The sequence below is a fragment of the Lissotriton vulgaris genome, chromosome 11, assembly GCF_964263255.1.
Source record: "Lissotriton vulgaris chromosome 11, aLisVul1.2, whole genome shotgun sequence".
NCBI lineage: Eukaryota > Metazoa > Chordata > Amphibia > Caudata > Salamandridae > Lissotriton > Lissotriton vulgaris.
This window is the reverse complement of record NC_141699.1, coordinates 464,288,335-464,576,692: the sequence shown is the minus strand read 5'-3', so window position 1 is coordinate 464,576,692 and position 288,358 is coordinate 464,288,335. Positions and strand designations below refer to the sequence as shown.

At 44.6% G+C, this 288,358-nt stretch overlaps 1 protein-coding gene across 3 annotated transcripts; it reads right to left on the bottom strand.

The window, feature by feature from the left end:
* Positions 1-54,145: 54,145 nt before the first annotated feature.
* On the bottom strand, positions 54,146-257,044 carry EBF2 (EBF transcription factor 2). Of its 3 annotated transcripts, XM_086943527.1 has the most exons (17): positions 256,776-257,044; positions 242,270-242,426; positions 240,023-240,086; positions 239,504-239,559; positions 238,081-238,154; positions 221,653-221,721; positions 92,554-92,635; positions 80,943-81,084; positions 76,011-76,141; positions 73,490-73,616; positions 70,843-70,931; positions 67,533-67,598; positions 66,174-66,345; positions 65,183-65,368; positions 63,402-63,569; positions 58,777-58,848; positions 54,146-54,677 (listed from the first exon to the last, which is right to left on the bottom strand). In XM_086943527.1, exons 1-16 carry the CDS (start codon positions 256,904-256,906, stop codon positions 58,820-58,822), a joined length of 1,743 nt encoding a protein of 580 aa, XP_086799653.1. In that variant the 5' UTR covers positions 256,907-257,044; the 3' UTR covers positions 54,146-54,677; positions 58,777-58,819. The 3 variants fall into 3 exon arrangements, with proteins under 3 accessions (XP_086799653.1, XP_086799652.1, XP_086799654.1); XM_086943526.1 differs by lacking the exon at positions 58,777-58,848 and having other exon boundaries at positions 54,511-54,677; XM_086943528.1 differs by lacking the exon at positions 58,777-58,848 and having other exon boundaries at positions 54,511-54,677; positions 80,967-81,084.
* Between the last annotated feature and the right edge of the window lie 31,314 nt (positions 257,045-288,358).

Below are 288,358 nucleotides of genomic sequence, written 5' to 3'. Positions count from 1 at the left end.
ATTAAAACCAGAGCTCAGTGTCTTCCAGAGGGAGAATCCGAGAATGTAAACGCGATCCCCTGAGCGAAACAGCATTGTGTGTGTTGTGCCCTAAATAAAACCAAGAAAGTGTTGTTATCAAGTTTAGGGTCTATCCATGCCCTTTCCCTGTTTTGTGTCTTCAGATTAGGGGGCTGATATAGAATTGGGCAGGTGGGTTACTATGTGTTGGAACCGGCCTCGTGGCGTGGTCCGCCCCATCCCGCATGGCGGTTCCCGGACTACCGCTACCTCTGTTCCCCGAACGAGAGCCGCACCTTCCGCCCCTCCGGGCCGCCCACGGCTCTTCCCCGACAGAACTCAACCTCAGAGCCACCACCTTCTCGGCAGACCCGGGGCCTTTCCCGAACCCCCGTCTCCGGGCCAGCCGCCATCTTGGACACTCCACAAACAGGCCTCGTGGCCTCGGGTCGACCTCAGCCTCGGACCAACCAAGCCCCGACATCGAGACACCACCATCCACCCAGGGGGTAAGGAGACCACTTGGCAAGTCAATGCGAGAAGGAGTTTCGATGGCCCCCATCCGCCTGGTTTCGATCGCCCCCGGCCTCCCTGGGCGCTGGCTCCACCCCCCTGCTGGGTGTCTGGACTCACTCATCCCGGACCCCCCGACCTCCAAGTGCGAGGGTCCGGACATCAAAGGGCACCAGACCTATAACTGGGGCTGCTCCAGAGCAGGAAGGCAGTTGTATCCTGGAGTCGAGAGACACCGAGACAAACTCATCTTCTTGAACCCTCTTCGAAGGCCTGCTGGCGCTGCCGCGGCCCATCCTCGTGAATCATCTTAGAAGGCCTGCTGGCGCTGCCGCGGCTCATCGTCGTGAACCATCTTCGGAGTCCTGCTGGCGCTGCCGCGGCTCATCTTCGTGAACCATCTTCGAAGGCCTGCTGGCGCTGCCGCGGCCCCTGCCAGAGAAACCACCAGCTCGAGGATTGAGAGTCGTGCGTCAGATATCCTTGTACCCAACTGGTACTGAGACTGTCCCGCTCCCCCCTTCCCCCAGAGACTAGAATTGAAGGGATCCCGGTATCCTGTTCCTTCTGTAGTGTGAAGATAACCTGCTTACGAATACCGATAAAAGTGTTACGAACCTAACTTGGTGTGGTGTCCATCTGTGGTGGGGGTGTCACTCGTCTGTACGATCTGAGGAGAGGACCCTCGTCAGGAGGTCTCTCCCCCTTGCTCGGCCGACCTTCAGGGGTCCCGTCTAACATTATGCCATTAGGAATTCAATCTTCCCCCATACCATAAATGATGTGCAACCCAGAATCGGGTGGATTAGATATCGCCTTTTTGTCAAATGTCCCCTTAGCACATTCTTCTAAATGAGTCCTATAGATGAAAGATAAAAAGGACTGTGTGACAAGAAAAAAAGTGGGAACAAGAATGCTAAGCATTCAATGAAGAGAAGAAGTGTCATCATTGATGAATACTGCAAATTAGCCATCTCCGTACACTCCAAAATCCCAAAGAGAATGTTCCTAGTCTTATATCCTTTTGCTACAAAGACTTCAATGGTTCAGTGCACAACAGAATCAAGTGTAACTTTAAAGTCTCTGCACATGGTAATCATGCCTTCATAAGTAGCAAGTTTGAATGCTATTTCCAACAACATTGCTGATCATCAACATACATATAAATGAACATAGAACATACAGTGATCATTATCTGATTAGTGAAAACCAGGGCAATCTCACCTTCCCTTTTTATATGAAAAGTATCTAATTGTCTGTGAAATATGATTAGAAATGAGTCTACAAACATCTTGAATACTATCAGTTTGAAAGGTCACCTTGCATCGTAATGCAACAAATTTCCTAAAAACGCTTCATTCATTATAGGTAAGATGCACTTCTTGGATGCATAAATTAACTACAGCAAGATGACATATATAATTAATAACCATATCTTGCTTTGAGCAGTTATTAAGCCCATTAACTTTTCATTGCATTTTTACAAATTCTAGCCACTACATCGCCTTTGCAGACCTGATGATATAAAACAGAAAAAGCAAATTGAGACCGTTGCACAAGTTATTTTTACTGTAAACGTAGATAGATTTAGGGCTAAGAAGTGGAGAAGTGTGGCTCACTGGTTAGAGGCGGCAGACCTGGAAGCAGAGGTCAGCCTGGGACCAGGGTTCAATTCCTGGCTCGGTGGGGTCTTGAGTCCTAAAATGTCCATGGACTCGACAATTCTCGCTCCGGTGCCTACTCGATTCACGGGTTCACACTCTGCGACACTGGGCAATAGCTTGCTTAATCTCCACAATGGCCCCTCGTGGCGGGATGCCTGGCTTTCACCTTGCGGATACCCTGCCGGGGTTATCTCACAGGGGAATACCTGTACATTCCTGTACCTGCTTAAGAAAGATGCCATTTGCACCTACCAGGTACCCACAAAAGTATACCTAGCAGGAGAAAAAGGGTTTACGGATATGTGATTGTACATCACGATTGTGTTTATTACACAGTAGTAACCTTTACTCAAGGGGAGGGAATTGGCACATTAATGTGTGCTTTGTCATCAGGGCTTGTGAATGCTCACAAACTGCTCACTGACATTTTTTCACACTGGAAATTCTCGGAGGTGGGCTCCAACAAAGGGATGGATCAAATCAACTTTATAGTGAAAAGGGGAGCAGGGTTTATCCAAGTGAAAAATGTTTTCCCTATGAAGAAAAAAAACGAAATAAGAAAACAACTGCATTAGTGCAGGTGATCACTTTTTCCATTGAATAATTGCATCATAGGCCCCATGCCATATGGGGAAATAAAAAATGTTTTAAAAAAAATATTGACAAAGCCAATAAATCTCATGTTTTAGCTTTGTCAATGCTGTATACTGATGTTTTTTTTACCAAGGCAACAAGACAAACAAGCATTGGAAATGCAATAAGTCTCGCCTTTTATTGAGTTAAAGCCATTTGCTTTTCTATACAATACCATTAGCAAAGCAAATGGCTTTAACTTAATCAAAGGCAAGACCTATTGCATTTTTAATGCTTGTTTTTTATTGATCTTAGCTCTTATTTACCTCGATACTGAATGTAAAAAGTCTACCCTCTTGTGTGTGAGTGTAAGGATTATCCTTGCGTCTCCATTGTTCTCAATGAAGGATTAAGGCTCTTCTCTGTCCTCGTTGAGGGTTAAGCTGTGTGGGTGTTCTCGATAAGAGGTTCAGCAGCCTTTATGTCCTTGGTAATGGGGTATAATGTTCCTTTCTTTAGTACAGGGATTTGTGATTATCTGTCCCTTGAGGTCAGTTTCCTCCCGCCCCCTCCTTGCATCATTAGCTTAGCTGTCTTCTCCTGTGCCACCTTACCTGTAGTGTGGTGGAGTTAGGGTTGTCATATTTGCAAGCGGATGGTGTTTGGGGGAAAACCTTTGATGCGGGAGCTTGTGGTGGGAAGCTTAGTTTTTATAAGGGTTGTGTGTGGAGGTGCCTTGTTGCATGTGTGGGCTTGTGGGTGGGAGTCCATGGGGCTACTAGGGGTTGTCTTGTTTGAATGTGGGAGCAGATTGGGGAAAGCTTGTTCCGTTGTGGAAATGGTTGGTGGAGAACCTTCTTGTATGCTGTGACTTGTTGAAAGTGCTTGACTAGACGTGTGTGTGTGTATGAAGGGAGGGGTCCTTGCTTGGAAGTTGTGACTCGATAGAGTATTGCTTGGACACAAACGTATTGGGTGTCTTCATCCATTGCTGTTGAGGGTTGTTATTTTCATTGTGTGTGTGTGGGGGGGGCTGGTTGAGAAATAGTTTGCTTGGAAGCGGAGACTGGTTGGGAAGAGCTTGATGGGTGGTTGGGGCTAGCTTTCTTTGGGCGTGTGGCTCTCTGGGGTATTGTCCAGGTATGTGGGTTGTTGGGGGCAGTCTCCAATGGATGTGGATCCTGGCAGGTGGCATTATGTTTGGATATGGGGAATGGATGGTGTGTTCTCCTTTAGATGTGGGTGTTCTAAGGGCTAATTTTGCTTGGCTTTTTGGACTGGTTGGAAAAGTCTTTATTGGTAAAGGTGTGGATCAGTGCTTTTTATTGGATGTGAGAAAGAGTTGAGAGGAGCGTGTTTGCGCTTGGGGCTGCTTAGGCGTGGCCATACACCTGTGTGCGAGGTTTTGCCCAGATATGGGGGTGGCCACCTTTGGCAGTGAGTGTTGGTGTGTGCCATTGGTGTTTGTGGGAAATTGTTGGCGGAGAGCTTGCTTGGTCATGGGGGCATCCTGGGTTTGACCTTGCACAGATGTAGGTGCTTGTTAGGGTGATGCTCAGACATAGGGTGGTCTTCATTAGCTGTGAGCGATAATGGGTGGTATTTTAGTTTTATGCAATAAATAGATTGGGAAGAGCTTGCCTAGATGTCCGTCCGTTTGGTGGTTTGCGAGTAGATATGGGGGTTGGACTTACTCAGACACAGGGGATGTTGCAAAGTAGGTGTTAATGGGTCTTATTTTGGTTGGGTGTGGGTCCTGCTTATATCAGCTTTGACTGGAGAGTGGGGCTGGTTCTTCGAGAGAGCATGCATGGGTGCGGGGCTGGCTGGGAGATGACCTTACTGGCAACTCCATCGTCCTTCATCTGATGGTGATGTTGATGGCTCTAACTTTGTTTAGCTGCCAGCACTTGTTGGTGGTCATGCCGATGGAGGGGTGTACACTGTGTATTGAAGTGGTTTTGGTCATATTTGGGAAATTACCAGGGGGTGCGTTTTGCTCACATGTGGATGATAGTTTGGGTGTTTTAGCTTTTGGTGAGATTTCGGGGCTGGTTTGATGTCGTGCCCTGGGGTTTATTGTTAGGGAGTCTTGCGAGAGTTTTTTCAGAGAGGCTAGAGCAGTTTTATTAAGAGGTCGGAGTGCTGAAATCCTGAAACTACACCCTAGAATGAACTACTCCACTCGGTATCATCTGTGTAGGTGGAGGGGGCACTGGGAGGTGTGGGTTGAGGCGGCGCTGGTCTGACCCCCCATGCACTGGTTCTGGGGAGGAGGGGCTGCGCTCTGTGCGCTCTCACCCGTCCTACCCCAGCTGTGCCAGGGCTCCCCTGGTTCTCAGCTTAATTCCCAGCAGCTCTGGGCAGGGGCGGGATGTGTCCTCTGGTGCTCTTGGCAGACACTGCCAGTGAGTAATGAGCAGATGAGAGGGGGGCAGGGACTAGAGCAACGGGTGGGGGTAGGGACAGAGAGCAGAGAGGAGACTGGGGTGCACTGGGAGGGGCAGAGACCGGAGCCATGCTCGGTGTGGGGGCCGAGGGGGCTCCTTTCCCAGTCCCCGCACACCCTCGTCCCTTCGCCACCGCGTCGCTTCGCAGGTAAGGGCTTGCCGAACATTCATTCCCTTTGAAATGTTTGTCAAGGATATTTTACCCCCTCGCAGATTTTTTGATAGTTTAGGGATGCGACAGAAGAAAGAGAAAGAGCGAGGGGTCATCTGAGGTAGAAAGGAGGGCGGCGGGAAGAAGGGAATAGGGCTCAAGTGTATTATGGGGTTAGAAAAGAAGGAAGGGGTAAAGAGGGAGCAGAGGGGAGATATAAAAGAAGGAGAAAAGGAGACGGAAAGGGCGATATGGGAGGAATGAAGGAAGGGGTCTGAGAGAATGAACGGGAAAGGAAGGCGCGGGACAGATGAAAAAAAGCAGAGACAGGGAGAGGAAGACAAGATGCGGGGACATAAGGGTTTATCGTGCCGAGAAAGGAGTTTGGAGAAGATGAAAGAAGAAGAGGAAAGAATCAGAGGAAAAAGGCAGAAGGTATGAAAAGAGCAAAAGAAGGGAATAGAGGCAAGAGAGAAAAAGCATGGTGAACTAAAGATATAGGACACTGGATGGGAGAGGAACGAAGGCAGGCGATTGCTAAACAGAGGCAAAGTGGGACGGGAAAAGAAGAGAGAACGTGAGAACTAGAAGCAAAGAGGGGGATGAGGTGTGAAAAGAGACGGAATAAAGTATAGGAAGGCAACCAAAAGAGAGAAGAAGAGAAAACACAGTAAGGGTGAGTCCGGTGAAAACACACAAGAAGGAGTGAGAAAATGAGTAGGTTAATAAGAGGAAAAACAAGATTTTTGAATAGAGGGAAAACAAGCGTTCGCCAGGCAGCCGCTGTTTCTTTTTGCATCACGCTTTCACTTTAAAGTGAAAGCGAGATGCAAAAATAAACACGCAGCGCCATGTCTACTTTTTTGTCCGGCCCATCTGGACTGGATCGCATGGCTTGTTTACATAACACGCCTCCTTCCGATAAGAAACTGCTTCACGACAGCCGTGAAGCAGGCGATCCAGTCCGGATGGGCCGGACAAAAAAGCAAAAAGGAGGCACCCCAGAAAGCTTATTTCCAATGGCAGGCCACCGTTTAGCATAAACGGTGACCCCAGTCAATGGAAATAAGGGGCAGGGCTTCAAGCCCTTTTCTAAAACTCCTCATTAGCAATAAAACTCGCCAAGCGAGCTGCACACGTGAGCAGCAACGCTAGGCGAGACCTAAAAATGGTTACTGGTAATGCTGTACAGCATTAGAAAATGAAAGCCCCTGTGGTGGCCAGATTCTAGTTATAATTTAATGGTCCAAGATCATCTTGGAGTGGTAAAAGTAAAATAAAAGTGGCCAAAGGAACACTATATAAACAAGCATTGGCATAACCAATAGATCTTGCCTTTGGGGCCTCATTACTATTTAGTTATGCAGCACAATATCCTTGGTGCAACAACATCAACTGTTGCATGGCTAAACACTTATAAGGTCCCAGAGGCGAGACCTATTGGCTATGCCAATGCTTGTTTTGTAGGCAGTGGGAGATTAAGTGATTTGCCCAGAATCACAGGATGCTGCGCCGACGCCGAGACTCCAACCCAGTTCCCCACAGCCAAAGTAGGCAGCTCTGGCTGTACCGCCACATCTTTCTTTATAGTGGAGGTCATCGGGGTGAAACTAGATTTCAACAATCATCTCTGGCAGAAGAGACCCACATAGAAACCCGAAAAGTATTGCCAACTTCGGTTCCCAGATATTCACTCCCAGTAGTAATGCCAATAGTAGAATTCAGCAGTGGAGGTACGAATTATGAGGCATCACGTGCCAAATCTGCTGTGTTAATATTTCAACATTTCCAAACAATGTTTTATACTTTTCAGCCTAATGGTCACCTTTTTAAATGCCCGATCACAGTAATAAATCACTTTAAAATGACAGGTTAGTGTTTGCGAAGTGCTTGGTGCTGCCCCCCATGTGCAGAAATGTGAACAACTTTGGATCAACTTGACCGTGAAACTTTTTTTTGTTAAAGTGTGTAGGTCACAAAGCAGAGATTCATATGTATGTGGAAAGCGCCACCATCTTAGTTCCTCCCGGAGGCTATCTATAGCATTAGTCAACACCAGAAACCTTGGTCATGCGGTGAATGTGGTGTTAAAGACAAGCATCCGCGGAGAGTGAAAGTTGCTTCAGTAACTGAAATGAGCGGGCCCTTCAAGGGCAATGTCATGCAAACTTTGTTTGTGCTGTGCTTGTTTAAAATCAGACTCGTGGACTACAGACTACCCCTCTACCCCCACTACAGAGCACGTGAGAGCTATATTCAGTGTTTCAATAACGAAGACAATCAGAAGCATCAGAACCATGGACATCATTCAGGACTGGCAGCGGCGATTTAGTGCCAAGAACTGGCACTAGGGCTCCGCCCTACTTATATTCTACCTATGTTTATTATACTAATAGGTAATAGCTCAATAAAACTGGAACATCAGAAGCTGGGACTGGACATTGGCTGGAAGCGGAGAGAAGTAAAATACAGTGAATATTGTGTTCAAACTGGCGGGTGGGAGAGCCCGTGAACGCGTGAACAGGACTTTATGTGTGAGCATTTGTGTATGAGAGAATGAACAAGCAGTAAGTGAAAATGAGGGAGACTGAGTGTTAGCGAGTTAGAGTGAATGAAATAGTGGCTGCACGTGTGAGAAGGCGTTAGAATGAATGAGAGGCAGTGTTGCACAGTGCAAGGTGGTGTGGCTGAGATGGAGTGCGTGATAGTTAATGGAATAGAGTGAGAATGAGGGCATCAGTGAGTAAGAATAAATGAGAACGAGTGAGTTTAACAGCCAATGCAAGTCACCATGTGAGAAAGTATAGGGGAGCAAGACTAGGTAAATGTAAGTGAGTGCGAATAAATGAGTGAGTTAGAGTGAATCAAATTGAGACAGTGAGCATGAGAGGGAGTGGAAGCGAGTGAAAGCGAGTGAGAAGGTATGACTGAGTCAGAGTGTCAATAAGTGAGTGCACAAAAAAGTGAAAGTGAATCCCAATGAATACAGGAGTTCTAGTTAATGTGAATGAGTGAGTTCACATAAGGGAGCGAGAAAGTCATAATCCTTGCAGGTCGGTCACTGGACCCTGAACACACTGGCACACTAGAGGTATTAGGTACTTGGCAACAGGCGTCTGTGGAAAATGCTCATGTTGACATACTGGGGCAAGTTCTTTGTATGGGGTACCCATGGCATAACGCTGGTATACTGGATGTAAGTCGTGGCATAAGGGAAGACAACCATGAGTAACTGGAGGCCCTTCAAGACTAGGGATAATTTATAACATAAGGGTCACCTATGGTGTTGATAAGATGCCGGGGGAGTCTGGAGGCACCCTGGGGCAGAGCCACGGTCACTGGGAGCACCAGGGAGGGAACACAGACCCTGAACAAAGTGCCCCGGGTGAACAGGACAGAGGGAGGGAGGGGTAATACAGGGCAGAGGAGTGATGGGGAGCCACATGAAAGGGAATTGGAGGTTAGATGACGGAGCCGACCAGCCATACCCTATACCGTACAAGCGCACAACTGGGATGATATGGCACACACGGATCTAAAAAAGGCTGTAATAGGTGCCACAACTGCACAAAATGTATTATCGACAGCCAGACACACACCCTGTAAACACATCCTACTACAAGCAACCCAACCCCCACCCCAAGAGCCACACTTGTGGTTTTCAGTTTTCTTTTCTTTTTACACCTCTCTGTCTTTTATTTACTCGATTTTTCCCTGTTCCCTTGGCACTGACTCGGAGTCCCCTGATGCTTGTGATACGAGACAAGTTCAGAGACAGCCTAGAGGCCAGGTTCAGACTGTCCCAGTCCGAATGAAGTTGGAAATCTTTGATAGGCATGGCAGAGACACCAAACAGAAAATCATCATGGGAAGCACTGTGATTGGATAATGTATATTACACGAATGCACGATATGTACTCGACACTGATGTCAAATGTTTGCATGACAGCCTTACACCCACTGCAACTTTTTAAGATGGGGCAGACAAACTGGTCTGAGTTGGAACCCATTTGAATGAATGAATGCCAATAAAATATATTCAAAAAAAGACATAGTCTTAGGTCTAAGGGGCACGTGTGACAAAATATGACCCAGGCACAATGAAGGAAGTTTAAAAAAAAACAAAAATGCATAAAAAAACACCAAAGGTCAGGCACCCACTGCACTTATTAACAAAAATTGAGTGAACTTCACACAGTCTTGGCAGAAAAGATTTTTATGGTGTGTGCCCTTTCGCAGCTTACACGGTTTGGTAAATGTATGTGAAAACAGTTTTAAGTTGCCCTATGCAACCCCACATTTAAATAAGCGTGCGCGACCCGCGCTAAAAGTTTTAAAAAAAAGTTTGACGAGGAGAGGAGGAGGCAGCAGGGGAGGGGAGAGAGGAGGGGGCCTGGACACTTTTCCCTTGCAGGAGCGAGCAGGAACCATCTGTTAATTACGAACAGATGGTTTCAAAGCTCATTCCCCCAAGGGAATCGCCAAACGTGCACGCGTTGCCATTGAAAGCAATGCAACATGTGCACGTTTTTGGGGAAAAAAGCAGATCGATTCCAAGAGGTCCCCACTATGCAGCGCATGCACGCTGCGTAGGCGAGACCTAAAAAGGAGATGCCAGGCAGCAAATTGCAACAGCGGATCATGCTAAAATGAAAGACAAAAAAATGGAAAAAATGAATATGCTGACAGTGTAGCAAAATGGAGTGCACAGTGGATGGTAGAGAGGAAGCAGACATGCAGTGGGAAGACCAGTGAGAAATGGAGAAGATTTTTTTTTTAAAGGATCACAAAAGGTGAATAGGACATGGAGGGACAGGCAGAGCAATGGATGAGTTTGTAGGGGGATTAAGTGAGAGACACGAGGTAGAAAGAAAGGATACAATGTGATCAATGAAAAGAATGATAAAGATGCTATGCTCCAGGAAATGGACAAACACAAGAAGATGAAGAAAAGCCATTAAATAAGAAGCAAGCAAATAAGATTGAAAGCCAATGGTAACTCATAGATCTGCATCCATGCACAGGAGTACCTTTACAAGGGCAGATTCACCATGCCCTTTGTGACTCGGACCCCCACACTTCTTATGTTGGCCTTAATGCTCAATGTATACGTATTTTTCCCCTTTGTTTTGCCCAATGATCCTAGCACTTTGAACCATACGCCACACCAACCCATGATTATCCTAGATTCATTGGTGTGGATTGTTTTCTGCAGCATTGTTTAGGCTCCTCCTCCTTCCCTACTCAAGCCTTGCCTGCACACTAACCTAACAGAGTGAAAAAGTATGGGAATGTTCTTTTAGAACAACAGATGAAAGAAAAGGGTATAGATAAAATTGGATCGTGGAGGTATGTAAACGTGTGGGTCAGGGATTGGTGTCACTACAACGCATGCTTTTACATCGCATGCCTTTACAACTCGGTTTTTACCACGCAGTCCATTACAACGCATAATGCTTTTAGGCGCTGGATAGTGAATTATTTAATTTACTATTCTAACTCCAGTCCCCGTGGATAGCAGGGAAGGTGTTGGATAGTAAATTAAATTTATTCCCTATCCTAGAGCGCCCCCCAGCGCAATGCGTTGTAATGGTATGCGTTGTAATGGTTGCGATGTAATGGTAGTGCGTTGTAAAAAATGCGTTGTAAGTGATGTTCCCCGTGGGTCAGAGAATTGGTAAGTCGGTTCACAAACTCTGTGATTGTTTCAAATATTAGACGCTTGAGTTGCCTGTTTGTTTTAATTAGCCACTCCAGATGAAGAAGGTCTGCAAATACCTCTCCCGGCCATTGACATTTACATGTGTTCAGCATTGACTACAGGACAATGGGTCTTTCTATGATGTGCAACCTTTAGCTTTGTCTGGCTCTGCAGGTCTTTAAATAAAACAAAACATTATTTAAACGTGCCAATATATTTATAGTCCAAAGGGTAATACAGACCCAGGAAAGGAAGCTTAACCTATCATATAGTTGAGTTTGCTCAAATAGAACACAAATGTCAAGTCATTTTTTAAACAATAAGTTGCTAAGGTTTGTTCTGATGAGTTTCGAGATCTTTTCGTAAGAACAGTGAGGCAGCTGGTGAGCCCAAAGTATTTGCTGGGCAAAACCCACAGCCTTTGATTTGGTAATCGCATTTTCAATTAATTTTAAAATAAACATGCTGCAAACATAATTTTTCTCTAATCCTTGAGAGTTCTAAAATCAATTCACATAATGCACATTGAGGCACAGATTGAAGCTTGAAGATCCCGGGTTTTGTACTTCTGAAAATCTAACTTATGTGTTCTTGATTTCTTAACATTTAGGCTTCAAGTATACGCAATCTATATCTGGAATATTTTGTCGTTTGGAGACCCTTTTCTCCGTTTCTCTCATTGGCTGGCCAATGGCAGCAGGCTTGGACTTAAGTTTTGAAAAAATGTGTGTAGCTCACATGTTTTTTAAAGGTTAATTCTTCAAGTAAATCCTATGAATTGAAGATTTACTTTTCAGATTTATTTTGATATGGAAGAAGATGTGCAGGAGATGTCACAGGAACAAAGAGAGGAGAAATTCTGGAAGGACATGAAGCATATGAGTGGTGCAAACATCCACCATTGTCCAAATAGAGACTATTCTCCACACTAAAACTGAGGTTCAGAAGGCTATTTCCACCCTGCATCAATTATGTTTCTCTCTTCTCGCACTGCGTTCCCTGTTTAGTGAAACTGCTTTGAGAAAGAGGCGCCCTCTCGTCACTGTCATCAGGAAATTAAGAAAGGAATGAAGGGTGTAAAGAACACAAAGTCCTTTCTCTCTGGGAGATGCAATAAAATTTTGAAAATGTAGTTCCAAAGAACACTTAACCAAATATTTTGCTGAAGGATTAAATATCTGTATCTACCCCACACGGTAGTTTATTAACATACTTCCCACCTAACACCAGAACAGTGCTAAATATGTGCTGTGAGGGGTAGGAACATTGTGGCAGACTACTGTTTCCATATGTGAGTTTTCTCATCCCAACACAATTATCCAGTGGTTTATGAAATACAGGGTTGGCTTTACTGAAAAACTCTTATTATTCCCGAGGTTCCTTTCTTTCATAGAATGATGGACCCATTTCCACTTCAGCACAGCATAACCATTGGAGACAGTGGCCTGGTTTGGATGTCTGTTGTAATTGCCTCCGACCGACATCCTGCAGATGTGGAACCAACCGAACTCAGGTCGGCGGGTCTGACACCGCAATCTGGAACTTCCATTTCTCAACGGGAGCTTGTGTGGCAGGCCAAACCGCCTGCAGCACAAGCTCCCATTGAAAAATTTAAGTTTTTGCACATCCCAGCACCTTGTGACCGGTACCGGATGGGGACATCATAGGTGCCCCCCAGGAACACAACCGGAGCGCTAGGGGGGAAGGGGCACTGCTAGGGGCCCCAAAAGACACTTTCCACAGCAGCTCCATGTCAGAAAGGCTGACATGGAACTGCTGTTGGAAAGTGCCATCATAATCGTGGCGGCGGAAAAGGTGTCCTTTAGGGATTAGGAGGCCCTTCAGACTGGCCGACGGGTTCCTTGAGCTTCACTGTGCCACTGGATTCAAGCTAGCTTGGCTGATGAGGAGTGACTTACCCCAAAACCGGTCCCAGGATGCTTGTTTCTGGTTCAGGGAACACCTGGCTTGGCATGCTTGTTTCCGGTTCGGGAAGACCTGGCTTGGCAGTTCCTAGCTGGACTGTTCCCATGAGTCACAGAGTCAATACTGGTTTGCATATAGCTGGGGCTGAACTGAGGTGGCGAAGTGAGCTAAAGAATGATGATGGGTTCAACCCAGATCTGTGACTGGTCCCAGGATGCTTGTTTCCGGTCCAAGGAGGACCTGGCTTTGCAGTTTGGGCTGGACTGCTCCCATGAGGAATAGGGTCAAGACTGATTTGCATATGGCTGGGTCCAAACTGGGGTGGCATGGTGGGTAAAAGAACAATAGATTTAACCCAGATCTCTTGACTGGGGAGTATGTCTGAATCATTCAGCATTCCGCCCATAATTTGTTCCAGCTACACTTTTCCCCCTACATGGGACAGGTATGCCCAGAAGCGTGTTCCTTGCTCACTGTGCCACTGGATTCAAGCTAGTCTGGCTGCTTAGGGTTGACATACCCCAAAACCGGTCCCAGGAGGCTTGTTTATGGTCCAGGAAGGACCTGGCTTGGCAGTTCAGGCTGGACTATTCCCATGAGGAATAGGGTCAAGACTGATTTGCATATGGCTGGGTCCACACTGGGGTGGTGTAGTGGGCAAAAGAACAATAGATTTAACCCAGATCTCTTGACTGAGGGAGACTGTTTGAATCATTTAGCATTCCTTCTATCATTTGGTGCAGTTTCATCTTTAGGTACGGCAGCTGTACCTTTCTTTTATTCTGCACAGTGCAGCTCGCCGACCTCTATTTTTAATTTTGATGAGGCTATATGTTTTATTTTCTTGACTAGCCTTGTGCACCACGAATTCTTAAAGCCAGAGAAAAGGTGTGTCTCATTTAGTAAATGGTTTTCTACAAGAAGTATTGATTGGGTGTGTGGGGTGCACTACATATGTATTTTCTAATTAGCACTGTTTGTCTTTAAGTGTTACTCAATGATGTGTGAGGTGTCTTTTTTTATTTATGGTATGTTTTGTTGGAGTAACTTCTGTAGTGTTTGTTTATGGTAAAAGACTGGATTGGGTCAGACCTCAGTCGACTGACAAATACAGGTAGTAGAATAGGGACTTTATGGAATCTATAGTCCTGATGAAGGCCGATTGACCCAGATAATGGCTGAAACATGTTGACAACTTTGCAGATAGGAGGGGTATAGGGACAATAGTGTTCCCTATAATCACTGTCCTGTACTGTAATTTTAATCCTGACTGGCAAAGTATATTCCTGAGCCAGTTTTAAGCACATTTAATGTAGTTTCTGTACCTTAAGATTTCTCAAACATTTATGTTTGTATTATCTTCCCCTCCCTTATGCTCTATCCCAGGTGTTCGAATGCATAGGATGTTTTTAGCAAGCCCAGCGATGAAGCATGCCACTACAAATATTGCAGTATTGTTTGTGCCGCATTCATTCATAGAGAATTTTCTTTCATCCTATTCCTTTTTATGTGTGTAGGATTATACGGTAAGAAGGATAGTTTAGGAGAGGTACCTCTTTCCCCTTTATTTTGTTTGTTATAGTGCTAGTATTGCTGCTGAGCTGAAAGAGTAGCTAAGTTAAATAAGGTTGAAAATTCATCAAATGTGCATAGGGCAGTGCAGGATCACTCAAACGCCCTGTAAACAAACATGACTGGAGAGCATGGTTTGTCATATGGGGATGATGCAGCAGCATTGATTCTATCTGGTCCTTCTTTGTTAGGGGAAATCATTTTCACTCAGGCCTTCATCCAGGTAGAATAATGGGACACACTAACTGAATTAAAGCGCACCCATATGAAGACCACCTTGCATGGGGTTATACATACAGAGTGTTTGAGAGCAAATGCAGTCCCTAGCAGACTGTGGTTTAACAACAAACCTCTGATTTGCCTTGAAGCTATTTCATTTGGAAGGGACTAGGCATTGATCACCTGGAAATGCACGACAGACTGGCTCATTTTAACTATCAACACTGCCCAATAAAAATAGCGGATACATTATTAATTAAAATTCAGGCAAATGAACAAGTTCTATAATGTACTAATTGCAATGTATAAAAAGAGATTGGAGGAAACAAATAGCAGGGCCATTACAAATAGTTTCCCCTTGGAGGGTTATTAATCCTTTTTTGTTCCAGCTACTCCCTTGAGTTCAGGAAGTTCTAAGGGTGGTCTTGCGATCTATGTTTCCATAGCAATAGAGTGTAAAGTATCAGTGCTGTCCACGAACAACCTCTGTTTACAAGCATTGCTGTTGTGCAAGGGGTCCTGTAAATTGGGGATTTCAAATTTTTATAATGCAACCTTTTGTTCCCAGGGTGTCTTTAACATATCTATGTTATGCTCCTTCTTAAGGAAACAGCTCAATGCAGATTTCAACAATGTTATGATTCCAGGGAATTTTGACATCCACCTATGTGGGGACCAAAGGATAACTAGCCCCATCGATCTAGTCTGCCCACTTGTGAAGGGAATTCACTTTGAGCACACTGCACAAGTTTACTCCCTGAACGATATATTACACAAATTTGATTAATCCTCGGCCATGTGCAATAGAACCCTGCAGCAAGGGTCTTAATCCGTCCTTTGTTTGGTGGGAAAGTGGCACATTTCTTGATTTTATCCTCATATCAATGCCGCTACTTGAATTGATCTTGGGTTTTAACATCGAGGCCAGTATATACAGCGACCATAATCCTTTATGTGTTCAAATTAGTTGGCCTCTACTACCACCGAGCTGGGGGTAAGGAAAAGTGGGGTACTGAAAACAATGGATGGTGGAAGAAGGTTACATTGGGCACAGATAACTCCTCAGTCATTTTATTAAATTTAAACTGCCATGCGTGATAATGAGTTAGTATTGTGTACAGCCCCGTCAATGGGCCCGGGTGATGTTATAGAAACCTTTAGGAGGTCAACAAGAAAAACTAGCCACTATAACAATGTACATGTTGTGTCTGCAGAGGAAAAAACAGTTGGTTTTTTATGAAGGCCCTCACCCACCAACCGTGTTGGTGGAATGCTTCATCAGTGGGCCCCACCCGAGGTACCGAGTGTGCCTCAGGTGTGCTACGACGCCTGACTACAGAGGAGCAGGTTTTATTATGTGAGTGTGGGTGTTGGTGCATTGTGTGAGGTATTAAAATTCTGTCCGAAGGGTCCCAAACATATACTTTATTGGTGGGCCCTTGGCAGGGTTAAAAACAAAGGCTTTACGACGTATAGGAGTAGACTTATGGTCTCTCATGTCCAGTGTGGTCTACTAGTCACAGCCAGGCCTTTTTTCTAACCTGGCTTTCTTCAGGACCGTTTTATGTGTGGGGGTGGTACAGGGGTCTATTGTGTTGTCAGTGTCCTGTATGTGTAGCACACACTAAGGTGCTATAATTGTGAGAGGTGGTTCCTCTCCTGTTTGTATTCCTAGCTACGGGGGGACAAAATTCCAGGGGTCTCTGCCGGTGTGTCCGAGACCTGTGCGCATTGGCAATGTCTTCGGTACTGCATCAAACCTATGGTCCGGTCAGGAGCTGACCGGACCATAGGTTTGCTGCTGCTGTAACTGATATTTCTTCTTTGGAGGCCTCTAGCGTTTATATATCTATTATTTCTTGCTGCGACATATGAATGACCTGTATCGGATATGACGCAAACTATGACTTGAATGAAGTCGATGATGAATATGGCAGAATTGGAGAACCATATGTGGTCCAAGTAGGTGATAGCGTATTTTGATCGGAGACCCAAATAACCGTATAGTTGCACCGGTGGAGCTTTATGATATGTCGGTCCGAAGAATATATAAATGTATCGAGATCAAGGAAGGCAAGCGTCAAATTGCTTTTTTGATTCTACATGTTCATTTTTTCATTATCCATCATCGACTTCATTCAAGTCATAGTTTGCGTCATATCCGATACAGGTCATTCATATGTCGCAGCAAGAAATAATAGATATATAAACGCTAGAGGCCGCCAAAGAAGAAATATCAGTTACTTCGTTATTCATCTAAACACCCGATTTATTTTTTGTCCTGTCCAATGTATGTGCCAATGACGGTCACCTGATGAAGGCAGATTGCCGAAACGCCCGTAGTAAAATCCAACCGCTTTGCCTACAACATTACAATATAGACCGGTCCAGTGTGACATTTTTGTAATTTTTGTGTGTTTTTTCAGTCCCCCGTTATGTAATGTGTTAATTTTTTATTATGCTTACTGATTTCACAATTTAATGAACTATAAAATGAAAAAATATTTGAGAATTAATTATGTCTGACTTAAAATTATGAAATAAAATGTTTACATCAAAGCAATTTGTGTTGCAATAATTATATAAATAACAGCCAGGTTGCTTTTCTTCTTTTTTATACAGTATAAATGTTTGTTGGTTTGAGAGATATGGCACTTATTAATTGAATGTTTGCTATAATTGTACTTTTCCTACATAGCACTGTTTTTTATGTCCTTAATTTTTTTAAATCAGCAGTGTATCTAAGAGCGTGCTGTGATTAGTTAATAGTGGCTCATAAGTGATTGCATTGTGTCCCAGTATGTATGTTGGGGCAAATCCATTTCAGGTAGCGGTCCTGAACTCATTCCCCTCCTTCTTAAAGATCTATCACAAACTCATTTTTAATACATTTTTTTTTAGGGATTGTATATGAGATTTTTAAGTACGATTTGCTAATCATGTCACTTTTTTGTATAAATGTACTGTTTTAAGCCACTCTTTGTATAATGAACTGTCTTAGATTACTTTAATGGTTTTATGCAAAAACTGAATAAAAAGAAATTGATTGATTGAAAAAGTGAAGTGGCTGAATATACGGAGTATCCGATGCAGTCCAAGACCAATAAACTCCAGAAAGATCTCAAATGTTTTCTCGAAAGAGAAGGTACAACAGAAAAATATGTTCAACAGAAGCAGCTTGAGATGAAGAAGGGTACCCAAAGGGGTAGGAAAGAAGAGGATACCTCCAGTTCTGCTAGTGATAGCAGTGATCATGAGTATACGCCCAGGAGAAGGGGGTAAGAGGTTTCTATGAGGGACAATGCCCAATCTTTAACCCGACTTTTCCAGGGTATTCAGGTCAATGATATAGGTGTCTCCCGATGTTCCAACCAATGCAACCAATACAATCCATGAAACCTCCCCAGTACCAATCGGTCCTTCCCTCCTTTTTTAGGGAGAGGCAGAGGAAGAGGGAGAGGAAAGCAAACAGGAGCACTACGAGCCCAGCCGGAAGACCTGAACCAATGGTTGACTCGAGCATGTCACAGGACTTTCTCCCAGGGACAAGCAAAGAGTAACCTTGGTAATGAACTTTACAGATTACAATTTTACCGAACAGCAAGAGAGGGTCCTCAATAAGGGCTTAGGCTTCGTCCCAAGTAATCTGATGAATAGCTTCCAGTTGAGACAGGAACTGGCAGAATTCTTCAGGAAAATACAGTTAAGATTATTCTTTAATGGGGAGGACCTGACACAGAAGGGAGACATGGCTTTACGACCTAAATCCAACTTTGTTTCATAACTATCTCTATTTCCACCAAAGATGGCGGCATTTGAGAAGGCAGTGGTGTATGAAATAGAGGAGATGAGCAAGACCGAGGATTAACCCTTTAAAAACCTCTGGAGATTAGAGAGGGAGGCAGTGGATGAACTCAGGCAGATTACCAATCTGATCATCAAACCGACCGATAAGGGAGTTGTATTATTTTCAAAACTAGAGAGGCCTATGAGACTGAAGGGCATATTTACAGCACAATGGAGAAGCATGACATTAAGCAAACATTGCTAACACCATGCATCTCCATTCTGAAAATTGTGGGATGTGCCATATTCACAAGAATGTGGCGCACCCCTGCGTTTCCCCTAGCACTGGCGCTGAGTTCAGCTGCCTAGCGCCAACACAGGCACCCTTGTACAAGGATGTCTGCGTTGGGGGACGATTGTTTATGTGCAGGAAGGTCCCCCTTATTGCACACACACACGTTTTAAATGCAGTTTTGTAACTTCTATGTGTGCTGATTAATGCAGCACACATAGAAGTTGCAAAAAGGCATTTTTTAAAAATGATTGTTTATGTGCTGGAAGTGGGATCTTCCTTCACATAAACAATCATAGGCAATTTGCTGTTTCTATGTGTGCTGCACAAGGCAGCACACATGGAAACAGCAAAAACGAGGAGAAATACTGCATTTTTCCACATTTCACTTGTTTAAGACCAGTTTTCCAGGTGCGCTGCCTCCTATTTAGGCTGCCTTGTAAATAGTAAATTGGGGGCAGCGTCAAAATCAATGGGTGTTGTGGTGCAATACTCACCACAACACCCATTGCCCTCCCCTTTCATGCTAAATACAGCATGAAAGGGTGCCTTATTAACAAGGCAGCCTTAAGCCACATTAAGTGGCTTAACACTGTCTTGTAAATGAGGCAAGGCCCGTATCACCGTCACAACGTTACTGAAGTGATGTTGTGGTGGCGATAGGGGCTTGTAAATATGCCCCGAGTGCCTACGCCTTTGGTCAGACAGGTGAAATTATACAATTCTCCCCCGGGATAACACCCCAGAACTGCAAACAAAGATAGCCACCATGGTTAACAAAGCAGTGAATAATGGATGGTTTCCCAGCATGAGGGAAGCTTCCTATGTAGAGCGAAAAAAGCAACTCCATATTTGCATACACTGCCTAATGTGCATAAACCCACCAGACCGCCTACGCGACAGCCTATAATCAACAGTATCACCTCTACATTAAAACCGCTATAACAGTTTTAGGATTTTTTTTCAAACCTATGGTGCAGAAAATAGAGGCATATCTCAAAGACACGAGGGATGTCCTCAATTTAGTCAAAGAGATGGAATTTGATCCAAAAAGGGAACTTCTAGTGGGTCTAAACATTGAGTCCCTTTACACAAACATACCACAGAGAAAGACTCTTAGTAGCGGATGATATACTGTATGAGTAAGAGTGGATTTATGATACCCCTCTGACTTTTCTTCTAAATCTGGCAGAAGTAGCATTGACAAAAAACTTCTTCAAATTTAGCGACACAATCTACCTCCAAACCGATGGGGCATCAATGGGGAGCACCTTTGCTCCGAGCTTGATTGGATGGCATGTGGCATCCTTTGAAGAGAAGCACATTTTCGTCCGGTTGGCCGTATTAAAATAAGGTGTAGATTCATTGATGACGTCATTTTGATTTGGAGAGGCAATGAAACATCAACCTAGGAATTTTTGGAATGGGTAAACAATCTAAACCCCTGTCACACAAACCTTTCTACCATTCTTGAATTTAAAGATTGTGGAGAGGGAAGGGAGATTAATGACACAGGTGTACCACAAGATACAACATTCAGAAATGGTTTGTAGTTATTTAAAAGCTTTCATCCCAGATTACTTCGAGTAAACCTGCCTGTGGGACAGTTCCTTCAACTTAGAAGGAACTGCTCAGGGCTGCGGGACTACAAGAAAGAATCTACCAGGACAGAGTGATAAACAGGGCACAGAAGAGAGCATTACACTTCAATGGGAACGCCGTTTTAGAAACAAAGGAGAAGCTGGAGGCAAACAGTGTTATCTGTGTCACTACCTTTAACATGGCATCAAACTGGGTGAAACAAATCATCGCCAACAAATGGTGTATTTTGAATTCCAGCATACACCCTTGTTTTCTTTTAAGAAAAGTGCCAGCATTAGGGATTTACTGGTGCACAAGAAACCACCACATCAGGGTCCAGAGCAGCAAAAGAGATTATGGGATATCCTGTCCGTACCTGATCACACTAGCTGTGGCTCCTGTGGTGTGTGTTGCTTGACTAGCAGCACAAAATCCATTGATGTGGGTCTCAAATACCAGAGAATCCATATGAAACACACTAATTGTAACTTGGAGAATGTTATCTACTTGATCTGATGCCCGTGTAATTGTTTTTACAAAGGGATGATGACCCGAAAGATAAAGGTCAGAATTATGGAACACAGGAGTAATATAAGGTGCCAAAGAACTATGACAAAATTCACAACATACTTTGTGGAGAAGAAATATACAGTAGATGGCATCTATTGGACAGTTTTGGACAAGCCCAACATCCCAAATACAGTAAGGGATATTAAAAAAATTCTACTTCTAAGGGAGCAATAGTTGATCTATCGGGTTCGCAGTCATGAGAGGAGCCTGAATGATGATATACCATGACACCTACAGAGTAGACTTTAAGCATTACATACTTAGTATTAGGGGCTTATTTACCTCAGGGAGCAACCTAATGTTGCACCATTGAAGTATATACTAATTGCCAGTCGTATTTGGAGTTTCTCTGAATTAAAATAAGTGATTTGTAAGAAAAACCCTTTTTTGATACCAAGATGGGATCTCCACAATGAGGGTCGTATATGAGTTATAGACATCTTTGATGTATACACCCTAGTGTGCAATATATATGTAGCTCGTAGCAGAAACATGTATAAACAACACATGGATGGGGACTTAGCATTATATCCATCCTGGGGAACCAAATTAAGTACATTATGTAGGCTTACTAATGACATCAGACGCTCATATATTGCAAGTCTCTGGATAGACCCGACACCTAAGCGGTGTATCGAGCTGACATAGGATAAGTAAACACTTCGAGGGAGAGAGGGCTGCGGGCTGATATTGGCAGGCACATCAAACCCCGGGTTGGGGGCCAATACCGGATGCAGCACTTGATAGTTCCCGATGTCAGGTGACAGTACTAATCATTATTAGCAGCTTCGACTTTTGGAACTGCGTCTAACGGATACTTTACCTTTCGGTACCGGGGTGTGTGAACATAGGGAGACGCTACAACTCACACACCAATTCTAGAGGATCATTAGATGACACTCAGTAAGCATTGTAAAATTATTCTTTTTTGGAAATGTCCTGTTCCATTTGATTGTCACATAGCCACTCGTGGGTGAGGTTTGTATAGATTGAAGGCATAAATACATTAATATAGGCCTGGGCATTGTAAGAGATGGAATGTCTTGCTTCCTATACCATTTAGAGAGGGGTGATTGCAGAAATAAAAAACACTGTATGGTTTTCTACAAGAAGTATCGAGTGGATGTGTGGGCCGCACTATATATGTATTTGTGATTAGCACTGTGTGTCTTTAAGTGTTACTCATTGATCTGAGAGGTGTCTGTGTTTATTTATGGTATGTTTCATTGCAGGACCTTCTGCAGTGTGTGTTTATGGTAACAGACCAGATTGGGTCAGACCTCAATCTCCCACCAAATACTGGTAGGAGAATAGGGGCTTTAGGGATCTATAGTAATGATGAAGGCCGAATGTCTCTTATGTCCAAGATATAACGGCTGAAACATGTTGACAACTTTGCAGATAGGAAGGATGCAGGGATAATATTGTTCCCTATCATCACCGTCCTGTACAACATTTTTAATCCTGACCAGGAAATCCATGAATTAAAATTGTTGGGAATATTCCTTAGTCATTTCATTTAGTTTCTGCACATTAAGATCCCTCAGACTTTTATGTTTGTATCGTCTTCCCCTCCATTATGCACCTTCCCATGCATTTGTCTGCACAGAGATGTTGTTAGCAAGTCCAATAATGAAGCATGCCACTGACAGTGGTTGAGGGCACTTTTAAATTCTTTGCTCACTTTTCTGGTCGTCATGCCTACCTAACATAGGTCGCAAGGGCTTGTGATTAGTTAAACCACGTTGTTCGAATTACAGTTTGTGTGTGCTTTTTGTATCCAGGTCCTATTTGGCTCTCCCTTTTGTCATAGTTATGGGTGAACCGTACGTTGGTGTCACAGGTGTTGACCCATGTGAAGAAAACAAAACAGGTGATGGACAGAATGTGGATCAATGTCACACATTCACCCCGTCCAAAGATCTGGGCCCAAATCCATCGTTTTTTTGCACTCCACACCACCCTGGGTTAGACAATGGCGATATGCAAATCAGCTCTGACCCTGTGCCCCATGGGAACAGTCCAGTCCGAACTACAAAAGCCATGTCCTACCCAGAACGGAATCAAGCATCCGAGGACCGGACCGGTTTCGAGGTAACACCTCTCATCAGCCCGGCTAGCTTGACTCCAAGTGGTGTGGAGTGTCTGGGACCCACGTCTGGGCATCCCCAGCGCACTTAGGGCGGCAATTGCAAACAAAACAGGTGATGGACAGAATGTGGATCAATGTCACACATTCACCCCAGTCCAAAGATCTGGGCCCAAATCCATCGTTTTTTTGCACTCCACACCACCCTGGGTTAGACAATGGAGATATGCAAATCAGCTCTGACCCTGTGCCCCATGGGAACAGTCCAGTCCGAACTACAAAAGCCATGTCCTTCCCAGAACGGAATCAAGCATCCGAGAACCGGACCGGTTTCGAGGTAACACCTCTCATCAGCCCGGCTAGCTTGACTCCAGTGGTGTGGAGTGCCTGGGACCCACGTCTGAGCATCCCCAGCGCACTTATGGCGGCAATTGCAGATGCCCAGACGTGGGTCCCAGGCACTCCACACCACTTGGAGTCAAGCTAGCCGGGCTGATGAGAGGTGTTACCTCGAAACCGGTCCGGTCCTCGGATGCTTGATTCCGTTCTGGGAAGGACATGGCTTTTGTAGTTCGGACTGGACTGTTCCCATGGGGCAACAGGGTCAGAGCTGATTTGCATATCGCCATTGTCTAACCCAGGGTGGTGTGGAGTGCAAAAAACGATGGATTTGGGCCCAGATCTTTTGACTGGGGGAGTGTGTGACATTGATCCACATTCAGTCCATCACTTGTTGTTTTTGCAATTGCCGCCCTAAGTGCGCTGGGGATGCCCAGACGTGGGTCCCAGACACTCCACACCACTTGGAGTCAAGCTAGCCGGGCTGATGAGAGGTGTTACCTCGAAACCGGTCCGGTCCTTGGATGCTTGATTCCGTTCTGGGTAGGACATGGCTTTTGTAGTTCGGACTGGACTGTTCCCATGGGGCAACAGGGTCAGAGCTGATTTGCATATCGCCATTGTCTAACCCAGGGTGGTGTGGAGTGCAAAAAAACGATGGATTTGGGCCCAGATCTTTTGACTGGGGGAGTGTGTGACATTGATCCACATTCAGTCCATCACTTGTTGTTTTTGCAAGACCCATGTGAAGAAGGCCAACTGGGTATCCTCTGGTCCTTGCCAGATGATAAAGACATTGTCTATATATCTTTTCCAGCAAGATATATAGGTGCTGTATTAGAAATAGTTGAGCAAGCAGGGGAAACCCAATATACCCTTGTAGGCTTGGGCAATTAGTATTTGAGGTCAAGGAATGCTACAAGGGACTTGATTCTTGGAGAATAAAGTACACTCAGTTAGGAGTCGTATGGGAATTATCACACTCCTGAGTATCTACACGATATCTCATAAAGGAAGTATTCTAAACAAGTGAAATGAATCTTTGGAAGGAAGAGAGTCAAAAATACACGGAAAGAGTAAACCTGTATTTAAATGAAATTTTTATAGGTTTAAGCAAAGTAAATCATACAAAAATGACTGGGGAGATAAGTAAAAATCAATTTGAGCAAAGAAGTTGTGAACAGAGGTAAAAGCAACTCAAACACATCAGTTCAGAACTTAACATCAACTCCAAACAATTATAACAAACAACCAAGATAATTTATGAACAGTGGTTGTAGGTGTGTTCCAAAGAAACAAAAGTGGAGATGATGAGGTTGTCGACGTTTCGGTCTATATTGCTGTCGTCGAGAAGACCATCATCAGGACCATACAAATCATTGCTGGTAAAAAGACCCCCTAGATAAAACAGTAAAACATATATTACTAAAAAGGAATTCTTCCGTGTATCGCTAAAATAGTGGAACCAAACATAGCATATAAAGTACCCCTTCCTGGTACTTCTTATTACACAAAGAACATATCAATCATAACTCATATAAAATCATCAGTGTGAAATTAAACCGTGCTGGTCAGTAACTTAAGAAACATATCCAAAACGGACCAGGTTTGAACGGTTCATGTTGATCATATAACCGGCATAGTCAGCAACATATTCTCCAAGAATCAAGTCCCTTGTAGCATTCCTTGACCTCAAGTATTAGAAATAGAAGATGGGAGCACACTGCTAGCCTCGCCGCCGTATCGCCCCTCTGCATTATGGTCAATGCAGTGCAAGTTTCTCAAAAAACAATTCCAAAGTGCAAAAGTGTTTCACCACAATCGGTGCAAGTAAGTACTTGAAGTGTAGTTATCTCTAGATACTAGACATGGCTCGTGTTTCTGGATTGTTTCCCTCATCAGTAGAGACAGTACTGGGGTAGCAGAGCAGGCCGCCAAACATCCGTCAAAGGCCTCGTTGCCCCTCCGGCGCGTCTCCAAAAGCTCGTCAGCTTGAATGGCTCACGGGAGCCACTGTACTAGAAATAGAAGATGGGAGCACACTGCTAGCCTCTCCGCCGTATCGCCCCTCTGCATTATGGTCAATGCAGTGCAAGTGTTTCAAAAAACGAGTCTAAAGTTCAAAAGTGTTTCACCACAATCAGTGCAAGTAAGTACTTGAAGTATAGTTATCTCTAGACACGTGACATGGCTCGTGTTTCGGGATTGTTTCCATCATCAGTAGAGACAGTTCTGGGGTAGCAGAGCAGGCCGCCAAACATCCGTCAAAGGCCTCAATGCCCCTCCGGCGCGCAGGTGCATCTCCAAAAGCTCGTCAGCTTGGATGGCTCACGGGAGCCACTAGTAGAAATAGAAGATGGGAGCACACTGCTATCCTCTCCGCCATATTGCCCCTCTGCATTATGGTCAATGCAGTGCAAGTGTTTCAAAAAACGAGTCCAAAGTTCAAAAGTGTTTTACCACAATCGGTGCAAGTAAGTACTTGAAGTGTAGTTATCTCTAGACACGAGACATGGCTCGTGTTTCGGGATTGTTTCCCTCATCAGTAGAGCCAGTTCTGGGGTAGCAGAGCAGGCCGCCAAACATCCGTCAAAGGCCACGTTGCCCCTCCGGCGCGCAGGTGCGTCTCCAAAAGCTGGTCAGCTTGGATGGCTCACGGGAGCCACTGTAGTAGAAATAGAAGATGGGAGCACACTGCTAGCCTCTCCGCCGTTTCGCCCCTCTGCATTATGGTCAATGCAGTGCAAGTGTTTCAAAAAACGAGTCCAAAGTTCAAAAGTGTTTTACCACCTTCGGTGCAAGTAAGTACTTGAAGTGTAGTTATCTCTAGACACGAGACATGGCTCGTGTTTCGGGATTTTTCCCTCATCAGTAGAGACAGTTCTGGGGTAGCAGAGCAGGCCCCAAACATCCGTCAAAGGCCACGTTGCTCCTCCGGCGCGCAAGTGCATCTCCAAAAGCTCGTCAGCTTGGATGGCTCACGGGAGCCACTGTAGTAGAAATAGAAGATGGGAGCACACTGCTAGCCTCTCCGCCGCAACATTTTCCTAGAAGCGTACACGCTGGAACAAACTGCATTAACCATAATGCTCAGGGGTAAACCCGCTGGTAGGAGGAGCAGTGTGCGACCATATGGATTTCTGTTTATTAAGGCTCCCTTGAGCCGGTCGAGCTGACAAACTCATGGTTACGCACCTGCACGCCGCGAGAGGTATCAAGACCTGAGAACATTTTTGGCAGCCTACCCAGCAGCCCCATACATACGCCTATTCCCTGCTGATGAAAGTTAACGACCTAGAAAAACGTGTCCAGGGATGGCCAGCACAACGGTGGATATACTCAACATTTTCCTAGAAGCGCACACGCTGGAACAAACTGCATTAACCATAATGCTCAGGGGTAAACCCTCTGGTAGGAGGAGCAGTGTGCGACCATAAGGATTTCTGTTTATTAAGGCTCCCTTGAGCGGGTCGAGCTGACGAGCTCATGGTTGCGCACCTGCGTGCCGCGAGAGGTATCAAGACCTGAGAACATTTTTGGCAGCCTACGCAGCAGCCCCATACATACGCCTATTCCCTGCAGATGAAAGGTAACAACCTAGAAACATGTGTCCAGGGATGGCCAGCACAACGGTGGATATACTCAACATTTTCCTAGAAGCGCACACGCTGGAACAAACTGCATTAACCATAATGCTCAGGGGTAAACCCGCTGGTAGGAGGAGCAGTGTGCGACCATATGGATTTCTATAGGTGCTGTATGGACTAGTTGTCAGCAAGATGAATTTGTGCTCAAAGTCATAAACGTACAGCCCTGCAACACTTGGGGCAAACGTGCTGACCATCGGAGTGCTCATGGTTTGTAGAAACTGGGAATGAATGATAATATCCCATGGGGGACAGTACTGAAGAACTAACTAACTGATCTGTTTTAGTCCTGAGTTATACGTCTTCCTATGAATAAGCCCCCTCTGCTGCTTACCTACGCTGCGGCATAAAGTAAATCACCAATGAGTACCCCTCTAGTGCCTACCTACAGTGTAGCACAAGGTAAACCACCAATAATGTCCTTCCATATTTGCAAGTAAGATCTTATATGCAATCATCTATTTGGTCTATGAGGACTCCACAGCAATCCTTAGTAACCTCGCACACATGTAAAACATCAAGATCCATTGATCCCTTTTCCGTCTGTGTCTATTTAACTTTAGGGGCTTTAATATCACCTGCAAATAACCTTTCATACCTTGTTGGGCCCCTTAATTCCGTTTAAACCCCATGCATGTGCTAGGATATGTTACGTGTGGAAAGTGGGTCCTTCTCAGGCTTAAATCTAACACACACACCTTTTTGAGTGTGTGCATGCGCTTATGGGCCGCGGTTTTGTTTTTCATCCTTTACTCTGCCACTGGTTTAGCGATAAACTCGTCCGACGTGGGTGATGCCCGCACAAGCACATTGACATCATCGAGTTGGCCTGTGCCGCGCACCTGTGACAGAGTCGGCACTCCGGTATTTGAGTCCGATCCGAGAGCACGTCTCTGAGTTACGGGTTCTGTAGACGAGCAGTACATAGGCAAAGCGGACAGCTGACTTTAAAACAGTAAGTAATGCAGGTCGCTTTGATCATAACAAGAAATATGTCTCTCTGAGGGACAAAGGCGCATTGACCCTTGTTTTTTCTCTCCCACTCTCCAGCTTGTGTTGTGTAATCAACGTCCCCCGCCAGGACCCATGTAGTAATTCCACCTCTCCTTACATGTAAGAACCTTTATAATTCTTCTTCCCAGTCAGTTCCACCAGTCCCACTTGGGCGATTTTTCCAAGGAGTTTGTAATAGAGACTAATGTGTCACGCTGGTTACCGGTCATTAGAAAATGTACTCAGTAGTCAGTATCGATATACAGGCTTTACGCATAATTATCTGATATAAAGACATCGACATTGTATTATTATGAGTACGTGATAATGCCTGGAAACCCACACTGGGGGCAATTCTAGGCTGCTTAGCTCACTTATTTCTCTATGTAAGATAGGTAATGGTGGTTACATTGATTGTCACAAACCTACGGGCACATTGAATCACTATCTTTCAAGCATGCATCAAATATTGTTGGCGTATGTGTTATGTCGTATGTTGATGTTTTGTCACTGTCATCTTTACTTTACAGATTGGCCGCGCATTCAGAAGCACTGAAGGTGTGTTTTTTTGGGAACCGTGAGAAATCCGGTTCTTATTTAGACCATAGGTCAGGATGCGCCTTAGCGTGCACATACCGCCATGGTCCACGGTCCTGAGGAAAGACTCGCAACTGGCATACAGAGGCTGAAACATATCGACCTAATGTTCTAAGAACACTGATGTAACTGATCAATTTAATCAGTCAAAACGTGCACCATGCACCATTTTTTATTCTAGTCATGCTATCCTATCATTAAAAAATGTTTAAGGATTTGGGTGGGGGGGCGGGGGTTGTACCATCTTTTTTACTGTTTCCTTCACTTGTTTGTTCACTTACAACAGTACTTGCATGTGATTTGCAATTGATAACTTGCTTCTGGTGATTGTCTCTGGTTGTCAGAGCGTTACTTGATATGTGTTCACCATGCAATCAATAAAATCTGTTTAAAAAAAAATTATGTTTTAGGAGTAGCATAGGCTATTTTAACAACACTCACTGCACCAGCACTTGCAGTCAACACTCACAAAATCCTGCTCCGCTGTAATAAGGCGTCAAAGCACACCGGGGAGGCCGAGTGCCTCTCTGGTGGGGGTCCTATGATGAAGCATGTCACCAACCAGGTTGGTGAGTGAGGACCCTTCTAAAATCATGAGTGATTCCGCTTTCTAGCCTTTGTCAACTCGGCTTCACTCTTTTGTTGTTTATTTGATTACCCCTGGGGAATAAGAGTGGAGTAAAAATTCCCTCTCTCTCTCATTGTTTGGATATATTGTTCAGCATGTGCAATAATGGCAGACTGTATAGTCCTTTAGAGCCGCCAGTGCCATGAAATACAGATAGTAGGCCTTTTGCGAAGGTAAGGAAGTGCTGGATGCACCCATTTTGCCTATTCGAAGAACCACTTGTGTGTGGTCTCTCCCTGTGGTGGTGTCTGCTCTTCACATATATTGTGTACCTAGGCGCTTCTAGATGGCCCAGGCGATGTTGGTTCTGCTTTGTGATCCAGACCAGTCTCTAGAGATGGTTTCTTGCTGTACTTTCTTTGCATTATAAAAAATAATGTTCCCCCATCCATATTAAGACTATTGTAATATGGAATATTGTTCAAACCAGTTCAATGAAGTTGACGTACAACTACATTTCCCATTATGCATTTGGTTGCAAGGATTGGTGCACAGTGTCCCTGATAAAACTCGAGTTACATGGTACATTAATTTGAGCATGTCACTAGTTAGGTCGAGCCTAGCGCAGCGCGCATGTGCTGCCCTATGTGAGGCTTCTTGTGAGCACTCCAAACTTCCCAGAGACTTTTCTGGGTAGGTCTGGCAACTCCCACACATTCCATTGGCCTTTGTGTGTGGCTTTCAATAATGAAAGCACGCAAATGGCCAAAGATGGGTGCATGTCCTGCCTTGTCTCTAAATGTTCCCTCCCATGGCATTTGGGTCTCGGGAGTGAGCAGCGGCGTGCAGCTGCATTCCTCCCTTGTTGTTTTGGATCATGTTACTAATAAAACACATCGTGGTCACATTCATTTTCGCAGCCGAGTTTTTTTTTTTGTCTTTTTCATCCAAGGTTTGTTTTGTCAGTTTCTTCCTCCTTCTTTCAGATTTTCTACTCTTTCTGGCTTAATACTATTCTTCCTCTCGGCACAGTCATTTTTTCCACTGTACTGGTTTTACTCTGCGCCGCTCACCCACCTCTATTTATTTACTGTAACAACATTCTGGGGAGTTTTGGGCTGTGTATTCTTAACATGGCGGCCATGCCTTGCACGCACTCGCCCACCTCGATTTAATTTAGTAACATTTATGCAGCTGTCGGTTGTAGACGCTGTTCAATAGCTGTAGCGTTTTTGGCGGTGATGCAGCACAAGCATTAACAAAGCAGGCAGTCACAGGAAATGAGTTTGCATCCTAGACTCGTTTCACACAGGAGTGCCAGGAGCAGAGAGGCTGCATTGTTTATTATGCTGACGGGCTGGACTTCTCCCGGTGGCTGCCCCGCCCTGGAGCTCTCTCTCCACCCGATACTGGATGATTCGTGACCGCACATCGGGGAGAGCTGCGCTCACCATGGCGATCCACAGTGAGTGCCTTGGGCAGGGAGGCTGCATAGTTTATGCTGACATGAGCAAGACTTTACCTGGTGGCAGCCGTGCCATGGAGCTCTCTCTACACCTGATACCGGGTGATACGCGGCAGGGGAGAAGGGAGGGTTGAGCTCGCCATGGAGCTCAGCGGGTTCCTGCAGCTGGGTCATGGTGGCTGCTGCCCTAGGTAAAAACATCTAGGCCCTTGCTATCCTCTAACATCTGATCAGGTCGACAAAATCCCTATATTCATTTTTTTATCCATGGGATAATGTACATTATTCGTTCCCGTTCTACAGCAAAACCCCTGTGCCCCTTTCTTCCAAATCAGTATCTCCACCCTTTCGCTTTTATATCTCCTCCTGCCCAAAGACCCTTACCCCTCAAATATGTTTTTTCTTTGCTATAGTCCTCTCTACCCTTGCTTGTACCTCAGACCCGCTCTCCCAGTTTATACTCTAGTATGTCTACCCCTACGTCTTCCCTAGTACAACCATTGCACCTATTACCTTACTACCTCTCCTGCTGCTTAAACCCACCACCTTGAGACCTACTGTATCACTACTGTTAGAACCGGGACCCTGGCCGGCCAAGACTCGCGTCGAGGTCAGTCAGGGATCGCCAGTTCTAGGTGTCAGGGCAAGGGAGTTACACGCCAAGATAACCCCTCACTCGCCCTCTAGGTAACGTGGCGCGAGCAGTCAAGGCTAAACTTGGAGGCGATGTAAGTTAAGTATTTGCGCACACACCCCAGCAACAACACCCAAGGCCCACCACAAAGAAACACTCCACACAAGGTTATGTAAAAATAGCCTTTGTATTATAATAAATATACATCAGATAAAACACACATCTTGTTACACTGTGCCAACAGGCACGGGCGGAATTTACAAGGGATATTTGTACAGGACAGGGCCACTTGGACCACTGTCAAGGGTATCAGCACTTTTAGAAATAATTACTGTAGCACAAAAATATAACAGTAGAGCATACAACCAGTAATCACTGGTAACAGGACCTCTCTAGCACCACCTGTACTAGGGAGAAAACAACCACCTACACGTCACACTACCTGTAGGGGTGTAACAGCAACACACATGATGTCGTAACATTCAGAGGTGTAAAGGCACATGACGCATAAACAATACATTCAGAGGTGCAGAATCAATAACCATTTCCCCAAACTCACCAGTCACCACCTGTGACTGTCCCGGTGTCCCAATGTCAGGGCCTAAACGTGGCAGTTGCCCACAAAGTGCTGGGCAACTGGAGCAGGGAAAGTTAGCACAAAGTTGGAGCCTCTCTGGGCTCAAAGAACCACCACTGTGGCACTGGTGAGCCTCTCTTAGGCTCTCTCACCAGCAAGGGGGGCTGCTGAGCCTCTCAGGGCTCCAGCAACAGAAAGGTACAGCCTCGCTGGGCTGGGGGGTCCCTCGCTCTGGGGGCCCAAAGCAATAATGCTGGCCAAGAGCCTCGCTGGGCTCTAACGCTACTGGTGCCCCCGGGGCACCTCGTGGCTCCACAAACGCGGAGGTGCTCTCTCTTTCGGTGGAGCCTCTCTGGCTCGGGTTGGAGTCCCCCTCTTGGGGACTCGGCTTGCTTACAAATGCCCCCTGAGCCCTCAGGCTCAAAACACCAAGGCGCGAGGTCGCGCTACAGAGAGGGGGCGGGGCGGACACCGGCAATGTGTCCCGACGCTCCCCCCCCCTCCTCTGCAGGCACCGGCACTCACCGGTCTAGCGCTGGGCTCTCCAGCGGCGGCGGGTCTCTCCCGCTGGTCCCGGGGCTCTCCTTTCCTCTCGGGGAGCCTCGGCAGGCTCTCTCGCGGCTCGGCGAGGGAGGCGGGACTTCCGGTCGGCCTTTCCTGGGCCGCGCTGTGATTGGCCGGCAATCCCTTCACTTCCGGGTCGCCGCGGGCAGCGCGGCGGCTCGCTTTAGGCAGGCAGGCGGGCTCCCAGATGATCTGAGGAGTGGGCTCCCTCGTAGATCAATCAAAACCGGGCAAAACAATACGGCAATGAGCGGGGTGGCACCCGCGCCGTCAAACCACCACACAGGGCGGGCAAAATGTAGCGCTCACAGCGCTCGGGCACAATCCAGCGCTCTCCAAGCGCTAGGCAGGCGATCTCAGCGCTCCCAGCGCTGAAGGGCAGAGAGCAGCGCTCTCAGGCTGTAGACAACGGAGTCCTCAGTGCTCCCCAGCACTGGAGGACAGGACAGGGCTCCAGCAGGGCTGGAGGCAGGCAGGGGGGGCAAGGCTGGGCCAGAGCCAGCACACTGGGTCTCCAGGCAGGGAGACTCCCCAAGTGGCGGTCCTTCTGGCCCCAGCAGCGGCACAAGCCCCCTCTGGCAGGATTCCAAAGTAGAACATTTTCCAAGGGGACACAGCCCCTTTTTATACAGTAAATCCTTTGTTACAATGTGCAGGGTGGGGGGAGAACCAGTCGCAGCTGGTTCTGGAGCACTCTTGATGGCCCAACCACCCATTCCTTTCACTGGGGAGGCTAGGGTCATTAGACACACCACAGGGGGGCGGAGCCAGCATTGTGTGCGGAGAACCCAGCCCATCCAGGACCCAGGTACACTCCTCCCACACATCACTCATGCTAATCTCCCACTCACCACCGGGCAGACCCATCCAGACTTCCTGGAGCCTGGCATGCCAGCCAGCTCCAGCCAATCACGCTCCAGCACCCTCACTGTACACATATCTCAATGTCCAGAAGTAGCACTTCCCAACTAGACACATACATGCCGCAGACACCATCTTGCAGCATTCGCTCTCACGAGTTCAGGCATACCAAACTCGAGCCTGCACTCCCCACGCATCAGGAACTACCAGGGATACACACATTCCCCATGCATTCCTATGGGAGGGCAGGCCAGCCATACTACACGCACGCACTTTCACTCTGGGACTCAGGGGAAAGTGCGCAGAGACCCTAAAATCACTAACACAGGGTCACAAATAAGGCAAAAAGTCTAGGGGTGAACCTGCCCTGCGGGCCAAGTCCAACAACTACTATTCCTGCTGTACCCTAAAACCTTTACCCATGCCTGTGCTACACCTTATGACCTACTGCCTCTACTCCTGCCTATATCCTTTTACCTCTGGTGCTGCCTTATACTGTAGTACCTCTATCGCTCCTCTACTACCACTACCACTCTCAATACACTACCGCCTACCCCACTACTTATTTCCTAGTACCTGTGCCCCTGTCTATCCACTAGTGCATTTCCCCTGCTTCTTCGCTTCTACCTCTCTGTGCATTTGCCCCAGCGCTTCTGTCTCTATATTTAACCCTAGAACCTCTACTTGTACCCTCATACTTCTACTGTCTTTTACACCACCTATACCTATACCTCACCTTTACCTAAGTACATCTACCCACTCATATATCATGGTACCCCTCCCCCAGTGTCCATCTCTAGTCTCAAATTCCTCTACAGATGCTTGTAGCCTGGTACCTCTACTGCCACATAAACCCGGCATCTCTAGCACTGCCTATTTTCTATTATCTCCCCCACCCCTTAGTCATCACCATTCTTCTCCTTACCGCTTTTCTTCTAGTTCCTTGTTCACTGTCCACTTTTTCTGGAAATTGACTCTTACAAACTCTGATTTTCAAGGACAACGTTTTCCTCATTTTGCCAATAGCACTGGCTAAACACTTATGAGTGCAAAAAGAACAATTGATGGACAGAATGCAAAACAATGCCATATATTCACCCCAGTACAAAGATCTGGGCCTAAATCCATCATTTTTTTGCTCTCCATGCCATTTCAGTTTGGACCCTGCCATATGCAAATCAGTCTTGACCCTGCGCTCATTGGGAACAGTCCAGCCAGAACTGCCAGGCCAGGTCCTCCCTGGACTGGAAACAAGCAACCTAGGACCAGTTTTGGGCGTTCAGCCCTCATCAGCCAGGATAGCTGGGCTCCAGTGACATGGAGAGCACGGGACCCACGTCTGGGCATACCCGTCTCACTCTGGGTGACAAATGCAAAAAGAACATTTGATAGACAGAATGCAGAACAATGCCATACATTCATCCCAGTACAAAGATCTGGGCCTATATCCATCGTTTTTTTGCTCACCATGCCATTCCAGTTTGGACCCTGCCATATGCAAATCAATCTTGACCATGCGCCCATGGGGACAGTCCAGCCCAAACTGCCAGGCCAGGTCCTCCCTGGAGTGGAAACAAGCATCATAGGACCAGTTTCGGGCTTTCAGGATGCTTGTTTCCCGGCAAGGGAGGACCTTGTTTGGCAGTTTGGTCTGGACTGTTCCCATGAGGCACAGGGTCAAGACAGATTTGCATATGGCTGGGTCCAAAATGGGGTGGCGTAGTGGGCAAAAAACAATGGATTTAACCCAGATTTCTTGACTGGGGAGAATGTTTGAAACATTCAGCATTCCGTCCATCATTTATTGCAGTTACACTAAACACTTATAAGGTCCCACAGGCGAGACCTATTGGCTATGCCAATGCTTGTTTTTAATAGTCACCGCTTTGTGTCCATGCTCTGTTTGCTGTTTGTGGAGTCAGTCTCATGTTTATTAATGCAATGACTATACCTTAAGGGCGGCTTTCCATGCAGCTGTCCATGCCGTAGATGTGTTTTATAGAAGCATGCACTGTGCTGTATTAATTGCGTACAGGGGAAATTATCATTCTCCTGAATGAATTATCAAAAATTAAATAGTTTAAGTAATTGCCATGTTGGGCTGGTCTGTTTTCAATAGCTTATTAGTTATTTATTTTAAATACAACCAGCGTATGTTCACTGTGCAAGTATGTGTTTGTGATAGCTGTCTTTTTTGAGCTATATAAATATTGTTTTTGTTTTATAAACGCTGGCTATCAAAATAACTTAATTTTAACTTAATTTAAAAAATATATATCACTAGGATAGTATATTGTTTTACTGTCAGAAATCTCGATTCGATAAATATCATGGGGAAACAGTTTTGTTGTACTGAGAGGATATTTATGGAGCATTTGTAAAAACATATACGTGTTAGGATCTGTGTGTGCGTGAGAGAAAGCCTGGTCATGATTTAAACATAAACAACCTCCATGTTGTGCCATTACAGATGCTCGTGCTGCCAAATTAAGAAAAGAAGAGCAGAATGTACCAGCAGAGGTGATGGGTAAAGCTTATGGGATAGTGTCAAGGAAGTTTTGTCGAGAGGCGAGATAGCCCGTGATGAACACAGTTACACAATACGAACTCCAAACACATGGGAGCACTGCTAACCACAGGGGTTCAGCAGATCAAAGCATACTTCTTATTCTTAACCCCTTCGAAGCTAATGACGAGCTGGGCTCGTCATGGCGCTTACCTGCCGTGCGCGGATGACAAGGCCAGCTCGTCATGAATAATGGTCATTTTGGTTCTTCAGCGCAGGACGGGAAAACGCCTAGCAGCCATGTGGTTAAAGGAGATAACAAATGACAACATACGCATTTTGATTGCATCACGCAGTTGATATCAGCATAAGAAAGGAAAGCAGACCCCCGTGACACGCACTACCAGTTCCCACCGGGTGATGCCTGCCGGGGCACCGCCTTACAGCGCTGCACCCCCTACGCTCGCCACTATCCCTCCTTAACGCTACCTTCCTCCCCCTCCTTCCCTTACACCCCTTCGGGGGGTACCACCCCCCCTGCGGATCCCAGTTTAGTCGGCAAGTTCAAGTCCGACAAGTTCACACATAACATTACTGTTGGCATACGTTGAATAGGGTGGAACACTGACAGAGGGTAACAGCCCCTCACGACCTCATAATCATACCGACCACGGGATCAGGTACACTAAGACATGGCATTCTACAACACGATAGCCTACTGACGACCTCAGGGACTCCATACATAACTGTCACACCCAGGAGACAAAAGCCAACCTGTCGTCCTCGTACCACAATTGTACTTGTCATGTAATGATTGCACCTATGTTGATTGTTCTGCCACCTATCCTGGAAATGTAGAAAACCCTAATAATAAAAGGTGAACAAAAAAAAAGAGAGGAAAGCAGATTAGAACTACTCTGACAGCCTCTGTCCACACTGCTGTGGAACATGTTAAAGCAAACAAGAATGGGCTATGGAGGAACCAGCAGTCAAGGCTTTTCCAACAACCTAATGCGTTCTGGGAGTTGTGGTCTTGGTTTTGATAGCCAATAGGAGAGGCCAGTATTGGAACAAGGTGCCACTGTCCCTCAATCCCAAGCTCTCCTCTTCTTCTTGGGGTGTCTTCTGTGTACACAGGGGCTCCCTCTTTATGCATCTGTCATCTGCTCTCCCCTTCTTTTTCTCTCTCTCACACACTCTTTCTGCTCCTCTGACTGGAGTTCATTCACCACTTTGTGCTCAAATTACCTATCTCTCTCTGTCTTCCTGTCCATCTTTACTATGTAGCTCTCACCCCTATCTATCCGCTATGCCACATTTCACTACACCAATCCATTCCACACCACACGATTCCACGGCACACAATTTCACAATTAACTATTCCAATCCAACCCACATAATTCCACTCCACACTGTATACATCCACTCCACTCCCAACCAAAACACATGGGTAAAAGACGTCATTTAAGAAGCCAATAGCTCTAACTCTCACAAACGCGAGAGGGACTGGCATTGCCAGTGCTTGTTACTTTTTTATACACAGTCACCTCATTCCTTTTTTTTGCGACTGCAAGAATTTTGGGAGTGAACAACCATGGAGAAGGAAGCCTTAGGCCCTGGGTTTATGAGATGCAATTAGAAGAGATAGTAATAAGCTGGCTAATTGGTTCAGTAGGTACTTTCCTAAATCATTATTGCAGGGTGTACTATAACTTTGCAAGTATCAGTGTTCAAACTTGCACTTGCTTAACGGAAGCCTCCAAGCCATAACGTAAGATGCTTATTTTCCCATGTAAAGGGAAGAAAAATAGGACCTTATTGAGAAACTAGTATTACACAACCCTGCCTGAGTGCCCACTCAAGGTTTCCTGTTTTATCTGTTTACAGTTTAACAACTTTTTTGTGGGTGTTGGAGGATGCACTTTTGTTCACTAGCATTAATGCTGATTGTATTGGGTGCAACAGGGCAAATAATGACCTTGGAACGAGCATAGGTAGCCATACTGTGTAATGGTAACTCAACCACAATGTCTAAAAAGAGAAATTTTTTGAAACAGTGACGTTGGCTTGACTGAATAGCAGCCACGGCCATTGCAGGTAAGAGCAGTGGGGTGGTGAGGGCGGTTGAGGGGGGATTTTATTGGATGATGAGGGGAAATTAAATAAATAATTAATGTTCCCTCCCCGCCCCACCGCTCTTACCTGACGGGCTGCGGCTGCTGAATAGTAATTCAGAATTCCATCTTAACACACAATGCCTCAAGAATTAGGTTTAGTTATACACCAGTGACATATGCGCAAAATGTTAGCCAAGTAGAAGATAACCCCCACAAGTCGCAAAAACAAATATTACAAAAATAAATAGATCACACTTTTAGCGTTAATGATTTTAATTTGGTGATCTGGTAGTTTTAATTGGGTGTTCGCTTGCTTTTTTATTTTGAGTTTAACCATGGGTAATTTTCTACGTCTGCACAATGTTTTATTTTGGAAATATCCTATTGTGGGCACTAGATACCATACCACAGCAACTAAACTAATGCATTCTAAAAAACATACTGACGATGCAGAATGCACTAATTTCAAGACTATTCAAAAAACATACCTTAAACTTGCTAAAGCTAACATCCGGGCAATAGTGCCAGTAATACAATGAATTAAATCACTGCAAGAGTTCGATTTTTTGCATTTTGTCATATTTAGGTCAGAGCAAGAAGTCATTGCTAAACTGGATGTCTAGAGAGAATGGGGACCATCTTTCTCTAACATGCACATGAAGCAAACAAAAAAATAAAAAATATTTAGAAAGACGCTTCCAAGAATCGTAGTTGGACCTATTATGCTTTTTCTCACCTCTCCAATGCCTGCTACTGCTACCCCCTAGTATCCAACTTCCGGTATCAGCCTCGGGAGACTAAAATAAACTGCAATATTTGTATTTCAATCTGTAAACATGAAAAAATACCTTTACACTCAGTTATAGCTCACGAACAAGATGACAGGCGTCTGAGGAACTATTCTATGTGAAATTGGTACAGCTTGAAACTCTGCAAAGAACTACCCCAAAATGTCAGAACTTGAGTAAACTCAAGGTGCATATTTTTTTCCAGCAACTTCTTACATCTCATCCAACTTTACAAAACTCCTTCCCCTATTGTTCAATGTTATTGAAGCCTGGAATTTAAAACATGCTAAAAACATACCACAACACCGCCATATTTATTATGTAAGAGCTTCCTGCTATTAGGCAGGTGATCCCGTCCCAACCTAGGCAATTGACTGTTGCTGAGTGTTAACAGCCTCTGTGACCTAAAGCTTGCCGACAGTACCTTACATATATATACTCACGCTGTGATCTTCTCAGCCATAAAAAAGGTGATAGAAGTCTGAGGAGGAAAAGGAACATCCAGTTCCATCTTTCTTCTAATTTTCTATATGTTACCATAGGTGTGCATGCTTGATGATTCGAGTCGTATACATGATGTACAGTCCCACAATATCCCAGGACGTGCAGCTGTGGAAAATAAATACAAACTTGGTGAACATTATCGGCGCCATCTTGCCCCTTTCCAAGCCCATTCGTGCGCGTAAGCGGCAGCCATTTTGAGCACCATGGCCTCCCTGCCCCTCGCTGATAGCCAGCGCGTCTCTCTCTCTCTTAACCTCGCAAGCATTCCCCCGCACGCTGACAACCCCCGCTCTCTCATGCCTTGGGTCATAAACCCCTCTTCAGTACAGCTTCACCACGGAATCCCATCCTGTTCCCAGCGCGACACCTCCCCTCATTCCTTTCCTGGCCTCAAACCCTTCTGATGCAAACCCCCTTTTCCTGTGTCCCCGTTTGTCTTCCCTGTTCCCAGGCCGCCACCTGGCTCTGCGGATACTGTTTATTACCCCGTACAGTAGGAAGTTTCCCCTCCCCATCAAAAGACCCCCGAACCGATCAAAGCCCCCACCCCATGAGATCCGATCAACCCCATGCATTCCGTGAATCGGCGGAATGCCCTGCTGTGCGACAACCATCACCTGTTGTGACCGGGGTGGGGAATCCAACTGTAAATGTATGTGGGAACGGGTCTGAAGGGGAGATTCCGAGGATGTTCTTTCAAGTACTAAAGTATTGCGAGAATGTGTTATGTGCAATAAAGGTCATAAACCCTAGTATAAGAGGCCAGGCCTCAGAGACGTGGTTAGAGCACCTCGTGACGATACTTGCTGTCTGAATTGATGTGTTCTCCTCCGGAGAGAATAAAATCCTCGTTTCCTGCCTTCCAGTCTCCAGCGCCTGCTTCTTCATTGATTAATATTGGTGGGTCATAGAGGCGATACCGCCGGGCAACATAAAAGGGTCTTTGGTTACCGGTTGTCTTTGGAACCCTTTTTAACAATTGGCGCCCAACGTGGGGGAGCATCAGCGACTCGTGGATCCAGTGGGAGAGGTCCCGACGACAGAGTGAACGACTGCAACGATCGGAAGGTACCCTGTCCGATAGACCCTCGTCTGACAGCCGATCATCCGAACTTCACTGGTTCCGAACAGACCTCTCTCGAGTGATCTGCGGTCCTGACTGGGAACCATTAGGAGTGCCACGAGAAGTACGAAGAGAAGAGGACGATCGGGCGCTGGATTCGGAAGACGAGAAACTGTCCATGCGGTCCGGGTAAGGTCGTGTAAACACGACGAATTGCGAAAGTGATAGATGATTGAAAGTGATTGATAATTGTTGAGAAAATACTAGTATTACTTTTTGTTAATTTATTGGAGATTCACTGTCTACAAACGGAGAAACAACAGGCTCTCCCTTTATAAACAGCGAAGGATAGGTACGCACCCGTCGGACCTATCTTTCTCCCCCACTGAACAATTGCCCCTTCCCCCCATTGATTAACTGTTATAGATTGTTTTCTGGAGATTCTCTGTCTGCAAACAGGGAAAAATAGGTCCCCTCTTTACAGATAGTGAAAGGGTAGGTGACGCGAACCTTTGCGAGCCTACTTATTCTCCCCATTGACCATATTGATTTTTTATTTTTGACCTAACGTTGATTGCTCAGAATTGGTTCATGAGGTATTCACTACGTGCAAACAACGTAGAATAGAAATATTCTGTCTAGTCTTTGCGCGCAGTGATAAGATAGGTAGTGCTGACTATTATCCCATTGTGATCCGTCATGCCTGTCTTCTCCCCACTGGTTAGTAGCCTGTTTAGCCCGGACCGCTTATTAGAGATGAACCATCCGGCTCCGCTGGAAGGCACCCCTAATAAGGACATGTTCATGAAGCATGGATTAATCGCTATAGCCTACAGTGAGCTATGGCATAAATATACGAAAAAGGATCGAGAAAGTCAGTGGCCACTGAGAGGATCCTTTGATCTTGACAAAATAGAAACGGTAGAAATAGCCCTTCGTAGGAATGAAACAACACCTATTATGCTCGATAGTCTCGGTATGTGGCGCAAAGAAGCCACGCGACGAAGGGAAGGCGACGAATTCAGAAAAGGTGAGGGGACACGACGGATAACCCTCCAAACGTCTAGTAGGCAAAGGGAAGGGCCAGCGATGGCACAGTCCCAAGGAGTAGACATGAAAAGCGAACGGTGTAAAGGGATGTGCCGACAAGCCAACCCCGGAACACAACGACCCGAAGGTAATCCCCCGACATTACGCACAGGACGGACAGATTTAAAACAAAACCAATGTGCTTTCTGTAAATGTCTTGGACACTGGAAAGCCCAATGCCCGACTCTGCAAAGCATAGGTAAGAATGGAGGGTTGACAGAAAGGACGGACCGACAGAAAGGAAAAAGGCGTGAGATAAAAACCAATCAGACTAGTGCAGACAGGACCACCCCGTTTGATTATGCTCGGTGGCACAGATTTCGTCAGACCAATTTTAACGACATGTTAGAGTTCTGGGACTGATTGCTCTCTGTTGCTCCCCCACTCTGAAAAACAAACACAACTGCAGGTCAGTGTAAACAACCCCCCGTTAGAGAAAAGACTCAAGAAAGCCAAGCGTCTATTTTATAACTTAGGATTTAATTACGGTAAAACACACAACCAACAGTAAATAGAATAACTAGTAGAACTCTCTAAAAAACAAACTTTACTAATAGGAAAAATACAAAACATATTATGCTCACTCCGGAAGTCTTCCAATGTAACAGTTCGATGGTCCCGCCCATCCGAAACACATAGCACGTGTGGGGCGGGGCCTGCCAGCAACCATGGGCCAAAAAGAGACCGCTGGCGAGAAGGTACTGGAGACTCCACACAGCAGGCAATGAAATGGTCTTCCCATACTGCCCTTCCAGGGATGGCGTCCCCCGGACCGCGAGTAGGGAGGGGGCGGATGAAAATGACCCCCTCCCCTGTATCTCCTGGTCCGGCCATCACGAATTTCTCCATCGAACGGATGCAGGGTGGGCAGGGAGGAAGAGGCGACGCGGACGAGCCTCTTCCACCTCCACAGGTAGGAGGCTTCCCTGCCCTGGCCCGACGCCGATGTCCTCCAGCCGGGCGACGGCCATATACCTACGCTGCACAGGAAATATAATGCCCGACTGGTATATTTCCGCAACACAGGACATACAAGACCCGGCTGGTATACTTGCGTAGTACAGGACATACAATGTCCGACGGGCAAATTTACGGAGCACCGGATGTACAGTGGTCCCCCAAGAGTCGGAATCAGGGGTGTAGGGTGGTCATCATGTGCACCCCTGATTCAAAGGGACGGCATAGGATGCGCCGGGAGAGGAAGGCGGCACGGACGAGCCTCCCTCACCTCCCCAGATGAAGGCTCCACTGCTGCACCCTGGCGCCCCGAACCAAAATGTCCTGCTCCAGCAACATGATGCTCAGTCTTTCGCCATCACAAGGAGTTTCTTCCTCTCCTGATAGATACAACGAAGGGCGGTTGCTGCAGGGTCTCAAAATGGCGTCTGGGCCCTCGAAAGGCGGGTCTAGGCCGCTGGAGTAACTTTGTCCGAAATTGCAACTCGGGCACTTGCCCACCTGGGCGCAAGCCCCCACCATCGACAAACATCCCCTCGACTTTGAAGATTCTATCAAAGTCCCAAGAGCCCTCGGCCCCTTCAGGCTTCCGGTGAGGAACAGTTGCATTGATCTCAAATGAAATAACCACGGCACAGCAACAAGATGGCGGTGCTCTCGTGTCTGCATCAGCTTCCGTCTGAACCACCCAGGAACATTATGGGCTAACGAACTCGAGCAAGTTCCGGCTGAACATCAACATGGCCCGGTAAGAGAGACTCTACCCCCTCCCTCTCTTGATTGACGGTCCACACCACCAGCCCCTCTGTTAGCACAGTTTTCTTTTGAACTGCCGAAAGGGACTCTGGTCCAACCGCCAATTGTCGGGGATATTTTGCCCCTGATGCTGCTTCCGGACTAAACCGGCCTCGCCCAAAATGGCGCTGGTATCAATGGAAACTAACGGATGCCTCGTGGTGTTCCTTAGCTAATGAAACTTGATGTACTAAGATATATATATATATATACGAACCATTGCGCACTCGATGTTAAAGGGAGGAGGGTTCACTTGGCGAACATTTAAGAAGGGTTCCGTAAAATGTTGATTTCAATGAACAATTTATTTTTGATATTTGTTGTAACTGATACATAACGTCGCTCATGATGCACACCCGCGGTTTACATCTAGGAAATGTGATTACGATGAGCTTGACTGTGTTTCCATTTATGAACTGAAATGCCCCTGATTCCTTCGTCACGCAATGAAATGTTTTTGGTTACTTGCAAATAATTAATTAGACCTTTTTACATGTTCTTGTGCTACAAAATAACCCCCTACTGTATGTGCTTCCATCGACGACATGTCAGACCAAAATATGAATTGCGCTCTCACATTTTACGCACTGAATAATTCTACAAATAAAGGTCTTAAAAAGCTATGGATAGGCATTGCATACTTTTGTAAATGCGGGTATCGGTGGGAGGATTTTTCTGTGCGCAACTGCTCTGCTCTTTTTTAAGGTTATCCGAGAAATGGTTGTTCGGCCCTGGGTTGATGGTCGAATCGAAGGTATGATACGCTGCCTCCAAGATATGCGACTAAGCTCAGGAACTGACGTATGAAGAAGGACCTCGACTTCTGAGAATGGGTAAAGTAAAGAGGGGCGATTGATAAAATGTTATTAAGATATGGTGGTCGAAGGTACTAAGGTACAGGGTTGAACGAAGAACTGATATGCCTTAGAACATCACAGCTTTGGGAATGATTTAGGGATCCCGATGGCCGGATACATCTACAAAACCGGGTACCTCACGCTAGGCACCTCTGATTCCTCTTTTTAGCGTTTTCACTACACACGATCCTTAATGCCATCCTCGAACCTCCCCATGAACCACCTATCACATTGCCTGCCCCCATGACTTTAGAAAACCAAAACCCTAAGGGATTATATCCCGAAGAGATAAGTACGAGTATGTGGTAAGTAAAGGACTTTCGTGCCCATACATTTGATGTGTTCGAATGTTGTCCCCCTACCTCCCCTTTTTCCCCCTTTTTCCCTCTGCAGGTTACATTAGAATCCCGATTAGAGTATCATAAGGGATCTGGAACCACGTCACGCCCGATGCATGAAGACGGACTAGCGCTGCAAAACGGCACAACAAGGACGCTCTACCCAATGCACGACCTTTTTACCTGATCTAATGCTCTTCTGTCCCAAAACTGCATGCTTTCTACATCCTAACACAGACCCGAAACGTCTAAACGTTAGGTAACGCACTGAATAGCCCAAACAATACACGGTCATTCCCCACGTCACACGTGTACTGTTTGGCCTATTGTCTGTCTCTCTCTCTCTCTCTCTCTCTCTCTCTTACTCTCTCTCTCTCTCTCTCTCTCTCTCACTCACTCTTCCACCCCTCCACACTTTCCCTCTTCCTAGCAACTGGCACCTAATTGGCGAACCTGGTGCACCTCCTGATTGGCCCCAAATACCACAAGTATTTGCACAAATTTGTCCTAAATAAAATTGTATCGGTACCACGTTACTACCTCTCCTTTTCTACTAAAATATGGATGAAATTTAAATTGGCCGATAGGAAAGGGACAGGTAAGACGACTAAGGTTCCCTAAATTTGACCCACTCTCAGGGAACTATTTGTCAGTGGCTTCTATGATAAAATGTGTCTGTGGTAATGCGACCATCCCCATTGAAAATTGTCTCCGTACCCCAAGCTGTAAGAAATGATCAAGACACCCCCATCTACCCAAAATGCCCCCAGTTTGGTATCAGCTGCCCTGAACGAGAACTTGAAAAACGCCCCTTGCTCCGATTCGCTGTGTTCCTAATCGTTTTTCATAAGATCCCACCTTCCCCGAGGATAAGTTTAATAATTATCGCAAACCACCCCCCCGAGTTTTTGTAGTAACCAGGTTGCGAGGATTTATATAGAAAGTTAGAAAGATGTATGCAAAGTTAAAAATTAGATCGAAAATCGAAAGACCTTGTTGCTGTAAGCCTTGCTGAAAATAAGATGTTTTGATGTAATGAAGACTTGTTTAGCCTATGTTCATCCCTCAGAAGGATGCCTATCAGACTATGGTGAATAGCACGTTGCACTTTTTGTAAAATACAAGGCCCTGAAGACCAGCCTAGCCTTGCAAGACTCGTACTAGGGAAATGGGTCTCTGCCAGAAGAACTGACATCTACTATAATAGACATATGACAAATGAACGTAATAATCATCAAAGCGTCAAAGAATTAGCCAGCAAAAGGAAGTTGTAAGGAATCCAGCAAATCCATCATCAATTGTTTATACGTTAGCCGCAAAAATCTCAAATGTAGCGAGTGCTTACCCCAGTTGCTTGGTGTTGGGAGAGAAAATAGATTTATGTAATTACCTTTTTCTGCAAAATCTCTAAAGACTGTCTTTTCAACACTCATTTAAGGGTATCACTGTCGGAGGGGAAAAAGACCGGATGTGGGAGCACGCGGCCTGACTGCGGATTGTGGAACGTCAGCGACGGAGGCCGAGGCGAGACCACAGCAGTAAGGAGTCGCAGGACGGGGCACTGTTTCAAACAAAGCTAAGGAAAAGGGCTGACCTGAAGCCCCTGCTCTATGATCAACGTGTGCCAAAAAGTCCCCGCTCTCTGAACATGGTTACGGACCCGCCTGTCGCAAACCCTCCGTCCCCCTGATCTGTTCCCGACTTGGCCTTGCTCCATCCCCTCCTCCTCCGACCTACCATAAGGACTGTTCACACCCGCACCTTTCCACCCGAACTCCCAAGTTCCTTCAAATCCTACTGAGCTACCCAGAGAAGAGTACTCCCTGCGTCAGAAGGGAGGGAGCTCCGACTAAGTAGACCACGAACTATGTTAAATCCCAGAACGGTGACCTAGAACTCCACCAAGGGTCGCCTCCGAAGAAAAGATAAACAAAGTCTGTGGTTCTGCCCGCTACCAAGCACCCTGAAGATGGTGGAAGCAACAGGAAATGCCCACCACAGAGACTCAAGAAACGAACAGACCTCACAATTCTGGAACAATTGCACTTTCCATTGCAAAATCTATGCTCTGCATTGCGGAAGAAGATGCACCTGCTCCAAAACCGTAACGCATTCCTCCTACGAGGTCTGACGAAAACCAAACAGAATGCACCCCTACCCGCAGACCCCCAGCGACTCAATCCACATGAACATTTCTGTTGATAGGTAATCCAGGTGCTCAACAGTGCCGACAGAAGACGACAAAGGACAACGAGAACTCTGATATATATATATTTTTTACTGTATCTCATTTCTCTCCCAACCACCATTGGACTGACTATGCACCTGCCGTATACAAAAAAAGGACTTACTTATATGATAACTTACCAGTTCTTATTCTATGATCTGTACCCAACGCCCTCGCTACATAATTATAGTCTGATATTGCATTACGATGACTTTTTCTGCAACCAACTTAACGATGAACCCGCCTACTAAATGATGAGATTTTTCAATATGATGTTTATAATGTGATGTTTATGTACAGTCCTTTCGCCTAAGTCCCCTCTCCCTTACTTATGATCGCTGCATATAGGTGTAGATAGGAAATAGGCCAGCAAGATGTCTTGGAAATGTTAAAGGGAGGACTGTGGAAAATAAATACAAACTTGGTGAACATTATCGGCGCCATCTTGCCCCTTTCCAAGCCCATTCGTGCGCGTAAGCGGCAGCCATTTTGAGCACCATGGCCTCCCTGCCCCTCGCTGATAGCCAGCGCGTCTCTCTCTCTCTTAACCTCGCAAGCATTCCCCCGCACGCTGACAACCCCCGCTCTCTCATGCCTTGGGTCATAAACCCCTCTTCAGTACAGCTTCACCACGGAATCCCATCCTGTTCCCAGCGCGACACCTCCCCTCATTCCTTTCCTGGCCTCAAACCCTTCTGATGCAAACCCCCTTTTCCTGTGTCCCCGTTTGTCTTCCCTGTTCCCAGGCCGCCACCTGGCTCTGCGGATACTGTTTATTACCCCGTACAGTAGGAAGTTTCCCCTCCCCATCAAAAGACCCCCGAACCGATCAAAGCCCCCACCCCATGAGATCCGATCAACCCCATGCATTCCGTGAATCGGCGGAATGCCCTGCTGTGCGACAACCATCACCTGTTGTGACCGGGGTGGGGAATCCAACTGTAAATGTATGTGGGAACGGGTCTGAAGGGGAGATTCCGAGGATGTTCTTTCAAGTACTAAAGTATTGCGAGAATGTGTTATGTGCAATAAAGGTCATAAACCCTAGTATAAGAGGCCAGGCCTCAGAGACGTGGTTAGAGCACCTCGTGACGATACTTGCTGTCTGAATTGATGTGTTCTCCTCCGGAGAGAATAAAATCCTCGTTTCCTGCCTTCCAGTCTCCAGCGCCTGCTTCTTCATTGATTAATATTGGTGGGTCATAGAGGCGATACCGCCGGGCAACATAAAAGGGTCTTTGGTTACCGGTTGTCTTTGGAACCCTTTTTAACACAGCCATTTCTTGATTTAAGTAAAGTTTGCCGATGAATCTTGGCTGTTAGGATGAATGGTTGTTATTACTTCTTTTTTCTATTTGGTGCATGGCCCTGGACCGATTTCTTCCCAACTGTGCAGTTCTACATTTCTTTCATAAATGTATGCCTCATATCCTGGAATGAGAGGGGACTTCAATTGATATCTCTCCTACAGTACTACTGACAAAAATCATATTTTATGGAGGTGCCTCTTTACTCTAAGAACCGTTCTCAGATGCTGCGTTCACTATGTCAAGGTTTCTCTATCTCCAAAAGTCCAGTGTGACCTAAGAAATAGTGGCTGATTAAAAAATGGGATGGAATACACTTGGAAACGACTGAATATGCATGAGTATGGTCCTACTTTACAAGTGTTTGCAAAATGTGCCTAGTGTCCCGTTGTACACGTGTAATTTATGCATGTTGTGATGTATGTGCGGATATGTACATTTACCAAATATGCCTCATTTCATAGCCCCAAGTGTGCATAATCTATACATAACACACAGTAAACATGCTTAGGCACATTAGTATTTATAGTGTATTTGTATTTCACTTTAGGTGTACAAATTAAACTCTGGTAAACTTTCCAGCACCTTTTGCAAAACCACTCCTCCTACAATTTGAGTATCAGTTATACATGCATGCACGTGTGAAAAATGCATTGCAAAATATTTGTCAGCATGTACAAAACTAGGTCTGAGCAAGTGTTTATCTTATTTTCCGTCACCACTGCTGTGAAAACACCCTAGAAACACACACTAGTCTACTGTAATTAAAGAAGATTGTTTAGTACATAAATGTGTTATTGAGTAGTGTACAACACTCAAATCTGAATACAGTTTAAAAATATTCATTTCATGTTTTTCACGCTTTGCTTATCTCATATATGCACACATGCATACATTATGACTTTTTTAATTTTTAATTTACACTCTTGGATAATCAGCCCCGTATTTTTGTACACCTTACAATACGAAAAACAATATTGAAAATATTACACTCATCAATGCCAAAATATCATGTTAAGCAATCCACAACTATCTTAAGTGTTTTTGACTCTACCCCAGCCCTCTCTGCCTATGAAAGTCACAAGCCTACCTTGGAAATTCCCTGATTTCTAGACAGGCGAGCACTCCTGCATTTTCAAGTGCCCCTTGAATTCCTATAAATAGAGTATGGAATGCAGTCGACCAGAGCTCTGTCACCAAAGCATTCCTTGTTTGTAAGTATTGCATGTCTCTGGGTGTGTCTGGAAGTTTCCAGCAATCTCTAGAAGATTCTATTGTGCATTTAATATTTATATTTTAGGCCTCCCGCTACGGTTCGCCAAGTTTTCACTTTCTATTCTTCAGCAACGACACAATGATAAATGACAACGTCTACCGTACAAAAGTTTTATTCGTTTTTTTCGTTATGATAATTTAAAGTTTTTAAACTGAAGTAGACATTTTAATTTTACAAACATGATATTTTTCCCTAGGTATGACCATTAAAAACAGTAAACAAAAAAGCTATCTTTACAAAAATGCTCTGTGCATCGCGACTTTATACCGTATATAACTGACAAAGCAAAACAATTCAAATGAACTTTACAGTTTTGAGGAATGAAAATTCTAATTTACAAAAGAGGAAAGGGTCGGTAGGGGTTCTTAGACCATGCAGATTGCAATGTGCAAAGGGGGTGGAAGGATTAAAACATAAATAACAAATCCTTTTGTAAGAAAGAAAAACTGAAACATGTTTCTCTTGCAGCTGGGAAGTGGAAACTGGGTGGGAAAGGTTGGCATTTCCCCTACTATTGCCTTGAAAAAGTTGAAGTGCTTTTTTTATAACAATGTCAAAGTCCTTTCACAGCTTGTGTACTTGTCTGTTGGAGCTTGGTTTCAGGGTTTCACAATTGTGTAGTTGTACCATTTGGATCACGTCTGATAGGACAGACTGCGAGGTATGAAGCAGCGACTTGTGGTTAGAGGGCGAAGGGAGAATGTTGGCTGTCGAGGAACACACACAGAATCTGTCTAGTGCCAGGAATCGCCAGGCTGCATATTCAGGGCCTCAAATCTCATGTGTGATTTCTAGATTGCATCAAAGTACTTTTGGGAGACTTTGCTTCTCAGCTGCCCAAACTGTTCACAAACATTGGAGGTTAAGCCATTTGCAAAAAAACACACAGTGTCATAAGGCTGAGCCAAGACTTGAAATTGCGCTTCCAAGTTCGATGCACAGCCTTGTACCCTCAACATCTTGCTCTCTGCCACTCTGCCACTCTGCAATAGGGGACGTCAGAACATAAAGGGCCTATGGATGGAGTAAAGTTTTCTGCCATGATTATTATCGCTGTAAGCGCTTCAATGCCTTGTCAGGGGTAATAAGCGCAATGTAAATACAATTACAACTATTTCAGCCTCCTCCAGCCTATCACCCAAAAATTAGGATCACGAAAATGGAATGAGGTGCCCTGTCAGTGAGGAACACGATATGGTTTACAGAAATGATGTGTTTGTGTTGTGTTTTTCCTCTCTCTTTCTGCACTCAATTTAGTTTCTATAAATCATGAGGGTGTGTTTTTAATATGTAAACAAACATCGATGTTACTGTGTGCTCCTCTGTGCAAGCCTCGTGAGAGCACACCACGTGTTATTATTAAAAGCAAACCTCAGTGTTTTACGGAAACTGAAAAAAAGTTTTGGTGGAAGATACCATTAGAATGCAATTCCAAAGATGAAAGAAAAAGTGTTGGACAGTCAAAATCTACACTTAATAGCATCTAGATTTCACCTTTGCACATCCAAACCAAACAAGACAATGATGTCATCGCCATGTGATTTCTGATTCGAAGAAAGGAAGGGCATCACACACAGAGGAATGTTTTAAAGCAACTCGATCAAGTCCCTTTGAGCCTTCAAACGGAAAGCAACAGAATTTGGGGTGTAAGTCAAAGACATCCCCTCCGTTAGGATTTAACACATGTAGTGATGTTTTTGAATACAGTAAGCCAATGTAATGAATGGGGAAAAGTGAGATAACCCAGCAGGAAATAGTTTGAGAGAAAGGGGCAGAGGGCCATTTTTAGTAATCACACACTGGTGAATCGTATTCTTATGAGCAAAAATAATCGTGCATTTCAAGATGTGTGTTGTGGCCTGGAATGGACTATTGCTCACTTTCTGACAGATTGCAAGACATTCCAACACATCAGGCTCTGGCTTGATATGTAATGACTCTGCAACTACCTTTCAGAAACTTCAGCTTTCTACGAATTCTCCTAGTTTCTGTAAGGCTCAGTCTGACTGCTGGTGCTGAGTTGGCCCATGCCTCACCAGGTCTCCTTTTATTTTAAAACGCTATGCTGTTCCATTTTTTAGTCCTAATTCGTTTACAAATACACATTTGTGTGGTCTTTTAATTCTTGTCCCATATGCAAAAACCTCTACGTTTGAGCCTTAATGTTTTCTCCTTTTTTCATGCACAGACTGGACATTTGCAGACCCTAACACAGTGGCTCAAGAATGTGACAGGGTCAGTCAAGTGGTGTCTAGATATGGTTTTGATCAGCATTCTGAATGGTATGATTTAGTACAAACTGCAGTGGGGGTGGGGAGAGCTAAGTTAAACTGTTTATGCATTTGGTCCAAAAGATTGCTCAGCAACCATCAAATCAACGCCCTGCACCTTGTCGGGTTGGCCGTCCACGACAGACCCCGTAGAGTGCCAGACCTTTGAGGGTGCCCAGAGTGGACCCAGCTGAAGTTGATGGACGGCCACTGCTGGCTCCCGTGACAGGGCCTGGCCTTAGATTTGAGGAATGGCCGCATTATCTGGCCCTGGCTGATAACCATCAACTCCCGGCAGGCCTGGGGCCTAGTAGCAGAGGCCTGCTCGTGTTACAGCGGCCCAGGCACCCGCTTTCCGAAAGGGGGGCCTGCTAAACGCCAGGGTGACAGCGACTAATACCAGCCCCCTTCCCTATCACTTAAGAATTTTAATAGACGTAGTGAGAGAGAACACTTTAGCCATTTCCACCCTGCGAGACTTTGAAGGCCTGGCCTTGCTAATGAGCAGTGGCTTTGCAGTCAAGATGGCTGCGCGAGGACACATCCATTCCGGGGTGCAGGGGCAGCAGGTTTTGCTCTTCCGGTTCGTTCAACATCAGATTCCTGCCCAGGTTTTGGTAGAATGTATGGGTGAAGAAAACGTCTAAACGCCTTCGAAATGGGTAAAGCTGCGCCTAGGTTGGAATGTTATGCAACCAGAATGTGCTGCAGTCACCCCCCATGTATTTGGCACAACAAGTATTATTTGCAAAGTAGATAAAGTCTTTCACCTAAATTGTTGGCTCTGAAATAAGGAGACCAGAGGACTAGTTCCACCTTCCTCCCTTGACCAACATGATAGGTCCAGGCCAATGCATTTACCTCCATGGATCTTTTTATATATTCGCAACAACTTGGCGCAATGAGAATAGGGCTGATATCAGAATAATGTGATAGATACATTGAGCAAAACTGAACAAAGATGCTACTCTGCCTCAGTAAGGGATTTTAATGCAGCCAAATCAAAAGTGCAGCAAAAAAAGATGGTCCTGTCAGACTCCTCTGGGAATTGTTGCACAGTCAAAGCCATGGGTAGAACACACCCAACAGTGAAATATGGGCACAGGTACTGAGAGGCAGAGTGACGACCCTCAATCTCCCAATGCACAGCTTGACTCTTAGTCGGACTACTCATTTGCCATTGCTGGGAATGGTGTCTGTTTGCTCTGCGACCTTTGAAAATGTTTTGGGGTATATAGAAGAGCTTTACTGTTCTATACACTCTAAGTATTTCTGACAGCACAAAGCCCCACCTTGACAAATATATGTTTCCCTGGTGCAAATTTGCACTCCCTATATATATTCTGATGCCTTGGGTAAGTGCATGACCATTTTTATGTATAATCCTGTGGATAGCTGTGAATGTGACAAGCACTAGTGCCTTCTAGGTTGCACAGCCCATTTCCCCACATTATCATCCCGCAATATGTGGAACTATGGGTTATGGGCTCTATAAAACTGTTCAGTATGTCTGCCTGCTATTCACATCTGGCGAGGAAATCTAACGCCAAACTCCTGGCTAGTCTAGGAATGTGGTGCTCTCGACGTGTGACATGTTTGCAAGATTCCTGAGAATGCAAGCACCCACAGAATAGCACCATGTGTCTTTCCTCACTTCCTATCCTTGAGAAGATACTTGGTTCAAAAAGTGACAGCAACACTATTCAGAATAAATCTCTCTGCGTCAATCTGTAAAGATGCTAGCACCTAACTGTCCAATCAGCTCCACTCTCTAAGATGGGTATGAGGAACAAGAAAAAGTGGTATAAAGCGCTGGAGGACAGGCACTTACATCTTTTTGAAATCACGGAGGGAAAAAAGAACCACAGGAACTTTCAGACAAAAGCCCTCACTTGCTGGTAACAAGTGCTAGTGCTAGCTAAGTGAAAGAGAAACAAGCTTGCGAAGCAGCACCAGTATCCGTCAAGACATTACAGTCACACAGAACTTGACAGTATCTGACCCCATAAACCACTGTCAACTCTCACCTATCTAAGAGGTACCTTTCAGTGGATGTGCTCCTAAACCGGCTCCCTCATCTCTCGGGCCACCCCAAACCCTACCCCCTTTTTGGACCAACTTCAAGAAGCAGAAACAGAACTAAATGTGGAAATGTACAAGACATTGTAATTATACTCGACCACTGGAGGAGGCTGGTTTTTAGACTATTGAGCAGGAAATGGGGGCTGTTGTGCATTCATAACATGCCCAGGAGGCTGTAATATCCCCATGGCCTGTTCTCCCCATTCTAGGAGTGATTGTGGTATATCACCCCCTTTGAGTGTGATAGTCCCATGCGTTGTCACCCACCAGGTCTTGGCTTGGTGAAGAAGAGTCTCACAAAAGGAGTTTGTGAGAGAGAAGGGCGGGAAGTACCTCACCAATAGCCCCACCACAAGTCTGCATTGTTTTCATTGTACAATTTGAGGAAAATGTCCCCACTGTTTTTTTTTTACTTTTTAATTAATAATATAATTCTTATGACTACCTCTAAATACAATAACTTACAAGTTTATTCATTTAAATAATGTAAAACATTTTGAAAACGGTCAGGAGAGGTTAAACTATAAGTACACACATACACGGAATGAGGCTTTTCCACTCATCTGCGTTTATATTCGAAAGTCTTCCATGCTGGTACCCTGTTATTTTATTATTATTGTTCATTTTTTCCTTCATTGTCTTGATAAACGAAATCCGTATCCGAAAGGCTTAGTAGAAAATAGAAAGTTCTCCTTGCTCTTGAGTCCAACAAACAAATCGTATCGAAAATATCGAGCAGGATGTTTCTGCCAAATTTTTGTTTTGTATTTTTACAAACATAGGAAGTTTTTTTTTCAGCTGTCCACAGCTAGAGAACGGTTTTCGTTACTGGTACCAGCAATTGTCCAGGCTCGCATGGATGCATTTGTTCCTTTGCTGGTGCGTGTCCATAGCATGCACTACCAGAACGCAGCCGAGACCCTAGCCTTCGGTGAAAAACCGCAAAATGGAGAGCAAGTAAGATGCAATTTCCACCTGAGTCCACAGAAATTGTTTTTTTTATATAAACAAAACAAAATGACGGTGTTTCCTTGTTTGGCCCATGGTTCCAAAGGAGCTGTAGAGTTTTTTTTTTTTTGAGCGGTCTTTCCAAAGAAGCAGTTCTGTCTTGTACGAAAAAGAGACCTCGTGTTTTTCTTACATGGGGGGCACTACCAGACCGGTCATAGCTGGAACAAAAAGAAAAGTGGATATGTTCAGTATTATTAAAACATCAAAATACTTTTACTATTCTAACATACAAAACATGGGAAAACTCATGCACGGAAGGTCCCCTCTTAGACAATATGTACCAAGAGTGCTTCAAATGGTCTAGTACTGCTGAGGTCTGAGTGCCTGCAAGTATTCATGTATCATGAGACAGTGCCATTAGATGCAAGTATTCATTTATCAAGGGGCAGTGCCATTTGATCTCAGTTGCTAAGCATATTTTGCTTGATGATGGCTTGTCGTGAGGGGTGTGACTACTCCATGATCCACCACAAAAAAGCATTGACACCTTCCTTCAGCATACACACACAATTGATACCCATCATTCGCATTGTATGGTTACTTAGAGCCCTGCACCTAAGCTGAATTTCTAGCTCAGCACACATATTCTAACCCCCTTCAACATCAACGTAGAAGCAACGTTCAGACATTTTGTAACTTACATACATCGTGTTACTAACACAGCACCTGCCCTACGCTTGATCTCCTGTGATGTACATTTATTGAGGCTTAGCCTGTGATCAATATAGAACCGACCCACAGCTACCACTTCCTGCAAATGATATAAATGATGCTTTTCACATAAACAGAAAAATAAAGTGCCCTTCTTCTTCAATTAGCACAAATAATGGTTCCCCAAATGACCCAAAAAGCTCCTCTTCGTGCAGCATATGCAAATCGTGAATGTCACCCACTGTAATCAAATCATGACTTCAGTCACCAACACAGTAATGTCCCCGAGTTTACAACTTCTGTATATTTCACAGAAGACAGTCCCCACCATCACAACACCTGCTCAGGGTTCACGTTCTGCAATGTACTCTAACCATTGGATCTAAAAGACCAATGAAGCACCACCAAGAGGATCTACCAATATTATGTACAAACCATGAACTACTGTGTCACCAACTACCAAGCCCCACCTCCAGCACCAAACATAGATCTTGGATTCCTTCAACCCCTGCACAAAATTAACCATCAAGCTCCATCTCATGCACCGTATATAAATGTGGTCTCCCCATCATCCACTATTAACACAATGCCATTTCTCTGTACTCTACCTCCTGCAGCAACACAGCACCAACCCCAATCACTCACCAAATGCTGACTGCAGACCCCATCTCATACAATCTACAGAGTAGGGCTTCCATTGTCACTAAGACAGAAATTCAGCGCTTCACTGGCATAGCACCACCAACTCGTGGGTCTTCCCTGCACTGCAAACAAATCATGACTCGCTTTGTTGTAAAACTGCACTATCTTGGGGTGGGTGAAATATACATTTTGCCTGTGAAAATTTGCAAAGTAACCAATGTTTGCATTAAAATTTGAAATGTCGTGCCAACTTTGGAAAACCTTCATCAGCATGTAGATTTTCTGCAAAAAAACTTTATTGTAATAGACATCTCCAACAAAACTTAAAATGAGAGTTTTTGCTGAATTATTCTACACCAAATATAATGTTCTATGATTATTTTCCAGCCATTGAAACTTTTCAACTTTCTCAAACTTACCAAAACTTGCAGTTTTGGAAAAAAAGCACAACATTTGAGGAGGAACATTTTGAAGCTGTGCACTTCCTTCCATTCCATAAACTATGCACACATTATTTCCCCCTATTCGGAAACAGAGCAATGAATTCCAGGCTCTGACACCCACACACAAAAGTTGGATTCCATCGTGACTACCACGACACAAACCTATATCAATAACACACACCACTAACCCGGAGCACACACCTATGGCAAGATATGCACTTTATGGTTTTACCTTTTATTAAGGCTTCCCTCTAGTCCAATCCTAAGGTAGTACAACCAATCACTACGGTTGCTTCACGACGGCTTACACTGTCGCAAAGATAAAACCAAACTCTAAATCCACTTTACACCAAGCACAAATCATGGCCTCCTTCAAACGCAGCAGAGCATATCCCCTATCACTAACTCAGCACTGCCCCATACCGATTCCTGCAACATACACAAATTATGACTACTAACACAATACATGGGATTATTACAAACATAAAGTGACCAAAACCTACTATCACTTATTAATTAGACATGTATCATGGCTAGCGGCCTGATGAAGTGAGGCCCTGTCCATAGGCACAAACGTTGTTACTGCTTAGAAATCATGGCTTCTTCCATCATCAACTCAGCACCAATCACAACACTCCATCTCATTTACATTACACAAATCACAGCCTCTTATCGTTCATGAATGATGTAGCATAACACCTGCCTCCACTCATTCTATGTTCCTATTTCACGGCTTACCTACCACCCATCACCAGCACAGCTCCAACCTCTAGGATCCATCTCTTTTACAGTTCACGGTAATACAGCACCAACCATCAAACTCCACCTTTTGCATTAAACATAAATCATAGCTTCCCTCAACCTCAAAACAGCACTGCCCCTCAGGGCTCCAGCTCAGAATTTGCCCCATTGGCACTCATCACTAATGCATCATTGACTCAATCTCTTCCACCAAACACAAATCATTGCTTCCTTCGACCCCAACAAGCACCACTCAAAGGCCGCAAATGATGGGTTGTCCACAGAACACAGCTTAGCATACCACATATAACTTACACATGGCGTGTCCTCCTGCCCTGTATAAAAGTTTAGTTGGCATGGCACGAATAAGACAATGTCACAAGGCTTAACATGCTGCACAATATAGATACCAAGGCGTTACCTGTCACCATCACAACACCAAGCCCCTCCACCCTGGGCCCACCTCCAGCACAAAACAAACATCAAGGTTTCCCACCACCAATCACCAACACAACACCTAGATCATGCATCTGTCTCAAAGCATATGTCCATATTCTTGGATCCAGAGGGTTGTAGAATAGCATTGGAATAAGCAGGGGAATTCCCATTGTCTGAATCTACAAATAAGCAGGACAGCTTTAATCCTGCCCATTTTCATGAAAAGTAATAGAGAAACTCTTGGCAGTGTCCTTGCCATTAGGGTGGTTGACGGAAGTGCACACCATCAACCACTGGACTGCATTACTACTTTCTTATAGATCTCATGATCGTGAGGGTAGGTATGTTTCTAAGTGCTCCATTGTGTGATCGCACAGCAATGAGCTATCTTGTTTGAGCTGAGACATGAAATGTCACGGGCGGATGTAATATGCATTATTTCCCAATGGACAAAAACTAATTTACAGTTCTGTAACTTTGACCTTTCCTTGCAAATAATTTTAAATAATAAGCAAACGGGTAGTGGGGCCCTTTCTACAACATAGCTTGTTTTGACCTAGTACCCAACATCAGACTAGGATGTTGACTAGACTCCATCTAGAGTGCATCTAGAGTGCAAGCTTATTCTTGCACGTGCTGGGCTCTGGACTACGAGCTATCTTTTAGACTCCTCTCACCTCAGCATCAGACACAGGAATACTTCAGCAAAACACTGCTCTCAAATGATATGTGTTCATCTTTTTACACTGTTTTGATGCAATTTTTGGTATGATCAGTATCTAAAAAGAAGGCCCTTGCACGCCTCAACTCCACTGGTGTCCACTAGTTTTCGGCTGCTTAGCTCACCAAGTCTCTCCTCTAGGGTCTGAAGTTCAAACTTCGAGCTGCCATGGTACACTTGCTCAGCTCTCTACCGCTCTAGCTGTCCTGGAAGAGGAGACTAGTCTACATGGAAATTGATTGATTGATTGATTGGAAATTGAAAGAGTAGTTTCTCTTGCAGGGTTTGGCTTTGAAAGGCTGTGCGTGAGCGTGACATGTTACTGGCTCTGCCCCAGCCTTTCAGAGGGAACTGGTCTGACAAGAAAACTCATGATGACGCCATTGGCCAGCCCCCCTCTGTGCCCTAGGTGACTTTAAGAATTAAATTTCTAATATTTGCTTAGTATTTCCATTGTGATTTGGGTTCTGCAATGTAATTCCAATGATTTTACAACCTCACTTGGCAGCTCGCGGAATTTGTCAACAGATATGCTTTGCTCAGAGAAAGTACACGTACATGTGATGCGCTATAATCATGCAGTGAAGTAATGCCACTGGATCTGTGACATCATATACATGCCTATGGCTATAGGTTGTGATGTCATCAATACAGGAATATGACTTCACTGCAGGATCAAGCAGAAGGAGTTATCTGAAAGAGAGAGGAACAGATTAGTATACAATCTGCGCTCAATAAAAAACATTTGACTCATGGAAAATGCACTGTAAAATATTAAGCGTACATGTGTGTAATACAGGAGAACAAATGAGTGCTGATGAACCATGCTGTTGCAATGCGGTAGTGTCCCGAATATCCCTCTCACAATGGGGTTTAATCTTTAATACACTGTGCACAAGCCCAACTCTCGCTCCAGTGAATAGGAGTAGCACTGGAGATCTGAGGTGGCTCACTGAAGCAAGGGATCTTACAAGCACCACCAGCGGCATGTGACTCACACAGGGATAGTAATGTTCACTGAAAGGCATGACGTGGGTTTACAAGGCACCATGTCTTCAAGAAATAGATTTTAAAGACAACAGAAAAAGAACTCTTTAACATGATACAATGACAAGGGTGATGGGTGACTCCGCTTCGCAAAGTGCAGAGGGCCCGAATGGAGGAGTCAGATGGCCAATGGTTTTAAATGTGTATCTACAACACTCACTCAGATGATTGGGTGGCCATACAAATCAACAAGCAAATATAAAAACGAGAAAAAAAACAGAATCCAACACAGAGAAAACGGGAGCAGGGAGATGAAGAATGTTGGAAATGATAGGGCTGAACTAAAAGGTTGTGTGAAGGCTGCAACTAAAGCAGCGACCTAGCAGCGCTGAGAGACAATATCAAGAGGTAAAGAGGCATTCAAGAACAACAGGCAATCACCCGACAGTGCAGGAAACCCAAGGGGCACTTTGGGCTGGGAGACAGCCAGACACACGGAGGGCACGAGGTGTCACATTTTTAGATTCTGTAAGATGATCTCCCTAATTAAACAACACAGCACCACTTGAGAGTAGGTTAAACAAGCACTGGCAAATTCAAAAGGTCTGCCCTTGACAAGCTGTCGCAATGGGTAATTTTTATCTGTAATTGCAAGCATGTTCCAATAAAATAAAAACAAAACAAACAAAAAAAATAAGATGTAGCCTAAGAGTAGCTGTCATATGCTTTGCAAAAGAAATGTAAATTAAAAAGTCACAGATGTGTTTTTTTTTTTACTAGTGGTGACTTTTAAATAGCAAATGTTTTAAGCACACAGTGCATTTTATTATTATTATTATTACTATAATAATGATTATTATTATTATTATTATTATTATTATTATTATTATTTGTGAGGCAAACCAGCATACATTTCCACCTAACCAGGAATTGAAATCTGAGGCAGCTAAAATGGTACAATGTATCTTAAAGAATGTATAATATCAACTTTAAAAATAAGACCAAAAATAAATCACCATCTAATTAGGCACCCAAACTGCAGGCAAAATAAATAACTGATATTTAAAGTTAAGATAACAATAAAACAAAAAAAAACACACACACACATTAGAATTACTTTGTCACCCAACAAACTATTTTAGGAAGATGGGAGCAATGTGCGCAGGCGTTGTGCCATCACTCAAAGTGAAGGGAGCCAACGAGAAAAGTGGGCTGACCCATTACCCCATCCTGCAAACTGTTTGGGTAAAGCAAAACAGTTTAACAGACCCATGGATGAAGCCCGCTGACCTCACACCTCTCTATATATGTATATCATGTATATATTTATATAAACATTGAAAGGCAACCATGCAAGCTTGCTTGCATTTGTGGATGACATTACCAAGCAGTTGGCTTCCAATGTGTGATGACATCACGAGCAGTGGCCTCGACAGCTAGGTCTTGATAGGTTGTGTCTATTCGATCAGGCGCCTTCTATCAAGTCCTAGCTGTTGTGGCCACTACTCATGATGTCATCACACATTGGTAGGCAACTGCTTGGTAATGTCACCCACAGATGCAAGCAAGCTTGATGGTTTCCTTTCGATAGTGTATGAGCTTAGAGAACAGGTCTTTCTTCGGACACAGTACCAGCAAGGGAACGGAGGCCGCCAGGAGACAGGCTGGAGCGCGAGGCTAGCTCAGTGGCGAACTGAGCGCATCCCGGGCTCCCGCCTCCAGGAGGCACGCGTCTCGGGCAACTTTTCAGCACAGCTCATTTTGTTTTGAATGCTTTCTGATGAGTTCAGGGAATACAGAAAACTCAGTAATTATCGCAGAGATGCTGCATCTGTGAGGAGCCGGGCCGACATATTACAGAACGCACTCTGCATTTCATTGGAAACGAGCAAAATGAGTTCTCAGCCCAAGTGGCTACAGTGGCATGTTTGTCCCAGATATCAGGAAAGAGTTATTTTTTTACGCTGCTTCTGTGCAAGCAGCACCTTCTCGCCCTCATCCCCTTGAGGGAGGATTGTGAAGGACATGTTGAACGGCGGGATGATGTAACAGGATGCACCTCTACTGCAGGGCATCCCGGGACCCCGGGACCCCGGGGATCCTGTCTTTCGTCCCATTCCTAATGCATGGTTACTTAACCCCCATTGAGATATCCGCCCGGACCCGGAGGCAGCCCTGTCCACGGGCTTCCTTTCAGTGCTTCATTTGAGCCAGGGGATCACCACTCATTTTTGGGGACTGCCACTTATTTTTCCTCTTCAGAAATTTACCGAGAGCGAGATAGCGAGAATTACACAAGGGGGAAGAAGGAGGATGACGGAAAATCCGTCACAAAGGACAAAGCGGGGTCCTGCAGGAGTGACATAAAGAGGCAGGGGGTGTCTGATGGTGGTGGACTGAAGAGGCCTGGGGTGGATTCGAAACTTGGGGGCGGATTCCGCCCGCCACCCCAGTGGTGCTGGGACCGGCCGCCAGTGGTGCGGCGGTCCGGCACCTGTAATTAGGACGCCACCGCCACTGTGGCAGTGGCATCCTCCATTTCCTGCATTGCCGTGAGCACTGCCCGCCACAATGCTGGGAATGCACTGTGTGCATTGTCATGCACAAGGTGACAGGCACTGAGCAGTGCCTGCAACTTGTCCATGACAATGCCATGTGCCCCCCCCCCCAATACCCTAGGGGCCCGGAATGGGCCCCCGTAAGCACAATCTGCATGCCTTCCTAATAAGGATGGCGGTGTCTATCAAACACTGCCACCATATCAGGCCCCTTTTCTGCCCGATCAACTGTGTGACCGTCAGAATACCGGCGAATGTTCTTTCCCTCCGCCCGGGGTCTCCCCCACCATACTAATATGGCAGGGGGAAATGGGTGGCGGGCGATGTAGGACGGATCATCACCGCCATGCGGGCGGTGGCGATCCACCCAACATCCTAATCAACCCCTTGGTGTTAGGCGCACTGACATTTAATGGCATCGGCCGCGGGCCTCTGGGCGCCAGCACTCAGACGTTCACAAGTGAAGCACTGGGAGGAGCCCAAAGTCAACACAACTGTATGACCGTATTGGATCTTTTCTCTGTGTCATTGCATGATGGGGAGGAGTAGGCGGTGCTTTACGGAGGTATTTGCCATCCACCATGCAGCCCGGTCCCAGGCTTCCCACACAGTGGCAGAGACCTGACTACAAGATTTACTCTTATCAAACCCAACTGTACAGATTTTATTAACCTCTCCTGGGTGAACGAAAGAACGGACCTACTGGAGTTTTACTCTGTGCCCATGAGTAATACACAAATGCCTGTGGCTGGTGCATCTGTCCACTGAGCTAACAGATCCACCTCAAGCCAGGATCAATTGCCACGTTTCTTGATACTTGCTGCTGGCAGAAAGGGAAGCCGACTAAACAAGACCCTGATACTAATGGGTTTCAGTGTAAAAATGCAGGAACTTGCCAGGTATCCCTGTCGAGGGTGATGAATGGGTAACCTAACGCTGGCTCCCCAAAGCGCTGGGCGATAGACCAATTGTCAAACAAAATATTCTCCATTTCTGCACAACAACTGGGACATTTCACTCAGGCCTCCCTTAACGAGAGTCATTACTCTTAGCCACTTAGTGCAAAACAACTTACGAGACACTGACAGCCAATGGAGAACCTGTTGGGTATTTTTCAAGGGAGGGTGGTACTGAGGAGCGGGGCACTGTTGAACATTTCCAGAGTGGGCCTGAAAGATCCCGCTTGCTATAGATATGCTTTTTATGCAGAACTGGCATGCCATATAGGAGGGGCGGGCACCAGAAATTAGGGCAACACAGCTTATCAACAAAATAGATACCCAGAATTTGATAGGCCCGTCAATGATATCCATTTCCTACCGATTCTGTAAAAACAGCAGGTATTTGGTCTCCGTTTGTACCTCTCCTTACTCAGCACTATTTCTCTCCTGTATCCCATTTTAAAAGCATTTACCGCCCCTGCCTCCTTCTGCCACTAAATATTTTCTAGCTGTGCCCCATAGTACCTACTCTTAATATCCATGGTCAGCAGCGACAAAACAATTTTTGCTGTATGTGGAATATGTGGGACCACTTATGTTTCCACACTCACCCTACTGTACCAGGTTGTTGTGTAAGGTCTTCGAGCAGACCGCATGGGGCCTGAACCCCAGAGTAGGCCTAAAATTGACGTTTAATGACAGGAGTGAGACAGGAGGAAGTGATATTGACCTTGGCTGGAGGGCAGCCGCCTTCTCTTACCTCTGAAGCCATTGCCATTGCCACTAGAGCAAGCCGGAGAAGGGGAGCCCTGAGGCCGGATGACTGGAGCGAAGGCACTCTTCTGTTTGACGGATGGGAAGACGGAGGAAGAGAAGGGTAGGATGGAGCCGCCACTGGAGGAGCCGATCGTTGGGCTGGAAGGCATGACTGTAAAGAAGGCATTCATCAGCATCGTACAAGGTGCATGCAATACAGAAAAATACACAAATTGTCTGACCCAAAGCCACAGAACAGGGCAATCTCAAGGAAATCCTTCCTGAGGACCATCATAACCTTCGTGCAGGTGCTCACACTGGAGACAGCAGAGTGGAGGAGAGTCACTTTCTCAATTGCTACACATGGTGTATTCATCCAAAAGGAATCAGGGAAAGACGAGGATATTTCTCATTGTCCGAATGCCAGGGGCTAATGGTGAGGGCACGCTTAATTCTATTGGAAACTTTGATAAACTGGGAGAATAACATGTTTTTGTTCACTATGCGCCTGTGTTGCTTCATAAAATTGTAACAGTGAGTTGATATATGTACAAAAACCTTTATTCAACACAGACTATTGAGATCTGGAAAATATTTCTCAGTCCTTTATCAAATATGGAATATGTTTAAATGGATCCCGTGAAACATGGGTTTCATCTTCAAAAAACAGTCCAATGTCACACAGGTTTACCTTAGTTCATTGCTGTCACCATTGTATTCATGAAAATATAAACACTTTTTAACATTTTATTTTAAAGCAGAGCGCACAGTTAGCTGCACTATGAAAAGAACAGCATCAACAGTCTCCCTCTTCTACGGGCAGAATCTGTTCTAAGCAAAGGTTTTTTCCCTAAAATTCTACATTTTTAAGAACATAGTTACATGTTTCCTCATATATTTTCGTCAGAGAACCAAACATTCTAGTCCAGTACTTTTCTTACTACATTTACCCAGTTGAAGAAAACTCAATTTTAAGCTAACTAGCCCTAGGCCTCATGGTTTCTCATGGCACCACAACCCCTTGATGAAACAATATAAGACCATATTACATGTTTTCCCGTTATGTATTCTCTCGATAGATAGCTAGGCAAACAGACAGACTGACAGATAGATATATCATTCTTCATTCAATAATATTATTTATCCCAGTAGCTTAATACCAGCCTGAAGAAGCATCTATAGTTGTTTTTAGTAACATTTGTATGCCCATTAGATTCTGAGCCAATCTTATTCATTGTCTGCCTTCTCATCATCCAGGGAAATGACATTTAACATTATTATTATTTAAGTTTACTGCACCTGACTGGTGTAGTTGGATGAAAAGAATTGTATTCTACTGACAGAAGTGCAACAGTGTAAATGAAACCTAGGTTATTGTTTATGCAACTAAAAAATATGTAATGCTTGTGAAGGGTATCGTACCATTAAGTTTATGATCCGGAAATCTGATATGTATATACCATGTTTGCCAATAGCTCAGTGGAATCCTCCCAAAGCACTTTAAAACAGAGATCATCAGCATTCAAGAAATAAGCTAATGACTTCAATACCAAGTGGCATCATCCCTTTCCCTGAAGGTTGTAGTCCAGCAATATTAGGCATATCTTCTTTAGCATGCATCAAGAGAACACATGGGCCTTGTAGCAGAAAAGAATGATGGCCTGATTCTATTCCTGCAGAAGTGCTGAAAGAAGAGGGGAGTGTCTGCTATCTCCCCCAGCATCCTAAGCCTATACCACAGAAAATGACAATTCAAAGCTGATGAGAATTGACCAAGATACTTACTTCCGTAAGGGGAGCCTGTGGGTGAACCGTTGATGAATCCCGGGGAGCCAGGGACGCCCAAGTTGGACATGGGTACATTGCTGTAACCGTTCATGCTGTTGCTGGGAGTGCTGTAGTTTGACTGTTGAGGTGTTGAGCTGGTAGAGTAACCACGCGGGGATATGCTGCTCGTGTTACGAATGTAACCTAGAAATGTATGAGTGAAAAATGTACCTGTGCATTAGACATGTGGGCATATACACAGTTTATTTGTTCTTGTGGTGTTAAAAGTAGCAGGTGCCTCAAAGCCATTAAACTGGCTGTGTATCAGTGTTACTATGCAATCCTACCACTCCAGTAAAAAATTGAAAATTCTAGCTCGCCATCAGGTCAACAAAAATAGGCAAATAAAGAATTCATAAAAGGGAAGTCAATCAAAATAATATAATTATGTTTTCACTAAAAGAAGAGAAACAGTTGTATCTCTCTAAAAGTAATCAATCTCCAATAGAACAGAGACAACTCTAGTTCTACATCAGGATAGAGAAAACCCTAAATCTGCAGCAAAAGGTGATAATCAAGAGCCTAGAGGTGCTTCGTCTGCAACAGATGACAGGTAATGGGCAATCTCTAATATAGGAAGAGCCGTTAACACTCCAAACATTCGATGAAAGACAATCTAGCAGTATCACCACACAAGAAACGTGGCATCTCTAGCTCTCAAGATTAAGTGTGCCCATTATAGTAGTTTAACTGAAACATCTCAATCATAGCACTCCTGCAGAACAGCCATCCAACTGGTCCTGTAGAACTTTGGCTATTTCGCTCTTCAGATGGTCAGTGACAGTCCGAGCTGTCTAGTAGAAACATAACTATTTTGCTTCAGATACCAACTCAAAAGTGACCTTATAGCCCCAGCATAAGACTGGCAGTCCTAGCTAGAAGGGGTCAAACATATCAGCCAGACTTGCCGACATTCGAGGTAATAAAAAGTACTGGGCCTGTTCCTTACCTTGGTTGTTGCCCTGTGCTGACTCTGAGATGCTGACCCCTAACTGGCTGCTGTACGAGTTGATTCCCATCATGCCGTGGGCCGGTGAGCTGGACAGAGGAATCTGGCCCGGGTTTCTGGGCACACTGTAGAGGGCTTCTGCAATGTCAGCTGCTCGCTTCAGGATAATATCCTGCAATAACAAAACAATAATTTGTGGCACACTGTAGAAATGGCTACTGATGATAAGTATTTTTCAGATAACGCAGGATGAAATGCATGTGTGAACCGTACACAATTTAGTTTTCAGAATTATTTTTTTTACTTGGTATTCGTGTAGTTAATGTGGGTAGCTTAAATCAGGCAAGAGCCACAATAAGGAATTATGTATTATTAGTTGATCATGGGTACTGTGCCAAGAAACAAGGAGATGACAACAGCATGAAATAGGATTATTCTTGTAGCCACTGTTAAAAAGCATATTGATCTAAAAGGAAATAAGGGCATGGAAACACTACGACAGTGACTGATTAATTTATTGGGTTATTGATAGAATGGGTGATTCACTAATTACTTTGTCTGTTCATTGAACACCATACATGCATGTAGAACGTTTTGTGTTGTTTATAGAGAGATTGGCAGTTAAGATGTATGGTGTGACAAAGCCAATAGGGTTGGAACAGGGTCGCTAGAAAGACCCTGCTGCAGTTCTGACCTTTCAGTTGAAGTAGTGTATCAGAAAAGCTTCTGATTTCTTTATAAGCCACTCCGCCACACACAGTGGCTGGATGTTTATTAATAAATTAGTGCCCTAAGGCCTTTTGAAAACACTAAGTGGTTGGTCTGCTCCCGTAGTGGGACAAGGTGTACGAGGCCTGAGGCCTTTCTATTAAGTAAGTTATATCACATCAAATAGCTATACTAGCTTTTAGGGACTCCTAGCAGCAGTTTTTAGGTAACCTTTTTAAGCAACATGTTGGGTGCTGTAGAATAGTTCTGTTTAATGCTAATGCTATATCTGGCTGCTTAGTGGCCACATCCATCTGCCTGCAATATCCATGTGCATCTAGGTCACTGACCCCTCACATGAAGAGTGTGGAAGTCCCAAAGATCTTCTCATGAATCCTCTCAATCAAAGGTATCCACCCATAAGCACTACTGTGCCCTCTTTTGGACAACCACATAGTGCAGGACCTCTGGTAAACTCAATTATTGTCAATCCCCCACTGGCCACTGGGTGCCAGTGCCCAACCAGTTTAGCCCTACAGACAGCAAAGAATGCCACAAGCGTTCCTCACATGGCAAATTACAGCACTTGTTGGCAACTCTTTGTACAGGTTCTGAGGACCAGAGACAATACTTAAGTGGTGGACCTCTTACCTGGTTATTGTGCGGTGTGCCATAAAGTGCTTCTACTAAGTCTGCTGCTCTCTTCAGTAACATTTCCTGAGAAAAAAAAAAAAAAGATAGTTGTGAAGTGAAAATCTTCTGTGCACTTTAGGCAGCAGAGAACGAAGAAGCTTTAGCACAGATAAAGCCTCTACAAAGGGAAAATGGAATTTGGTGGTGGTAGCTTTTGCTCTAGGGCCCTGATTACAAGTTGGCCAGTACTGGGGGAATGGTAAATTTACATGTGATAGTACCAATACCCTGCAGTAACTCGACCCCAGTAACATCCAATTAAAAAATAAATCTTATGGAATGAGGAATTACCATGAGCAACTGATTTTTCCAGTGGTAAAACCACAAATAATCCCAATTTCCATGTTTAACACATACACTTACCACCTGCTCCAAGCAGATGGTAAACGTATGCTGAACCCTTTGAGTGTGGGGGGGGGGGGCATGTGAGTGTAGGAGAGGAGCAGGGAAGGTATTTTCCGGTAATTTCTGGCAGAAAAACCAGGGAGTGAGGTTTGGGTAAAGATGTTTTTAATTCCACTTGGAATTTTTCGGGACAGAGTTTCTGGCTAGAAAAAGCAGGTCTGGTATTCCCATGCATGCAAAAACTGGGGGGCCTAATTATGAACTATTTTGTGTGGCTCTTGCACCACGAAACATGGCGCAAGAGGGACGCAAACCTTACATGTGATTTATGAAGCCATGCTAGCTGACTTTGCATGGCCCTGAGTGGCTCCTTAAATCTGGAGTAAGGCAAGGGAACTCAATTTGCTGCGTTGCCTTACCCTGCCCTGGTAAGGGGTTCCACTGGCTTTGAGTGGGTGTTCCTACACAACTTCCATGATTTTGAATGGACTCCCAGATTTACCAGAACTAGTAGACCTGGGAATGTACCAAAAAGATATGCCTTCTCAGGTGAGGCGTAACGAGGAGAAATATTTTTATTTCTCGTTGTTACTTACTCTATGTGTGCTGCATTTTGCAGAACACATAGAAAGAGGAATATGCTACGTAGGATTGTTTTTGTGCAGGAAGATTTCTCTTCCTGCACAAAGACTATCTTGCCTACAACACAGGCACCCCATAGTGCAAGGGTGCCTGTATTGGCACTAGGCAGCCAAAAGGGTGCCAGTGCAGGGGGAAAGGCACTAATGGGCCATATTGCCTTAAATACGGCACATTCCTGCCCTTTCCATCATGCAGTGCAGTACAGCAAGGTGAATGCACTGTGTGACATTCTCGTAAATAGACCCCTAGGTGTCGAAAAACCTGACAACTCAGAATCAGGTGTAGCGAATTTCCATGCAATAATGTTGCTGTGGCTGACTAGTAAACAGGGTCTAAGAATATTTTGAAGCACCAGCTTCTCATAAAATCTCACCAATCTCTGTCAGCCTTTCAAGCAGTGAGCACGTGACTGACTGCCACGGCTATTTCAGTGGCCAAGGCCTGCTAGGCAGACCTCCCCTTACGCTAGAGGCCAGTCTGACTGCGCCTCCTGTGGTGACCTCTGTCCAAGCTTGTGGAAGGGCTGGGCTCTTTCATCTTGCCGCCTGGGAGCTGTCCTCGGTGCTGAAACGAACCAGCCCTGTCTATCCTGGAACGAGGATGTGTGGAATGGATTCTGACACAGACATACAGGAAGTGACAGTGCAGAAAACTACCAGCGAGCCCCTCATAGCCAATACCCCTCACCCGTTCGCGTCTAACAAAGCAGCTACAGACCCAAGGCCCTTTGAGGTCTGTTCTACGCAGGAGTCGTCTTCTGGCGTAAGCACGTCTTTGAAAAGAGCTGAACCATTTTACATGGCCCCCCACCACTGCGTTCAATGAAAACCATAAGCCCACGTGACATGACCTCGTTACCCCTTCACTCACACCTTGCAAACTCTAGACAATCATTGTCAGAGAATAACTAATTTACTTCGGGAAAAGTACAATATTTTAAAATAATGATAAATGGACCACACCGTAAATGATTACATGTTGGTTACAGCGCTCCAACTTAATCACTCGAAAAAGAACACAATCGATATAAGTCTCTTTTGTCTTTATGGTACTACTCAGGTAGTGCTTTGGAGTTTTGGGAAGATGACAGTATGTCCTCTACGCAGTTGACAAATAAGATTTTATAATTCTTACCAGGGAGAAAAGTGAAAAGATCCTTAAAAGAATCTGTTACTTTTGTATGTTCAAAAAATTTCAAATAAAATTACGGAACCATTTTTAAGAATGCAGCCCTGTGCTTTAATTAAGGTAGGAGCTTAGGGTCCTTCTATTAATTGGTTATAGGACCACCCTCTATTAAGGCCATTTAACCTGTTCATTCCTAGTTGTATGCAGGCAGGGAGGGACTTTACCGAGGGCAACAGAAAGAGGCAGCTGGCAAGGGATGGGCCAACAAAACATGCAACATGTTCACATATCACACCTTTGAATCCAAGAAAGCAGAACCATGTCACTTACAGTTTCTCTTTAGGAATAAATCTATTTTAATATTATTTCGAGGAGTGAAGTGGCCTAATAGGGGAAAATGACAGGGGGTGCTCCTCCGTAATGGCAGAGGAGCGTTGCCCCACTGGTTAGAGTCCGTCACAGAAAAATAAAATGATATTAAAACAATACAATAATATCATTTTATTTTTCTGTGAGGTGCTCTGGCTGACAGTGAATGCGTGCGGGTCCGGGCCATGACAGGCGGGAGTGGTGGGCACTTAAAAGTACGCATATAAGTTTGGGCAGCCATCTTAGGCCGGCCAAACGGACATGTGCACTTCTTTTTCTCCAAACCAGCTGTGTTCACAGCTGGGTTGCAGAAAAGCAGCAAGCTCTGAGGCACTGTCTAAGCGGCAGACCAAGCCACTCAGACCAATCCTGGTCGTGCTCTCATAGCATGAGAACATCATCTGGAGTGTCTGGGCAGCCTGTGTCTTCCCAGAGACTGCCAGGAGTGAAGCACCGAGGCGGCCGTCAGTAGGAGGGCAGCGAGGGCTACATTTTTGTTTATATTTTATGTTTACCCTCAATTTCCCTGGCGGCCGCCACTGGAAAACGAGATATCCCCAAGGCTAGTGTCTCTGGTCAGCAGTGTCGGAGCGGAGTCAGTCATGTGCCATGGGGAACTTGACATTTATCTAACCCTTTCTCAGCCGTTTCTGTCTTTCAGAGGCCCTTGTGCGCCTTCTTCTCTGAAAATCTATTGGTGTCAACACAATCTCTTGATTCAACAAGTCTACAAGAAGACTAACTGTTAAGGTCACAGTGGGGTGACTGGGCAGCTGGCACTCACCTTGGCTAACCTCTCTGGGTCGCCTGGATGCCTGGGGATGACCTTCTGCAGTCTCTGGAAACCATAGTCTATGGTGGGCTCATTGAGGGCTGAAAGAGAAGAAGACCTCTGATTAGAAATGACTGGAAGGAGCAAAACCACTGAAAAAACTGGTACTTAATACAGGAAAAGCAGTAGGACACAACACTTCAAATAAGGGTGGTAAGGTCTAATGAGGTGAATACAAGCCAATCTTGGACACAGACAGATTAGAGAATATACATGTCTCTATCTTCAAGACAATAACACCCTTTTATTATCACATTTTATTTATAGGATTTTTCCTAAAATGCTTACATTCCTTCCAAAACACAGAAAAAAATAAATGTATTTGAAAATAACTATAGTCAATTTAAATAGTTAAAAAATAATAAATCTTTTTATAAAACAACACAGATTCGGGGTCTATCTACATTTGCATATAAAGGCAGAGATCCCAACCCTCTCAAATTAGATAATGACAGGGTACATGAGTAAGTTTGCGCATGTAATAATTCCAATCAAACACATAGCATATGAGCAGTTTCATGGCACAAAATTTGAAAAATAAATTTTTCATGGCAAGGCCCCAGAAGGCCTTAAAACAGCAGGTACCAGGATCTGATTCAAGTGCAGAATCATGCGTATGTGCCTTGCTTCAAACATGAAGGCTCTGTTAGACATTTAGGCAAGAGTCCAAAGCTCGAACAGTTAACCCGAGATACCACCGATAGTTTCAGAAGTCTTCGGGTAGGAATCACATCCAGTCTTTTTTTTCAATAACGGTTTCAAAGTAATCCTCATAATACCTAAATGAATTAATGTGTCCAACATGTTTCAGGTATTTGAACCTATACACAGAAAAAACTCAAAATCAGAGATCCCTTCCCATCCTAGGATATTTGTCTCATTTGCAAATGAGCACAAATATACATTCCTGAGCACACAAAACATCCTTCTACCAATCTTTCGGGGTATAGATAAGTCCTTATTAATTTGACTGGGCTAGCAGACCTAAGTTTCGAAGCATTTTTTAGAAGCGGTTCTTCAATTTCATCTAATTTGACTTGCTCTTTAGCCATCCTCATGAGAGCATGTTAAGTCATCGCTGGAAAGATTTTAACCTTATATGCCTTGATTATTTAATTAATGTAGCTATTCTAAGACCTTCCAGACCATATCCTACCCCACCTATCCAATATTAAAGTTTAAGTTTCATTTCTCAAAAGTGATGTCCCACAACATGATTGTGATCGATATACACAAGTGCTCATGGTCACACTCTAACCTAGTAACCCCAAAAAATAATTTACAAAGACAAAATGCTTTCGCTTTGCATATGTGTAGTGTATTTCAGACGATTTCCAGCTAACATCCTGGCAAGGCCGGCATGGAGTGTCCTATTATTTTTCCATTTAGACACTTCACATATTTATATCCATAAACAGCACTTTTTTATTTAAGCCCACGCCAATAGATAATAAAACAGGGACATCTTACATCTCAGTACAGACCATCAAAAGAGAATCATTTTGTTTAAACCTACTTATTTACGTAAATTTACAAATAAATCTCATTTGGCGATAATTGCAAGCTATAATTCCTCCTTGTTACATGCTAACATTCTATAAAGTTTAACAGAGAATGAATGGCTAACTAACTTATAAATCAATTGCTTCTATCCTAATGTCCCCAAGCAGTCACGCCCCGTCCTTGCCTCAATGAACACTTGCGTCCCCCATATTGCGACATCCGCTATTACCACTCTTTACAAAGACTTCATTTCTACTAAAACATATTCCTACTTTATAGTTCCCAGAACAAACTATTGCAACACCTTACTCTTCAAAGCTCCCAAACTCCATTTGGCACCTTTGAAATCTCCAAAAACCAGGAAGGAAAGAAACATTAGGTCAGGATACTAAAACTTCCAATATCGCACTGCTGCGACCAAATTTGTGCACTGAAGCTGCTTTTTATGTCTGAAACTCTCTCCGACGTTGCCAAGAAAACCTCACATAATTTGATTAAAAACGTGAAAGGTTCCTTTTCAGCTATTCACCTACGTTCGTGTTTTCCCTTACCCGCTCCATCTTTGCCATGTGTCACGCTTATTTTTTCCGCCTATCATGCTACCTTTATCCGTTATGTGCTCCTGAATCGTGGGCTAGCACTTCTTTGTATTTCAAAATCCTGAATTCATGTTTGCTATATCCAAAGTCCTCTGGCACACTTCAGGTAGTGATGCAATATATAAAACTAATAAATAAACAAATATATTTAAATCACCACTAAGAATAATGCAGTCATCCAGAAAAGAGACCTTCAGTTCAGTTGACCATATCCACCCCCCGATTAATCTGCTCTAAATCCAAACTGTAACCAGGTGTAGTAACACCACTCTCATCAGGCCCGCAAAGGACTGAAGCTGCAGAGCATGTCCGGTGTGTAACTGACTAATTTACAGGACAAAGATGTGGCACACAATCTAGCTGGTGAGTTATTGACTTCCTCGATGAGAATTCAGAACTCTTACCCGCAACTTGACCCATTATTACGCTGCTACCTGATCTGGTGTCATCCTCTACCCCATGAGCTCAAACATTGCAGGATGGCAGTGCCCACCTACCTGTGTAGATGAATCTCCCAGGCGCTCCTTTGCAGAACTGCTTGGATTTGTACGACAGTGTGACTTCCACCACGCCTGGAATGTGTCGAGGAGGAGTCTGGACCCGGATTGCATGAGGCGTTATAAGCTGGGAAGCGCAGGAAAGAGAAACTATGTCATGATTTCTTCCTTTCTTTATAAATTCTGGATATTGCTAATTCACCCACATTCAACAAGACTTAAGGCAGTACCTAAGCAGGTTCCCCAACAAATGCTATGGCTGGTGATGGATAACATTTAATCACCACAACTGTTAAGCATGCACTAGATTTGCATTGGCGGCGGTTGGGTAACCTGGATCAAAGAGGCTCACAGCAGACGTGCCTTAACAGCAATCTAGAGATTCCTCACCGCCCCAAACCCAACCTGGCTTTCAGATTCACTAAATCTCTGGGTTTAGCACTAGGCCTGTCCTCCTTTGACACCATTGTAGCAAAGCACTCTAAATTTTTCTCTCAAGATTCGTTTTTTTTTACAATAATTAGTAGCACTGTGCATAACAGATTTGCTTTTGAGTCACGTTTCTCTCTGGAGAAAAGCGGATGTACGTTGTTACGACGCGTGATATTACCACGCACACCGTTACAACGCGTATTTTACAACGCAAGTCGTTACCACGACTTGCGCTGTAGGGGTGCAGACTTAGGAATAGTTTAATTTACTATTCCAACACCAGCCTACGTACAGTAGGGAAGGTGTTGGAATAGTAAATCTACTATTCCTTGTCCTTTAGCGCCCTCCAGCGCAAGTCGTGGTTACGACTTGCGTTCTAAAATACACGTTGTAACGGTACTGCGGGGTAACATCCCCGTCGTAAAGGATGTTCACCGAGAAAAGATGCCAAAGTAAGTGCTGTACAGTTGGGAAGACGTGGTACCAAGTCACTTCACCATTCTATTGACAACAGACAAACTAGTGTTTAACATTCATTTTGAGCATCTCTTACAGCTAGAGGTTTAAATAGTTGAGCAGTGCTAGGGTGGCACTGGTCAACTGTGCGCTCGCAGCAAGGCAGAAATTGAATGAGCTACCTTAACAGGGCATAAACCTACTGAGAAATTAATAATGGGGAATTAGCGGAGTTATTGCAATGGGGAATTAGTTAACTGAGCCTTGTCAGTGTGTATATAGCCCAACTGAGCTATTTTGCAAAACAAATTAAAGTGCAGATTCAGTCAACTGAGAGCTACCTCAATGGTGCATTGGTTGGTATTCAGACTCTGCTATGATACAAGTCAGCTACGCAATCTCAATAGGGGCACTGGTCAGCTTCGTAGGATATCATGCAATGAAGTAATCTCAAAGGGTCATTAGTCAATGAACCAATGTTAATAGGAGTGGGTTGACTGAGCGCCTAAGCTGAGTTGTTTTAATGTGGCTATAGCCATTATTGTAAGATAGGCATTAGTCACCTGAACCATTCCAATGAGGGAACTAGTCAATTAAATACTAAACTAGGAACCTGAACAGTCTTAAAGGGGATTAGCTGGTAATTTAAAAGAGGCATTACTCAAGTGAGCTCTCATAAATGTGTGTTAGTCAGCTAAGCTATCTCAATGTGGCATTAGTCAACTTGGCCCAATGGGACCTCGGATACCTTAGTTTTCTCTGTAGGATCTTAGTAGATCTATGACAATCATCAGCTAAACCATTTCGATGGACATTAATCAACTTAACCTTCTGAAAAAATTATTAGACACCATAGCTGACTTCATGAGGCATTATTAAACTTATACAGCTCAATAGATTACTGCTTAACAGTGCTAAGGAAACTGAACATCATCAGTAGGGTATTAGCCACCTTACCCATCTGAATGAAGGCAGCGGTCAACTTGATTATCAGAATAGTGTACTCAATTGACCTATCTGAAAGGATATTAATCTAGTGAACAGCTCCCAAATAGAATAATATGTCTCAATGGTAAAGTTTCACTACTATTCGGTTAGAAGAGTTGCATTCTACTAAATTGCACACAAAAAAATAACTACTTAAATAAACTCTCAGTGCTCTATTAACCTCCTGAGCTACTCTGAATAAGGTGTTTGCCATCTGATCATTATCAACGGGGCAATATCCAACTGAGGTTTCTCAGTGTTGCATTAGATTTAGTATTTTTTCCATGAGTCAAACAATCACTTAACCATTAGCATAGAAATGTACACTTTGAATCAAGAAAGAATTAACACAATAAAAAAAATGACGGTTCTATAATATTGGATCTTGGGTTTCTTAGAAAGCTCTGTGAGTAACAGCAATAACGTGCTAGCCAACTCACCTAGTAAAGAAATGCATCAGGCCAATTGTCTTGCTTAACAAGATATCTAAAATAAAACTGTGCTACATCAAATATTCTTTAAATGGACAACTCGGCTTTTTTAGGGCAGTACATTGCGTTCAGGTTGAATAGCACAGCTTGTGTTCATTCACCTTCACAACAGCAGCATGCAGAGAGCAGCAGAATAAAACAAGCAGGGAGCCTACCTCGCTCCACACCAGCATGGTCCCAAACACAACCTGCAGGCCATCGAAGAAGTTGTCCCCGATTATGATGACCATGGCTCCGCCCGTTGTCCAGCCCTCGCTGGGGCTGATGGCTTTGATGCAGGGGGTGGCTGCAGAAAGAAGGGAAAGAATCAGGAATTAAATGCAATATAGCTCTAGGGGATTCTTTTTCAACATTTTGACCCTCCAACTCGTCCGACCTTGAAAAGTGCTCCAGAAAACAAGAATTAACTTTTGAATCCAAGTTCTCTTAATTGCTTGCTTCCCTTCCCTGGCACCCAGCACCATTCAGGCCGCCAGAGACCCACAACGGTGCAAGGTAGTGTGGGAGCCTAATGGAGCCTGCAGAAAGTGTTTTGAAAACTTTGTCATTAAGGTATTTCGGTTAGTCAATCTCTCAGCAAGGTACAGGAAACAAGCTGCTCTGGCAGGGGCTTCCTCGGCGACCTCATTATTAAATAGATACTAATGGATTTGCTTTTATTTAACGCTTCCCCCCAAAAGTGTTTAGGATTTTTTTTCTTTTTTCTGATGGATTTGGTTAACCGTGCGACAAGTCTTTTCTTCCATATGTGCAGGGCTCTGGACTTCACATCACACCAGGAACCCAATGTGGTTTTGCAGGCCTCTCCAAAGCCAATCCATCAAGCAGCGCAGGATGCTGACAGGGTCAGAGTTGGAGGAGAACTTTGGCGGGGCTCCAAAAACATGCGCCTACTTTGAGCAGCCAGTCAATCACATCCAATCAGTCCAGGGAAAAGGGGAAGGAAGAAAAGCTGGACCGCCTCGCAGGAGCGCAGAATCTTGGGATTTTCTTCCCTTCGCTTTTTCGCTGCCCGCTGGGGGAAATTAACACGGCTGCAAATTCTTTACAGATTCAATCATTTTATTCCAGTTCATTAATTCTTCTTTGGGTTGATGCAGGCCAAGCAAAGGAAAAGGAAAAAAATTAGAGGGCAGGGTAACAAGATCTCGTAATGTAATAAAAGCCTGGCCTATGTGTATCAGCGTTAAGAGGTCTTTGGCGTACATTTCTTTGGGAGGCGCGGTGGGTGGAGGGCTGCTGCAAGGTTCGCTGCTGTCTTAGCTTATTCACAAAATAGGAAGAGTACGTAATGATTCATGGCTGAGGGTGCTTGCCCATCATGCTTTGAGAGCAACTAATATTGGCCTTGCATGTGACCTTCACAGCAAGAGACCCATTTCGAAGTGCCTGTTGTGTTATCACTTCATTCATTACTGTACATTAGGGAATGTCCAAGATCACACAGTGTATCACCAGGATGAGCTGGCTGTATCACCATACTTCTGAAATTAAAGATGGTAAATTAATTTCTAAACCAACTGACCTCACAGTGAGGAATACCCACGCCTAGATCCTGCCTGTAACCTAAATTCAAAGCAGGGGGCTCGTCTTAAGACATGTTACATGGGCTCAAACCTTGCATATGTTGCTCAAAACAGGTAATCTGTGCTCCGGCTAGGATTTCCAGGGCCATGTATGTAACCAGGGCACAAGTCAGGCACCGGGCAAAAGTGAGATAGCATAGGATAATGTCTCAAGTAATGTAAATAAGGACAAAGTAATGTTAAGCCTGCCAACACAGACTCTAGATAAATGAGCCTAAATCCACATAATTCATACTCAAGATATGTTACCTGGGCCCACACCATATGAACCAGACTGGGGCTAGGTAGTGCAGGTTCAAACAGTGAATTCCTGGCTCAAATAGTGAAACCAAGGCTGAAGTCATAATTTGAGTCAAGTTATAAAACCTGAGTTAATTAATACAACCCGGGTCAAGTCATAGAACCTAGGTTCTAGGGATGCGACCTCGGCTGATGTCATACACCATGGTCTCAAGTCTTGAAACATGGGCTCAAGTCACAGTTCTTGTCATACTAAGCTTAAGTTACAGAGCCACGGATTAAACTGTGCAACACACACCGATGCTGCTCAGCCATGCCTCATGCTGTACACGAACTTGGACTCAAACCCATAACCTGGACAAAAGCCATATATGCTCCACCCATATCATGTATCCTTAGCTGATGTTGTGCAACCGCAGCTCAAGCATTGAGACTATGGTCACATTATGCAACCCATGTCCACGGCATGCAACCTCTGCCTCAGCACACATCTGAACCAGGTATAACACTTATAAACATGTTTAAGACCTACCGACGTAAGTGGAGAAACCAGTATGCTGAATTGATTACTGAAATTGTTGCATTATGCATCAGAATGTGGCTGCTCAGGTAGCTCTGGAAGAGATCACCCAATCCTCCTTGATAGAGCCCTGCAGGTGACTGCCATATAAACGCAAAACCTTAGAGTCATATATTATTTAGCCCCCGGCATCTCCATAGAGTCAGAACCAGTCGCTAGATTGCAAGATGTTTTGGGAGAGATTACTCAAAGATATCCGCAGAGCAACTTTAGAGACATCCAATGAAGGCAATGGAGTAGGGCGCCCTTTGTGTACATATTGCAAGATTTTCCCTGGTGTATTTTGTGCGAATGACTTTTCAGAAGCATGGCTTGTAGGGGGAATTGCATACTTCACTGCAGTGGAAAACCTTACAAAAAAACATACTTCTATCACTTGTATTTTCAAATCCAAAATCCATAGGATTTGAGGAAGAAATAATTTTCCTGATTAGGTGCTACATCCAACTACTTTTATTACAGATTCAGTCACCTAAAAGCTGGGTGCAGTAAATAGTCACTTTGAGAGAAATACATGTGCTTATTTTAAAGAGCACTGGTGCATGAGTATACTTTGAGAAATACTGAATGCTTATTTTAAAGTCCCTTGGTGAACGCCTTCCATTCAAGTCGTACTGAATGCATACACTCATTTTAAGATGCATTGGATGTGTATATTTATTTTAAAATGCATTGGATATGGTTGAATGCATGTATGTAATGATACACATGTGCTTGCGTTTACCATAAAAGCAATGAGTTCTTATTTTAAGATGATTCACATACACACATTTCTTTTTGTACGCACGTAAAATTAATTGAAGATATGAATTTATTTTAGGATGTACTGAATGTGTGTTTCTTTTATCATGCAGTGGTACATGAATTTATTATAAGTTGCATTGCATACCGGTATACATTTTAATATACATTAAATGCATTGCTTATTCTCATATATATTTATTTTAGGATATATCTTAAGGGTATGTGGGATTTGAGATAGATTATATGTTGGTATTTATTTTACGATGCTTTGGGTAAATCCACTTACTTTAAGATGCGTTTCCTTTAATATGTATCCAATCTATGTCTTTATTTTAAGATACGTTACATTTATGATACATTGTCTGCATGTATTCATTAAGATGTAATAGAAATATGTGTTCATTTTAAGATGCAATGTTTGCATTTGTGCATATTAATATGTATTCATTTTAAAAAGGGATGGAAAAATAATATGTTACGGCGTCTCACGTTAGTGTTTATTAGAAAGACGCATTGAACAGATATATTTTATTTAAATGGATTTAGGTATGCACGTACTTCTCTGTCTTTGTTGATTGATTTTTATTATAAAATACATTTAATGTATTTATTTAAGATCAGTTTTTACAAGCACTCAATTTAAAAGTGTTGAACGTGTAAAATTGTGTATATATATTTTTAATTTGCTTTCGATGTATGGACTTATTTTAAGGTTGGAAGAGCTCACTGCAGGCGACTGAATGGGTGGAGGCTCAAGGCCAACATTAAGAAATATATTTGCACAGAAAATTGTAGTAAATGTGGAGAACAATCTACCGGCAGAAACAATGGAGACATAGCATGCTTATTAATTCAGAAAGGTTTGGGATAGCTGTAGGTGATGAATACACTAAGTGGGGTGATTACGATGCCAGACGGACCCGAGTGTGTCCGGCATCGTTCTGCAATAAGCAGGGGTGCAGATCATCCCTGCACCCCGTGACGGGCACCTCAAGGTACCTGCCACCGGGTGCTGGGATCAACGGGATCAACCCTAGGCCGCATTTGGCGTCTTTGCACCCATGGAGGCCCTGCTGGGGGCCCCCAAAGCTGTCTCCCAATGCATTTTGTGCCAGAAAGGCCGGCACAAAAAGGCAGTGGGAAACCATTGTAATTCCTCACCCAGAAAGAGCCGGCTGGGGGATTACTGCGGGCTTTCCTAATGATGGGAGGACTCTCCAAGCCCGTCGTAAGCCATTCAGAAGACAGATTCGGATTCCCTTCCAACCAAGCCCATAGAAATGACTTGATCGGAAGGGACTCTGAACCTGTGATTACGATGCGGGCAGGGGGGCTCCAACCGACGGTCAGAGTCCTTCCTGCCTGTATCGTAAAAGGGCCCTAAGAATGCAAGGGTAAAGCTGGAGACCTCTTCAAATCTGTTTTAAGAGTACACAGATGTGTAAGTAGGCTTAGCGTTCCTCAAAAGCCTCCTCTTCTGGCACAGACTGTATTCTTAAAACAAAATAGCAAATTGATCCCTTGAGATCTGGGGCTAATACACAGGATGCCACTAAAAAATGTTCCAGTATTATCTCACTGCACCTGCTCTAGCTGTAATATTCACTCGTACCTTACATAAAGGTTGGCATTGTAACTCACATGGTATTTCAAAATATTTGCTGCAGTAAACTCTTATTATAAGTGACCCAAGATTGAAGCCGCTAAACTAAATCAAACTTAAAGCAAGCAAGAGTACATGTTAACATAAGTTAATGGAGTAAAGAATTGTGCATAATATAGATAGATCCCAGAATACTTTATAGAATGAAAAATGTCAATCTCCTCAACTTGCATCCATAGCCTCCAAAAGAAAAACATTCTCCACCCACTAGCCTCTAAAATAAACCCCAAAAAGCAGCAAGAAAAGAAAAGAAAAGAAATGTGTAGGTGCGTACCATACTCCAGACAAGGGTCCGTACCTTCAGACGGATCAAGTCGTCTCGCCCTCCGACCATGCTTGGAGTTGTTGTGGACGAACATGTTGTCGGACACGGCCAACACGTGGCCATCAACACTGACAGTTGTTGACAGTACCACCTGGAATAAGAAAGGCTTGCATTAGAGACATCCTTCAAATGCCCAACCAGTCACCTTGCCTATTCATTCGTGTTCTTTATCGCCTACTAATGTGTGTATGGAATGGCCCATTGAATTTGGGTAACATCGATCAGGAAAAGCCTCTTTTCAAATGGCTAACACAGTAAAGGTCATGATTCATCAAAGATTTGGGAGAATCTTCACATTGTCAATGGAACTATTTCCAGTCTGTCAATGTTACTGGAGAAATAGCACAAAGCATCTTCATCTCTTATGTACAAACCAACAAGGGCGGACCATGGTTTGTCTATCTTATTTGCTTGCAATTATGGTACTAGCATGAGTATGGGTTTCTGAGGAGCTTATAAACGCATGCTCTGCAAGAGCTCAACAGACTGTCAATCTTAATCTTTGAAAATTCAGTCATTATTGTACATATGATTGCAGGAAGTGTCGTACATATTTCAAAACTTTGCAGGCCAATAAAAACAAATTACATTTGCAGTGCAATGCTTAATGCATGTCAATACAAGACAGTAATTGCAACAATATAGTTACACCATCAATTCCTAGACAAGAAGGTATGACATTCCCTGCTGGTCAGGAAACAATATGAGAGTGCAATAACGTAAGTGTAGGCTCACTGGATGTTGAACGTCAGCAGGTGCCTGTGTGACTGACAGGCTGAGGGAAGTGGCTTAACAGGAACCTCTAGGAAATGTTGATGTCTATTGTGTCCTTGTCTACTAACTGCATCTTCCTTGGGCGTGTGAATATTTTTGGCAACAGATATGATAATAGCTTAAAGACACTCTGGTCGAAAAATTCCTCATCACCACTGATCATATGTCGCGAAGACAGAGCTTCCTGTATAGGAAGGTGAACGTAAAGACAACTTTGACAAAAAGGGGCTTTGCAGGAAGAAGCCATATAAGCCTGTCAACAAAATGCCAAACTCTGCAAAGATACACCTCTTCATAAAACATACTGGAGATGACAGGGAAGCTCAGAGAAAATAACTTTTCATATTTATAAAGATCTGGGGTGTTGGATAATCATCATTCCAAAGTAACAGGATTGCCTGTGATCTAAAGATGGTATGCTTCATGGCACGAAGGGCGGCTCAAAGGTGGGAAGCAAGCTTTTAAAACCTCTACATTACATACTGGGTGGCACTTTCAGTGTGAAGGGTCATTCTTATCCCACTTTCTGCTGTCTGTGTGCTTGGCCAAAAGAGAAAGGCCAACAGTGTTAACAAAGGCATAAGAAATGGTTGAGATGTAAGCTGTTTTCAGCTAATCAGTGAATATTGCATCGTCATTGCAGTCTCGATGCTTCCTTCTTCATTGGCTGGATTCTTATGATGCAATAAATGCGCCTTCGGTGAACTCGGCCTAGAATCAGTTTACTCCACCTGATGAATCACACCTTTATACTTAGGCACATGATTGTCTTAAATAAAACACTGAATACATGTGTGTCTCTTGCAACAACTTGCAATGTGCACGAAAATGAAAAAGCAGCATGGATCTGCAGTCTTCTTCAGCCGACACTACACAAACCGCTTTGTTTCTCTTCGTCAATGGCCAACTGTAGTAACTTCGATTTGGCAACAGACCCAGTAAGTCATTCATTTGCAGCTCATCATTTTATTACTTCTCATTGGTGTGGATACATTTCCAGTCGAAACCTTTTTTTCTTGCAATCTGTACTCTCAGATTTTGCGTCCGTGTAACTTTTCAGGAGCCTTTTTTGAGAGAATATCTCAGTTTATGAAGACGGCTTGGAGGATAAGTTGAGTTCCCTCCCAAGATTTGCGCCTCAGAGTAAAAGGTTATTGCGTGTCTCGCATTCCTGTGATCATTAAGTGCTCACTGCAGGTTGGGCGTATGTCGTCATTGCGTGCTTGGGTGTAGGTCTAAAGAAAACGATTCCAGCATGACCTAGTCCTCTGATTCACATGGACTTCATTAGTTTCCATGAAACAATGAAAACACATGCTGTGCTGGCCCATGCAGCCCCTTCCAAGCAAGCTAGAAATGCACCTGAGTTCTTCCAGCATCCGGAAGATTTATGACAAGATGTCACAGGAAATCCAAAGTGGAAATCTCAGCACATATTTCAAGGAGGCGCGGTACTGTGGTTGGATCAGGCAGCTGAAAATAAGGACCCTTGTGTTTTCAAGATGGTGCTTCTGCACACGGCACGGATTTCCCACCCGGAGCTTGGCCACAAGCAAGTCTTCTTCTAAGCCTTCTGAGACACAAGCACTCTCCAGACTAAGTGCTCAGAAACAGAATACAGCCTCTGCACCTTGCATCCTGACCAGGTAAGGGTGAAGAGTGAGGAGGGATTTCATTGTCGTGAGGACAGATCATGTGTAAACTGCACCAGGGCAGAGCACATTTGAAATGGTTCTAGGCATCGACTTCAATTCACCAAAATGCCAGCGGTAGCAGAAGTTACATCATGTGTCATTTTACCACAGTGAGATCACAGGAAGTGATGCCAAATCACCTTTGACATAGACGTCTCTTTCTCATATGTTGGCATTTATTTTGTCTCTCCTGCTGTTACTTTCTCTCTCTTCCTGCTCCTCCTTTATCTCAACTTTTTTCTCCTTGCTCTCATTATATCTCAGGGCTTCCCTCTCTCACCTTACCTTCTCGCATGCTTTGTCTATTTTTTCAGCTCGCTCTTTTGACTGTCTCCCACTCCTCTTACTCCCTTGTCTATCTCTTTCTCACCGTCTGTCTCAATATCATCTCCATTTCTCCTCGCATCTCTCAGTTTCTTTTCTAACCTCTCTGTCTTATCACCACTTTCTCTCTCTCTCTGCTTCCCTTTGATGCTCAGTTGTCTATCACCGCCAGGATCGCCCTCGCTCTCAGTCTTTGCAATCTTTATCTCATTGCTCTCATACATTCATCCCCTCTCACTGGCCCTCTCCTTTCTCTGCCTCTTGGCTGTCTCTTTGCCACCTTTTAATGTGCCTATCGCCTATATCTCTCACTTATCTCACTCTCTTTAATGCCTGTGTATATCTCCATTGCCTGTCACCTCTCTCTGATGTCTCTTTAATCCCTCTCCCTCTCTTTCACTCACTCACACACACACCTTGGTCTTCCTGCTTCTCCTTTCATTATTTTCCCTATCTAGTATTCCCCCTCTCCGCTCTCTCATTATCTTGTATTTAGCCCTCACATGTTCAAGGTGTGCAGGAGACACTGAGATGCACAATGTAGCTGAGGGACACAAAAAGACTGACACTGCCCTTATCATCTCAGAGGCCAGGGGTTACAAGGACAGTGCCGAAGGCAAGCCAGGGGTCGCAGCTGTGACTCCTGATGACCCCTACCATGGTTCTAGGTAGTTTTGCACTGGTGTCGCCAGATTAGCAATGACAGTTACACCGAAGACTAAAGGAAAACAATGACATTTGCCCTACCTGACCAGTCAAAAATTATACGTTTTTCCAGTTGGCCAGCACAAACATAATTTCAAATCTTGTGTAAAATTCTCCGGCGCCAGTACAAAACTGTCTGTCACTAGTGCAATTTATGTCACCTGACCTGTGAAGAGGGCTCATGAGAAACCAAGGTTAATGCTAAAATCTATGCTTTGCCTTATGTGATGTGGGAGGCATGGTTCAAGGAATTCACACGGCTCATGCAAAATTATATTGTGTCTATATTTCCATTTCCTTTCACATAGTAACAAGGCATTTTTGTAATCTATTTATTGTAATCTGGTGCCCGTTTATAGCCATTTGAGGTTTGCATATCAGGGCAGTTTCCTGCAATGGTCTCAATGTAGAACCAACTCTCTGGAGAATGACAGACTAACTAATCTGGCATCAGTTTCTGTGTATCTGGGCAATGTCACCAAGACTGAATCACATAAGTAAAGAAGCCTGCTCCAGACGTGTTCAGTATAAAAACCTCAGAAGCAACAGCTCTGTGGGTATTAACTATACTCCACACTCTAGTAAGTGACCACATTTATTCTTTCTATAGCAGAATTTGGTTGGATGTGAGAAGTTCTAACAATTTGGTCGGTCAATAGGTCATAAGTGGAATGGCCTGTGGTTCTGACTCCCTGGGACTTTCCCTTATATTGGCCATCTGACCGGTTTCATAAAATGCCTTCTGTTATCTGGAGCCATAAGATGATGTTACCCAGCAACGGTGCCTGTGGCAATAACATAATGCTGCTTCCCCAGTATCCAACTTCGGCTGCACCAAACAACTGTCTGATAAACATGGTTGATGGTGGCTGGTATCTGCTTGGGATCTTTTTATCATCTTTAACACCCTTGCTACTTGGTCCATTCTATGGTTCACAGTCCTATCAACACATGATCACACCACAGACATAAGTGGTACTTCTCTATTTGAGATGCAAACGTTAAGAACCCTTCATTTGCAGCACAGCCTGACAAATCCCATATGCTGGAAGAATAGAAGAGTGCTTTGTTCCTATAGAATGACACTTTAACCTATCTTGTTAGCACCATTCCTTGACAAGTATCCACGACATTCTACTTTCATACTGTGTCATGCACAAGTAATGTAAGAGAAGAGCACAGAAACAGCGTTTACATCGACATGGTGTGATTCCTTTACTGTAACGCCCAGTACCTGCAAGAGAACATAACCACTGACTGATGCATCCCTGAGTGGTTTTTCTATGTCTTACTGAATGTCTGAGGTATTTGTGGCTCTGCAAGTGACGAAGATAGGCTGGAATCGGTGCGTCTTTACATATAGCAATATTTTTCAGGCACATTCTCTTTTGAAGGTTTGTCAATTTCAGTTCAAATTCCAGATTGATAGATCTACTTGGTTTGACCAATGGTAGCCTTTTGGGCCCAAGTGTTTATTGACTTCTTTCTTCAAAGACAGCATATTTGGATTATACAAGGGTCAATGATAATCAAGGAAAACGAAGTCAGGTTACCCCGGATATATGTACACCGCACACCACAAGGAAGTCTCAGTTTACAGTGATCCAGGAAAAACCATGAATTTGCTACCCTAAGCCAAGGAAGGTTGAAAAACCACACAGACGACCCAGTACTTCAAAAAGTAAATTGAGCAAAAGGGTCAGAAAACATCAAAAATGGATTCATGCCAAAAGAAGATCCCTAATAGACGATTATACCTGACCAATCAGGACTTCAGTGGGGCCTACGGTCACATTAGATCATGGTGTGACTCACCACTGACATATATGGGAACAAATTAGAGTTAGAATCCGACTCAACAGTGAAATGTTTTTAAACTTGCCCCAACACTCTGTTGAATGTACATAACGTGGCTATTAACTTCTCATGATATGTAAACATCAACCCTGGTGGTAACATGCTTCTGTCTTTATTGTAAAGGGCATGCATACCCTTGGGTGAAGTGTGCTCTATAGAAAACTCTCGAAATAAATAAACACTTTATTGAAATTAATTTGAGGCACCAATCGACCTGCTCTGAGTCCCATTGATGCAAAGTGAAAACCATTAAGTCGTGCTCCAACATCTCCTTGTGATACATTCGCAATAATGTGGCGCAAGCTCGAACTCGTAGTTTAAATATGGGAAGGCAATGTGGCAGAGCAGAGGACGGCCCGGGACCAGGGTTCGATTCCCGGCGCGGCAGGTTTCTGGACCAGGGTCAGCGGACTCGATAATTCTCTCGCCTCGGTGCCCACTCTGATCAGCGATCACACTCGGCAACTCTGGGCATTAGCTTGCCTCATCTTCACTAACGGCCCCACCAGACCGCCGGGGATGCCTGGTCTCACCCTGGAGATACCCATTAAGGGACCATCTCTCAGGGAAGCCAGGAAGGGTTTCGCAGCGGTCGAAGCGCCTTGGGACCCTCCGGGTAAGTAGTGCGCTATATAAATGCCTATACATACATACATACATACATACATACTCGAGCATGACATTGACATGTTAGGGAGGATCTTATTCAATACCTCACTGGAGAGTTTTATGGGCAATGAGTGTTATTTCTAATTCATACTTAAGTACGATGGGTCCAATTAAGGATGTGAACAAATTCTCTAGCCACGATCAAAGTGCTGCTATCCTTGTTTAGCAGAACAGGCGCAAGAAGGGCTCTGCTCCTCATTTCAGAGAGCTGGTAAGAGTGGCGAGTCTGTCCCACTGAAGAATATTTATTGAGCACAAGACCTCCGCCCCTAGTTTACATGCATAGGCCTTAACAAGAGTTCTGATCCCTATTAAACACCGGGGGTGCAGGGAAGGCCACACTGCGCAATGAAATGGCTTTGGCACAATTATTTTTTAAAGAGGGAAAGAACTGAAATTGGACATTTTCATTTCCAAAATGAGGCTCAATCTCGTTTAAGAGGGAAAGTTGGCCTGCACAATACTGGCTTTTATTTCCACACGTTATGCTATTTCTCGGGGAGGGGGAGAAGGGATTGTGTTTTATTGCTGCAAGAGTTTATGTTGTGTAGGTAGAGAGCGCACTTTCTCTCGAAAAACTGTGCCAGCTATAAAAATAGTCCAGTAAGTAAGAGTTAAACAAATGTGTATTACAAGGGCAGGGGAAGTGGAATGCACATTCCTCCATGGTCTCCGGCTCCCAGGCCCTCCCCTTGGCACAAGCCAACTCCTTTCCCCAGTGAGCATTTCCTGGGTCAGGGAGGCTGACCCTCCTGCATCTGGAACCAATCCGTCAACTCCTGACAACTTCCTGAAACACCTCACTCCATTTCCTGCCCCTCGCTCCCTCTCTCTCGCTCTGCCCCCCTGGTTTGCTTCACTGTTCCAAGACTGCAGGCCCCAGCCCAAGAGTTAGGGGGTCAGACACAGTTAGGCTCCAAGAAACACTACACAGGTCGACCTCTGACATTCGAAAATCTTTACATCTTAGCTAAACAAATCAAGGTCAACATTTCTCACCATTATCTTGTTAACTGTTTACATGCATTTGGCCAGCGTTCACATCAACACATCAATCAAAGCCCAACATGCCTTCTCAAGACTTAAAAATTGAGTTTTTCAGAAAAATGCAAGCTCACTGAGGGAGTATTTAGGCAGTTTGATGTGGGCTTGGGAGTGTGTTTGTGTGTATGTTTGCGTGTGTGTTTGTGAGTTGTATGGTATGTCAGGGTATGACGTGGTTTGGTATGTTACCTTACTTTATGTCAGTAGCTTGCAAAACGCGCCATGCGTCCTTGACCTTGGCGGCCTCAAAGGGACACAGCAAGGGTTTGGGGGATCTATTTAGTGGCAATTAAGGAGGGGACTTGTGGATTGAATGAGCATCCCCAAAAATGCTCTTACCTCACTGACTGAAGATGCGGTAATGTATGACAGGTTGGCAACTTTAGGTGTGTGGGTTGCTGTACAGTAAGGTGAGAGCAAAAGAGCAAGATGGCGGAAAGTGCAGTGAAGGAGACCGCGAGATATGAAGATGGGAGACTGTAGCAGATAGTAATGAAAGTGTCACTTCGAGTAAAAAGTTGAGGTACCCCTAAGGTAAGAGAGTGAGACAAAGAAAGAAAGGGAGATAGAAACAAGGGAGAGTGAACGAGAGGGAGAGAACGTGTGTTTGTGTGTGCATGTGTGCATGTGCGTGTGTCTGTTTGTCTGCTTGCTACAGATTCAGAGCATGTTATGGAGATTCAAAATCAAAGTGTGGGGGGGGTGGAAGGATGCCAGCTCCTTAGGAATTTCAGAGGAGCCTGAGGCTTACACCTTCTTCTCCTCTGGGAGCTTCTGCATTCAGACCTCACTGATGTAATCTTGTAATTTTGTGGAACCTCATGTAAAGCGCTCTAAAACCTCCGGGTCTAGCCAGCGCTATATAAAACTCTTAAAATAAAAATAAAATGACAGAGGCATTAACCTGTTGGGCTCACATGCTGAAGAGGAGAAAGGCAGGATGTTTCCCTAGGTTCTCTAACTTTTTGGAGGGCAAAAGTTTAATGCTTCCAGGACAGGAGCTCTTGTTGTGCTGGAGACCATGCACTGGCACTCGTATTGCCTACGGAGACATGAACTAGGCTTCCAGGGTGTATTATCTCAACATATGTTGCCTGATCTTACTCAACGGTTGCTCTAGACTCTTGGCTCAACATAGATACATCCATGGCACAGACCTGTAACCATCTCACTCCAAGATTCCAACAGATTCTGCTAGGGAAATCTGTTGGATTCTTATGTGGATGAATGTACGTGTGTGGTGGACTGTATGTGGGTTTTGTGGGTATTTGCACCTGTACAAGCCCATGGAAGGTTTGGCCTCCCTGGTTGGAGCTTAGGTTCCAAACACCACCGGTCTCTTTCGACAGCCATGAGTTCATCACTTCTGAAAGAGACTCACTCTTGCCCCCCCACATCCTATGACTTTGAATGAAACTTTTTTTTATCACAGACTCTTCAATTCTCCCAGGGGGGGCTCTAAAGAGGGTCAGCAAGCAAAACACTAGAGCAGCGTGGCACAAGCACCTCTGATGTTAACTCCCTATATCTGCCTAGGATGTTGTACGACTATGAAGCGTACAATATTAGGGCAGATAGACAAACTGACAGACAGATGACTAGGGACAGCAAGGGAGATAGCGAGAGAGAATTTGTCATAGGAACAGTCATGCTAATAGGAGAACATACACATAGAACATATATTTAATATAGCTGTAGCTTTATATTGCACCCACAATGCTTTGCAGCCACTTGAGAGTGCTCTCTGTAGAGTAGAAACATGTTACATACATATGGCTGCTGGAGGAATGTAAAGCAGGCAGGACATGCACGTCGTTGCTAAGCAAGAGGAACAGATAAATAACAGCTCCAAGGGTCACATCACTCAGTATGTATTTACATGAACCCTGAAATTCCGAGCCCTACCTCCTCCCAGAGTGGGAGAGTTCCCTGTGTCCCCACACATCTGTGAAGCTCATTACATTCTTGATGTCTTTACAGCCGTGAGATGGCTCCTTGTGTCAACGCTCACAGTGCAGACTGGTATGTGGGAGCCTTTTACTGCTCTCCATGATGCACAATCCGAAAGAACTTTGTTTACACACTCACTTCTGGTCCTACATTGAGACTTTGGGTCCCCCTCGCAGCCCACCTTGTGTGCAGTTTGGGTCAGACTGCAGTACTCCCACTGCACTAGATTCGAAGAATGGCTGTATTTGCTGCAGAGCTTGCTCATGGTTCACATGAAAGATACCAGTGTTGTAGTAAAATTGTGGAGTTGATGGAGTCCACCACAGTGTTGTGTTATTTTGTAAAGGTTGTGAAGGTGGTAATTTGCTATCTTTCTTAATATTTTGAAGAAAAAGTAGATTAAGTATTAGGAGACAGCTTTCTTGTGATTTATTTTGTGTCTGCGTTGGCTATTTTCCAGAGCTGGTTCCTGCGAAAGGGGTAGAGTTTCAGCTGCAGCTCTTATGTAAATCGACTCAAAGTTATTCACCCAATCACAGCCCTGGATCATTAACCAAAGAGCATTACTTGACAACAGTCAACCCCAGATTGGATGGTGCATTAACCTGCTGTATTCCTACCTTCCCAGACATTTTGATCCAACAAACCAATGGTCTTACTAACCATTTGGCAAGCAGAAGAGAAGGGGCGGGATCAGAACGCCAAAAGCAGCAAAGCCAGCCACACATTAGCTAAATAGCATCCATCTTGGTAGATTGGCAGTCATTCCGAGCCTTTCATAGTAGCCAGTAGTTGAAGCTAAGTCTTCTGAATTGGACATGGATCTATTAATCTACTGAACAGTAGTGGAATGTCCTCAGTGAAATAGTCTAATTACTCCTATGCTGATGAACTTGTTGTTTGCAGTGTGTGAACAAATATTTTGATGTCATCAGGCTCTGACAACAGATTTGTCCATCTAAGATGCCAATTAGAAAGTGACCATGGGAGTACCATCTTCACCAGACACTTCTCTATTCCTCAGCTTGCTGTCCAGAACCTATGGTGATCTGGTGCTTTAGTCAGTCCTTTACGCACTGCAATTTCCAAAGTGCATAGGCTTGCAAGAGTAAAGGCAAGGGCTGTAGAATTGGTGTACCAGTGACACAGATTCTTACCTGAGGCTACCAGCTGGCTCCATCTTACAGTACACATTTTTCCAGAACGGGTGTTCCCATTCACAAATCACTGTTCCATTTGTGTTTTATCAACTGATTCCACTGAACTAAAACAATACTAGAACTCCCAGAATGCATTGATGTATTCGATTAAAAATCGGGACAGGGCACCCAGCAGGCAACCCTAGTCATACGAGCAGCCATCATTCGCCAGATGCCCTTTCTTATTGTTCCCTTATTGTAGACAGTAGGCGCAAAATGTAGCACCACAAACATAAACCTGGTAATTCTCCTGTTCCCCTAAGCACACAATGAAAGCGAGATAGTGGCAGGCCTTCCTTACAGGAGAGACTTCCAAATGCACACCTCACACTTTGGCATGTGATGTTTTTTTTCTTTTTATTTATGGCCCCGGTATTGGCCATACATCAGCGCGTTGAAACCAGAGGCCGCTTTAACTGCCAAGCAGCTGGGCCACCGTCCCAGGAGCCTGGCTGCAGTGCAGGGAGCGCCGCGCGCCTGCGTTATTTATTTCATTTTATTTAAAGGGTCCCTGAGCACTTTCGAATGAGGTTTTCATTTGCTTTTTATTCCTTTGGCTAACAGAGCACGGAAGCAGGGTTAAGGGTGTCAGCGCAGACACCTGCTGCCTCCAGAGGCAGGCGCACTCGTAGGAAAGCAGAGAAATGGCAGGTGTCTGGTGCATCTAGGAAGAGCAGCGGGCTGGGGTAGAGTCAGCCACATTTCAACCTTTGTCCCTCCCACACTGCTTTCCGTACAACGCACTGGAATGAAAGGTTTAGACAGGGATTAGGGGTTATCTTGTCCTGCCTGCTCCTAGCACCTCGAGGCACCATAGGGATTATTTGAACACTGAGCCTCAACCTGAGAAAGTTGTAACGCATAACTTACAATTGAAATCCTAAGAGTTTTACTAATCTTAATAAGCAGAAATAGGCAAAGAGTTTTCCATTTAATTTTTGGTCACATAGAATCCCATTTGTCACAGATATACAATGATGAATAAAAAGGTGAGCAAATGATTGCATGAGTCTATCATCCCCACTCTGTGATCTCAAGCAAGGCAATTACTCTTCTGCAATGCTGCCCCTTTCTACAGTCGACCGACGGTGCTTCAAGCACCCTTTTCTGGCAAAACACAGCACAGCAGTCCCACCCAACTGCTTGAAGGTGCAGTCCAACTTCGGAAGTGCAATAGAACCCTAAATATCATGTCTTTTGATATGTTGGCTCAATCTGGGATTGGGCCGGGTCTTAGAAATTATATTTTCTAAGGTAGTATGCTTTACAAAATGATCTGATGATGAACAGAACTGCAACGACATACAAACATGTAGAAGGGAAAATAACAGTTATATTTCTTACCTGGAAACGCCGCATATCTCTGGGATTCCCAGCTGTTTTCAAACAATTTTGATTGCACTTGAGAAAAAACTTTAAAAAGAATCTGCGAAAAGACCAAGACAAAATTTGTACCATTGTTACTCTTTCCTTCTCTTCACAAAGTTGTATTTGTCACAAAGCACATGACGTAAATTCCAAGAGCTTCATGGGGAAGCTACAGCAAGAACATGACAATTTCTGTAGCTGCTCCAGAAATTATCTAGCAACTCTAGTATCATCAGAAATATACGTCAGGAAATACTGTGCCCATCCCAAAATGCTCCTAGAATAATGGGGCATTCTGTGATTACTAGGGTGGTCCCTAAAATATTCCAGAATGAGCTATCTCTCACACACGCACATGAACACAATAGGGTCATCTCAAAGATATGTGAGAACAAAGGGTCTTTCAAAAAACTGGAATCTTCATACATAATCTAGGAATGCTGGGGCCAGCACAAAAAAGCATCTTCTGCATATTATGGCCAACTTCAATACTGAGGTCATTGCAAAAGAATGCTAGGTATGCTGGGGCTATCCCAATTACATTTCAGGAATATAACCACCCCAAAAAATATTCATAGAATTTAGGTGCATCTAAAACGCACACCCCAGGAGTTCCATGGCAATCCCAAAAATATGTTGGGAATAATGTAACCTCCTAAAAATAGTTCAATCTTTGCAAATCTACTTCAGAAATAATAGAATTAACTTCAAATAATTCTAAAAGAATGGACTTTTAAAAATCCACTTTTGAAATACTAGGACCATCCCCACAATTATTCAAAGAAACCAGGAATTCCCCAGCCTCTACAAACACAGTCCGAGTGAGCCAAGAGCCTCACAAAAAGAATCTTGGAATACTGAAGACATTTCAAGCACAATGTGGGACTACTAGTGATTCCACAAGAATATGCTGGAAATAAAGACACATTACAAAAAATGATTCAGAGATCTGTGGGGTGGAGGGTCATCAAAACAATGTATCAAAAATCACTTTAAAAAGCTTCAGAATGTCTTAAAATGCATACAATTCTGAGATTAACGTTAACCTTTTCTCCACACACACCCTCACAGCCAGCCACAACCATGGTACATGATGTTGCATTTGTAGACAAGGCCTCTTCACGCCCTTCCAGTGCAATGCTTTGCAACAACACAACTGTATGATAACATGATTTACAAGAAGATTCTCCAATGCTAAGTGAATCACTGAAACTGTGCTGGTGGTCACATCAATCTATAACAAAGCCAGAAGACACCACAACTGCACTGTAACATAATTTGTGCTTTAATCATTACCCGCTTTGACAATATTGTATGATATCATTTGTGCCGTAACATCACCATCATACCAAGGCATAATGCAGAAAGATGACATAACTACATTTAGGCTTCACCTGTGACCTCATCATAACCAGCTGTAACAAAAACAAGTGACCCCACAATTTCACCAGAGTTTAGCAGGTGACCTCACCACATGCAACCAATGCATCTCCAGCTGTGATCCAATCATAGCCAGGATTTACAGTGAATGTTGACATCACTCTTAAAAAGTAACTTCCAATGGGACTTAATTATAACCACGATTAATAAAGCTAGAAGAAACCTAAGCTACACTCTAACTTCGCCTTTGACATATCTAGTGCAAGATGGCCTCACAACTGAACTGTAACATCAGCTGTGACCTCCTAACAGTTGTCAAGTGATGTCACATCGGTCTTGGGTTACAAACGTGGAAATACTGCTTCCGATACAATTCCCCATATTGTAACTCTCTGTCAACACAGATACAAAATGTCTCAAAGTAGTATCTGCCAGTGGAGTTTATATGAGTACAGTTTATTGCCACAAGCACCGTACACGAAAAATACCCATTGTTGGTATAATGGGGCAGTGGGTTACGATAGGTTGCACGTTTGAATATTACCACTGCAGCTGATGCTTTTCTTTCTCCTGCAGGCAGTGAAATGGGTACCTTTGAGCTGGATTAATTTGGGGATAATACACCTCTTAATTAGTGGCAAGAGAAGATTGAGTTTGTACACCTTTGCTGTATTTATGATTATTATTATTCAACATTGGTGCTAAATCTGCAAAAATCCAGAAATCTCCCTCCATGCATCCCCAAATATTAGAAAGTCTTAGACTGGAGCCCACTCACTGACTGCTGTGACTCTTTTGATAGCCAAGCTTGTAAACATTAAGAAGCTTGTCGGGGAATATTCCCATCATCTTGGTGGCCAGTCGAGGGAAGGGAGTTAGGTAAATCCCTGTCTATCAAAAAGGATATATTCACCAGTGCCACGATGACGAGAGAGCTCTTATTTAACAGAAAGAATATACATTTCTCTGGGAATCACGTTTCCTTAGGACAAAAGGGATAGAATCCCTAAAAACCGCGAGATCGGCACAGGCCAGGCGTAGTTATTTATTTATTTGCGTCGCTCGTTGGTTTTCTCAATAAAAAAAATTGCTTTTGCAGTAAGTTTAAGTCCCAGGTGAGCTAGGCCTAGTTCCGTTCTGTTCCTATGACAACGAAATTTTTACCGCAGTCCCAAAGTCCCAGCAGAACTCGCACATTCATGCCTTGAATTAGAACTTTAAAGGAAAAGCTCGTTCAACGTCGAGCGAGGGAAAATAAAATACGCACCTCCTTTTAAACCATGAGCCCTGTTCGTTTCTTTTTCAACTGAGATTAAAAAAGGAATATACAGAATTTGAGGGAAGGATTTTGTGTTTTATTAATATTTTTTTCTGTTTGAAAATGGTGGATGAGAGGAAGGAAATTTGATCGCAGGGCCGCGGGACATTAAGAATGTTTCCTCCTCTACTGATTCAGAAACTAACGCTTCACAGCATGGAATGCCTAAAATATTCAGAAAGACAAACAGAATTATTATATTTTTTATGTTTACATCTTTTGCACACTTATGCGTTTTAATTGTGGAACCTGCAAATCTCTAGGCGCTACGCTAACGGAAAGCGCGGCGCGTCATGGTTGCTACTTAGGTTTGCCCCATGGGCCAATACTTTGATTATGAGCGTTTAAAAAGTCTTCACGACTATCACCAAGCAAAACAATAGGAAAAATCTGTTTATTCAGAAGTGTTCCACTCTGGTAGTAGATATTCTAAAAAGCATTCTAGAACATCACTGTGCAAAAGCAGTGAACAAGCGCCTTGAAAGGCCGAGTAAAGTAAATTGCTCTTCTCTAGCTATGAAGGATCCATTTACTATTCACTACATCTCTTCGCAAAAGCAGAGAAAACATGTGGCGTACGAGAACCCATACAATGACGATTTCTTCTTTGTCAATGTAGTATTGGAAGCCACGGAAAAAATTGTGGTCCGAAAGCTGTGAAAAGCAGTGTCCTGCAAGGGCCTCTAAAGACTGGTGCTCTGCTGAATCTAGAGAGTGTGTACAAGCTGCATGCAAGTCAGTGTTCTGTTGCAATGTACAAGTATGGCGGTTAGACCCACAAGGTGAAGAGTTTTTTCTCTTGCAGGTGAACATTTTAAGATCAGGATTGAGAATGCAGTATAAAAACCTGAGTAGACATATCAAGTCATTCTGGTTCAATAACCACGCTTGATTGGTATCTGTCAATTTTCTGTGCTGCACTATGCTATTGTACAAGTTTGGTCGTACATATATCAGTTGCTTTTCCCAGTGGTTGCACTCGGATTGCGCATATATCAACATATTCGCACTTCCATTCTCTCAGCCCAGAAAATTCAGTGGTTTGTCACACGCCAATGACATCACAGTTTTCTTTTTGACACAATTTAGGGAAACATATCAACAGCAGTAAGGTAGAGCAAGGCTTGTAAACTGAACTTCAACATTTATTACTACCCTCGAGAAAGAGTGAGAATAACTCTTCTGCCCTAGAAACATTAAAGAACCATTGTTGCCCACAAGGACGTTACCTAATGTCTCTATATGGTCTTCTGCCTCTGTAGGCTCTTCAACAATATCATGCCCTACCTTTCCAGTTCTACACTAGGTCTCAGAAAGCACGGCCACTGCATTGCATCATGACTACAAAATGAATAAAATGGCACAGAAAAAATCAATACACTCCCAGGCTATAGCTAATAAAGGTTACAAAGGGAGATAAATGTTTACACCGAAAACATCAGATAAATGCGAGGCAATGGTGAATGCAAATAATGAGCAGGTAAAAAAAACGTGATTGTGTTGGTGAAAACCACAAGACCTTCTGTACACACCTAAAACAAATTGTGGTCGTACACTGACCAAGATCTGAAGATTATTGTAACCTTATCCTCCTGTATTCATGTGATACCACATAATCAACCTTTATATATCACATTGCAAAAATATCACCTGAATGATTCCATCAAGGTAAGTAGGTGTGCACTTTGAACATCAAATCTGCACTTCCCTGTGTGTGCTCGCCTTGACAATATTGCGTAAGACAATATCTTGCAATGTAAGTTGTCGCTAATCGATATTTTTATATTCAATATTTTGACATTAATCCCCCTGTATCGATCCCAGCTGAACGTATGATAATTCCATGTAGTCCAGGACAAGAAAGCCTGGAGTCCGTCATTGGCTTCATAACCAAGGTCTGAGTTTGTCCAGTGATGTCATCCCTTAACCAGGAAGTCAGGCATATGGATAACACAACACTCCAGAAGTGATAGACAGTGAGAAGAAGTGCACCTGAATTCAAAATGTTGCACTTTAGGCAAGAATCACATGAAAAAAGTGGGAGCCTGTAATGCTTACAATCTGGCCCCCTTAATGGCGTCTGACAGTGGATGTTATGAGGACGAGTTACGTTTGACCTGTCTAGAAGGAGTAGGGTTCTAGCCATGTCACACATGATGTTATAATAATGCAGACCACACATGTTTGAATTATATCACTTGCTAGTCCATATATTGTTTCGATCCTTATGCATTTGTAGATTTTCTATAAGACACCATTGTTAACTTGCGGCGTCATCAGTGTGCTCTACTGTCCTTTTACAAACCAGGGCCCATAGTTATGCTTTTGCCCATCCTGCGAGCAGGTGAAGTTACGTTGGTTTTATTACAACTGTGTAATGTCACGAGGTTGCTTCACGCTTTTTTGCTACCATGTTGCAGTGCTATGCCATGAAGCTGCACCTTTGCGAAAGCAGTCCTCTATTTGACCTTCGTCACACAGCATGACGTGCCACTCCCCTTAGGGTTGTGATGCTGCTCATTCTGAGGCCAATGCTTACTCCTGGATGCACAGAGTCAACACACCTGAATAAACTATCAAATCTGAAGAGTTTAGCTTGGTATATTTTATGTATAGTTTTTGTAATGCGCTGAAATGACCAATGGGCTCTGCAGAGCACCAGATAGACAAGGAAAAGGAGGGGAGGGACTAGGAACCAGTCTTTGATAGCTAAAGTTTGCAGAAGAAGTGGGTCATCAGTTGTTTTCAGATCATCTGCTATTGGCTCGTGGCCAAGATGCAATGGAAGACAGATCCAAAGGGGGACTTCGAAGGTGCAGAGATCTGCAATGATCCCATTTCTCTGTCATCGGGATCAGTATGGCGTGGTTTTGGAGGCCGACCATAGTCCTCTGGTCTCAATGAAATCATGTAGTTTCTTTTGCTTGCACAAAGGTGGCACTGGTCACTTCTGGACACTTTAGTTGAGCTTAAACCAGGGGAGGCCCAGAAGACATTTCTTAAGTTGTAGCCCTTATTGCTCCAGGAGGACAGAAAAGATTTGTTGTGAGCTCCATTCCTATTGAGACGATGTAGCACAAATCACTTTTGCTGAGCTGCAGTTGCCGTCATGCAGGGGTGGCAAAGAGCCATTTTGTTAATCCTTGCTTCCCACTGTGCAAGGGTGATTCTAAACACATTTTATGAGCTGCAAGTCCAATGGTGCACGGGTGAGGAGGGCCAATGTTTTAAGCTTTGCGTCACATGTGGGGACATTGGGCAAGACACGTTGTATACGTTATTTTTTCCCTATTGCGCAAGTCTACTACCACTTTCGTGGAGATAGTGGTTCCACTGCCCAGGAGTGGCGGGAACACATCCTAGCTATCTGTTCTAACAGCACATCGCTGGCTCAAGACTCTTCTTGCACTAGGTTGCCCACTGCAAAGAAGGGCCAATGTTAGACCAAGATGCTGGTCTTATCCTGTCTGTGTGGGTGGTAGAAATACCTATTATGGTCCTTGATCGCCACTGTGCACGGGTGGTACAACCGTCTTGAGGTGGACTGCAGTTTCCAACAGTCAGGGGTGTCTGAAGACACGTTTGATAGACTTATGTTGAGTTGACCTTCTCAAGGCCTAGGCCTTTTTTTTTATAATGCGGGGATCGTACACAAATATTTTGTAGAACTGTGGCTTCATCTACCAAGCGGAGAAAAGGGGCATTTGCCAAAACGCTGTTCTCACACTGCAAGGGTGCCATACAAATGTTTTGCTGAGCAGCAGCTCCAATTGCACACACATTTTTCAATAGGCGGAAAAGCATATGGCCCAGAGGAATAGCAGCTCAATACAACCTCAAATATAAGGCATGAGATAATGGCAGTCAAGAGTGAAGGCCCAGGAGTGGCTGTCAAAGACTCGGTTTTAATGTGCAAAGATCATATTAATGTTTATTGTTATTGGCACCAGTTTGCTCCTCAGCAGGAGAGAACATGGGAAGTCGCTCTTGGAGGGTCCAAGCTCGAACAGTGCACAGGCGGGTGTATATCATGTGCACTGCAACTCTGCAGACTCAGACAAGCTGTTTGGCAGGAGACGGTGGCCCCTGGCCGACAGTACAATTTTATCTAGGACACGGAAATCCCACAAAGGATGGGAGCAGGCTAGATTTTCAGAATATCCACAGAAAGTACACTTACATACAATTAATCTAAATGGAATGTACTTACAAAGTCATTGGTTATCCTGAAAGAGTACAATTTATTCAGCCCTCCTGCACCTGTGGTGGGTATCCCTCATTTGCATAGTCAGTCGCTATCTTGAGAGCTTGACATGGCTTTTGGCCATTGTGGACTGCGAATGGACACCACTGATCCAAGGACATTCAGATGACAAAAGGGTAGGCACTTCTGTGCTTTCAAATGCACATCACCCCACAGGACAAAAGTCTAGCCCACAAATTCTATCTTTATGCTCCACGCATCTTAGGCGTGCTTTACCCAGTCCTGACCACTTTACATTCCATTGCCAAGTTAAAAAGTACTGTCTCACAACATGTGAATGAACTACTGAGGTGGCTCAACACACATTAGCCATGTTATGACCCTTTCACTTTTTGTTGCCCAGATATGAATCCCAACCACAGCTATTTAAAATAGTAATAGTAAGTTTGGCGGTCTCGGCCTAGATTCTAATGAATTCACAATGACTAACTAGCCTTTTTTGAGACAGCCACCCAAAAGCTCGAGAGCTTTAATATAGCACATCAGGAGAATTAGTTTGCAACTCTTCAAGGGTGTGGGTAAGGGGCATTTTAGTTCTGCAGTCATTTGAAGAACAACATTTTTGCTGTAAAAATTACGACTGTTAAAGTGCAGGTGGTACTGTAGGACAAAAAGTGCAAGGACGCTAACAAGCGAAAATATGTGTAGCACGATGGTTCCTAGTCCTCAAAGTTCATCCTCTCTTGTGCAAACAAAACACAAACACACGCTTTGACAAAGCCAATAAGTGAGTACTGCAATTTGAGTCTTGGCAAAAACCTTTTAAAAAAACACTACTGCAGTGGACAAAAAAGGTTTCTGTATTCAATGCATCAATGAGATACAGACTGATACAGAGTACTTTTATATTGATCAAATAGTCCCTCTTTCATTTTAGTTGCACTCCATTGGAGGCAGTATGCGAAACAGCCAATAGTATGACATGAGAGAAAAACCCCTTTGGATTGAGCCAAAGCCCACTGTATATCTACTTTAAGGCTTCGTAACAAGATACCTTCTAGACAGCTGTGATGTCAAGACAGATCACATAAGCCCCAAAATTCAAGAGACAACAAAAAACATGCCATATATTCTCATCCTGATCACCTGTCACCACTAGTCTACTCTCTTCATTTTCCCCTATCCTCTCTCTCAGTCTCAACTTCAATAATGCGACATATTGCCCCCTGGTGATGCATCTCGCCATTTGCTATTCTTCGGAAGAGCACGTGTCAGTGTGCACTGTTTCACAATTCCACTCACCACGATGATGCCTCCCACAGAAAACCAGTGGCTTCCACCGTGCAGCCGTGCCTCGGCCAACAGCTCACGAACACAAATGAGGACTACAGTTCCCATCATTCCTTGCAGCGAGGCACCGGCATGAGTGACACATCCGTGGAGTGCTGCAAGAGCTCCTGAGAGACATTGTTCCGTTTGTTTACGGACTGAGACGTGTACAAAGCGCTGTGTGCCGCCCTCGGCCTCTACACAGCAGTAAGTCCAATGCGTGGCATGACCAAGTCACTGACCGTTTAAATAAGGCACACGTGTGCCAAAAGTTCTGAATTTAGGGTCCCAAGTGTAAGAATATCACTGGAATTGAGTGACACTTGGCAGCCAGCAAGACTAAATCATTAGTACCTCTTAGCCAATGAACGGAGAAGGGGTGAGGAACGCGGGCAGGCGGATATTTGTCTGTCAACAGTTGTTCTGTCCATCTTTTTTACGTTGAACGCTCGAGCACAATGCACGTAAGCAACGCGGGCATGTTAATGCAAATGGACGTGTGGTGTCAAGGGACTCTTAAATCTACAGTGTTAAAAAAATAAAATCTAAGTCTGGCCGGGTGGGAGTTGAGGCGCCACGTGCACACCGCTGGAGAGGGAAACCGGGACATTTTCAGAAAATTCTGAGGCTCCGAGAACTCTGAAGAGCTAAGGCCTAGTGAGTCACACTTTGAAGTCCCACTTTGTGGCACTCAGAGCAGTGCTGTGCAGTGCCCTTTGCAGGAACTGTCGACAACTTGTTGGGCACAGAGTCGCACCCTGGTGTGGCCGACTCAAACTGTCTCCTCCGAGGTCAATAAAATGAGTACTATCGCAGGTAATAACGTATGTTATTGACGCCCCCTGGCTTCGCGGAGTTATTGCTACTTAAAGTATCAAACATTATGTTCGGATTAGTAAGGAGTTTCATTTTAGGGCCTGTAGCGTCCAGCTACCAATAACCACAGACACCTTGGTTTAGCTTCAGGAGCTTTATTTAGTACATCCAGCTTACTCAGTGTCCCTACTCTAACTGCCCGGTTCCTGTCCCCTGGCTCCTCCCGTTCCTGCTCCTCCCTCTTAGCTCCACCCCAACCACTAGACTACCACATGCAATACTACATCTCCCCCCTTCTTAACAAAATGAACTTAGTTTCCACAGTGTTTGCAATTCTTCAATCCACCATACGGGTGGACGGACAGCTTGTTCTTCAAGCATCAGTAATGTCGAATCCTTGGTGATCCTGACTTTGATCAATCTTTCCGGTGTCTTAGCCAAGACGTCCTTAACTGCGGGAATGCATTTTTGAGACTGCAACCCATTACATGCGGGCTGCTTATTATTCGGTTTCGCAGTTATCGTGGCTCTTTCTTGTTGGGTGACTGCTACGGGCTCAGCTCGGCGGTGGCAGTCTGCCTTCCTTGGTGACTCTTGGTCTATTGCCGATTCATCTCCTTCGGGAGCGGACGGTGTGCTGGTCTTCTTCTGAGCTCCCACCAGTAAGGTTGTTTCTCTTTGTCTCGTCCGGTTGGGGACCGCACTGTTCTTCTGTTCACCATCGGTCAGGTTGGGAACAGCACTGTTCGTCTGTTCACCGTCAGGCATGCCAGACACAAGGGTATTATCTGACATGAGTGTCCTGTCTTGATTCTTGGACTCGTTTGCTGCCTCTGTTTGTTTCTTCCCTTCCCACTCGTGTCTGAGACTGGCGAAACCCTTGACCACCCGGTCAGGTGCCTGTTTGTCTCTCATTCGGTGACTGTTCATCTCTGTCACCACGTTCGATCCTCCCCACGGGGTGACGGGATGATCCTTTACCACTTGGTAGATACTGTCCCAGTCCTTTGCTCTCCTTCCGTCAGTTCTTTGAGTCAGCCTCTCTGACCCCTTCAGGGGTGACGGTATATTATTTATGTCTCGATGTGGCGATGACTGATGTGACTTGTTGTCCTTTGGTTCTGTTGTGCGTTCTGGTGATTGATGCCATGGCCGTGGTCGGGGCCATGATTTTGTTGACCCGAATGATCGGACAGACATGTTTTCCGACTCGGAGGAGTCGGTTGCCGATTCCCTTTGAGAACGTTCTTTTGAGGACGTCGTGACTGATAAGTTTATTGAGTTGGTAGTCTGGGATGACGTGCTCCTGGAGTCGGAGCTATCTATGGAGTATTTCCTTGGGTATGTCTCTTTATGTGTCTTCTGTGTTGTTGCGGTGGAGGGGTCGTTTACTTCTTTAGTTTGGTCTCGGAGCATTTGGTCTTTACCCTTTTCACGGGACATCAATTGTCCCTTCTCCGTTTTCTCGTTGACACAACTGTCTGAAGTGCCCATGCCCCTCCCTTTTCGGTGTCTGAGTGGCTTGCCACTCCTCGTGTGGTTGGTTTCGTCTTCTCGCTTGTTGTTTGTGTTAACGTCCGTGCTATTGAGGTGATGTGTCTCACCGCTTGATGCTTCCTCAGACTCATCTATAGACTTTGGTGCATAGCGGGAGGATGCCCGAGGTTGTTTGTGTGCTGATTTCCGGCGTTGACGGGATAGGTCCCGTCTTCCGTAGTTCGTCTTTCTTGCCTTCTTGTTGAGTAATCTGCCATCTGGTCCATGGGTGTAATCTGTCCCACTTGACACTTCATCTGCTTCATAATCATTTTCCTCATCGGTTGACTGACTCCTTGAGGTTGAGTAACTCCGTGAGGATGTATCAGTATCATCATCTGTTGACTGACTCCTTGAGGTTGAATAACTCCATGAGGTTGCATCAGTATCATCATCATCTGTTGACTGACTCCTTGAGGTTGAATAACTCCATGAGGTTGTATCAGTGCCGCTTTCGCAATCCTGATTCATCCAGGTCTTTTGTGATGGTGACTTGGAGTGTTCCATGACGCTCTGGTTTCGTCTTGGCTCTGATTCACCCTCCCTCTTTTCAGCTTTGTTTGTTTCCTGGGCCATGCCCCTAGACATAAGGGGTGCCTCTTTCCAGACATCCATGTGTCTTGCATTCGAGTGCACGTCTTTCGATAAGTCTTTTGCTTTTACCCGCACTCCAGCCTCGGCCCCTCTGATGATTCTCTTTAGCGACCACTGCTCCTGAAGAATCTTGCGCTTCGTGTCTGCGCTTGAACAGCCCTCGATTATTTGGAGCCGAACTGCTTCTTCATTCGTAAATGTATTGAAGTAGCAGCAGGGTACCAGTCCTTGTAATCGGGCAATGAATTTTGGCAGTGGTTCTCCTGGTTCCTGCCGTGCGGTGGTGAAGGCGATGCGAGCATGGTCCACGTCTACCGGTGTATGGAAATGGGTACGTAGTTTCTTTTGGAGTCTCTCATAGGTCTCGGTATCCTTTTCAGGGAATGTTCTGACTAACCGTCGGCCCTCATGACCTATCAGCTGGAGAAGTAGTGTCAGACATTTTCTATCTCTTCGTTCACCAATTGCGTCGAGGAAATCGTCCAATGATTCCAGCCACTGGTTCCATTTGGGGCCCAAGCTCTGACTGTCAGTCTGGGTCACTGGGGGCGGTACTTCAATGCAGGGATTGGACTGATGGGTTGCTGTAACCACCGCCATGAGGTGGGGAAAGTTTCCGTCTGCTGCCGTCGCAGGATTGTTCACTTTGCCTCCCGTCTTAGTTGCTGACCTTCTTCTGCCGAGGTCCTGTGTTTGGTCGCTTACGTTGATTCTGGGAAGGTTCGCTACTCAGCTACACCATGCGTGACTCAGCGAATCCCCACTTTCTTTTGAGTTGCCTGCTACCTGCAGGTGATTTGGGGCGCTTCTTACTATTGACCATTTATCTTCGCGTGGTGCTGAGAGTTTACGTTGGTACTGGCCTTTAGTTCGTGTTTGTTACGTTCGGGACCTGCATTTGCTTGGTGTATTCAGGATTTGCACTAGCTCTCTCGTCGACTTCAGAACTTGCATCCGTCCGTGCTTGGTGTGCTCGGGTTTGTCTTGGTTCGTGCTTATGGTGTTTGGATTTGCATTTGCTTATGCTTAGTTCACTCCTCTGCTTGCATTGGCTTATGCTTAGTTCGCTCCTCTGCTTGCATTAGCTTATGCTTTTGCCAATGCTTGATTTATTATTTCTCTCCTTGTCTTTGTCAATGCTTGTCTTCTTAGACTGCTTCTTGCATTTGCATGTGTTCATTTGTCGTCTTTTCAGCGCTTTATTGTCCTTCACTTGCATTCGCCAATGCTTGTTTGCATGTGTCAATGCTTGTTTTGTCAGTCGCCAATGCTTATTTCATTTACAGTTGCCAATGTTTACTTCATCACTTTTGCCAATGATTGTTTTTCACAGTCGCCAATGCTTGTTTTGATCCAATCTGCCAATGCTTGTTTATCTTCAATGCCTGACCCCAAAATGGCCGCCTATAGATCACACAGGGTACGTCCCAGAAATCCGCCTGACTCAAAGATGGCCGCCGCTATGGGAATCTCGTTTCCCACGAGATCTCAGTCAAGCCTCCAGACACACGTCTCTTCACTCGGCACTCACCGGCAGCCGATTTCCACACGTCTCTTCACTCGGCACTCACCGGCAGCCGATTTCCAGGCGGAGAGCACTTCCAGACGCGCATCTGGGCATCCACGTGGCAGGTAGGATCGGGGTGAGCTCCCGACCTCCGTTTCTTAAGCTGCCTCGCCCCTCTTCACGCATCGGGGGTGAGACCCGATGCCGGCCGACTCGGCACTTGTCCTCCGGTGCCTCCGCAGGGGTCACTTGGCTTCTGGGACCCCTTCCACTTTACGGGTCACTTCACGAGGGCTGGGGTGGGCTCCCAGTACCTTCTTTGTTGTCGGCGTCACTGGGGCAAGTCCGACGCTTTCCTTTGGCGCGAAAGCGTCTTTCAAACGCCGGCCATACAGGGCTTGTTACCGGGCTCTCGGGGCAGCGTCCTCGACGTCCGGGGACTCCGGTCTCGATCTGGGGTGCTGGACAGGGTCGGAGTGGGCTCCCGACTCCTGTTTACCTAGGATGCCAAGTTGCACGCATCCAGAGTGACTCGCGCTTTCGGCGCGAAATGTCTTCACATATCGAGCATTGCAGCGCTCGCTGTCAGGACTCTCTTGGGGCTCCTCAGCGTCTCTGGGGCCGAGGTCACTTACTGCAGACTTCCTCTTTTCGGCGTCCACTTGATTCAGCAGCGGAGCTCGCTCCTCGACGCTGCGGGGACAGGGTGGCTTTACGAGGTGCTGTGGCTTGTGGGGTTTTGCTCATCCCACCCTCGTCGCCAGCTGTAGCGTCCAGCTACCAATAACCACAGACACCTTGGTTTAGCTTCAGGAGCTTTATTTAGTACATCCAGCTTACTCAGTGTCCCTACTCTAACTGCCCGGTTCCTGTCCCCTGGCTCCTCCCGTTCCTGCTCCTCCCTCTTAGCTCCACCCCAACCACTAGACTACCACATGCAATACTACAGGGCCGTGCATAGAAGTGCCCATTTATCTAGACTAGACGGTGGCGCCCCTTATCCAACGGAACACAGGCCCTCAGCACGCCTCCCGCAAACCCCCCAGAACACCCGCCCTCTTTGTTTCACCGTCAGATGAAATTCTGACACCAACGGTGCGACTAATAACTGAAGTCCGTGGGCCTGATTTGACATGAAGCACGACACAGACGCTGCGCCGATAATTACAATCATCAAAAAAGCACAACAGAAAGAAAAAAAAAGAGACCGCTAAATTCTCATAAATTCTCAGCGAGACCTTGCGCCCCTCCCCCCAAGCGCCTTTAAATGATTCTTTATTCAATTGCACTTTTTCTGAGTAATTTAAGAGGGATCTTTTATATAGGCGAGGACCCTCTAAATCCGTCTCTTTCCCGCTTAGATTATACATGACAGCGCCACATTTGAGCGCATAGGCAGTCGCCAGCTAGGGCAAAATTCAAGCTAACAGCGCCATTTTGCATAAACATTTCGGTCTTGTTACATATTAATTGATGTTGTATATATTCTGTCTTGTAGTTGTATTCTGCCCTGTATGTTTCACTGTGTGTTAAAGTGTGCAATGACAACATGTACAGTGTTATATGTTTTGAGGAACTGTGTAATGTGCACATATTTGTAATGAAAATGTATATATAGATTTTTGCTAAAAGATCAACCGAAAAGGAAAGTAATAATGGTGTGAAATTTTAAAGCAATATAAAGAATCATTGAGAAATTTCTTGTGTACTTTGCCTATTGTTTATATTTGTATGCGGCGTCTGACACAAGAAGAACACAAGAACTAATCTGAGTTCCACATATGTGAGCACAGGCATTAATGGTCGGATCCCTGCTTCTCCAATATTTACATTTTGCGTTTTATCCTCTCAAAGTTCCAACAAAGTTGAAGAAAATGAAATGATGCATTGTATTTTCTCAGAGCTGGTTAATAGTTAATAGATAAGTGAATTAATGATGGTGTTACCCGGGTTTTAATGTCGGTTTCTGCATTTGACCAGCATTTGTGAACTTGGCAAAATCACTTTAACTCTTTCAGTTTCGGTTACTTTGGGTGAAAAACTAGGGAGCACTTAAAACAAGGCAAACCCCACTCTGAAACAATAATTCAACTTGGAATCTACTTTCAGACAAGCAACCTATCGAATGTGTGCATTGGTCAAACCCTATTAGCTATTTATTTATGTCCCGTTTTTACTACTTCTTTGCTCGCTTTTCTGTAAGAGAGAAAATAGCCTCCAAGAAGTATTCCTGCATGAACCTTTATTCTTGACCGCAGGTTTTTTCAGTAAATTGATCCTCGCTAGAGTGAGCACCAATCACTGCAGCAACCCTGCTTCCACGACTGGTCCACTGGCTTTTTACTGTTTTGCCAGATGGCAAAGGCCTTGTAAAACTCTCGGCCCTCGCATTAATTCAGAACCTGGGGTAATAACTTCCCCCCTCACTCCGGGAAATGGAAATGAAGTGCAAATGTGAAGATTTGAAAACCTAAAATGAGTTTGGACATCTACTCTACACCTGCCAGGGCTGATATTGCTTAGGCGAGGCCTAGCTTACCACGCTGGGGGCAGCACTATGCCTGGACTGTTGGAATAAGAATTATTGTGTGTCACCTCAAGGCTAAGGCTCTCGGAGGCCCATTAGCCCTCGGCGTTTACACTCTTCCCCTCAACTGCACATGTGGGTGCAGCCTATGGCGCTAACGACCTTGGGCCGGCTTGCTGAAATAATGTTATATTCCAAAAGCCGCGTCTACCATATATTGGCAGCTACGGGTATGCTCATTCCTGCCACAGGACACCATCCAATGTTTGTTAGGCATCATTAAACTAAAACTGACTTTTCACCTGCTCCCATACCATATGCAGCTGCAAATTTTGAAATTAATCTATGAAGCCATGCATAAATTTACATACATTACAGACTACCCTCTCCATTTAACATGCAAATGTACTCCAATGTTTCAGAGCACCTTCTGTCGCTAATTAATTTGCTGAATTATAATTAGACTAATCCTGCATAATTAATAAGCACAGACTTTTTTTAATTTGTACGCAGGCTGATGAGATCACTCACTTCCTTCTATAAACTGCTAACTAAGTGCTAGAAAAAAAACCTGGAAGGAACATATGTGGCAAAGTATGTTTGATGTTGCAGAAAAGAAAGTCAGGTTGGCGTGGAAAATACACAAGGAATGACAGGGCTGAGCGAGGTGTGTCTGCTCAAAGACAGATATCCTACAAATTGACTACTCGGAGAAGAAATGACACTGAGTGCTTGGAGTGGTGGGCCTGCCTTTGTACCGGTGCGGAGCCGGGTGCTTGCCTGTTCTTTCTGCGCCCCCACCTTCTTGGATCCTGGGAGATCATAGGCAGCGACAGACAGGGATTAAGGGACCGTCTGTTGTATTAGGAGATATGATGATGTTAAAGCCTGTCGGTGTATGTCAAAAACCTTCTCTCCCTGCCGCCTGCTTAGCCCAGGCATTGGTGCTCTTTGGATTTTGCTCTCGCGCTGTTTGCCAAAAACAAGTGAGAGCATCCACTGTGGCAATTAGGTCTGATTAGCACTGTATCCGTGTGGTAATTATTACAATCAGAGACACCCTTTCATGCACAAGGACTTAAGTCTCAAACAAGCTCTTGCCAGTGTTGTCAAAGTCAGGCCTAGCTCCCCCTGGATGATTCCTAAAGCAGGCCTTTTGAGTGTAAATATCAGCGCAGGGGGAGGGGGGGGGGGGGGGACTTTAAGTCCCGCTGGAAATCCTTCAAATCTCAGGCAGGAATCCCTGCAGGGCTGACTCCGCTTTTCATCCTTCAAGCGAGGCTTACATTACACACAGCACTGAGAGGCCATTCATTAGTTGGCGCGCGCTGCCTAACTGGTATAATCAATGATCACCAGGGAGAAGCAGATAGGGTACCTAAGGAAGTGTTCACACAGTCTGTTTGCAGGGAAGGAAGTCGAGGTGCTGCAGCGACATGTTCAAGATCACACCGTGTGACTCTCTGATAGCAGCCAAAGCGCTTCCAAAACTGTTTTATGGTTAAAAAAAATCATAATGGGCGTACGAGAAAGGGTGATAACATATTCAGAGGCGGGTGCTTAAAAAATAATATCAAACTTTTAGCCCTGAAAACATCTAGGTGTGTTTTAGGCGCTTTACATAAAGTGTCTTAGTCGAGGAAAGAATGGAACGTCACAGGCACGTCGACTACAAGAGAAACATACACACTCAAATAAATAATAAAAATGGCATACAAACACGCAATTGCACAAACATGTATGCACAAATAGGGCTCATTAGTACACTCCAGCAAGACACCTAGTCAAGTGCATACTCGCGCACTCTTGGCAAGGGGCAAAGACAAGGAACTCAAGTTGCATATTTAGTCCATGGTAAACAAACACAACTCTATTTTGCTCCGTGTAAAGCTTCACATAAACAGCGCATATGTTTCCGTATGCTACCCTGCACAACCACATATAACACAAATGTAATTGACAGGAGCTGCGGAAGTGTGCAGTTATAGTAACACTGAACTCCACGGTTACTCTGCTTCTAGGCGTCATGCGTACTATGAAATTATACCTATATATGTACCTAGACAGCCGCCGTACTCTTTTCGGGAGAGATTAGAGAAGAACGTTTTTTAAAAAATCGTTTTCCTATTTTCTCTGCAAATAGAGGGACACTTGAACGTGTTGTTTACCTGGTACTGTTTGCACCTCTATTTGTTTTTACCGCGGCGCGAGAATGGAGTGCGGAGTGTTAGGAACGCGGGTGCTTGCCAGGTGTGAGGTGGTGTTTTCATAGTGTCTGCCATGATGCGGGGATTCGGTTACAGCGCTAAGTGGCTCAAGGCAGAAATATGGCTTCATTAAGGCAGGGACCGCAGATCTATGTGAAGCGATGTGCGCTCATCAAGACGTGCAAACTCGGCGCTGCGGGGAGGCGCAACAAGCAATCTTCACTTCGCGTCGACGTGGGAATTCCGAGGCCTGGATACGATCCCTGCTCATTTCTTCAGTTTGGCAGCCGCGGGAAACTGATCTCTCCGAGGCCTCCGCGGCTTCCCTGTAATGAGTTCCAGCTAGCGTGCGTCCTCGTGCAAGTATACGCTTAAATGCAACTCTCAAAAACGTAATATAAGCCCACCCTCCGTGGCAAGCGGTGTGTGGTGGAATAGTGCCCCTGCCATGATTCAGTGGTCACCCCGGCTGCAGGAGAAATGGGCGCAGGAGGAGTGCTGGCCTGCAATGTAGTTGGGGGTTCTCCAACAGGCTGCCATCCCTCAAGGCTGGCAGGTCTGAGATGGAGTCAGTTGTGTGCCAAGGTGTCCTTTGTCAAGCGACTGACTCTACGCCTGTCTTTCAGACGCATTGGCCTGGTGGGGCATCCCCCGGTATTGGAGTCCCTAACACATGCATGACTGTGACCCAGCCCTGCTGGCCTTTCAGAAGAACGGGCTTGGCTTGGGGTGACCTTGCGTCTAGGCCCTGTTCCCCTCCCACCTCTAGGCACACAGGGTTTTGAATTGTGCAGGGAAAGTCTCTAAGTGTTGAACCCTTCAACCAGAGCAATTCGATGGATTCTACTAAATCTACATGTTGAAGACCATAATTATGTGTGCATTTAGGAAAGTCATGCGTGCAGGAAAAGCTCCCCTCCCATGAAGGCACCCCAAAGGCGTGACTGCCCTAGTTAAACTGACTGAAAGTTCTTTGCAAGCCCTGCCTTCTCTGACATGGGGCCCTCGACTGCTGCTGACCTCAGGCTGAAACCTGTCAATCCTCAGAAGCTTTTTCACAAGCTGCTTGTGCCTTGGAGACCATTGCGGGGCTCTACATTTTTGACCATGTACATCTCACTTTTCCTAAAATCTAAGGACTAGAGTACATAAATTGCACTGGTGGCACAACTGTTTAGTGGTAAATGAGGTAGGGGTGCTGTTTTGTCCCCAATTTGTGCTACATCATGCATGTCACAGAATTATTAATTACATTTTGCATATCAAGTCTTTTATAAAGTTAATGCTCTTGACAAAGCATGACTCCGTAAAACATGGTACTTGGGTATACATTTTGTGACTTTTGTGCCGACCTCCAGGTCTTTTAACAAATTAAACACAAACACGGCTGTAGTGTTGGGTTTTGTTGCAGAGTCAATTTCCCGGAGATGTGACAAGTGACTTGACTTGACAAGTCGCATTCAGGAGTTATACTGCTGAGCTGTGTTTCTGAGTGGTGCTGTTGAGTCGGGTTGCAGAGTTTGGCCCCTGAGTCGAGTTGCTGAATTTTGCCCAAGTCGGGTTGCTGAGTTGTGTCAGGTTCATTAGAAGTTTCCCTGGGTTGTGTTGAAGGGCTGTGGTGCCAAGTAACTACTCTTAGGTGTGTTGTTGAAACGTTTTTTCAAATGATGTTTCTAAGTTGTGTTGTTGAGTTATGATGCTGTGCCGTTGAGATGATCCTTGTAACCAGAGCTATGTTACTTATTAGTTTGGCGGGTTGGTTTCTGAGTAATATTACTAAATTACCTTCCTGAGTCGAGGCCCTTAGAAATGTTGCTGGGTTATGCTGTGGCAGGATGTGGGAAGAGTTTGGTCTACTAGCCAGACAAACCACAGGGGGGATTATGGCTTTAAGTCCTCACTGAAAAGCATATTATTTGAAGCAAATGACTTTATTTCTCTACGATTACAAATATAAATACATCAAATGCAACTGAAATAAGCGCCATGAAATTGTTTAATCAAACACGTGAGTCCCCAGTTGCTATGCACAGCTGGGTTCATGATGGATAAATACAAATGGATCATACTGAAGAGTTGAGTCTGAACACCTTGGCAAGTGTTGTAGCAAAGATGAGCCCTCTGAACCTATTTTGGTCTAACATTTGCCAAGGCTTTTATATATATATATATAACGCTCCGATTCCTCTTCGTATCCAAAAGAAGACAACAGCACTCGAGGGGTACTTTCTATCGTGCAGGTTTATTTTTCACAGGCACTCTCCACAGACGCGTTTCGGCGTGTTGCCTTCGTCAGTGTGGTAACAGTGATTTACATTTTTAGGCGGATTAAATACGACATTTTCGATTTCTTACTCTATACATTGAGATAGACAGAGGACAACCCCTATATATATATATATATATATATATATATGTATATATATATATATATATATATATATACACACGCACACACACACACACACACACACACATACACACACATATATATGGAATTTCAACCCGCTCTTTATCCATTGGTCTACCAGTGCCATTTACAAACAATGATAAAGCAAAACATCTGTAGCCAATGCCACACTTATTGGCTTTGCCAATGCTTGTTTTTAGGTGAGTTATAAAGCTCTTGCACCCCAGTCACGGTGTTTCACTGTGCTGCCTAGAGCATTAGTGGTGAATCTGCTGAACCATGCTGTAAAGTCACTGTGCTGTCCCATGCTGCTGAGATGTGGTGAGAAGTCATGCTCCTGTTTGATCTCTCTTGTTTGTGAGCCCAGGTAGTGAGTCAGACTGTGGGATACCTGACACATTTTGCTAAGTCCTGTTGCGAAGTAATAATTATGCTTAGTTCTTTAGGGGAGCAGCAGGGTTCGGTTGTTTAATTCAGCAATGTTACAGACCTGGGATTATACATCATACTGCAGATTTGTAGTGCTGAGCGGTGGTGCTAAATTGTGATGTTGAGTTATGTCTCAAAGTTGCAGTGTGGAATCCTGCTGCTGAGATGGGGTTTTGAGTCAAGTTGCTCAGTTACAGTGTTGATTCATATCACTAAGGGCCCAATTACAAGTCTGGCGATCCATGGACCGCCAGACCCATGGAGGTGCTGTGGTGGCGGTCTCCCAACCACCCTATTACAATTTGGGTGGTCGGACCGCCACAGCCCTGCCACAGCCACATGAGAACCGCCATTTCCTGTTGGTGTTTCGGCGGCCAGGAGGCTGCAATATGCTTGACAGAACCACAGTGGTCCTGTAAAGTATATTACATTTTTCCTCTCCGCCGGCTGTGTCATGGAGGTTCCTCCTCCATGAACACTGTGGCGGAGAGGAAGAAAAGGGTCCCTGCAGGGCCCCTGTGCCTCCTCAGCATGGGGATGCATGTAGGGGAGCACAACATGTCCCCCCTGTGTGCATGTGCCCCAGTTACTGCAACACATGGTTTTTCAGTCCATGCCGTGCAGGAACTGTTTTTGGCATTCCCATTGCAGTGCCCATTTTCTGAGGCACCGCTGTGGGAATAATCAGCCCGCCAGACAGGAGGAAACTCCTAATCTGGCAGGCGGTCTGACCACGGCACGGTGGTGCAGTGGCAGGGCGGACCTGACGCAGCAAAAGTCATAATCGGACCCTAATTTGTAGTGTTGAGTCCAACTGCAGGGTTGTCGTACTGAGGCATGTTTCTGAGATGTTGTGCTGAACAAAGTTGTTGAAGTTCTATGTTCAGCCCTATTGTTGCATCTTATTTCTCTGCCAGTATACTGAGTTAAGAAACTGAGTCATGCGGTTAAGTTGTGCTTCTGATCGTGTTACGTGGACATTCAATAAGTAGTTGTGCGAAACTTACAGAGAGGGATTTTTACCAGTTGTATTTAGCCAATAATGTCTTACATTCTCAGTAGTTTTGTACCTGACTGTGCATTTATTTTAGCTATATCTGTGAGATGTGGACTAACGCGATTTATTTGTTAGGCAGGCTTCATGAAATTGTGTAGGTTTTGTTTAATTTTTGTGTTTTATACGTACCAATGAATACATGTAGGCAACATGATATTGTTTGGTGTCTGTTGTAATAGATTTACTTTTGTTGGTGGCGCACCTATAACAGATATTAAGCAACAAAGAAAGTGTTACAGATAGGCAAATTCTTATTTCTTGTCTATAGGGAGCTTTATTTCTTTATCTGCTCTTGTTTTAATAGGGTACGTGCACATGGAATTTGTCATATTTAGGTCACCTCGGGCTGAGAGTTAGCCTGCAGGCCTGCTTTGTGTGCAAAATGCCAGTTTTCTTTTACATGATGCTCCTAAAACTAGATAGGATGCCATATATCCTGGCCTGACAGGTAAGTCTTGAGGGGAAACACATGTACCTTCAGATGGTAGAGCCATTAGAGACAACCAAAATTTGATGCGGCTTGCTCAAGTCAACAAAGAGAGCAAAAAAGGTTTAGTGGCTGCAGTTTTCCTCTTGACAAATGTCCTGGCTTAGAGCAAGGATTCTACAGAGACTTGTAACCCAATCAATATGGCAAGCATGCTATTTTGGCATGGTTTTTCCTTTCCGGCTACAAACAACTGGTCTATGACAAATCTAACAGTTATCAACAAATATTCTCCCACTTAATATTACTTAACCACATCCCACAAATAGATTTTCATCTGTTATGGAGTCTTGAAAAACTTGGCAACAAGGTACTTAACCGAATTGCTCTGCAAGGCCATACCATGAGCAGAATGTGTGCCATACAAATACATAGATCATAAAATCTGTTGCGCACAAGATATGTATTCCAACTGTCTGATGTTATTTAACTAATACATATTTGAAAACTGGGAGCAGACATATTGTTCCTGTACCCTTTTGTAGCTATTCCATATTCCATGATTTGAATGACACAGGATTCTTGTGATTGACTTTTGTCGTCAACTTTATTCCTGTAAATATCTGCCACCAGTGATAGCATTGAAGGCACCCCTTGAATCGGTGGCAAGGAATATCACTTCGGTTCATAGGAACAAGATAACAACTCTGGCAATCATGAGGTTAGATGAATAGAATCAGTATGGGAAATAGTAAGCTTGCTGTCAACAAAGTAATTTCAAATATCCTCCTTATATTGCAATCTAGCCTGCTTATATAATTTTGGCAGAAATAGGTTCACTTTCCTGGTACCTCCACCAACTCTGACCCCTGAACAAAACCTCTCACTCCTACTTTCAACTCCTCTGACTCTACTTCCTCCCGAACAGGCAGGCAGGGCTGTTCCTATAAATAGGCCACACAAGAGATCCTTATGTCACCAATTGGTCGGGGAAATACTCATGAACCTACTGAATAGGAGTTTAGCTACATGGTCTCCAAAAAAGGGGAGAAGAGGATAAACAAATGTCCCATGAGAAGGGAGGCAAAATAACACGAGAAACCTTGCTTTCAAGATTTTCCTGGTGAATAATAATAATAACAACATTAATAATAATAATATTAATGATAATGCTTTGCATGCCAGAGGCAAAATTCTTCCTTAATGTCTTGTCCTTCTTGCAAGGAAGAAATTCTGAGCAATGAAATGTATTTAGGATGTGCTAAATCTTAAGAGCAATATTACAGCTCATCCTTTTCCTATTATCTCTTCTGCCAAAAATATATATATTTGAAGACTCTTCCTTCCTCAGATCACATTAATCAGATTAGTTGCTCACCCTCTGACCTTTCCCATTGTCTTCATCTTTCAAACTATGAAGAATGAATATATTCTCTTGGGTTCTCTTAGCTGTATCTTGAAGCTCTACCTCTTCAGAATAAAGTAAAGCATCTGAAAATTCTGCGCTGAGGAGGTGGGGCAATCCAAATAGCCAGGGTAAACCATGGAAAATTACCTTCAAGTTTTTACAGTGGTTGTCAAAGTGCAGTGTCATCAAACCTGTGAAAAAACAGCCATCCTACTGAAAGACACACGTTCCTACATCTTCATCTCAACAAACAATACAACATACAACTTAGGGGCATATTAACAAGGAACAGGGAAAATTAACGCTAAGGGCGCTTAGCGTTAATATCTTTAACGCCCGCTATCGCTGGATAATATCGCCTGGTTATCACGTTATTAACAACGCTAACAGCCTAGGCAATAAAAATCCAGCGATAGTGGCACTTTAGGAGGTTATCGCTGGTAATGCAGCAATCAGACTACAAGGATAGGTATATCCTTGTTGATAGCCCATGGTGGATTTAGCCATGTAATCCACCTCCCATTGGATTATATGTCTAAGTCTGAAAATTAGCAGACGTAAAAAAGCAGCGTTAACCGTGGTTAGCGCTGCTTTTTTTTGTCTCTAACAGGGTTAGCGTGAAGCTTGATAATAGGAGAAATGTCGCTCCATAAAAAATGTTGTAATTACTAAACCCAATTGAAGGGTTTGAAAAAGGTTTTCTGGATCGTTAAATGGGTTAAGTAAACATTAAATAATCACTATCTGGAAGAGGTGTTTTAAGGGTGTATCATCCAAATACCAATTTCTTAAGAGATGTAATAATGTTTATAACTAAAATTCAGTCTCAAAACATTCATATTTTATCACCATTTCAAAATTGAAGGAAAGCCATTTGCAAACTGGAAGAGGTCCGCCTCTGAGAATATTGACAAAAACGTTTTTTAGGAGTAGGTGGTGGTCCATGGGACCCCTGCCTACTCCTAAGAAAGGATTGTGTTATTTTTTTTACTTTTCTTTAAAAATGCATCTTGTTTTTCTTTTATGAAAAATGGCTGAAGTTAAAAAACAAAAAGACTGTTTTATTTAAAAGCAATCACAGACATGGCAAGGTCTGCTTACCCCAGCAGGCCACCATTCCTATGACTCTAGCCAATCATAGTGGGTCGCAATTTCCTGCCTGCCTCATGCATATTAATGATGTATGGAGAATTACGACCCACTAACATTTGGAATTTTGTGAACCTACCTATTAGTACATAGGTCGGATCGCAAAAAGGCCACTTTTTCCGAATGGAAAAGTCATACATCAGGCCCACTGACACTTGGACACCAGAAGGCATTTCAGTGCATGGAAATCAGGAAAGGGTTAGGACTAGTGTTATGATAAGTATAAGGATTACATTCACTATTAGAATTACACTTTAGTTTGACGTAAGGTTACGGTTAAGGTTTGGTTCAGAGCCGGTGTTATAATTAGCTCAGGTTGATGCTAGAGTTCACATTCAAATTAGGTAGAGCAGTAATGTTAAGGGTTAGACTTTGCTTATGATTAGGTCAAGGTAGGAGGTGTTGAACATTTTTACCACTTTGTCATTCATTGCAACTATTTCTTTATTGTTGGCACAGTGTTCCTCTAATTGTTCACAGTAAACTTTTAGGTTACTTCCTTCAGTATTTAAATTGTCTTAGTGTTTATACAACAATACGAATACATAGGCACACAAAGACTGGTTTATTTTTCTTATAACATTAACAAGGAAACATGCCTATAGTTATTTCGACTAACTGCGTAATGTTATCAGGATTTTGCAAGATATAATAGCTTCTCCTTTGCTGTGTATATTTCAAAATGATGTACATGTTCCAGTCGATATAACCCATAGTTATGTGAGCTTCATAAAAAAAAAAAAAAATCTTTAATTTACTGACTTATTCTAGATGGTAGCCTGCTTGGGATTTTTTTATTTTTATTTAAATTACACTTTACGATTAAGGAACTTGATGATGAGAGTTATTTGGTTTTAGAACCCCTGCTGCCATGTTCAACACAGCACGATTTAGCAGCTCACCTACCACACCTCCATAATGGTTTCAACGTCTCATCTTAAAGACAGATGCCCCCCACTCTTCACCGTCCACGTCATTCCCACACCAGCATTAGAGAGCCTAGACCTGCGCAGTTCAAATCTCGCTTCACAAATGGACCTTAATAAACACGTGTTTAAAAAGAAATGAAATATTGGTTTATTAGGCACAAGCCATTAATCATCCCAAACCGCTACTTTGATAAATGTGGACAAAGAAATCAAATTTGTCACTCGCTTAATATTACCATCACCGGTGTGTCCGGCTCTATTCCTCCCAATTTAAAAAGAGTTCAATAGCTCTTTTACCTTCAAGTAGCAGCACTTAATAAACAGTGATAGATGGCCTTTATTTTTGTGTTCGCGCAGCAAGTTCTTCGCAGGGCCTGCTGCAAGGGGGATGATTTAGCTGGGGGGAACGGCAGCCCCTCCATCTTTCTTCCCCTGACATGTATCCCTCAAGGAGTGCCCGCCATATTTAATTCATAACGCCCATCGGCAACACAAACATACAACTTCCCATCAATTAGGCAACATGGAGCCGCTGTTAAAAATCAATGAGCTGATTATTAAATATATATATCTTTTTTTCTTACTGTGTAGCAATTAGGCAGCGGCACCACTGAGACCTGGATGTGTTGGGATGGGCGGCCTGTCTCAGTTATGTTACCATCCATTATTGTCACTCTGTGGCTTCCCATCTATAGACTCAGCTCAATGTAAGGTTACTTATAGGATATTGGAACATTTATAGTGACTTGTCACAATAGGTCAGGATATTATCAAAAGGTATCAAGAAGAGAATTGATGGATTGTCTATCATAAAACCCTGTTTGAAGGCACTGCAGCCTTATGTAGGTTCAGCACCTGTTTGCTGGTACCAGCCTAAGCCCGTAGTCAATCCACAGCAGTTAGCATAGGCATTGTCAAGGTTTTCATGGTTCAGACCTACTGGCAGAGATGTTCCTTCTGGTCTATCAAGCTTCAGAATAAGATAGGGATAAATGAAAGACTCATGCATTTTCACAAAAGATTACTATTTAGGAACCCCTCTTTGTTCCCTCAAATATTACTGGATACTGTACCAATAAACTAATCTGAGAACAAGACCGCATTCAGACAAACCCCCCCGCTAAATTTGCAAATTTACCAAGCATTGTAATTTTATGTTAAGTAAAATATGGGATAAACATCCAATGCATTATGTGGTGGCGGGGGGCTTTTCTAGTGACAATTTTTTTTTTTAAACATTTTATTGAGGCTGTCGAGGCAATCCACTTTAGTACAAAACAAATATACACCATGTACATAGGGATAGCAGGTAACACAATCAACATAATAATTTTCTAGTGACTATTTACCTCCGAATCTCACTATATCAGGTGCTTTTGACACACTGCTGGGGAGAAGAAACAACTCTGGGGAAGTTCTATTTTAGGGACTGAGTTTAGTGTATATGTTCCTTTATGTCTCATATTTAGTCCAAATCCTATTTTTTATTCAGAAAGTATTGGACAAGACACACAATCTTCTATTGCAGGGATACGGGAGTCCAAATTTAATGTTTTTGTCATAGTGCTGCGGACCCCTTGAGCATTAATGCCAGGATACAGGTGAAAAACTGGACATTCTCTATAGAAAATGGCAGTAGAGGTGTGGTTTTTAGGTCTGGCTTGACAGCACCAGTGTTCACGGGATCTACAATTATAAATGATTTAAAATATATATGGAGTGGACTTTGGCTCAGTCCAGAAAGGTATTTCTTCCTCACCTCAGGCTACTGACTGTTTTATGAATCACACAGCCCCCTAGCATGCATGAGGGAATATTTTACATCTTAAAAGTACTCTGTATCATCACTTCTCAAATTGTTTAAATCGTAGATGATATGACTCATCATATCCCAAACAATTTCTCAAGGATGCACTGTTTTCAGAAAGCAATAGCTTTTGTTTTTTCACAGTAACAGGTTTGTTTTAATGTTTCAGTCAGCTTCAACATGCAAGACAGACCTCCTGGTTTTGTAAATGCTTATTGTTGCATTTGTTTCTTGGAACTAGGGGTTTGGGCATTTTACAGCCTTCCACTTTGGGTTGCCACCTGGCCAGTTTTTACTTGCATTAACAGTATGTTTATGCTCCAGCAGTATAAAAGTTTGGAAGCTTGCCTAAAGCCGGTATTGTCTACCCGTATCAGTACATACTTTAAACAGTAAACATAAGAAATCAGTTTCAAATGTGTTTTACAACTGCCTTAAACATCAAGGGGCAGATTTATGATGACCTTGCGCCGCAATTGCGTCACTTTATTTGACGCAACTGCGGCGCAAACAATGCGCCCTATTTACAACGTGACGCATCTAGGAGATGTGTCACGTTGTAAAGCCCTGCGCCATAAGGAGGCGTTCCTGCGCAGGAACGCCTCCTGAAAGTGGCTAAGAGAAATCTATGAGATTTCACTCAGTCACTTTCAAGTCAATGCTGTGTCAAAACCCTGCGCCTGCTTGAAGCAGGCGTAGGTCTTGATGCAGCATTGTGTAGATGGGGCACCCCTGAGCCTTGCTGGAGCTGCGTCGCGCTTGCGACGTAACTCCAGCAATGCGCCACAGTTCCGGCACAGATGCGTCATGCATCTGTGCCGTTTTTGCACCATGGTGCGCCGCAATATAAATGCGGCGCACCATGGGTGGCGGTGCTGTGGCGCACTGTGGCGCACGTTAACTGGCGCATCCCTGGGGATGCGCCAGTTAACATAAATCTGCCCCTAAGGATTGATAATTTGCCTACAATCCAGACAATACAGACAAGTGGGGGACACACGATTATAACCAAGGTCGTTTAGTTCCAAACCAAAGTCACCAGCACACCCACTATGTCCTTCTCCTTAATTGTATGCATTTACACCAATATACGTTCTAATTACATGTAACAGAGGTTAACTCCAAATATTTACCAATTATCTTTTTTGCACAAATTGGGACAATGCGTCGGAGCAAATTATAAGCGGCCCGCCTTCACAGTTGCGCTTTTCACGCGACGCATACTGCTAAAAGCATCGCTGCCAGCTTGACACGTTGCCCGCGTGGGATTCCGCCGCCTGCAAACAGAGACGTAGCGTGCCAGCGCGCGCAAAGGTTAGAAAGGGACGTGAAATAAACGGAACAAAAAAAGGAGGCCGAGCGGGATTTTTGGCACGAGCGCCGGGCCAGCAGCAGCTGATGTGATGCGCGCGCGCCGTAATTACCGGGGAAGGTGGAACAGGTTGGCTGCTAATTGGAAAATTCTGCAAATGGCAGCACTGGCGCGGATTGACAGTCGTTAGAATATTAACGGAACGAGAGCGCTGATTAGGGGGGAAAAAGTCCAACTGGACGTCTTTGCTTTTACGACCTCTTTCCAATGGAAGATTTGGTAATAAAAGGCAAATGGAGCCGCACCAGCTGTCATTTCACCTGAATTTTACATTTTGTCACGGCGATCCGTCTAGGCCTCTTTCTTCTCTCAAGCTGTCTTTCTATAGCCAGTGAGATAGCTCAATGAGTCTATGCATTTGCTGCTGAGATATGTATGCAAGTAACGGCCCGGGCCATATGCTAGGGACCTTAAATGTTGATTATATGAGCTCTAGTGAGGTGGCTAACAGACACCTGACCGGTGCATTGCTAAACAGATGCAAATATTGCAGCACTAAGCTCTACGTAAATTATACCCCTTATAGGTAATAGTTCATAATCCAAATGTGCCTCTTTCTCTTTCGAGCTCCATTTACTCTACCCTCAACTCTTTTTACTTCCCCCAATCAAGGGCTTTAAATGGGCCGGATTCCTTCGCATCTCAGACCTGGTTGTCATTAAAAAAAACTGATTTTGAAGTGGGTTATTTGAGGCCCTCTATTCATGTGCATATTTTACAGGCAAATACACTGATCGATTTCTAAAACTAGTGTAACCTATATTGTTTCTATATTTATTTCACATGCTAATCTTAATCTTGCATTCCCTAAAAGTGTTTGTTATTTACAGGATGTTGTGTTATGGTATTTTTTTGCAGGCAGAATATTACATTTGGGTAATGCATACTTTGAACTGAGTAACCTCTAGGTGTTTTGAACAGGCCACGACTGTGTGATGACTGAAAGCAGTGCAAGTTTCTCTCCGTTCCTGTCAGTGAATCAAAAATAAGCCTGGGCAGTGAACTCCACTCCACTCGCAGAGTTTGCAGAGTTTTCTGCATTTCGCGATATGCGGAGCTCGCGGAGTTCCAAAAAAGTCGCGGAGTGGACTTTTATTTCCTCGTTCGTGTTCGTCAACGTCCCGTTGGCAAACACAAGCGTGGAAAATAAACCTCCTGATGAGATTTCTCAATGCAAGGTGGTCAGGATTCTCACTGCGAGTGGTCGCGTATGCTCGCGACCGCTTGCATTGAGAAACTGCCCGTTTGCGTTGAGAAAGCTGTTGCTCGAGTAAAAATCTACTCACGAGGCAGAAAGGAAAGCAGCACCCGCTTGCGCTGTGCATGATGCCATTCGCAATGATTGCACAGTGCGGACAGGCATCCGGCACTGAAAATCACTGCAAACTGCATTTTTCTAGGAGCTCCACAAGCGGCGGATTTTTTTCCACTTTGCGGAGTTTCACGTAGCGCAACTCCGTGACCTCCGCTCAGGGTTATCAAAAACGTGATCAGAATACATGCTCATCCAATCCTTGGCTTCTCTACAGAGCACACAGAGTAATGGTCATGTATGCCAATTGCAACACAGAGTAATGGTCATGTATGCTAATTGCAGTTCTGTGGGTAGGGTGGCACGCTATTTTAATTTTAGTTTACATGTTTAAGCCACACCCTTAATTATATAGATGGTCCTTTAAAGTGCCCTCCACTTTTTTCATCCCACTAAAAGCCTTGTGTCAATCTTTCTCTCATTCCATCTGTTTCCTTTTCGTCAACACCCTAAAGGTTAGCATTACCTAGCCATGATCAGGGCATAGCCAACACTATACAAGACAATTTACTGATTGCAAGTCGTGTACCTTTAGCTACCTTTTTGTCTTCTGCCTGTTTCAGTATCAATGACAACCAAGGCTATATACATATATGTTGGCCTGCCTCTATATACCAAGTATGCCAGGTAGTCAAAAAGCTCAGTGGGTTAATGTGCCTGCTGCAGAAACAGAAATCGGTATGTTTGGGCATCATTTACCTTTTCATCTTTCCAATCCAGAACAAATGAAAACTGCTGAACAAAAGTTATACCATTACAAAGTGAATGTGGCAATGAACATACTAGTTATAACATAGTGATATAATCATGATATTGCTTGGTTCATGAAGGATACTCTCTAAGAAAATATTTTATTATTATTGTTACAGCTATCATTAATATTATTATTTTCCTGTCAGTCAGTCTTTGTAAGAGTGTAACAGGTGCTAGCATAACCCAAAGATTGTGTTGTCAATAGACGTGCTAAAGCACCACTGAATAACTTGATTGTAAATACAAACTACTTTTCCTCAGTTAACACATGTTGGTGTTCTATGCCTTGTATACCTGCAAAGGAGCTTTGAAGTACTAGCAATAGGTTTGGAGTGATAAGTAGTAGCATAGGGTGCACAAACAATTGTGAAAGTTATGAAGTCTGATCATAACTATGGACAAAAGTTATATTATGTTTATTATTACATGTGAAAGCCATGCAATGTGAGTTGTTTCATGAATGCAATGGTCTTGCATTTTTGGAGAAGGAAATTTTAGTTTTTAGGGGCTTTGGTGTTGATAAAGACTGATTACTGAAGTGCATCTCAACAGAAAGCTAAAAAGCCAACTAGTTTGCTGTAGATAATAGGAGAAGCCATTTGGTAGACCTTGCCCACATTTTCTGCATTTCAGGAGAGCATTCAAACATCTCAATACATCTGCGGCTAACAATAAGACAAAAGTAAGTGGGTAGACCGTGGCCAACATTTCTGTATTTGAATAGCGCATTCAAAAATCCAAACATGTTTACATCAAGCAGTAAAACTAGGGTGGTTGGGTAGGCATAGGCCAACAGTTTGGCATGCAATAATACTCCACATGACTTCAGTTAACAATGTACTATGAGGCCTATTAGGATGCGTCCGTCCGCCACCCCAAGGCGGAGGGACCGTCCGCAGGGGCAGCAGCAGTCCCTCCGGTTGAATTAGGATGTGACCGCCACCCTGGCGGTCACATCCTGTATATTTAACATTGCAGCGGGTGTTGCTTTGAGCAGCACCCGCCGCAAAGTTAAATATGCATGCTGTGCGTTTGCATGCACAAAGCGGCAGGCACTGCGCGGTGCCTGCCGCATTGTGCATGCAAATGCAGGGGGTTACTATAGGTACCCCGCATGTGCACCCACCACCCCCCCTTCACCCTGGGGGCCCTCAACGGGTCCCCAAAGCAAAGACTGTATGCCTTTCCGTGGCGGCATTGCTGCCATGGAAAGGCATGTCCCAAAGCACATCCTAATATGGCTGGCGGTGTCTGATAGACACCGCCACCATATTAGAGCTTTTCCGCCACGGTCGGAAGGCGACCGCAGCGGAAAAGCGGCGGACGGTCTTCCCGTCTGCCGCTGACCCCTTAGCCATCCTAATGTGGTGGGGGGTCTTTTCAGGTAAATGGCGGACGGATTGCCTCCGCTGGGCCGGCGGTGGCTACTGCCAGCCCGGCGAAGGCAATCCGTTCGCAATCATAATCGACCCCTAAGTTAGGGAGCACACAAGTAATGCCAATTAGTTCTGCACACACTGAAAAATGCATCTCCCTTTAATACTAAGTACCGCTCACTAGCAGGTGTTTTCAAAATCTGCAAGGAGGGAGGCCTTTTTCAGCTGACCTGAAATTAATCTGTATTTTCTAAAAGGAATCCAAGCACATGATGGTGTTTTCAGCAAACACAGAGAGCTTGGGATGAAAAACACAAAGTGCAGGAACTCCCCTATATAAAGAGTGGTGTCTGCTATCCTGAGGTCCATAGCATGGGTGCCTCATTAAAAGCAGGAGGGGATTCTGAAAAGTAAGGGTACAGAGAGTTCTATTGAAGGTACCGTATGCCTGCTTAGAAGTGACAATACTGACTCATTAAACAGTTAGCAGATATGATGATGAGTACCAATACTGTGCTAACACCAGTATATCAAGTTTGATAATATAAAAGGCCTCTGGTGTACCAATAAAACACAAAGGCCTGCTCTGAAGTGATGAATGTTGTCTATTTAAAGTGTGGCTGTGATGCTGAGAAGTGTTTTCCTAGTAAAAATAAAGCAGTGCTACTACGAATGACCTTCATTGACCATTTTAAAGTAAGGCAATGGTTTTGAGAAGTGCTGATACTAGCCTATGAAGGTATGGCGGTGCTGCTGAGAAGAAGAGGTATTTCACGTCTACAGAAAAGTGCTTTTACCAAGAGGCAATAGTACAGTCATATTACATATATGGCAGGGCTTCTGTGAAGTGCCAGTAGTGCATAATAAAAAGTGAGTGATGCTCAGAAGTGCTGATACTATCTTACTTGATAGTGTTGAAGGGCTGCTCTGAAGTGCCAGGGCTGTCTCACGGTGCATGCTAGCAATGTTTGGAAATCCTTGATAGGTGGGGAGTATAGCAATGCTTTGGAGGTGTGGAGTGTCCCTTTCCTTAGAAAAATATAGTAAATAACTTTAGAATGGCCAATTAGAAGCTTTATCACAGAAAAGAATGTACTACGAAAACTTATATATATATATATATAAAAAAGATGGATATAGCCATAAAAGTTGGGCTTTTTGATCCTCTCATATGGGGTGGTTCTATTGCCGAGCAACAGTTTAGTTTTAGAGCGGGCTCAGAAGTGAACTGGACTATATAGAAATATAATAGTACTTGGCTGTTACTATTCTCCCCCAAACAAACTATAAGCAGGGCCACTAGAATTATGCGATTTTAAGGCTGCTGCTTTTTCCGTAGAGTTATTGATTTGCCAAATTCACCATATACTCCATCATCGGCTGCATATTTGGAAGATTTAAGAAAACTTGTTTATTGCTATCTCAAATGGATCAAAAGCTACTAAAACTCAGCTGCGCATGTTGATGCAAATTTGAAGACCATTTGCAAAGGTTCACTAGTCCCTTTCTATTGCGTATTGCTGTATTTGGGTGTAAAACCGGAACATAGAGAGGTAAAACGTGTGCTTAAACAGTGTTAGCATATGTAAAAATGATGACGTTATTCTAACTCAAAATGTGCAGCATTATTCTGCATAATTTGCCTTTTCTTGCCACGTAATTTAGCTATCCCTGCCGCATATTTCTAGTGGACCTGGTCATAAGCCCCCAAGATAGTTGAGTGTGCTAAGAAACTGCAGCAGGGATTTTTGTATATCCTGAAAACCACAGGCTGGAATTCCAACAGCTCCGACTCCACCTTTTCCCTTTCAAGACCCACAAAAATGAGAACCACTGAGGTTGGTGGCTTTGGAATTTCATCATCAAGCCACCAAGTAGCAGTTCAGTTTGTGGCCAACTTTACATGATGGTCAATGTTGTACTGTATAATTGTGCAGCATTAGAAACCAAAAAGGAAACGCAGAGCTAGCTTCATGCAGGTCTTTCTGAGACGGAGGGAATAGGGAGGACAACAAAAATGAGCCTCCACACTTAGCTTCAAATGTCGCACTTTTAAAGAGTAGTCAAATCTATGTATAATTCCTCTTTCCTTTTAAAACAGGAGCCGTCCCTTGCGGAATGCATGGCGTACCCCCACAGTATCTCCGAGTCCTGTCAAACGGAGGGAACAGATGTCAGGGTGGAGGCCCAGTGGCTGTTGTGCGGTGGGGGTTTATTGAAAGAGTAAGGCGCAGTACAATAAGAGGCGGCATCTGCCACACAAAGGCCTTGCGCGTGGGTCTGGTGCTGGGTGCCCGCCCCTTTCTTTGTGACGGGCGCGCTGGATGCCCGCCCAATCCTTTACGGCGGGCACCCCTTCCCCGCTGGTCCCCCCATGACAGGACTTGACACCTCTGAAGCCTTTATGTGCTTGTCAATTGTCGAACGACCGGCGTCTTTTCCTGACCTTTGGAGATGACGTCTACAACAACAAGGGATGTCGATGTTCCCTATTGGTGCATATCGAACTACCATGGAAGCAGAAGGGCCGAACTGCTGAGCCAGTTGGGGGTGTGTTGTGTGACACAGACGTCCCACTTTTTAATTAAAAACTTGATTGATGCTAGGCTCCGGGCAGACATCGCCCGCAAGGTGGATATTAAATTCCATACAAAGGCATATCTTGCATTAAGAGGGACAGCTGTCACAGGGAACTGTTGGGCAGGGGCGACCCCTAATCGAATGGTTTAGTCAAAAAAGAGGGTTTCCAAAAGGAACAACTGAAAAGCTATTAGTGCCAGAGAGAAGGCTGCCACCTAAAAAGGGGAGTAAGGCAGAGTGGGTCCTTTCGAACAGAATTCCCTTCCCTCTGAGAAGTGGCCGTACTGTCCGAATATACCAGCAAGGAAAGGATGTGGCTATCCTAATTTAAGTACAAAAGGCCTTCTCAGAAGCACTCATCATGTCCCACGGCCAAAACAAGGAGCACTGGTAGTATCCCGTTAATAGTGGTGTAGATGTCTAAGAAATGCTGGTACTGTCTTATTGAAAGTAAAACAGGCCTACCTAGAAATGATAGTACTGTCCCATCAAATTACACCTGAGCTGTTGAGAGCTGGTACTGTCCCTTTCACTGCACGGTAACCCATCAGTAGATTGCTGCTGTATGTCATCAACATGACAGTTGAGATTCTGAGGAATACTTGTACTGTCCTAAAAGAAGCGCAGTGTACCTACTGAGAGGCACAGTTACTGCCCATTACTCATACAATGAGCTGACATTGCTTCATTCATTACACTACAATCCCCAGGAAAAGTGCTACCACAATGAGATTACTATTTCAGCAGGGCTGCTGAGAAGTGCTGATACTGACCCATTAAAGGTACAAATCGCCTGCTGAGAAGTGCTTGTACTATACAATGGTCTGCGCCGCTTTGTTTGGCATTGCCCATTTGCCAATATGGCATCTGTTCCGAGTCCTCCTTCATCGACTGTGGCACATCACGCATTTTATGCACTTTCAGAGCAGCACAGCATTGAACTGACAACATGTCCTGTTATCAACTGACTGTCCTTCATATGTGACCAAGGAATCTAGATGATCACTAGGACATGTTTTTCTTAACATTGCCAATTTGTCGTGACTGGTTACAGCTCTTAGACTTCCTCTGTTCATGAGTCTCTACAGCTTCAATGCAGTACTTGATCATCATCTAATGATTGCACGCCTTGATGATTTTCTCAGTCTTTTTTTCACATTTACATTTCTAGTTTGCCATTCCCCACCACACCAGTCCACATCCTAAGTTAGACACTCACTGCTCACAGACCCACCATATGAACCTTGTCTACTGCACACGTGTTGCTCACCCCCCCATTACGATGACCTTTTCTATTGAACACCTGTTGCACTATGTGCAATGATGCACACCTCCTTAGTAGACTACTGGTTATTGTCGCTCTCAATTCATGAGCTTCCATTGTCAAAATCTTACTTCTCCAAATTCACCATGCGGGTGTCTTCTGCCGCGCACTCACTTTTGCGAGTGTCACCATGGGCCCCCTAAAGTTGATTCCTTATTTCCCTCAATCTTGCAATGCAGAGGTCCTTGCTTGGTCACTCACTAATCCAGATTTTGCTACTTGAACTTCAGTGGGCACAAGCTCCATCACCTTTGTACGTATATATAATGTGTGATGCCCTCACAAATTTAACATACTTTTCAGTGACACTGGCTTGCACAGATGGAGCATCGTGTTTGCCGTAACACATTAGAAGTACACTTCTAGGCTTTATGCATATCCCAATCCAACGTCATCACATATAGGACATACAACATTACATGTAATTTAAGACAATATATCATAGTTCTGGCCTGCATTTCTTAGAACAATACAATGTATTAAAATAAAGTGGGCACATTGATCCAGTGTCATGTTCATAGTGACAGGATTGCAGGCAGGTACATTGCACTCATACAACTTGCATTTATGCTCGCAAGCTTCAACCTTCGAGTTTTCAAACAAAGCAGCAGCACTTTGAGGCGGATGTACGACGTTACAACGCGTACTTTTACAACGTGTGCCGTTACTACGCAACTTTTACAATGCAAGTCGTTACAACGACTTGCGTTGGGGGGTGCTGGATAGTAAATATTTTAATTTACTATTCCAACTCCAGTCCCGGTGGATAGTAGGGAAGGAGTTGGATAGTAAATTAAACTATTTACTATCCTGGAGCGCCCTCCAGCGAAAGTCGTTGTAACGACTTGCGTTGTAAAAATTGCGTGGTAACAGTACCGCGTTGTCAAACCTTCGTTGTAAAGGTTATATCCCCTTTGAGGCCCCACCAGTACCAGCGATGTTCTGTAGAAAGATAACATGTCTTCCTTTGTGGCTTAATGTGTACTACATACTAGACCTGCATGGGTCTTCTCATTCTGGACTTACTGCTTCCAAGCCCATCGTATAGACCATATCCTTGTGTGTACCAAATGCGGCTAGTCCCACCGTGTACAAGTCCGCTGTTGGGCACTTGCTAATCCTGAACCCACCACATTAATCTTGAATGCTGATGATTTGTTTCACCCTGTCCCAACCAGACCTCCCCCTCAGGCAATAGTTACTACCAACTAACTGAACTTTCTCTCTCATGCATGTTACCCCTGATCGCAAAATGTAACCACCCTTCCCCCTTAACACTAGTTGTTACTGTTTTAACTATTCAAAGTCCTCTACTGAGCACATGTTGCTTCTCGTGCCATGTCACGGACCTCTTCTGTTGGGGATCTGTCTGCATAAAACTCATTCACTTTGTCTAGAATAAATTACATGCCTTTGTGCCCACAAGTGTGACTTGCGTCTACCCTCTTAAACCTTTCTGACTGGCTCTGAGCTGTTTGATCTGCCTCCGTTACAAGAACATTACTTGCTTATTCATGATTCATCTGTGTCTACACTGTATAAATTGCTCCTGAAAGCCCTGGATCCATTTCCTTAGCTTGGCTTGTACAGTGATAATTGCATTTGTGGAAACTGTAAATTGAAACTCGCATTAATGGGATGTTCGTTGTCCTTATTATCAGGTGGGAATCAGGGCAGACTTGACAGGAACAGCGATCATGTCCTTAATAAAGACGTGCCTTGATAAGAAGGCTTGGGGTTCTGCGACATTAAATAATGTACTTAGTGCGGAGACGTGCTGCGGTTACATCTCTAGCATTCAGCTTCTGGCACCACATGCACAGTAACCAGCACAATCCAATAGGAATTGTGACCCAGGTCCTGTCTATCTGTGCAAAAGGCTAAGCTTGCTTTCTCATGTGTGTCCCAAAATTCTGGGAATCGTCAAAAGTGGCTACATCACGTTTGATAAACCCAAATTTTTAATATGCAATCAAATCTGATGATTTGTTCAGAACGTTTCAAACAATGATACATATTTTTTTGTCATGTGAGTGCAACAGAGGTGATCCTACTAAGTCGCATGAATGCCAAACCATAGATTTACTCAACTGGTGTGCCACAAGATCACGGTTGTCATCGACTTTACTAACCAAATGTTTCGTGTTGACTCACCTTTAACAGCAAAAGTCAATCGAGCAAGAGAGACTTATTAGTTCATTCCACAGTTTTACCTCCAACACTTGAATCCTCACCACTTCCATCGTCACATGACCCTAACTACAGTACAACCAAGTAAATGACGTTTCAAAGTGTTCTGTTGGACAGTTAGGCGAGCATCATATTTTCTGTTCAAATCTACATATGGGCTTCTATTTATGAAAGGACACTCAATCCCTTTGAATGCCCAAAATGTCTGCATTGTCGCTTTGTGTGCCCAAGGACTTGTTAGCTATCATTATGTGAGAAGGAGTGTTAGCACTGAGCAGAGATCCAACTGCAGGAACTTCTCTCCACAGTAAAAATCTGCGCCACAGCCAAAAGACCATGAAAACAATTGACTCATGTGAAGCAAATGTAGTCAATGGGACACCACACTCTTCCACATTGATCTTTCACAGGCATCACCCTCATTTCTCATTGGGCCCATATGCCTTTGAAGAAAAATCACTGCACACAGTCATGGATGAATACTAACAGAAAACCTCTGTTCTTGCCTGTCCATGCCTGACCTTAACATGGCAACACATAGTTCAAGTACGTTAATACATCCTTTACCTTTTGAATTGTGGCTCTGGTAAACAAACTTAAAACTGCCTTGTAGTTATAAAGTTGCTAGAGAGAAATCATTCCATTGCACTAATGAACAGCCAAAGTGTGCCTCAAAATGCCTACAAGATCAATGAGCAAGACCGTAAACATGGTGCAGCGTTGCAGCCTTCACACAGCATTTTTATGTCCTTAGCACTTTGGCCAAGCATATGTCCAGAGCCAGAAATTTCATCAATCATTTCCGAAAATGTGCCAGTGAGGGTTGACCTCCACTTTGTATGTAGAATAATAATATTATCTACAATATGTGTATCACACACAACAAAGAGAATGGCCACTTTCCCATTAAACAATAGATATTATTGACAAGGTCTTCTTTAGCATGTGACCTGGAGGTTTCAACATCATTCTTTGCAATGGGAATCCAACATGATGACCTTCTTTCCTGTATAAATCACTCAGTCACTCATTCACTCACTTGGGAGCTGGTTGCACGGAGAGAGTTTGCAACCCTCCACTGCACAGGAATTGCATTCCCTTCCGGCATCTGCTAGTGGCGCACCGCATCTTCATACCAAGAATACAATTGCTGCACAGACTCTTTAGATATGTCCTCCAGGCCTGTCACAAAAGGTTGGCATCACTGGCCTATCTGTCTGCATGTACATTAAGTAGTCATGTACTTACATTAAAGAGGGGGACTTGGTGCCGCGCGGCCACTCGTGGCTGTGACAAGCAGGTGTCAGTTGTCTATTACCAGGGAGAGGGACTGGGCCACCAAAGATGATGTGTGGGTGGACCTGAAGAACTAAGGGCTTCAGCCTACACCCTTCAAATCTCGTACAAGCAGCGTTTTCAGTGCCCCTACCCTTACTTTTTTCTTTCATAGAGCTGAGACTTGAAATAATAATCAAGATGCCGCCTGGAATGGTTGCAGGCGGGGTGAGTTGTGTAGGGGGGTACCCTGGGATTTCGTGACATGAGATTCTCTGACAGTTGACAGACAGATGAATTCCGTCACGGAAGTCTTCGTCAAAAGCGCCGAGGCCAGATGGAAACTCACAGCTTGTCTTTAATATTAATTTTCCTTCGCACTCTTTCTCGCCTATTTTTTTTCAGTTCACGTTCCTATCTGTTTTTTTTTTCTTCCGCAAGAAGATCAGAATTCCCCAATTCCCCAAAATGTTTCGGTTGCGTCTCAGGGTAGTTATTTTCTACAATCGCTGCGATTCTCCGCCTTCTCTCGTTTAAAGTAATTCCTCAGTGGCTGTTGGATTTTTTCCCTTCATTATTATGATCTGTCGTTGCTTTAGAAATGAATAAAATGAGAAGGAACAGCAGAACAAAAGAAAAAGCACTCCATTGGTAGCTACAAGTGATATATTTTTCGGGGCCAGGGCAAAATGACAGCAACCTGTTTTTCTTGCGAGTTTTGAATTGGATTTTAGACTGTGATGTGGAGGCACAGTTGTCCCCCTTTGCACTTTAACAGCTTAAAAAAGGGGACAGTAGGGTTGGGGTTTATTTTCGTGGTGGCTCTAGCAATGCGACAAGGCACCACAAACATGTGCTTCATCAGTGTCTAGTACCAACTCTAGAGGGATGCACATGAAAGTAGAACGGATAGGAGCAGATATTGTATAAAAAAGAAGGTGATAGCGTGCACTGAGAAGGTCCTGAGTAAGGAAAAGGCTCAGAGGGACCCTAAAACCCACCTTTATTCAGACATAATAGAACACATACTTCGCAGGTGAGACATAAGTAACAACACTACTCTGCGTGTGTGCATCTATGTTGCGCATGTGTGTGTGTTGGTTTGTGTAATCAGCTTTAGGAGCAAGGTGTGCACCAAGCAGGATTTACCTGATGCATATAATCCATTTGTGAAATAATATATTTGCAATCCAAGGAGGGCAAAATGGATCAAAAACAAGCAGAACTGCTCTTTTAATGAAATGGACCAAGTCACTAAATTTTGGCAGTGGGGTTTGAAGCAGAATACAGAATTGCAACAGAATGACCAAGTCAAAAATTACATTTTGTGTCAGTTGGTTGATGTAAAATCGAATCGAGACTGGGGCAAGATTGTGTAACCCATGACTGAACTTGTGCACCTATTACTCGGTGCTTATCCCAGGTCCCCTAAAAAGAGTCATGGCACTTGGAAATTGGCTTTTTTTAAACATGCATAATAGCAATGTGTGCCGAATGTATTCTTTCTGAGAATAAATACGTTTAACATTACTATCAGATCCACCTATTAATTAGCAAAATGTTTTGAAGAAATTGTTAGCATGGGTTTTTTCAGCTTCGAAGAAGGCCAAGAAGATTGATCATCTAAACCTATGTATAGAAGCAAATTGCTTAGCTATCTATTTGTATGTCTATCTATCTACGTTGTGTATAATGTATATCTATCTATTCTATAGGTCGTATGTGTTACCACAATGCTGGTGTTTCTTAGCACGGTTACCACTAACCTGTTTAACTCTATTACATAATGTAGAACTGTAGTAAATTAGATACTTCATATAGACAGCTTCTCTGAACACTGATGTGGTGGGGCACACTCCATCGGGTTCCTTAAAGTGCCTGTGATAAATACTATCCTGACTGATATTTCCCCATGCGGCCTATGTGGTGATACATTTGATTAAATAAAACAAACAAAAAACCTTTAGTAACAACTACACATTAGATACATACTGTAGACAATGTAAGAGCATGCCTTTTAAAGTGTTACTGAAGAGCCCAAATGAATGTAGTTGTTTCCTTCACACAAAAGGAATTCACTGTTAATAAAAAAAAAAAAAAAGAGTAAATATCCTTTTTATATACAAAATGTAATAATTGCGGTGTGGGCGGTGTCAATGTCCTGCTTTAGTGATCCAAAATGTGCAGCTTTGGCAAAAAAAAAAAAAAAATGAATTGCGGTGACTAGTACATGTCTCATGATGCCTGAGACGGTATGCAACATGATGCTGCAGTGGTCCAAACGTTATAACATGTTTACGCACATGGATCACCATGCATGCACAAGCATACGTTATGAAACACAGCTTCCTTTTTGTTTTTTATTTACTGTTCCAAGATGGTGGACGCCAATCTTGGAGCAGTGAATAAAAAGATTCATTTAATATTGCACAAAAGCACTTCTAAAAAAAAAAGGAGCCCAGCAGCAAATGGTAGCTGGCGGCCCTTGAAAAAATTTAAAAATAAATTTAAAAAACAATAAAAAAAATTATAGAACATGAGAATGAGACAAAAGGGGCAGAGCAGAGTAGCTATGCAAAAGCACTTTTAAGAGACGTATTTGCAGAGGAAGCAACACAGAGTATTGAGAGGAACAATGAAGGCGCTTGAGTCAGGAGGAGAAGAAGTAAAAACAAAAATAAGTAAAATAAGGCAGGATAGGGAGCCAATTGACAAGCCGGAGGAGAGGAGGAAGCAACACACAACATGTGGGGAGTGGGGATGTTAGGGATTTCAAGAGGCAAGCAACACACATGGGAGAGAGCAAGAAAACATATGCACTCATGCAGTGCTTAAAGAAAATGAAATAAGTAGTTCCCTAAATGTGAGCATTGGAAGGGAGCATATCATTCAATCATAAGGATGGTAACAAGCTAGGCTCTATTGGAGGGACAAACACAAGCAGAGGAGGGAAAGGCATCAAATATAAAGCAAGCAAAGGAGTAAGACAAGAAACGCAACCAGTGGTAAGCAATGAATTGACTGTAAGTCAACTGTGAGCTTTAGGTATGCCCATAAGAGGTCTATCAGCAACAGGCAACTATAATCTGTCTGTCTAGGCGAGACTAGAAACTGTGAGCCAGCTCAGAGAGGGATGCAGATGAACATTTTCTCAACCATCCTGTGATCCTAGGAAAGAATGTTTGGAAAGTCTTCATCTGGCAACCATATTTTGAAAGAAGTATCTGACATTGAAAGAAGCAGTAATGAGTGCTTAACAACCCGTGGGAAATCTGAAATTGTTTCCATGGTATACAGGACAATGCTTGTTGACCCACAAATAATAAAACACTCAGCGCTCATACTTGGAGGTGATCCACGCAGTGTGATGGTTGTGAAACAGGAGCCTAGAGTAGCAAGGGGTACTTCCCCACTTGTGTGATCCCTTTATCTACTGGTGTATGAGGTCCTCCTTCTACCAATGTAGGTAGTGGTTAGAAAAGTTCTAGAAATGCAGCTTCTGTTTTGAACACTGTATAAACAAGCATTGGCAAAGTCAATAGATATATCCTTGGATAGCCTACAACGTTTTTTATTGTGTTTATTTCAAACATATTCAATGGACATTACCAGTTGAAAATTAATAATACAAGAAAAATCTAACCCTCTGACGGGTGGCCTTGATTGCATTTTAAAAAAGGAAAAAAGTTAAAAGTGACCTAATGCAAACATAAATTAACAAACCATGAAAGTAGATATTGACCAAACAACCCTGGCACTCACGCGGACTACTTTTTAGGCTGTTACAAACAAGTGCACAAGCAAAATATTATAACTCACACAGCCAGTGTTTAAAACATTCTGGCAAAAGACAAAAGTACAAACAGTGAAGGCAGGAGAATGCAAGAATCTCTTCTATTTCAGACAGCAGACATAGAAAAGGGTTTCTACATGGGCAGGAAGGCAAATTAAATCACAAATAATGCAGAGGGGCCGGGTGAAAGAAGCAAACCAGCAGCGGTGCAGCAAGGTTAAAAGCGGTGAATATATGCCTAAAAGTGTCAGAAAGTGGCAAAGGCAAAAAGAAAAGTAAAAGCTGAAGAACGTTTTCCTCATGACTGCATGTTCGTCCCAAACTAGATTATGTCAAACCATTTGTCCAAATATTCTTCATAACGGCATTGTCCATATAAGACACCTGACCCGCGCTTACTTTGTGCTGGTGCTTTCTGGTGCTAGACACCAGCAAAATTTGTAAACAAAGTCACATCCTATTGAGAATCCACCACATGATGGCGCTGTATGTATATATTTAAGCAAAGTTCATTTGTGGAGTATTTCAATGTTTAATACGTTTAAAAAGAATGCTAAAACTAGGACTTGAACCTTAAGCTTAAAGTGACATGTGGGTTGTGCCTGCTGCAGTGCCCCCTTGTGAAATACCCTGAACTCTAGCCCTTAATTTGTTTTACAAATTAAGCACTCCACTTGACAAAATAAATGCAAGCATAGCCTCTGTTGGACTTGCTTGGGATTGTTTCAGACCTACTGGCTTTTCCGAAGCCCCGGCCTGTTGTGTTCAGTGAAGCACAGTAATGTATGTATTACGTTCTAGAAAATGAGGTGGGAGAGTTGGCTGGGGAAGGGATTGTAAGATGCCCCCCGCTCTGGTAAGCTCAACCCACTTGCGCTCAAGCAAGCGGCCGCCAGCCCAAATCAGCAGAGACTCATTTGATCGTTCTCCACCAGCTCTGGCAAGAAGCGTTTTATAAATCAGCAGTGCTCCTGGGACGCCCCTAAATAATGAATCGGAGCTGAAATCATTAATACATGCATACATATTTTGAAATCTGTTCATTATTTTGGATGCTAAGGGGGGCGATGGGGGGAGAGGCTTGGTGGAGGAGGACGGGATATGGCAGGGGACTGGTTCTATATTTTTCCTGCTTGACATTCGCAATCTGTATCTATTGCTTGTAAGATAGCCCAGAAGGCTACCGTGCCTGCTGTGGATGTGTGAAACATGAAGACAGAGATTGATCCAATGAGAGGCATGACAAGCCAGATAGGCATCCGCATAAAAATGTATTATTTTGCAGCTGTGGATATACTAATGGGAAACTGGCAAGTGCTGAATTTGCACTTTTTCTGTGTCTATTCTTAATTTGCCAGAGCCTGGTCATCAGAAAACAAGCACCCTGGTCGGTAGACTCATGAAATGAGTCCCACATTAGAATTAGGTATTGTACCTCCAGCCACACCTGACATTATAGCCAAAAGCGCTTTACGTGCTCGGGCTTGGATGCCCTGTACTTATAATGGAAAAGCAAAACTACTATCACCAAGGTGCAAATTTTAAAGTCACAGTTTTCAACACCGCCTCCATGGCTTCCCCACAAAACATAAGACACAACTGTTGGAATTGTAGGATCACACATTGGCGGCATTCTAGCGACAAACCACAAAGTTATTGTAGCGATTGGAAATAAAAAAATTATCAATGATCACTTATTACAATGAGTTTGATTATCTTCTCATTGGGAATTTTGTACCACTGAGTGAATCACATTTGTTTGGGAGTGCTCCACCCGTTGACTGCCCTCTATCTTCACACTGGAGATCCCTGAGAACAACTGTCAAACTCACCCAGCCTCAACCACCAGACGTGCAGGTTAAAGAAGGGATGGCCCTGCTGATAGCCACACACGCCACCCTCATCCACCCATGCCCCATTAACTTGTGAATAAAAAGGTAGGCAGCAAATAATTGGCCCATGGTAAATGCTAGAATGAGAACACACAAAGAAAAAAAACAACTGCACAAAAAGGGAATACACCTCTGATGAAGAAAAACATGTTATTTGACTTTACACACTGTTGCTTCTGCACCCACCACCTCCCTCGTCATCTGCACACTAAGCACACCACCATTTCAACAAGCACTGAGAGGATGGGTGGGTAGGAAAGGACACTCCTGATCTTTTTTTAAGCCCGCTGTTACCAACACGCCCCCAAGTGTGCAAGTGAGAAAAGTATGAAATGTGTCACTTCCAGCTCCATGCATGTCAAAGCATGTCCACGCATGTCCTAGATCCCAATGCTCTTCGCACTGGAAGTGAGCCACTCTCATAATAAGGCATTGCAGCGAGGCCTGTCCTATGGGTGATTAAAAGTGAATTGTTTCCCCTTAAAGCACCAAAGTTAACAGAATGGTTTCTACAATGCATTACCCACAACCTGTGACACTCCAGTATTAAATCGGGAGCCCTTTGATACAGTCATATTCTAAAGTGAAACACTTCTTCAGCCATTAAAATGAAAATGCCTTTTAGTCCATTCCTGTTTTTCACTGGATGTGTTTGATTTTTTTGGAATAGCCTTACACCAAATATAAACACTGTTTTCTCCTAACGTATGGCTATTTGACTGAATTATGTATACCTATTGATGTCAAGTTGTTAAGTACAAAGAGAGAAAAAGTGCTGGTTCCAACATGGATGCCTTTAATGAAAAAATGTAAGTTCCAACATTGCTGCCTTTTGGAACTTGCAAAAACGAGTCTAAAATCACAAGATTTCCAGATGCCTGGAAACACATTGAAGTCATCCCACTACTCAAAAAATCTTCTGCCGACCCCAGTGAACTCAAAAAATACTAGCCGATCTCCCTGCTCCCAATCCCAGCAAAGGTACTGGAAAAGATCATCAACAAGCAACTTGTGGCACACCTGTAGCAGAACCAGCTACTAGAAACAAGCCAATCCAGCTTCTGCAGTAATCACAGCATCAAGACCACCCTGATGCAGCCACTGATGACATCCAACTCCTCCTCGACCTAGGAGAAACAGCTGATATCATCCACCTCAACCTTTCAGGAGCAGTCGACATCTTATCCCTCCAACCGCTGATCAAACAACTCCACCCCATTTGCATCCAAGGGGACCCGCTTAGATTGATCACATCTTTCCTCACCAAAAGAACCCAGAGGGTCCACCTCCCACCATTCTCCTCTAAACCCAAGGCTTATCCCTCAGCTCCACGCTCATCAAAGCACGTATAACCCCTCTGGCCAACATCGTCCGATCCCACAGGCTCAACATAATTTCCTATGTAGAAGACACCCAACTCATTCTCTCACTCAATGACAACCCCACCACCACAAGAACCATCGTCCATAGATGCATGACAAGCGTCACAGACTGGATGAAGAACAACTGCCTGCATCTAAATGCAGACACGATGGACGTACTGATCTTCAGCAACAACTGCAACACATGGAAGGACTCCTGGTGGCCATCAGACCTAAGATCCGCATCCAGTCCCCAAGATCATGCAAAAGGCCTAGGAATCATCATTGACAACACACACACAATGAAATCACTGATCAATGCTATCTTATCCACCTGCGTCCTCCCTCTGTGCATGCTATGTAAGATCTTCAGGTGGCTACCCCTGCACACGAGATGCATCGTGACACAGGCCCTCATCACCGGCTGACTGGACTATAGCAATGCCCCCTACATAGGACTCGCTACAAACCTCCTACAGAGACTTCAGATCATACAGAATGCTGCAGCCAGACTACTCCCCGACCTTCCCAAATGTACCCACATCACACCCCACCTCTGGCAACTCCACTGGCTCCCCGTACAAATGAGGAGCCAATTCAAGCTACTGACCCATGCACACAAGGCTCTACCCAACCAACGACCCTCCTACATTAACCAACGCCTCCGCCTCAACTTCCACCAGCCGCCAAGAAGACTACACTCCACCTCCCTTTCACTTGCCCACATCTACTGAAGACCTGGAACAGCCTCCCCATGCATCACTTCTCTTCTGGAATTCAGGAAGGCCCTCGAAACCTGTCTGTGCAATTCACCCTCCGGGACCTGCTAGTGCCTGGATACCCTTTCGGGTGATTAGCCGAGCTTTATAAATCGTGACTGATTGAATGAAACCCTGGAAACACTCAAACACGGAGACTGAAATCATTCTCTTATAGGTACAGAAAATATACATGTTGACTGACTGGTAACCAAATATTATGACAGAAAATAGCCAAACATGGTGATAGAAACACTCAAATGGAAAACAACTAAACATTGGAGCAAAAACACCGAAATACAAGTCTGGGAAAAAGCAAAACACAAAGATTAAAAACTACTAGAGAAAATACTAAAATATGGGACTGCTCCAACCTTTCTGCACACTGTGGGATGTAACATTCATTCTCACCAATCCAGAAACTATAATGTTAACCAGATGCAGGGTGAGCGGAAAATCATTTCATATGTTTAACATAAATTCACATCCATCCTTATTAAGTCCGTGGTTTTTACTTTTTCCAGCTGCACTTTATTGGATGACCACATCAGCATTCCGTCTCTCTCTCTCTCTCTCTCTCTCTCTCTCACTTTGAATATCCATTTTATTCCCCTTGAATTTCATAGTCCTTTTCACTCTATCATATTTTTAACCTTCCTTTTCCATATCTCCTGTATCTTTTCCGTATTCGTATCTGTTTTCTCTTTCAATCTCCTTTTTTCCGTCCCTCCCTTCCTCTTGTTCACCGCCTCTCCCTTGCTTGCGTTCTTGCTACCCGTGTCCAGAAACTCTATCCAGCCTTATCACTGACACCTCTCCTCGGCTTCAGATCCCTTCATGTGCCAATATCCCCTTCCTGCTGGATAAGATTCATACATTTGCTCTCATGTTTCCTCCCTCTCTGGGCCCAGTATGGCTCGGATCCAGCACAGCCTTCATTCTCAGCTCCTGCCCTGCACCGCCCATCCAATCCTCCATTTCCAGTGTGACCTGGCTTATGTTTTGTTCCCAGAATGCCGCAGTTTCAGCCGATCCTTTAATACCACGAAAGTCCATCTGCTATCCATACTATACTCTTACCGTAGCTCAAATTCAGTCCATCTCCAACAGATGTTCGAGCCAATCTTTCTATGCACTTCATCCCATCCAGCACTTAATATATTGCCTCGATTTAGCCATTTTTTATGCGCCACAGTATGGCCCACATCCAGTCCACCCTCCCTTCACAGTAAGGCGAAAATCCATGTCCGCCTCAATTTTCAGCATCACGCCAAACTGGAATTGATCATGCTCCAGCAACTTTTCCCAGAATCGCACAATCCCCATTCAGCGCATCATCAGTACTTAAAATAGAAATACTGAAGTATGGCTTATCACTGTTGCCATTGACTTGCTTCTAATGACTGAAACGTGTCAGTACTGTCCAAGAGAGATCATTGTCCCAGTGCTGAGAAGGGCTGTTGCATTGACTTTCAAATGAATTCATTCAGGTACTCAAGAGACCAATGGTACCTCCACAGCTAAAGACATGAGCATTACCCAACAAAAACTGATCCTATAGGCCCAACTTGATCCATTCCCATTTCACCTTCCCATCATGATGCTTTTTCTGCCAGTCCATGCCTCAGTTCCAATCTATGCTTCTTTCTAGAATGGCCCAGTTCCAACCCACTTCCGTACCCAGCACTTCAAGCCCATATTCTCTCCTGATGAATGTACATTCAACCTATTCAACTTTCCCTGCATGGCTCAGCTCCCGCTCCTAGGATGGCCTATTTCTAGCAGAACTTTTATTCCTAGATCAACTTAACTCCAGACCCTCGCCTGCTTCAATTCTCAGTGTGACTCAGGTTCCACCAGGCTTTCTTTCCCACTGTAGATAAGCTCCAGTGTAGATGTTATTACCAGCATGGTCCAGCTCCAGAATTGCCTTTTTTGTCAACATGATCCACCTCCAGCACTTCTTTCATTCCTATCATAGCCTAGCTCAAACAAAACCTTTACTACCAGCAAGACTGAGCTCCAAACCAGTTTCAAATACTAGCACAGCTCAGCACACCCTTCGTTCACAGCATGGCCCAGTTTCAGGCAAGCATCTTACCTGTTGTGCAGACCAATTTCATTCTAACCCCTATTACTAGCATAATGCCGCTCCTGTCCATTCTCAAAATGGCCTTTTTCTGGCCCAGAATAGCTCAGTTCCTAGCAAGCTTCTTGTATATATCTAGGAACCCTCCCTAGTGACCGGCACTGGAACCCAGTCCTGAGGTCTACACCGGTGGATGTGATTATTTATTGAGCCTCACAGCAGTTGCCTGTGTTATCCTATTGCCCCGTTTGTGGGTTTTTCTCCTGAAGAATGTGCACTTGGGCTTAGGGGGTCTTTTCCTCCACAAAGCATGACTTGGCAGGGCTACTAGTATTATAATTCTTGCAGAATCTGAAGGAGCAGGGTTTGAAGAAGGCGTGGTGAGCCTTGCTGATTTAGGATTAGATGGTTTTAGTTTTCTTCCCAGCCTAGACTCAGTGTTTCCCTGCCCCATCCAGGGGGGTAAAGAGACCTAGTGAATCAGAGGGAGCAGCTATGAATGGATGTTCAATGGCAAAATATCCCTTTGTATAGAGGTATCCATTATAGAGAGTGAAACACCACTATCCTCCCACTGGGAAACGTTGACCCCCCACCTCCATCACCATCCTCATAACCTCCATAATAGTCCAACCTGTCTGCTTCCTCACAGGGATGTGGCTAAAATTACTTGTAATGCTACACTGGCATGAATACGAGCCGTTCACAACAGAAGGCTACCAATCAAGACGCAACTTGTGATATGACTGAATGAGACCTCTGCAAATTAGCAAATGGATTAGGATGGGACAGTGTTTATAGCTTCTTTCTGATTAGATGGTTGCAGACATTAGCTTAGAATTAAAAATCATCTGGTAGATTTTACATTCAACAGAAACAGTGTTTAAGAGACAGAAGGGTCCCTGGAAGGAGCCAATAAAGTGAGGTGACTTCAGGATATGAACTGGTGAGCAAACACAATGTAAATAAACAAATGTATGAACCAATTACGTGGATATACTCAAGTTTAAAATATAAAATCAAACAGCCAAGCATATTCAAAATGTACAAAATGCAGCAGGTAGTGAATAAAATAGGAAGACCTAGAGTTTCAAATCTGAGGTTAATAAAATGGGTTTCTTGAAAAATGTGTTCTGAGTCATACTGAAACGGGAAACGGCTACAAATAAAATTTATATCACTCTATCAAATTGATTGTCTCAAAACTCAAAACCAGAAAAAGGTCTAGCAAATGGAATGAGACGACCTTTAGACAAGAACCGGCCAATAAAAGGAGTTGGATACAACATTGAGCTTGCATTAACTAATCAGAATGGCTGATCTGACAATGATCCAAGTGCAGGTGCCTTTTTTGGATTAAGAGTGATCACGTACAAAATAATTTAAATGATCCTATCTGTCAGGATTTGCCATGTAACCAATTAAATTACTAAAACAGAGATTAGGATGGTGTGTACTAAAATAATTCTGAAAATTATGCTGTTCAGCTCCAACTTAGACAAGGACAGTAAGCCAACAACTCAAAAGGTTTTTAGTGTGAGTCCATAGGCGGAATTCTCTCGATGGGTCAAGCTCCAATTTACACCTTGCAGATTGATGTATTAAGCTCAGGCTGCACATTGACATAGGGATGCATAGACTCCTGGTTAAAGGAGGTGATACAGATCCCTGGAAAGGGATTTTGCAGCCAACCATCAATTTGGTGGAAAAGGTTCTTTTTCTTCTGACTTAAAGGCAGTGGGCCGTATTTATATCTTGACGGAGAGGGAACTCTGTTGTCCTGGAAACAGAGTTCCCTCCCCACTAACATAGTGGAAAGCCCGCCCAATTTAGATTTGGATGGACCTTAAGTTTGGCTATGGCAGTGACCACTCTGTCACTGCTGCAGCCAAACGTCTCTGACAACCCGATGGAGTAAGGGCCATCAGAGAATTGGCTATAAGTCAATTCCCCTCAACTAGGATAGGGGGATATATTGCTGTTTTTTTATTGTCTGTCATCGCCAGATGACTACCATGGTGAAGAGGGCATTATCTTTTATATTTTCATTAAGAAAATCCCCAATCAGGATCTTTTTGAAAATATAAAATAAAACTGTTTGGTGTAAGGCTCCGTCATATTGATGGGGCCCTGTACCAAACAGTGAAATGCATTAACAGGAACCGCTGTGATGTTAGTTTCTACCCATGCTTTATAAATGACCACCAGCTGGGCGGTCATTTAGAAATCTGTCAGTTGGGGCCTCCGCCAGGGCAAATGAGTAAGTTACTCCATCACCCTGGCAGAACAACTGCCCAACCACCAACAACCAAATGGGACTAGAGTTGGATTTGTTTAATTGACATCTGTTTACCAAAAGACACAGTGTCAGGTACGTTATGAAGGCAACATCTTGGCTGAAAGAGACTGCTGGATTTGTTTAATTGATGGCATCTGCTTGTCAAAAGCAGTAAAATTACATCTGTCAATCAGCAACTTCTTTTTGTTGAAAGAGACACTGCAAGATTTACTTCATGGACACTGTCTTCTGAGAGGCAGAATCAAATTTGCTTTATAGAGGACACTTATTTTTTAGAAGGTGCAATGTTGTAACAATTTGTAGACAGCACAGAAATACGTGTTTATCAGACGAAACGATGTCAAAGTGGTTTCATGTATGATTCTTGTTCTGCTGGAAGATGAACTGTTGGATCAATTACTTTATTTCACAGACGACATCTGAATGGTTGCTTTTTGTACGAGGGTAGGTAGCTCTCTGCCACCACACCTCTGTGTTTCGAGCCCTTTTCGTTGACTGGTCCATCACCAAGGGCATGAGCTCTATTCTGGGAATGCTTATGTCTTCAAAAATAGTGTTTTCAGCTAAACGTGGTACAAAGATGCTCAGCGATGGCAGCTTGTTTACCATCGTTCAGGTTTAGAGTGATTTAAGCCGAGTTTTCTTTCTTGTTCACATTTCTAGTGGTTTTGCTCTTTCTCTGTCTTTCTATATGTGGTCCTTTGTCTCCTCCTCGTTTCTCACAGTTTTCTGCATTTCTCTCTTCACGTCTTCACTTCCCTCCCATTCTCTCTCCCCTTCCTTCAATATTATCAGTCTCTCTTCCACTCAAGCCTCATTCTCTTCCGAGTACACTCCACAACCCTCACCCCAGGTTCTCAAACTCCCTCTTTTCACATTCTCTCGAACACATTTTTCACTCTCCCTTTCTAGTCTCCTTTCCTACTCCACTCTGACCTCCTTCCTTTGGTACTGTTTGACATATTTCTTCTCTCACCCAACTCTTCTTCGGGCTCCCCTCCTTCCCACTGTAGTTTGCAACAAATCCATCCTCCTTAAACCGTGTAGACCATTTGCTTTTCACCCCTCCATTCCCTCTCCAGCCACTCCCTTTAAACCCCCCCCCCTTCCATTCACCTCCACTTTCCCTCTATGTCACAAAAAACATTTTATTCACTCGCTTTTCGTCTCTTTCTCCCCTCCTCTCCTGCCTTCCCTGTCTTGTCTCCCCCTTTTGTCTTTCGAATCCCACACTCTCTCCCTCCCCTCACCCCCTCTCATTCCCCAACCCATTTCAGAGCTCAGTTCCGGAAGTGCCTCTTGGCAGCCGTGAGCTGCTGGGTAATTGCGCGTTTTGTAGCATTCCCAAAATGCATCTTTGACAGCTTGTCCAATGCTTCAATCTCTACCCCAAACCTAGTGGGGCAAGTGCTTCGCTGCGCGCCGCAGCGGCGCTCCAGCGCGCCGGTAATGTTTCCAACCCACTGATATATCATAAGCGCCATGTGCTGTTTTGTGGCTGATTTTTTTTTAAAAAAGGGGAGCGGATATTAAACATCATACGGTATGTTAATGTCAAGTACGCCTGGATAAACATTGAAGACTTTGCTCTGACTCCAGCGTGTGGGCTACGAGCTAATTAAGGGAGAAGCAGGTGTGGGAAAAAACTAATTTAGGCAATTGTTTGTAATTAATAATGTTTACTTGTAGTGCCCTTATTATAGGGCCTAGCAGGGCCCCTTGTGGCTTGGCGAGGCGTTTACTTCAGCGTTTTAAAATATTAATTGGTGGAAGGGGCATTTTGGGAAGATATCAGTTTCCATAGCGAGTGAAATTTGTGCAACCTCAGTAGAAATGCGGAGTCCTTAGGGCGAGGGAGATGCCCATTGGCTCACTTACCCACTAACTTTGACATATAAAACCTTCCTGTCAGTCCAAAGATGAATGGAACTCCAGTAGGACGCTGTCACAAGAGCATGCGTAATGTGTAAATGCTAGGCCACTCAAGAGATGGGCATGCAATACCGGGAAAGGTGTGTTCCTAGGCCGCTCAAGAGAAGAGCACACAATACCAGGAAAGGCGTGTTTACAAAAGGTGTTAGTTCAATGTATTTTTCAGTCATAGGTTCTTAACCAAGTTGTACCTTTTCCAACCATCCCTGTCTTTTTTCTGGATGTCCACTTCTAGAATGTTAACAGCGGTGCACTGTTCCGTTTGTTGATTGGACTCTGCTGAGATAACACAGCTAATGTTACTAGATGGTTCCATGCTATCAGGGACATCCTGTTCTAGTTCTGGGATTTCATTTTAGAAACCCTTGTTTTCAGCTCTGTTAATCCAATTGGTTCAGTCAAAATAAACCAACAGGTTGCTACTCAGAAATTTGGAAATGCAAAATGGTGTCCCTGGTGCCACGGGGTCATCTGGTCATCTTTATCATAGCACAGCGAGTTATTGTCCCTTTTGCAATGGGATTGTGTTAGCAGAAGGTCAAAGTGTGGAATCCCTGTGGGTAGATTCAGGTTTTCATCCTCTAAAGGTTGTCGTTTGCAAAGAATAGTACCTGTTATTTTATGAATGTGACAACGTTTGCGATCAGTGACCATTTCAGGTTCAGGATAAGACATTGTCTGCAATGTAAGATGTTCATCATGGACCTTGGGATGTGGGCTTTCGCCTCTAGAGTAAATGGCAGAGTTGTATGTACATTACGAAGATCCCCTTTTAACATGCTTTTTCCCAGGGTGCCATCTCTTACTGCGCCACAGAAAAGAAGGCAGTCAGTCAATAAATGTTCAGTCTATCACAGACATGCTATATTATGTTATGTCAAGCCATGTTTTTTTGTGTATTCAGCATGAGAATGTCTCTAGCCTTGTATCCTTAGGGCTCGTAACCATACAGATGGCATTTTGGGAATTTTAACCCAGTTTGCAGCCTTTTAGATTTCTCAAGGAGTTTGCAGATTTGCACATCCAGGAGTGAGCAAACAGTGAGGCTGATATAGCCTATTTCAGTGCTTGATGAGGTTCACTGTGCAGTTTGGCCGGTAGCTAGCCTGGGGAGCACTATGCAGGCTATTTAAGCACATCACCCACTAGGCTGGACTGTGCTCCTGATTCGGTTCATTCTTCAGCATCTCATTCAGCCTGACATCAACCACTAGGCCGGATCACAAGCACTGTGGTTTATTTTACAGCACCTCTCTAACACAGCCTCCTGTGCTGCACTGGACTATGCCATGGGTCATTCAGCAACATCCACTTCAACATGAATTATGCTCCTGTTATACTTTATTCTGTACTGCATGTGTAAACCCAGCCTAAACATCTAGGGTGGGTTCTGAGCACACTGTGTTGTAATCTGCCACAACTCTAAATCAAAGTCCTGCCGGCTAGGTTGACCTATGCTTCGGCTTTAGTGCATTTTGTCTCATCTCTTTAAAATCCGCCTAAACCACTAGGCCGGACTCCGCTTCCAGCCAGCCTAAACTACCAGGCCTGACCTAAAATGCACTGATGTTTAATCTGCCCAGTCTTGAAAAAGCAGCCCGCCTTCTTGGGCTAAACCGTGAGCCTGCTCTTGTATATTTTACCTCACCTCTGAACAGAGTCTAAACTGCTTGGCTGGACACCGAGCTCACTGAGGTTTGGTGGTTTCCGTTGCCTCTCCTCTTTATATAGAAATTAAATCACTAGCCCGGACACTGGGATCAGTGTGGTTTAAAGGTTTCCTCTGCTCCTCCTCTTTAAACACAACCTAAAGTGCTGGGCAGGACAGTGAATGCACTGCGGCAGGTTCTACGTCACCTCTTTAAACACAGTATGAATTGCTAGGCCTAGACCTAACTACACTGTGGTTGTTTGTGCTCAACTTCTTTAAACACACCTTAAATTGCTAGGCTGGACCCGGAGCTCACCGTGCATTACAAGTTTATTCTGCCTCTCCTCTTTAAACACAGCCTAAATCCCTAAACTTAACTGAGAGCTCACTATGCTTTCAAGCTTTATTCTGCTTCTCCTCTTTAAGCACAGCCTGAACTGCTAGGCTGGACCCAGAAATCACTGTGCACTACAAGTTTATTCTGCCTCTCCTCTTCAAACACAGGCTAAACTGCTCGGTCGGGGACTGCATGTGCTGCTTTTTTCCTGCCTCTCTTTAAACACAGCCTAAATCCCTAGACTACAGAGAGAGCTCACCATGCTTTAAAACTTTATTCTTTCTCTTATGTTTAAACACAGCCTAAATCCCTAGACTACAGAGAGAGCTCACCATGCTTTAAAACTTTATTCTTTCTCTTATGTTTAAACACAGCCTAAACCGCTGGGCTGGACACTGTATAATCTTTATTTTTATTACGCCTCAGCCTCACTACTTTAAACACAGCCTACATCACTAGACTGGACATTTTGCTCACCTTAAAAGATGTATTCTACCTCACCTCTTTAAACAAAGCCTGACCTGCTAGGTGGCTCTGTGTGCCTGCTTAACTTGATTCTGCAGAGTATATTTAAAGACAACCTGAAATGCTAGGCAATATCACCCACCTGGAGGTGTTTATTGTGAACCAGGCAATAGAGAAAAGGGGCGCGCTTGAGGATGTTATCCACGGTCAAACAAGAAAACATTAACTTTTCATGAGAACCTTTTATGGCAGCCTGCAAGCATTCTCTCAACTAATCCAAGACTCGAGTTTAACATTGATTCTCTTTCCAAGAGTGAAAAAGGAAGAGAAAGCTGGAGGTCGGGTGGAGTGATATTTTCGGGGGAATTGGATGGCCACAGATGCAAAAACAGAACTGGGATATTTCACTGACATGACAGATCCACTGCATTTAATTAAAAGAAGAATGTATGGGAACAATGTGCGCCAGTCAATCCCGGCCCGGCCAACAGAATAGGGCGGGATTAGAGAGGACAGTCGTATCCCCACAGAGATTAAGCGTGGATAATGGGAGAGCCACATGTTTGATAGGGAGGGAAGTAAGTGGGTGTCCTGGACACGATCCACGATTCATCATCAGCATGCAGTCTTGCGGGCTCACAGCGAGGAGGGATGCAGGCGCGGGAACCATATGTGGAATATTAAAAAACAGTTAAAGTCAGGAGGCACGTTAGGCAGCCGCGCACTGGACGGCCTGTCCGCCAGCACCCTTCAGCGTGGGTTCGCAAGGTGCAGGTGATATGGATTAAGAGCTGGGTGTGAATTGAGCATACATCAGTAGGCTCCTGCTCAAGAAACATGCGTGACTAAAGAGTGGGCCACAAAGCAGGCCAACCCTTGATTGATCACACTCACAGGGTTCATCCATTGACAGCGGTCTAATAAATCGCAAAGCCTAAGCGAAGATTAACACATACACAGTTTTAAAAAAACACAGCACATACACAGGCCTAAATAGGCCTACCGCTTACTAAGTCTTGAATAATGCATAGCACACAACCAGGGCTAAACATAGCCTAGAATATAGACAATACCATCTCAAGCCTCGGCATTGACTAAAACAGAGGCTTAAACATAGCCTAGCACATAGGCGCAGACGTAAGCAAAGCTAAACAAATACACAGGCATAAACACAGCTGAGCAAAAATGTATCATAAATAATGTAGACCACATAAAATAGGAACCTACAAAGGTCTAAATAGCAGTTTAACAATGTAGGCCAAAAATGTTGTCTAACGCAAACACAAGTCTAAATACCAGCTTAACGTAAATGCACACCTAAGCTGTGGTCTAAAGCATACTGGACGCATCCTACACATGCAAAAGCAACATCTTAACAGATACGCAAGCCTAACCAACAGACAATTCCACATCCAGGCTTATACAGTGCATTGACCATTAGCAGGCATGAAGAGCAACCTAAGACATTGTCAAACTTAAACTTTTTCTAAAGCTAGGCCTATACAGGTCTAAATAGCAGCCTAAAACATATGCGAGCCACCACAGCAGTCAGACACCTGTGCCCAAACAGTTTCTTGACACATATGCAGGTCTTAAAAATATTTTAACACATATTCTAGTATAATCAGCCAGAAATGAGGCTTACTAGTTGTACAGTCACATCCTTTTTTGTCCTCGCAAGCCTTCAAAAATAGAGATGCCCTTGGCGACAACAATAAACTGGACTTTCTTTGCAGTTAGAGCGTCAGTGCATCAATTCAGAATTAAAGATGAGGCATACATCCAGGGTTAATCGTGGTGCGCCCCTGCCTCTGAGATTACAGCGCCATTTGACTTCAGAGTCGCAGTCAATAACTTGACTTTCTCTTCACAGGCTTTTCATTTCTGGTGAATTAATCACAGTACTGCTCTAACCACATGGAATTTTATTTCCCGCAGGAGAAATGTTTACTTTGGTTTACTTTGCCGGAGCAGCGGCTTACTCTAGCAGACCAGAAAGATTTAGTGCAACATATTTTGCTAAGCAACACTAAGACGTTTGCTGACAGATTTTGGTTCTTGGGCAAGTTTCCTGAAAGGCATTTGCTTGGTATTTTTGATGCAGGTTGAAAGGATGTCAAAAAGGCCAGTAGCAGGTTGGGTGGAGACATTTGCTTGGTATGCACCAGCCATTTAGGGACTCTCCCCATATCTTAGAGCTGTACACGTGATTGACTACCCCAAGCACTCAACACCCCACTCGCCGTTGTTAAGGGGGGTCAGGCGTCTGTAACGCAGCTCTGCTATGATCAACCTCATGTAATTACTAAGCCAGACCAAATATAAACCAAAATACACAAAATGTTGCCAAATAAAGCAAATAAAGCAGATATCAGGAGCAAATTGGTGAGGCAGTACGTTCTGAGGCAACCACATGTAAATAAATGCAGAGGATCAATTTGTTCGAGTGGAACAAAATACAGGCATTCTCATTAGGGGGGAGAAATGAAGGGGAATGTTATAGATTTCCGTAATTCCAAAGAAAATGCTGGATGACCTGAAAAAAATTAACATGAATTCCAGTCAGTGGAAATTGTCGGCTTGTAACTGACTATTACGAACTCTCTACATGGAGAGAAAAATCTGCATGGCCTGCAAAGAATGCCATTCATTATTGTGGTTGGAAAGGAGAAATTTGTGCGACTGAGAAAGAATATCAAGTGTGCTCTTGAGTGGCGAGAAAGGATTGGCTGGTCTAAAACATATTACCATGAAGCTCTGAGCCAAATGAAATGATTGGTAGGTCTGGTATGAATTCAAGGATGCACTTTAGAAATGATTGGTTGTCCTAAAAGAGAATGTCATGAATGCCATACATAGAGTGAAACACCTAGTTGATAGCAATAGACCACATTGGGTGGACTTAAATAGTGATGAATCACCCATTGGTCTGGATTATAATGTTATGGATGTTGAAGTTGAAAGATTTGATGCGATGGCCAGGAAAAGATTGTGATAGATGCTCCTGAGTGGAACAACGTGATTGGTCAGCCAGGAAGACAATATCATGGTCTCTGCATTTTGAACAGGACTGCCTCCTCCCTCCACTCAAAGGTGAATGAAGCGCAACTGAAGAGTCATACAGGGCCAGGCCCATGAGCTTACAACACAATGCATTCTGGCTCATCAAACCTACAATGTGGGAAGGTACTGTTTTATGCAACACTGCCCAGATAAACCTGAATCTTTAGTACAGATTTTCTGTCATTGGATTTTACTGCATAGCAAAAAAAACGAAAAAAAAACACTTGATCCTTGACCTCCAAGGAAATCCTCCAGCCCAGCGGAAGAGCCGGTACTGGTTGATTTATGAGCAGCGAGTTTTCCGGTACTGTAGGGAAGCCAGGCAGAAGCAGCTTACAGCAGCCCTGATTAGAGGCACATGTCCTTAAATCATTCCCTTATATTTATTGGTTGCTGGACAATATGTTACATGTGCTTCTCATGAGCAGGCAGGGTCTCAAGCTTCATCACTTGTCCTTCTCATGCGCATATTAAAGCAAATGTTCTTGCGAGGAACGTTATTTACCATGAGCCTAGTGATTGACATCACCGCGCTCTACGTCTGCTCATTGCCTTCTGCAGCCTTGCACTTGAGGGGGCATTCATGCAAAGGATTCTTGGAAATATCAGCCAGTGGGGGTGGGTGACAATGCGTTTTCCCTGCTCCACACCACACCACCTACCCCCTGCACCCCAGCCCAAGATACAAGAATTACTATTGAACAAGATCAGCTTTCTTCAAAAACATTCATGTTTCCAATTCACTTTATTGCCCCCTTGTGGAAATGTGAAGATTGCACGTTCATTGTTATTAAGTCTGAGGCAGCTGGGTGGGAAGACATTGGTAGGAATGCCCCCTCCCAAAAAAGGGTGGTCACAAGAGCCCCAAAGGTCAGTAAATATCAGTGATACTAGAAGGAGGGAAATCTGGCAACAGCCTCCAAGTGGAGGCACATGAGGCAAACAGTAAATCGATTGTAAAGCGCCCAGGTCAGGAGAAACACAGAAGAAGCAAAATAACTGAATTAGCTAAAGCGAAGTCAAAACCAGTGTTTGCACAGTGTATTGAGAATATACAGGGAATGAATACAGAGTGGATCATATGTTTCTCCTAAAAAAAAATCCTCAAACATCGCTGGCCAAGATCTTAGAAAGCTGATTTTTTTGTCATATCCCCCACACATTGTTATAATTTCCAAACACTTAAACTCAAAAAAAGGGCTGAGAATTTAATAGCAGCAGCTTACCTACCGCTAACAATAAACAACAGAAACGAAGATATTCCATGTTTAAAGATATACCATTCAGACAGGCAGCAAGGAACCAGTGTACAACATGCTGTGCATACTGAGGTCCACCGGGACTTTCTATTTTCCACACTCAGCACTTTCAGGGGTCGCGGGGTCAAGGTACCAGTATTCCCAGTGGATCTCCCTAGTACTTCATCCAGAACAATCGGCTCCCGGCATGCCCCTCCCTGCTTGTTACTGGGACTGACAGGAGCCCCGGGTCTGGACAGCATGGCTGCGGTTCACCCAGAGCCTTGTTAGGGACCTGCATCTAATTCCAGGGCCTCTCTTAACAGCAGCAGAGAGGTCACTGGGACTATACGATAGGCATGAATATTGCGACCTAAATTTCAACCATGTAAATATTGTGAATGTAAGTGCATGCAGATAAATATAGAGTTGCTATTTTTAATTCCATATCTATGTAATATATGTATATGTGTGTATATATATATATATATGTATGTGTGTATATATATGTATATGTATATATATATATATATATATATGTATGTGTATATATATATATGTATGTGTATATATATATATATATATATGTATATGTATATATATGTATGTGTATATATATATATATATATATATATATATATATATATATATACATATATATTCAAACCTTCAGGAAACACATATATATTTATAGAGACAGAGAGGGGGAGAGGGAGAGGGAGATAGAGAGAAAGAGAGAGAGAGGCAACGCCCATAGGTAAGGAGTCATGAATATTAAAACTTAACTTATTGCTAGAACTTACTTTCACGATATTTTGGAATTTGGAAGTCGATAATTAGGTCATGACATTTTTGCACATCGATAATTTTATTGTCAATATTCTGACATAAAATCTATGGAGAGTAGCCTTCGCTCTTTTTTTCTGGATGTTATCATTTCCATACAAAGGGTGCTATCAACTATTTAATTCACATTTGTCTTTTACTCTCGTTGGCAACATGCAATATGAAATGCAGATGCAGCGCATTAAGGGTACTGACCAACAGATCTGTGACGTCACTCTGCTTGCTGTCACTATTGAGCAGAATTGTTTCACAAATGAAGATGTGCAAGTAGGACTTGTCGACTCCTAAATATACCCAAAGCGATTAGCAGGATTTTCTTGACTTTTCAAAGCAGATTTCCGCAGCCAAGGGAATGCGTGTTATTTCTGTGGGCACTCGGGAGCAAATCAATGTACTGGCACAAATTGCACGGGATGTGAGGAAAGAGAAAGTTTTAAGGTACTATTGCTCTACTGGACATGAATTACTCAAGTGATGAAGGTCAGTAACTCATTTCCAGGTCTGCATGGACTTTGTAGATATTCATAGCCTTGAGGCATCAACACACAGGGGTGACTGGAACATGCTGCTTGACAACTCTGTAAGGTGTGCTCATGTTAACCAAGAAGGCAGCCAGTCAAAATATATTTGACAGCACCTTCACAAATGTGCACAAATACATTTCCTTGGCATTGCTGAAATCTGTGGCAAGCCTGTCCCATGGAATTTGGGGTTAGGAAAGGATTGTGCCAAACCCCGCTTATACCTTAAGTAAACTAATACTACCACTCATACCTTAGACAAAAATGCCATCTCTTCATACTTTAGACAACCATTGCCACCGCCCATACCTGAGAAAGCCAGTACCAAGGTGCTAACCTTAAGATATCCAATGTCACCATTCACTCCTAATGAAAACTTATGGCTCTGCTTGTAGCTTAAGATAAGCAATGCCAACCCTCATATCTTAGACAACCAAAGACACCATTCATTCATTAGACATCCGATTCTACTGCCTATACCTTCGACAACCAATGTCATTACTTGTACCTTCGGCAACGAATATCACCACTCATACCCTAAACAATTTACGCCACCTCCCTTACCTGAGAAAACAAGTTTCATGCAAGTAGTAACAATTTCTCTATATTTACCTTGACTAACAAACCAATTTTTTCCCGTCAGAAGGCGGGAATGAGCACCCACACACACCCTGAATTGAACCTTTGAAAATTCTCCTACAGGATATGCATTGGTCTCTCTAGCAGGTAGTTGTGACAACCGGCTTTTCTACTTGGAAATCTGAGGTTGCCTGGACGAACTCTTGTCACCCCAACACCTTTTACTTCCCACTGTTGGTTGCTCCGCATCCAAATTGTATTATAAGGTTGCTCCAAATTTAGATATGAGAGGTCTTCTGGACTTCTACTAGCCATAAGCAGAACACAAAAAATTCCTTTAAAAGGGCTAGGGCGGAACTGGAGGAATCCATTTAAGTTGGGAGCAGGAGCTATGGGCGGTTGTGATTTCTGAACATTGTAGTGCTGAGGAAGACACTTGACAGGGAATGCAGCACGCATTCTAAGTCATGGGTGATATCACAACTTTTAACCAAAAGAGGACAAAGTTCCTGTGCCAGGGTGCAAAAAGTCACCCATGCATCGTGGTGCAAAAAGTCACCCATACTTAAAAATTGGAAGAAAAAGAAAGGAAAAAGAGAAAAGGAGATTCCTAGGTATAAAGGACCCAAAATTATAAAGGGGAAAGACATTGTGTTTCCTCTGTTGCCCTCACACACCCCGAAGAGTGTCATGCTTCATCATCGGGTGTTTGCTCCTCGTAGGGCCGGCGCTGCAATTCCCTACGGGTCCCAAGAAGGGTCACTTTATCGGAGATCTTTTGGAGGAATGCCGGATGATGCATGCGGGTGTGCGGGTTATGAGTCAAGAGGAGGGTAAAGGGAAATCGTGCCAGTGTGATGTATTAAAATAGAAACAAGGGTACACATGCAGCGATATGTTGAAAAATATACCCTTGGCAGTCAATACTGCTAAAAATTATTGACCCAAGAGGCCTATTATGCCTAGGTGTCAATTGTCAAGGTCAACATGTTTCGCGCTTCCGTTGCCAAGAGGTCGTTAGCGCTTCGTCAGGACCATCAAGTAAAGAATATGTAAAGTGCACGTGATTAAGTGAGTTTAAAATTACCCTCATATCTCAATCAGGGTGGAGTAGAACCTGTGAACCCTTATCATGGTCACGGCTAATAGGTGGAGACCACTCCTGAATGAAGCCTGCGGCACAATTGCCCTTGCGTTCTTCGCGTTCGAAACCCGGAAGTGAATCACTTCCGGGTTTCGAACGCGAAGAACGCAAGGGCAATTGTGCCGCAGGCTTCATTCAGGAGTGGTCTCCACCTATGTTGACCTTGACAATTGACACCTAGGCATAATAGGCCTCTTGGGTCAATAATTTTTAGCAGTATTGACTGCCAAGGGTATATTTTTCAACATATCGCTGCATGTGTACCCTTGTTTCTATTTTAATACATCACACTGGCACGATTTCCCTTTACCCTCCTCTTGACTCATAACCCGCACACCCGCATGCATCATCCGGAATTCCTCCAAAAGATCTCCGATAAAGTGACCCTTCTTGGGACCCGTAGGGAATTGCAGCGCCGGCCCTACGAGGAGCAAACGCCCGATGATGAAGCATGACACTCTTCGGGGTGTGTGAGGGCAACAGAGGAAACACAATGTCTTTCCCCTTTATAATTTTGGGTCCTTTATACCTAGGAATCTCCTTTTCTCTTTTTCCTTTCTTTTTCTTCCAATTTTTAAGTATGGGTGACTTTTTGCACCACGATGCATGGGTGACTTTTTGCACCCTGGCACAGGAACTTTGTCCTCTTTTGGTTAAATATTGACATTCGGAGCACGGACACTGGACCTTTATAAGCTCCTTGGGTCCCCCCCCTCTCTTTTTGATAAATGATATCACAACTTGTCAAAAGACTAAAGGACAAAACGGAAGGATGTTTAAGAAAAGAGGGTGGTGCCCATTCCATGCCCGGATGGTGGGGCACAAATGATCACAGGAGGAGCCGGACCAGCGAGTGAATAGGTAACTAGTGGCCAGAGCAGAGGGTCCCTAGAGGTGCAGTCCCAGGAACAATCAATGATCCGCTCAGAGGAGGGAAAATCAGAAAAAAATAACAAGCTGAGCACCGGGGTTTAGAATTAAACTAAAGGATTAACCATAAACAATAGGAGCTAGAGACAGGATTGGCCGGGCATTGCCGGTAGCCTGCGGCACTCTCAGCTCGTCCCCTCGCTAGACTACCGAACAAGCTGCGACCATCAGCTATCACCTCCAGTCTCTTGTTGCCCTCCATGGAGACTTATTTTTGTTTTAAACTGGTCTGTGTGGCAGATTTTAATTTGTTGGACAATGTTAGCTTTTGTTGGGTGTAGCTGAAGTTGTTATGATCGCTGTATCTGGTTGTGGCATGTTGAATTGTCTTTGACTGACTATTGCTAAACAGACGCATGATCCCGCACACACTGCAGGGAGGGTGTTATACTGCTTTCTTATATAGGATGGTTGCTTCTCATTTTCTTCTCCCCATGTTACTAAGACTGCTCAATACATCTCGCTGATACAGCTCCTGCTTCAATGTGCCTTTCTTTGTAACATTCTTCTGGTCTGTGGTTTGTACCACCAAAGTGGGTGTTCAGAACCGGAACTTGGCACGCTTTCACTTTGGGTGTTTGCCCTGGTCAGGGCTGTAAACACCAAAAAAAGGATGGGGGGTGGGTGCGTTGGGGGGATTGGCACTGGCTTAGACAGGCCTATGGTGATTAGCTCTGCGTATTAACTGTATTCTACAGCGAGTGTATTATTTTGTACTAGCCACAACAGTCAAGGAGCTTGATATAATGATAAGAGATTGTTTGAGATCAGTAACTCTCGCGCCATGTGAAGTCTATCACGCCTATTACCCCCAGCACGGTAGGGGTCTGTGATTCTTTATGTTCTCTGAGACTTGTCATTCAGCGATTTTGCTTGGAGTTATGGAAATGTGGTCTCTCTCTCTGTCTCACACACACAAACACACACACACTCACATTATTGCAGCTCAAACAGCTTCACACAGCCCTGATATAAAGAATGTGCCCGGGTCTGCCATTTGACGCCAATTAACCCATTTATCAGGCTCTCCTGTCCAGCACGCAGCCTGCCCTCCAGAGATCAATGGGGTGTACCATTTGGGAGCGCTGAGACTTGTACCACATTACCCGTGTCAATCAAGGGAAGGTATCACGGGTTTTATAGTTTATTGTGAGCAATTACCCCAAGCTGCCGCCATAATAGACTCCACAGCAGTCTGCGCTAATTGTCGCAGTGTTTGTTTGTGGGCAGTGGCGCAGGGTTCATGCTGGGTGGTGTCTCCACAAACCACATAACAGTTTACTGTCGTGGCCGGCCTTTTTCACTCTTATTTATTTACGTGACTTGGGCTCTGGCGCTGCTGCTAGTGTAGGCTCGTGATAAAACCTATGGTCCCCATATATACGGCTAGCCCCTATAGAAAATACAAGGCCCGCTGAGCAGGCCCACACTGCCACACTGCGCAGCGCGCCGCTACACAAATCCACAACAGGAGCCGTGAGGCGCCCCTAGAAGTCAAGGACCATTCCAGTGTCACTCCATATATTCCAGTGGCACAGAAAGGATGCCACGGGTCTAGGTACAAGCAAGGAAAAGGTCCCCCTTTCCATTGGTTGGATGTTCAAATACAGGCTTAACTAGCAACCATGGTGCCTCTGCGGTCCTCCAGCCCCGGTGCCACAGCACCGGCTGCACAGTTGATAGCTAGGTCCCTGACTAAGTTGAGGAAGAGACAGTGTGAGCTCAACAAAATAACTCAAGTAAAGAATAGGAGTATTTAAAGCTTTCATGTGGCCCAAACTGATACAAATCACCAAGTGGTACTTATTCCGCCGAATTTGGAACAATGAAAGACTGAGGCAGCCCAGCCAGAATTCACACGCATAATTTGCAGGCCCATTCTGCGGATGCACGAACTCACTGTGCAATCTTACCAGGTTGTTTGAATGGCGATATGCCATACTCCCTAGTACAAGCTTTTATAAACTTGGTACACCTGGGCAGAAGGTCTGTAATGTTAATAACTTACTGATAGAGCAAGTTTACTTTTTGGAAACGGGCTACAGACCTCCCCAGATGATACTAATGTGGCCTTGGTGCTATTTCATATTAGAACCTCCAGAAAGTATGGATCTAGAGTCTATAAGGCCGGCCATATAAAGTTAGGAGCTGTCCCTGAAAGAGGCAGGCAACTTATTCCATCTACAAATATCTATACCATTCCACAAGCTACAAAGTCACACCAGTTACTTTTGAGAAGTCCCTCATGCCTCTCTACCAGCCTTTGCTCCTCACCTCGGTTTGTACTGAATCTGAAGGGATAACCCTCATACCACTGGCCAATTCCAGACAAGTTTGCTAAACACTAAAACTTGCGGGATGGTGCTCTCAGAGGGACACATCTTATTGGCTTTCAGGTGCAGAGTCACTATGCCTAAGGGCAGATGCACGCATCATTGAAACTCCAGGTAGGCCCTCTGGCTTGTAAAGGTGCCCACGTGCACCGTTGGATAGGCTGTTGCAGAATGCGAGTTATGGTTGAGGAACAGAGAGTCAATAGGCTACAAATGCAGGTTAGGGTACGCTCTGCTCCCATGTTGCCCACTAGAGCAGGAAATATTTGTAGTGAGGATATGGGGTGGGGGTTATAAATCCTGTATATAATAGGCAAGGTGTCACCAAGCAACAACTGCCCTTACAGCACAATGACCCCGGGGTCGCTACAGGACCTTCATTGCCGGTTATCAAAGGAGGGCATCATATCTTTCAACAGACGCCACTTCTACCTATCAACAAAATGGTGGATTGGTTTGCCACCAAACTGATAGCATTTCCAGTGCTACGACTGGAACAGGGTAGGTCACTGACTTGCACCCGGCCTACCCACCTTCTTGTGGTAGCGGGGGAATAACACAGGCCCCTGTGGCACAGGGGGACCCCCAAACCCTTCAGCAACCCCCATTCAGTTCAAAGCCTATAAATAACTTATGTTGTAGACTCAGGATCCCTTATCACATTCTGCAGGTTGCATAAGTTTACATTGTCAGTGTGTGGAAGCCAAACATATGGCTGACTCTGCCACAGCCCTTCCAGCCCGTCATAGAAAGTGGCTAATAAGTTCATTCCACACTATTACTTCAGAGTGCATTAGTTCCGAGTGTGGTATCAGCAAGGCTTTCTTCCCAGACTCATTTCTTCTCATTGTATCCACTTTTAAAATAGGATGTAATACCTAAAGACCATTATTCAACCAAAGACAAAAAGCATGTGTAAAAATGATGGCAGGTTCACGAACAGGAGAGTTCACGTTCTTACTCACCCTCTCAGTTGACTGTTCTGCCTGATATGGGTACACAAAATAAGAAAGCCAGATGCATTCTGGGATGAATTCGTTATTCGAATACAATTATTATCTACAGGTTCAAAAGAACACCGACTTTTCAGAACCTAGCCACATTATTTAAGTGACGATTCCAAAGTGTACACAGAAAAATAAAGTGTTATCAACTCGGTCAAAACTCGTAATTTTGCTGACCGCCAGCTCACACGTGGTCTCCATTAATAAAGGAGAAATAAAACAAAACATGTTTACAGTACTTTTTTACAATCACTCGTAAATGAGCAACTGTTTTTCATGAAATAGTATTTAAAGCAAATGTAAGTATGTTTACTTCAATGAAAATCAATGAAGTCTGCATTATGTGTCTCACTGTCAGATATTCACAACTGTTTTATAGGGCTTCGAAGTTGCAAAGCTGCGGGGCATGCTCTATGTAACCATACCATTGTTAGCAGTAAAAGAAGGAGTGTATCTAAATACCAATTACAACAACAAAAATACCTCCAGTTTAAAATTTTGGACATGATGACTGTGAATATTGAGCTTTGGAGGAGAGGAAGGGAACCCCGTGAAATTGAAATCTTTTGTGGTTTAAAACTTAAGAACTGTTTTCACTGACGTGAAACATATGTTCAACAGTTTATTCCCTCCCCCAACCTAAAAAGAAAATGCCACGTTTGGGTTAATGTGCGGGGACTGACAACGCAGGGGGTGTTGTTTAGGCGCTGAGAGGATTTCACGGAGTCCCCTCGTTCCGAGCCCCCTCCCTGCCTGCCCTGTGTCTGCAATGTGCCCTCTTGTAAGTGGTACCAGATGAGGTGTGGTGACAGGCCCTGCTCTCAGGACACTTACTCACTTCACATTAGCATCTCAGGTTGCCAGGTCTGAGCTGTTATCTGAGTGAGATCTGCTTAGGGAGCAGGAGAGAAAGACTGGAAAAAGGGCCTTTCCAACCGCGGGTGTGTTTTATTTTATTTACGATTATGTTTTTTTAGCAGATGACGAGTGCCCCTAGGCTGATTTGTGTACACCTCGTGCAGTAAGGGTGCTGAATAGCATTTATTTAATTTAAAAAAGCCTCAAACAGCGATATAGCTGCAATCCAAATGTTTTTTTTATAGAGACAGCTCAGTAGGCTCATGAGCCTAATGCACTAAACTGTACGAAACAAGTGGGTTACTTTGATTCCGTGGTGTTGTTGCCGCAGACGTGCATTCTATTGAGGTTGATACAGTGGCTGCCTTCGAATGAGTTGTTAGTAGCATCTGTTATCATTACTTTAAGACTTTAGTGAGTTACCAATCTATGAAAGATGATCATTGCAAATACCATACAAGAGTTAACACTGGAACAGAAAAGCCAAATCATTTTGTGGAAATAGATCTAAAAAGGTACTCAATACAAGAAACAAGAGAAGTTCCACCCATCAGCAGGAAGTCCCACCTCATAACAGGAGGTGACATCAAAATGAACAAGAAACCTTTCTGTCAAATGTTTTTTTAATCTAATCATATTCTCTTTTACCACTTAAAAATAAAGCTAGTTCAGGGGGGTGTTTTAGTGGACAGCAGATGAAACAAATAAGAAAAATGTGATGAGACATTCATTTAAAAACTCATTTCGATAGTTTCTGGGAATTGTATTGTATTGTGCTATAAATATGAAGTTAACTTAAAGCCCTAGCCTAATTAATGTGTGGGCCTGTCAATCAATATTAGTATATTCATGACTTGCAGGCAACCATATTTTAAGCATTGAGGAGCATTCTGCTTCATCAATCCTTTAAAAGAATGGCATATATACGTACCTGTGTAACCCGATGTGTAGAAGTTAGGGCCTGTTGTGCTGAGACACTTGTTAAAAACTACTCATCAATCAGCTAGTTTTCAGAGTCAAATTAAGCTATTAGTGCCACCTGCTTTGCCACTCATGAGTCAGGACTCCTCCCCCCCCCACTAATATTTAGCATGAAACGCTCTGCACATCTATCTGTCTATCTGTCTGTCTGTCTATCTGTCTATCTGTCTATCTATCTATCTATCTATCTATCTATCTATCTATCTATCTATCTATCTATCTATCTATCTATCTATCTATCTATCTATCTATCTATCTGTCTGTCTGTCTGTCTGTCTGTCTGTCTATCTATCTATCCGTCTATCTATCTATCTATCTATCTATCTATCTATCTATCTATCTATCTATCTATCTGTCTATCTATCTGTCTGTCTATCTATACATTTTTTGTTATATATATATATATATATATATATATATATATATATATATATATATATATATATATATATATATATATATATATTTCACAGATGCTGCGCTTTGTAGTTCCCAGCCTTCAGCGTTAGTGCCTGCAAACAGCGGCAGCAGGCGTTTAAAATGCGAAGGATTTCTCGTATTCTGCCCCATTGACAAAAATAACAAGATGCGGCACACCAGAAGAAGCACAAAAATGTATTGTGCACAAACAAAAGGGTGACACGTTTCGGCGTTAAGCATTTGTCAAGCAATTGCTGACATGGAATTTAAAAGAAAAATAGTAGAAATACATTTATGTCTGATACATTTCTAGATAAATGTTGATCTATTGGGAAAGTACCCAACAGCCTATAGAAATCCTTCAACATAGACGAGAAAGGCACCACTTTGCCTGCAGACAGAAATAAAAAGCATATATATATATATATATATATATATATATATATATATATATATATATATATATATATATATATATATATATACATGCCTTTTATTTTGTATGTGTGAGTGTGTGTGTGTGTGTGTGTGTGTACATATATTTATAAATATATATTATACAGATAGATAGATGCTGCACTTCTATATGTTAGGCTTGATGAATTCAGGGAAATGTCACTGGGGACGCGTCTCATCCAAGCACACTTCAGATTGCGTCCAGACACCATGAAGGTTGAAGTGTCTGGTGCCAGGATATCTATAAAACACTATTCTTTCTCAGGTGTTATCTACTGTTGCTCAGAAATGGAACAAAAGGAAGGCTCTGCCCCCTCCCCTGTCGGCCCCCGTCACTGTCAAAGGTAAGTAGAGGACCTTGAACTCTCCAGCTGAAAGGCAACGGTCACAGCCGGCTGGGCCGGTCATCCTTGGATGTCCCAGAGGCCTTCAGGAGCAGCTGTCACCGGGCTGCTGTCACACCGGGGAACCCGCAGAGAAGGTTCCGGCTGCTCGGACTTCAGGGATGAGGATGTCAGGCCTGTGTTTGTGTGCAGAAAACATGCCAAGTGGATGCTATGGCAGGGAGAAGAGCAGAGAGTACAAGGAGTGAGGCCTGCAGAACAGTGTAAGAGCAGGGCAGGTCATGAGCTGATTCTGCACCAGGGATAGCAGACTTGTGCTCTTAGATCCTGAGCACATTGGAATGATACATTAAGGGGGAATAGGCAACCGGTCAGCTCACCTAATAGATGTAGATTTTGTGTCAGCATTGCTCACGGGATCTGTCAATTTATAAAAATCTTTAGCAGTACATCTTAGGGTTTGAGAAGTTTCCTTCCCCTGTTTCCCAAAGGACCATGCTCGTAGGGCCTAGTGCTGGAGCACCTCAACTGAAGGGCGGCTAAAGCACATTTCCCCTCTTGGGTCTCTTTTCTCACACTGACCACGTACGAAAGTCAATAAAAGTTTCTACTATTCCACCAGCTATCTAGATAGCTGCAAGGGACAGTCTGGTGAAATTGATTCAGTACTTTAGTGATAGGTGTGGACTCCATTAGAAAACACATACTTTGAAACTTGACTCACATTGACACCCATCTGTAATCTCAGTGGAGCCGAGAAGACTACAAAGATATGTACAATAAACTATAATTTCATCCGGTGTGGCCAATACACTAGTGTTTGACTAAAAAGTAGCCGACATCATGTAATGCATAATAAAAACTGCCAACAAACTTCGATCTCACCACGCATGGTCAATAAGCTATCATCTCGCCTTGCATGGATAATGAGCAGCCTTGTCACTGTGCTCAGACATTGAGCTCTGTGCCTCCTCATGAGATATGGCACTGAGCTTCCATCTCATCACTTAGGACAGGGCAAGACAAAATGGACCACGGTGAGGATGCCTCTGCAATGCTATTCCAGCATAAAATTGAATTTAATTTCAACTTCTCTCAGTTTGGAACAGTCCAAGAAGTATTACATTCTTAACAGACCCTTCATTCTCCTGCCTAAGCCACCATAGTTTTCCTCTTAACCCCTGTGCCATCAATAATGTGAAATGCTGTGTGACTAGGGCACCAAGGAGACCTGGGGTACCCGTGGACTGCAATACATCAGGAGAACTAATCATGGCCTCTCTGAGGTTCTTGTACTGGAAAGTGCTTAGTTTGAAAAAAACAAAACAACACAAGTACCAGGGCTCTCAGTCAGAAGGCCGCTGCAGCTTGCACCACTTATTGCAGGGCCCCAAAGCTATAATAATGGCTCGGATGGCAGGGAATATTAATTTTTAATATATATTGCATTCATAAATAACTGTTGTGGTCCTCTCTAAATTAGCCAGACAGAACCACCTTGTGGCAGACAGTCACAAGCACCGGGGTACCCAATTAAGTGCTGCTGCCAAGCACCGGAAACCACCAGCTCAAATTAAGCACCGGCAGATTGTCATGCAGCTTTAGAAGGAACAGAAGGAAGTGCTGGGTACTACACCTGATCTTAGCCAAATGGCCGACAGATGATATAGAAGGGAGTATTAGAAGGAATTTAACACATCTTCCTAAAATGGCTTCATATCTCTATGAGGCAATTTATGTTACAACAAGTAGCTTTAGAGGAACCCTAAAATAATTATAAGGACCACCATGAGCCTTCAGATGAATTGCCATGTTGAAGAAACACTGCAAAAATAATGATTTACACCAGAACCAACACTTTCATTCATACTATTTAGTAAAGAACCTCTGGCACCTGGTCTGCTAAGTGCTTTGGGATGACAACAAAAGGTAGGAAAGCACTATAGAAATGCTGCAGTACACCACAAAACATATAGCCTTATTAGGAGCATCAAATTGCATTCGATGGAACACCAGTATGGACTAATAGGGAAAACAGTTTATAATGAATGAGATTAGCTTTACAAGAAGTGTGCATCCATCGTGTAATGCACTTAAATGAGGCTTTTTGTCATTTTGTACAGGCAACTTGCTCTTGTCCATGTCCAGTCTACCCTCTGCAAGTACATACAATGGTGCACACTATTCACTTCCCAATTAGGTCACTTACTACACTTTTGGCTCCTGAACATTTTGAGGTCTATATGCAGAGCGGACTTTGGCAGCACTCAGGGAGGTAAAAGTCTCTCACTTCATGCTACTAGTTGTTTGATGTATCGTTCCACATTCTAGGGTGTGGTTCAATTGGAATGCACAAGGGACTTTTTTAAAGCTGAAAATTGCAATCAATCTTCACACTGCTTGTCACCCTCGATGTTGTATCTCCTATATGCACTCAATACAGAAAGCAATCTTCCGTTTGCTATTTGCTTCCCTGCGCTGGCTTAGCTAAGAGGACATGTTATAGTGTAATACAATTATGCATGCAATGCGTATAAGCAGCATTAGTGAATGCCTTTGTTTACATCCATTGACACATTAAAGTCAGGCCTGTTGACTTTGCCAATGCTTGTTTTCCTTGCAGCCCACCTTCACGATGCCAAGGAAATGAACGCAGCAGTGAAAGTCCAGTCTGGAAACGATTGTTTGGGTTTTGGCAACGTGCACGTGAAACAGATTTGGAAAATATGGATTGGTTCATTTTATTATGATTGCATGCTCGAATCTGTGAAAGCCGAGCACAGATGGGCGCCGCAGGTGGCCGGAATCAGTACTTCCACGAAGACTGCACTGAAATGTCAGCGAGTAGGAGGGGGTTTTACTCCAATAACTTATGTTTATTGCAATGGAGCGCCACGTTGGCGGCAGGCGTGCGTCCTGGCGCTTGACGTGGAGGGTTCCTCTGCATCTGCCAGTCACCAGCAGACTGGCAAGTAGCTTTACCACCCCGTTTCTACTCCTGGCGAGAGCCTCGCACCAACCATCCAGGTTGATGCGTGTTAGTAACTTTGCATCAGATAACAGCTTCTCCCACTTAGGGTGGCTGCTACACCTGGTATAGCCCTTCAGAAGTCACCCCATCTTTTCCACGCGCCTCTGCTACTCTTGTCTCCACGCCACATTTGCAGGATATGACGAGTTCCTAGGAAGCTGCAGCAATTCAGCGTGAGCCAAGCAGCCTGGGAAACTGGTCCATGCCAACTGTGTTGCGGACAGCCATTCCCCACGGGCGTGCAGGCTGCCCTGTCCTCTGCCAACGGGGGCACTGACTTTACCATGTGGTAAAGTGCAAACTCTGCTATGTTGGCGGACTCCGTCCAGTAGTGTGTTTGCCAGATTCCCTCTCGAGTGCCTGGCCCAGGCTGCCAGTCCTGCTGGGCACTGGAGGGTTGTTTCTGGCCAGAGGGCATCATTACAGGCCTGTGAGGCCTTGGTAGGTGATCTCTGTTTGTGTCCCTGAAGCTCTGTTTTTATTGGATGCCAACAGAGCCGGAAGCATATTCAATTAGGCCCATATCCCAGAGATTACTGAGTGCCCTGCCCTCACCTCTGGCACACGAAAAACAAGGAGGCATTCAGGCTTTTACAAAATTGTATCCTCCAGTGTACAGCCTTTTTCAATTATTTCGAATAATTTTATGAGAGTGCTTTGTGTAGAGTGAACCAAAACAGCCTGCACTGCACCACAGTTACAGACAAAGGGCCTGGATTAGAGTTTGGCCAACATTTGCAGGATACCCTTTTTAAAGTGTACACATGTCTATTTACATTAAAAGGCGGTTTCCACAGCTGTTCAGCTGATGTCCTGAACGTGCCAAACTCTAAATCAGGCCTGAGGTTTTAGCAATAAGCTAGAGATAGGCTGGATTGGTTGGCTGGTTGGTTTAAGGGTGGTGGATGCGAAGACACAGACAACCACACAGGCAAGCTGGCAAACAGATGGACGGACAGGCAAACAGAAAGACAGACTGGCAGACGGATGGATGGACAGACAGAGTGTCCTCTAAAGGATTTTGGGGACGCTGGGCAAAAACTACTTTGCTGGCTCCTGTATGGAACACTTTTGAATTTTACTACCCATTTCAAGTCCACATGATGCTAAACAATACTAAATTATACGTTACATTTTCATTTTCAAGCCTTTCAACTCGAAAGCCAGATACAAGTAGGAGTTCTGTTTAATTTCCCACTGAACAACACACACATCTACACCAGAAACTGATTCTCTGATAGTAAGCACACCTCAGAGTGCCCTGAAATTGATTGTGACCTCATCTATAAAAACAGTTCAAATGACTCAGGAGCCACTTGTAACACATACAGGCATAAGGCATCTCTCTCACACTGATGGTGGCATCAAAACAAGGTCTATTGCCACGCATCACGGCTGCTAAAATGCTAGACTACTCCCCTTCTTAGTGCAAGGAGCCAAGGAGACCACCAGATGAGATGTGATGCAGGGAGCTTTTGCTAACTGTGCAATTACCTTCTCCTGCATTTCGGGGGAGCTGGAAGGATTTGTTTTTAAAGCTTTGGCATTTTAGGAGTGGTATTTTCTATATTTTGCAAGTACACTTACCATCAAACAACTGTCCCTTGTGAAATCAAAATGGAGTAATTGTCTGAACGCCCGGGAACATTGCCGAATAGACCAGGTTGGGGAAGAAAAGGGAAATTTAAACATTTCACGCCCCTCTTCATTCCTCTTTCCTTCCTGCACTCCCCCACCCCTTCATAAAAAATTCATAAAGGGAATCGACATTCTGGAATGGGTCCCCCAGAGGCCCTGGAGTTTCTTGCAGAGAAAGCCTATAAATATCAAATTATACACCTCCAGGAGAGGGGGGAGGGTCCCGGCCGCCTGCCTCCCCATCTTCCCAAAGGGGTTACCCAGCACCAGACCGCAGGGCCCTTGCTGCCACCATCTGGGTCAAGTGTGTCAATTTCAAGGCTGGCAACCTTTGACCTTCACAATGACCTGTTGAAAACGAGCCTGTTTTGCTGCACCAAATCAACCCCACACAGCAAATAAATTATCACTTAAAAAATGACAGCACGTTAAGACCTCAAGGTCCTTGATGTGAGAGTAGCACGCACTTTAGCACACACAATTGATAACTCACCGGAATGGCACCTCTTTAATTTCAATAGGACCATTAACACTAGCAAAAGTGTAAGGCTGTACATCAGTCCCGAGCCACACACCCATGGCAGAGACTTGAGGTTCTGGGGAACTTAATGGTGGAGCCAGTAAGATCTAGAGTGCTTAATGGTGAGATTTAAAAGGTTTCGCCCCAAATAACCGGAAAATGAAGATAACCAGGTGAGTGACTCCACCAGAGTCTCTGTGGAGAAGGGGAGAGGTCGAGGAAAGTTGAGGTCAGCCAGAAGCAGGGGAATTTAAGGCTAGCTGCCAGAAAGTGGTACCCTAGGCAAACCATGCAAAAGGTGACCCCACCATTTTTCCTAATTGTACTTTTTTAAAAATTGTTTTTCATTATTTTAGCCGATCTACTCATTATGGCCCTCATAGCAACCAGCAAATTCACAAGAGTGGATGTGCCACCCCTGGCAAAAAATGACACACGTTTGCAGAATTTGTTCAGCAACAGTTTCTACTGCAACAAAGGCACACTGGTCTTAAGGTAAATCGTTTTCCTGATAGGCCTTTTACTCTGAAAGGCCAGTATGGCTTTTGACTCACTCAGGACAGGAGTCGCAGGCCGGTTGGGAAAAGCTCCACATTTCAATATGCATGAGTGACTCTACTCATGTCTAATAGCACTCGACAGGTAATAGTCTTTAGGTAAATATATCAAATTTCTTACTATGAATCTAGCTGTGGTTTAAAGGTTCAGCATCAGAAATTTTGTCTTAAAACTAAAATGCACATTGTGTCAAATCTATACGTTTTCAAAGAAGAAGACTATTATATGTGTGTGTGTATATATATATAATTAGATATACCATATATGTGTGTGTGTGTGTGTGTGTGTGTGTATATATATATATATATATATATATATATATATATATATATATATATATATATATATATATATATATATATATACACATATATGTGTGCTCATCAAATCAGTCCAAATGAAGGGCGCACTTTGCATAGTTGGTGCACGCGTCAGGTGTGGACTGCCCCCGAAAATTATTGTCCTACAACCAGTGGACTAATTATTTACCATGATCAAGACCAGTGTGGTCGAAACGCGTAGATGGGAGCTTTATTACCATTGAATGACTCTATTTTCATCCATATTTGCCTGACTAGACTTTATCTTTGTATTTTATCACTGTTTTGTTTGTTACATTAGTCTATTGTCTATGTCTGCTTTCAGGTTGCTCTACGGCATGTTTGAAGTCATTCACGTATGACTCAGGTAATGTACATCATGTCGTAGGTACAACATAATACTGTTCGCCAACTATAGACACTCTAAAGTCACTACCTTTCACCTTATATAAATTTTGTCACAATTGCAGTACGCTAAGTGAACAAGGCCGCAGGCCTGCGGTCGAAACGCGTCATCTTGACATGAGATTGCAATAAATCCTTTTTGCTGTATCTACATTGGAGTCTGTGCCCATGTTTTACCCGGCGCCGTTTACATTTGGGATCCTCGTATATATATATATATATATATATATATATATATATATATATATATATATATATATATATATATATATATATATATATATATATATGTTCAAGGAACTCCACCCATAGGGAAGAAAGAGGCTGCAGACGGGGAGACATGGAGGCTGAGAGACATTTATTCGGCAGGCACAGCATAGCATATGCATTTCGGCAGGTATTCGAGCCATCTTCAGTGCTGGAGGTGTTGCGTGGATGCTGGCACACAGTAGCGTCTTTAAGTATCCCGCCAACATCCTATTACCAGGTTCGTCGCTCCGCCCCTAAATTTCATCATAGGTGCAGCGTGGGGTAACACGCCTACAGGTTCCAGAATGCAATGTTCTGGCACAGTATGGAAGCTGGGGGGGATGGGCTGCCTGGAAAGTTTTCAACCCTCAAGCTGTGTCTGTATTACGAAAATCCGAGCCTCCTCAGGTCCCCTGGACCGCATCCCCATTCGCAGCAAGCAGGATCATAACGGCGGGGGTAAGGTAAGTAGCAGCCTCACCCAACGTGCCATCGATGACGACATCACCGCCCCAAATCTTTCACTTGCCTGGATGGGGGCCACAGAAAATCCAGTGCCCTGGAAAACGAAGAAATCTGCATGAGCAGAAAACCAGCAACTCTGTAGCCCAATTTTCAGATGCGGGGGCCTCTTGTACGTGATGCTAGCGGTCACGTTGCAAATGTTCAAGGAACTCCACCCATAGGGAAGAAAGAGGCCGCAGACGGGGAGACATGGAGGCTGAGAGACATTTATTCGGCAGGCACAGCATAGCATATGCATTTCGGCAGGTATTCGAGCCATCTTCAGTGCTGGAGGTGTTGCGTGGATGCTGGCACACAGTAGCGTCTTTAAGTATCCCGCCAACATCCTATTACCAGGTTCGTCGCTCCGCCCCTAAATTTCATCATAGGTGCAGCGTGGGGTAGCACGCCTACAGGTTCCAGAATGCAATGTTCTGGCACAGTATGGAAGCTGGGGGGGTGGGCTGCCTGGAAACTTTTCAACCCTCAAGCTGTGTCTGTATTACGAAAATCCGAGCCTCCTCGGGTCCCCTGGACCGCATCCCCATTCGCAGCAAGCAGGATCATAATGGCGGGGGTAAGGTAAGTAGCAGCCTCACCCAACGTGCCATCGATGACGACATCACCGCCCCAAATCTTTCACTTGCCTGGATGGGGGCCACAGAAAATCCAGTACCCTGGAAAACGAAGAAATCTGCATGAGCAGAAAACCAGCAACTCTGTAGCCCAATTTTCAGATGCGGGGGCCTCTTGTATGTAATGCTAGCGGTCACGTTGCAAATGTTCAAGGAACTCCACCCATAGAGAAGAAAGAGGCCGCAGACGGGGAGACATGGAGGCTGAGAGACATTTATTCGGCAGGCACAGCATAGCATATGCATTTCGGCAGGTATTCGAGCCATCTCATATATATATATATATATATATATATATATATATATATATATGAGCAAACACCTCCGGTGCCAGGTACGGACCCCAATCGGCTTGGTGGAATTAGTGTTTTATTGTGTGTTCATCAAATCAGTCCAATCGAAGGGCGCACTTTGCATAGTCGGTGCGCGCGTCAGGTGTGGACTGCCCCCGAAAAAAATTCCTACAACCAGTGAATTAATTGTTTACCACAATTAAGACCAGTGTGGTCGAAACGCGTAGGTGGGAGTGCAAAGGGTGAGTTGCTTTATGACCAAAAACTGAACTTATTTCAAAACCTCGACCAAAATCAATCATTGGTTAAAAAGTACCAAAAATATCCATTAATCCTTTCCTGTGGTGCTTAGTCAGATAATACTTAAGCATCAGAAAATTTGGCTTTGCTCATCGTTTCAAGCAGAAGCAGATACATCAAAGATGTTATCAATGCACTAGCTATAGGTGGCATTGAGAGCTTCCAAAAATACAAAGCACAACAAATAATGTATAGCTGAGATTGATTTTTATGAAGCTCTGGAAGTAGGATATTGGTCGGCTTAAAAATGTTTCTTTCCTTGTGACACAAGACCTGTGGAATGTGTTAAATACACACTGCCTTTAATTTAAACTTTTCATAGCCACTGGCAGCCCGTGGAAGTCAAGACTGACTTATGCAACCACCATCCTTCCATGTTCACATCAATCCATGCTCTAACATGACGTAGTGTTTCAACATACGGACGAAAGTCACAAATACCTGCAGAGAATCATGACTCAGCCTATGACACACTCTGAGATCTTGGGGAACTCACTTTATGCCATTGTTGTACATATAGTGCATTAAGCAGAGACAGAAACCTCCAAGGACCCGTGGGTGCATCATATTAAGGGTTTGGGTCTTAACCCTTTCGATGCTGATGACGAGCTCAGCTCGTCATCACCCACGGGTGTCGTGTGCTGATGACGAGCTGAGCTCGTCATGGTGCCACTAAAATGGCAATTTCCAGCACAGGACGGGAAAACTGCCAGCAGCCATGTGGTTAAATAACATTTAGTTATTACCACAGATGAAATTCCTTAAAAATGTCTGCCGCTGCTGAAGCTGTCCCAGAGCTAGACTGCTTATATAGGGGTGGGACTGACCTTACATCTAATGAAAGACATAATGTCTTGTTAATGGACAACAGCAAAACAGTTGGGGGTTTTGGTGCAAAAAGGGTTAGGAACCTTGTTGGTCAAATTTTGTAACTCCTGGGTGCTCTCTATAAGACTGTTTAGCTGTTAATCTTGCGGTAGCTTCCGTGATTAACTGATTATTTTGTGATAGGGTATGCCAGTTAAGCAAAAGAGATACACCATAGTATAACATAAAATGACGCATCCCAAAACCCCCTCCCCCTCCCCACGCCCCATGTGGTGAGGGGCCCAATACAATAGACTTCCACAGATATTCATAGACCTTAGCCAGAATAGGGGCAACTAACACGCAAAGACTTACCCCACCCCCCAAACACACACCCATTGTGAGCTGTCGGGGTCTGCATTATGAAGACCACATTCTTGTAATGTCCTACTTTTATTTCCACTGTAGTCAATAGAAACAGATGTAGGACTATATATATCCCACTATTTATTCAATGGATTTGTGGTATTTAGATGGTGACACTGAAGAATGGAAGAGGGGGACAGTAAAGAACATCACTGCTTCACTCTCTCCACACAGCTCACTATTAGAGATTCCCAATGCAGCAGTCCTAACCACTTGGACAGCTTACTTACTCGATTGATTCAATATATTGAGCTGGACTCCAAGTTAAGATGTCCAGACAGATGGTTGAAAGGTGAACAAAGGAAAAAAGGCAGTTACTCTCACACATAGGCAGCATAATTTCCGCTTAGTTTTTTTGCATTTTTTTAGATTGCATATGTTTAGCATTCATTGTACATATTTAGAAGTAGATTTTGAAACTCAATGGGCACTGTTAACTTTAAATGCTAAAACAGTTATGTTCTACCATTTCTGAAACACGATAATTTGCTTTACCTCGCTTCATACTGAGGTCAAATTGATGACAATTTAAGGGAACAAATGGTGGGTACTGGGACATATGTTTTTTACTAATAAAGCACTGGGTTGCTTAGAAATTATCTCCCTATGGTACCCACTGCTTTGCCAATCAAATGCCGCTGCTTCAGATTCATCAGTTCCATAAACCAGAGAGAGGGGTCGAGTACTTTCGATTCTTACATCCAGAAAAAGACAGATACCTTGGTGTGCTCAGAGGGCTACCATGAATCATTTTTAGTTAATGAAAAAGCTAGAGACATGGCTATTCCTTCAACCGACCGGATGCCCCATTGCTCAACTGGCAGGTAAGAGTTTGTTACCGGCTAGCACGAAAAAATCCTGTAGGATGAAAACGTTAAATGTAAGTAACACGTTTTTTCAAATCTCTCAGTACAGTGCACATATTTGTGCACTACACATCGACTCTCGTAATTTCACTATTTCAGATTAAAAATGATCCATAACAAGGAAATCTTTAGTAATATAAAATTCATTCACCTGGCAAAACACCCAAATGAAAGAAAAAAAGCGAAAGAATGGCCCTATGCCCTAGTCTGTGATTGAACCATGCTGGGCATGCTTTACGCGCCAACTCTCACGGCTGTTCCAGCTCCTCCATGTCGCAGCCCTCCCACGCGTGCCAATCACGTTGGCACGCAGCTGACTGAATGTATACAAATATTTTGATTGCCAAAAATGGTGTCAATAGAACTGCGCTGTAATAAGGCAACCCTGAGCACTTCAAGCCTTGAAGAATCTGAGAAGCCTTAATTGGATGATTGTGAAATGTAAGCATGGAAATGAAGAAGCAGCATTGTGGGCGTCACGTCAACATGCCGACACTAAGCCGTCTTTATGCCTTGCCTCCATACTGAGGTGTAACATATGCTGTGCTGAAGGCTAAGTCTGTTATCCATATCTTGTAAATAAGGGCTTACATTCCAGTCATGCAGCATGGCGAGACACTGCAAGACCCAGTTACCATTGACTTAGTCCAATACCGGGTAATTCAGAATTTAGCATACTGCCTGTTAATTAAAGAGTTAGCCCAACACCTGATAATGCAGGACTTAGACCACTACTCAATAATTTTTTCGGTTATTCAGAATTTAGCCCAATACCTGTTAATTTACAACAAGTATTAACTCAGAACTTCACCCAATAACTGTTAGCTCAGGATTTAGCCCAATATCTGTTAAGACAGATTTTAGGGACCAGTACCCGATACCTCATGACTTAGCCCAACATCTGGTAATGCAGGTTTTAGACAAAAGCGTGTTAATTCAGAACTCTGTCCAATATTTGTATCTAAGGCCTTAGACCAGTTTGTTACCTCAGGATATATCAGGGGTTAGCCAGGATTTAGCCAAACACTTTTACCCAACCTCGGATTTTAGCTTTAAAACTAGTGTATTCTGCCATGTGGAGACTTTTAGTGAGTGAGTAATGCAGTACTTTGCCTCAGTCATACAGTATGTTGTGGTATTTCCCTATCTGTTAATTGAGGACTTGACCTGAGATTAAATGGTGTCATCATTGAATACCTGAGATTTACTTTGTTTACTATGTGCCACTGTACTGTTGCCTCCGTAGGAATGCAGCTGAAGATTTTCTGTTTCAACCAAGTGATATGAATGTTTCAAGGACAAGGGTAAACTTGGACCAAAAGGAACAGGAATGAATCATTATGAAAATGCTGCAGCAAAGTAAAAGTAATCTAACGTACAAAAAATTATCTCAATGGATTAATACACCTGTTGTAAACATCTTTTTTTAATCTGCAGCTCACAGAGTCCCGTCCCTGGTGATCTGTCATATCACCTAATGCTTTCATCCTTCCAGAGTTAATAAAAGCACTAAACTAGTCAAGAAAATGGCCGATGTTCACTATATAAAAACTGCGTAACGGAACGACTAACCACATTTGAGTTGCTGGACCGAGATATGCAGCGGCTCTCGAGAGTAGGGGAGCCAAACAAAAAGTAAATTTGAGAAAAGTGAAAATGGAAAAGTGAGGCAGAAACCAGAAAGGATAAATCTTGCAAGGTGCTCTCGTGTCATCTAAAGATGCCATTTTGTATTGCTCTTAAAATGGAGGGTCACGCAGGGTGAGATGGTCAACGTTATTGATAAACGTGGCCATGCATGTAAGTAAACCAATAGTTCCCCTATGGACCAGTGTGTCCTTCCATGCAGAGGCCCCCAACATGTCATGAGTTCTCCCAATTCATTGACAGCCTAGTAGCCTAAGACTGCTAGGTGATATTGTGAGTGAAATAATGACCACAAATGTGGTTTTCTCCAATAGTTTAAATAGAAGGCGCTGCTCTCACCTAAATCAATGGTACGCCTTTTATCGTCCGCCAAAGGTTGAAAGATTCCTCTGGCCCTACCTCGGTTCAGTCCTGTAACCCGCACATGCCACATTATTCTCCACCCAACGCTCAACCGACTGTGCTACTTTTTTGGTATACCGACTCATCTCTGCGTTTAATTCACGGGGAATCTCCCCGTCTCATTACTTCAGAGCACTTTCTGCTGTTATTTTTCGAGTGCCATTAAGTATCGTTTTACGGCTCCCTGGTTGCCCCTGTTGGAGTATCACCGCGAGATTTACGTTCCACTTTAATCTCGGCTAATGATGTTTAATCTGTTATTGGCCGCGTAAAGGTTAACACAGAGATAAGTCTGCTTGTTCTCGCAGGAGTAACACATTTCGAGAAGGCAATTAGAGGCCTGCATGTCATGGTGCAGTTAGGGGTGCATGTATGGCTGGCGTGGCATGCCCCTCTTACATCCACGGCAGCAATTCACAGCCTTCAATTCCAGAGAATTGCACGCATTTCGGCTTCATGAAATAAGGAACCGTGTGCGTCCCTGTTGAGGATGTCACACAACAGAGGAGGCAACGTTATTGAAAAATTGGTCAGGGGAGGTCTTGCGTTGCGACAAATGCTTAAGTTACGAAATAAAAATTAGTGCAGGCCCCCAACGTTTTTCAGGGTCGTTAAATGCCAGGGCAACTTATGTTAGTCAAGACTCTTTTCACCACTGCTCTAAACTTTCTGTATCCCCTTATAGTTTTTTTCATCAGCGATTTGTTACAATTTTCCTATATTTCTCTTCACCCTTCTTTCTCCCAGCCATGCCTTTCTCTCTGTTGCCCTGGGTCCGCATCTGATGAGTGCCAGGGCTCAGCACCTGAAACCATAAGCAATGGGCAGCCATTAAGACGCATGAGTGTGTAAGCACCATATCTGAACATCATGCTGTCTAATTCTTGCATAAAAGTGTAAAAAGAGAGTGCATTTGGGCGTTTAATAAAAGTGTCATATTCACGCTAGTGGGTACTGAGTACTTCAATTAGCATGTCTTGCACTCAAAGTTCAGAAGGACAAACTATGTCAATTTTGTTAGGGTATGAAAGTTGTGCTGGGGGTGTGGAAGAAGCACTGAAGATTCCCTCGATTTTTCCAGGAATCCACAGGGCACTGCAGATGCTGAAAGCATAATTGCATAAATCCTCATACGTATTCCAAATGTCTTTGGAATTCTCATTGTGTTCACTGGGGACCTTCATTAGCACAGATGTTTTAATGGATATGTTATCACAATCAGTCATTTTTAGTATAGAGTATAAGTGCTTAATTCGAGCCAGAGGTTGCAGGTGGGGACCACCAGGACTCTTTTTTGGGGACCAGTACTTAATTTTCCTTATAAGACATTGACCAACAGCAAGAGAGAGAGAAAAACGTGCAAGGGGGAAAGAGGGAGGAAGAGAAAGACGAAAAACTGCGACAAAGGGAGAAAGCAGAGATGAATATGAACCTGGATGCATAAGATAAAGGTGCAGAGTGTGTTTAGTGGTGGTTGAAAAAGGCCTAATGTGAAATGACAAGTAGACATTAACCATGGGCGTAGTTTGCGTAGTAGTGCTACGCGTAGCTACGCAAAGTGCACTTCGCACTCTGTGAGCTACGCAAACTGCGTAGTGCGATAGGGAAAATGCTGATGGTACTGATTGCACAGTGCCGGATGCTTTTCCGCACTGTGCAATCATTGCAAACGGCATCTTGCACAGTGCAAGTGGTCGTTTTCTGCCGCTCGAGTCGATTTGTACTCGAGCAGCAGCTTTCTCAACGCAGACTGGTAGTTTCTCATCGCAAGCAGTTGCGAGCATACGCGACCACTTGCAATGAGAAACCTGACCTCCCCGCATTGAGAATCTCGCCGGGAGGTTTATTTTCCACGCTCACGTTGCTGAACGTGAACGAGGAAAAAGTCTCGCCGGAATGTTGATTTTGCTCGCTAGCGGTTGCCAACTTGATGTTGAGGACTGCGAGCAATCAAAAAATGCCCGCTGTGCTATGTGTTTTTGAACAGCGATACGTGCAATCCGCGTAGCACGTAGTAGCACAAACTACGCACGCTCCGCGAACGTAGCGTAGTACTACGCCCAGGGTTAGTAGACATCCCCAGTATTCGGCGCCCATGATATTTGATAGCACTGGGCTTGGGCTTGGGAGAACAACACTGGGCCAGGTATTCATTCTTTTATAAATTAAACACTGACTAATATATTCTGTGGAGCATAGATAGAAAATGATCTGCAGGAGTGTGCGGAAGAGAGAGCAAGCATAGAGTGGTGGAAGTAGTAGTCGCAGTAAGTATACTTTATTGTATTAATCAAAGATTACAATAATAGATATAAAACATCACACATAGTAAAAATAAACTTCTAAAATGCAGGCGCAGCCCATGCAGGTTAGAGCGGTGAGGCGGGATTGGAGGAGAAAGTCGACATACGACGATGAAGGAAACTTAAATTTAAAAATAGAAAACTATGGTGCACAGGCACATGCACAGGCCTGCTAAAATGGTAGGATTCTACAACTGTGACATACAAGCGGACAATTTCAATGCAGTTAAAACTCCGAGCGAACAGTTTCAAGAATGAGCGTTATCTTTAGGTGATAATTAATTAGTGCATCTTATCTAAAAAGTTCCATAAAAAGTGGAGTGGTGGAAGAAAAGAAGCCTTATGTGGAATCATGACTAGCCAGCCTTGATATTCATAAATCCCAGCATACCACATCACTGCTGGAGTAGCTAAGAACAACTTTAGGCATCTGCACTTATTTATTATTATTATCAGTTTTTTTTTTTTTACAAATTAAGCACTGGACTGGTTCAATTATTTCGATGGATTTATTTTGCAGCACAGTTATTCTGAACGTTATATTTATAGCCCAACACATTTCATTCAGCTTGGCCGAGATAGGCACAGCAGACCCTTAACTACAGGAAAAAAAGTAATACACGAGGGAGAAGAAATGATTTACGAAAAATGAAACACGATTTGTGAAAATATTGGAGGAATGCGCAGATTAGGGCTGAATTAGGCATGTAAAGAGGCGCGAGACAGGCAATTTGACTTCCTTGAGGCTCTTTCTCATCGCCCGTCCCACACACGGCAGGTGAGGGGGGCACGCGCTCCTCCGCCCTCACAGGAGGGCCGCCTCCCACGGGCCTCCCCTACCTCGGTAACACTGGCATGGCGAATAATTGATGAAGTGCCGCGCTTTATCATGGTTAGCGGGCACCGCTGACGCGCTCACAGCAGGCCCGCTGGGCGGCAGACAGCACCGGGTGCCTTTTGTAGCCGATCCATGTGCGGCGCGTTAGGCAAGGTGTGTAAATTATGACTGCCACCAGCAGATTGTGAGACGGGCCAGAACTGAACGATCCCAGGCCTTCCGGCTGCGGCCCAGCCGCCCTCGGCTTTGAAGGGTCGCCCTGCCCTCCACTGAAGATGGTTTGGGGGTTATGCATCTGGTTATGATAGGTTGTGTAGGCTGAGGTGATTTATACGGCTCCAAATAGGCTCACAAAGTAACGTAAACAAACATAGGTGTAGCTGCCAGGCACACAAAAAAGTGTCTGAACCATAAGCAGAACAAGACTCAGGGACATCAATGTCACTCAAGGCATGGAAAGATGGCGATTCGCCTCGAGCATAAAGGTTGAAGGCCCAAATCAATGCCCTCGGAGGTGTAAAATATGGGTAAATGCCTCAAGCACAAGAAAGTTGGCTGCAATACCACTTGAGGCATAAAAAAGATAGTTGGCAGTGCACTCCACCGATCCAGCACGAATTATATCGTTTCATTGCTTTGTGTTGCAACAAACAATAAAAAGAAACCAAAAACAACTCTCAGGTACTGGGTTGCTGATGTTTTTAATAATAAAAACCAGCCTGGAAACTAAGATCAATGCAGCATCAGAAGGCACATGCAGATTTAGTTATTTTACTCTTTAGCCACCTTGCTCGAGCCTTGTCAGTGAGAGGATGAGTGTGTAAGCAAAGCACTACTATAATACATTGCATGGGTCACACACATTGCATGGGTCACAATGTCTCTGTGCATACGTTTTGGAAAGCCCTGCGCTTTATGCCTGGTAGAAGCAACACCTCTACCACAAAGCAGCTGTATGTGAAACATTTGTACTGGGACAGGGCCTAATAACCGGGGCCACTAGAATCATGCGGCAGGGGAGCACCAAATTATGCAGTAGAGTTTACTAAATTATGCAGCAAGGAAAGGAAAATTATGCTGCATATGCCACGTTTTTTGATCGAAATACTTCATGAATTTATCATTTTTACACATCATAACGCTGTCTGGAGAAAGATTTCACCGGATTAGTACCAGTTTATCAACCAAATGCAGAAATAAGTAACTGAAATATGGCCAGTTAACCTTTGCGAAGGACCTTCCACTACGCGCGAACATGTTGCCACGTTTTTTAGTAACTTTTGTTACCTCTGAGCTAGAACCATGAATGCTTTTTTTGTTGAATTATGTGGCACATGTGGCATAGCCATAATTGTGTGAAAAACGCAGTGGCTGCAGAATTGCAGAATTCCAGTGCCACTGATAATACCAAGACATATGGCCATCTCTAAAAGCGGTGCATCACATATTTTCACCACAAGAGCGCATGACATAGCATAGGTCAGTCACTACAGAACATCCCATAATCAATCCACCAGCAGAGGGCAGACCATTACTGTTCTTCACCAATAAAGGGCAGGACCACCATACCACTACCATTAAAGAACATTGTAAATGTCACAATACATTACCACGTCTAAAAACAAAATTTATTCCACAATTAACTGTTCAAGAGGAGAAAATTACAAATTAGCATAACAAAGCCCTGAATGTGGAATAACAGCTACACACAAAAAAAACAGTAGCTCATTCCATGGTGCCAGCAGTGAAGAACAGACATGCTAAATCATCAATGCTATAATCGTACTGCTAATGTGTGCACGGACAAGGTCTTCAGGATGACTCCCTTCTGAACGGCAACAACCGACCCCCGCCCCACACACACACACTTCTTCCCACTCCTCCGTGTTTTCCTTCAAACAAATGCTAAAGTCATTAGCCCATTCCTGATTTTACAAATGTTGTTCCAACATCTTAAATGGCCCACTCCCCTCTGAGAGACGGTCTCCTGTTCGGATGGGTGGCGTCTTTCTTCGGCCTGAGAAAAGGGGGCCTTTGTGTGGGATGAAGTGCGCAACACGAGGATGACAATTCCTCACAAAAGCATCTGGAGGAAAGATTCACACACACCAGAGAGCTCTGCCTGTGATTGGAGGACGGGTCAGTTCGACTTCAAGAGTTTTAACCTCTCTAAAATCAACGGATAATTGAAGAAAAGCATATTAATGCCACAGTCTGACTGACTGTGAATGCCTAAGTGCAGGGCCTGCCTACAATGGCCTGGGTGCAGCGATCTGGCAGCAATGACCTGCAATGGACAGAGTGCTGTGCTCTGGCTGCAGTGGTCTGACTGGAATGGCCTGAATGCTGTGGTCTCGCTGCAATGGCCTGAGTAAAGAGATTTGAATGGTCCGACTGCAATGTCCCGAGTGCAGTGGTTTGACTTCAGTGGATTAAGAGCAGCGATCTGCCTGCAGAGGCCTGATTGCAATAGCCTGAGTGCAGCGGAATGACTGAAAATGCCTGAGTGCAGTGTTTCGACTGCAAGGCCTAAAAGCAGTGGTCTAGTTGCAAAGGCCTGACTGCAATGGTGTGCGTGCAGTAGTCTGACTGCAGTGGCCTGAGTGCAAAGGCCTGACTGCAATGGTGTGAGTGTAGTAGTCTGACTGCAGTGGCCTGAGTGCAAAGGCCTGACTGCAATGGTGTGCGTGCAGTAGACTGACTGCAGTGGCCTGAGTGCAAAGGCCTGACTGCAATGGTGTGAGTGTAGTAGTCTGACTGCAGTGGTCTGGTTGCAAAGGCCTGACTGCAATGGTGTGAGTGTAGTAGTCTGACTGCAGTGGCCTGAGTGCAAAGGCCTGAATGCAGTAGTCTGATTGCATTGGTCTGATTACAATGATCTAAGAGCAGTGGTCTTGTTGCAAAGGTCTGACTGCAATGGTATGAGTGCAGTAGTCAAACTGCCTGCAATGGCTCGGCTGCAAATGCCGAGTTCAATACTCTCACTGTAATGGCCGGAGTTCAGTGCTCTGCCTGCAAGGGCATGAGTAAGGTGGTCTGACAGTCTGACTGCAAAGGCCTGAGTGCAGTGCTCTGCTGCAAAGGCCTGAGTGCAGTGCTGTGACTGCAAAGGCCTGAGTGCAGTGTCTGCTGCAAAGGCCTGAGTGCAGTGTTCTGACTGCAAAGGCCTGAGTGCAGTGTTCTGCCTGCAAAGGCCCGAGTGCATTGTTCTGACTGCAAAGGCCTGAGTGCAGTGTTCTGCTGCAAAGGCCTGAGTGCAGTGTTCTGATTGCAAAGGCCTGAGTGCAGTGCTCTGACTGCAAAGGCCTGAGTGCAGTGTTCTGCCTGCAAAGGCCCGAGTGCAGTGTTCTGACTGCAAAGGCCTGAGTGCAGTGTTCTGACTGCAAAGGCCTGAGTGCAGTGTTCTGACTGCAAAGGCCTGAGTGCAGTGTTCTGACTGCAAAGGCCCGAGTGCAGTGTTCTGACTTCAAAGGCCTGAGTGCAGTGTTCTGCTGCAAAGGCCTGAGTGCAGTGTTCTGACTGCAAAGGCCTGAGTGCAGTGCTCTGACTGCAAAGGCCTGAGTGCCGTGTTCTGACTACAAAGGCCTGAGTGCAGTGTTCTGCTGCAAAGGCCTGAGTGCAGTGTTCTGATTAAAGGCCTGAGTGCAGTGTTCTGATTGCAAAGGCCTGAGTGCAGTGTTCTGACTGCAGATGCCTGAGTGCAATGTTCTGACTGCAAAGGCCTGAGTGCAGTGCTCTAACTGCAAAGGCCTGAGTGCAGTGCTCTGACTGCAAAGGCCTGAGTGCAGAGTGCTCTGACTGCAAAGGCCTGAGTGCAGTGTTCTGACTGCAAAGGCCTGAGTGCAGTGTTCTGACTGCAAAGGCCTGAGCGCAGTGTTCTGACTGCAAAGGCCTGAGTGCAGTGTTCTGACTGCAAAGGCCTGAGTGCAGTGTTCTGACTGCAAAGGCCTGAGTGCAGTGTTCTGACTGCAAAGGCCTTAGTGCAGTGTTCTGACTGCAAAGGCCTGAGTGCAGTGCTCTGACTGCAAAGGCCTGAGTGCAGTGTTCTGACTGCAAAGGCCTGAGTGCAGTACTCTGACTGCAAAGTCCTGAGTGCAGTGCTCTGACTGCAAAGGCCTGAGTGCAGTGTTCTCACTGCAAAGGCCTGAGTGCCGTGTTCTACACGAAAAGGCCTGAGTGCAGTGTTCTGACTGCAAAGGCCTGAGTGCAGTGCTCTGACTGCAAAGGCCTGAGTGCAGTGTTCTCACTGCAAAGGCCTGAGTGCAGTGTTCTGCATGAAAAGGCCCCTGTGCAGTAGGTTGGCTGCAGTGTTTGAATGAACAATATAATGGCCTTTCCAACGTCACCTTGCTGCAAAGGTCTCACTCATGCAGCCGGCCTTCAAAGACCAGGCTGCAATAGCCTCTGTAGTGCAACTGTCTGGCCTGACTGCCTTCTCTGACTGTAAAGACCTGCCCTAAAAGGCATGATTCCAGTGACCTGGCAGCAACTGCTTGGATGCCACAGCCTAGCTTCCATTATTCAGTGTTACAACGTCATTTCATTGATGTGTTAGAAATCAACCACATACATGACATCCAATACATATACACTTGAGAAGAAGAGAAAAATGCACATTGCAAAATTCACAACATTCGGGACGAAAGGCGCTTAAAAGATGACTACAGAACATTAGCATCCTATACAATGTGTGAATATGTATTCTCATACGGACTGTTAGATCAGTTCTAGTCCTGAGAGAGAGCGCCCAAAGCTTGTCACTGCTGGAACACAGATATTGTTTCTAGTTCCATTCATCAGTGTGGACATCCTTGTAATTTCATCAACAGTCGTCATTGTTAAATGGGACGAAGAATTAATTAATACTCAGCTTGCATTGCTGTCATCTGCCTGCCAACTGCTTGACTACCTCAGACTGGCTGCCATCGCCCAACGTCGACAGTCTGACTGCGATAGCACTGCTGCGGCGGCCTTATTGCGACAACATGCTTATTGGTGTTTAACGGCTGGCGCATGACAATGAGGATGTGAATGCGGAAGAACAGAACGCCATGACATGACTGCCATCTTGACTTGAGTGGTGCCGGGATGGCATGAATGGATTTTTATATAGGGGACAACCTTGACGGAAGCAGTCTTGGCTGTGAGGCTGCTTTTCATTGGTCTGTTGGTTGATGGGTGATTGGTCCATTGGTCTTTTGGTTGATCGGTGATTGGTCCATTGGTTTGGTGGTTGGTCAGTTGGATCTCTGATTAATTGCTTTCAGGGTTGAATGGCTGACTATTATGTTGGTTAGTTAGCAGAGTGGTCGATTTATTTATTGAGTCGATGGATAGTTGAGTGAAGGATTAATAGTTTTGAAATGATTGGTTGATTAAGTGATTAGTAGAGTAACCGATTTAATATTTACTTAAATTCTTTTTTAAGTGTGCCCTTTTCAAGGTTCTGCAGAAACTAAAAATAATCTACAGAATTTATTTTTTTTGGCGACTTCCCGTTTAACAAACCCTACACAGAAAGAGTTGAATTTCACACACCTTACATCTATACCACACTCCCACTTTCAGTCACTACTCTACTCCTCTGTCGCCTCTCTATAATGTTGTCATTCTCGGGCTCCCATTCTCAGTCTCTCACTGTGAGGTTCCACTCTTCTGTCGTTCATTTTCCGTTCACCATCTTCCTCTCAGTTATCAATCCATCTCTCACTTGCACTTTCACTGTCTCCCTCCCTCTTTCTATTGATCTCCACCAGCCTTTAGTTCTCCTTTTAAACTTGCACCTTCGGTTTTATAATTTCACGCTCTCTTTCTCGTACTCCCTCCTCACTCCCTGCCTCTTCCCTGCCTCAACCTTCTCTACCTCTTTCATTCAGTCTGTGCACCTAACCATCGAACCTTCTCTTCATGCATCTCTTAGCCTTTGCCTGCCTCTGTCTTTCTTTTCTCAGCATCTGCTCTTACTCAGTTCTCTTTCTCCCTTATTTCACGAATGCCAGCACGCCAGATTTAGGAAGGAGAGTCCCTATTTTTAAGCCAAAATAGCTTTATTTTAACTTTATCCCACCTAAAATCGAATCCGCTTCAATAAGTCAACAACTGGAAAGCACATTTCCCATTTTTATTTCAAAATCTTCCTTTCCTCTTTTTCATGATACTATATCTAATTCGTTTCTTTCCCCTCTCGCCCTCTCTCTCGGTGTAGTGACCTCGCTCTGTCTCCTTACATATAATTTTCTCTCTCTTACACAAACATATAAACACTCTCTCTCTCTATCTCTCTCTCTATATATATATGTATTATTATTTATATATATATATATGTATGTATATATAAATATGTATAAATATATATACACATACAAATATATACACACATATATATATATATATATATATATATATATATATATATATATATATATATATATATATATATATATATATGTGTGTGTGTGTGTGTGTGTGTGTGTGTGTGTGTGTGTGTGTGTGGTGTATATACACATTTTACACGCAAAGATAGATCACGCAGCACTCCTCTTGGCAGATGAGAATATTTTATTCAGGTCGTAACTCTCCTACGCGTTTCGAACACTTGGTTCCTGATCACGGTAGTATTAACATATATATATATATATATATATATATATATATATATATATATATATATATATATATATATATATATATATATATATATATATATATATATATATATATTGCTCTCTCTCCATTATACACACACACTTTCTGGCTCTTTCTCTCACATGCCGCCCCCCTTGCTCCTACCCTCTCTTCGTCCTCCGTCATCCCTCCCACAGACAGGCTGAAGGGCTAAAGATATGAACCGAGCTGTTTTCTCGCAGTATAACTTTTAGGTGCTTATTAGATCTCAGAGCAGTCATTTGGGAGCAGCTCTGCGGTTTCCAGCTCTTATTTCTTTCTCTCGCCTCGTTCTCGCCGCCCCCACTCCCCTCCCTCTCATCCCTCCCTTGAGGGGTGTAACTGAGAGTTTGGGAACAAGAAGATGCTTGGATTGGATCACAATTGGGCCTAATCTGCTGTACTGTGTTAATAGGTTATAATGTGAACACTGGGATGCTCGGGGTGGCTCCCTGTAACCTATGGAGCATTCATTTGGATTAAAATAACGTCAAAATAATTCTCAACTCTATTAGAGATAGGATTTCTGGATTTGCAAAATCTGTAAATACAATTGGACCTGAATACAAATCAACAGTTGCATTCTTTTCACATGCATTCACACTCTGACTTTTGTTCCCTTTGCCTTTGTCTCTGATAACAATATAGCTTACAATATTCAGTGCAAAAATCTCAGATATCCCACAAAACAAGTAAGACAATTTTGTCTCAGCTCTTGTATTTAGAGTTTGCGTTGTAGCTTTATCGACATGTATTCCCTATGTTAGTGTGCACTAATGTGAAGGACGGCACATACGACCGTGCAACTTGCACAAACGTATCTTGAATTGAACCTTGTGTGTGTGTTTGAAAACCGGGTGCATAAACTGGTTTGTGACGTTCTCTTCAATTGCAGAAAGTATCGATTAGTGCCTACGTCTGCCCATACAAAAGATCAGTGGTTTAGCACCTTGGAGAATGTTATCTGGGAGTAGAGCAAGTGAGATGGTATGTGATGCACCCCTTACCCATTCAAGCCATGGCCTCTTAGCTGACGCTCTATGAAGGACACCGTTTATGGTGGGGAAATTAAATCAAGTATGGCAGCGAAAATGAAGCCGCTAGCTCATTCCGCAGTAAAGGCCACCCTCCCCCACCAAACTGGCAACCAGATGGGAGTGATATGTGATCACTGCAGGCCTAGGATTGTATTTGACCTCGAGGTGGTGAGCTCTGTAACCTTGTGCTAAGCATTACAGCCACCACGTCTTTTCCCAGCAACCAATGATGAACTTGGATACTGCGGTTTGAAGGTTTTGAGCAGGGAAGTGGAACCCCCACTTTTGCCTCCAGTCCCAAGACTTCACTCCCCTTGGGCCAATCCAGGGCTTTACATGGGCCGGGTCTCTTCGGTCTCAGACCTAGTAATAGTTAAAAACGGACATTGGGCGTATCCCTTTCTGGCCCTGATGTCATGACCTTAACTTAACAGGAAAAAACACATACATTTCTAAACAATAAGTGTAATAAAAGTTAAGGTAATCCACGTGTTCATATCTATGTCTCACACGCTTTACTTAATTTTGCATCCCCTAAGAGTGCTAGCTTTTTCCAGGATGTTGTCTTTCTGTATTTTCACAAAGGTAAAGGGGTCCCTCGAGGCCTCCTTCCCATTTGCAAATGGGTTACCACCGAATTGAAGTTGGTGGTAACCGCAAATGTTTTGCGACCACATTCCTGGTTGCAAAACATTTCTACATATCAGTGCTACTTGCTATTAGGAAGGGACGCCCTTGGCACGTCTCAACCCAATTTGCGATTCAGTAATAGCTTACGGAATCGCAAACATGGTTTATACATTTAAAAATGTTTTTTTCAGTTTGCACATGGGCCGATTCGTGCAAGCTGAAAAAAAGCTTCGTACATCTGGCCCTAAGTCACATTCAGATGTTTATAACAGCCACAATCGAATTGTGTTTGAACGCAGTGCGATTCTATGCAAATATGTGTGCAGTATGGCACTCTGCAAGGGGGATTTTAGTTTAGATGTTCGAGGTACATCCTTAACTATATAGGCCATGCCCCTGTTACAGACTACCTACTTTTTCTTCCCACTTAAAGCCCTGGGCCAATCTCCATATTCTGCAAACTAATCGACGCAACAATCCTTTTTCAGCGCTGCTGTGGATTGTCTGTGGTGTCTCACACGTGTGTGAGAGACAGTACCAGAGGGTTGGGTAATAATGACACTTATTATGCAAGTGCCAAAAGGTGGTTAGTTTTGCGATGGGCACTAATAAGGTAGCCTCTTGATCCTCGCATTGCAAAGTGATATAGCTCTGCAAACACAGCAAGACAAATTGTGTTGTTTTATGTTCTGTTATAGCATTTGTATAGCACCTACGACATCTATGTGGGGGTGCTAAAGCACTTACCCACACAGACAACAACCTACAACAGGTACTGTGTATGGTTGGACACGTGTTGTTTTTGCTTTGAGCCTGCGTGGGTAGTGTGTTCATGATGTGTGTGATGATCACAAAGTGAGGTTATCGGGACGCAGCACCTGGCAGTGTGATGGGTGAGGGTATGTGAGTGACAGACAGGGCTTAATTTGAGCCAGTGGTTTCCGGTGCTCCCCCCAGGCACGTATTGGGCAACACAGGAGCTTGTGACAGTCTGCCACAAGGTGGTGCTGTATGGCTAGTTTATTTAGAGATGGCCACAACAGTTAAATATTAATACAATATACACTAACAATGACTATTACATGCCGTCCATGCCTTTCTTATAGCTAGAGGGGCCAGGAATAGTTCAAATTGTGACACTTGTAGGAGTGTGATGGTATGTAGTTGTGTTATTACTATCATTGGCAGGACTCTCAGGGGCAATGTGTGATGCAAGCTAGAGTGGGCTCCTGAGGAGGGTCCTCCTGACACTCATTTTTTTCCCCCACAAATTAAGTACTGGAGACATGTAAATTGAAATTGTACTAAGTACTAAAACATATAGTAAGCCCCACACAGCACCAACCTGGCTAAAAGGGCAGCAGGATGCTCAAACAACAATTGATCAAATTTGGTTTTAAGATGGCACTACGCCATTTGCAAAAAATAGGAGTCAAAGGTCAAACTCAGTCAATTCAGCCTATGGAGGGCAATGAAATGCGAACCCAATGTAGCCAGTCGTATTAATTGCATGTGGTCTTACTGTTTGTTGACGAGGGCTCTGTGAAGACTACAGAAGTCAAAATCCCCTCTGTTCTGCTGGGCCATATGCTGACGAACTCCGGTTTCCCACTGTGTCCCCAATTTTTTCTTAAATAAGCCCTGTTTTAGAGCAATTGGATCCCCGCCCGTCCCACTCTCCCAAGGAAATTGGTAAGGCCTGCAATCCCCTAGTCAGGAGGCGATTAAATGCAGCCTTAGTGGTAATGCAATATTTCCCACTCTAATTTAAATAATGATATACATTACCCAACAATTAAAATGCCAATAAAACATGGAAAGGGAAACATATTTAAGTGGAATAACCTATCAAGTCAAATTGCTCAAAAGGGGCCAAGTTCGGCAGGAAAAAGCTCGGCTCAGCAGTTCTGGGCTCTTGGCTGTAGTCCACCAGTGCCGAGTGGGGGGACTGGGGAGGAAAGTTCTCTTGGCATTCCGAGGGGGATGAGAGAGAATGGGGCTAAAGGAGGACAGAAAGGAAATGTTGGAAAGTGGAGGCCAGGTTGCGGAAGAAAGGAGAGAGAGAGAGAGGAAGAAACAGTATTGCGTCAAGGACAGAAAGAGAGAGACAAAAAGAAAGAGAGTAAAAGGATGAAACCGCAAAAGAAGGACTAAAGGAAAAAAAAGGGGGAGGAGAGAGTGAGAGGGGAGAAGGAGGTAGAGAAACAAAGCAAGAGAGAGAGAGTGAGCGTGAACGAGTGGCAGAGAATGTATAAAAGAAAGACTAGTATTATCAGTTCACGTAAAATGTATGCATAGTGCAGATAGGGCATCAAAGTTCATCTGTGTACGCCACTTAGGTTAAAATAATAGGTACACACGCAAAAATGCAATATAAAAATTATCATGAAACAGAGAAAGAATGCTACATATATAGGCTACAAAGCACTTTACTCATTCTGGTAAAAATGGATTAGACAAAATGATGAAAACACAAAATATGAGTAGTTAACGTAAAATGTATGCATAGTGCAGATAGGGCATCAAAGTTCATCTGTGTACGCCACTTAGGTTAAAATAATAGGTACACACGCAAAAATGCAATATAAAAATTATCATGAAACAGAGAAAGAATGCTACATATATAGGCTACAAAGCACTTTACTCATTCTGGTAAAAATGGATTAGACAAAATGATGAAAACACAAAATATGAGTAGTTAAACAGAGTATTTGTTGAGAAAGAACCGAGCATGGAAATTAAACAGAATGTAATCAAAAGTAAAGAAGATTAAGGAAAAAAAAAATACATTCTGAAAAAAGTTACGGAAATGAATATAGAGAAGTAAAGACATTTAGGGTAAAAACATAAGAAATGAAAAAGATTCTTAAAACAGATATGCAAAAAAACCTAAGAAATATGTAAACTCACAGGACGAAAGTTAAATGAGGAGACAAAGAAAACAAACAAAAACATATAATAATTGATTTAGGAAGAGATGAGTGTACACCTCGTCGCCTCTACTCCCACTAGCCTGCCCCTTTCCTCCTTCCAGCCTCTCTTTCTAATCTCCCCTGAGTGGAGCTAAAAATCAGAAGGGAACGTGAAATACATTTAAAAAAGCAAATAAGAGATAACAATCGAGATGGAAAGCTAAATCAAAGGACGAATAATTGGAAATAACCAATTAAATGTGAGAACAAAGTGAAAAGGAGAAAAAACAAAAGAAGGAAGGAGAGGGGACGGGACAGGGGAAGAGTGGACGGAGAAAGGGGGGCAGAGCAAGGGGACATGGAACGGAAGACTGTTTTGGCATGAGATACACTACTCTCATTGTAAAACACAGTTAATATTAAACTCTGGCCTAGAGCTGAGAGTACAGATGTCCTTGAGCAACACATGTCCTGCTGTTAGGACACCGCCAAATGGATGGTATACATGACCCTACAAGCTCCCCTGCTCGCTGATCTAGGGGTCTATATCAGAGCCAAGAATACAAACTTTGCAGAGTCACGGGTATAGACTCCTACCGCCCCAACCCTACTAGACCTTCAAGTGCAGACCCCCCTCCCACAAAAACGTGGACAATGCTGAAGTCAGGAGGTCCACTAATAACAAGGAGTGCAAACTCTGCTGAAAGCAGGGCCTCTCTCAAACCCCAGATCCCGCTGAAGGCAGCCACCCTCCCTGTGCTTAGCCATTACCCGCTCTGGCTCTGCTGAAGGCAGGACCCCCTCCCTGTGCCCATCCAGGACCCCCTCTTAGGGCCCAGACTCTGCTGACAGCCCTGAGCTCTGCTGGCCAGAGATTAATTTCACAGACAGGAATTTCGCACCCCGTGCTGGCCTCCTGCTTAGAGGAGGTGTTAAAATGCAGCCATGCGGAGCCCCTGGAACACGGCTTATCAGGCAGGCTTCCTAGCAAGGGGCCTTGGGTTAGGCCGGTAAACTGAGCACCATAAATTGGGTAATAGTAACATTTGTTGTTTGCAGCGCTTAGGTACGAAGGAGTGCAGTATTAAGCGCTATGCACAAAACAAATTATTAGTAGATTAGTAGGGGATAGTGATTAGTGCAGTAGAACGGCAAGGCATGGGCAGCAAATAAGCAGGGTAGGACAGCAATGAGAAGGGCAGTGGGCATGGGACAGGTTCACCAAATATTGCTTTAACAACTGATTAAACTAAGGCAGCCTGGGCAGCAGCAATCGAAGCTCACAAGGCCACACTGTCTGTTCTCTTGAGCCTTCCATTTCCCTCGCCTTTTCAAGGTGTCTTAAGTCTATTCAGAAGTGAATATTTGTTTTTATTGAATAAACTAATGAATACATGAGTTAAATGTGAGTAGAAAAAATGTGCACATTAAACTAAACATAACTAAACGTATTATTGGTCTCTAGTAAAAATATCCCAACTATTGGTGTTCATTGCTTCTATAGGTTCAGCACTTGTATCTTCTGTCACTGCTCCTGCCAAACTATAACATAGTTGTGGTCAAAACCAGTCTATACACAACCCAGTGCTTAATTTGAGCCAGTGGTTTCAGGTGCTCAGCACCAGCACTTAATTGTCAACACTGGCTCTGGTGACAGTCTGCTACAAGGTGGCACTGTCTTGCTAATTTAGAGGTAACCACAACAAAAGTTAATTGTTAATTAAATACACACGAAAATGACTATCATCTGATGGCCAAGCCTTTATTATAACTTTAGGGGGCTATAAAAGTCTGCATTGTCACACTTGTAGGAGCGTGATGGTTGGTAGCTGTGTTGTTACTATCATTCGCAGCAAGGCGGGGGCAATGTGTCGTTCAAGCTGCAGTGGCCTCCTAATGAGAGCCCTGGGACTTCCTTTTTTGCAAAGTAAGGACTGCACAACTTCTCTATAGGGTTGGATTCCTGGCCGGTATCTGCCCGACCAGCCTTTCCAGAGCCACTCTAAGACTGAGTTAACACCAACATGCCATTGATTGGGTTCAGCAGCAATATCTCACCTCCCGCATAACCCCTCTCTATCCCCCAGGGAACCCTTTGCCTATCGCTCTATGGTTGGGCCATCACCTCCATCTCAAAGGTTGAAATCAGTACCAGCGCCATGAGGTGGCAATCCATCACAAGCCAGCGCTTTACAAAACAATTAAGTATATCACTAAATAAATAAAATACCAGCATCTCTCATCCTCACCATGTACCAGCTCCTTTATGGTTGAAGTAAGCAACAAAGTCCTTCATGCCACTTTACCATTCACGTAGCTGGCTGGGGGTCAATAACACCTAACACAGTCGCTATATGTTTGGGTACAAAATTAGTACAGCTGTTACCCTTCCTCAGCGCCTCTCTGTTTGGTGTCAACAGCCTTTCCCCAGGCCCAATGCAGCAACACTATGACTGAGACCAGCATGAGCCTCTCACGTCTGGCAGATCCTAGTCAGTCTATGGCTCAGGTTAGCAACACATCTACCCTCCTGACCCTCATCCTGACCATAGCTTGGGTCTGGGCTTTAAGTAGGCCGGGTCTACTAGCAGTTTTTTAAAGCAGGCCTCGAAACGGGTCTCTATCGGGCTCTGTTTTGTGCCCTGGCACAGGCGGTCTGCTTTTTTCCGGACTGCAGTGACAGCAGAAACATCGATGTGCGTGTGCTCACACTGCTTACTTCTCAAGAGTGGAGAGGTTCCGGAATGACGTCATGCCAGGTGAGTGTTGTAGGGGAAGGGAAATCCTTTAAAAATTCATTTTCTCTCTGCATTTCCCTTCTCTTTTTGAAACTTAGGAGCAGCAACAATGCCCTGGTTTCACCAGGGCTTTAAGTGGAAGCTTTTTCAATATTATATAATACATAGTTGTTGCTTATTTATCTGATGCAACTATCAACCATTGACAAAGCCAATAGTCCTGACTTGTTGTAGGTATAATGTTACTTGTTATATTATATATCTGAATGCAATGACAGAAACAGCAAACTACAAGTCGGGCAGCACACTATACTATGCACAGATTTTTAGCTTACGCATTTTAAAGCCACACCCCAAATTACACTGGCCACGCCCCTTTGACAGACCCCCAGTTTTTTCATCCCACTTAAAGCCCTGGTTTCGGTCAATGCCAGCAACCCTTATACTAGCTCTTCTCCTGCAGCACTTTTGTTGAAGTACCTCCTGAAGCTTTCTCCGCAGCCTTGTAGTTTTAATCATGACCACCATATGTCAGTTTGCCAATTCCAGTTGGCTATGTCACGATTTATCGCTAGTGTCTTGCCTGTTGTCTCTTCCCTAGCCGCTCAATGGTTTGTGCCAATATCAATCGCTCTGGTTCAGGTGAGCACCGTCACTTTCTGTTTGGTGTCTCTATCAGCCACTCTCTAGCTGGGATGTGCACCAGTCCTTCTATGATGGAAGTCTGCAGCAGTCACTCTCTGGTTGGGATCTGCACCAATCACATTCTGATTGGGATCTGCAGCAGTCACTCTATGCTTGGGGTCAACACCAACCGCTCTCTGGTTGTCGACAGGACCAGCAACCCCCACCCTAGTCATTCCATAGGATCCCCAAGGATGAGGTCAGCACAGCTGCTAGGGAAGGAGTAGAAGGGAAGACACTGGCGTTCACCCCTGGCTAAAAATTCAAGAGTCCAAACTCACGCTCTAATGATATTTGACACTGCAGGGAATACCAGCAACGTCACTGCTCACTCACTTCTCACATTCACGGCCAAAGAAAAGTAATAAGTTTTGATTCTCTGTTTCTTTTCTTTCCTCCAATAATTTGCTGGGTTACAGGTTTCCCACATGCTGATCTGGAAGTGGCAAAAACGATCTTAGAAAAATAATAAATAAAGTGCTCTCAGGTTCCTGTTAGACCTCACTTTCTCTCTGGAGCTGCAGTCCAGGAGAGCAGGAGGGAATAGTGCACCCCCATAAGGAGTTGCGCACTGTAGAGCATTAGCCTGGTCACGAGGGCGTTTCTGCACTTAGGACTCTTTGTTACAGGGCTTGCGGACCAACTGAGGTGGAAGCTTTGGGCAAACAGATTATAAAACCCTACAACTAACAACATTCAAGATGCACTTCTCCCCAAAAACTGCACACACACACACACACATATATATATATATACATTTTTGTTTTAACATTTTGGTAAAAAATAGCACAATCACACCAGACTTTGTGTTTATGACAGTCGCTCCCAACACCTACAAAGAGTGTAGCAATACACAAAATAAACACATCACTTAATACACCCCGTACTCAAATATATTTGATAGGCTGCTCCACTATGTCCACCATGGTCCCTGAAAGTTGTATTTGCAGCATCCTCTGGCCTTGCAGTAAAATATGCCCTGCAGACATTTTCATTTTTGGTCAAAAGGTTTCATTTGAGTCTAGGGGATATATCTGCTGTAGCGTATAGCCACTGCGGTCATTTAAGTAATAAAGCATATAACTACAGATTTGATGAAATATGGCCATTATCTCAAAATACAACATATTACATGTTAGCACGTGGGGTAAGGTTGCCTTGAGACTTTGTGCCAACAGGTCCACCATGTTCCACTTCTGGGCTTTCTTTTTTACATATAATATTTTTTGTGTGTGGTAGAACAATTGTTTTAGTTGAAATGAGCTAAGAGTACAAATCCCAAAATGCATGACATTGTTAAAGGAAAGCCTACAACTGAAAGCAGTGTTCTGATAACACGAAGTCATTTGGCAACCTTAATGTCGAGCTACAAAAAAGCGTGGATGTGTTATTTGTTAAAAATATTATTTTGAACCTTTAAACCATTTCTATTTTGTTAGCATAATTCATGTTTCATAAATTCTTGTACTGTTTACCTGAAATATGGGAAGTTTTCTTAAGTGCCTACAGTGGTAGCCATTACTGTATTAGAAACAAATAAAATGTATACTAAAGTAATATATTGTGTACCAGGGACGCAAAAAAACAACGCTATTCAGTTGAAGGTCCAATATTTCAACGTGTCAAGCATGATCCTGACTCACGTATTTGGAATCCATTTTGTCCTGCTTCCTTAGGGCCTGCCCAGGATAGGAGTGAATTTGCAGGAATATTATTCACAATATATTCCCGAATGATTGGTGCTGAGTGTGTTATAAACAGACTATTCCTGGAGGGCTGGCCAGGTTCAAGAACGTGTGTTGTTGTGACTGCTCGGCGTGCCCCGGGATCTGACCTAAAAAGGGCTGGGTCCCTGGATAATTACACTGTGGTAACCAAATAAACCATGCAACCAGACAATGGGGGCCTGTGTCTGAGGTCGTGGTCAGAATTAGACCTTCAAAATAACCCAGATTGCATCCTGGGGTTGGATTTCCTCTTCTTTAGGCTGTTTTCCCCTGTTGCCACTTGAAGAGTTTTGATAGTGTGGAAATATTTATGTTATGTTATGTTACTGCGATTGATAAAGTCCAATAGCATGGCTTCCTTGAATTTTGAATGTATGTATTTTCGCTCCATGAGCTTGAGAATTCTGACATAGACCTAACTGCATTTTCTGGTATTTTAGCTGAATCATCAGTAGAGGAGATGTGGTTAAAATGCTTCTTTCAAGTTTAAGTTTCGTCATATGTGTGTAATAGTGATTAGTTGAGTTTGATGTTGTTAGCTGCAGGTTGTGTTAAGTATGAGGATTGGTATGTGTCTTGTTGGAAGTAACTAAGTGAGGGTGCACATAAAGACAATTATTATATGGGAATTGTGTACTATTTTGCTACTTTTATCATAGGGTTTGGTGTAAGATTTTTTCAAGGGAGTTGTAAAGACAAATGCCTTCTAATACAGTTTGTACCTTTCACTACTTTCACCAACAAGACAAAAACGGATATAAATGTATAGGTTTTTGGATGTAGGGACAAAAACTGTGCTCCCTGGATCTCCTCCAAAGAAAGGACTGTCTTCCAATCTAGTCAAAAGCTCGGTTGTAGGGCCCATCAAAGTGCAAATGTGCAGTTTTAAATCCCGCCAGGACTACAACTCCTTAAATAAATTAGGTGATTAAATGAGTAGTTCTAGACTGACAGAATGGTAACATGGGAGAAGTGGAGCAGGCTGGGAATAATCATTATCAGTGTTAAGTGCTTTGATGCACTTAAAAGGTGACAGGTGTAAGGCTAAAATCACAACATATATATTTTAATTATTTGTGCCGATTGCATTGACTCCTAAGGGCTGGTGTGGGAGGTTTTGACCAGTATAGGTGGATGAGGGGATTAACCACTGTAGCCCACTGTCGGAGAAGGTTTATTAGAGCTTATTTGCGTACTAGCTTCTGCCTCTTTCAGATACCTCCTGATGAAGCCTGGCAAGCACTTCTATTTGATGTCAACTAAATATATCAAATCCCTAATTGAATGGGCAGAAGGGTCCGTTAGGAGCAGTAGATCCACACCTTGTGGACAGGTGATTCAATCCTCACACTGGGTTTGAAACTCCTTCTCTAAAAAAGTGAAGTCCAGTTAGCAATTTCACACAGTACTCTAATGAGGCTTCCATTTCACCTTATTCTTGTTGTTATCATAAGTATTAGTAAAAATTATAACGATTGTAAATGAAATTGCATTTGCACAGCATTCACACTCAATTGCGAAGCTCGGAACCGCACTATCATGGGGAAGCGCTAGGCTGGGACGGTGTTGTACTTGCAACGCGGCCTACCTAGGAGGTGTTTTGCTGGCATGTGTGAGTGACCAGAGTGGTCCTCTCGTCCTGCCTTGGGTCACAGTGCTCAAAAGTGTGATGGAGGAAAGACAAGTAAGAGACAGAGTAAGAACAGTTCACATCATTTGGATGTAGGAGCTGCTCCGTAAGTCCCATATAGAATGTTGGGAAATTACCAAGCTTTGAACCCACACATTGTGCTGGATACAACAATTAAGACATCCATTCTGTTAATCTGATAGGATCACAGTCATAAAAACAGTAAAGATGAAAATAATAACATTAATGATAATATTAATAGAAATAGTAAAGAATGCAAAAAATGAAAATACTTATAATGACCATAGTGTTAGAGATGGCAATTATTGTATTATATTGTACTGTAATTGCATTTATATAGCACTTATTACCCCTGATGAGGAGTCAAAGTGTTTTTCCGTGAGTAGCACGCTACTCTGGAACCCATAAAGAATTAGTGCTGAATTAGTTTAGAGAAATATGAAAGTGATTTGAGTGGTGCATATGGTAGTCAGTTATTTGGATTGAGAAGGATAGAGGAGGGAGAGAAGAGGTAAAAAGGGTTGCATTTATATAGTTATAATTATAATTAAAATAAAAAATAGTTTTAAAAATGAAAATCATGACAACAGTGCTAATAATATTGGTAAAAATATAAATGATGATGACAAAATAAGGATAATGTGCAGATGAGTTACCTGCTTTACTGCTTATAAAATACTTAAATAAATTAATTCTTTATTAATGTTTTAATTAAGAAGTTTATGGACAATGTCATTTTGCATGGGTATATGATGAAAAGGTAGACACTATAGTCATAAACTATACTGAGTAAAATTTATTTTGTTTGGATATTTATGAACACAGAATTTGAAAGCAGATCAAGATCGCAAGGCGCCTCCGATCTTGTTCAGTCTCCGGCTTCACCCTTGCTTTCCCACAAAAGGGGCTCCCCTGAGTCCATCTGAGATGTTTTTGGAGAGTGGAGTATGTATCAATTACATATTTTGTCAAGAAAGGCCTTCCTGTGTTAATTTTTGACAGCCTGTTGCCACCTACGAATGTCTATAAATGTACATATTTTGCAAGGCGGGAATTGTAGACGTTGGAACAGAAATTAGACTTGGCATCAATCGGTTCAAAAAGATCTACACTTTTGATACAAGGACCAGAGGTAGACAAACCAATGGGGGAACTGAGGTTTTCCAAAAGCCCCAGGGCCGAGTCAGTCACACACGTCAGGCACTGTCAAGAGTTTCAGAAACACCACAGTCTTAGAACTCTCTATGCTTCACTATGCCTCCGGCAGAAGTGCACAAAATGGAGTTATGCATTCGATAAGTAACTGGTGTAGACCATTCCTGGCCTTGGTGAATGCCATTTTGTGTGTCCCTTGCTTTCTTCAACCCCTTATTACATGCTGTAAAACCGTACCTTCGTCCGGTGTGGTTATACGCTCCTGACACTACCTGTTTCTTTCATCAGGAGTATATGGCTATAAGACACACTATCGATGTCCAAGGGCTCAGCACACATTTGTGCTATGTTACCCCTTGAATAATAATTGTTATTGTTTCCCATCTCAAATGTGCTCATGATAAACATCTCGAATGACAAGAAAACATTGAATTCTCTTCAAGTGTTCTGTGCTCCCTAAAAGCACAGGATCTGTTATAAGCACATCACAATATTCCATAGTTGTGAAAACACCAAGACATTTAAAATAAAGAAAGTGATTTTAAACTACAAAGCGATAAACAAAATCTACAAAACAGTGATCACAAAATAGCGAACAAGTTACATCTAGAAGACTTCCAATGAGGATAAATTAAATACTCATATCTTATTCCATTTACAAACCTTTAAAAAAATTCTGTTTTTTGCTTTAAAAAAAACACGTTGTTCAAATTATTCATTTGCGGGCCTGCATATAACTTACATGTATTGAATAGCAGAGGTCAGTAATAGAGTGCCGAAAGCCATTGTGCGCAACATGAGCTTCACTTTTACTGTTTATAATGTGATTTGCAGCCCTACAGTGGGCAATCCTTAATGTTGATTGCAAACCATCTACAATTCTATACTTCTCGCATGTATAGCGTTTTTTCTCACAAAATTGAAACACTTTGTATATCGAATGCAACTCATTCTTTCTCGCTCCCTTATAATTCTAGCACCTTGTATTAATCTGTACCTCAATATCTGCCTTATGTGAATCTCTTTAACTTTGCATCTGTTTACGCCCCACTTCTCTCCTCAGCATTCAGTGACCAAACACTCACTGGGGCTTTGTCTTCCAATGTTCCCCTTCCGACTCCTAGGCCGTATGTTAATTTTACCTTTCAAGCCCTGGAAATGGTCAGAAATGTACTCCATCCAAGGGCTGGAGTAACTCCTGTTCCAGGGTGAGAAGGGGAACGGATCATCCAAAGCTTTGGTTGAAGCTGTGGTTAATTTGTAAAAAAAAAAAAAAAAAAAAGGTCCAGGGCTCTCGTTGGGAGGCAGCTTCGACAGCGCCTTTTCTCCTGCTAGCACTGCTTAACACAGAACCAACAAACTCAACATGTGGGAGGGGATGTGGTGCAATGGCCAGAGCTGCCGACTTGGGAGCTGGGAAACCAGATTGAGTTTCGGCATCGGCTCAATATCCCTAATCAATTAATCTCCCTGTGCCAACCAAAATGAATGCGTCATTAACTGGTGCTCAAGAAACGGTGTTGATGATATAGTGCCAGTGCTGAGCATGGGACACCACCTTCTCAAATTAAGCACTGGGTGGTAGTTTACGGGAAGGACTTTCACGGCGGGGAAAATAGTTTTCTGTACAGAAAAAAATAAAAATATATTTTTTTTAAAGTGGTTGTTTCCTCAGTGGGCTCCATTCTTCTCATGCGTAACTCTACGCTTTCTAGAATTACACAGACGGGATTAGGAGCATGAGTAAACTTCACATGACATTCCCAGTAGTACACCTCGAAACCCACGTCTTGGCAATCTTCCAGACACATTGAGTAGGGAAGTTGCAGAAAGTACTAAATCTGTATCCACACCTAGCTATACTTTTATGACTTTTAGAATGAGCCTCTGGGTTTATTTTTCATTAATCTACAGCAAATGCAGGCCTGGCCCGCAACGTATACAACCTCAAAAAATAATATATTGAAGTAATGTAACCGCACTCGTGAAATTACCTTCCGCATATTCATCAGTTGATGGTTTAGGAATGCCAGCAAAAGCCTTTTTTAAAGAAATGAGTTCAAAATGTGGTTTGAGGTGCCAGCACCTGGCACAATTAAAGCATAAAATTAGAGGGGGGGAAAGGGAATTCCTGTATTCGGTCTCCCGGTTCACACTCTCGTTCTTGCTTTCTGTTTTGCTTATTTATTTTCCAATCAACACACTCTTTGTTTCAGAACCTCATCTGTGATGTAATTAAAGCGGCCCCCTCCCGGCTCTCAGCAGGCTATGGGGATACATAAACCCGATGCACTTTCGGCCTAATCCCCTGTAAATGCAGGGGAAAAGTCATGAACCGCCCGCCATGTTCATTTTTTCTAGGCTGCCATCTCGGGCTGATCTCTCACGACCCACATGGGGGGCACGTTTCCCCCTGATCCGAGCAGGGAAGAAAGAATCTTTCATCCTAATCAACCATTTACCCTCTGCAACTCCACCCCCACCAAGCACCCCCAAAACAAACCCAGGGAAGAGCTCGGGGGCCTGGGAATAGGCAGGGCCCTGCCTGACGCACCGTAATAACCCGGCCTAATTATACCGATATCAAAAACTAATTGGAGAGATGGCAAATGTCAGGCGAAGATGCAAATCGTCGGGGCGTTAATTGCTGAACAGGTGCTGGAATGAAATTAAATGAGCCTTCTGATTAGGGAGGCAGAGGGAACAAATGTGGACTCTAGTGCGAGCAGATTGATCACGTGAATTATTTAGCAGGCCGGTCAAAGGTCATGTTGACGTGACCTCCTTTCTTGCTGAATGGTGGGTCGGGAAAACAGTGGCAGCTCCAAGGAGGAGAAAAACAATCTGTAAAGAACAACACAAAGCAGGCACGCAAGGTGTGGTAGAACGCTTAAAGGGACAGCGGGTAACATATTAGGGCAAGGAGCACCGGCGGGCCTAGATGGAATCCATCTTACTTGTGTGTTGGTGTCCCTTAGATGGAACCTCTTTCAACCCTTTGCGATATTCACAGTGTATTTGGCAAGTGCACCTACATCTTTCTGTTCCTTCACATCATTTGTAGTATATGGGCAATAAAAAGGACTGATAATTTATAGAGGCTTGCATGGATTTTTGGTCTCACGACTTACGTCATTTTGTGGGGTTCAACATTTGAATATCTCTTGCATTGACATGCACTGGAATGTTTTGCCAGGTTTTAGGAAAGGCGGGTCTAGGAAGCTGTCTTGGGTGCCAGCAGCAGGGAAGGATATGAGTTTGCTTCTGTAAGCATCGCTCCACAAAACCATCTACCTCTGCACCCCTTAAAAATCCTGCACTCTTCCAACTGCATCTAACTTATTGCTGGTAACCCCTTCCCCCAGAAACAAGAACAAAAAATGAGAGAACTCATCCTTCAGTCTCCAGGGACCTCACCACTTGAACTTATTCCCCAATTGACAGTGACACGTCCCAGGGGCATATCACAGGTCCCCGCATCCCCCGCAGTGCGGGGGTGGGGGGGCGACCTCAGCAGAGTACTAAGGTCTGAGGGGGCCCCGTGTACAGTGCAGGGGGGGGGGGCATAACATTTCGTTACACCACTGACACATCCCTGTCCTCCCAACTGTTCAAAGCTCATTCATGTCATGAGGTGTGGTGCAGCAGCCAGGGTGGCTGACTCCGGAACACAGGGGCTCACGGTTCGATCCCCGGCAGCAGGTTAGCCCAGCACCTTGGGACTCTGGGCAATAGCTCGCTTAATCTTCCTGATGGCCCCCTGCACTGGGACACCACGCCTGAGGTAGCTGGGTGCTTTACAATTGCTGGTATTATTGTTCAGAGCACCACTATGTATGATGAACAAACACCATTTTCCCAATTTCCATTGGAACTCACATGGAAGATCTCTATTGACTTTGCTAATGCCTTTTTCTTATTTTGGGGCAGAAGGCAAATACGGGGAAATAGGGTGAGTCATGAAGACCTACACGGACAACAGAGGGTGGGAAGGGAGTGTGGCCAGGCAACAACAGAGGGAAGTACACTGGGTGAAACAAGCAACAACACAACGAAGGAGGGAGTGACATAGATGGAGAAGAGGTAGCCGAGTGAGACACACTCGGTGGGGGTGCCTAAAGGGGGCGCGGGAGGGGGTGGAGGATAACAATATGTTTTTCAAGAGTGCTATACAGCAGCCACCACTTTATAGTACTTTGTAGGTCAAAATTGAAGAGACGTAGAGTAGGAGTGTGAGGACAAAGAGGGACGGGATGAGAAGAAACCAGGAGGGGTGGGAATAAGTTAAAAGAAGAAAAAAAAGGCGCAAGCACTTTGGAGGGAGCAGCAGCCAGTGGAAGTGGGTGGGGGGAAAATAGTACCTCAATCACGTCAGGCAAAGCACACGGGCACAAACCAACTTGAACAGATCTGTGCTTGGTCCTTGCACCACAGAAAGGATCGGAAATGTTGTTATGGCTGCACTGGCAAGTTAAGGAGGCTGCAAAGAAAAGTGATGTGCAGGGAGCAAATGGTAAAGCAAGGGGTAGACTCCAATCCCTTTTTGTATACAACAGTGTCTCACGAGAGGGACGCATCCGCTAGCATATACTCTTGCAGGCCCGACCCTAAAAGTAAGTCCACAATAGGAGAGTTTTGAGCATCACTGCTATGCAACCTCAATAATGTTATGTGGAAAATCATGTACACTATAAAAAGCAATACTTAATATAAAATATCAGTTTCCCATGGTCTATACTATACATAGCTCTGTAAGCAATTTTTTGAAGGCTTTCACCCCAGATTCAATAAAGAAGTCAATTTCCATTGTGGAGTATCTGTTTCAGATTCAGAAAACGCAAGCAAATTTTGAGATAAGTATAATAAATGCACTGTAACATGGGTAGTATCATAGATTTCCAGTTGAGAAAATACACTACGCAGCAAGATATATTCACAAAAAGGCAGTAGACTGATAAAGTAAAGTTTAAAAACTAATGAACTAATGACAAATTATTCCTGAAAAACATCTTTGAATTATTTACAGTGGGACAAGTTGGCTTCTCCTTGGGTGGCTTTTATCAGTTGCTGTTAGTTTCCTTTCTTGAATGCATTGCTTTCAAATCTGCATTTTAATATATTATTTGACTCAATGGACATATTTCGCAACCACACAAAAGTCGCATTGTCTTAACTTAAGCAAACTATACATTTTTTCAAAGTTCTACTATAAATGGATAAACTGTTTCTATAGGTCTCGGCCTAGCGTAGACTGCACTACACTTTTCTTGGGGGTTTTGAAAATGGACCTGGAAATTCCACGCAGCTTGTGCGTGTTATTTCCTAGGTCCATTTTCATTGGCCTTTGCGTGCGCGTGTACTTTTAAAACAGCACACGCAATAGGCCAGGATGGCCTATTGGTGTCTTTTATGCGCACCACAAATTGTGGGCTGTCTACGCACACATACACTCATCCCATCTACCTGCCACGCACACACACACTCATCCTATCTACCCACCATGCACACACACTCATCCCATCTACCCGCCATGCACACACACACTCATCCATCTACCCACCACGCACAAACACACTCATCCCATCTATCCGACACGCACACACTCATCCCATCTACCCGCCACGCACACACACACTCATCTCATCTACCCGCCACGCACACACACAATCATCCCATCTACCCGCCACCCACTCTGGTAGGTTTCCACTTCTTAGAACCAAGAGCCATCTTCCACTTGGGGGTCTTGCAGAGAATAGATACCAGTGTTTACTTTTCAAACCTGCTGGCCCATCTACAGCTGCACGGGATTTAATATTTCTATAGTGTGCAACAGGGGGCTCGCTTTTGGTACTGGAGTATTAATTTCAGGCTGGAGGCAGTGCTCCTGATAATCATATTACAGGATAGGTAAAATTTTGTTCAGTGCTTAATTTGTAAATAAATAAGTGCCAGAGACCTACTCATGAGGCCACTGCAGCTTGCACCACCCATGGCCTCTGCCAACGCTGCCAAGTGTGACAATTCAGACTGTTCCCAGCCCCTGAAGCTATAAGAATGGCTTGGGTGAGGTGTAGTCTTTTTCAATGCACATTGAATTAATAAACAACTCTTTACCGCACACACATAAATACACACAACCACACCTAACCACACACACAAACACATACAACCACACGCACAACCACACAACCACACACACACAACCACACAACCACACAACCACGCGCATACACACAACCACACGCATACACACAACCACACACCCAAACACTCCACATAATTTGACATCAATCCACATAATTCAACTCAACAACACAATAACACAATACGTCACATACATCTAATCCACACTACAGAATTCCACATCATGCCACAAAATTCTACAGCACAACACATAATTAAACTCCACCACATACCATTCCACAACACAAAATACCATTACACATAATTACACTCAATAACACACAGTCCCACTCCACACAATTTCAGTAAACCCAATACCACATAATTACTACCCACAACATTCTACCATGCCACATCATTTCACTACACAAATACACCCCACACCACACAATTTCACGCCACACAATTCCACAACTAACAATCCCAATCCAACCCACATAATTCCACTACACACCACATCCACACACTCCATAACACATGGCTAAATGACATTGCTATTTACAATGCCATTAGCTCAAACTCAAATAAATCCGAGACCTGTTGAATTTCCAATGCTTGTTTTTTCTTGGGGTGGGAATACACCTTTAATTAACAACCCACCAACTAAGTGACATTCACCTGAAAGGGCTCGTCAGACATTTCCAACAGGGAAAGAAGATCTGTGCTAAATGATTAGCAACATTAACTGCATTGTTTTTAAGACCTTTCCCTAAAGTATTCAGGTCATTTTGTGGATTAACTGAAAACAGTTTTCCCAATCCCAGTTCACTACTGTTTATGTAAGTATGAAAATTCAGGCTTTTTGGAAGTCACAAAAAGCTCCTCCGTTTGTAAGCAAGAAAAAATTGTTCCAGAAGCATTAATAATTAAGTTAAATTCATGTTTTTATTTCAACAAACCGCCCGTTTGATCTTAGTGCCTAGAAAAAACCTTATTATTGTTTTACAGTGTAAAACCCACCAACATTTACAAGTAGGTTATAAAATGTAGATTAAAACATGCAATCCCTTTGGAAGTGAGCTCTGGTAGCTGCAGGTAGATAATCCAATTCTATTTATGGCGGTCACTGGCTATTTATAGTGTTCCGTCTACGTAAGGTTTTACTCTGTCTTATGAGGAAATAGATTTTATGCTTAAGGTTTCTAAGAATATATATATATTATTAAATCAAGACGCAAAAGTTGTGCGTGATAGTGAAATAAAATTACTGCCTCTGTTGGATTTTGCAACAATCAGCTTTTGATAAACTTTTTTTTCTTTGTTTCTTTCTTGTCACTATTCTCTTTGTCTTCTCTTAACTTTTCTCTAGCTCTGTGTTTCTTTGGCTGTCTATCAGCTATGTCTCTTGTTCTCTATGTTTGTCTCTCTTATGCAAACTTTTCTTTCTCAGCCACTGCTTGCCTCTCATTCCCTCTTCTCTTTTTTTGCATACATTAGCTTTCCACCATCCACGTGATTTCAGATTCTGATTATTATTTCCTTCCGTCTCTCCCTCTTGAGCTTTCATAATTGAGTTTCCACATGGTAGCCCTCTTTAACAATGTTACTCTTTCTCTTTTATTTAGTTCTCCCTCCATGTTTCAAATTTCTGTATTTCATCCATATGTTGGGTGCTTCTTTTTATTATTTGCCTCTTTTGCTTTCTTCTTTTACTCTTTGGTCTCTCCCTCTACTTTTCAGTTGTGCTCTTTCTTATTCTTTGTATTTCACCTACATTACCCTTTCCTTGCCTTATTTTCCCACTCTCCATTTATTCTTCCAAATACCCCTTTCCTTACTTACTCCTTCTCTGTATCTCTTGCCTTTCTCTTTCAATTTTCTCAAGTCGTCCTTAATCCCCAGTCTTTACCAATCACTATTATTTGCCCTTTTTCTAGCCACTCGCTTGTTCTCATTATCCATCCTCTTTCTCGCTTACTTTTTTCTATTTCTCCTTCCCATTCTCTTTCTTGCTTTTGTCACCATATTTCACTCACTTTTCTCTCTTTCTGTCCCTGCACACCTTCCCTGAGCTTTAACTTTTTTTCTCACCAGATCCTACTATTCTCAACCTTTCTTCTCCACCATTTCTTTATGTCTGCTCCTGATTTTCTTAATTTCTTCTATACATTTATTGATGACCCCCTAACCGTAAAATCGTCTTTAATATTTTTCATATTTTTTCCAATCTTACACTTTCCCACAACCGCTGGCAGATTAGCCCAGAACAAAATACAGAGGCAGTTGGCAGTGGGAGGCGCAGCTTCTCCCAGGAGGCCCGTGAAGACATAACAGGTTAAGCCTTCGTCCCTCTGAGGGTGTTATTATCCGTGCAGTGCGCACACCTACGGAGGGCACACCTGGGTACCGGCCCCCTCCTGCTCCTCTGTGGTTTGAGCTGCATTTATAATCAACGAAAACACGCACCTGACGCTAAGCCGTTCCCTTATGGAGCTTGATATTATATTTCATTTTTGAGCTTGTGAAGGAATACCGGCTGATGGAGTGGGGGTTATTTTAGTGTCTTGAGATAGTGAGTGGGTGGTAGCTGGGCAGGCGGTTAATTTGATTCTGGCAATGTGCAAGCCAGTGTGCAGAGTCAAGCTGGGAAAGTGGGAGATGCCCTACCCGGACAGTGCCTAGGGAAGACCGGTAGGGCTGGGGCAGAGCCAGCCAGGCACAGATAGAGCCGACTTAGGTCAGGCACGAATTCATCACAGACCTGTGCCTCTGGAAGGCTCATAGTCAGCCATGCGCCCTGTTCGATTTTGTGATGGCCCTGAAAGGCCCGCGGGGCTGGGACAGGGTCAGTCACAAGTTAAGCTTCATTCGAACACTGCCAGGGCTCCATCAATCTGTCAGAGGCCCCAGCTGTGGAGAAATCTCTCCTCTTCCCTGTATGCCAGTCGCCCTTTGCCAGCGCCCAATGCTTTATCGTACCTTCTCATAGGGAGAATTTGTCTTCATGTTAGGGAACAGCCCTACGCTGCCCGGTCAATGTTAATCATTGTTTGTTCAAGTACTTACACTTACTTCCATCGGTGTGGTCAAACAGTTAATTTCTCAAATGAAGACTAATGCGCTCGGGGTGGAAGGTTGATGCATAAATCTATTCCAATAACCAGAAACTCGAACGTATTTTTGCGCACAGTCTGTGCGCACACTTTATCCTATAAACCAAGGAGGTGGCTTTCCTATGTGGTCCTTTTATGGTGTGTGGATGGAGTAAGCAAGTGGGCCAGACCCTAGAAATAGCCCTTTCAATGGGCAGACATTACCAGCCTTTTGATATCAGCACTTTCAATTTTTTCAAAGAAAACTACCAGCACTTTTTAGCAGGTCTGCTCCACGGTTAATGTGACAGCTCTGTCACTACTGTGCAGACATGACATACCTTTCATAGGTGTCTGCATATGTACTGCTCAGTTGTTTTTCATGTTTTAATGAGTAAACACCAGCACTTCTATGTTGGGTTACTATACTAGTGATGCGGCAATACAAGCACTTTTCAGTTGGGCTGGTACACTTCTAAAGTGACAGTCAAGCACTTTCAAAGAGAGCTCGTATAATGTTATTTAGAGCAAGCTGGCACTTGTCAACAGCTCTGTTATACTTGTAATAGAGTGGTACCTGGAGCACTGTACAGGCCCGTAACACTTTCAATCATACAGTGCAGGCATTTTTCAGAAAACAGACTCTACTTTAAATGTAATGCTGCCTAACAATTACAGCAGATGAGACCATTTTAATTTGAGAAAACCTACATTTCTGAGCAGGCCTGTCTTATTTTAAATATGATGCTAATAACCCTTCTGAGCAGGTTGCACATAATGGTCCTTGCACAACACTGGTGACCTTCTCACCATTCTTGACATTAGATCTGCATTACTTTTACATTGATCTTCAGTGGTAATATACACTTCTGCAGTGAAAAAACTAAACTGAAGGTCAGGTCTCAGTCAGTGAAGCAGTCAAAACAAGGACCACCAAGCAAATCCTACTGCTCTCCGGTGTGCCAGGAAAAGGTGGAACTGAGACTGAATATGTACAGAAGTTGTTTGCACGTGCATGGTGTACTGTAATTGAAAACAAGCCCTGGCAAGATCAATAGGACAAATTGCTTGCCTGTTCGACCTATTGGCTTTGCCAACGCTGTGTAGCATCAGCAAAAAGCAAATGAATAAAGGCATGACAAGATGCATGTGTGCATGCACATGTACATATTATGATGCTGCGGTGGCCTAGCGTGGTGACGTATGCTTGCATGTGTCTCCACACACGTGCGCGCACTCGGTATGATGTGGCTGGCATTTTATTTACTATTCCAAAGTAGCAGACACAACTTGGAACTGTAAATAAAAACATGAATTATACTTTGCACAAAAGCACTTAGTGGTCCGGCAGCAAATGGAAGCTTCCGGGCTCTACAAAATAAAAAAAATGGTATTAGAACTGGAGCGGTCGGAGAGCAGATCAGTGGGTGTTCGATGTGCGAAGTGAAGGCAGAGGGGAGCAACGGAACTGTAGGAGGTAACGGATCAACTTTAGGTGGGGGCAGGAAATAAAAACAATAAAAATGTCCAAAAGCCAGGAAGGGGGATACAATGGATGCCCGGGGTGGAGGGAATAACATGGAACACTCGGGTGGGGAAGATATATGAGGGGGGTGCAACCCACAAGGATGAGAGGAAGAAAACGCATGCACTTCCATGAAGTACTAATAAAAAAGTAATTCCCGAAAATGATCAGTAGAAGGATACAAGTAACCCAATCAGAAGGATGGTAGAAAAGCTGTCCTCCAGGGGAGGGGTGACATTGAATAAGTGGCAAGCCAAAGAGAATGACAAGAATGAAAACTGACACTCAGATATAGTAAGCAATGTTAGGGTTTTAAGGCCATTGTAAGGTTTGGTATGGCACACAATAGGACTTAAGATAACAAACAGACAGCAAAACATCGACTAGACCTAAAAATGTTTCAAAAGCAACACTGGTCACCATCACTAGGTGGAGCTCCTGCCACTACTTTTTAATAGCGGGCAGTGTTGTAGACTAGAAACAGAAGAGCTACTGGAAAGGAGTCAATTTCCGGTGTTTGTACCTTTCACCAGGAAGTAATGATGACACCTCTTGCTTGCACTAGAGAATAGGGTCATAGTATGCATGCACAGTTGGCAGTTCTTAATCTATGTTCCTTTCTTTCCCACCTGGAGGGGGCCTCTGCAGGGGAGGGCCCCACAAATCTGTAAGGCAGGCAGCAGTTAAAGCTCTCAGGGTCACTGCTTTCGAAGGTCAACGCATGTTTCAGACAAGTTCTCGTGCAGGCCCATCACTCAGCTGGTGCTGATGGGCTAAACGCGGAAGAAAATGACAGTGATATTTTTCGAAGTCGGACACAAAATGAGAGAACCAGATGTCTGGCAGGAATTCTGGGAAAAGCTAAAGATAAAGGAGGCTTTTTTTCCAGCAGAAAAAAACTTGTCTCCAAGGAACCATTTGAGGCTCCCTGTCAGCAGGCAGTGCCGACACACCACCGTACATCATTTTATTTTCACTTCAGACAAAAAAAGAGAAAGTAAGGAAGATTTGTCAGAGACTAAAGCCAGGCCCCCCTTTCCTGACACCCTCCCACACCCACCTTAGACATCACTGTTTTGGGGACATTTTGTTACTAGCAGGTGGGGGGGGGGGCAGGCCCTCAAGGGTCAGCTATGCCGCATACAACCATGTTGGTTGTGGACAACACAAAAACAGCTTTATCAAACAATTCTGCAATGGACACCACAAAGTGAATTATCTGGGGGCCCTGCCTGGACAAGTGTTCACACTTCTCAGCTCAGTAGCATTAATTTTGCAGCTCTCGGATTGATGAAAGGCTGAGTTGCTCCTGCTGGGATTCAAACCTGTGGTTTGCAAGTTATACAAGATATCCACAGGAGGAAATCAGCCGTTCCTATGCCTCGTTAAAAAAAAGACTAAAAAAGGGTTCTACTGGGCAGCATAATGGACTAATATTGATGGTTCCATTACACTGCGACCAGTCTTTGCTTCAGAGGCAGACAGGCTTAATGGTAGATTAGCAGATAGATGTCACTTCAGGCTCTGAAGGGCCAGTAGAGGTGGACTAGAGTCACTCCCTTTCTAGTCTCAAATCTAAGGGCTCTCCATTTGAGGGCTTGGAACAAAATATGAAATATATACATTAGGCATTAAACACAGGTGTGCAACTGGAGTCTGTAGATTCTTCAGCATTGTTGGACTCGCTCCATAGAAGTTCCTGGCAGTTGGGCTGATTGGTGTCCACAGTAGTATACAAGGGTGATTTGTGTAAGTTCTTCCTATCATAAAAAAACTGTTAAGTTGATGATGTCATAATCAGAGAAAACAAATCCCCGTGGTGATGACCTTTTCCCACTATGTCAAGCAAGACACTTAACAAAGCTAAGCACATGACAATGGTGACGTTGGGAGGGATGGTGGCCTCAGCTTTCAGAACTCTATGCTTTCATTCTTCCATCAGACCCTCTGCCCCCTTGTGGTTGAGCGCCCCTAGCCATGTTTATAGATGGTTTAGCCCACTCCTTTCCCTGCGGTTGAGTGATTAAGACTGTTATTTAAAGCAAATGAGCTTCTGAGATTGAAACAAATTGCCTTCAATGTATTCTTTTTTTTAACTCAAGATTTATGTACTTTTTGCCTCTTAAAAATGAGTCCTTCTATTCCCAAAACAGATTCCAATCTATAACTCATATCTTTTGTGTAGTGTGTTTTGAGCCTTCCCAGAATGCACACAGTGAGTCCATTTCCCGTTAAGCCTCTCTGGCCTTCCTCTGGAGCTCAAGCGTACCATAGAGAAGAAGGAAACTAGGAGATCCGGAAACATGCATGCTGGGAAAGAAGGTCAAGCAAAAAAGCCTACATATGTTTTATAGATTAAAAAGAGCAGAACTTTAAAATCAAATCAATTAGTCAATCAGTTAAAACTTAAATTTAATGAAACATAAAGGGCACTATAAACCTGTAATTTAACTGTAGGTAAACATTTTTGGTACAAAGAATGCTGATTGTTTTTTGTGTCCACATCTTGCCAGAAAATACATTGTAAAAAGTTGTTTTTAAATACATTAACTACATTTGTACCATGCACTCTGTGATAAAAGCTCAAGGATTTCACATCACACAATTTGCAGTCAACCAAAGTAATAAGAGAGCACGCAGGAGCGACCTACATGGAAAAAGCCTCATAAATCCAAACACGAGGATTTATTTTGCATCAATTTTTCTGTCACACACAAATATTATATCTAGCACGGCTCCAAAACCAGGCCTGTGTACAACTCTCTGCTGGGGACTATAAAATAGGGAGGCTCTAGCCACTTTCAGACAGCCATTTGTAGGCTGTGGAGAACAGATTGCAATGATCTACATGGGTGGTCACTGAGTGCTATGTTGTACCTCAATTTAAATTCAAACAAGCACTAGCAATGCCAATAGGTCTCACATTTAGTATCTATTAGCTTTGCCTATGGCTTTCGGCTGTTTTTTGTAATTTTGGGACACTTTGCAGAATCATCAAATTAATAGATAAAAAAACATTGTGGCTGTCTTGTAATTCCAATAATGTGGTGCGGATGCAAGCACCATTGGAATGTCGGAACCACCATTTGCTTTACTTTTTTATTTAAAGATCCAAGATAGAGGACTCAATTTGGATCACTAAATAAAAAAAGAAAATATTTTTTAAACATTTTCTTTTTAAAAAAAGGACTGTGGGCATTGGGGCAGTGGAGGGTAATGGAGGAGTGGGGAGGGGAAAATAAATACATGTAGGGCCGGGGGCAGCAGCACAAGAATGAAAGACCACCACAGAGGCACAGGCAAGAGAGAGCAGCAAGGGGAAGCACAAGGATGAGAGAGAACAGCACACAGCGGGAGGTAAGAGAGAAGCACACATGGGTGGCAGCTGGAAAATACATACACTTGTGGAGTGCTTAAACCTAAGAAATGAAGAAGGCTGCACGAGGAAAAGTGGATTAAGAGAGAGAGCAGTCGAGAGTAGGTGAGAGATAAGCATACAAGGAAGACTAGTAGAAAACACGTGCCATCTTGTGGCGTGCTTAATCAAAAAAAAAAGAAAAAGAAGTTCTCTATAAGTGAGCAGTGGAAGGATACAAGTAAAGAGGCTACACTCCAGGAGAGGAACACATACAATATGGACAAGGCAAGATTTAAATTAAGAAGTAAGCAACTAAAAGAAACAATAAAGCCAGCCAATGGTAAGCAATGGGCAGGCTTTAATCCCTCTGTAGGATCTTGGTAAACTGACAACACGTCTTTTGCAACCAGACAGCTTGTACTGTCTGGCTGGCTCCATCGAAAAACAGGATATGCTTACATGTGCATTGCACCGAGACATGCTGTTGCACAGTGAACACATGATATCAAGAAAGCATGCCGGTGCATTCTTATGTTTTCTCTAATTAATGTTACAAACTGAGCCTGTCAGGTCTAGAAATGTACCCTTGTTATGTACTGTTGTAATTTCATTCTATTGCCAACATTCAAATATGCCTTTATTACATACTATTATTGGTCAAACGTGAGGATTATAATGTGTCCTTGTGCCTCAAGCTGTTATCACTGAATGTGTTACAGGACTAATGAGTATATCATGTACAGGGATTGTGCCTGACATTGTGTTGCGATCATTGAATATTGTTGGAAACGAGTGAACAATGCATATATCGAATCTGGGTGAGTATATTGGACTCTAATCACTGCATACTATTACTGGTTGTTTAGCACCATACAGATTCTAACACCAGACAAGGCAGAAGGCCCAGAACATGAGAGTGGAGGAAGTGAGGAAGTAAATAGTCAATTTTTCTAGTGCTACAAAAGTACAACAGCCAACGCAGGCTGAATTTGGGAATCTAGAACGTAAAGCTTGCTGCTGTCATGCCGCTGACAACTGTTGACAAGGTCATATTTACATTGTGCTTGGGCCTTGCGCAGAAGTACTTCGTCTTTGTCTTGGCATATGGTGTGACTGTTTGATGCACCCATGAGGTCTGGAATGGATACCTGTGCACTGTGCTCCCATCGCTGCATCCTGTTACACATAAACAGTACATCTAGGGCCAGATGTATGGACACAATTTCCAATAGACACAGAATGGGTGAAACTGTTTGATACATCCGGCCCCGGCATTGCGCTCTCAGCCCTTCAAACACTTACAGAATGGAGCGAGGAAGATTTCTAGTAGGCGAGCCTGCGCATTGTACTGGTATCAATGGAAGCTGTCACAGACTAATAAACATGTGATATTCAGATCGCAAATCCATGCACCATACAATTAGCCCTGCATGCTAAGCACATATAAACCTAAAACACGTGTATTTAGCTTGTGCTGCTATCCCTGCCTGCTGTTGCAAGGTATGTGGTGTATCCAGACTGTGTGTATTTACCCTAACTGTTATTTCACGTTGCATATTATTTTATACTGCTTTATGCTGCTGTGCTGTGAAGTGCTCTTATACCTAACCCTTAGTTTAGATTGTTCTGTTTAAAACCCAGTGAGAAGTAAAATACTAACTCATTATTATAATTTCTTGCACATTATCATAATTTGAAGAATTTTTTTATGGTAATTCTTATGTTTATTTCTAGTATTGCTTGTGGAAATGCCTGTGTTATTATTCATATAGGTTCAGGTAATTAATATAACTGAGATTTATAATAGTAGCTTGGCAGGCTATTAGTTATTACAATTAATACTCATACAATTCTTCATGTGTCATAACAGTGTTCGATATTATCATAAATCCATTAACTTCAATGCTATTATTATATGTGATCATTGCGATGATTAATAATCATATTGTGGTTAAATGTATGTAGATAGTAAGATTTAGTGTCATATCTGTATATAAATTAGATGAAAGCAATATTATATTCGTATTACAAGTGTTGTTAATATTCCGTTTTCTAATCATTAATATGGCACAGAAACATATGTATTATTAAGTCTAACAATCATATTTCATATTCTGCGGTGAGATGATATATATATATATATATATATATATATATATATATATATATATCGTGAGCAAGGGAGCGTGACTCCCGAAACGCGTTGATGAGAATGCTTAATAAATAAGCTTTTTGATAAAACCTGTTCGTGAGTGCCTGGATGCTTTCGGTGGAATTGTGGAATCTGAAATCTTATTTTGGATATATATATATATATATATATATATATATATATATATATATATATATATATATATATATATATTGTATGTTATCAAGGCCGTAGTACCGGCCGAAACGCGTCATGGCAGGCAGAAGAGAGAAATAAAAAGATATCTCAAATACTACGAAGAGGAGTTCGCTCATTCTTTTTCGCCGTAAACGGAGGTCAAGGAATGTTTGGAATTGATGTATATATATATATTGGAGCAGGTCATTTCAGCCATGTGCCACTCAATTTCATGTCACAGCTCACCCATGGCCCATTACTGTCAGTGCATCTGACAACCTCCTGAAGCCTAAACACTTAGACAAAGTCAGTCTTCATGATACCACAATGTCAACCGTGCCCACCGCGTTTCCATACCGAGGCCAAAATAGGTCAGTCTTTGTGAAAGATTGGCCTCATTCATATTCCCAGGGCCCCACTGATGTCCGCCTTGGCCAAGAACCATAGATAAGTCTGTCTACATGCCGCCACAGCATGACTTATGTATCTTGCAGTAGGAAACATTTAGGCACCTGACTGTGAGAAGGACATGTTCAGTAGTCTCAGGAAAAAGTTGCTCCACCTTTTGCATGGCACAGACATCTCAACTTTAATTAGTCAATGGCCAGAAAAACTCTCCTTCTAATTGAGTCACAATGATTGGCTACTGACATGAGGGAATATCATAACATAAAACACACTTAGCAGTACCTCTTCCCAGTGAGGGGGGCATTCGGAGGAGTATAATAATAATGAACTTATTTTCAGAACGATTTGCAGATTGCTACTCAGTAGTAAGAGATATATTTTCAGAAAGTGTAACTACAATGAAAACAAAAACAGAAGGCTGTATGGCATGCGTTACCTTACTTCATTTGAAATGAAACATTTGCTCTAGTCAAAACAAATAAACTACTTTTCAGTATGCTCAGAAAAAAACCTGAAGTATGCCATAGATGATTAATTACTAGTATTTCTGTCATTTACACAACTTTTGTTGGTACCAACTGCAATTTTTTCACATGCTCTGCTTCGTTGTCTGGTTGTCACTGGGTGGTACTATTCCCACCATTTTAATTGTTGCCTAAGACAGAGAATGTGGTGTCTTTTAGAAGACCTTTTGTAACCTTACAGTGGGCTTAGAGCCCATCCGTTTCCTACCATTGGTTTCATTCAATTTCACTCTCATCTGACTGCTTATTGTTGATGGATTTTGTGGGATTTTGTTTTACTGCGTGAGTGTGTCCCTCCCCGGAGCATGGACGCATTACTTGTCTCCTCCTACAGCTAATTTATGAAGGACTCTTTTTATCTTTGTAGTTAGGCACTCTACAAGAGTACGTGTGTTTCCCAGCTTTTTTTCCTCTCCTCCGTCCACATCCACGTTTCTTTTTCACTTGTGTACTTCTCCACCCACCTCCATGTGGCACTCTCTCTCGTTCTTTTTCTCACCCCTCCGTTTTTCTTCCCCATGCCCTCTGTGTTGCTTCCCTCCAAACATGCCCACCTAGTACTTCATGTCCCCACTCCTGTTGTTTCCCCCTCCATGTTGCTTTACCCCTCTGTTTTGCCCTCCCCCTTGCTGCGCTCCTCTCACGTCACAGGTTGCTACATGCACCCCCTCCTATCGTATCTCCACCTCTGGTGTTACCCACCACCCTCGTTGTATGTCATTCCCCTGGGTTCCAACCCTCCCACGACTACTATATTTTTTGTTTACCAATCCAACTCAGATCATCAAAAACAAATAAAAGCACTTGCATCATTTTGTAGATGCACGCATGCTTGTTGCACGCGTTTACAAAATGACGCAGTCACCCATATATGGATTTTGTTTATGTTTTTTAAACATGCTGCACAGTATAGAGGGTGCAGTACAGCATGGCTAGAGCCATTGGCAAAGATGAATTGCTTTTTAAGCTTGTACCGAACCGAGCATATCTACCAAGGTGTGAATTTTTCTTACTCCGTGGAATATTTGCCACTGACTCTTACCCCACTAGTAAAGTTTCATGTCCCTGGTGCCAAATTGTTTTTTTGCTATGACCCACCCTCTTCAAATTCTCAACACCAGTTTCACGCACTGTCCTTTTTCTCTTAAAAACACCCTGTCCTTGTACATTCCCCAAACATCCACAAACTGTTCTCTGCCCCCTCTTGATATGCCCACTTTGCGCCCCATGTGAAGAGAAGACAATCTGCAGGCGCTGACACAAAAACGACTGTGCGAGAAATTTACAATGACATATGTATAAAGTAGCCCACTGAATATGAAGCTTTTTCCTTTCACTTGTCAAAGGTGATCATCTCCTGGGAAACATAAGTGTTCAGGAGCAAAACATTAGCCCCCCTGTCCCCCTCCCAAATAAAGCCACCAGCACGAGGGTTGTGATTGATTTAGATAAAATGTGTTCAGGCAGATGCAGTGACCTGGAAATGTGACAAGGCCACCCAACCTCGCCTGGACAGGGACCTATTAGACCTCCATCTGGGGCAGCGGTGAGGGCTGATGGGAAAGGGACTGAAGAGTCTGGGTATCCCCCGTTCTCGCCCGGCAAAGCTAAAGTATGCGCCACAGAGAAGTGGTTAAAGGCTGAAGAACACCAGCATGGGTGGCAGCTGCTATCTGAAAGCAGGAATCAATTGCTACTTTCCCCCCTCTCCCACACACCCCCAACCCATGAATTAAGCCTTGCGCGCAAGATGTTCCCCTTGCCATACCAATTAACTAAACTTAAGCCGTGGCTTAACGGAAAGATAATCACGTAAGCAGGCATGATCTCACTAAGCCTTTTCGCCCTTCAATTTCCCCTCTCGCTAAGTCGGACTTTAACTTCCTATCTCTGTGCGACATCACACCACCCAATATGGCGTGTGCGTCACTTTACGTGGCGTGAATTGCGTAATGCCGTATTGCATCAGATCACCTGCGATTACAGCCAATGAGTGATGCAACTCAAGGTTTCTCGCCCTCCGTAATTATGTAAAACTGGGAGGCAGCCAGAAAAACAGCAACTGAAATTAATGTTGCCTGTACCATGTTTTTTCGAAGATATTGTTAAAACATTGGCAGAAACTCTTCGATGGAAAAATGCAAAGTCAAATACAAACTGACAAGTGTAACTCGGCTGAATAAAACAACGTGGAAGCGATTTTATTCTATTATTCCGATGTATAGGTTTAGGTATGCATGTATCATTTCCTAAGCAGCTGGCTCACTGGCTGCATATGGCGGGCTCACATTTCAAATAGCACAGTAAACAAACGCACAAGCAAAATCATACTTTGCATAAACTCCAAAAACACGTAGACAACATTTAAAACTTCAGCAAAAGTTTTGCACCGGTTAGCGAGGTCTCTCTGAACCAAGCAGAACTGAGCATCAATCAAAGACCAAACCAAGAAAGAACACAGAGTGTACCAGTTCAACAAATACATAAGCAACTAAAATCGCAATCTACAGTGGGCACCTAAAACAATACAAACACTCAAATCGAGCTGCTTAATTGAAATGGGCATGAAAGAAGGATGCAGGGTGCTAGCCAAGTAGCCTGATTCTAACTATTTAAAATGTGGGCAGCCTAGAAGAGGATCCCACAAGTGTGTACACTACTGATTGAACAAGGGATATACGGTGCACTTAATACAACTATTAGTGCATAAATACAAAAAACGAAATAACTGCACACGTTTATAAAAAAACATACAACAACTAGTACTGCATAACAATAAATAGTAAGATAAAAAGAAAGGTTTAGTCAGTCCCAACCCTATTATAGTGGGTTGGTGCACACTCATGGATGAACTGAGAGATTTTGTGGAACTTAAATGGGAGACTGTTGTAAACAAAGACACAACTGAAACTGGGATAGGGTTAGTGTCTGACTTTTAGGTTGTTGCATTTGTGTTGGGTGGAGGAGGAGATAGGGAGATAGACAACAAGATGTTGTTCTTTTAAAGCTACATACTTTGAAGGTGTATTTACTTTTATTATAAGTTAAACCACTGATTACAAGTTTCGGCTTTTGTATGCGGTACAAAGATCTTCAATTCAGAAACACGTTTGTGCTGTAGCCAGTAAAGTGAGGGCTGTACTGGTGAATTGTAAACATAGTGGCCTATATTCGGATGGGTATTTCCAAAGACCTCTATATGTATTTTGTGTCCTGCCCAATAACTGAACCATGAAGTTTCCCACAGTCTTTCTGACAGTTTCATGGAAATAGTCACAAAATAGTACATTCAGCTGGCAGGGTTGGGCCTCTGAGGGGGTGCTGCACTTGACAAATCCTAAGGGGCATGATCTACCTGGTGAGTGATGGGGAGCACGAGGCAAGAGGAGACAAAGTTACAGCAGCATTTTGTGGTGCCAGGGTTAGATGTAAGAATATACTAGCCAGGCCCAAACCAAAGAGGTTCTGCATGCCTTGAGAGGGGAGTAAATCCTGGTGAATAATAGCTCATACACATGAAATCAAGGATGAAGCCGAGAGCTGCAATCGTTTCGACTCCCGCTCTGTTGTACAAGACTTTTGGAGGCCGTTCAAGAAGTAATATTAATGTGGCCTTTCTGTAGTGTTCCCACTGAGTTGTATTTTCTTTAAACGTTCACTCTGGAAGCTTGTTCCGATGATCCCAGCGGCAGTTACAACTGGGGCTGTGTTATGTTTTTGAAGGATCGTCTGAGGGCTTGAAGCCAAGCTGTCCATCAAATTCCCACTGAGGCATTGGAACACAGGGCCAAGAAGGTCTGTTCTTACCCCTTCCTGCAGGAACTGTTCTGCCCTGGATGGAGAACTGGGCAGCACCAAGATGTAACTCTTGGTCACAGGGAGCCCTCTCCTTCAGGTTGGTTGCTCAAGCAAGAAAAAACAGGACTGGTGGGGGACGCGCCAGTGGGGAGTCTAAGATGTGTAAATAAATGAAACTTCTAGCATGTCATTACACATTTTTACAGGCAGCAAAAAGACAATGCCCTCAAATTACAGCCTTTAAATGTCTGTAGTGTATTACTTTTTTAGCCGATGTGTGGCATTGGAATTAATGCTTTCTCGAAAATGAACATTTTTTAAATATTGTTTCAGGATCATATGTTTGAAAATGGTCACTTCCTGTGCCTTGGTGCTGAAACCTTGGTATTTCTTCAGGTCAGGCAGGATGCAGTGACGGATTGCACCAACTGGGCTCTTACGGCCAGTAAATCTGACATAAAACTGTTATAGAGGTAAGCAGTGGAAGAAGTTCTTGTGTAATGGAAAGGTTATCTTGGGAGAAAGGTTGTGAGGGGACGTGTGATGATTTGTGAGGGATAAATTGACACAGAAGCATCAGTGGATGAATTGAGCAAACCCCAGCTCACTTGACTAAGACTGCATTAAATCTCTTTAGGACAGCCTGGTTTGCACGCTTCCTGCTCATGGTAAAATTGAACACTTCGGCATAATAGTAGCCTTGGTTTTATTGGTGGAGAGCAAGGTATAGTATCCATAAACTCTGGCATGCAATTGGAAAGTGAGTCTGAAGGTCTTGCTTTGGCGAAAAGACATGAGAAGCATTGCGTGACATGGACCAGCCGGTATGACTTAGTCACTAGGACAATGAACGGTGGTTGGCTAGGAAGAACAATGGTCTCTTGGATCTAAGGGAACTCTAACAAAAGTTGCATGAGCAGTTTTTTGTGTTGAAATTTTTTGATAAAAATAATAATGTTTCCAAGTTCATCCTCTAGTAACAGGTAATTTGCTGTTGAGTAATTTCTCCCATTTGACAAATTACAGTAAGATGTTCAGTTGCGGGGCACCTTTGGGTACGATCAGAAACTAGCTTCATTGGCCAAAGGCACTTTCAACCACCTGCAGAGGCCAAAGGCAAAGTCTGCTTCCTATTGTCAAGACGCTACTGCAAACAAAGAGCTGAGAGGTCTATGTTGTGAAGTCTACCATTACGGCTTCTTAAGCAACATGGCAACCTCACCCTGCGTCATTCTCAAACGATATCTCCTCACAGACTTCCTGCAAACCCTACCTGGAGGAGGGCCCTGTACAGCCGATGAGGAAAGGAAGCTCATCTATTCACTTCATTAAACAGATACTGTTGTGCAGGATATTCCGTCATGTGATGGAGCAGTAGCTCCCTCCACTCATTGCTTCCTCGTATGCCTTGTAAAGCTTCATGTGCCAAGCTGCCAAGCTCAGCCACAGAAGCTCTGCCCAGCAATGTGAATTTCCATACTGCAAAAGCATTGTAAGCACACCCTCAGGCGCTGTAAGAAGACGCATGCCACATCTGTCACAAAGGCTTCAGAAATGCGCTCATCATAGTCATATAGGCAGAGAGGGAATTTATTTCCCCGACAGGTTGGGGCCCAGCTCTTCTCCAGCCACAGCAGTCTTTTGGGAACATTTACTGGTTCCTCTAGAACCAGACACCATCGCCAACTGAGTATCAACCTAGCATCCTAATGTTTTTTGCTAAAATGTGACATATTCTGCTTTTAAAGCGTTGCAGTAACCAAACATTACAGAAGGCCCCCACAGCATACGCTGGACGGCTTCCTGGTCCTATTGCGTACCCGTATTGAAGACTACTATTCTTCGTACCAGTTTAATCTTGACCTTTAAAGTATTTCTCCAATATCTTCAGTGTGAATCCAATGTGTCACTTAATCGTAGACCCACAAGAACTCCTGAGTAGAGATACTACTAATGTTTATTCCAAACTGACAATATCAGGGTGCCTACCCTCTCCTTAGAATACTCTGTACAACACAGAGCCAGATTGCCTTGCACAAAGACCTAGCCAATGTTACTCGCCCCTTGATGAAAGTAAAAACAAGTACAATTAAATTTGATGATGGTAAGGGTTAAACTGGAGACCAAGATGACACTATGTCTAAATAGAAGGCAGAACATGGAAGACTGACTAGACCCTTTAATAATTATCTGCTATCAAATGTTGTGTTTCAATAGCGTAACTGCTTCTATTTTTATCCACATTTGAATCAGTGTGCAATATTTGCTATTGCACGCTGATGATGGGCAAAGAAAAGTGCAATGAAAATTCACTACAGGTGTGACAAACAAGTATGAAAATCAGCACACACTACCCGTGTGGGGACACACTAGCCCTATAGGGTACACATTGACATTAAAACCTTTTGCAGACATGCACATTAATTTTTTGTGATGTACATTTGAGGCACAAACTGTGCCTACTCCTACCTGTCAATGATCACCGGATCAGATGGTGTCTCATTTCTGTTGCCGCAACTTTTCTTTTCACAGCATCGACTAGACAAGGAAAAAAAAAGACATGAAGAACATATTTAGGCTACCAATATCAATTAAGCCTTTGAAGTAACCATCAATGAGACATTGGCCTTTCTAACCTTGCTCAGGCCCCTCCACTTTCTTATCTCTTCTTCCTATCTCCTCTGCCTCTCAACTGATTTCCTGTCTTGCTTCTCTTTCTTATTCATTCTACCACCTATACCCGTTTTCACAACCTTTCACAATTTCTTCTAGATTTTTATATCTTTTCGTTCTTTATTTTTACACTTTCTATACCCTATTCTCTATATTTTCCCCTCTCTTCCCTCTCGCCGATATCTTTTTTCTCTTTTTTCTCTTCCCATCACTGAATCGGTCATTGGGTTTTGTTGTCTCGCCATTTCATCAATCTTTTCCCTCTGTAAACTCTCTATCTGTTCCCCAACTCCCTCTTTTTCCACATCTCCTCTCTTGAGTTTCTATATACTTTCCTTTCACCATCTCCGCTATCTTTTGTGCCCTCTTCTCCATTTTCCATTGTTTCCTATGGTTCTCCATCGTCCAATTATCAACTTTTATGGATCGTCCTACAACCTCTACCTTTTCTGCTATGTGTTCAGTTTTTCTTATATTCTTCTTCATCCTTTCTCTTTCCAATATTTCATCTTGGCTCTATGTCAGAGTACAGAGTCCTAAATATTGTGCTACAAAAATAATATGGCCACAATACCTACTACCAAAATCTGGTAAAGGTAAGTAATTATAGATAAGTTTAGATTTACTATTATAATCTCATGTATGCACCTTGACGATATACACATCGTCTAAATGCATACACGAAGAGTTTAAAGTTTACCATTTCTTTACACTCATGTCTCCCTATCTCTATCCTCTAATCCCCTCTGTCTTCTATTTCTCTATATCTCCTTCATGTATGTCACAATATTGTTGTCAGAAAGGTGTGGGTCAGGAATTTCAAAATTGGAATATCAAAGGGTTACAATAGCGTGACCTCAATATTGTGTGACAAAATATCACCAGGTAAGTTTATATAGATTTTCTCCACCTAACTCTACATGTATTTCATATATTTTACCTTGGTGAGATCTATATCTTAAAGGTACATAGATGTTGAGTTAAGAACATAATATCTATACTTGTGCATTTACAGATTCAAAAGGTTGTCCCTCGATATTGTGGTCACGATAATGTGACCTTTCGATATTCTGACTTTGATATTGCCTACCACTATTGTCAGAAATATTGTCTAACATAATATTGTACTGTGAATATTGTTTACATAAATTTTGTGCTACTAGGTGTAGATTTTCTTTTATTAACCCCTTGACCATGGCTGGAATTTCCCTGCAGTGCGGGGAAATTCCACGCGTGCGCAGATCGGACGGCTCTGGGCTGACCGACGCACACACCCACCGTGACGCAGGCAAGGGGTTAGCTCCACAAATGTTTTGTAAACAATAATTAAGACACATATTTATGTCAGACACTTTTCTCCTACCATACCCTTTCCCCACCTATCTTATTTCAATTTCCTCCTGGGTGCAAACCCTCTCCACCGTTCCTCTTATTACTTGTCATTTCAATCTTCCCATCTCTCCTCTTTCTTCCCCTTAGATCCTCTAATCCCTTTATAACATCTCTCTTTAAATTTTCACCTCTATGTTTCCTTCCCTCTTCTATCTTCTCTGGTCTCCATTCCATTACTCTAATATCTCCCATATATCTTCTCTTCACAATCTCTATCGACCTGCCTGCCCATCATTTCTCTATCTCTTATCTTTCCCATGTTCACCTCTTTGTCCCAGTCACCACTCTTCTTACTCTTCCCCATTCCCCATTCATCTATTTCCTTTCTCAATCCACAGCTCCAGCAGGGTGAGCTCATAAGCATTTGTCTGTGCTTGATAACAATGTTATGATCAAGGACTTATTGTAGAATATTTCAATCTTGGAAAGCGTGTCATTTGTTCTATGTCTACTGTATGTAGATAGGATTGGTATGGCACACTTCTATGGGGGGGTATAAACACCTCATTGATTCTCAGTGAAGAGTTAGAACATGGTCTATTGCTTAATCCAAATGGGACCTGAGACTAAATAAATGTACTATTACACTGCCCAGTGCCACATAAGTCAAATAGCATAAAAGAAAAGGAAATAAGGAAGGAGTAAACAAAGTCAATTACGTTAAATCAAAAAGGTAATAATGTTAATTGGAAGTAAGTATCTGTATATTTGCGAATGTGGACTTATATAGTGCAGACATAGCTGCAAACAAACAAAGCACTGAACAATGAAGAGGTGGGTCAGAACGTCTTTGGAGCATAGGGGAGTTGTTACAGATTTGACCCACGCAAGCAGGATAGTTACAGAAAGGAAAGAAGGGGCTGTGTGTGTTTAAGAATGAGGAACAGCAGTTGAGCATCAAGGGGCAGGTGTTGGGAGATAGGTCTGGGCCAAAGGGATTGGGACAACACAAGAGGCACTCATGTGGAGTGACCATGGGGTTAAATTGTTATGGGGTGTTGCTTGAAGAGTAGGATTTTGAATTCTTTACTGAAGCATGGAAGGGAAATTGCAGAGCAGATGTTGAAGCAGTAGAAAGAAGGAAAGGGCTCAAGGAAATTGGATAGGACAAAGAAGGGAAAAGTATGCAAGGGAGGAATGAAGGAGATTCAGAAATAAGAACCCCAAAACAAGAAAAAAAGAATTACATTGAATGAGGCAATGAAAGAAATTGAGCAAATGAAACACAAACATTATTAATTCAAAAAAAAAGAGCCCGCCATGAGTTGAAAAATGAAGGAAGTACAAAGAAAGACAAAACAGAAAATCCAAAAGAAAAGAAAAAAAACAATTAAAGAACACCACTCAGTGATTGAAACTAAAGGTGATGAGGAAGTAAATATAGTTTGTTGTAGTTGAACAAATAGGTACAATCAGTGACATAACTTTTGCATCGTTCAGCTTCCTTTTGAAAGTAGATGTAAAACCCCTTCTCCACCCTCCTCATTTGCCACAGGTGTTTCTGTGCGTTCTGTTTTTTAATGAAGTAGAAGGAACCTGCACTAGTTTGGCTCAGGGAAATGTTTATCACCGGGTTTTCAAAAGTCTGTAGAAAAGTGCCAGGGGACAGAGGGAATAGTGATGAGGTTGCTAAGCGACAGCCACCACCTCACATCCCCTTCATCCCCTGTGTAATGCCTTAACTATTCCCCTGCTGCCATACACAGGGTCGCCCGGTTGCAGTAAAGCCTTTCTTACAAAGCCGTAAGATAGCTGAGTGGGTTGAGTGACCACTGCTGGGATCTTCGTGTTAACTGCAGGTTACAAGTACCGAATTACCGTTTCACTCTTACAAATAAGAGTGAATGTGTAACATTTACCAGTGTTTAATAATAATTGCATGTTGCAGAGTTTTCGAAATTATTTAAGGGCTATATTAAAGAAAAATATTATTGTGTAGTATAGTTTGTATAAATGCTATGAATAGGAAGCAAATTATGTTTTTTCAATTATGTGAAAGATGACAGAATGATGAGACCAATTAATGTTACATTACACTGAAATTAACCACGCCCTAGTTGAGACTGCAACATAATACAATAGATAAACTTAACACAAGAAACCCTGTTTTTGAAGCACGCTCTACATACGTAAAACGGACCTAAAGTTTACTTGTGAGACCAATATCCAGGCTGAAATATTATTATCTCTGTTAAGGGATTTAAGCATAGCTGTGCCACCCCTAGAGTGTCATTTTTCAACCTGTAATCCAACATTTCTTATATCGGTCACTAATTCTTGTATTAGTTGATGGATAGATTCTGTGACTAAACTGCACAGATGTTTCTGGATATTATTTATACAGAGCAGTAGTGGGCATGACTGTAATTCATGTGTCACTAAGAGATCTGAAATAAGAAGCGGAGTCACTTGTAGGGGTTTTTTTAAAGTCTGGGAGCACAGAACCGCAAAGGCTGTAGAGCAGAGTTTGGGTATTGGGTATCTGGAGGAACTAAGAACTCCTATATTCTTTGGATGGGCCAATACAATAACCTTCTCTATAACAGACCTGTTGCAAATGTCACTATTCTTACAGTGTTGTCAGTGAACGTTGTGTCTTCTGTGACCAATGTGCTTGACTCGGTTGGCGAACTGTAGAGGTTGGTAATCAAGTGCTCCCCTACAGAGTAGGCAAAATAGTCTCTTCTACGGCAATCAGGGAGGAGCTCAAAATTGACTATTAACATATGTTTCAAAAAAATTCAAGACTTAAGTTAAGAGAGTTTTTGTGTGTGGAATTACATCAGCTTTAAATGTGTGATTTTACCATGGTTTCTCCTTTCACCAAAGCTATGAACATAAAACTGAACATAAAATTAGAAAATTACTTGCTCCTACATTAGGGACAAATCTTGTACTCTTTTGGGTTTCTTAAAGAATTCATGAGTACTCCTGGTAAAAAATGACCATTACTTATTTGAATAAGTACTCATGTGCATCAAATATAGTAGTAATGATGCCAGGTGGAAACGTTTGAATATAGAAACCTGGCACGAAGTTGTAGTAGCACATTTATCTTTTTTGTTTCACCATGTGGAAATATTTTTTCTGTGCTGATACTCCTTGTCCTAAACTTCGAGTAAAATAAATTCTCTAATGTCCCTAAACCTCCATACATCTTCCTAATGACACACTAAAAATTGAAACCCAAGAGCTTCCTCCGGGCCCAGGCAAAAATCAGTGTTCGATTTGTATTCCCAATGAAGTTATATTTACTTGATGATGGCTGTGTATTTAGTGAAATCAGTTTGAATCTCCCTATGAACATTAATCTATAGTTATATTATTATTGGGCAATACCAGACCTATAGATACACAAAAAGTATGCCTATTATAAGTAATTACTTATCAATCAGCAACAATGGATAAAGGCTCTGTTTTATAATATTTGTTCAATTCATCCAAACATTCTTAAAACATCCATCTTTAACTTATGAAGGTCAGTAGCACGACATTTGTTCATTAAAATCTTTGCTAATCTCTACCCACATTTATTTCTTGTACCTGTGCAATTCAATGTGCAGTATTTTTCATCCAGGGCATATTTTAATGGTATTTTATCAATATTTTGAATGAGCCGTTTAAATATTAATGGTTAAAAATATAGTTTTTATGTTTAAAGGGCTAGAAAAGGGCGTAAAAGCTCAAAATCAATTTGAGTATCTTTGTACCTGTGAACTAAGAGACATTTTTTGACTAGGAGACAGTGAATAGGCCAGAAATGAATTCAATCCAGTGATTTTTTCAGACCCACCAGGATTTCGCGATTTCGCCGTTTGCAGCTAAATCGGCACTTTAGTAAAAATGCCGTGATTTTTACAAAAGTGCCCGCAAAATCAGCACTTCTGTAAAAAATGCCATGATTTTTACTTAAGTGCCCGTGAAAATTAAGGAGGTGGGGAGTGATGTGGGTCAGCTCTTTTTCAATTTCTCAGGGTCTCAGTTACTCTTCACTGTTTGTAAAGTGGAGGATGGCAGATGATGGGCAAGGGAGAAAGCTGTACCCATTTAAAAAGACAGAGGATGGCAGTGTGACCTATTGGTAGAAAGGGCAGGAGCTCAAGTATCGGCACGCGGGCAGGCACAGTGCGGGAGAGAGCACACCCTGGTGGCAAGCCACGCCTGAACCTGGTCGGGCCGCATCTGCAACCAGGGACTCTCTGAAATGCTGTGGGGCCTAAGTCTGCTGCGCCCAGAGCTGCAGCCTTAGCAAACCGCCGCCGGATACCCGGCCTTCCTGGAACCACTGTCCGTAGGTGTGAGGGCGATGGCAGAATATGCCTGATATGGCGGGCTCCATTGTCGCTTAGACACCTGCTGCCTGTTGTCTCACAACTCAATGGAGCCTGGGAGGGGTGAACGGCGATGGATGGGCAGCAAGGCACGGGGGCAGGGCAGCGTGAGGTTAGCGTTTTCCGTAGCTTCAGCAGCTCCTGCAGCTCGCATGCATGTAGCTCTTCCTCCTAAGCCGTGTGTCTTTCCATCCAACTGGTAATGCTTCGATTTGCAAATCACATAAGTTACTCATTCCATTCCAATTATAATCAACAGGAGCTAGTTCCTCCTTCTGCAGCACAAAGAGATAATCCCTGATGCGTACTCTTAATTCGATGTCTGTTTCTCTTTCTTTACAATCCGCAATGTTTTAGGTGAAGTTCCCTATACATAACATATTTAGCATGTACACAATTAAATAAAGCATGTATTTTTGCCTATAGAGGGACATTCTATATATATGGCTATGAAGTGGATCAAAAGAGCAGTGAGAGAGAGGCTCAATAACAAGAACACTTACAAAGGGTTTGACTTCTTTGACACAAACATTTAACATACACTAAAGGTTTTCTATTTTTTGTTTTTATATAGAAATCACATTTCTGCCCTATACATCACAGAAAATGACATCAAATCAGGGCCTATTTCAAAGTGAAATACTCTGCTAAAACAGTTTCCATTGTTTTAAAGCTGAAAATGAATGATTATGAGTAATATAAAGTGCTGCAAAAATGCTGCAAAATTTCCATATTTGTGCCACTAAATTCCCATATTTGTGTCGCTAAATTTGCTAATCCATGCCGCTATATCCTGGGGGGTCTGTACGTTAAAAACCTACCAATCCTCTCTAGTTTCAAGTCACTGGTTCCAGTGACTTGAAACTAGAGAGGATTGATAGGTTTTTAACTGGTGCTGCAAAGGGTAGCGCTTATTGACTCAAAGTGCAAATTGAGATTTAAAACAGGACTTTGCATGGAAATGGCTGCCTGATTTTAAACCAGTGAAAATATTACATTAATAATTTGGAGTGAGTGGAGTGGGATTACTAGAGATTCAACCCAGTGATAAGGCTAGCAGAGACACGAAGCAGTGATTTAGAGGTAAGAGAGTCAACACAGGATAAAATGAGAGACTTTAAAAAAGGAGGGCTACTAGCAACTGGAACTAATGCCTTAGACATAACCAATGGTAGAGGATGAGGGATCTGTAGAGGGGAAAGTCAGTAGAATGACTCACAGGAAGAGGGTTAGTTGAGATGTTTAGAGGGTCTATAGGATTTAATACTGGTACCTCAGATGGAGAGAATAGAAAAGGAGGCATTGAAGGGAGCGAGGAGGTAGCGATTTAAGCCAGTGCGTTAAAGCAACTCAAGAAGGCCTTATAGAGATTTAATGTAATGGAGATTTCCTGTCGATATTGAAACCAATGTCTTAGAAAAGAGGGCTTGCTTAGTTTCAAACCAGTGACTCGCGGTGGATTCGGATGGCACAGAAGAGACCAGGGGCTTTAGAGAGAGTGGAGGGGACTTGCAGATATTCAAACTCAGATTTGTAGGGTAAGGGCTTAAGCTGAATTATTTATTTCCACACTGCTGCTGCATTTGTGAATGGCTTGTGTGAACTGAATGCATTTATTTCCCCATGGTATATATCCGACCTGAATTATTCCAAATCCTCGCAAACAGATGGAAGGGGTCCTGCTGGCACTAAAGAGAGAGTGACTATAAATCTGCCATAACTGCTGAAACTGTATTTGACTCGAGCAGCATGGGGATGTCAAAACAGCCCATTTTAGTCATAAACATAAATGTTGTGCAAAGCACTGCAAGAAATTCACACTTTTGTGCCTCTTAGAGAAAAGATAACAAAGAAAAGCAGCAGAGCACTGGCGAGTGCTTTGCTTTTTGTGGCACAGGCCGTGTCTTTAGTAACAAAAATATATTTAATACACGCAGTATTGGTTAGCTCCACTAAGTCATGCCAAAGTGTTCACTTTTTCAAAATGCAGACTGAACATCCGTTGCTGTACAAAACATGGGTACATATATGTGGAATGCTTTTATCACACACATTCCATAAATACACACAAGGGCATATCATGGTGTGTTTTCACTGAACAGTGAAATATGTTGGGATACACGTATTTCTGTGCAAATTTAAAAGTTTTTAATGGTCTGTCAAAAAATGAAAAATATTTGAAAAACCTGTGTGTGTCTGTGTCATGGCAGTGATAAAAATGTTCTAAAGAAACATTATACTTGAAAGTAATAATAAATCTTCATTCAATAAGGTATAGTTAAACTAATACTTCACGGTACCTCAGAGATTCAATTTTGCAATCACAACAGAGACAAGCAGTGTAGATTTCAAGGGCTTCTTTTTAGCTTGTTTCTTATGCGTGGTTGATACATTTATTCATGAAAGACCAAAACAATAAACAGATAGCATCTTGATAAACTGGCTTAAAACACCTTTTAGCCAATAAACAGAAAATGTTACTGCAAAAACTGTACAGAGACACAGTCTTTGTTGCATACACAATTTGGAAAAGATTAGCAAAGTAAATTGTAGAGGAAGATTCCAAAGTGCATTTCTTATTCAATACACTAAGACTTATTTGGTTTGCAATTTCTTGAAAAGAGCTCATTCAGGATGTATCAAGTTTACATGAGAATGGCAGCTTAGGTTAATGCACGCATCATCATTCGAAGTCTTACAATGCTTAAAAGTGGGCATGAATAATTATGCTAGATAGGCTTCCTTGTGGTGTTTGTTTACTTCCAAGTGTGCTTCACATTTTTTGATTTCTTTCAATTTGCTTTGAAATTTAAATTGATTCTTCGATGGGTTTGTGCTTTTTACTACTGTGTATTTTTCACTACTGTGCCTTTTGCATCCTTTCAGGGAGAAGCTATTTCTTGTTGATTTAAAAAATAAATCTTCACTGAACACTCACATGCTTATTCCTAAGAATACTTTACTTTTTAACAAACGTAATCTCCTATTGCTTGACTCTCTAATAAGCAGCATAAGTGGAATAGGCTTACATATGCTTAGGCCTCACACCTATATTTTATGTGTTTTTCATAACAGCTACACATGGAGGGGATTAATTAAGAGAGAAGTGTACACAAGCGCCATTTTGGCACTTAGTCAAGTAGACTGCACCTCTCTGGAATAACAATAGACTAGTCGAGTATTCTTAGCACTCCGACCATGCACAAACCATGGCAGAGACCAATATAGGGGACTATTTGAAGATCCACGTGACACTAGAGTCTGTAATGCAGTTAAACCGGTTGTCTGGAATGTTTTGTTACATGTAGTTTATAAATGTACACCTTCATGCACTCATACATACACCTAATCATGTACTCATACTCAACTCACTCGCTCATTCAATATGGCCAAAACATAAAGCCACTTTTGAGGAATTAATTAGTACTATTAACGTAGGACCTTCACATAATCTTAAATACCTTTGTGAACCGATCTCAAAGCATCTAAAATGGGGCTATTCAGGAACTTATCACATACAGTTAGCAAACATAGAAAGGGTTTTGCCCTCTTTGCACTTTTACTAGTAAGGAGTTGGATGTTTTGGGGTCAATTCACAAGGTCCTTTATGAGTATTTTCAGTCGTACTCCTAAATGCCTTTGTGTATTGGCCACAATATGCAGAGAGCATCCATAGACCATTCTTGGCTGGCTGTTCTCTTGCCTAAAGATTAATTGTTTAGCAAAAAATCCCATTTGAAGTATATTTAACACAGTAAAAGATATCTTATAGTCACCGAGAATCTAGTGGGAAATATGATGGATCTGTTTTGGTCAACTGGAATACATCCAGTGCAATGAGAGATCTGTTTGGGTAACCAATGGGTAGTAGGAACAATGAAGGACTGGCTTTGGCCAACTGAAATCTATTGAGTCCAGTGAGGTCCGTGTTCATTCACTAGAAATCCAGAGTAAAACGTGAGGGATTTGTTTTGTCCAATTTAAGCGTAATGGGTGCAATGAGAAATGTGTTCTGGTTACAGCAAATTATATGGGAACAATAAGGGCTTATTTTATCCAACTGGGATGTATTGAGTGGAGTGAGGGATATAGTCCAGTCACCAAAAATGTAAAGGAAAATTAGGGATTGGTTTTGGTCCATGGGGATGTGTTGATCGCAATAACCTGTCAGTTCCAGTTCCTGAAGTCTAGTAGGAAAAATGAGGGACTTATTTTGGCCTATTGAATGTATTGTGTACAGTAAGAGGCGTGATCTTGACCAATAAAATTAATTCGGCACTCTGTGTAATATATTTTGAACAAGTTAAGTGCACTAGAGAAAGTGGGAATGGGAAAATTATTGAATAGTTGAATAAATGAGTTATAATTATATTCATTGTATGTAAATGTGTCTTCAATAACTGCAGACAGTGGAATAACACCAAGGTGTGTAGGCCTAAACGCCAGTGCTTTAAATGAGCAGATACTATCAGGTACTCAGTACCTGGACTTCTTTGATCTGGAAGGCATAGTACTGGCACTTCCCAGCACAGCTCCGATGATTTTAATAGAAGAGTGCAAGCTCTTCTCAGCAGCTAACAGATACCCTGGAACAATGAGTATCTGCGCTTCTATATTTCAGTTTTAAGCACAAATAAACGTGAAAGCAGGCAGGCGTAAAAGTGCAGACACTCACTATCCCACGGTACGCGTTTGCTACTAAGAAGTGCAGGTACTTCCCGATTAGAAGTAATGCAAACCTGTTGAGAAGTGGGAGTGCCGTCCCTTTCAGAGGAATGAGCTACAGGTACTCACCTCCCCGTGAAAGGACTGAGCAGACGCACTACAGTCGTTTTGAATTGCGCACGCCTCCCTCTCCCCCCCACGCACGGGAAAGCCCCCCGATCTGTCTGCAGTCTCAGCCCCAGCGTGGTGGCTTTTGTTGAGCGCTCGCCCCTCCCTCAGACGGCCTAACAAAAGTGTCCAAAGTCACACCATCTGCCCGCTAAAGAGCGGCTCGCAGTGGCCGGCTGGCCCGGCTGATTAGGGGAGCTGTCGGTGCCGAGCCCGGCGGGGCAGGTCCCAGCTGTGCCCCGCCGGGCTGCAGGCAGCGCTGTTATTAGGCAGCTGGAGGCCTGGGGACCGCTGCTGTTCCGTCTGTAATGTGCCCGAGCCCCCCGGCAGGAGGGGCTGGGGGGGATCACAAGTGCCACCGCCCCCACCCTCCGAGGGTAATTGGCAGAACAAGAGCGCATCAAGGCAGATATAGGAGGGAGCCCCGCGCTGGCACCTTCTGTGTGTATGAGCTAAAGGCGGGTGGTTGTGTGTGTGTCAAAAGCCTCTCAGACTACAGAACGCAGAGAATGCGACGTCCAGATCTGAACTGGGACGTGCTCGCGTGCCTAAGTGTGTCTGTCTAAGTGTGTGTGCTTCATAGTCTGTGTGCCACTGCATCGTGGGCTGGGTGAAACGTTATGCAAGTTGCTACGTTATGCATGTAACAGGGTGAGGGTATGCACTACTACGCTTGTGAGTCACGCTGTTTGGAAGTGGTTGTGTTTCACTGTGTGCTTGCAAGTGTGTCACTGATCGTGCTGTTGTGTGTGACTCGCTCTGTGTGCGTCACACTGCATCAGTGTAACTTTAACTCGGTTTCTTTATGTGTGCGTGCGTGTCTGTGTGCCTGTTTCTGTGTGAGCCACTTTATACGTGAGCGTCTAACTGTGAGTGTGTGCCAGCGTGTCTTACTCTGTGCTGTGTACCTATCTATATGTGTGTTTGTGTGCGTGTCCCACTCTGTGCTGTGTATCCATGTATATGTGTGTTCGTGTGCGTGCGCTGCTGTGTGCGGACCACTGTATGTGTGCATATGTATGCGCGGGTACCAAAGTGTATAGACACACACGCGAATCCCCAGTCATTGTACAGTGTACGTCACACGTCAGCTACGGTGCTGCTCCGCTTTATTTTATTTTGATTGCGGTATAAAAACAGGTGTTGCAAAAGCTGTACAAAATAAATGTCTTGCGACTGCTGAGCAGAGTATAAATATTTGATGTGCGTGTCTGATGCAGACAAGTGCATTTTATCTTCTGTGCTGTGTCTTCGGTGATCCAGCAGTTCGGAGACCGCTGCTGTCTTTACACAGAAGAGCTCCCGGACTAGAGAGCCCGGCTGCCTCCTTGCTCCGGGTCGGGGCGCTCTTCACATGGCACAGGGCATCGGGCGCTATAAACAAAGCAGCAGAGCGAGGCACAGGAACGGTGCACTCTGGCACAGTGGGGCGCCGGGAGCTCTGTGAATAATTACAGTGCACATGCCAACGCGCTTGGCACTGTGCGAAGCCAGCACGCCTTGCATGGGTAAAGGGGCACTGCCCATGATCATGCATGGCGCTGGGGCACTCTTGGATGGAAGGGGCACGTGCCCAGTACCGGCACACCACACTCGGCAGGGCGCGAGGGCAAAGTGCGCGATCGTGGCACTGGTGTTAGGGAAGTGTCCCTTTGGTAAGGACAGGGCACTACAAGGGGCACAGATGGCAGGGGTGCGGGTCACTGCGCACAATTAAGGTTCTGGTGCCATGTCACTGTATATAACGCCGAGACACCGGGGTAAGGGGCATCTAACGGGGGCACTATACGAGGTAATGTACGCATAGAACGGGGCCGGGGACTGTAAACAACGCAGCGGCACGGGAGTACAGTACACAAGACACGGGCGCTGGGCAACGTGCCCGGTAATGGTACTGACGCCATCTACACAATCAAGTGCATGGTGCCGGGACATGTAAGCAAGCACAGGGCATTGTACACGTGGCACGGGCCGGGCACGCCAGGACACTCTCCGAATGACAGGGGCGATTTAAAGGACAGTGCAGGACAGCAGCTCTGGGGCGCAGCACACAAGACGCGGGCGCTAGGGCCCTGTGCCCGGGACCGGGCAAGTACACACTCATTAGAGTGGCGCCGGTAACGTACGCTCGCCAGGGGCACTGTACGCAAGACGCGGCGCTAGGGCATTGGGCCCGGTAAGGGGACTGGGACCGGGCATGTACACACTCATTAGAGGGGCGCCGGGTAATGTGCGCACGACACAGGGCAGGGAACTGCACACAAGACACGGGCGCTAGGGCAAGGCACCCGGACTTGACATTGGGTCCAGGCGTGTACACAATCATGGGGACGGTATAGATGCCATGGTGCGGACAGTGGGCACATGGCAGAGGCTGCACACACAGTCAGGGCTGGGACCCAAGGACCCTGTTGTCCTCGTGGCAGTGCGCGCGCACTGAGGGGCCGAGGACTGCAAACAACGCAGCAGCGCTGAGGCGCAGTACACAGGCGTTGGGGCGCTGTGCCCCCACAGGATACTGGGGTCGGAGCACTGTACACGTCATGGTAGTTGTAGTTCCCCCTCGGTAATGCACACGAGGGGCAGGCGTGGTGTAAAGTTCAATGCACACGTGGTAGAGGGCGAGGAATGCACAAGAGCAGCGCGCCCTACACAATCCATATGTCGGGGGTGGAGGCACCGGCCCAGGAAAGGGTACAGCCGCAATGTCCACACTAAAAGCACTGCACGTAGTGGGACCTCTCATAAATACACAGAACAGGCGCGCGGGAGCTGGTAACAAGGAGCGCGCCCCCGCCAATGCGCGCGAGGCTGCGCTGGCAACTTTTACAGCCAATCACAAGCGCTGAATGATGGGAGTCAGTTCTGGCGCCTAGGGCACACTCATAGTTTATGTCTGGTGTCAACAACGCAACCGACCCACTGCAACATTTTACTCTGTCTGAAAGATGCAATGTCGATGAAAGATATGATTATTATTATTAACACTAGCAATGTTGGGGTTCGCGCTGTGCAGTAGTGCCATTTTCAATGACACACCCATTATAATTACATTACATTTTTGGTCTAGAAGTAATATTATTAATACTGCTTGAAAATAGTAATGAAGACTATGGTGATGAAAATGACAAACAATTCCAGCACTAATAATACTAATAATAATAACGGTAATAATAATCCCGCATATTAAAACCAGCAATGTTACTACTAAACAAAATAATTATGTAGTGAAAATATTTAGGATTTGGGGGGGGAAATAATTTAACCTGGGTGAAGTGTCAGATCATGTTCTTCCTTTGGAGTAATGAACACCGACAGACTTGCAAACGAAACTAATTAATACAATATCATTTTTATTAATATTATTATTATTATCTTAATTCTATTATTATTATCAATAGCTATATGCTGTCACTAGGAGCGATTTATTTTAGAATCACGAATATTATTAATAGTAATAATGATTCTGATAACATCATACAGCTAGCATTTTAACACCAATGGATTTTGAATCGAAATAATTAAATAAACTAAGGAAACAAAATAGTAGTATTATTAAGAATAATACTAACAATAAGAATAAGAAGAAAAAGAAAGGCAATAATAACAATTATTATAGTTATATTAGCAAGCATACTCTTCTGTTTAGTGACAGGGATACAGGTGGATTTGTTATTTTTCTTTCCATCACAACTATTTTGGAACTGGGATGTGTGCGGGTTTTTAATCGAATTGCTGTATTGGTTTGATTTAAGTTCACAGTTAAATCCCAAGAGGTGACTCTCGCGCCCACAGGTGTTCGGTGCCGCGGTCCCGGCGCTGCTTTGCGCTTTAATCTCCTCTTCAGGACCTCGTGTTCCGGCGGGTGGGAAGTTTAATGTGGAAGTTTAAAGCTGCGCTTTCTGCCCCTGGCAGCGGCGGAAAGTTCATAGCTTCACACTAAACAGTTAAACCGACTCCGACGCTGGAAACCACAAACATTTTTAAAAAGACTGTTTGACTCTCGCATCCTACCGCGAGTTTGGGAAATGTGTGTCTCCCTATATTTGTAAAAGGTTTCTACATCCGCAAAAAGACAATTCCTGGTTTCTACCTATGAGACATATGCTTAAAATTCACTATAGGTGGAAAAGATATTAGTTGTCACGACTAAAAGCCACTAAATGCGGAGTTACACCAAAGTCCAGCTGCTCGTCTCCATTCCGCAAGAGCGCTCTTGCAGGGAGCGCTTTAAAACACTTGTTGACAGCTGGCTGTTCCCGCCCCGTCCGCATTCTGTTATGCAAATTACAAAGCCGAAAAGCAGATCAAGCTGTCTAAAGGCGACTGAAAGCAAGCGTCGCACACACTTTGAGCACAGAAGAGGTGTGCCAGATAACACGCTTAAAATCTCAAGGTAGAATTTCAGAAATCGCTTGTACAGCAGAGAAAGCAATACTTTCCACCGGGTTTAGACGTTTTTCGCGCGGGTTTTTTATTGCTGGCAATACTGATGAAAAGGAAACGTGATTGCGTTTGTGAATATTGACATCTGCGAGTGTCATTGAATCTTAATGTGTGGAGGAATCAAAGGCAGAACGCATGGGTGAGTGGTCTTAAGCGGTTTGTAAGTTAGCGTCAGCGCCATACAAATAATCCATTCATCCTTATATATGGTTCAGTTAATGACCGGGCAAAAACAAACTTTCAATAACTGGAAAAGTGTCTGAGAAACAAAATCCATTAAAAGCCTCATCTATCTAGTATGTTCTCGGAGGGTTTCCAGAGGGCCAGACATAGTACTCACCCTCAGGGTTCCTACAAAATACACCATAAGTGTGTACTCTGGATGTTTCAGCATACCTCAGACATAGTATGTGCCCTGAGACTTCTTACAGCTTATTTCAGATATAGTATGTCCTCTGAGGGGGTCTTACAGAATTTTAAATCAGACATAGTACTCGCCCTGAGGATTACTACAACATACAACAGAGGGAGTATGTACACTGAGGGATTTACTCTATATATATCAGGCATAGTATGTACCCTGGGAGATCTTACAGGATATGATAGATGTAGTATGGTCTCTGAGGGGTCTTACAGTATATTATATCAGGCAAAGATCTCACCCTGAGGATTTTTACAACATATAAAAGACACAGTGTATACTCTGAGGGTTCCTCCGGCATACATCAGATGGAGTATGCAGTCTGAGGGGTTTTTACAACATGTATCAGAAATTGGATGTACCCTGAGAGAACGTTTGTGATATTTCAGATGTAGCATGTAGTCTGGGGTTTTGTGGAATATTTCAGGCTGGATATTTACAGCCAATATCAGATTTAGAGCGTACTCCGAGGATTCTTAGAGCTTATAACAGAGATAGGAGTCACTAGAAGGTTTCTTACAACATATAGCAGACATAGAAAGTACTTAAAGGGTTCTTACAGTGTATGTAACAGACACAGCATGTACTCTGTGGGTTCTTAAAGGATACGCCCAACAAAGCATGTACTCTGAAGTTCTTACAGGATATATCAGACATAGTGTGTTCTCTGAGGGTGCCCAACCACATATACCAGACGTAGTATGTACTCTGAGGGCATTTACAACGTTTATGAGACATAGTATGTTCTCTGGGGGTCCAAAAAGATTTATAACACATAGTATGTACCATGACGGTTCTTACCTGCACATGACCTCGTGGGTAAGTAATACCCTACACATTTCTGGATTCTTGTTCTGCCCCTCGTAGGTAATGGGCTGTGAAAGTGTAAGTAAAAAAACCTAGGTTAAATTATGCAATTATGTGCTGTATACATTAATAATTATACAACTAGAACATAGAAAATGGAGCTTGATACATGACATTATGATGATTAAGGAACGATTTTGATGTAAACCACCACTCCCTCAACAACCTCATATGGGTTGACGATGACCAATACCATGATTTGTCCTTACGCTGGCTTGTCATTATTTCATCACTCTCTCGCTCCAATATACTAGTACTGAAGTTAGAAAATAAGGTGAGGTAATAGTCATGTGGGGTCATAAGGGAACATTGCCCTTAATGGTGCAGACTGTTAAAAATTGATTCTAATTGGTTTACAGGACATAGTTTCTATTCATTACTAGCACAAATATTTGCAGAAACTATGGCAAGGCGTGGCAGTAGCAACACACTTCAAATTAATTATTGGAAAACGTTCTGGGAGGCTTTTGCAGACAAAGAAGACCCCTTGAATGACCAGTGGCACCAATGTCTTCTCCTGTTATTCCCCAATTCATCATGCCACCCTCTAAATGTAGAGGAAATGGTAGCTTGTAATAGTTGCACCCCTTCAGCCATTTTCACCATCAATACTGGTCTGATCTGTACCGGTAGCATGGTCGAGCATGTGGGCACGTTACTGTAGTGGTCAGTTGCTGCATTTTTGTTGAAGTTGTGAAATGCATCTGATTCAGGATCTTGCATAAAAGCAAGGAGGTATGAGGTGACATTGACTCAATCAGGGTTGGTGAATGTCAACTACTCTCCAGTGAGGGTCTCAAGGTGTGGGAGGGCGGATCTTTTGAGTGCTCGGGTCACCCAAAAAGTCAGGTCTTGAGGTCCTTCCTGAACTGGGGTAATGTGGGAGATTGCCAGAGGTTGAGGGGAAGGTTGTTTGGCTGCGATTGACGTGCCCTTGACTGGAACCACTGGAAGACTGCTTATGGAGGTGTGACCAGTGGTGTAATGCAGACCCCTGCAGCCCCAGCAATGCAGAGGGTCTCCCACCCTTCAGGAGGTCCATTCAACCTAGGGGCTATGAATATCTGTGAAATGGGAGATTCAGTGGCCCCTGAACACATTCTCCAAAGGAGCCTTGTCATTGTGTGCTACACAACTGGCATGACACATTATTCCATATACAAGTTTCAAGTTAACCCATTCTTTTATAAACCAGCCATGCGTTACTATTAAATTCTGTGTTTGTGGCATTATTATGGGAAGGGCACAGAGATAACATACTTGAAATGTGAAGTGCACTACTGGACTAAACTCTGATCCTGGTGATCAACAAGGTCCCTCAACCCAGTAAGAAGTCCCATTGAAGAGCGCTCTGTACCTGTTTTGTGACTGAATCGATGAGCCTGACAAAGAGGTCCTGTTCAGTTCTGACACCTGAGAAAAGCAACGAGAAGGAGAGACATGTTAGCATACTGTGGACTGGAAGAAAGCCCCATATCACATATACAAATGCACCTCTGGTGCAGCCGAGATTCAGTGTTAGTTAACTGCCCAGGCTACCTACACTTGACTTGACCTCATACCTCACTCTTCCACACTTGAGACTTGGAGTCTCTTTATTTCACTCTTGCACGTTCTTTACATCCCCACTTTCTCACCTTGTCAGTTTTCCTATCTTTTTCTTCCGCCTTCTTTCTCACTTTACTGAAAACCTCTCTCTTGCTCTGGATCAAAGTGATGACATTAAATATGTCATGGTCCCCAAAAATGAGTGCCAATGCCCACCACCAGCCACACTGGCAAAAAGTAAGTTCTGGTTTGTCCAGGTTATCCTGTCTAATACGTTGCCTGTAACCACTCACACTCAGATAACACACATGCATGAACATGCACTCACCGTTACTATACAGGAGTTGCAACTTGTAGTGAGTGCCATTATTGGTTTTCTCGTTGGGCTGCTCCTGGAAACGAGAAGAATACATCAGTTTATAGTAAACGTTTCAGGCAGACTATGAGGTTTTTGCAGATGTTCCAAAGCGGAGGTCTGTTGGCTCATCTACGTATCTTTGGAATACCTGCAGTCTTGAGTCATTTTAGGTCAGGCTTGACACTGTAGAAATGTGTACGACCTATTGATAATAATTGTATAAAATATACACAGAGTGGGCTATTGTCCCCCATCTGGAGAAGAATTACTGTCTCACGGCATGCTATTGGCGATTTGGTGTGTCATTCTGCCTCTCACCGAGTAGTTGCATTGCCATGTACGAGGGACAATTTTACATTACAAAAGGATCACACGTTAAATTATGTGTTTCATAGATGCATTGTGTACTAACAGAAAGCAATATTTTCTGTTTTGTTTTCACACTTCTGCAGACTTTTATAAATGTTTATAAATGTTTAGCGAGGACATAAAATCCAAATCTTGTGATTTTTTTGTCCAGGTGTCTGATGGATTTAGAAGTTGTACAAAGATCACTTTTCAAAACTATACGGTCTCTGCTTTGTATGTGCTATTGGTATTAGGAAAGATTAATTAATGTGGGTGTAATTGCCCTAATATAGCAAGCGATAGGCCCGACAGCTACTGACAATGATGACAAATAATAGCGACAATAGTGAAATAAATGAGGCGTGTGGTGTATGGTAATAAAGTGCATTATGTTTGAATCCACATTGTAAAAAATGTGATTGATCAAATGAAATAGTGAGGAATTTAAGCTCTTTTACCTTCTTAGGAGTGACTGAGTAGTACTGGTGAGTACATACTCAGTCTGGTAACCGCCTGGCGCTGACTACGCAGGATTTCCAAACAATCACTTTCCTTTAAGAACTAAGCACCTGTGAACACTTGGCCAGTGCCGTCCCCAAGCAGGTAGTGAGTAGGTCAGGCCTCATCCAACATCTACAGAGAGTGGGCCCCTGTGAGGTTTAGTTTTCGCACATCCTATAAACGTTAAATGCATGTGCCACACTGGCCAACTCTCGTGCTTCTGTGTACTGAGCACCAGTGAATGCTAAATATACGTCATCTGTCCAAGTACTTAAGTATTTGGGAGTACTTGAAGCAATTATTAAGTATGTGGTTATTACTGTAATTCCCTGAAAGCTCTAAAGTAGCCAAAGAATTCACTAACAGAAATCATAATAATTATAAAAACTATCTTTTTCCAGGCATCAGTACTGATTAAATATCATCCTGGAGGCACTGAATACTAGTAATAAGATACGTTTTATTGCACAATTACTTAAAATCATTGCAATTAGTTACATAAAGGACAGTAAAAAAAACCATTGTTTTAAATCTTATTACTGAGTACTGGCCAAACCTCGTATCTCTCAGTGTTTATGTTTACTAAAGAAGTTGACAAATTGTTTTCCCCTTAAATACACCCACATTCTGACCCATGAAGTCCAGGGGTGCCCCTCAAAGTGTGCAGTGAGCGTGATCCTGGTGCTATGTAGCCCAGTGGTGCCTCTCTCCAGCTGCGCTCGGTAGTGGGGGTACCTGCCGGGAGGTGACGTGGAGAGGGGCAGAGTGGAGGGTAGTAAACTATGGATTATGGAGATTTACAGGTAAGCAAACATATAAATAAATAAAACAAATTTCGTTGCAGGCATTGCATCCCCAAATTTATTTATATGTTTACTTACCTATAAACCTCCGTAACCCATAGTTTACTACCCCCCCATCCTGCCCCTCCCCATGTCACCGCCCGGCAGGTACTCCCACTACCTACCTCGCCGCTACTGACCAGCGGCTGCCCCTCTCTGTGTACAGTGAGTGAGGGACATTGAGGGTACACAGCCTCCTGCAGGTCCCATGCAGTCCAGGGGTGCCCCTCTCAGTGTACAGTGAGCGAGGGCCGGGCGCTGCAGGCCCCATGGAGCCGAGGGGTGCCCTTCTCAGTGTGAGGGTGCAGCAGGGCCCACCAGCCCAGGGGGGTGAGGGGGGGGGCTCTCAGTGTGCAGTGAGCAAGGGGGGCTGAGGGTACCTAGCGCCCTGCAGGCCTCAGGGCTGGCCTCTGGCGTCAGTGACGCAGTTCAGCCGTTAGCAGGCCTCACTGCCGCTCTAGATGCACGAGGCGGCGGCCGGCTGAGGCCACGCCCCTCCACGCCTGCTCCAGCGGCGCGCGCTCACCTTGTCGTTCTCCACGAAGTCGACGAAGGACGTCCGCTCTATCTCCACGGGCTGCCCCTGGCGGTCGTACAGCGCGAGCACGAAGTGGAAGAAGTTGGATTTCCTGAGGTTGGAGGGGGGCTGCTTCTCAAAGTGAGCTCTGGAGAGGGCCACTCCGCTGTGGAAGGCAGAGACAAGCAGTGAGCACAGAGAGAGAACAGAGCAGGTGAAGACCGGCCGCAGAGAGACAAAGAGTGCCGGAGGAAAACACAACAGGCATACAGAACGAGCACAAAGTAAGCATTTCGAGGGAGCACAGGCAGTTATAGTGGGCACACAGGACAGAAAGTAAGCAGCAGAGCACAAATAGAGGGTTGTCACAGGGTATTTTTAAATCCACAAAAGAGCACACCTGAAAGTGGAAGGACACATTGCGTTGCCTAGAAAGGGAGTACACCCCCACATCGGGTGTGCGGAGAGAACTGCCAAAGTACAAACACAAAGTGAGCACCGGGTACACGCGTGAGCAGAGAGAGGAGATCTAGTCACTTTGAGGGTGAGTTAGGGGACTGAGAGTGCGCACAGCCCTGCTGAGAGTGAGCACAGAGTACAGAGTGAATACAGAGCAGAGAGTGTCAAGCCCTATAGCTGGGTGGGGGACATATGCAATGTCCACAGCTGTACTGAGAGTGATAACAGAGTACGAGTGAGTGTAGATCATAAACAGAAAGAGCTACACACAGAGAGAGAAAGAGTGGGAGTATAGCCCGAGAGAGGACAGGGACAGAGGGTGGGGCATTGTTGCCCCACTCACTGTGACTTACACCCATCTCACTCAATAAACCACTCACTCACTCACTCTCTCTATTTCTCTCTAATCGGTTTCTATCTCTCTGTCGCAGAATCAGGGCCCAGAGAACACATCTAAAGTTCCAAAGCTTGAGAGGGGGGGGGGGGGGTTCTGGCAGAGGAAGGCCTCGTAGAGGGAGAAACAAGCCTCCGACAAAGTGAGAAGAAGAAGCGAGAGCAAAGCTAGAGTCAAACCGTGAGAGCGGAATCAGGGCCTCACACAGCTCATCCAGACCCCAACGCAGACAGAAGGCGGAAGGACAGCAAGGGAGAAAGAGGAGAGATTGAACTTTGTGTCTGACTGGGGGAAACTAGGGCCTGTCAGAGAGAGGAGGACCAAGGCCTAAAGAGAGAGCAGAACTGCAGCAGTCTGAGTGCTCACCCAGGCAGAGCGAGAGACGTAAACACCAGACACACATAGAGTGGAACGGGGCCCAAGAGAGAGGGGAGTTCGAGCGGGACTGACAGGGAAAACAGGGCCCGACAAAGAGAGAGATTAGAAATAGGCACTGAGGGGAGATCAGGAGACTCAGAGATGGGTCAGGAAGGTTTGTCAGGAAGAGAGGAGCCATAGAGTGCCGAAGAGGTAAACACCAGGCCCTGACAGAGCAAGAGGGAGAACTGAGACTTAGAAGAAAGGGCCAGGGTCCTGAAAGAGGGGGGCTGCAGTGGTCTGGTATGGAATGAGAGATTGGACCAGGGCTTGACAAGGAAGAGACAGCAGGGCATGTCAGAGACGATGACAGTGGCCGAATGAAAGACGGTCCCAGCCTAGGGCCTCACAGGGACAGCAGAACAGAGGCAAGACAGAGTCAAACAGGAAGCAGGACCTGACAGGGAGAGAGGAGCGAGGGATTGACAGGGCCACACAGAGATAATCCACATAAAAGGGGAGGGGGTTAAGACACGGCAAGGCCAGCCCGGGGATGGGGGCGAAGGGACCAGAGAGAGACTACATCACGGGCCTGACCGAGAGGGAGAAGCAGAAAGCAGGCCCTGGCAGGGGAGGGAATCAAAGGAGTGAGGAAGGGTCCGTGCCTCACATTGAGGACCCAGAAGAGAGAGGGCACTGGAGTCTGGCAAAGAGGTACCAAGAACGTTACAGACACGTGGAAAGTACATTACAGGATGGGGCAGGGCCTGGCAGACAGAGAAGTTGTCCTGAGTCTGACACGGGCAAAAATGGGCCTGGTAAAGAGAGAGACAGGAACAGAGTCTGCATTGGACCAAACAACGAGGCCAGGCAGAAATGCAGACGGTGGGCTGACAGGGACAGAAAAGAGCCCAGGGCCAAAGGGGACACTCCCTGCCAGAGAAGGGAACAAGGGTCTGGAATATAGAGAGGGGACCCAAGGCTTCCCTGGGAACGAAGGCAGAACTGGCAGACACGTGGGCAGAGGACTGACAGGAGATACTGGTCTGGCTGTTCTAGGAAGAAAGAGGGGAGCACATGCCTCAGAGGCTGAGAATCAGAGACCAGAACCTGACAGGGAAGGGGGTGTCAGAGACGGGCAGGTGGCCTCCCACAGAGTAACTCGCGTGGCTGACAGACAGTGAAAAACAGGACCGGAAGAGGGAACATCGGTTGGCCGATAGCGGCAAGATAGCCCGATAGAGAGGGCGCTGAGCTCCGACAGAGGTCTAACAGACAGTGAGACAGAGTAACCAAACCCGACAGAGGAAAACATGGATCAATCCGACAGAGAGGCGGTGGAAGCACCTGACAGAGCAGGGAACCGGAAAGAGATCCTGCCAGCGACAGGTAAACAATGGCTTGCAAGAAAGATGTCAGCCGTAGAAGGAGAGATGCGCCAAATTAGAGGAAGGGGAGCTGAAAGAATTGGAGGCGTGGGCCTGGCAGAGAGAAGCCACCAACGTGACAGAGAGAGAAAGGGACGAGAGAGAAAGAGAGAGAGAGAGAGAGAGAGAGAGAGAGAGAGAGAGAGAGAGGAAGCGAGACCCAGAGAGAGAGAAAGAGAGAGAGAGAGAGAGAAGAAGAGAATGAGAGTCCCAGAGGGGGGGGGGGGGGGGGGGAGAGAGATAGAGAGAGAGATCGGGGCCTGATAGAGAGGTATGGCCAGGGTCTAACAGGAGAAACAAGACCCCACAGTTTAAGGAAGAGGGCATTGGTCCTGCCGGGGCAGAGTGCCTAAGGCTTGGCTTTAAGTGGTGAAAAAGGCCATGACAGAGTCGGAGCCAGGGATGACGAGGTTGGAAACCCAAGAGCGGACACCCGGAAACCGATACACACCAACAACTGACAACACACCAGAGACCGAAAAGGTGTCACGGAAGATAACTTTAGTTGACTCACGACAGACATTGAGGTGATATGTATTTTAGAAGACATAACATCCGAAAAAGTTTTAAAATAGTAACATTCTGCCTAAGGACACTGTACATACCGTGGACGTGTATATGACACAAATATCACCGTCGTGTATACTTAACCCATGACCTTACAATCATGCGTCCTTTATGCATGTACATCACACACTCTACATTCTTGCATCACGCACTCTACAGACAGGTGCATGACACATCCTACAGACGTGCACATCACACATCCCACACAAGTGCATAGCACAATATAAAGACGTGTACATCACACCTCCGACAGACGTAAACAACAACTTAGTGCAAAGCATTAGAAGTCAGGAAAGCATGTCTGCCTATCTTGCATACGTCGAGACATCGACATGTACCCGGCACAACTAAGAAACACATTATTACATCCATGTCTATACATACACATATAGATAAATACATAAACGTAGCCGAGCGTGCTTGGCAAATTGTTCGAGACTGAATTTTCTCAGACACCCTGTTTTCAGTATAATATGAATATGTGCGTTCGGATTCATATAACAAAGTAACTTTGTGGCTTGGGTACCATATTGTATGCATGTGGAAAGCAGCGACCTACAAAGAGCGCAGGAAAGGGCTTTTCGCAGAGTTAAAAAGCGGCGTCGCGGTGACCTTCCTCCGTTTTTATGTTGTTTCATTTTGCTAAGAAAGCTTTTGAACATTAGGACGCCCGGGCCGTAAGCGGTGTCATTTTTCTATCAATTAAACCTTCAGAGAGAAGGGCATTAACAGCCACAGCCTGCCTCGGAGTAATTTACTGTCACTTCGGTTGGGAGGAACTTGACTTGAGGCGCTGCATCTGTGCACCCCATCTGTGCGCTCGCAAATACTGCCTCTGACTGCGGGGGTCCCTGCCTCCTCCGCGCGAGAGCACTCCCCGAGATTGGCGATGGATGGATGGACGGAGGGAGGGAGGGACGGAGGGATGGATGTTATGCCTGGATGGGTGGATTTTATGCACTATATTTAACTGTAAACAAAGGGGCAGTGATCCGTGCCCACAATCTGTGCTCTCAGAAATACTCTTCTTGACGGTGGCTGGGGGCGTTCTGCAACTCTGCTAAGTACACATCAGCAGTGATGTACCTCCGACAGACGCATAGACTTGTTGCACATGCTATATAACGTTTCTATGCATGTAAATGCAGAGATATGTATATGTGCAATTCATCTGACAACTCTCAAACATTGTCTCTACCCACCCTAAGTAAGCTACGTATCCATCGACAGAAGATAGGCAACTAACTGTATGGCCTTACTATGCAAGATAGATAGATAGATAGATAGATAGATAGATAGATAGATAGATAGATAGATAGATAGATAGATAGATAGATAGATAGATGAGGATGTGGCCTAATGGCTAATGGCTAGGGGGTAGACCTGGAAGCTGGGAAGCGGGTCGAGTCTTGGCAGGGACTCTCACCACCCTGTGACTCTGGGCAAATCACTTAATCTCCCAGTGCCGAGGGAAAAACTAATGTGCTGGTCTGTAATGTAACTGGTGCTCATGTAAAGCGCTCTGATACCTTCGGGTCGAGTTCCCACTATATAAACCCTCAAACCCCCCTCCCCCTCCAAAAGTGATAGATATTGGGGTACACCTCACAAGCCATACAGATATACACACAGATGTGTCGTCCTATCTACTTTTCCGAGCGCCCCAAAGAGGCCTCTGCCTTTCTGTGAGGTTCCACACTCCCTCAGATTATTACATATCCTTAGAGCCTTCACACACGTACACTGATGGATGGATACGCCTTGGAGCATGCGCTATATACTATATGCATGTTAATGCATAGGTTCTCTCCCTATCCATACACTTACTAATATGATCTCCATCTCTTTCAGCGAGGGTGGGAGGGGACAAATGGCATTTGCGTTGGACAACTAAGCTGCGAGTCCACATTTGATATAATATATAGATTTAAAAACAGAGCTACCCGCCGGCACACACAGTCTGTGCACTTACAAAAATTGACGCTGCCTGCCAAGGCCAAAGTGTCTGTTCAGTACACATCAGAGCGAGTACAAAGATTTGGAACAATTACATATACACACTTTGTATGTAGATCATTACGGATGTAAATATAATGACTTCCAAATAGGTATATGTAGCGAATAAATACGGCCCTAAACAGGGTCATCTGTGAGAGTGCTAAACGTTATCGTTTAAATACGCTCCCCTGCCTACCGACCTCCATAAAACTTTATATGTGACCTTTATAAAAATAAATACACGGGTATCGAAGTGTTGAATAGTCTCTTCCAAACACCCACCGGGAGGGAGGGTTTCGTTAGCGTGCACACGCGCGCGTGCGTCTACATGATAGGTGTACCCCTGAATTATTCTGTCTGAGCGCCTCCCTGCATGACTACCTGATGGACCCCGAAAGGTACGTGCACGAGGGCGCGTGCACTGAGACGCTGGAATGTGTGCCCGTGCACCCCTGAAGCTGGGCTCCGAAAGAGTCCTCAAGAGCCTGGCAGAGCCTTAAAAGAACGCTACTGTGCTCGATACACCTCTGCAGACACATGCACGCCGGGTCACGAACTGTGACAAGGTCACACTGCACCTCAGTGAGGTTCAGTGGAAGAGCCGCCGCCTCGGCCTGACATGCTGAGCCGAGATCACCTGTAAAAGTTGTCACTGAGCGGAATTTAGGAATCCGTCCCAGGCGCAAAATCTTTGCACGTGGGTGCCTGCGCGCCTCTGCGCAAGCGCATCTATACCTGCGAGCCCGTTTTGGATCACTCACACAAATACTGATATACTATGCTTGCACCACCTCTTGTCTGACAAGAAAAGTAAGACAACTTTTCTGAAGAAAGGGTTGTGTATTATTGATTGCAATTTACGCACAGACACACACGCGCGCGCGCGCCATGGCCGTGGAAATAAATATGACCCAAGACACATGTTATTTCGAGGAAGAGTACTAATAAACGCATATTTATTAGTATGTTGCAAAGGACACACTGTATACTGCCTCACACATTCCATATTACAATTATTGCACACAGGGAAAAACATCTCCTAATGATTATTTGGCATCTTCAGTCTTTGAGTAAAGTAAAATAATATGAAATCCTAAATATTAATTGAACAGAATGTAATAAGCTATTTATTACCGTTGTTGAGGAAGGAAGGAGCGTCACGACCCCTGAAGCCTTTCGTTTAGTTGTGGCCCTCCCCACATTCATCAATAATCAATGGTAATAAGTAGTATATTACACTCCTCATATCTGTGTGTATATAATTCACACGCAGAATATAAGTGTGCATGTATATATATATATATATATATATATATATATATATATATATATATATATACACAGTATAATATAAATATAATACAAGTATGCATACAATGTATATATATATATATATATATATATATATATATATATATATATATATATATATATATATATATATATACACTTTCTCATTAAAAAGTAGAGATTTTGCATTTTGAGACAGTGCTGTCACTAATGTAAAGTTAAAGTGCATGTGTGTATGTCAAATAAAATACATGTGTGTATCTGTTTTACGTCCTCTCTCTCTCTACATATATGTGTGTGTGTTTGAGTACATTTATTCCTGTACTCTTTAGACATCTCTAGATCAATCGCACTGGTTTGGAGACTAACAATTTGTTAAAAGACCGGGCATTCTTTTTATGATTGATTTTTGGTCCCTTTAACTCGAACTCGGCAAATACATCGTTAACGGTAATTTACAAAAGTGTCGTCAGCGAGGCGCCAGCTTGAAAAATAACATCTCGACACTGATTGAGCGAGCCACCCTATATTTAAATAGAATAATATTAAATACGAATCATCGGGACATTTAAAGGATCGCGCGGTGGGGCTTGTTTTTATTTTAAATCTTGTGTCGGGTCTGTAAAACGCTCCGACAAACGCACAACTCCGGGGAGGACTTTGAGACAATCCACCGGCTGCTTAGATAATGCTTAGATTTTTTTTTTTTTTAGGTAGGCAATACATTTATTTATTCGATTGAAAAGATAAGTCGACACATTGTAAATATTACATGTAGTTTCCAATTTGTTAAAAAAACGTGTTTTTCAACTTGGAAAAAACAGCTTGTAAACCTATAGGCAGACAAAATAGATGAAAGATTGCATACGTGAAAATTCACGGAAATATACGAATGCCACAAAAAGAAACTCCTCCGTCGCTTCCGTGTTCTGCAAACAGGACTTGTGTTTATATTTATTTTAAAATCTCCCCAAACGGAAGGGCTGTCGCTGTGTTTGGACCCGCGCACCCCCTGCACACGTGGCCTTTGTGTCCTTGCCCCGAAGCAGGGACACCGGAACCAGACATGTCATCTCTGCACGGCTGTCCTCGCTTAACGGGGTACGGATCCTAGCGCCGAGTCCCGTGACACACTCAAAGCGCCTCACTTGTGAAGTTTCTTATTTTAGGAGGGCATGTCACCGGAAACCCAGGGTTGTTACTGACTGTCGCTCATCGTGGCAGGCACTTCCATCAGATCAGCTGAATGCGGTTAGGGAGGATTCTTGCACTACAGCAGCAAGGGGAATGGGGTGACACGGTTTGTTATGTTGTTGGCACACGTGTAGCGCCCATGCAGCGGTATGCGTGGCCTCATGGTGCTATATTGCTCTTTCCGTACCACTCAGGCCATTCTCCTATGTATGTCATTACCGCTGCGCTAAAAGGTTAGATATCGATCGATTTGTCGGATATGTTTGCACTATGGCAGTATTGTACCATTCACACACATATACATAAGTGCGCATATTGTGTGTTTGTACATCCCACATGCATATGTGACTTCTTGGCATTATACTGTTTATTTACAATATTATAGTTTTAATTAACTAAAATAATTAATTTTGCCTTCTTTGACTGTTTACATAGAAAGACTAAAAACGGAAGTTCTCTGAAACACGGACGAAAACTTTTTTTGCCGTTTTCTTCCTTGCACAAATGTCAGAAAGCGGGCTCTGAAAACATATTTTTCTGTATCCATCAACTTACAGCGGCGCTAGTGCCGATTCTGCCTCGTGAGTATAGGACGGGGGCTGTATAGAACTCCTAAGTGCGTGCATAGTTGGTGAATGCATATTGTCTCTATAACTAAACTCTTTGGATTCAAGGTATCACTGCGCACACTTTTCACCAGTTCTTGTAACACGTGTCTATTCGGCTCGCCGTGTTTCTTAAAGTTTGACCCATGCTTTGGGTAGGATGTGCAGTTAGAGGCCGGCATTACACGAGTGCGCGTGTGGTGAGAGGGGCTACAGAGGTTTTGTGAGTTTAATCACGGTGTGACTCTGGGAGCACGCAGAACCATGATAGGTACACTTCGGAGTCGCGCTTCTCGCGTTTGCGTATTCCTGGTCGGCGCCCAGTCCTTTTGCTATAACAGAGTATAACGGATTTACGGGGGAGGGGGGGGGGTCATTATTGGATTGTACGGAAACTGCGAGTAGATAGAAATATTTATTTTATGTTAAGGCTGTTTTTTTTTTTTTTTTTTTTACAACACTGACAAAAGTGAAGGATTATTTCTTGGACCTTCTACGTTGGTCAAAAGGGGGGTGCGAGTTATAAATATGTTGGATTCATCTTTCTTTTGGGCAATTGTGGCCTTTAGAATCGGTAGGAGTGAGAGATCCGCTTCACAAAACTGTGATCCTGCGCAAATCCCATTTATCACCGTCTCCCAGCTTTTATAACTGACAAAACGACGAGCCGCTAAAACTTACTTATTCAGAGTGAAACTCTACTTATTCGGAGTTTTATTTTGAGAGTCTGAGATCGGAACAGTTCTGCCAATCTATGGGGTGCCTTATTATTTATAGGGCGGGACCCTGCGCAGAGTGTTCTGCCACATACTAAGGGACAGTACCACCCCCAAGCACACTCCCGTAGACTAAATCTACAACCCACTGCTCCACACTGTGTCCCCAGATCTCCTCCTACCACACCAACACCTGATGCACTGCTCCTCACCGTGGCGACTGCACACAAAATTAGGGGCGCAGAAGCCCTGTCTGCAACAAAACCGTACAAAACAGAGAAAAGGCACACAACACGACGGTGGACAATCTCCCTAAAGCACAAGGATGTGGTGTGACAACCAGATCTGCCGAACGTGAAACTGGGGAACCAGGTTCGAGTCTTGGCGTCGGCTCACCATCCTGTGATTCTGGGCAAATCAGTTCATCTCCCCGTGCCTAACAAAAGGGACTGTGCCCTTGTGTAATGTAACTGGTTCTCATGTAAAGCGCTCCACTGCCTTCGGGTCGAGTTCGCCTATATAGAACTGCAAAACAAAACAAAAAACAACCAGCATACCCCGTCGAGTAAAAGCTCACTGCACCGGCGGATCCAGTGCACGAGCTATGAGGGCTCTCTACTACAGCCCAGTACTGCCCGTGGGGTGGAATGTTCCCACTACACACACAGCGCTGGGAGTGGGCAGACACACAACGAGTCAGTCTACGGCCCTTAACCCCGTACACAGCCCCGGGGTGACAGGAACAGCGCACTGCACTGCACACCCACTGAATCAAATCAATGCATACGGCATACATCAGCACACGCAGCTGTGGTGGTCAAGATACCAGGCACACTAGGGCACTGCACTACACACAGCACTTTGACAGATACCTTTAGGCGCACCGAGTACTGCGCCCCGCACAGACCTGGAAGGGGGCTCTTTGAAGCACCCGGACACTGCAACAACCCACACAGCACCGAGAGGACACATTCCCGCAGACACTGCAACTTACACACAACTGCAGTGACACACAGAGACACAGGACTGACGGGTCACATCCCTGCAGACACTGCAACTCACACACAACTACAGTGACACAAAGAGACACTGCACCCCACACAGGACTGACAGGTCACCTCCCCACAGACACTGCAACTCACACACAACTGCAGTGACACACACACTGCAACCCACACAGGACTGACGAGTCACATCCCCGCAGACACTGCAACTCACACACAACTGCAGTGACACACAGAGGCACTGCAACCCACACAGGACTGACAGGTCACCTCCCCGCAGACACTGCAACTCACACACAACTGCAGTGACACACACACTGCAACCCACACAGGACTGACGAGTCACATCCCCGCAGACACTGCAACTCACACACAACTGCAGTGACACACAGAGGCACTGCAACCCACACAGGACTGACAGGTCACCTCCCCGCAGACACTGCAACTCACACACAACTGAAGTGACACACAGAGACACTGAAACCCACACAGGACTGACAGGTCACCTCCCCGCAGACACTGCAACTCACACACAACTGCAGTGACACAGAGAGACACTGAAACCCACACAGGACTGACAGGTCACCTCCCCGCAGACACTGCAACTCACACACAACTGCAGTGACACACAGAGACACTGGAACCCACACAGGACTGACAGGTCACCTCCCCGCAGACACTGCAACTCGCACAGAACTGGGACTGTGAACCCGAGACACACAGAGACTCTGCAACCCACACAAACAGAGACGCCCACCCCAAGGAACTCAAGAGACTGTAACCCACACAGCAGGGGGCCACATCCCCGCAGACTTTCCAACCCACACAGAACTGCGACCCATGGTACACCGAGATACTGCAACCCACCCCGCACTGAGAGGTCACATCCAGCGGGTTCTGCAACTCTCACACTGAGACGTCCCCCCCCCCCCCCCCCTCCCCCCTGACAAACCGAAACACTGCACCCCACACAGCAGCACATGGAGTCCTTTACCCCGCACACACTGCAACTCACACAGAACAGAGACAGTGACCCTCACACACACATAGACACTGAAACCCACAGGGCCCTGAGGGTTCACATCCCTGCAGACACCAACTCACACAGAACTGTGACCACTGCTCCCAGATGCCACCCACACAGGGCCCTGGGAGGGTCGCATCCCTGCAGACACTGCAACCCACACAAAACTGCGACCACTACCCATAGATGCCACCCACACAGCCCTGAGAGGACACATCCCTGCAGACACCAACCCACACAGGGCCCTGAGGGGTCACATCCCGGCAGACACCAACTAAAACAGAACTGCTACCCCTGCCCCTAGATGTCACCCACAAAGAGCCCTGAGGGGTCACAACTCTGCAGGCACCAATTCACACAGAACTGCGACCCCTGCCCCTGGATGCCACCCACACAGGGCCCTGGGAGGGTCACATCCCTGCAGACACTGCAACCCACACAAAACTGCAACCACTACCCCTAGATGCCACCCACACAGCCCTGAGAGGTCACATCCCTGCAGACACCAACCCACACAGGGCCCTGAGGGGTCACATCCCTTCAGACACTAACTCACACAGAACTGCTACCCCTGCCCCTAGATGCCACCCACAAAGAGCCCTGAGGGGTCACAACCCTGCAGACACTGCAACCCACACAGCACTGAGAGGTCACATCCCAGCAGACACCACCTCATACAGAACTGCGACCACTGCTCCTAGGTGCCACCCACAAAGAGCCCTGAGGGGTCACAACCCTGCAGACACCAACTCCCACAGCCCTGAGAGGTCCCATCCCTGCAGACACTGCAACCCTCACAGGACAGAGAGGTCACATCCCCGCACACACTGCAACCCACACAGCCCCGAGACATTACTTCTAGGTGCAGGGAGATACTGCAACCCACAGGTCCCGGAGAGGTCACATCCCCGCAGACACTGCAACCCACACAGAACTGAGACCACTACTTCTAGATGTACTGGACACTGCAACTCACACCGAACTGGGGCTATGACACCTAGTTACACAGATACACTGCACTCCATACAGCACCAAAAGGCCACATCCTAGCAGAAACTGCAACTCACACAGAAAGGGAGCGGTGACCCCTGGACACACTGAGCCACAGCAACCCACAGCACTGATAAGTCACATCTCAGCAGCCACTGCAACACATAACGCACTTGGAGAGTCAGCTTTACAAACTGAGACACCGCAGCCCACACGCTCTCGGAGGTCACATCACCGCGGACACAACACTCCAAACAGCACTAGGAGTTATTATCCGCTGATACTGCACGCCAAACAGTACAGGGGCCGTAACCCTTAAACACACTGAATCCTCACACAGCACTGAGGTCACAGCACCACGGACACTGTGACTACTCTCCACACAGCACTTAGGTCACAGCACCACGGACACTGTGACTACTCTCCACACAGCACTTAGGTCACAGCACCACGGACACTGTGACTACTCTCCACACAGCACTGAGGTCACAGCACCACGGACACTGTGACTACTCTCCACACAGCACTGAGGTCACAGCACCACGGACACTGTGACTACTCTCCACACAGCACTGAGGTCACAGCACCACGGACACTGTGACTACTCTCCACACAGCACTGAGGTCACAGCACCACGGACACTGTGACTACTCTCCACACAGCACTTAGGTCACAGCACCACGGACATTGTGACTACTCTCCACACAGCACTGAGGTCACAGCACCACGGACACTGTGACTACTCTCCACACAGCACTGAGGTCACAGCCCCACGGACACTCCACTCCACACAGCACTGAGGTCACAGCACCACGGACACTGTGACTACTCTCCACACAGCACTGAGGTCACAGCACCACGGACACTGTGACTACTCTCCACACAGCACTTAGGTCACAGCACCACGGACACTGTGACTACTCTCCACACAGCACTGAGGTCACAGCACCACGGACACTGTGACTACTCTCCACACAGCACTTAGGTCACAGCACCACGGACACTGTGACTACTCTCCACACAGCACTTAGGTCACAGCACCACGGACACTGTGACTACTCTCCACACAGCACTGAGGTCACAGCCCCACGGACACTACACTCCAAACAGCACTGAGGTCACAGCCCCACGGACACTACACTCCACACAGCACTGAGGTCACAGCCCCACGGACACTACTCTCCACACAGCACTGGGACGGGTGACCGCTTCCTCAAACACACTGAAACCAAGGGCGAAGCTGGCAATAGTGCAGTAGGAGCCGTGTCGCCGTGGCCCAGGGATGCAAGGGGCCCTCTGTACCCTAAATATGGCTACATCTTGCCACAGACCTGCGGCGTGGGGGCAATTTCCTAGCTCGCACGAGGGTTTGTGACACATTTGCTACACCAGTGATTGAGACACTGCACTCCACGCAGGTCTGGGGCCGTCCTGTTGCCAAACACTCCCAGACAATGCACCCACCCCACACGCTGCACGGGGGAGGGGGGCCGGGGTCACACCCCCAAACTGATCGCCCCGTCTCACCATTGCTCCAGCACAGAGCTCTGTCCGTGCGGAGATGCCTTTCTGACAAGTGAACAGCTCCGGCCCCTTTTGTTCCCAGACTTGGCAGCATCTGCCTCTCCGCCAGCAGCCCTAAGAGGAATGACCGCACCCCTCCCACCCCAGCCTCCCAGAGGCCCTCCCTGGCCACTCGCCCAGCACTGACATGAGTGGGGGTCGCTGGAGCCCGAGCTGCGCCTCTGCTGCCCCCCCCCCCCCCCCCCCCCCCCCCCCCCAGAAATCTAAACACGGGAGAAGTTTGCACTGATGCTTACAGCCCTAAAAACTGCACGGCAATCTGCAGGAACCCGCTGCCACTGCCTTCAAGGCGCTGGATCCTACAACTGGGCATGGGCAATACTCATCTCTTCCTACAATTCCTTCCTACACCTCTTCGAGACCCGATTACCTCCCTTTTCGACTATATGAAGGGGCGTCAGAGTGTTTTTAGATTCAAAACACTTAAACATGGAGCTCAAAACTGGAGATCAAGTGAAATGCATGTGACTGCTAATACCAGGGAAGGTCACCTGCAGCCAAACAGGGATTCTAATCCCGGCTACCCCGCTTTACCAGATGATGTGATCCTCTGCTAATCACTTTTTGTCGCTGCGAACCAGTTCCATTATATGTCACATAGTGAGCGCTTCGAAGGATTCTAAATTACAGAATATGTCCCTTTAACATGTATGGATGGATAACTGTTGATGACATTTCCAGTAGTGCATGTCACAAACACGCTGGACATAATAGGGGTCATGGGAGCATAGCCTTCCATTTGGCAATAAAAGGTGGTGCTGGAACGCCCCAGTCATTTCCAAACAATCACCGGAGCTGGGGGCACGTATACGCCGCGTGCACCGTGAGCGTGACCCGACCTCCATCGCATTCAGCCCACGCACGGCAAGCATTACTCTTCCTACAAGACTGACACCCGCTGCTTACCTCTGTGCGGCTACGATGCCATCCACCACCCCCACGTTCCGGACCCAGGAGCGGACTGAATCCATCTCAGCCGACAGGGGCTTCTCTTTCAGAAGGGGTCCTCTTCCCAGAGTGTCCTGGATCCCAAACATTTATGTAAAAAACACAAGTCTAACAAAAAAAATCCACCAGAACAGTCTCCCTAAAAAAGTAGGTAAAAAGCACGAAAATCACATAGGCAAAAAGTCACCCCTAAAAAAACTCATTCAAAACAGGAACAACCGGAGTCATCAACTGCTGTGTGAGTCGCTGGTTGTGACTTCCTTGCTCTGTTGGGCTGGTGTTGTGCTCTGGGTGGTGTTGTGACGTCTTGTTGTGTAGTGGAGATGGAGACGTGGAGTCCTTGTATGCTGTGGGGGTCTGTAGTCCCTGCTGTCCGGGGGTGGGGGCGTTATTCTCCAGCTGTGGGTGTCTGCATCCTGGCAGGCAGGGTCCTGCTCTGTGCGCTGCAGCTGTGGGTAGGTATGGAGCCCCCTGGAGCAGGCTGTCTTGTTGCAGGCGCTGTAGCTGCTTGCACTGGACTCTGGGCCGCCGGGAAGGCAGCTATTCCCCGTGAATGAGCTGCAGCCAGGAGGGGGCGCGGCCACGGCCATATTAGGAGCGCCTCATTTGCATGCCGCTGAGGGAGCTGTTTTGATAGGCAGGGGCGGTCCACACCGGGAGTTCTTCTTTAGCATGCAGGGGGCGGGGCATTCCTGATAGGCATATCGAGCGTTCCCAAACTGTATGTGGGATAGAAAATAGTGTTGATGAGCAGGGGGCGGGGATACAGACACGCGAACAGCGTCTCATCAGCGCGAGCTCGTGGCAACAAGCATCAAGGGGGCGTACTGCATCCATCTACAAGTACCAGCGGGCAGGGCGGCCAAGCGTTGAAGTGTGTGTTTTTGTGATCGACATAGACAGAGGACGTCAGCTCCCCACCGCACTGTAAGCGTCCTTCTTGGATTGATCTGGATTCCAAAGAGGATGCATAGGAACGTGGTTATGTACAAAAATCCGCCAGATGGACATTTGGTTATGTATCTTTTACAGTAAACAATGTGATTAAACTGAATTCTGGAAGATTCATAATAAGAAAATAGTAGTAAATAAATATGTATTTACTTTTTTAGTACAATAACGTTAAGCATGCTCTCGATATTTAAATCAATTATGTAACACTTATACACACCTAAGAAAAAAGAGCAAGGGAATCACTGCCTTGTCAATGTTTAACATTTCGCACTTACCAAAAACAGTAATGTAGATTTTCCTAGTAATTTATGAAGGAAAGTCTTAATTTTATTAAAGACACGGAGGCGAGTATTATGCTTTCTAATCCTGCTTTATATGAATAGCAGCATTCAAGATAAAAGAACAGCTACAAGTCTACTAAGCGGAAGATAGCCAATGGGATGAAAAAACGTAACATATACAATAACCAATGGAATGTCAGCTCTATGTATCATACCTAACTTGACTGCAAACAGTCCTCTTATCTTGCGCAAGAGGTCAAAGATAAATATTAAACAAAGGTAAAATATGAAAAACAATTGAAATGACTAAAGAAAAAGTAAAACACATCTTGTTGAAAGTCCACAAAGGCAGTCAACATCATAAGAGAGGAAGATGAAAAATCGAAACGTCCAGGAGTGACTTGAGCTGAAGACGAGCAGTTACGAGATCCATGAAGAGATGCTGGAGCTTTATGTAGAAGGAGGTTGTTGAGCTGAAGTGGCTGTTAGAGTGGGAAATCGAGAATTTTTTTCCTCACTCACGTCTACAAACCCCTCCACGACACTGGACCAGCAGCTGTGACCTGTACAGATAAGAGTGGTGGGGCCGGGTGGGAGGGAGGGGGGGATTTTGACATATGACGCAGAGGGAAAATTATTTATTTATTTAATTTTCCATGTCGTCGTCTGTCAAAAGTCCCCCACCGCTCTTACCTGCATGGGCCGCGGCTGTGGACCAGCATATCTGAACCACGCCTCGCATTTCACTTTCCCACCAGAAACTTCTGTTCCACCAGATGACCCTTGCCTCTGTCCCTTAGATCCACAAGACAAGAACCAGAGGAAGAGCCTTGTCCTACCTCGCTGTCAAGACCTGGAACTCCCCGCCTCTCCACCTCAGGCAATCCCCGTCGCTGACCCAATTCAGGAAGGATCTCAAGATCTGGCTCTTCGACGGAACCCAGACGGATCAGTAGACCCTCACCTCCTAAACGCCTGGAGACCCTGACTGGTGAGTAGCTGTGCTATACAAACCCCAAATTGATTGATCAATTGAGAGCATGTTGAGGTGAGTTAATACTCACTTCAGTGTCTTAAATGAAACTGAGACATTCCTTCATAAATTACTAGGAAAATCTACATTTTATGGCAAGACCCGAGGCTCCTATTATGCTTGTTTAAAGCATATTAATTACTATAGAAGAAGCAGTTTTAACAGGTTTACAATAGAAAGCGCGAAAAAACAATCATTAGACCAATCAGCTGATTTCATAATATCCTTCACCCGAGAGCCAGCCCAAAAAGCTTTGGAAGCCATGGCTCCTCATGCTGAATGTGCACCATAAGAGGAAGTATCAATCCCCACAAGGGTCATAACCCACTTAACCCAGTGGGAAATAGTAGGGGAAGAAACAGGTTTATGGGGTTTCCTGAAGGAAAAGAGGAGTTGGGTATCAGAATTATTTCTAGATCAACTGCATGATGTTCATACACTTTGAGACATTGTGACACGCAAAGTTTTGGATGAAGAAGAAAATGTGGTTAGAAAACAGAGGTTAAATTAGTATTTGTATGTTTGTGAATGGTAAAGAGAACACCTGCAGGAGTAAATTGCCTGGAAGTAAAATTTAATGCTCTAACATCTGAAAGACGTTTGATGGAAATAAGGCACAACATGGTAAGTTTAGCTGACAACATTTTTAGAGATAGTGCATCATTATTTAGCCATGGCTGAAACTAATTTAAAATAACATTTACATCCCATAATGTGCTGTAGTTTGGAGAAGGAGGATTACAAAACGTTACTTCCTTTAATAGACGACAAACAAGCTGATGTTCTCCAAATGGTTTCCCGTTGACTTAAGGATGGTTGATAGAAATGGCCGATCTATTAAGATTTATGGTATGATATGTTTTTCCATTACAGGCTTCGGCTGCAAGAAAATTAACAATGTACACTATATCTGCTGAAAGGGATTGATTATATTTCCCATACACCACCTAGGCCAACTAGTCCAGGATGGTCTATAAGCCTTAATTCTGTTCTTCTTCTCACTGTATCTGCTGACTGCTCTGTCATATCTTCTGAAAATTGTACTGATTTAACAAATGTGCCCACCCTTGAATCTTGGCCACTACTGGACATGAAGGCACTCATACATCATCTTGGCCATATTAAATCGGGATCCCCTTGTGACATACTGCCCATCTCAGTTTTGCGACAAATTGACCCACCTTCTCTCACTCACGTTCTTCAATTGCTTAACACTTCTTTAATAACCTCCACCGTTCCTCTAAGCTGGAAGCACGCAATGGTGGTCCCATTGTTAAAAAAAACTAATGCTGATCCTGCCCTTCTTTCCATTTTTCGCCCTATTTCTCTTTTACCTGCTCTCTCTAAGATTCTCGAGCGACATATTAATGGACACCTGTCCAAATTTATTGAGACTAATGGGCTGCTACACCCTACCCAATCCGGCTTCAGGACCGGTTATTCTACAGAGTCTACTCTGCTCGGGGTTACTGAAGTGCTCCGACATAACATTGATGAGGACAAGACCATGGCCTTAGTGTTAATCGACCTGTGCGCTGCCTTTGATACGGTCTCTCATACCGTACTCTTAAAGGCCCTCCAATGCTCAGGTGTTACGGGGACCGCCTTGAGTTGGCTGAGCTCATTCCTCTCTAACCGCTCCTTGCAGGTCTTTTCATCTACCTCTAAATCCAAATCTCATCCCTTGCCCTATGGGGTCCCGCAGGGCTCAACTCTCAGCCCTTTGCTGTTCAATATTTACATCAAACCACTGGCAGCTATAGTGGAGGAATCTGGGTTGTCGCTCTTTTCATACGCTGATGAAACCCAGATCCTCTTCTCTCTGTCAGCAGACAAACAATCTGAGCCCTCGGCCCTTAGATCTGGCCTCAGTAAAGTTATGTTTTGGATGAACGCCAACTTTTTTAAACTTACCGGTGATAAAACGGAGGTTTTGATTCTTGGCAAGGACCGCAGTCTCTGGGGCCCTCAACATTGGCCTCCAGAAATGGGTGCGCTACCTCAACATGCCACCCAGGTGCGCAACCTTGGCGTTATTGTGGATGACTCTCTTTCCTGCTGCGGCCTCGAGCTGAGGAGGGGCTAGCGGTGCCGGACTACGAGCTGTACTACCTGGCGGCCCAGCTGCAGTGGCTGACACAGTGGGCAGCGAGGGCCACGAGGGAGGAGAGCGGATCTGATGAGCCGATGGGGCCGGTGCAGGTGATCTCCCGGATCATACTGGGCCTGCCGATGGGAGACCTCCATCTTACTCAGGAATTTGCGACGGTTCGGAAGTGTTGGAATAGATACCTGCGGAGAGGCCACATTGCGGTGCCGTATGCACCGGAGATCCCGCTCAAACTATGCAGGGCGCTCCCGCACGGGGGCTCTTGGCACCGGCTAGAGAACTGGGAGGACCAGGGACTGTCGACCATTGGAGACCTCTATGACGACGGGTCTCTAATGCCCTTCGACCTCCTGCGGAATTTCTTCAGGCTGCCGGGGGGGACTTCCTCCTTCATGCGGCACTGACGGCGGCGATCCGTAAACACTGGAAGGCGGGATTGGTGGAGCCTCCGCTATCCACGGGATGTCAATACATAGTGATGGCCGCGGGGACGGTTAAGGCTATAACGTGCCTCTATAAACGCATAACTGCGGAGGCTCAGACCCCGCTAGCAGTCCTGAAGGCGAAATGGGAGGCGGACTTAATGACGGAGATCCCTGACACGGCATGGTCTGGCATAGTTGAACGGGCCTGGAAGGGGACGCGCAATGCGAGGTTTCAGCTGGTGCATTTTTACATCCTACACAGAGCGTACCTGACCCCTGACAAGCTCCATAGGTACACACTCAGCGGCCTGCCCCCGCTGTCCGGCAGAAGTGGCTGATTTCCAGCACATGTTCTGGTCCTGCCCGGCACAGGGCTCCTTTTGGCAAGGGGTGGTGGAGACTCTGCGGGAGGTCACTGAGAGGGATTTGCAACCCACAATGGCACACTGCGTCCTACATTGGTTCCAACACACATCAAAAAACAAAATCACTAGTAAATTCCTAGACCTAGGTCTGCTGATAGCGAAGCGAGCCATAACGTCCCAATGGGAGGCAAATAGGGGGCCCACAGTGGAGAGGTGGCGAGCGGAGCTCACTAAATGGGCAAGCTGTGAGGGAGAGATACATCTGCAACTGGCACTTAGGGCAGGCACTGATACTGCTATGGAGCGGGCCCGGGCCTGGGAGCGGCTGGTACTGGAACTCGCGCTGCCAACCCCTGACAGCGAGGACTCCTCTGCAGGTAGCCCTGAGCCTTAGACACTAGGGCTTGGGTGAGTGCTCGGCCCAGATCCTTCCTGGGATCGCCCCGCGCCCCACGTGATGACTGCACTTTCCTACGGCTTAATCCTGACTGTCTGGCTCGGACCTGCTGTGCCCGGAAGGAATCGGGCTTGCTCTTGTGGTCCTCTGACACGCCAGAGGGGAGGGGTGGGGGAGGGGGGTAGGATAGGGGGATAAGGGGGTAAGGGATGGTGGGGGTTAGGGGGGGACTGGGCGGAGGGTAGAAAGTTGTTTGTTATTGTTTAATGCTTTCTGGAACAGGTGCGGGGGGAATGGGATGGTTAGAAACGCAGCCATATGCACTACCTGAGACACAGCTCTATGTGAGTACCCTTACAGGTGTTAGCGAATAATGCGCTACTGTATACTGCCGCTCGACCTCCGGGGTGTGAGCTGAATGGCCGTGTTAGAATAAGTTTTTCATATCAGAACTTTTGTACCACGAATGTGAGATGCTGCCTCGTGGATGACTAGACTGTACACATATTCCAGCTGCAATAAAAATTCTTTAAAAAAAAAAAATTGTGGATGACTCTCTTTCCATGCGGCAGCAAGCTACCAAGGTTGCGGCCACCTGTTTCACCATTTTTAAATGGTTAAGGAAGATTGTGTGGATGCTTCCATCTCACACCCAGCGTACCGTGGTCCAGGCCCTGGTGACCTCCAGGCTGGACTACGGGAATATTCTTTATCTGGGTGTTAACAAAGAAATAAAACGCAAACTGCAGCGAGTACAAAACTCTGCCGCGAGACTACTCTGACGAGTTCCCAAAACTGTTTCTACGTCCAGGTCTTTGACCGACCTCCACTGGCTTTCAGTGGAGAATCGAGTGAAGGCCCTCACGTACATGTTACGCATTAAGCATGCAATGGCTCCGACTATTTACAACAGCTGGCCGTCCCCTATGTCCCCTCCCGCACTCTCAGATCCTCTACTCAAGAGAAATTCTGAGTCCCGAGAGTTCGACTGTCTCGTATGGGAGGGCGTTCTTTCTCTCACCTTGACCCCACTTTGTGGAACGCACTTCCATTGTCCCTACGCTTATATTTTGACTTTTTGTCCTTCCGCAGATCCCTTAAAACTTGGCTCTTCAGCCAATAGGCCCTTTTCCCCTCTGTTGTTCTCTGTCGGCGCCAGGAAACCCCTTGGGGTAGCTGCGCGCTGTTATATACATTTAAATAAATGAATAAATAAAAATAAATAAATAAAACTAATTGTTCCTGGAGCCAAGGATTTGTCAATATATTCTGAAGCTTCTGGCGAAATGATAGGTGAAGGTTCAGATGACCTGTTATCTTCCATGCTGACAAAACCAGAGAATTGTCTAAAACCAGATTGTGCAGGTTGCCTGAAGGGCTAAGGAGGAAGGATGGAAAGGATGGTAGAAGGTACGGGGAAATCCATGGTCAGTTCCAGGAGAGAAGTAAACCCCACTTGAGACTGCCAAAAGGAAGCTACTAGTACAAGAGGTGCCTTTTGGCATCTGACCTGAGCCAATACTCTGTGTATCATGATTAAAGGAGGAAAGGTGTAATTCACCAGCGGTGACCAGTTTAGCAAGAAGGCGTAAGAGGATAGCGCCAAAGGATCTGGGTGCCAACTGAAGAACAGAAAGCTGGAGATGAAAAGGTCAATGTGGAAAGTACCCCGCGAGGCACTGGATAAGGCCAAAAACAGACCGAAGGAGCTCTACAGCATCATCAGACAACAAACCTCCAAGCCACTGTCCTCATCTGTACAGGCATCCAAAGAACTATGCGACAACTTCGCCCACTTCTTCAATGACAAGATCGCAAGAATCGAACTATCATTAGACATCAACGAATCACACCCCAAGAAGAGCAGCTCGGCTGTACCTCATGCCCTCTCTCCTGGCTCTTCTCTCACCCCCTGGCTTAGCTTTCGCCCCGTTCTAGAAAGAGAGATAATCTCGTTGATCTCGACCTCCAAACCATCAGCACATATCTCAGACCCCATTCCTCCCCTACTAATCAAGAAAATGAAGCACGCTTTTGCACCTATATGGAGCAAAATCATAAATAGCTCCTTAAAAAATGGAGTGGTCCCTGATTGCCTTAAAATGGGGCAAGTCACCCCCCTGCTGAAAAAACCCGGTCTAGACTTGACAGATCTGAACAATTTCAGACCTATATCTAACCTCCCCTTGCTCTCTAAAACACTTGAACGCTGCTTACTTCATCAACTGACACAGCACCTGGACAACATCAACCTCCTAGAACCCCACCAGTCTGGCTTTAGAAAAGGCTGCAGCACAGAAACCGCAATGCTGAACATCATAGATGATATCCATGGATCACTAGACTCAGACAAATGCTGCCTCCTCATTCTCCTTGACCTCTCAGCAGCATTTGATACAGTGGACCACAAACTCCTCATCAAGTATCTTCAAGAAAGAGCTGGTCTCGGCGAGGTAGTTCTCAAGTGGCTCTCCTCCTTTATACACAATCGCACGCAAAAAATAAAAATCAAGAACTTCACCTCCGAAACCCAGCAAGTCAACAAGGGCGTCCCCCAAGGATCGGTGCTCTCTCCACAGCTTTTTAACATCTATATGGAACCGCTCTCCAAGCTACTCAGAAAAGCCAACATCCGTTTCCACCTCTACGCGGATGATACACAGATCAATCTGGAAACTTCCTCTCTCAATGACATCCAAAGACTAAATGATGTCCTGAAAGATGTTCAAGAATGGCTGACAAACAATCACCTGAAACTAAATCCAGACAAGACCGAGACACTCCTTAACTCGAACAAGGAGGACAACCCTCAAATCGCTGAATGGCTAAAGGCAATCAATGCGCTCAAAGGGAATCTTACTCTAGCAGACTCTGTTAATTCTCTTGGCGTCACCTTAGATTCTAAACTAAACATGATGAAACACATTAAGAGCTCGGCCAAAAGTGCATTCTTTAACCCCTTCGATGCTCATGACGGAACGGTTCCGTCATGAGCATCGGTCGCCCTGTGCTCATGACGGAACCGTTCCATCATGACCACACCCATTTACATTTAGGCCCAGCACCGGGGGTAAATCGGCACCGCACGGAAGGTGTTAACCTCAGACTTCTGAACAAAATCAAACCCTATATTCCTAACAAGGATCTCAAACTGGCCACTCAATCTCTGGTACTGTCAAGACTGGACTATGGGAATGCAATCCTAAATCGCACTTGGCACCGATCAAAACAACATTACATGCGGCAGCCAGAATGATCACTGGCATCAAAAAATCTGATCACATCTCCCCGGCACTCAAAGAGCTGAAATGGCTCCCAGTAGAAATGCGAAGTAACTTCAGAACGGCCTGCCTACCCCACAAAGCCCTCCATACCGGCAAACCCGAATACTTGGCAAAAAAACTCAAAAAAGCGGGCCAAGCCAGGAATCTGAGAAGCTCTAACTCCCTCCTGCTCATCCTACTTAAAACCAGAAAGAAAAGAACAGCGGTCTGCTCTTTCACGGGAAACGCCCCCAAAATTTGGTACTCCATCCCCCGCACATCAGAACCATACCATCCTTTGTGGAATTCAAAAGTCAACTCAAATCCCTGTTCCTCATCCGTTCCCTTGGTTGTGGATAACACGGAACAGACAGCAACCTCAGAACTATGCGACCGCATTGAATCTTATCATTACAATTATGCAGCTCTTACTCTGACACTCGTTGACTGCTAAAACCTTTCATATGTTATGCTTCTGTTGATTATATGCTATTCTCTTACTGTAAAGCGCTCTGTTACCTTTGGGTCCTGACAGCGCTATAGAAAACTTCTTAAAAAAAAAGTAAAGAATTAAAAACTGAGGGAAGAAGCTTCCAGTCGTTTGAATCTCAAAGGTAGCGAGAGTGCCACTCTGCTATTTAATTTAGCTTTTCCAGAAAGAATTCGGCATGTAGAGAGATTTTGTTTAGTAGACAAAATTCCCCAAAACATTTTGCAAGTTCTACCATAGGTTTGAATTTTGTTTCTCTAAGATGATTGATGTACCTAACAGTACAAATGATGTCCATGCAAAGAAGGATGGAGCAACAAATCTTGTCTTTAGCAAGGCTTTTGATAGCAAAGGAGCCTGCAAGCATTTCTAAACAATTGATGTGCAATCTGGACTCCTCTCGTGACCATGTACTTCCAGTCGAGATTGATCCACAACAGGCACCCCAACCCGTCAGGCTTGCATCTGATATAAGATCTGGGTCTGATTGAAAGATTGACCTGCCATTCCAGGCATGTAAATGGTCTATTCACCATTGAAGTTCTAATTGGGATTTCACATTGAGATTTATTGAGTCTGAATACCCTAGACCCCTGCTTTATCGACGGATCTTTATTCCTTGCAAGGTGCGATAAAGAAAAGGATCTTGAAAAATAGCTTGAATGGACAATGAGAGAAGACCCACAATCCTTGCTAAGGATCTGAGAGAGATGACAGACTTTCGAAGAGTTTGGATAATTTCTGATTTTATGGTCTTTATTTTAGGAAGACAAAGCGTGTCCGAAGAACAAGTTATTAGAAAACCCCAGCATTCTATTTGTTTTGATGGAACTAGTATGGAATTTGCTGTATTGATTAGAAAACCTGGGTCTGAAAGAAGGGAACATTTATGTTGATTTGCGACTGAAGAGAAAGAATGGATTGACTCATTAGGAGAATGCCATCTAGGTATATGAATAACTTGATGCCTTGAGCTCTAAGGAATGCTACAACCAGTTTCATCTGTTTGGTAAAACACAGTGGGGATATTGAAAGGCTGGAAAGAAGAGAAGAGAGATGATAGGTCTGACCTTGCCACTGGATTTGGAGGACATTTCTGTGATCTGGGAGCATGGGAACAGATAGACATGCAGTCAGAAGATCCAAGCATACCATCCAATTGTGTTGCTATAAGGATACCCTGAGATGGACAATAGTTTCCATCTTGAAGTGATGGTAAATCACAAATTGGTTGAAATTCTTGAGGTTGATCACAGGTCTAATTTCTTTGGTCTTCTTTTAAACCAAAAGAGAAAAGTGAAATACCCTGACGAGATTGGAGAAGTTATCTGAATTGCCTGTTTGGTGAGGAGAGATTCTGGGGCACACCATGATGCCGGTGGAACTGCCACTGACAGGCCATTGTTGATGGTCCCACTAACAGACAGTCCTTCGGGCTGACCGCTGCATTAGGATGCAGACGGTTGGACCCTTGTATGTTGGGGGATGGACCGCCACCTCCACCAGGATCTACTGATCTCGACGGGGTGGTGATCAGACTCTTGAACCTGAATAGAGGTGGTGGCTGCTCAAGCACCACCGTCAGGATCACAATGTCCATTTCCACAGCCTTTTCATGGTGGCTCCACTCCACATGGTGCCTAGAACACTGTGCATGGATGTTTGAATAATTCTTTTTTCTACCGCAGCTTGTACTTCAGCCCTTTTCCGGGCCGCAATACAAGCTGCATTGGAAAAAGGCATTTTACCACCACCTACATGGTGGTCTGATCAAAATATTGCAGGTGGGCATGCCGACTCCTTGTCGGCCGGTCTCAATTCTGATTCAGTGACAGTCGGACACTCGTCCGACCACCATCGTAATAAGCCCCTCTATTTCCAAGGAAATGAAGTTGGACATCTCCATGGAAAATTTTGTAGGAGGAGGAACCTCCTTTTGAAAAGGGGGAGAGTAAAGTTCTATTGCATAACCTTGGACAGTGTTTAAAACCCAGGGATCAGAAGATATGGCCTGCCATTTTGAAAAGAATAGACAAAAACATCCTTCTGCATAAGGGAGGCCAGAAGAAAGACTTACTTGTTTGGGAACTGTATCTAGAACTCTTCTGGCCTCGGCCATGGAAGCCTCGGCCTCTTTGTGGGTATAACTGCGGCCTGTATTGCAGATGGGTGGCATTGTAGGTGCCTTAGGATCCTTGATGTTGGTAGTTAGAGCCAGTGAAGAGGCTCCTACCTTTACAGGCCCTGGCAAAAGCATGTTGCGAAAAAACTTTCCTGAGAGACTGCTGAACCCTTTCAAGTGGAGAGAATGTAGAGACATATGTTTTCACTTCCTTGATAAAGGAATCCCCAAAGAGGAGTCCTTATTCTTTAATTCCAGGGTCTGTGGCGGCAAGGTAAACCAGTTTTGGATCTAATTTGAGCACTAGGCCTTTTTTGAGTTCATGTGTTAAGGCCAAATTGGCATTGCCTAAAAAGCAAAAGGCTCTTTGTACCCAAAGAAATAGATCTTCTGGATCTATAAAAGAATGGTCCAATCTGGTCGACTCGGCCAAATCAAAAATCCGGGCCAGAGGACCCACAACGTCTAACAATTTATCCTGAAAGGTGGACCATGCTATGTTGACGCCTTTGCGCGGATCACTGCTGAATTTTGAGAAGAAAGTGATCATAGAAGAGATCCATGTTAGGAGTAAGGCCGATTTGTAGGGAAGGGATGACCTAGGGCATTCTGACTTGAGTCTAGACCTAGGGGCCTATTACGATTGCGGTCTTTCCGCATCCTCCGGGCCGGCGGAAGCCACCGCCGGCCCGGAGGATACGGAAAAACCGCAGCGGACCCACCCAAGACCCACCGCCACATTAGGATGGCTGGTGGGTCCTGGTTTCCGTCCGCAGCTTTTCCGCCGCGGTTGGCTTACAACCACGGCGGAAAAGCTCTAATATGGTGGCGGTGTCTCTCAGACACCGCCAGCCATATTAGGATGGGCTTTAAAAAGTACTTTTCCGCGGCGGGTTTTCTGCCGTGGAAAAGCATGTGGAACTTCACTGCGGGGGTCCGTTGCGTGAAGGGGGGTGGGGGTGCACATGGGGGGTACCTATGTATGCATTTTTACCATTGCGGCGGGTGCAGCTTGAAGCCACACCCGCCGCAATGATAAAAATAGAGGATGTGACCGCCAGGGTGGCGGTCACATCCTAATAGGACAGGAGGGAACTCCGCAGGCCATGCGGAGGGTCCCTCCTCCTCTATGGTCGCGGACGGACTCAAGTCCGTCCGCGATCATTATGGGCCCCCTAGTTTGTTATTGAGGAGTGTGAGGAGTGTGAAAATGCATTTCAGAGAATAAAACAAAGTATCATTCAAGCACCCATATTAGGACATTTTGATATTACTGCTAGGACATATGTAACCACAGATGCTAGTAACGTGGGCATTGGTGCAGTATTATCCCAAGTTAAGGATGGAGAAGAGTACGTGGTGGGTTTTGCATCTAGAAGATTACAAGGGCCAGAAACAACTTATTTTGTCATTGAAAGAGAAGCCTTAGCTTGTTACTGGGGAATTAATCATTTTATATGTTATGTTTGGGGTTTGACTTTCAAAGTAAGAGCAGATCATACGCCATTAACGTATATTTTTAAAGTCTGAAGGGGGCTAGAAGGAAATGTTACACCCCGTATTTCACTGTGGTTATTAACAGTGATGGAATTTAACTTTGAGGTGGAGTTTGTGAAAGGCAGTAAAAATGTGGTTATGGATTACTTATCGAGAATGCCTGCTGGTGAGGAGAACTGTGCGAGGAGGTATTTGGCAGAGAAGAATGTACAATAATAGGACACAGTGCTGTAAGTATCGAAGAATTGAACTTTGCCAGAATAATGATTTGCTGATGAGTGAAGTGGAATGTAAGGTAGTGCAAAGATGTGATGGAATGGAGTTGTCTGGGACGATGAAGGAATATTTTAAGGTTAGAGAAGAATTGAGCATTGTAGATGGAAAATTGATTAGAAGGAGTCAGTTTGTTCCACCAGAAGGAGTTTGTGCGCATATAGTTGATATTGCGCACAAGGGGCACCTGGGATGTGGAATGACAAAGAGGAAGGTGAGGGAGTCTTTCTGGTGGCCGGGGATGGATAGTGAGGTTGAAGACAAGGTAAAGGACTGTGTGACCTGTAGCAATCGTGATACAACTACAATCACGAGCTAACCTCCTTTGGGATGCATAGTTTTTCCAAACAAATTATGGGAAAAGTTGGCTGTTGATTTTTTGGGATCTATTGCGAGGTTGGGTTCTAGTAGCAAATATATGTTGGTATTACTAGATTACCATACTAAGTGGTTTGTAGTGAAACCGGTTGAACAAGTGAATACTGCTTGAGTAATTGAGTTCTTTGAAGAGACATTTGTGGACAAAGGAATTCCAAAGACCATAGTATCGGATAATGGAGTACAGTTTGTTTCCAGGGAGATGACTAGTTATTTTGCCAAGATGGGAATTGTCCATGAGAGAGTGGCTCTTTTCCAACCACAGCGCAATGGACCATGGGAAAGGGTAAATAGGTTGATCATGGAAACTGTTCAGTTGTCTTTGGCAAATGGTCTTCCGTGGAGGAGAGAGTTGAGGAGGTTTATTTTGCGCATAGGATGTGTCCCAATTCTGTCACAGGTGTGTCGCCTTTTCTGTCCTTGAAAGGTAGAGAGCCAGGTGTGAAGGAGTGCCCTATTTGCTTGAGGGGAAGGAGTGATACGAGAGTTGATCGTGAGGAAGTAAGTAGGAGAGTGGAAAGTTCTCAGGTTAAGAATATGGGGTATTACAATAGGAGCAAATGTGTGAGAGAGTCTTTGATTCAAAAGGGAGATTGGGTTGTTGTACGGAGAACTGGTTTTGTGCGCAAAGGGGAGCAAGTATTCTAATCCCTGTAAAGTGATGGATGTTAGAAGGAATGTGGTAATTTTGGATTATGGAACAACGAGGAGTATTGAGGATGTGCGCCAAGTTTGAAGATATGCAACCGGTATGCTGGGAGAGGAAAACCTCCAAGCTGGCAGGAGCACGTATCCGAAAACAGTAGTGTTGCTTATGGTTGTTGAGCAAATTAAATCAATTTATACACTTAGGGCCAGATGTAGGTCACCAAATACCGGTCGGTAACGGCCGATTTCGGCCGTTACCAACCGGTATTTGGTGATTGAGATGTGGGGGCCTATATTTTACAGAATCAGTAAATTTACCGATTCGGTAAATTTACCGATTCTGTAAAATACCGAATCGGTAAATTTACCGATTTGGTAAATCTATATGTAGGTGGCACTGGAAACCGTGCCACAGGCCCCTAAGAATTCGTTATTTACCATGTAATACTATTGCATGGTAAATAACGAATTCCTGTGTACATGCCATCTGTGCATGTACACCTGTGCCATGTGGCACACATACATGCCCTGAGGGCATGTATGTGTGTCACATGGCACACAAGCCTGAATCAGGGGTGCAACAGGGTGTCAAAGTGACACCCTGTCCCCCTTGTAAATTCGGTAATTTTACCGAATCGGTATTTACCGATTCGGTAATTGACATTGGTGAGGCCCATAGGAATCAATGGCAATTACCGAATCGGTAAATACCGATTCGGTAATTACCGAATGTTACAGATTCGGTAAAAAAATCGGTAAAAATACCTACATATCATTTACCGATTTGGAAATACCGAATCGGTAAAATTCGGTATTTACGAATCGGTAAATGCCATTTACCTACATCGGGCCCCTGGTCTGATGCTGAAGCTTCCTTTTTGATTTTATTCAATCAATTAGTGGCATTCTACCAATAGTTCCTTGGTAGCCAAATCATGTTCAGTTGAAACCAAAAATCATATGTCCCAACAGCCATAAACAACACTAGTGTTGTTTGATACATGCTCCTGCCAGCTTGGAGGGTTCCCCTCCCAGCATACTTGTTGCATTGTTTTGTTGGTGCCTTTGGACATGGCGCACTGGCAAGGATGCACACAGATTAAATGGACTTTTTAAGTTTATTCAGTTATAATCATGAGTGCACATTGGCAACATTGTTTTAATTCAAAGTTTGAGGATATACACATACATTTGCACTGACATCAGAGGAGGGGGGTATGGGAGACAGAGACAGGCGGTGGATGTACCGGCTGGACAGCTGGAGATGTGAGCAATTTCTACTAATAAAGAAGACATACTGTTGATGGAAATGTCTATATGTTATCTTTACAATAACCCATCGCTTTGTGGTATGCGATTTCCCCCGCAGAATGGGCCAAAATAGTCTTTGACATAAGGATAATGACCACACTCTCAATATTTTTTGTCACTTAAGCCATTGAGGCTGCAACAGCCTGTTTCACAGAAGTCTGTGTAAAGTCACACAAATTATCATTAATATATGTGTGTTCCTCATTCTCCTGATGTAATAGAGGAGAGATGTTTATTTCCAAGCTTAAAACCAAATAATGTATGGAAATCAGCAAAGAGGGGATTCATATTTTAGGAGAAACAGTTCACTGTGGTGGGTGGATGGGGAGCATACCATGTGAAGGCCAAACCAAGCGTGTGGAAAGAAGGGCATGTTGTAGAAAGTAAGGGCCCACCTTAAGGAGGAGGAAGACGTACTCCGAGTGTGCTGGATGGAGAAAAGAACAGCAGAGCTCACCGGAGCAGTATTTTTGAAAAAACGCAATGATAGGAGGTGAGAGAAGTGCTGTAATATGAAGAAGGCTGAAAGGTAAACCAAAACGTCAACATGAGTCCGACTGCACCACCAAGATGGCGAATGCAGTCCAAGTCACGTAGCGCGCGAATAGAGCTGCGCTCATGGGGAATGGGGAAACGTGTCGTCTGCCCTGTAAAAAGGGGAGAAGATATCAGTGAAATAAGCTGCATCGTAAAATTAACCATACAAGGGAAAATTGAATAAATATTAAGGTAAACTGTTATTTAAAATGAAGCAGTAAAGTTTAATACTTATCTTGACTGCGAGCAGCAAGAAAAGAGCACTGTTTGCAGTCAAGTTAGGCATTATACATAGAGCTGGCATTCCATTGGCTATAGTGTATGTTACGTTCTTCCGCTTATCTTCATGCGACTCATAGTTGTTCTTTTACCTTGACTGATGCTGTTCAAATAAAGCAAGTTTAGAAAGCATAATAGGAGTCTCCGATCTTGCCTTAAAATTAATTTCCCTTGAGATTTGTTACATAGGGGCCCAAAAGTGAAAAAAAGCTAGAAACAGGACATGTCACCACTTGGATCACTGAAAGCAATTCATTATATGAATTCACTGTTAGCACCTCTTTGACCCTCCCCGGGCAGAAAGGCACTTCTGAACACATTTTTTTCTTGTGTTATAGGATTTTCTGCAGAAAGGTGACTTGGATAACAAATCACCAAAATGCCATGGGGAGCAGCAGTGACATCACACACCCTTTGACGTTCATTTTCACTCACACACACCTGCTTCCACACACACACACTCACACATGTTTACTCTCTCATATAAACAGACTCTCACCCACATGCATGCACACAACCTACATTTAAAAGCATTTTTTACATACCTCAGCTGCCATGCAAGGTCATATTCCAGCTAATAATAATATAAAGCAATTTTATTACATTAATAGTAGATAATGTACTATTATTCACTATAAATGTAATGACAAATTGACAGAAAACAAGAAGAATGGAACTCTTAACTAACCCTGGGCGAAGCACTACGCTACGCTCGCGGAGTTTGCGAAGTTTGCGCAACTTCGCACTACGCGAGCTGCACGTAGTACAGTGCGAACACGCGTAGTGCAGCGTAGCGTAGTGCAGCGCTCATTTTTTGCTTGTTCGCGGTCCTGAACGTCATGTTCGCGACCGCGAGCAAGCAAAATGACAACCCGGTGAGATTCTCAACGCGGGGAGGTAAGGTTTCTCATTGTGAGTGGTTGCGCTTGCTCGCGACCGCTCTCAATGTGAAACTACCAGTTCGCGTTGAGAAAGCTACAGCTCGAGTAATAATCTACTCGAGCAGCAGAAAACTACAGCTCACACTGTGCAAGATGCCATTTTCAATGATTGCACAGTGCCGGATGCTTGTCCGCACTGTGCAAACATTGAAAACGCATCTTGCACAGTGCGAACATGCTACTACGCAGCTCGCATAGTGCTACGTGAAGTTCGCGTAGTGCGAAGTGCACTTCGCGTAGCGCTACTTCGCGAACTACGCCCACCCTTACTCTTAACCCACATCTATAAGGACAAGCTGCTGATTTTCCAGGCACTGATTTTACCACCTCTGAGGCCAAGAGTCACAAAGGCAGTGCCAGGAGTCACAAGGGACAAGCTGGATGTCACAGCTGCCTCCTAAATGATGCCTGTTAGACCTGTCTGGCTTTTTGCGTAGTCCCTCCAATTTATTATGTATTTTGTCCCCTTTTTGCCCCTCATACCTTTATTAATTTTTGTGTCCACTAGCTTTTTCCAGGTGTTGGTCAAGGGGATAGGTGTTCTTCCCCCCCCTCATAGTTTTTCACCTCAGGCCTAGAGGCCTGTTCTGACAGGAATAAAGCTGGAGTCACAAAATGGTGGCTACCAACTGCCCTAACTGCCAAACCTAGAACCTGTCCCATAGAGTAGAATAGGGCGTTCCAGAACCTTCTGGTCCCTTCTGGACTTCTGAGGGTCAGCCTATAAAAGGCGGAATGCTGGACAGCCATTTTGTCTTGCTGGAGAGAGTCAGCTGGAGGACAGGCTGTAGTTGAAGGTGGGGGTAGGATAGTCAGAGGGTTGACCTACTGATTCACCACCCCTCCTCCCTTGGGCTACCTGACCTGACCCTGCTGAGTTGGATGGCTGGAGACCCTGGGCGCCTGACCAACCCCTAGTCTAGAGATACAGGGGTGTGAAAAGGAGAAGGAGACTCAAGTGCTGCGGTGTGCAGTCCTCTGCCCAGTAGAGAGGCTTTTATTGAGCAGTGTTCAGTAGAGGCAGGGTTAATCTTTGTGGCCCCCTCGTGCAGTGGACAACTGAATCCTGCCTCTGGTTGCCGTGACTTCCCTTAGTGACAGAACCCCCCCCTCCAGAGTTCATCACTTACTGGCTGGGGCTGAATCTAGCTGTGGAGAGGAGCCAACCTTAGGAGGGGCGGAAGCAGAGTGAGACTGTGTAGATTGACCCCCAAGCCAGCGCCTGTGGAGCAGCGCAGGATTAGCGTTGAGGTCGCTGGTAGTGTGAGGAGGGAAGAGAGGAAGCGAGGCGGTCGCTGGTCGCAGGAGCAGCCCTGTGGTGTTTTCCCCGGTCCCGGAGGGTGAGGAGAGAGAGGGGAGGCGCCGACGCGAGTGCGCGATCTCCAGTGTGGAGACACTGCTTCTTCGCGCATGCCCTGTTGAACCGCCGGGCTCTGTGAGGCGGAGCCGGCTGAGAACGAGAAACGGAAGCAGCGTTCTCCTACGCAGGACAGCCTCGGCGGTTCCTGATGGTAATTGTGTGGCCTGAAGCTGAGGAGCTGGGAGCGGTTTCGTCCGGTGACAAAAGGGGGAATTGGTATCCCCGTTTTTCCCCGCGCCAGCACCAAGTGAGCAGCTGGCTGGGCGGGAAGTAGCGGACTTGGCAGTTGAGACTTCGGTGGAGCCTCAGGATAACAGTGACACGTGGAGACTTGGGAAACACCGTCTCCACGTTACAGTAAGGAGAGGGGTCCTTAAGAGCTCTGACAAAGAAGGGGGAAAGTGGAACTAGAGCTGGCCAAGAAGTAAATTATACATTGATCATTTTCCCTCAGCTGTGTATAGGAGGTGGGGAGTAGCTGGAGGACACAAGCTGTGAAAATAGTGCTGAAGGTGCCTGCTATCTAAGTAGAGGTATCAGTACCTCATAGAGGCTGTGGGTGCCTATGTAAAATCTTGTGTTTTTAAATCCTCTCAGTGGCTGTCTACCTGTTGTTGGGGATTATAGGTGCTGTGGGAGAAAAGTTTAGAGAACTTCATAGTAAACACATCTAATTAATTCTGGAGTCTGATTAAATGCACTAGTGATGTTAATTGATGATATAAGTTAGCATTTCTGCAGGGACTGTATTAATTTCATGACTAAACTGTATTGAGCTGTAATCTCTAAAAGGAAAACTGCTTAAGATGTTGATTTAGTAACTTTGAAAGACTAATAATATTTACAGGTTGAATGTACAATACTGAGCTGTGATTTTAGAAGTCAAGAAAGCAAATATTATTTTTATAAACAAGCTCGTATTTTTCCAACATTGGTGTAGTGTCCTTTTTATGTGTTATTGCGTGAAATTACTGCTGGGTGGTTTGCAACCTTCACACTTGTGCCTCTAGTATTTGTGTCTTACCCTAGGCCAGGCTACCCTAGGTGACCTGACATCCCAGGTTCCAACAAATTGGTGTCCAGCGGTGGGATCCTGACTTGGTTGCAGCTACTCAATAGTAATTAAACGCAATACACTGGCCTACACCAGGAGTTTTCTCCTTGCGGCCCTCCTAATTTGACTTTTGTTTTTCCAAATTTGTTCCTGGTGGTGGGTGGAGGTTATCCTCAGATCACGCTTCTTAGTTCTCTCCTGAGTACTCATTTAATCCCATATTTGAAAAATGGAATTAAACCTTGAAGAGCTAGAGTCCTACACTGTGACCCAACTGAAAGAGTGGTGTCAACAACAGGGGGTATTCTTCAAAAAAGGTGCAAAGAAAAGCGAGTTACTGACAAGCATAAGGGCATGGGTGGAAGCTCATATAGTGGAGGAACAGGACACAGAAGAGAGTGATAGGGACACTGTCCTTGAGACTGCAATGCTGTACCAAGCTGGAAGGGGGAATCTGCTGACAGGTCCCAGAACACTTTCGAGGGAGGGCAGCAGCGTCTCGGTGAGGAGTTTAACTGACGCCGAGTTGGAAGACAGGAGGGAGGAGAGGAGAATGAAATTGGATTTAGCTAGAATGGAAATGGAGAGGGAGGACAGGAGGTTGGCCCACGAACGACCCATAAAGGAGCTAGACCTTCAAGCCTTAACACTAAGGTCTCCTAATCCAAACGATGGTGGCAGCGAAAACAAAGTAAATACCAGGGAACCCAGACCCTATCTACCCAAGGATGTTATTGCTAGTTACACCACAGGTGATGACATTGCCAAATGGTTAGCCGCATATGAAGTCTCTTTAAGGGCTCATGGGATCTCAGAAACTCACTGGGGGGGGGTCGGGGTGTATAAATATATGCCACCTGCTGGCAGGGATACCTTGTTGGCTCTGGAGCAGGATGAGCAAACCCACTACCCTACCATGAAAGTGGCACTGGTGAAAAAGTTTGGACTTACCCCTGAAAAATACAGACAAAGATTTAGGGGAAGTCACAAACTGAGTACCCAGAATTGGGTGGATTTCTTAGATTACGCCAAGAAAGCCTTGGAGGGTTGGGTCAAGGGCAGTGAGGTGAGGGATTATGAGGGTCTGTATGATCTATTTTTGAAAGAGCACCTCCTCGAGAAATGTTTTCCCGAGCTGCGCCAACACCTGGTGGACAGCAAGCTGACCAATCCCCGGAAGCTTGCAGAGGAGGCGGACATCTGGGCAAGTACCCGGGTGTCCTCAAAGGGGACTGGAGGGGATTCCCAAAAAGCCGGACAGGGCGCCCCCCAGAAGAAGGAGGGGGGGGATAAAAAGAGGGAGTTCTCTAAAGGTCCCCAAAACAATTTCCAAGGGAAGGGAACAGGTTTCACCCCTAAGGCAAACCCGCCCAGAAACCCTAATCCTGGCCAAAGCCGGCAGCCAAGGGTTCTCCACTGTTTTGAGTGTGGTGGTGTTGGACATTATAAGGGAGATGTCAGATGCCCAAAGAGACCACCCCCTCTCACCGGAGGAAAACCACCGGGAGTAGCTAGTGTAGCGCTCGGGGAGGAGTTGCCCTTAAATAAGGGGGGTGAGTGGGCGGGTGTCACCTTAGTGTCCCTGGGAGAGCGGGAGATGGTTCCAAAGATCCAGGTGCCCCCAAATACTACAAAATATGGGCAATGGGTCACCATCAATGGCCAGAGAGGGTAGGCTCTGAGAGATACAGGAGCCAGTATGACTATGGTGAGAAGTCAACTGGTGTCTCCAGAGCAGGTGGTTCCCAATGTACTCCACCCCGCCGCGATGGCTGACGGCAGAATGGGCCACTATCCAGTGGCTGAGGTTCCCTTTGATGGGAGGGGGTTGCAGGTTCACTTCGAGTTGCCGTAAGCCCTGCTGTGCCAGTTGATTGTCTGCTGGGGAATGACATGGAGCACAACACCTGGAGAGAGGTGGAATACCGGACGCTCTCTGCGATGCTGGGTACACCTGACTGGGCCTGTGCGAGCACACGGTCTGCAACTGCCCGGAGAGGGAGTTCGCCTGGGTTGGAGCCTGGAACAATGGCCCAACCCGCTGCCAAAAAGGGACAGACCCGGAGACAGGAAGAGCCTGCTTCGGCTTTCACACCCCATGAGACAGATCGGCCACCTGCGGTGGTGGACCAGGAGTCCGTGGAGGGGGAAGTAGACTCTCTGGAGGATTTACCCATCCCTGCTGAGTGGCATGTGGAGGGAGGTCCTACCAGAGAGGAATTCTGTAAAGGGCAGAGGGAGTGCCCTACCCTTGAGGGACTGAGGCGACAGGCTGAAGCCCAGGCAGCAGGTGATGTTACGGGACACTACCATATTTACTGGGAGGATGGACTCCTCTACAGTGAACCCAAGGTACCCTTACCTGGTTCATCAAGGGCCTTGGTAGTCCCGCAACAATACCGAGCCTTTCTGCTGGAATTGGCTCATGCTATACCCTTGGCAGGACACTTAGGCCAGGATAAGACCTTTGCTCGGCTTGTCCTCCACTTTTACTGGCCTCAGATGAAAGTGGCGTCCAACACTTACTGTCGGACATGTGTATCCTGCCAGGCCAGTGGGAAAACAGGGGTGAAGCTGAAGGCTCCCCTGGAACCACTTCCAGTCGTTAGCACACCCTCTGAGAGGGTGAGCATCAACATTGTAGGGCCTTTAGATCCACCAACAACAGCTGGTCACAGGTTCATCCTGGTTCTGGTGGATCATGCCACACGGTACCCAGAGGCAATTCCTCTCAGGACAGTCACTGCACATGTGGTGGCTAGAGCCCTAATGGGGATCTTTACCCGAGTGGGATTCCCCAAGGAAGTTGTGTCTGACAGGGGGACCAACTTCATGTCAGCTTACATGCGGGCGATGTGGAAGGAGTGTGGAGTGACCTACCGGTTCACCACTCCTTATCACCCCCAGTCGAATGGACTGGTTGAGAGGTTCAATAAGACCTTGAAGGGCATGATCAGAAGTCTGCCCGAAAGCCTGCGGAGGAAATGGGACGTCCTCCTACCCTGTTTGCTCTTTTCTTACAGGGAAGTGCCACAGAAGGGAGTGGGCTTCAGCCCCTTTGAACTTCTGTAAGGGCACCCTGTACGCGGTCCTCTCAGCCTGGTGAAGGATGGTTGGGAGAAGTCTCCCAGGAAACCCCCCCAGGATGTGGTGAGCTGCATACTGGCCTTCAGGAGCCAAATGGCGAAGTTGTGGAAGCAGGCTTCTGACAACTTGGAGGCCAGCCAGGCAGTTATGAAAGAGTGGTATGACCACAATGCTCACCAGGTGGAATTGGAGCCTGGCCAGAAAGTGTGGGTGATGGAGCCTGGAGAGCTTAGTGCCCTTCAGGATCGCTGGACAGGCCCATTTGAAGTGTTGGAGAAGAAGGGTAAGGCCACATACCTGGTGGACCTTAAGACCCCTCGACAGCCCCTACGGGTGCTGCATGCCAACCGTCTCAAACCCCACCATGAGAGGCCCGAGGTCATGTTAATGATGGTGACTGATGGGGAAGAGGAAGCGGAAAGCGAACCTCTCCCAGACTTATTCTCGTCTCAAGAGAAGGATGGGTCAGTGGAGGGAGTGATTCTCTCTCCCACTCTAACTCCTGAGCAACGGGAGGACTGCCGCCAGATACTGGAGCAGTACTCTACGTTGTTCTCCCTTGTCCCGGGAAGGACTCACATGTGTACCCATGATGTGGACACAGGGGACAGCCCACCAGTGAAGTCAAAGACCTACCGGCTGTCCGACAAGGTGAAGGCTAGCATCCATGGAGAGGTTGCCAAGATGCTAGACCTGGGAGTTATCGAACCTTCCAACAGTCCTTGGTCCAGTCCGGTGGTGCTCGTGCCAAAAGCTGCGCCACCAGGCACCACACCCGAACTGAGGTTCTGTGTGGATTACCGGGGACTGAACTCAGTGACAAAGACTGATGCTCATCCGATCCCTAGGGCGGATGAATTAATTGACCGGCTAGGAGCTGCCCAATACCTAAGTACCTTTGACCTCACTTCAGGGTACTGGCAGATCTCCTTGACAGATGGAGCAAGGGAAAGGTCAGCCTTCTCCACGCCTGAGGGACACTTCCAATTTTGTGTGATGCCCTTTGGGCTCAAAAATGCCCCTGCCACATTTCAGCGGCTGGTGAACCAGGTCCTCTATGGAATGGAGAGTTTCTCTGCTGCTTACCTGGATGACATTGCTGTCTTCAGTAGCAGTTGGGAGGACCATTTGCAACATTTGCAAGCCGTTCTCCAGGCCCTGAGACAAGCTGGATTGACCATCAAAGCCAGCAAATGCCAGATTGGGCAGGGGTCGGTTGTGTACCTTGGACACTTGGTGGGTAGGGGGACAGTGCAGCCCCTACAGCCAAAGATTGAGGCAATCATGGCCTGGGAACCCCCCAAGACACAGACTGAGGTCCGAGATTTCCTGGGCCTCACAGGTTACTACTGTCGCTTTGTGAAGGGGTATGGCACTATTGTAGCGCCTCTCACAGAGCTCACCTCTAAGAAACAACCTCGACGGGTAGTTTGGACAAACACTTGTCAGCAAGCTTTTGAGAAACTGAAGCAGGCAATGTGTGCAGCACCGGTCCTGAGGGCCCCAGACTTCTCCAAGGAGTTCATTGTCCAGACAGATGCATCAGAACATGGCATTAGGGCAGTGTTATCGCAACTAAATGAAGAGGGCCTGGATCAGCCTGTGGTCTTCTTATCCAGAACACTGCTTCCCCGGGAACAGAAGTGGAGTGCAATTGAGAGGGAAGCTTTTGCGGTGGTGTGGGCTCTGAAGAAGCTGCGGCCATACCTGTTTGGCTCGCACTTCCTGGTTCAGACTGACCACCGACCCCTTCGTTGGCTGATGCAAATGAAGGGGGAGAATCCCAAGCTGTTGAGGTGGTCCATCTCCCTACAGGGAATGGACTTCCGGGTGGAACATCGGCCTGGAGTGGACCACGCCAATGCAGACGGTCTCTCCAGGTATTTCCGCCTTAGTGATGAGGACTCCCAAGGGGTTGGGTAGTTCTCCCCACTTTCAGCTGGGGGGGACGCGTGTTAGACCTGTCTGGCTTATTGCGTAGTCCCTCCAATTTATTATGTATTTTGTCCCCTTTTTGCCCCTCATACCTTTATTAATTTTTGTGTCCACTAGCTTTTTCTAGGTGTTGGTCAAGAGGATAGGTGTTCTTTCCCCCCCCTCATAGTTTTTCACCTCAGGCCTAGAGGCCTGTTCTGACAGGAATAAAGCTGGAGTCACAAAATGGTGGCTACCAACTGCCCTAACTGCCAAACCTAGAACCTGTCCCATAGAGTAGAATAGGGCGTTCCAGAACCTTCTGGTCCCTTCTGGACTTCTGAGGGTCAGCCTATAAAAGGCGGAATGCTGGACAGCCATTTTGTCTTGCTGGAGAGAGTCAGCTGGAGGACAGGCTGTAGTTGAAGGTGGGGGTAGGATAGTCAGAGGGTTGACCTACTGATTCACCACCCCTCCTCCCTTGGGCTACCTGACCTGACCCTGCTGAGTTGGATGGCTGAGACCCTGGGCGCCTGACCAACCCCTAGCCTAGAGATACAGGGGTGTGAAAAGGAGAAGGAGACTCAAGTGCTGCGGTGTGCAGTCCTCTGCCCAGTAGAGAGGCTTTTATTGAGCAGTGTTCAGTAGAGGCAGGGTTAATCTTTGTGGCCCCCTCGTGCAGTGGACAACTGAATCCTGCCTCTGGTTGCCGTGACTTCCCTTAGTGACAGAACCCCCCCTCCAGAGTTCATCACTTACTGGCTGGGGCTGAATCTAGCTGTGGAGAGGAGCCAACCTTAGGAGGGGCGGAAGCAGAGTGAGACTGTGTAGATTGACCCCCAAGCCAGCGCCTGTGGAGCAGCGCAGGATTAGCGTTGAGGTCGCTGGTAGTGTGAGGAGGGTAGAGAGGAAGCGAGGCGGTCGCTGGTCGCAGGAGCAGCCCTGTGGGGTTTTCCCCGGTCCCGGAGGGTGAGGAGAGAGAGGGGAGGCGCCGACGCGAGTGCGCGATCTCCAGTGTGGAGACACTGCTTCTTCGCGCATGCCCCGTTGAACCGCCGGGCTCTGTGAGGCGGAGCCGGCTGAGAACGAGAAACGGAAGCAGCGCTCTCCTACGCAGGACAGCCTCGGCGGTTCCTGATGGTAATTGTGTGGCCTGAAGCTGAGGAGCTGGGAGCGGTTTCGTCCGGTGACAAAAGGGGGAATTGGTATCCCCGTTTTTCCCCGCGCCAGCACCAAGTGAGCAGCTGGCTGGGCGGGAAGTAGCGGACTTGGCAGTTGAGACTTCGGTGGAGCCTCAGGATAACAGTGACACGTGGAGACTTGGGAAACACCGTCTCCACGTTACAGTAAGGAGAGGGGTCCTTAAGAGCTCTGACAAAGAAGGGGGAAAGTGGAACTAGAGCTGGCCAAGAAGTAAATTATACATTGATCATTTTCCCTCAGCTGTGTATAGGAGGTGGGGAGTAGCTGGAGGACACAAGCTGTGAAAATAGTGCTGAAGGTGCCTGCTATCAAAGTAGAGGTATCAGTACCTCATAGAGGCTGTGGGTGCCTATGTAAAATCTTGTGTTTTTAAATCCTCTCAGTGGCTGTCTACCTGTTGTTGGGGATTATAGGTGCTGTGGGAGAAAAGTTTAGAGAACTTCATAGTAAACACATCTAATTAATTCTGGAGTCTGATTAAATGCACTAGTGATGTTAATTGATGATATAAGTTAGCATTTCTGCAGGGACTGTATTAATTTCATGACTAAACTGTATTGAGCTGTAATCTCTAAAATGAAAACTGCTTAAGATGTTGATTTAGTAACTTTGAAAGACTAAGAATATTTACAGGTTGAATGTACAATACTGAGCTGTGATTTTAGAAGTCAAGAAAGCAAATATTATTTTTATAAACAAGCTCGTATTTTTCCAACATTGGTGTAGTGTCCTTTTTATGTGTTATTGCGTGAAATTACTGCTGGGTGGTTTGCAACCTTCACACTTGTGCCTCTAGTATTTGTGTCTTACCCTAGGCCAGGCTACCCTAGGTGACCTGACATCCCAGGTTCCAACAAATTGGTGTCCAGCGGTGGGATCCTGACTTGGTTGCAGCTACTCAATAGTAATTAAACGCAGTACACTGGCCTACACCAGGAGTTTTCTCCTTGCGGCCCTCCTAATTTGACTTTTGTTTTTCCAAATTTGTTCCTGGTGGTGGGTGGAGGTTATCCTCAGATCACGCTTCTTAGTTCTCTCCTGAGTACTCATTTAATCCCATATTTGAAAAATGGAATTAAACCTTGAAGAGCTAGAGTCCTACACTGTGACCCAACTGAAAGAGTGGTGTCAACAACAGGGGGTATTCTTCAAAAAAGGTGCAAAGAAAAGCGAGTTACTGACAAGCATAAGGGCATGGGTGGAAGCTCATATAGTGGAGGAACAGGACACAGAAGAGAGTGATAGGGACACTGTCCTTGAGACTGCAATGCTGTACCAAGCTGGAAGGGGGAATCTGCTGACAGGTCCCAGGACACTTTCGAGGGAGGGCAGCAGCGTCTCGGTGAGGAGTTTAACTGACGCCGAGTTGGAAGACAGGAGGGAGGAGAGGAGAATGAAATTGGATTTAGCTAGAATGGAAATGGAGAGGGAGGACAGGAGGTTGGCCCACGAACGACCCATAAAGGAGCTAGACCTTCAAGCCTTAACACTAAGGTCTCCTAATCCAAACGATGGTGGCAGCGAAAACAAAGTAAATACCAGGGAACCCAGACCCTATCTACCCAAGGATGTTATTGCTAGTTACACCACAGGTGATGACATTGCCAAATGGTTAGCCGCATATGAAGTCTCTTTAAGGGCTCATGGGATCTCAGACTCTCACTGGGGGGGGGGGGTGGGGTGTATAAATATATGCCACCTGCTGGCAGGGATACCTTGTTGGCTCTGGAGCAGGATGAGCAAACCCACTACCCTACCATGAAAGTGGCACTGGTGAAAAAGTTTGGACTTACCCCTGAAAAATACAGACAAAGATTTAGGGGAAGTCACAAACTGAGTACCCAGAATTGGGTGGATTTCTTAGATTACGCCAAGAAAGCCTTGGAGGGTTGGGTCAAGGGCAGTGAGGTGAGGGATTATGAGGGGCTGTATGATCTATTTTTGAAAGAGCACCTCCTCGAGAAATGTTTTCCCGAGCTGCGCCAACACCTGGTGGACAGCAAGCTGACCAATCCCCGGAAGCTTGCAGAGGAGGCGGACATCTGGGCAAGTACCCGGGTGTCCTCAAAGGGGACTGGAGGGGATTCCCAAAAAGCCGGACAGGGCGCCCCCCAGAAGAAGGAGGGGGGGGGATAAAAAGAGGGAGTTCTCTAAAGGTCCCCAAAACAATTTCCAAGGGAAGGGAACAGGTTTCACCCCTAAGGCAAACCCGCCCAGAAACCCTAATCCTGGCCAAAGCCGGCAGCCAAGGGTTCTCCACTGTTTTGAGTGTGGTGGTGTTGGACATTATAAGGGAGATGTCAGATGCCCAAAGAGACCACCCCCTCTCACCGGAGGAAAACCACCGGGAGTAGCTAGTGTAGCGCTCGGGGAGGAGTTGCCCTTAAATAAGGGGGGTGAGTGGGCGGGTGTCACCTTAGTGTCCCTGGGAGAGCGGGAGATGGTTCCAAAGATCCAGGTGCCCCCAAATACTACAAAATATGGGCAATGGGTCACCATCAATGGCCAGAGAGGGTAGGCTCTGAGAGATACAGGAGCCAGTATGACTATGGTGAGAAGTCAACTGGTGTCTCCAGAGCAGGTGGTTCCCAATGTACTCCACCCCGCCGCGATGGCTGACGGCAGAATGGGCCACTATCCAGTGGCTGAGGTTCCCTTTGATGGGAGGGGGTTGCAGGTTCACTTCGAGTTGCCGTAAGCCCTGCTGTGCCAGTTGATTGTCTGCTGGGGAATGACATGGAGCACAACACCTGGAGAGAGGTGGAATACCGGACGCTCTCTGCGATGCTGGGTACACCTGACTGGGCCTGTGCGAGCACACGGTCTGCAACTGCCCGGAGAGGGAGTTCGCCTGGGTTGGAGCCTGGAACAATGGCCCAACCCGCTGCCAAAAAGGGACAGACCCGGAGACAGGAAGAGCCTGCTTCGGCTTTCACACCCCATGAGACAGATCGGCCACCTGCGGTGGTGGACCAGGAGTCCGTGGAGGGGGAAGTAGACTCTCTGGAGGATTTACCCATCCCTGCTGAGTGGCATGTGGAGGGAGGTCCTACCAGAGAGGAATTCTGTAAAGGGCAGAGGGAGTGCCCTACCCTTGAGGGACTGAGGCGACAGGCTGAAGCCCAGGCAGCAGGTGATGTTACGGGACACTACCATATTTACTGGGAGGATGGACTCCTCTACAGTGAACCCAAGGTACCCTTACCTGGTTCATCAAGGGCCTTGGTAGTCCTGCAACAATACCGAGCCTTTCTGCTGGAATTGGCTCATGCTATACCCTTGGCAGGACACTTAGGCCAGGATAAGACCTTTGCTCGGCTTGTCCTCCACTTTTACTGGCCTCAGATGAAAGTGGCGTCCAACACTTACTGTCGGACATGTGTATCCTGCCAGGCCAGTGGGAAAACAGGGGTGAAGCTGAAGGCTCCCCTGGAACCACTTCCAGTCGTTAGCACACCCTTTGAGAGGGTGAGCATCAACATTGTAGGGCCTTTAGATCCACCAACAACAGCTGGTCACAGGTTCATCCTGGTTCTGGTGGATCATGCCACACGGTACCCAGAGGCAATTCCTCTGAGGACAGTCACTGCACATGTGGTGGCTAGAGCCCTAATGGGGATCTTTACCCGAGTGGGATTCCCCAAGGAAGTTGTGTCTGACAGGGGGACCAACTTCATGTCAGCTTACATGCGGGCGATGTGGAAGGAGTGTGGAGTGACCTACCGGTTCACCACTCCTTATCACCCCCAGTCGAATGGACTGGTTGAGAGGTTCAATAAGACCTTGAAGGGCATGATCAGAAGTCTGCCCGAAAGCCTGCGGAGGAAATGGGACGTCCTCCTACCCTGTTTGCTCTTTTCTTACAGGGAAGTGCCACAGAAGGGAGTGGGCTTCAGCCCCTTTGAACTTCTGTAAGGGCACCCTGTACGCGGTCCTCTCAGCCTGGTGAAGGATGGTTGGGAGAAGTCTCCCAGGAAACCCCCCCAGGATGTGGTGAGCTGCATACTGGCCTTCAGGAGCCAAATGGCGAAGTTGTGGAAGCAGGCTTCTGACAACTTGGAAGCCAGCCAGGCAGTTATGAAAGAGTGGTATGACCACAATGCTCACCAGGTGGAATTGGAGCCTGGCCAGAAAGTGTGGGTGATGGAGCCTGGAGAGCTTAGTGCCCTTCAGGATCGCTGGACAGGCCCATTTGAAGTGTTGGAGAAGAAGGGTAAGGCCACATACCTGGCGGACCTTAAGACCCCTCGACAGCCCCTACGGGTGCTGCATGCCAACCGTCTCAAACCCCACCATGAGAGGCCCGAGGTCATGTTAATGATGGTGACTGATGGGGAAGAGGAAGCGGAAAGCGAACCTCTCCCAGACTTATTCTCGTCTCAAGAGAAGGATGGGTCAGTGGAGGGAGTGATTCTCTCTCCCACTCTAACTCCTGAGCAACGGGAGGACTGCCGCCAGATACTGGAGCAGTACTCTACGTTGTTCTCCCTTGTCCCGGGAAGGACTCACCTGTGTACCCATGATGTGGACACAGGGGACAGCCCACCAGTGAAGTCAAAGACCTACCGGCTGTCCGACAAGGTGAAGGCTAGCATCCATGGAGAGGTTGCCAAGATGCTAGAGCTGGGAGTTATCGAACCTTCCAACAGTCCTTGGTCCAGTCCGGTGGTGCTCGTGCCAAAAGCTGCGCCACCAGGCACCACACCCGAACTGAGGTTCTGTGTGGATTACCGGGGACTGAACTCAGTGACAAAGACTGATGCTCATCCGATCCCTAGGGCGGATGAATTAATTGACCGGCTAGGAGCTGCCCAATACCTAAGTACCTTTGACCTCACTTCAGGGTACTGGCAGATCTCCTTGACAGATGGAGCAAGGGAAAGGTCAGCCTTCTCCACGCCTGAGGGACACTTCCAATTTTGTGTGATGCCCTTTGGGCTCAAAAATGCCCCTGCCACATTTCAGCGGCTGGTGAACCAGGTCCTCTATGGAATGGAGAGTTTCTCTGCTGCTTACCTGGATGACATTGCTGTCTTCAGTAGCAGTTGGGAGGACCATTTGCAACATTTGCAAGCCGTTCTCCAGGCCCTGAGACAAGCTGGATTGACCATCAAAGCCAGCAAATGCCAGATTGGGCAGGGGTCGGTTGTGTACCTTGGACACTTGGTGGGTAGGGGGACAGTGCAGCCCCTACAGCCAAAGATTGAGGCAATCATGGCCTGGGAACCCCCCAAGACACAGACTGAGGTCCGAGATTTCCTGGGCCTCACAGGTTACTACTGTCGCTTTGTGAAGGGGTATGGCACTATTGTAGCGCCTCTCACAGAGCTCACCTCTAAGAAACAACCTCGACGGGTAGTTTGGACAAACACTTGTCAGCAAGCTTTTGAGAAACTGAAGCAGGCAATGTGTGCAGCACCGGTCCTGAGGGCCCCAGACTTCTCCAAGGAGTTCATTGTCCAGACAGATGCATCAGAACATGGCATTAGGGCAGTGTTATCGCAACTAAATGAAGAGGGCCTGGATCAGCCTGTGGTCTTCTTATCCAGAACACTGCTTCCCCGGGAACAGAAGTGGAGTGCAATTGAGAGGGAAGCTTTTGCGGTGGTGTGGGCTCTG

Bases quoted from the DNA above. Each gene is read 5' to 3' on its own strand.
- EBF2 (XM_086943526.1), bottom strand. From the start codon at position 256,906: ATGTTTGGGATCCAGGACACTCTGGGAAGAGGACCCCTTCTGAAAGAG. The intron at 221,722-238,080 runs GTAAGAACCGTC...TTCCTTGTCTAG, and splicing joins ACCCACGAGGTCATGTGCAG to TCGATGCTGTGAAAAGAAAA. The intron at 66,346-67,532 runs GTAAGAGGTCCA...TTGTTATTGCAG, and splicing joins GCACACCGCACAATAACCAG to GATATTATCCTGAAGCGAGC.